Source organism: Bombus bifarius, unplaced genomic scaffold (genome assembly GCF_011952205.1).
Source record: "Bombus bifarius isolate JDL3187 unplaced genomic scaffold, Bbif_JDL3187 scf7180000007973, whole genome shotgun sequence".
Classification (NCBI taxonomy): Eukaryota; Metazoa; Arthropoda; class Insecta; order Hymenoptera; family Apidae; genus Bombus; species Bombus bifarius.
The window spans coordinates 2,859,598-3,142,014 of record NW_022884359.1 but is presented as its reverse complement, the minus strand read 5'-3'; the positions used below and the strand labels follow the sequence as shown (position 1 = coordinate 3,142,014).

At 32.9% G+C, this 282,417-nt stretch overlaps 36 protein-coding genes and 3 long non-coding RNA genes across 74 annotated transcripts in view; 17 read left to right on the top strand and 22 right to left on the bottom strand.

The window, feature by feature from the left end:
• Nucleotides 1-10,389, bottom strand: part of LOC117216835 (vacuolar protein sorting-associated protein 13) — a 19,252-nt gene extending 8,863 nt beyond the window's left edge. For 3 of the 5 annotated variants that reach the window (XM_033463920.1, XM_033463921.1, XM_033463922.1), the window contains exons 1-32: nt 9,788-10,389; nt 8,774-8,860; nt 8,488-8,685; nt 8,180-8,412; nt 7,976-8,111; nt 7,602-7,848; nt 7,300-7,534; nt 7,095-7,212; nt 6,761-7,007; nt 6,435-6,689; nt 6,259-6,358; nt 5,937-6,179; nt 5,678-5,861; nt 5,506-5,591; nt 5,311-5,443; nt 5,017-5,249; nt 4,805-4,942; nt 4,583-4,727; nt 4,290-4,507; nt 4,054-4,209; nt 3,847-3,981; nt 3,594-3,766; nt 3,213-3,514; nt 3,002-3,138; nt 2,602-2,890; nt 2,264-2,520; nt 2,065-2,187; nt 1,881-1,983; nt 1,668-1,814; nt 340-536; nt 132-269; nt 1-37 (exon numbers count right to left, since the gene is read on the bottom strand). The exon at nt 1-37 is cut by the window's left edge and continues 83 nt beyond it. In XM_033463920.1, the coding sequence (XP_033319811.1) occupies nt 1-37; nt 132-269; nt 340-536; nt 1,668-1,814; nt 1,881-1,983; nt 2,065-2,187; nt 2,264-2,520; nt 2,602-2,890; nt 3,002-3,138; nt 3,213-3,514; nt 3,594-3,766; nt 3,847-3,981; nt 4,054-4,209; nt 4,290-4,507; nt 4,583-4,727; nt 4,805-4,942; nt 5,017-5,249; nt 5,311-5,443; nt 5,506-5,591; nt 5,678-5,861; nt 5,937-6,179; nt 6,259-6,358; nt 6,435-6,689; nt 6,761-7,007; nt 7,095-7,212; nt 7,300-7,534; nt 7,602-7,848; nt 7,976-8,111; nt 8,180-8,412; nt 8,488-8,685; nt 8,774-8,860; nt 9,788-9,887 (5,530 nt within the window). In that variant the 5' untranslated portion in view covers nt 9,888-10,389. The remainder of the gene's footprint in view (nt 38-131; nt 270-339; nt 537-1,667; nt 1,815-1,880; nt 1,984-2,064; nt 2,188-2,263; nt 2,521-2,601; nt 2,891-3,001; nt 3,139-3,212; nt 3,515-3,593; nt 3,767-3,846; nt 3,982-4,053; nt 4,210-4,289; nt 4,508-4,582; nt 4,728-4,804; nt 4,943-5,016; nt 5,250-5,310; nt 5,444-5,505; nt 5,592-5,677; nt 5,862-5,936; nt 6,180-6,258; nt 6,359-6,434; nt 6,690-6,760; nt 7,008-7,094; nt 7,213-7,299; nt 7,535-7,601; nt 7,849-7,975; nt 8,112-8,179; nt 8,413-8,487; nt 8,686-8,773; nt 8,861-9,787) is intronic. The other 2 variants (XM_033463924.1, XM_033463925.1) reach the window with 2 other exon arrangements.
• Nucleotides 10,390-11,237: 848 nt separating this feature from the next.
• On the bottom strand, nt 11,238-13,888 carry LOC117216827 (carbonic anhydrase 2-like). Its single transcript, XM_033463905.1, has 7 exons — nt 12,525-13,888; nt 12,423-12,461; nt 12,188-12,355; nt 11,971-12,124; nt 11,800-11,905; nt 11,511-11,738; nt 11,238-11,426 (listed from the first exon to the last, which is right to left on the bottom strand). Exons 1-7 carry the CDS (start codon nt 12,562-12,564, stop codon nt 11,256-11,258), a joined length of 906 nt encoding a protein of 301 aa, XP_033319796.1. The 5' UTR covers nt 12,565-13,888; the 3' UTR covers nt 11,238-11,255.
• A 42-nt stretch (nt 13,889-13,930) lies between these two features.
• LOC117216825 (serine/threonine-protein kinase 11-interacting protein) lies at nt 13,931-21,081 on the bottom strand. 11 transcript variants are annotated; one of them, XM_033463900.1, is made up of 20 exons: nt 20,731-20,870; nt 20,412-20,649; nt 19,553-20,088; nt 19,183-19,479; nt 18,786-18,979; nt 18,360-18,684; nt 17,874-18,275; nt 17,720-17,798; nt 17,486-17,660; nt 17,275-17,404; nt 17,009-17,197; nt 16,538-16,615; nt 16,025-16,160; nt 15,806-15,909; nt 15,593-15,730; nt 15,322-15,512; nt 15,144-15,241; nt 14,856-15,061; nt 14,467-14,768; nt 13,931-14,364 (listed from the first exon to the last, which is right to left on the bottom strand). In XM_033463900.1, exons 3-20 carry the CDS (start codon nt 20,004-20,006, stop codon nt 14,170-14,172), a joined length of 3,693 nt encoding a protein of 1,230 aa, XP_033319791.1. In that variant the 5' UTR covers nt 20,007-20,088; nt 20,412-20,649; nt 20,731-20,870; the 3' UTR covers nt 13,931-14,169. The 11 variants fall into 11 exon arrangements, with proteins under 11 accessions (XP_033319791.1, XP_033319790.1, XP_033319792.1 ...); XM_033463899.1 differs by having other exon boundaries at nt 15,806-15,930; nt 17,009-17,191; XM_033463894.1 differs by lacking the exon at nt 20,731-20,870 and adding an exon at nt 20,955-21,057 and having other exon boundaries at nt 14,170-14,364; nt 15,806-15,930.
• Nucleotides 21,082-21,213: 132 nt separating this feature from the next.
• LOC117216829 (LDLR chaperone boca) lies at nt 21,214-22,698 on the top strand. The gene is made up of 5 exons (XM_033463909.1): nt 21,214-21,442; nt 21,531-21,605; nt 21,980-22,140; nt 22,220-22,364; nt 22,453-22,698. Exons 1-5 carry the CDS (start codon nt 21,290-21,292, stop codon nt 22,534-22,536), a joined length of 618 nt encoding a protein of 205 aa, XP_033319800.1. The 5' UTR covers nt 21,214-21,289; the 3' UTR covers nt 22,537-22,698.
• A 127-nt stretch (nt 22,699-22,825) lies between these two features.
• On the bottom strand, nt 22,826-23,853 carry LOC117216830 (mitotic-spindle organizing protein 1-like). The gene is made up of 2 exons (XM_033463910.1): nt 23,474-23,853; nt 22,826-23,371 (listed from the first exon to the last, which is right to left on the bottom strand). Exon 2 carries the CDS (start codon nt 23,347-23,349, stop codon nt 23,101-23,103), a length of 249 nt encoding a protein of 82 aa, XP_033319801.1. The 5' UTR covers nt 23,350-23,371; nt 23,474-23,853; the 3' UTR covers nt 22,826-23,100.
• A 5,635-nt stretch (nt 23,854-29,488) lies between these two features.
• LOC117216828 (Kv channel-interacting protein 1) lies at nt 29,489-52,922 on the bottom strand. Of its 2 annotated transcripts, none has more exons than XM_033463907.1 (7): nt 52,601-52,922; nt 44,742-45,104; nt 31,348-31,417; nt 31,201-31,271; nt 30,671-30,943; nt 29,987-30,282; nt 29,489-29,567 (listed from the first exon to the last, which is right to left on the bottom strand). In XM_033463907.1, the coding sequence occupies exons 2-6, from the start codon at nt 44,904-44,906 to the stop codon at nt 30,235-30,237; spliced, it is 627 nt and encodes a 208-aa protein (XP_033319798.1). In that variant the 5' UTR covers nt 44,907-45,104; nt 52,601-52,922; the 3' UTR covers nt 29,489-29,567; nt 29,987-30,234. The 2 variants fall into 2 exon arrangements, with proteins under 2 accessions (XP_033319798.1, XP_033319799.1); XM_033463908.1 differs by having other exon boundaries at nt 44,742-45,045.
• Nucleotides 31,589-36,372, top strand: LOC117216826 (dynein regulatory complex subunit 5-like). Of its 2 annotated transcripts, XM_033463903.1 has the most exons (9): nt 31,589-31,702; nt 31,967-32,239; nt 32,781-32,972; nt 33,358-33,525; nt 33,616-33,754; nt 34,114-34,348; nt 35,084-35,239; nt 35,469-35,583; nt 35,643-36,372. In XM_033463903.1, the coding sequence occupies exons 1-9, from the start codon at nt 31,656-31,658 to the stop codon at nt 35,728-35,730; spliced, it is 1,413 nt and encodes a 470-aa protein (XP_033319794.1). In that variant the 5' UTR covers nt 31,589-31,655; the 3' UTR covers nt 35,731-36,372. The 2 variants fall into 2 exon arrangements, with proteins under 2 accessions (XP_033319794.1, XP_033319795.1); XM_033463904.1 differs by lacking the exon at nt 32,781-32,972.
• A 1,685-nt stretch (nt 52,923-54,607) lies between the features above and the next one.
• On the top strand, nt 54,608-56,550 carry LOC117216698 (ADP-ribose glycohydrolase ARH3-like). Of its 2 annotated transcripts, none has more exons than XM_033463629.1 (6): nt 54,608-55,007; nt 55,100-55,257; nt 55,332-55,550; nt 55,632-55,744; nt 55,807-56,035; nt 56,159-56,550. In XM_033463629.1, exons 1-6 carry the CDS (start codon nt 54,836-54,838, stop codon nt 56,324-56,326), a joined length of 1,059 nt encoding a protein of 352 aa, XP_033319520.1. In that variant the 5' UTR covers nt 54,608-54,835; the 3' UTR covers nt 56,327-56,550. The 2 variants fall into 2 exon arrangements, with proteins under 2 accessions (XP_033319520.1, XP_033319522.1); XM_033463631.1 differs by having other exon boundaries at nt 54,868-55,007; nt 55,114-55,257.
• A 229-nt stretch (nt 56,551-56,779) lies between these two features.
• Nucleotides 56,780-59,465, top strand: LOC117216535 (rabenosyn-5). The gene is made up of 7 exons (XM_033463296.1): nt 56,780-57,062; nt 57,222-57,347; nt 57,570-57,710; nt 57,777-57,938; nt 58,019-58,370; nt 58,487-58,874; nt 58,964-59,465. Exons 1-7 carry the CDS (start codon nt 56,927-56,929, stop codon nt 59,189-59,191), a joined length of 1,533 nt encoding a protein of 510 aa, XP_033319187.1. The 5' UTR covers nt 56,780-56,926; the 3' UTR covers nt 59,192-59,465.
• Nucleotides 59,466-59,883: 418 nt separating this feature from the next.
• LOC117216542 (protein Tube) lies at nt 59,884-61,371 on the bottom strand. Its single transcript, XM_033463309.1, has 4 exons — nt 61,276-61,371; nt 60,992-61,175; nt 60,713-60,876; nt 59,884-60,639 (listed from the first exon to the last, which is right to left on the bottom strand). The coding sequence occupies exons 2-4, from the start codon at nt 61,159-61,161 to the stop codon at nt 59,936-59,938; spliced, it is 1,038 nt and encodes a 345-aa protein (XP_033319200.1). The 5' UTR covers nt 61,162-61,175; nt 61,276-61,371; the 3' UTR covers nt 59,884-59,935.
• Nucleotides 61,372-61,655: 284 nt separating this feature from the next.
• Nucleotides 61,656-64,543, bottom strand: LOC117215626 (asparagine synthetase domain-containing protein 1). Of its 2 annotated transcripts, none has more exons than XM_033462026.1 (6): nt 64,318-64,543; nt 64,022-64,222; nt 62,992-63,912; nt 62,498-62,910; nt 62,223-62,425; nt 61,656-62,152 (listed from the first exon to the last, which is right to left on the bottom strand). In XM_033462026.1, the coding sequence occupies exons 1-5, from the start codon at nt 64,378-64,380 to the stop codon at nt 62,251-62,253; spliced, it is 1,773 nt and encodes a 590-aa protein (XP_033317917.1). In that variant the 5' UTR covers nt 64,381-64,543; the 3' UTR covers nt 61,656-62,152; nt 62,223-62,250. The 2 variants fall into 2 exon arrangements, with proteins under 2 accessions (XP_033317917.1, XP_033317908.1); XM_033462017.1 differs by having other exon boundaries at nt 62,244-62,425.
• Nucleotides 64,544-64,711: 168 nt separating this feature from the next.
• On the top strand, nt 64,712-67,595 carry LOC117215639 (hydroxysteroid dehydrogenase-like protein 2). The gene is made up of 8 exons (XM_033462031.1): nt 64,712-64,950; nt 65,637-65,800; nt 65,902-66,115; nt 66,191-66,396; nt 66,476-66,673; nt 66,767-66,982; nt 67,060-67,188; nt 67,272-67,595. The coding sequence occupies exons 1-8, from the start codon at nt 64,910-64,912 to the stop codon at nt 67,382-67,384; spliced, it is 1,281 nt and encodes a 426-aa protein (XP_033317922.1). The 5' UTR covers nt 64,712-64,909; the 3' UTR covers nt 67,385-67,595.
• On the bottom strand, nt 67,590-69,426 carry LOC117215652 (S-adenosylmethionine mitochondrial carrier protein-like). Its single transcript, XM_033462038.1, has 6 exons — nt 68,956-69,426; nt 68,594-68,750; nt 68,397-68,506; nt 68,079-68,319; nt 67,867-68,005; nt 67,590-67,788 (listed from the first exon to the last, which is right to left on the bottom strand). The coding sequence occupies exons 1-6, from the start codon at nt 69,004-69,006 to the stop codon at nt 67,674-67,676; spliced, it is 813 nt and encodes a 270-aa protein (XP_033317929.1). The 5' UTR covers nt 69,007-69,426; the 3' UTR covers nt 67,590-67,673.
• Nucleotides 69,427-69,880: 454 nt separating this feature from the next.
• On the bottom strand, nt 69,881-70,943 carry LOC117216723 (RING finger protein narya). The gene is made up of 4 exons (XM_033463677.1): nt 70,835-70,943; nt 70,554-70,762; nt 70,253-70,461; nt 69,881-70,155 (listed from the first exon to the last, which is right to left on the bottom strand). The coding sequence occupies exons 1-4, from the start codon at nt 70,941-70,943 to the stop codon at nt 69,990-69,992; spliced, it is 693 nt and encodes a 230-aa protein (XP_033319568.1). The 3' UTR covers nt 69,881-69,989.
• A 235-nt stretch (nt 70,944-71,178) lies between these two features.
• LOC117215647 lies at nt 71,179-73,690 on the top strand. The gene is made up of 3 exons (XM_033462034.1): nt 71,179-71,726; nt 71,803-71,936; nt 72,858-73,690. Exons 1-3 carry the CDS (start codon nt 71,710-71,712, stop codon nt 73,574-73,576), a joined length of 870 nt encoding a protein of 289 aa, XP_033317925.1. The 5' UTR covers nt 71,179-71,709; the 3' UTR covers nt 73,577-73,690.
• A 34-nt stretch (nt 73,691-73,724) lies between these two features.
• LOC117215660 (superoxide dismutase [Cu-Zn], chloroplastic-like) lies at nt 73,725-75,264 on the bottom strand. The gene is made up of 4 exons (XM_033462045.1): nt 75,201-75,264; nt 74,647-74,696; nt 74,306-74,518; nt 73,725-74,177 (listed from the first exon to the last, which is right to left on the bottom strand). The coding sequence occupies exons 2-4, from the start codon at nt 74,683-74,685 to the stop codon at nt 73,923-73,925; spliced, it is 507 nt and encodes a 168-aa protein (XP_033317936.1). The 5' UTR covers nt 74,686-74,696; nt 75,201-75,264; the 3' UTR covers nt 73,725-73,922.
• A 1,786-nt stretch (nt 75,265-77,050) lies between these two features.
• Nucleotides 77,051-84,612, bottom strand: LOC117215616 (WD repeat-containing protein 63-like). 2 transcript variants are annotated; one of them, XM_033462000.1, is made up of 13 exons: nt 84,052-84,612; nt 83,743-83,948; nt 83,167-83,598; nt 82,511-82,831; nt 82,184-82,432; nt 81,942-82,097; nt 81,395-81,738; nt 80,355-80,674; nt 79,879-80,107; nt 79,187-79,487; nt 78,692-78,859; nt 78,183-78,515; nt 77,051-77,341 (listed from the first exon to the last, which is right to left on the bottom strand). In XM_033462000.1, the coding sequence occupies exons 1-13, from the start codon at nt 84,296-84,298 to the stop codon at nt 77,132-77,134; spliced, it is 3,516 nt and encodes a 1,171-aa protein (XP_033317891.1). In that variant the 5' UTR covers nt 84,299-84,612; the 3' UTR covers nt 77,051-77,131. The 2 variants fall into 2 exon arrangements, with proteins under 2 accessions (XP_033317891.1, XP_033317900.1); XM_033462009.1 differs by having other exon boundaries at nt 77,201-78,109.
• Nucleotides 84,613-85,264: 652 nt separating this feature from the next.
• On the top strand, nt 85,265-94,879 carry LOC117215504 (neurexin-4). The gene is made up of 10 exons (XM_033461865.1): nt 85,265-85,403; nt 85,879-85,971; nt 88,172-88,368; nt 89,906-90,047; nt 90,423-90,793; nt 90,874-91,212; nt 91,292-92,096; nt 92,196-92,501; nt 93,027-93,653; nt 94,026-94,879. The coding sequence occupies exons 1-10, from the start codon at nt 85,340-85,342 to the stop codon at nt 94,877-94,879; spliced, it is 3,798 nt and encodes a 1,265-aa protein (XP_033317756.1). The 5' UTR covers nt 85,265-85,339.
• On the top strand, nt 85,879-87,602 carry LOC117215521 (L-aminoadipate-semialdehyde dehydrogenase-phosphopantetheinyl transferase). The gene is made up of 2 exons (XM_033461880.1): nt 85,879-85,971; nt 86,551-87,602. Exon 2 carries the CDS (start codon nt 86,691-86,693, stop codon nt 87,516-87,518), a length of 828 nt encoding a protein of 275 aa, XP_033317771.1. The 5' UTR covers nt 85,879-85,971; nt 86,551-86,690; the 3' UTR covers nt 87,519-87,602.
• A 2,171-nt stretch (nt 94,880-97,050) lies between the features above and the next one.
• On the bottom strand, nt 97,051-100,607 carry LOC117215514 (CTP synthase). Its single transcript, XM_033461875.1, has 11 exons — nt 100,297-100,607; nt 99,605-99,775; nt 99,443-99,528; nt 99,229-99,360; nt 98,807-98,971; nt 98,438-98,725; nt 98,209-98,297; nt 97,829-98,127; nt 97,637-97,744; nt 97,337-97,549; nt 97,051-97,263 (listed from the first exon to the last, which is right to left on the bottom strand). The coding sequence occupies exons 1-11, from the start codon at nt 100,460-100,462 to the stop codon at nt 97,211-97,213; spliced, it is 1,770 nt and encodes a 589-aa protein (XP_033317766.1). The 5' UTR covers nt 100,463-100,607; the 3' UTR covers nt 97,051-97,210.
• Nucleotides 100,608-101,119: 512 nt separating this feature from the next.
• LOC117216709 (40S ribosomal protein S15) lies at nt 101,120-102,073 on the top strand. The gene is made up of 3 exons (XM_033463649.1): nt 101,120-101,272; nt 101,464-101,549; nt 101,688-102,073. Exons 1-3 carry the CDS (start codon nt 101,264-101,266, stop codon nt 102,034-102,036), a joined length of 444 nt encoding a protein of 147 aa, XP_033319540.1. The 5' UTR covers nt 101,120-101,263; the 3' UTR covers nt 102,037-102,073.
• A 309-nt stretch (nt 102,074-102,382) lies between these two features.
• Nucleotides 102,383-105,475, top strand: LOC117216060 (phenylalanine--tRNA ligase alpha subunit). Of its 4 annotated transcripts, none has more exons than XM_033462587.1 (8): nt 102,383-102,627; nt 102,857-103,197; nt 103,283-103,504; nt 103,589-103,704; nt 103,779-103,963; nt 104,028-104,389; nt 104,471-104,572; nt 104,822-105,475. In XM_033462587.1, the coding sequence occupies exons 1-8, from the start codon at nt 102,487-102,489 to the stop codon at nt 105,438-105,440; spliced, it is 2,088 nt and encodes a 695-aa protein (XP_033318478.1). In that variant the 5' UTR covers nt 102,383-102,486; the 3' UTR covers nt 105,441-105,475. The 4 variants fall into 4 exon arrangements, with proteins under 4 accessions (XP_033318478.1, XP_033318493.1, XP_033318483.1 ...); XM_033462602.1 differs by having other exon boundaries at nt 104,471-104,599; nt 104,822-105,167; XM_033462592.1 differs by having other exon boundaries at nt 104,656-104,964.
• Nucleotides 105,476-106,098: 623 nt separating this feature from the next.
• On the bottom strand, nt 106,099-109,213 carry LOC117216093. Of its 4 annotated transcripts, none has more exons than XM_033462637.1 (3): nt 109,077-109,213; nt 107,229-107,461; nt 106,099-106,216 (listed from the first exon to the last, which is right to left on the bottom strand). In XM_033462637.1, exons 2-3 carry the CDS (start codon nt 107,445-107,447, stop codon nt 106,136-106,138), a joined length of 300 nt encoding a protein of 99 aa, XP_033318528.1. In that variant the 5' UTR covers nt 107,448-107,461; nt 109,077-109,213; the 3' UTR covers nt 106,099-106,135. The 4 variants fall into 4 exon arrangements, with proteins under 4 accessions (XP_033318528.1, XP_033318505.1, XP_033318512.1 ...); XM_033462614.1 differs by having other exon boundaries at nt 108,950-109,080; XM_033462621.1 differs by lacking the exon at nt 109,077-109,213 and adding an exon at nt 108,587-108,926.
• Nucleotides 109,214-109,325: 112 nt separating this feature from the next.
• Nucleotides 109,326-118,241, top strand: LOC117216113. The gene is made up of 8 exons (XR_004489303.1): nt 109,326-109,424; nt 109,551-109,614; nt 109,690-109,953; nt 110,195-111,194; nt 112,414-112,591; nt 114,860-115,036; nt 117,831-118,001; nt 118,113-118,241. It is a non-coding gene; the product is annotated as an uncharacterized LOC117216113 (long non-coding RNA).
• LOC117216085 lies at nt 111,984-116,504 on the bottom strand. Its single transcript, XM_033462609.1, has 5 exons — nt 115,672-116,504; nt 114,806-115,145; nt 113,386-113,733; nt 112,963-113,145; nt 111,984-112,822 (listed from the first exon to the last, which is right to left on the bottom strand). The coding sequence occupies exons 2-5, from the start codon at nt 115,142-115,144 to the stop codon at nt 112,451-112,453; spliced, it is 1,242 nt and encodes a 413-aa protein (XP_033318500.1). The 5' UTR covers nt 115,145; nt 115,672-116,504; the 3' UTR covers nt 111,984-112,450.
• A 1,511-nt stretch (nt 118,242-119,752) lies between the features above and the next one.
• Nucleotides 119,753-120,886, bottom strand: LOC117216117. Its single transcript, XR_004489305.1, has 3 exons — nt 120,067-120,886; nt 119,904-119,997; nt 119,753-119,763 (listed from the first exon to the last, which is right to left on the bottom strand). It is a non-coding gene; the product is annotated as an uncharacterized LOC117216117 (long non-coding RNA).
• A 646-nt stretch (nt 120,887-121,532) lies between these two features.
• On the top strand, nt 121,533-128,470 carry LOC117216567. Its single transcript, XM_033463360.1, has 7 exons — nt 121,533-121,882; nt 122,231-122,344; nt 122,430-122,582; nt 122,689-122,893; nt 122,965-127,369; nt 127,450-127,660; nt 127,986-128,470. The coding sequence occupies exons 1-7, from the start codon at nt 121,799-121,801 to the stop codon at nt 128,106-128,108; spliced, it is 5,295 nt and encodes a 1,764-aa protein (XP_033319251.1). The 5' UTR covers nt 121,533-121,798; the 3' UTR covers nt 128,109-128,470.
• A 1,069-nt stretch (nt 128,471-129,539) lies between these two features.
• LOC117216521 (methylated-DNA--protein-cysteine methyltransferase, inducible) lies at nt 129,540-130,776 on the top strand. Its single transcript, XM_033463277.1, has one exon. It carries the CDS (start codon nt 129,697-129,699, stop codon nt 130,258-130,260), a length of 564 nt encoding a protein of 187 aa, XP_033319168.1. The 5' UTR covers nt 129,540-129,696; the 3' UTR covers nt 130,261-130,776.
• A 73-nt stretch (nt 130,777-130,849) lies between these two features.
• On the bottom strand, nt 130,850-167,694 carry LOC117216509. Of its 2 annotated transcripts, none has more exons than XM_033463239.1 (13): nt 166,835-167,694; nt 135,206-135,443; nt 134,366-134,520; nt 134,090-134,284; nt 133,886-133,998; nt 133,643-133,809; nt 133,304-133,459; nt 133,167-133,234; nt 132,998-133,078; nt 132,752-132,913; nt 132,482-132,679; nt 132,299-132,403; nt 130,850-132,209 (listed from the first exon to the last, which is right to left on the bottom strand). In XM_033463239.1, exons 1-13 carry the CDS (start codon nt 166,902-166,904, stop codon nt 132,085-132,087), a joined length of 1,833 nt encoding a protein of 610 aa, XP_033319130.1. In that variant the 5' UTR covers nt 166,905-167,694; the 3' UTR covers nt 130,850-132,084. The 2 variants fall into 2 exon arrangements, with proteins under 2 accessions (XP_033319130.1, XP_033319141.1); XM_033463250.1 differs by lacking the exon at nt 166,835-167,694 and adding an exon at nt 161,312-161,867.
• A 142-nt stretch (nt 167,695-167,836) lies between these two features.
• On the top strand, nt 167,837-172,079 carry LOC117216529. The gene is made up of 7 exons (XR_004489379.1): nt 167,837-168,144; nt 168,309-168,450; nt 168,972-169,275; nt 169,498-170,015; nt 170,812-171,171; nt 171,393-171,818; nt 171,988-172,079. It is a non-coding gene; the product is annotated as an uncharacterized LOC117216529 (long non-coding RNA).
• Nucleotides 171,826-173,405, bottom strand: LOC117216515. The gene is made up of 2 exons (XM_033463264.1): nt 172,960-173,405; nt 171,826-172,386 (listed from the first exon to the last, which is right to left on the bottom strand). Exons 1-2 carry the CDS (start codon nt 173,109-173,111, stop codon nt 171,969-171,971), a joined length of 570 nt encoding a protein of 189 aa, XP_033319155.1. The 5' UTR covers nt 173,112-173,405; the 3' UTR covers nt 171,826-171,968.
• Nucleotides 173,406-174,751: 1,346 nt separating this feature from the next.
• On the top strand, nt 174,752-194,516 carry LOC117216762 (E3 ubiquitin-protein ligase HUWE1-like). Of its 2 annotated transcripts, XM_033463760.1 has the most exons (42): nt 174,752-175,419; nt 176,690-176,770; nt 176,873-177,091; nt 177,215-177,454; nt 177,539-177,601; nt 177,681-177,896; nt 178,006-178,277; nt 178,353-178,629; nt 178,709-179,341; nt 179,427-179,696; nt 179,854-181,056; nt 181,138-181,424; nt 182,022-182,382; nt 182,455-185,426; nt 185,629-185,749; nt 185,969-186,074; nt 186,159-186,446; nt 186,550-186,694; nt 186,844-186,982; nt 187,055-187,181; nt 187,275-187,424; nt 187,510-187,656; nt 187,734-187,916; nt 188,010-188,187; nt 188,266-188,538; nt 188,704-188,932; nt 189,020-189,200; nt 189,298-189,667; nt 189,820-189,996; nt 190,090-190,705; nt 190,790-190,959; nt 191,033-191,214; nt 191,299-191,358; nt 191,452-191,573; nt 191,659-191,896; nt 191,977-192,252; nt 192,551-192,739; nt 192,829-193,016; nt 193,108-193,241; nt 193,333-193,498; nt 193,584-193,774; nt 193,863-194,516. In XM_033463760.1, the coding sequence occupies exons 2-42, from the start codon at nt 176,726-176,728 to the stop codon at nt 193,963-193,965; spliced, it is 12,507 nt and encodes a 4,168-aa protein (XP_033319651.1). In that variant the 5' UTR covers nt 174,752-175,419; nt 176,690-176,725; the 3' UTR covers nt 193,966-194,516. The 2 variants fall into 2 exon arrangements, with proteins under 2 accessions (XP_033319651.1, XP_033319650.1); XM_033463759.1 differs by having other exon boundaries at nt 191,299-191,573.
• A 1,360-nt stretch (nt 194,517-195,876) lies between these two features.
• On the bottom strand, nt 195,877-197,828 carry LOC117216763 (mRNA export factor). The gene is made up of 6 exons (XM_033463761.1): nt 197,359-197,828; nt 197,065-197,238; nt 196,917-196,988; nt 196,550-196,831; nt 196,273-196,467; nt 195,877-196,177 (listed from the first exon to the last, which is right to left on the bottom strand). Exons 1-6 carry the CDS (start codon nt 197,614-197,616, stop codon nt 196,091-196,093), a joined length of 1,068 nt encoding a protein of 355 aa, XP_033319652.1. The 5' UTR covers nt 197,617-197,828; the 3' UTR covers nt 195,877-196,090.
• Nucleotides 197,829-198,824: 996 nt separating this feature from the next.
• LOC117216572 lies at nt 198,825-201,634 on the bottom strand. Of its 2 annotated transcripts, none has more exons than XM_033463373.1 (5): nt 201,232-201,634; nt 200,462-200,601; nt 200,251-200,375; nt 200,034-200,173; nt 198,825-199,930 (listed from the first exon to the last, which is right to left on the bottom strand). In XM_033463373.1, exons 1-5 carry the CDS (start codon nt 201,248-201,250, stop codon nt 199,440-199,442), a joined length of 915 nt encoding a protein of 304 aa, XP_033319264.1. In that variant the 5' UTR covers nt 201,251-201,634; the 3' UTR covers nt 198,825-199,439. The 2 variants fall into 2 exon arrangements, with proteins under 2 accessions (XP_033319264.1, XP_033319272.1); XM_033463381.1 differs by having other exon boundaries at nt 201,279-201,631.
• A 4,440-nt stretch (nt 201,635-206,074) lies between these two features.
• Nucleotides 206,075-208,166, top strand: LOC117216212 (putative uncharacterized protein DDB_G0282133). 2 transcript variants are annotated; one of them, XM_033462791.1, is made up of 3 exons: nt 206,075-206,146; nt 206,578-206,638; nt 206,913-208,166. In XM_033462791.1, exon 3 carries the CDS (start codon nt 207,008-207,010, stop codon nt 208,139-208,141), a length of 1,134 nt encoding a protein of 377 aa, XP_033318682.1. In that variant the 5' UTR covers nt 206,075-206,146; nt 206,578-206,638; nt 206,913-207,007; the 3' UTR covers nt 208,142-208,166. The 2 variants fall into 2 exon arrangements, with proteins under 2 accessions (XP_033318682.1, XP_033318674.1); XM_033462783.1 differs by lacking the exon at nt 206,075-206,146 and adding an exon at nt 206,149-206,278.
• Nucleotides 208,167-208,296: 130 nt separating this feature from the next.
• LOC117216188 (lisH domain-containing protein ARMC9-like) lies at nt 208,297-213,404 on the bottom strand. Of its 6 annotated transcripts, none has more exons than XM_033462750.1 (17): nt 213,059-213,404; nt 212,778-212,941; nt 212,564-212,693; nt 212,409-212,476; nt 211,938-212,171; nt 211,638-211,864; nt 211,230-211,560; nt 210,986-211,159; nt 210,682-210,930; nt 210,294-210,605; nt 210,063-210,190; nt 209,906-209,990; nt 209,589-209,848; nt 209,137-209,454; nt 209,005-209,072; nt 208,638-208,668; nt 208,297-208,437 (listed from the first exon to the last, which is right to left on the bottom strand). In XM_033462750.1, exons 2-17 carry the CDS (start codon nt 212,907-212,909, stop codon nt 208,320-208,322), a joined length of 2,865 nt encoding a protein of 954 aa, XP_033318641.1. In that variant the 5' UTR covers nt 212,910-212,941; nt 213,059-213,404; the 3' UTR covers nt 208,297-208,319. The 6 variants fall into 6 exon arrangements, 5 of the variants coding, with proteins under 5 accessions (XP_033318641.1, XP_033318632.1, XP_033318649.1 ...); XM_033462741.1 differs by having other exon boundaries at nt 212,778-212,951; nt 213,059-213,403; XR_004489314.1 differs by having other exon boundaries at nt 208,420-208,437; nt 209,005-209,258; nt 209,322-209,454; nt 212,778-212,951; nt 213,059-213,403.
• Nucleotides 213,405-213,643: 239 nt separating this feature from the next.
• LOC117216223 (alpha-ketoglutarate-dependent dioxygenase alkB homolog 6) lies at nt 213,644-214,871 on the top strand. The gene is made up of 5 exons (XM_033462803.1): nt 213,644-213,816; nt 213,899-214,075; nt 214,196-214,303; nt 214,380-214,478; nt 214,546-214,871. Exons 1-5 carry the CDS (start codon nt 213,772-213,774, stop codon nt 214,801-214,803), a joined length of 687 nt encoding a protein of 228 aa, XP_033318694.1. The 5' UTR covers nt 213,644-213,771; the 3' UTR covers nt 214,804-214,871.
• Nucleotides 214,872-214,942: 71 nt separating this feature from the next.
• On the bottom strand, nt 214,943-216,007 carry LOC117216229 (THO complex subunit 7 homolog). Of its 2 annotated transcripts, none has more exons than XM_033462817.1 (3): nt 215,813-216,007; nt 215,256-215,680; nt 214,943-215,175 (listed from the first exon to the last, which is right to left on the bottom strand). In XM_033462817.1, exons 1-3 carry the CDS (start codon nt 215,820-215,822, stop codon nt 214,993-214,995), a joined length of 618 nt encoding a protein of 205 aa, XP_033318708.1. In that variant the 5' UTR covers nt 215,823-216,007; the 3' UTR covers nt 214,943-214,992. The 2 variants fall into 2 exon arrangements, with proteins under 2 accessions (XP_033318708.1, XP_033318715.1); XM_033462824.1 differs by having other exon boundaries at nt 215,829-216,000.
• An 11,108-nt stretch (nt 216,008-227,115) lies between these two features.
• Nucleotides 227,116-274,694, bottom strand: LOC117216706 (homeobox protein Nkx-6.2-like). Its single transcript, XM_033463647.1, has 4 exons — nt 273,708-274,694; nt 260,534-260,644; nt 251,550-251,758; nt 227,116-228,882 (listed from the first exon to the last, which is right to left on the bottom strand). Exons 1-4 carry the CDS (start codon nt 274,444-274,446, stop codon nt 228,685-228,687), a joined length of 1,257 nt encoding a protein of 418 aa, XP_033319538.1. The 5' UTR covers nt 274,447-274,694; the 3' UTR covers nt 227,116-228,684.
• Nucleotides 274,695-282,417: the final 7,723 nt, after the last annotated feature.

Genomic DNA, 282,417 nt, shown 5'->3' with positions numbered 1-282,417 from the left:
CGCCTCTAGAATCCGGTGATACATCATTAAATTGAATCTAACATACAAAATGAATAAAAAGACACATAAAAACAATGAAAGAAGTTCTAAGAAATGTAACATTTCCATTTAAAAAAATTTAAATACATTACTTTAACTTTTAGTTCCCAAGGTGTAGAAACCCGCTTTTCATTTCTGATCCTCTCTATTGGTTCAATTAATGGTTCCCACAATGCTAGACAACTATTATAATATGCCATAATTACCGACATTGTACACTCCATGTTCATCTAAAAGTATTTGAATTTTAAACAAATAGTGCAAAAAAATCTTCATTAAAGTTATACCACTATATCTTACAGTTTTTGTACTCCAATCACTAATGTTACTTTCAAAGCCAATATGAAGTAGAAGCATTGGCAATGTTTTGTTACCAATGCCTGCTTCTAATGTGAGTAAAATTGTTGGTGCAGAGATTATTGCTAATTCTGGCTTATAAACTGTAGTATCTTCATCATCAGAATATACAATATCTTCTATGGCCTCTACTCCTACTTCTAAAGAAAGAATAGAAAACATATAAAAGCAACTCGCGTTAAATAAAAAGAACTTAAGTGTACATTAAATATAAATAAATAAATAAATAAATATATATATATATATGTCGGGTTTACATTAGAGTTAGGGTTAGGAACGTGAAACGAATCTTCGTTTGGACTACACGTTGTCGTTATGCAATAGTGTGACTAGTGCAAATACGATTATCATAGAACCGGACAAGTAACCGCGGTAATTAGATACTCGAGAAACTGATGACAATGATCCTAGGTTCAATAACGAATCCGCGATCGACGGGATGACAGATGAACGTGCTCACAAAACCCAAGTCGGACGCGCAACATTCACTGGTCGTAAGGGGTTACTCCTTTCGTCGACGAAATCGCAAGAAAGAATGAATTTCCGTCCCGATGATGCCACAGAAGAAAACTATATGGGGTGTGTCTAAAGACACGAGATCATCGGATTCGACGAGGATAGCCTTCGTTCAGAAAGTAAGAGAAATTGGCGTTGCTCCTAATTGGTCAATCTCCATAGAAAAAGATGCTAGCCGCCCTCGAGGGAAAGTTGCTAGTGGGAGACGTCGTTGAAAAATAGGTCTCCTCTATCTTCTCGTAGTTGGGACAAAGACTGCTTATTTGAAGGACTTTAGTTAGCTAAATCTTAAGATTTATAACGGACCCTCAGGCTAGCTGAACATGTACTGCGGAGACGCATCGACATCTGGCAATCATCTTACTTGAAGAATAGGGTCTGCGTGTGGCGATCCACGGGACAGAAACCGTTGGAATGTTTACTGTCGCGTGCCGCCACAAATATTTCTTTCAAGGAGAGTTATAGAATTACTTCATACCTTTGTTAGACAAAGTGTTCATCCCGTAACTGCGGCTACGTTCGGCGACTGACTGTCGCCTCGAGCCCAAGCTCATTATCACAAATCTCGAACAAATACAATCGGATCGAAAGACGACAATTGTTTAATTACACCTATGATAGAGTCTAGATTACGGTGTTAAGGGATTTTCCCGAAGTTCCAAAGGGGAGGCTTCGATGTCCTTTCATCTCCGACATATATATATATATATATACATATATTTATATATATACATATTATATATGTTTTTAAGAACCTGTTTTTAAGAACCAAAAATCATTTTCTTCAAATGGAGTGACAACCCATAATCCTTCGTAATTTCGCTCAGTAATAATAACTTCCTGATCTTGCTCTTGTGTCTTTGTAGCAGTATGAACTACTTTATTCAATATTTCTATGACACCTATAAATAGCAAATTTGATTAGTGATTCAATTTCGACATTAATTACCAATAATTTATTGAATCACCTGGCGAAACTGATAAGTGAATGTCTGTGCAACAAATATCAATGTGAAGTCCTTTTCCTTCTGGTGTAGAACCTGCTACACTTACACTGCATGGTCTTAGCACCTTTATAAAATTAACATTTTAGTAGTTTCACATGCAGGAATAATATGAATCATAAGTGAACATTTTTATAAGAATCTTTACCTGATATATCCAATCACTTCTCTTCGCGGTATTATATATACCAGCTAGAATTGATAAATCTTTTATGGTGCCTGCTATTACTTGATGTTCATCCATTATACGTACTTTCAACAGTAATTCAGTCTGAAAAAATGTTACACATATGAAAGAAACAATATATATCATATACACCAATAAAAATACGTCAAGTAGATATTACATTTAATATGATACAATTGGAATTTATGTCATCCATGTCCTCTAACAAAATAATATCGGGTTTCTCAATATGTACATTAACCGTAAACATTTTTTTAGTTGGTGATACAGTTTGTTTCTTTTTAACTGCTGATTCGTTATAATTCTTTGGTTGCACTGTTTTATTTGTCGATGGTTCATCAGTAGTGAAAAAATCTTTTACTTTCATTAAATAGTCAAGTGACACAATAATACTAAATGAAAAGACTCGAATATCAACTGAAAACAAACTCAATTAAAAATTTTTTAATGGCAATAAGGACATATTCTATATTAATTAAAAAATATTGTTCAACTCACCAAACATGTCATTTGAACTTTGTCTAATGGTCATATCTAACATACTGCGAACAGGTTTGGATTCTTTTTCTATATCATCCATAGAAGGCACTGCCGTAGTTCTTTCCATGATTCTTGTAAGAGAACCTTGCCTATTTTGACGTATGTCGTCCAAAGTACAGTTCATAAGAAGAATTGAAGTTGCCATTAATCCATCGGCAAATATTCGACCTTTTAACGCGAAATGGGTTAAACAAAATTTCGCTAATCCATTCTCCGGTAGATGAAGCAGAGAACTTTGTGATTGCAGCTGTAATTAATTTGAATAATTTATACATATGTTGTTATCAACTTACTATCCCACTATCCACAAAATAAAAATTTTCCGGTTGTATGTATATATATATTTCATTGAAATTACCATTTTTGAACCTCCTGTAAATAAAGTAATCATAAGACTGTCCATAACAAACTCAAATTTGATGGACGTGTGTGTATGTACTTGCTCTTGCGAGTTTGGATCTTCTGCATCTTCTGCAGTAGCTCTTACAAACCTATCTGCTCAGATAAAGACATAATTAGTTCATAATTTCTTTACTTTATTGTAAATAAAGCAAATTATATATTCTTACCACTTTGTCGATGTTGTAAAACTTCTACTTCGAGTTTCTTTTCGGATTGACTAACACTTGCCGTGAGCTTTGTATCTTCAACTGTTTCACCTAAATTTTTTTCTAATACTTTCAATGTAGTTGCATAATCCTCTTTACTTATTAATATATTAATTTTATTTAGTCTACCCGACATGTCAATATCAGGTATAGATGTAAACCAGGCAGTAGATAAATTACGTTTAATGAGTAATGTAAAACTGACTGGTTCTAACAGCAATATTTCGTTTTCAATCGCGAACTTCTCCATATTTAGTCTTACGCTATTGTAAAAATAATACATTAAATAATTGCAATTATCAAGATTAGTAAATGTTACTAAATTCTGTAAATAATTATTACCGGGACAACTTTAAATTTTGTAGCTCGATTCTCATTTCATCGACAATAGGACAATCTCCAGCATCATTTGTAACTTCTAACTTCTTAAAAACATTACATATAGTAAGGTTACCCATATCTAGTGTTAAACAATGATCACTTTTCGAATGCATTGGTACATATATAACTGGAGCCTAGATAACAATTTCGTCATAACGTAAATGATTTAGTAAACAAAAAATCGAATTATTTTTCTACACATTTTTCTATATACTTTAATTTTTACTGCAAGGCCAATACGTGCCGCGCTTTCTTTAACGTCTTTAATATTTGTCTTCGCGGCTTCTGCAGCTGCTGCTGATGCATCCCTTATGGCTTGTTGTGCCGTTTGAAAATTGTTTAAAAAACTCTAAAAGATGAAATATTTTTTAATGCCATCTATTTATTAAGATATTTTCACTATTATATAAGATTTTTTTACCATTATACTAGTAACAAACATATTCAAAAAGACGATACGATAACAGCCCATAACAACTGTGATAGACATATTATTTTTATCAATGTCTGACGACTCAATATTATACATTATAGCTTGGATTTGCAAGGATTCAGTATCTTCTGTCACTGATACAATCTATATATCAAAACAGTAATTAATTATATTATTACAATAAATTAACATTTAATTGATTTAATAAAAAAATAAAGACTTACATCCTTGTAACCTGACGCTTCGTTAAGATCTTTAATGCTAATAGAAGATAAATTAACATTTGCTTGAGAATAGGAAGCTTTCATTATAAATCCGGCAGTGATACCGTCGATATAAAATGCAGAAATTTCTCTACAATCACTAGTTATCTTCATACAAATAGTCCCAACTTTTGCTTGGACTTTTAGATCTACGTGCTCCATCATTGTTCTTCTCCGTCCTAAACATATATGTATAATTATAATTTATAACTTCAACTTCAAAGTATAAAAACATATAATAGAAGTGTACTTACGTGCCGTTGACCTAAATTTTTGCTTTTGAATTTGTTCTCTTAAAAATGTAGAAGTTTCTTCTTGAATGGAAACCAAATGAGAAGGTCGTGGACGTATGCGAGGCTCTTTTTCAAGTTTACTAGTTGCTATGACATTCATTTGATCCTACAATTTAAATATGAGACAATATAATTTGCGCTTTATTACTCATATACGCAAAATTTGTTGCTACTATAAATTACCTGCACATATGATATAAATTGAAGAAGATTTATAAGAGCTTCTTGATGTAATAAAACATCCAATGTTGTAAATTCTAATTTTAATAATTGAAGAACAGATCCGTATTTCGTCTTAAATTCAGGAGATCGCTTATTTACCTAAAAATAAATATAAAAGAGTTAAATTATATCCTGTGAATAATTTATTTAATAATAAAAATCTATTTACTTACATTTATATACTGTACTGTTATCAAATATTCATGTCTACCTGATAACATTGGAGTGGTTATCATAAATATTTCTCTTTGATTGTAATGTTGCTTGACTTGAACTCCACCTAATCTTAATAATATCTCTTGATCATAAGTCCGTTGTAACATCTCTGCTTCTAACTGTAGTACCTCGAACTTCACAAATGGTATTATTTCATTACCCTTTTGGGATGAAACTTGTATTGCAAATTCTATAATAAATAATATAATTTTTGATTAAAATCTAATTACTTATAAAACGTCATTTGTTACCTTTCATTTCAAATTTCATTTCCATATCAATCGTTTGTTTAACTGAAGTTACAGTAGAATCTTCTTCTTTCTTCTTCTCAGCAATGGTGGTAGTTATATCTTTCAGCAAAGATAATTGTGAAACAGATTTACTCTAAAAAATATTTTTTAATCAGAATAGAACATCTAATAATCGATGTATAATACAAAATATACCATAGATGACTTCTGGAGATCTGTTGGTTCCTCTTTTGGCTGCGGTATGCTCTGAGCAATAGAAAGAGCTTGCAATAAACGAATATCTAAAAAAATTAAAAGAGAAGATTATATTCTGCGTATTATTAATATATACTATTTACTAAAACAAAATTTTGTCCCAAAATGATACCTGTTATATTAACAACAACTGATGGTAATTGGCCTATCAATCTTAATTTCGGAAGTAATGGATCGTCCGTTATTAAACATTTGTGAAATTGGATTTCAAGCGTTGTTGGGTGTAATAATGTCATAGAATCATCCACATTTGATAATACCGTGCGCCATTCTTCACCAGGCAATGAAACTAATACCTATTTTACATTATAGTTAAACGTGATCATAATGATGACTACACATTTGATACATAAGAAATTGAAAATACATACTTGAAAATCGACTATCTTTAAAACAAATTTATCATAACTATGTTCTCTAAGATGCAATAACACATCTTCTTCAGTTTTACCCATGCTGATTAATTGTTTAACAGATACATTTGTCTTATCATCGCCCTTTGGTTTTTCCAAAGAATGTATTTGCAAGCTACCAAGATTTACAACTAATAATGATTTTGTACTATCATAAAATCCATCATGTGGTATGATTAACTGAGAAGCTTGCATATTAACCTGTTATGTATTTATGTATTTTTATAGATATTAAATTTTGTTCATTATAACGAATGTATATTGTTGAATGAATTGTTACCTGTATGTCTAATACTGAATGCTTTTGAATAGCATGCTCCAAACCTAAAGCCGACATTTCCTTCAAACCTTCTAATTGTACAGCAGCAGCTGCTTGAAGACTGTGCATGAAAGTAATTATTTAAATGTCAAAATACCTACTGTTGAAAAACAGTATAATATATATAATACTCTTACTTGTTCAAAGTCGATGAATTTTGTACTTTAAACAAATTAGCTATTTCTATCACGGTCTGTGCATCATAAATAATATCCACAGATTTCGATTTTACTATCATACGATCGCCACACAATTTATCGAGAGGATTCTTTTCGTACGACACTGATATTAAAACATTATCTGCGCCATGCTGATGGGAATTAAAAAGTGAAGGAATATGTTCATCTTGTTTCGTTCCTAATAATTTCATCTCATTAATTGATGCTGTAACTCTATAACAAAAAAAAACATTATATATTAATTCAAATTTTTATCAGAACTATTTTTATAATAAAAAACACACAAAATAGCATTAGCAGATGGTCTCGATTTGAAACCAGCCTCAACACTATGAAGTTGAAGATCCAAAATACAAGGATGTTCTTTATCTGTATCTAAAATTATAATTTGTAGCTCGTGTAAAAGAAATCGTGTGTCGATCATTTCATATGTTTCGGGATAATGAGCTGGTGCACTATTTTCTTGATAGTCAATCGCTCTATATAACTTTTCTTTCTCTTGTGGTGTCATTGCCTGCTCGAATTTCCGCACTAAAATATTTAAATAAATCAAGAAGAGTAAATAAGAAAATTATTTAATTTATGTGTTTTAAAATAGTATATAATCGAATGTATTACTTATAGCAGCTGCAGAATTCAATTCTTGTGTTTCCTCTGTCTGTGTACTGGACCACAAGAAACCGAACCAACCGCGTTTCGCTTTTAGATTTTTTTCTCTTTCAGCCATTCTCTCTACCTATGAAATACAAGTAAAAATCCAACTTATTAACGATCATAAAAAATATATATTTTTTTTATGAAATAAGAGTTTTTGTCAACTAACTTCCATTTCTATCTTTTGCCTAATAATGACTAAATTAAAAATGTCCAATCTTCTTTCACACTGAGTAAGATGATCTGCTATTTCTTGTGTGACTTTTTTGGTCGTTAATTTTGTTTGATAACTGTCAGCATAAGAGCGACACATATCTCGATGCTCTTTCATATGATTCCAATCCCAATTTCTACGTTTTCTACGTACTTCTTCTTCTAAGACACAAACATATGCAAACTTCCACCTGAGGATAATTACTTATTATACAAACATCTTCTTTTTATTTCTAACTATTCAGGATAATTTGTTACCATTCTTTATAGTGTCCTCTATATGATGTTAAATTTGGTCTATACTTTCTAAATGGTGCAGCTTTCTGAGCTTGATCTAAACCCTCTCCTAATTGAACGATGGTTTGATATTGTTTCCTTGCTAATCCTATTCTTAATTTTTGCATTTCCATGTCTAACCATACCTTGGGAATCGTATAGTTACTTCCATCTGTTTCTGGCTTTGGATTTAATTTTAACTTTGCATTGACATTGATTGGACCTAATACTAAACAAGAAAGAAACAATTATGAAAAAATTTTTAATTATAAAACTTAGATGATGAGAAATTAATTAATTTGGTATTAATATTCGTTTATGTATTATATATAGTATTCCAACTTATATTTGCTTACAGTATTGATAACCAGGTGGATTATAATCTATGGTTGCAATTCCATTATGAAATAAATTTAAATAATTTGATTTTGTATTACTAAACTGTTCTAGAGTTGTATTGAGATACACTGCCAAACCATCTAGTGTGCATAACTGGAAAAAAATATGTTTTATTCTCAACAACACCTTTAGCACTGTTTATTTACTGGGTTTCCACATACCTTGTAAATTTGTGGAATAGCATACATATCTTTTAAGTTACCAGTTGTTTGCCAAGAATCTGTACAACTTTCTAAGGTAAATGTACTCAATGTAAAACCAACTGAAAAAGGATGGTCTTTGTATGAGATATGATCTTCATATCTCACATGTATCTTTTTGATTTCGATGTGAATATTTTTTATCATACGGGCAATGAGTTTTTCAATCATTGAATCATCTAGTTTTTCTTGTGCTAAAAGATACAAATAAAATAATGACTGCTAAAAAAAATACAAAATCATAAAATTATTTAATGAAATATTGTTACATTTGATATCTGCTAATTGTTTCTTTTTTTCAACTCTTGCAAGTTCTGCATGTTTTGCTTCAAGTTGTATTCTTGCTTCTTTTTCTGCATCATAAGCAACCTGACTTGAAGGTACTACAAGTATAAATAGTTCCTCAACTATTGCATCAATTTGTCCATTCCACATATCTTTGAATGGTATTTTTAATATAAGTTTTCCTGAAGGAAGATAGAAAAATAAACTTATAAAGATTAATTTTGTGTTTTGTTATTTATTATACAAGTATACATAATTTTATTTACAAACCTAATCTTCCATATTCCAATCGAATAGGTAGATCCAGTATATCTAATGCACTTTCTTTTATTAATAAGTCTTTTAACACTACATCACCTAAAAGGAAGAAACTATAATGTGTTTTCATTGCTTTTGTAAAAATAAAAAGTATATCTTTATTCCTAAACAAATAATAGGTAGATATGTATTTCTACTTAAATACTGCAATATACATTGAAAAGAAAAGTACCGTAACATATCATCATAAAATTTTGTAAAAATATTTTCTTATTTTATGTGTATGCATAATTAACTCTTGAAAAATAAATGAATTCTAGTTAATTTTTTTTATGCAAATAAAAATAAATTATAAAATTTGGTTTACAGGATTTTGTAAGAGAAAAAATACAAAACTACACTACATAAATATCTTTCTATTGTATTTATATAGTACTTGTATTTAATATACAAGAACAAAATATTATGTACACAGTAATGGTAAAAGAATTTAAATATTTAAAATTCTATAAGATACTGTGATAGTAAAGCAACTAATAATAAACTAAGTAATTAAAATAACAACTACATGGCAAAAGTAACGAAAATATTCTTTTTTTCAAACAAGACAACATTGAAACAACACATATAAATTGTTTATTTTTTGTCTTAACATATAACTTTATATGTTACAAAACACATTTCTTAATTTTAATGTATGTATATATGTGTATTCATAATTTTGATACATGTACTAAACCATAAGCAATAAAACGATAAAGTCGAAAAGATCGTAACATAAATAGAAGCTGATCTCACTTCGACGTACTATTAATATATCTGTATGTACATATTTATGAAATATCAAACTGTGTGTTATCATGTGTTATCATCGAATGCGTTTTATTTTTTAAAATTTCCTAGGGCCTCGCCGGACTTTGCAATTAAGTAGAAGGGCACTCTTTGTAACTGAACGCTACATCATACGTACATGGAACGCTCGTAACTTTCAAGACAATTCTTTCGTAACTGTTCGTGAATGCTTACCTCCCCATAAGCTCAGTTTTAATTGCGTGCAATCCAAATTTTGAATATACTCTCCCAACACCTTGTTCAGGAGCTCGGCAACAATCGATTCAAAAACCATCTTCGAATTCTTATTTTACGAAATAAAAAGATTTCTATAAGAAAATATTTTTAGTTCACGATAACAAATAAATTATTTGGTCAATTTTCGTGCTCTGGATACACGTTAAACAGTAAGCGGGTCAGGCACGAAAGTAAAATCGATCGATAAGAATTGCCGCATAACCTTCAAGGTGTTCGTATATGTTGTGTAGAACTAATACAACACACAGATGAAAAAAATAATCTGTGTGATCTTATGGCTGCTGTAATTATCGCCACCAAACGTTTTTAATTATTGTCATCATTCAGGCTGTTGAAATCTCTGTTTAAAATAAATACACTGTCACGTCACACTCGTTGTCTATATTTCGAATTTATCGAAGACGATTTAATTTATCTATATTTATCGATTGGCTTTAAATTTTTTGTAATTTGGATGACGACATTGTTAAAAAATGTGATATTGTCAATGTCTTCTAACGAAATACGTGATTACACCAACTCTACCTTCACATTCTCTAGCTACTTGCAGTCACTTCATTAGATGACTATATACACACCAAACTTACACGGATAGACTCAACTAGTTCATACGACTATGTGTATGTACATATACATACGTATTACATACGACGATTGATAAAGTTTCTGCCTGTCTTTAATAAATATATTTGATAAAAATGTATTTATTCACCACCTTTATTCTTTTACATCTATTTATGAAGTTTATGTTATATTGTTCTCATTAAATAAAAGGATCCTTTATTGAACATCATTCGTCAGTTTTTATTTAGTTCTTTTTATATTACATAATTTAGTGATTTATAGTTTTAAAATAGTTGGAAATAGAAGAAAATTTCTTTGGACAACATTAAACAGTTTAGAATAGTAAGAGAGTGAAGGCATTTAAAAAATTTCAAGATATTTTAAAATTTATTTACGATTAATACGATCAATTTGAAAGATATTTTATCTTTTAAGTTTGTGAATCTTGTCAAATGAAAGACAAGGAAAGTAAACACAAGAATACTTAACACTTTTTCCTAGAGAATAAAAATACGCATTGATTCGCGTAAAAATATATATATAAATCAACTTAAAAAGATAAAAGTAATTTTTAAAGCTTTAAAATGCCGCCATTTACAGTACAATTATACCTTGTGATATACTACTCGAAACCATTTAATTTTGCCTAATAAGATATCTTTGTGTAATGTAAATTATTTCTAAGATTACTCATAATTCTTAATTAAACATCATAGAAATTTACATTTACAATTCAATATTTTTTTTAAATATTTTTGAATACTTCACAAAAATATATCGTATTTTATTTTCTTTAAACAACTCAAAGTTGGAAAATTAATTTAATCTAAAATTCATTTAATTATGAAAACCACTTTAAATTCGAAACATTAAAAATCTCTTCGTTATATTTTGCAACTAAATATGGATTTAATCTTCTAACATACACTTTTCTAAGTCCTATATCTTGTAATTTTCTATAATTATCAGTTAACATACCATCTTTACTGAAAAGATTTCTAAATTTCTTTAACTGCAAACAGATAATACATATAGAAATAAATTTCTATGAAAAAAGATATTGATTGAAACTAATTGCAATATAATAAAGGAGTACCTGTGAAACAGATATTGATACAGGCATGGGAAAAATTATCCAAGTTACTACTTCATTACATGGTGGTGTAGTTAATGAACCCTTATAAGTATAAAATACATCCGTATTTTTAGGCAATAATGAAACTAGCTTTATAGGCTTATTTAATGCTATTTCATTATTTAAGAATTGCACGTTTGTTAAGGCATTTACGATAGAGTGTAAGGATTTGTTATCTTCTTCCTGTAACTAAATATAAACCCTAAATAAAGTAACGTTCTGAAAAAAGATTTATTTTATAAGAACTTACTTGGAAAAAGATTCCTAGAACTACAAGACCATTTTTGTAATTTAGTGCATTAGATAAATTTGAATAAGCCCTATTTTTATGAACTATATGCATTTCCATAGGATATCTATAGGATACATGAGAAAATTAAATAAAAATAATAAAGTTTATATATATGTTTTGTTCTTTTACCTAACACCATTTAAAATATGCTCAGATCCCCTGTTATTTTTTGCACCCCAATGAAAGTGCAAATGATCTACTTCATATTCTTCATTTATATCAAGTGAGCCTCCAAATATATAAGGTAGTCTTTTTCTTAAGTGATTATTTATATTAATTACAACTGAAAAAACAGATATAGACTACTTATTAAGTATTATTCTGGGATAAAATCCAATGACAATACCTGAATGACCATTGTTTTCCAAATATAATGGACTGGGTAAAAAATCATGATAGCCAATTACTTCAAGTGCAGGTAAAGGAAGAGTTATTGATTTGGATGATGATATGGATATTGGAGATTGCAATTTTCCAGCACATAATTTAAAATTTTGAATCCATGTATGTTGATCTGGAATATTATATTGAATGAAGAATAAAAATATTATGAGAAATGTATTGGGAGACATTATACATACCACGTTTACTATAGCTAAAGTATCCAGCTATAGTTGGTACTAAAAAAATATTTTTCTGTTACAAATAATACAATAAAATAATATAAAAATAATTAAACTTACTAGCTGTCACCAATACTACACATTTTATAATACAGATCATGTTAATGTAATTTTAATTTATTCTTCCTCACAATTTAGTACTTCAATTTTGCTCTTACAACTCGAACGACATTTAACGATACTATTAACAAGCAACGTAATACGATAATTGCACATTCTTGCAATATATACTTTGTGTATGGGCCCATGAAACACACTAAGTTATTTCTAGCATCTCCCAACTGTTTCATTTACATATTGCATACTCCATTATCATCATTAATACAGGATATCTTATGTACACACATCTCAGTGTATTTTGTTTCAAGTAGAACTATAGTAATACGAAATTCAAGTACATTTGCTCTGTACATAATATTCACTTTTAAGTATATGTTTTTCTTTGATATGACTTTATGATATAGCTTGTATAATAGATATTATAACAATTTATTTACATATATACAAATAATATGTACCATCATAATACATTGTTATATTAATTATTTAGAAATTCAACATTTTGCGAAGAATAATCGGTACAATACGTAAATTTACAATTAGCTCTAATATTTAAGCTAAGGTATTAGTGACTTTGACAAAGTTGTTATAAAATTGTCTTACATTTGTTTCATCTTGTTATAAATCGTAATATAATATAGTTTTACAATATGTACACATGCACACGAAATACATATATATGTATAGGTAGAAAGATAAATAATAAAAATCAGTTCATCACAGATTATTATTTAAGTATTGTTCATGATGAAAATTGCATTTATTTCTATAGTATTGCAAAGAAAGCATACAAATTCTTTGAATACTTTTTTATGCTTCTGATATTTCCAAAACATATTTTAAAAAAGACAAGTTTATATACTTTATTCTCTTTGCAATATAAAAATCATGTGATTATAAAAATTTTCATTGTATCGATAACTACATTAAATTGAACATTATGACAAGTAAAAAACAAATTTGTTGTTGTTGAGTAGAGTATGTATAATGTTCCTAATAATAAAATAATAAATAAACTATAACTTCTGTTTTGTGAAGCATTCAGTTATTTAATGTATACAATAAATTATTGATATAAAAGGTTATGTATTGTATCTTAATATTAATAGCACCATTTGAAATTTTATGTCTTTCAACAAATTGAATATAAAAAATTATTGGAAACCATTTAAAAAGATATATTATTTTTAATATTTCAATACAATTAAAAAAAGTTACCATAAATATATCTGTATAAGATAATTAATTTTTTTAGATATGAAAATGATTGTTCACACTACTTATGAAACTTTTAAATATTTTTCCCAATTTTTACATTGTATTTTCTTATAATAAGTATTTAAATAATCTCTAGTTGGAAAAAGATACAAAATAACAAATCAATTAAAAATAAAAACAAGCAAGTATTATTTATGATATAATATTTGCTATATTATAATTTTTATATATTTTTATTAGTCAAATAATATACTATTCTATGTGGTCATTTGGTGAAATTACAATTTCTGTACAAATTAACTATGAGTTTCACTAACACATCAAAATTGCGTAAACTATTAATTTGATTTAATGAACCTATACTCGTTTAAAAGTTCACATGACGTGTTTTATACGACTAGAATACTTTCCTGTACATATCAGTGTTCTATGCGTTTTCGCTATCTTGTGATTTGCAAACCATATTTTGTAAGGGAATTGAAAACAGTTCCTCCCATGGAGACCGTATAGAAGTAATGACTATTTCAGCAGCACTCATAGAAACGAAGTCTAAAACCCACCTTTCCTCTTGTCCTATTATTTCATCTAAGAAATTCAAAGTTATTGAGGAGCTATAATGTTCCTAAAAATATAACAACCAATACGTTTAATTATAAAAAATCAAAGTACAGTTTTTCGTAAAGATTTCCTTTTTTAATTTTACTAATATCATTTCGATACTTACAACTCCAATCAAATTGCTCATTGCTTGTTCTCTTATTATCTGTGGCAACTCTTTGTTGCCTGGAAGAAGCCACTGCATATTGCATATTACCAAGACGGAGGTAGTCACTATTAAGCTTGATAATTTCAGCTGAATTTCGAGGTCTTGATATTTTAACAAGGCAGAAGAGAATAAAGCAAGGTGCCTAACAGTATCTTTATCTTGGTAGTTTTTGCAATTTTTTAATAATTCATACATTAAAGAAGTACAATGTTCTGATATTTTGAGTTCGACTTCTTCACAAATCGGTGGTAATAAAAAATCTGCAAATAAAGAACAATTTATTTAATAACGAAGTTATTGGCTGGATAGTATTTAAGTATAAAATAAACGACGTTTCTATTCTTTACCAGTAACATAAAGCAAAAAGTTGAGCGTTCTTTGTAAGTCTTGTAAAACGCATAAAAATGTAATAGTAGAATTCAATTCGTCATTTGTTTTGTTAGGTTGTTCTAATTCAATCAAGACACCTTGCTTAAATGGTATCGGAGAGAAACGTCTTAATCTATCTATAGTCCAGCTAATTTCTTTATGCAACCAGCGTTGTGGGTCTTCTCTATAATAACAACAATATAAAAATAGAACAGATTTCCAATTAAATGGAATTCTAATAAAATTATGTTTTATTTTATCATTACCCTTCTGGTCCAACAATTTTAAGAATATAAACTTTCGATGTAGATAAAACCACACAACCAGGAAATGTATCTTTTGTATTTTGCATTAGGATCTCTGCCTAAAAATTTACGAATAAATTAACAACATTCAGTTAGAATGTTAGTTTAACGGCTTGGATTATATGAAGTTCAATATTACCCTGAGAAGAAGAATAAGCTCTTCGTTTTCATGTTCAAATATATTTAAAATGATGTGTAGTTTTATTCTATGATCTATACTACTGAAATCCTCATAAGAATACTGGATATTACTACCCATTAAATGCGACGTTTCTTCCGTTTTTAGCTCTAATGGTTTATTACTGCCAATTTTTATACTCTGAAGTAGTCCTAAAATTATTCACATTAAATAAATATTGATATATACACAAATTAAATGTTAATATATGTTAGTATATAATTTTACTAACCTCCTAGCATAGAAGTTAAATTTGCTACTGGTGTAGATTTGGTCTCTTTATCATTATTACTAAGGGATTTTTCATCTGCACTAATTTGTCTCATTGCTTTGTTTTCATATGCGGTACAAATACTATTCGTTAAAGAACCTGTAGACATAGCATTTTAATAATAAATTTAAAATAATTTTTATAACAAAAAGAAAAATGAAAGTTTTAACAAACCTGAAGAGCTACTCTCTGTTAAACCAGTCATGATTGGTGCTGCATCTGGTATTGTTAAAAGACATGGAGCAACTGCAGCACGTCTTTCCTCCGAAGAACGCTTTCTATGTGGTGTAAGATGTGTTCTGTATTAATATGAACATAATATAGAACAAATTTTACATAAATGAACATATTGAATAATTGTCTATACCAAAAATATAAAAAATTATAATTTACCTTGACCCATCATCTAGAACTTCAATGCTACTTTCACTTGGATTGCTGAGTACTTCTATATCACTTTCATATTTTTTATCTAGTACATTTGCAGATGGTGTTGATTCTCTTGATTCCTCTAAACTTGTTGCTGAACCTATTAATAACAAAGTAAAGTAATTACAACTCATCTAAATTTAATATATACTATTTGTTATTTGAATACATTAATCAAACAGATACTCATACTTTTCTTTTTGTTTTATTTAACTTGAAAAGGCCACATTTTCCTTTATAGTTTTCTATGTATTTTTTCTTATGGCTAGTTCTTTTGATGCAAATTGTTATAATTGTTTAGAATAAACGAATGTATCGTAAAAACAAAAATGAAGATATGAGCCTAAGATATTTAATAATAGTAGTATAGAATCGTAGATAGTGAAGCAACTAATATCATAGCTTTATATCTTCAATCATGAAGAAAGCTTGAGAAAACAGAAAATGCTGTAATAAGATAGTGTGACTGAAGCTTACAGCGAACTTGAGCTTGGATGTGAGAGTCGGAGTGCACCAAAGAAGTGGTGACGGATATAGCTCGTACCCCCGCTCCACCTGCACCGGGATTAGTATGTTATAGTCTCAGTCAATAGTACAATGCACGGATATGCAGTCAGCAGTTACGAAATTAGTGCATCCACATTTGATAAATTAATAAATATTATTTTTATCATAGAACTTAAAGATACTAGTATTACAAAAATTTAACATTATAAACAAATAAATATATATGGTTAATTTTTATTATCGAAACCTCATAAATACATAGCTCTTATTACATGCTTAATATTTTAAAATAAATAAATTTGAACACCACGCATAAATTATAAAAACTGTGTTATATGAAGTAAACTCAAGATATTACAGCTCATTATTAAAAAATCCACAACTTTTGTCAGATGTTTCATTCATTTTCATATTACATGCGCAGATCTGAGTGAGACTTACCAATGCTAGAAGAAGATTCAGAATGTTGTAGATTGGTTTTTACTGAATTCTCAGAATGTTGATTTTTGGTTACGCTTTCCAATAAACCTTTAGAAGTATCATTTTCCATATCCAACATCGATAATTCGTCTGTTTCTATAACTAAAGTACTTCCACAGGTGGGACATTTCAATTGGTTTGTACCTGGAACTTGGAATTTTTTACAATACTGAACGTGCTTGTAACTTATAATGTCTTCCAATCTATAACTATTATTGAAAATGTACCTGATGCAGATGAACTTATGAAAATATATTCTGAATCTTGGGAAAAATGAGTTGAACATTTCATACATTTAAAAACTTTCAACAATATCGTTCTTTTTTCTATTCTCTCGTTAATTATTTGAACTATTTCCTACAAAATGATCAAATATGTAGTACATTAATACTATTTACATGTTATTTATATCTATGTTTGTATTTTCTTATTTCTTACTTTTGCAATGTTTGGTTCTACGAAATATCTCCTGTTTTTACGATGTTCGCGTGTGGTATCGAAAATTATATCTACTGTCACTGGTTCACTTCTACCAAGTACACACGATAATACAGAACTTGTTGACCAACAGCATCTCAGTTTCCCAGTAAGTGAATCTCTCTCTCGAATAACACTATAATTATATTATAAAATGAAAGTGTAAAATTCTTTAATACAATAAAGAATACGTACTGTGTTGTTATTATTAAAAACAAATCTTCCAATTCGTTTGAATTTTTCCTTTTTTGAACCCGGTACAAATTCCCAACTTCTAGATATTAAAAATGCAACAATTAAAATAAAGTAATTTTTTAACGATATATATAATTTACTCTTTATAATATACCTTGTTCTGGATCATAAGGAGGCTCAGATAGATTCTCAAGAACGCTTGTGTCATTGTTCAGTAAAACCTCAGAAATATTCTCTTCTTCGGTTAATACTTTACTTCTATTTTTTTCGTCGTTAAATTCATTAATTTCTTGCTTTAAAGATTCAGATTTATCGTTTAATTCAATGTGTGTATCTTTCATCAAAAGATTCACAGAATCTTCAATACTATGCACAATATCTTTAGCGTTTAAATTTTCTATCGTAAATTCCGATGTTATTGAATATGTCGGAGGTTGTATTCCCATAATATCTTGAACAAATGTGCCAGCTTGACTACTTAACCACTTATCTTCTCCATATCTTCTTCGTATCTCCAAAATTTGTTTTTTTGTTTCTAAATGTCCTTTCGAAATTTCTGTGAATAATAATATCAAAAGAATAATATATTATATGACTCAACATCATAAAAAAATGATTAAAATTGAAAGTAATTTATTACCTAAGCAAGAAATACTACGATCTGCTTTTAAATCATCTTTTTCTTGCTCGACTTCCGCAATAACTGCTTCCTTTATGCTTGATTTCTTTTTACTTTTAGAAAAACTTTTTTCCATGCTACCTGTCCCTTCTGCAGATGTTCCTGCTACAAAATCACTAATCGTAGACGTGTTAATAGATGTAAGTAAACTACTAGAATTTAAGGAATTTGACACTGAGTTGAGTAACTCGTTCGACACGGATTTTTCAGATCTGACGATAAAGAATCGATTTTCTGCAATAATTTGCTTCTCTAATCTTGAAAGTGATGAATGATCTACAACCAACTAAATCGTGAAATTTTATTTATACTTATATAATACTTAAATATTGCGAAATTTACATTTTGTAATAATATAACATATTATCGTTTTTAACATCTACCTACCTTTCTATCACTCAAACATGGATGTAAATGTTTTATGGATAATAATCGATGTTTTGGATGATATGACAAGGGATTGCCTTCTAAGGATACCCATAACAAAGCAGACATTTTCTCTAAAGGCCACAAGACTGAATGTTCCATCAAACAATTGTAAGATAAATCTAATGCTGTTAAACATTCCAAACTTTGCAAACCTGTTTGAACAAAAATAATTCATAAATATATTTTTGCTTTTATAAATTATGTATGTATGTGCAATGGCATAAGCAAACTGACAATATGAAAGCAGAATGGTTTTAGAAACACCATTTTTTGATGTAACACTAATGTACTGAAAGAAATATAAAACTTAAACTTAAACTCAAACTCAAAATAATTAAATACATTAATACATTACCATTTAAACTTTCTATGTAATTATTCTTCAGAACTAGTACTTGTAATAAACGTGATGCAGCTTCATTAAAGGTGGGTACTGTTTCAAGTTTATTATATCCAAGATTTACATGTTTTAAATTTGGTAAACAAGATAATTCATCTGCAGATGTTATCAAGTTATGACTTAAATCTATTACTTGTAACCATGGTACTAACTCTAAAGATGTATCCAATTTTTCAAGAGCATTGTGTGGTAATGCCAAATGTCTCAAAGAACCCCATACAAACCCAACACCAGTATCACCACCACAATTTACTGCATAAAAATAATGTTTATAATATTAAATCCATTTTTTAATTAAAAATTATAACTTTTTAATTATAATTACCCAAGAGTTGTTTTACAGTACAAACTCCTTTTCTACCAGTACAAACAATGCTTTCAAGTTGGCCTCTAACACTTCTGAGTCCTTTTACAGTATCAATGTTAATTTTTTTTAATTCTAGATATTTCAAACACCTAAATTTAGTAATATCAATGGGTATCTTAGGATTGCTTGGACAATAAGTCACTTTTAGTCCAATTGTCTTCTGCACAAAGTCATGTAGAAATTTCAGGTCACGGAAAATGTCAATTTTTGAGCTGTTGCATACTTGAAATGAAGCTTCTAAATTTTCACATCCATCAACGATCAGAGAAAAAGCTTCATTTAAATTATATAGTAAAGTAGTTGACAAAGAGAGTTTGCCAGATGCATTTAATACTTTTTCTCCATTCTGATGCAGGAGCTTTCCAAGTACCATTATCTCTTGCATAATAGCTTCATTTTGAATTTTACTCATTTTTGTATCCTTTCCAATTTATAAAAGCCAACAAATTTCAATGATGATTTTAAGATTGATTCCAATGTACCTTCATATCAATCTAAAAAGTAGCAAAATAAAATTAATGTAATAATGTAATGTAAAAAGTTTCATTTAATCATTAATAACATTTTACAGATCACTCAATTTTTCTTACAATATATCTAAAAATTCTTATTTTCAGTTTTGTAAATAAAATGCTTTTATAATTAACACAATGCGCCTTAAACATTTTCTACTACATTAAATAGAAAACAAAGTTTATATATTATTCAGAAAAATGTTTAGACAGTTCTATTCTTATATTTTTAATTGTAAATCATAGCAAAAAATTAATGCACAATATTAATTTAGCAAATATAAAGGAAATGGCAAAGCACTTACTAGATTATTATACATTGCTTAGATCATCCGCTTGATCAATGAAAAATACATAATTAAGTGACAAACGATGCAGGAAGTACAGTCTCACACATGTTATCACAAATAAGCAATACAAGAGATTATGTGTCTATCAATGACTAATAAATAATCAGTCGTGTAATGTTATCTATCATCTTGCAATTGAATAACCTTAATTTGCGTTATTATCTTGCATGCACTCTCACCAAAAAACGAAACCCTAAAAGACATACTAAATATTTATAAACAATTCAATTATATTACATAACTGTTACAACCAGTGTTACAAAATTCACATTACTGCGTATTGTAATACTGTAGATGCACCTTAAAAATCGTTTCAACACAAGAGAAAAAAAGTTAGGAAAACGTTTCTGCCCTACTTTGTATCCAAATAATACAGTTAATTGGAATAATTTATTTCGTTAGTAACAAGATAAGCGAATTGTTTCTCGTGGTACAAGCTTTAGTAAATAGTCACTATGAAATTTTTAATGAGGTTAAACAATGGCAAAAGTGACATACTGACTGTAATTTGCAATTTATAACATCGTATAAAACTGTCGGCATTGTTGTCTTTCTTGTCATCATTTCAAGTACGATAGGTGGCAACACTAATCACGTTTTTGTACTGATGTAAGATGAATGAAACTTGTTCTTGTTAAGGACAAATTCATTCTTATTTCAGTCGTGTGTATTGAGATTGAGATATATTATAAAAGAATAAATTTCAAATATAGATTTCTTAGAAAAACTTCTATAAAATTTTTTGTAATTTATTAGGAACATTTAAAATGTATTAACTATTTCAAAGAACTGTAAATTTTGGATTGACGTGTTGATTTTTACAATTCTCAAATATGAGGAACGAAATTATTATTTATAGTATATTTTTGTTAATTTACGTGAATGCAATCGATGATAGAAAATCGAATAAAAAAAAGTCATGGCGAGACAAAGATATACGTGATATGAATGATGCAGATTTAGAACTCTTGTTAGATCAGTGGGAGGTATATTACGTTTTTTTTCAATTTTTTAAATTCCATATTTACATAGAGTAAAAGGAATTAACAAAGATTATAATTCTTTTATTATTAGGAAAATGATGAACCATTGGAACCAGATGAATTACCAGAACATCTTAGGCCTAGCCCAAAAATTGATTTATCGAAGGTAGTGTATTTAAAAAACTTTATGAATTAATTTTGTATACCTTTACTGACTATAAAAAATATTTACATATATCATTCTTTTTTATAGTACTAAATTTTCATAGTCATATTAAAGTATTTACCAAATTTAGTATTCTTGAACTTAATTAACTCTTTACCTTATAAATGGGTTATGAATAAAATCCAATGAAAGCAGTTCCAGAATGCCTTCTTTTAACTACTGAATAACATCAAAATCAAAAAATTAACAAAATTGTACTTATTATATCTTTCTCTTGTGTTATCTATATTTATTTACATAATCTTTTTGTTTAGCTTGTTATATCATGTTTTCTGCATGTTCTTCTGTGTAATCTATATTTATTTATATAATAGCTTGATATGTCAAATCCTGACAATGTACTGAAAGTGACAAAAAAAGGTAAAAGTGTGATGATGTTTGTTGATACAAATGAAGATTTGTCAGTTGAAGAAGCTGAGACTATAATGAAAATTTGGCAGACTAGTCTTCAAAATAATCATATTATTGCCGAAAGGTAGTATTTTTTCTTAATTTTATACTTAATGTGTTAAAATAATAAAAACGCTTATATAATATAGTTGAATCTTTTACAGATATCCAATTGATCAAAAAAGGTCTGTGTTTCTATTTCACGAGGGTTCTCAAGCTGTAGATGCAAAAAACTTTTTCTTGGAACAACCAGAATTGTCTCATGTGACTCTTGAAGGCCAAACTTATTTTAGGGATCCAAAGAAACAGGTATGAGAATACTAAAATACATTAACAAAAGAAAAGGGTAACGAAATAAAAATTTGTACGATCTATAATGATCTGATGACTTTTTTAGAATGAAAGAATGGCAAAACTTAATAAACAAGCAAGTAAACGAAATATTAAAAAGGACAATAGTAACAAACAAGAGGAGCTATAATTTATATTATAAATTTTTCGAAGATACTGAATATTTTTCATTTGTATATTTTTGTACATGTAGGTATATATCTATATCTATAAGCAAATAAGTACAGGACAATTTTTGATACAAATATTTTTTGTTTGTAAAAATATACAACTTAAATTACTTTTATTTAAATATTTCATAACTTACTGAAATACTTATAAATATCATAAATAAACTTGATTTATCCTATAGAAAAGTGAAATCTCTTTTTCCTACATCATTTCTACAGCAAAATAAATGTATTTCATATGCAATGTTATAAACAGTACTTATTAGTCACATGTTTATTGGCCTTATGCTAGAACAATTACAAATGTTAAAAGTATACTTTAGACATTGACAAATTCAACTAATAGCAATTCATCAGTAACATCACTAAAGATATAATAGTAGGCAACAATCAATAATCTCATAAGCAATACAAACAATTCAATATTTCATTGTTGAGAATATATAATCGTAATATGTGTACAAAATTATAGATTAACAGAGTTCATTTGAGAATGTAAATTATGAAGAAGATATAATTGGCGATTACTTATTTAAACTAGACTTGCTCGTGGGAGAATCAAGTTGATTCATACTATCCATAGCTCTTACTTCTCTTTGTAATTCTTTAACAACTGTTGCAAGCGCATATGGATTTACGCCGTTCTCGCATAATCGTATGCATATACTTAACGTTGTAGGATCTAGATTTGTATTTAATAGCTTCGAGATTTGGTAAAGCGTTTGAAATGTTTTGCGAGCAGCGTTTATTTGATGATGCACAGGTTCTGGCATGCTGCCTCGGTTTCGGTCTTTTCTATAAAATCAAAAGTAAAACGGTAATATAAAGATAATCAATCAAATCAATATAAAAAAAGGTTATGTTTTTATGTAAAAGAATTGTTCTATGAATACGTACTCTCCGCTGTGAGACAGTTTGACGTCGGGGTTAAATCACTATTGAATCACAATTTACAAATAAAATAATAAGCATAAAATGCGAAATACAACGTTATTTAATTTGTGTGTTTTAACAAGATTCTCATCTGTTTGAATGGCTTAATTTTGTTATTTTACGGAGGTTGTTTCTATAACAACCGTCAAAAAGGCAAATTTATTTTAAAAAAAATATCGTATTTTTAATTTATACACTTGTACAAAGGCAAAGAGTTCAAGTCGGAAAGGTAAATAAAACCATGTGATTGAAATATAGGAGATACTAGAAGGTTATCTTCACAATTTTGTGATATACAATAGGACAATTTTATCGATGAAAGAAAAGCTGAGGATTTAATTTGGAAGACGCAATCATAAAAGTTCATAAATTAAACCTCTTAATTAGCTTTTTTCAGTAATGAAAATTTGTTCAATTTATGGATACTGATACTCTAACTACGTAGAGGTAAAAAGGTGAAATTAATCGCTATTTTTCTCTTTGTCGCATGGTATCGTCCTTCTTGTTTAACATCAGTCTATACGTTTGTTCTTGTTGCACAATATTGCGTTCTTTGCCTAGGGAAAACTTATGTGCTACCATCTATCCTTAGATACTCTAAGTTACTATTCTTTCCAATCTGGTAGATGGCAGTACATTTCTCATTTGTAAGCAAAACTAGCACTTGTCCTATAACGAATCAGATTATTTAAAAAATAAAGAATGTTGGATATAACAGTGCATCTTACAATGATTTTAGAGGAAAAAAGGTACATTGAAAATAATAATGACCATCTCCCTTTATTCCTCTAAATATACAATTCAGTTGTGACGAGATATAAGTTCTTCACACGTTGCAAAGACCCGACGTGAAGATATAATTTCTTTAAAAATCATTCGTCGGTACTCAGTATAATTATTTCTCGATCTAATGAACGAAGGATCGGGAGTATGGACACTAGAAGTATCAGAGAAAGGCCTGGGCAAAGGACAACACGGTGATTATGAACTATTGCATGCAAAAATGTTCCTTGTCTTTCTTCTTTAATTAATAATATAGGTGATATTCGAATTCTACAGAAAAACTGGCAGTATAAGAATTAACAAATGTACTCTACGGAGCATCTAGATGCAATGTATCACCAAAGTATTCGAACGATCATTATAAAGCGTTTTATTTTACAAAATATATTATATAGCATTTTAAAAAATAAATACATACATAACATCGAAAATAAAAGATAAAAAACGGCTTTACTAATATTTTTTGTCTTGATCGATTTATTACCGACTTATAATTTCCCGATAAATTAACTTAAATAATTCATTATTTTGAAATTAAAACCGTTTCGAATTCTTTGGCGACGCGGAATCAATCGCTAATCGATTCACTTTAATGGCTAATCGTAAATTCTTGTCATAAAAAACTGCTTGAAAGCTTAACTATCGAGTCGTATATTCTATGAATTATATAACTCTAAATGTCTCTATCATAATAAATTTTGATTCGTTACTCGTGCTTTACGCTACTGTAACCAAGTTTAAATCCAAATCACCTAAAACAAGATTCTTAAGATGTAAAAACAATGTTAGAATCATTGATAGATATATTTTCTTTGTTGCAATTAAGCGAATCAACCAATCGTAACGGTCAAATGAATTAAATTAGAAACTCAAATCGACCCAACTATCAATAGTATCGATACTTGTTAACGATAATTATGTTGTTTTTGACTCGATTTAAACCAAGAATCCCCAGTCGTTCGATCGATCACTGCTAATCGATTATTAGATGCTTCATTTAAATTTTTGTACACAAAGAAGCAAATAAGTGTACAAGTTAAAATACGGTTCTATAAATTTTGATACAATTGGAAACATTGGTTTACAGTTCAACAAGATAAATTCTAAAGATCAATAAAGTTAATTACGATCTATGTTACCTCTAATGTTCATGAATTGACTATGACTACTTCGATCTATACAGAATGTTTCAAAATATGCGGAAAAAAGTTAAAATTTAAATTGCAAACTTTTTCAAATGAAAAGTATATTTCAAATCTGTATACGAAAAAATGTTTTTCCAAGAAAAAATCGTTTTTGACGTACTCATATTTTGAAATATTCTGTATAGTACCTCATTATTCTCATTTCGAGAAAGAAACCAACACGTACTAGATTTACGATCTAATAAGTTCCTCAAAATTTGATTCTTAAACATCGATCTTACGCTTCTATATTTCAAATTGAATGGCTGTCCTGATTTTGAAACGACCAGTAAGCACGCACGATATGTAACGATCTAAATTACAATTCTTTTCGAAAGGAATAAGCTAAATCATTGACTAACAAAAGTGTAACATTTAATTTCTCTTACGTTCTAAAACGCGTTGACAAAACCGTGTTCAATTCTTTTGGCGGGAAATTTGAATTCTCTTTTCTTTCTTTTTTTGTAACGGAAATGATCGTCAAATGTTTGTGTATAAATTTGTTTCATTGTAAAATGTTGGACAAGTTCCTGAAAATTTTAGTTCAAAAAAGTATCATTGATATTCTGTAAGATAGGGCACTTCCGGTTTCATTATTTTAGAAAATGACGAAAACTTAAAACGAGGAAAAAGTATTGAATAATTTTAGATTAATAATTTTTCAATTGTACTAAAGCATTAAATAATAATAAAAAATTATTTTCTTCATTGAAAATTATCGTATTTTATGATTGAAAATTCTTTCTTTTGAAACCGGAAATACTCCGTATTTTCCTACTCCTTATCGTCGCTTGGAGACTTTTATTCTTAAGTATGCTTCCAGTTGTTTCATAGAAAATTGTTTTTTTCTTTTTTCTTTTTTAATTATAACATTCGTTGTTTCCATCTTCTGAAGTCTCACTTTTGTTTTTCTTAGAAAATATATAAAAATCGTTTAATATTAGATCGATTGCGATACACACGCATACTTGTCGCCAAGAAGCATCGATAATCGCTTCTTATATCGATTTCTTTTATTTTATTTTTATCCAGGTGAAAAAAACTTCCATTTAAAATTCGAAGAAACTTTCGTGCAATTAGAAAAATCTTTTCTTTCCAAAATCCTCGGTCATCAGAATTTTTTGTCCGCCTCCGGATGCAATTGACTTGTTCAGTTAGAAAACCCAGAAACAAGCGGCTTTCAATTAATATTCTCGACTTGTGAACTCTCCACGTTAACGCTTTCATTCATTATTAGGAACAATGGACAACGGATTCTTGATTGTAGCATACTTTCACTCTTTTTGGTCTAAAAATTGAAAAAAATTTTAATATAAAAAAAGGTAAATTTATAATTTATTTTTAATTTTTCAATTATTTAAAGATGTTCGTATTTGACGAAAAACTTTAGTTATTTTTTATACAAAATGAAAAAACAAAATTTTTAATATCTAAAAATTGGTGTTGTCATTTCATTAAAAAATTGTTTTCATTAAGAAAAGATAGAAAATAAATAATTTAAAAAATTACAATTTATACCTATAGGTTTAAATTTGTAATAGCTGATTATTCAGAAATGGTAGAGATCCGAATTGTTTACGGACTCTATCTGAGTGTCTCTATCTGAGAATCATCGTTATTTAATAATATAGTTGCTATAGGAACGCGCTTAGCAACCTATGCGTCTTCGACTTCTATTAAAACACCATGATGAAGGATTTCATTGATTAACAAGTAACAGTGCGAGTGCTACAAAGAGACAACAACGGTCAACAAACGGTACTTATCCTAAATTCTTTTTCTAACTTGAGCCTCTATCTCGAAAGATTTACGATTAAAAAGAAAAATTACATATAATATATATGTATGTATATATAATATTGCCTAAAAACTTTGAGGCAAGGTAACTATTATTTTTAAACGATTCTAGTTAATTCCAGATGGCTAGATGATTCAGCAAATTAATATCCATTTGATTATAACGGATACTAATTATTATTAATGATTTTGTAAATCCGCGCCTCATTACTACAGGTACTTGGGGGACTCAAAAAATGGACTAAAAATTCTGATCTATCTATAAAGTATCTAAATTACTCGCTATTATTCAAATTAGCCTATTTTCCAATAAAGAAAATTTAATATCAGATATTATTGTTTGTAAATAATTATGGAAAAAAGAATGTTTTTGAAAAATTATTGAGTAGTTTTATAACGTTCTAGTGGTTTTTAAAGATCTTATAAAATGGATCTTGGTATAAACGTGTTTTCAAGGTGCATGTGCAAAATTTGAAAGGATACTCTAGCTTGAAAAGACACACCTGGTGTTGTATATTGATAAAACGTGGCTGTACGTTACTAAAAAAAAGTTGGAGATCCTATGATCGACGCAAGCTGCCTACGTCTATGTCGACTATCATGGTCGTGCAAACGTTCAATCGACGATAAATCGTTCGATTTTTTAATAACAAATTCGTCTCATATAATACCATGTGATTTTTCATTCTTTTCTCCTCTCAGATTTTTTCCCTCTAAATCACTAGATAATTATTGCAATTTGGTGTTCCGTTTTGTGGAACGATCACTAATTGAAACACCCCTCTATGTATTGAACAAGAATATATAATCTTACCTACGATTTAATTTTTCTTTATATCTTTATGACAATTATTTCCTCCTTTTCAAACATTTTAACAGATTTATCGATATTAGAAAACTGATTCTCTGCTATCGCTCTTACACCTACGATATTATGTAATTCTACTTTAATAACTTCGTAAAACAGTTGAACCCTATAGGGACATATCATATGATATAATTGTATAGTATTCAATATGAAAGAGATAACAGAATATCGTCTTGATCTTATTTCCTCAGGAGAACCACATTGTTTTCGTATACCTTTTTCTTTCAACTCCTTACGACATGTGAGATTGTCTCAAATGAAAATCGAACTTCTTCTTTGTTCGTGAGGCTCTATCGCCGAATGCTCGTTGCACGCTTGAATTTTTAATACGTAAACTCTTCGTGTAAGCACGTACGAAAGCAATGCTTTCTAAAACAAATATCTTGTTCGTTAAGCACAGAATGTTACTAAAAAAATGAAAAATCATTCTATGATATTTAATTTAATAGTGTAATTCAATATTTTCTGTATTGTATATTATAATAGACAGAAATGAAGACAGAAGTAATAGACAAAAATTTTTACTCTACGTAGTGTACAATAAATTTTCGGTTTTGTATTTTTCAAAAATTTAAACAAATTATTTAAAAAATTGTAAATAAAAATTATAAAGATAAATTCATTATATCAATCACATTATAAAACTAGAAACATTCTGTGCATGATTAATTGTTTCAAATCGATACTTAGTACGTACTGCCTCATTTTCAGCATCTTCCAAATTACATAATCTTGTAGATAAAATCGTATCTTTCAATCGTGTACACAGTCATACCCATACCTCGTTTCATCGCGTACGAAAGGAATAGTATAATTTTTTTACTCGAAGTTTGGCACGGAAGTGAAAGAAGACAAAATGCTGTTTCATGTTGAATTCTTCTCGTTTTTAGCGTGTTTTCTTCTCTTTGGCGAAAACGATAGTGTTAAATACTTTTTTTTGATATTCAAAAGTTCTTCCCCTAAATAAAGTTGAAGTATTCGACATCATTGATAGTTGCTTATTTAATATTCTTCCTCCATGATATATTCGTCGAATCAATTTCTATTTTTCCCCTTAATTTGTTAATACAATTCTTTTAGTCTTAACTCGTGTGATAATATTCGACTTTGTAATGTCGATTCCACAATTGACAAGTCGTTCATCTCCCTCTTATAATGGGGATGCTCTACTCCCATTATATCTGGATGCTTAACAGATTTGCTTACGTGATGTAAAATAGTTCTTCCGCAAGAAGAAATACCTTATAGCTCGTTCGCCTATCGACCGCGAGAGTTTAATTGAATTCTTGAACTCGCAAGATTCTTAAGGGCTTCATTCTTTTTGTTTTCATTTTTATCTTTTTTTTGTTTTTTTTTTACAGTATTCTCTGTTTTTCTTTTCAGAAGTTGGAATTCCTTATTGTAGAAGTTGGGAATCACGGTTTATCTATGGAAAATTTGAAAATTTGAGAAGTGCACAGAATACACATAATATGTAGAAATATGAAAAATATTCAAAGAAGTGATATAATAGTAATAAGTATAATAATAATATTGATATAATAATGAGAATAATATAACAAAGATATTTATTATATTATTTAGTGGATGAGATAAATGTTTTCTTGAATTTTAACACTTCAGAATTAGAATTCACTTGTTTAAAATAAAATTTATTTATATAGAATCTATTATTTTATATTTATTTAATATCTCTAAAATTCTGGCTGTTTTATTATCAAACATGTTCCAATTACGTTAGAGAATCTATTGGTATTTCTAATTTGTAACTTGTAACTTCTAAAATTTCACTAATGATAATAATATTAATTGGATTGTACAAGAAGGTTCAACATGATAATTTACCCTTAGCAAAAGAGCGGAGCCTCCGGTTGGTTCCACCAGTGCGCCGCTAGGAGCATATAAAGCTCCTGATCTTGAACGGTGTAACCTGGAGGTGGTTGAGAAGGCAAAGGCGGTGGAATAGGTGGCAGCAGAGAGTAGGACGGCGGTGGTGGCGAGGGCGATTGGGACTGCGAGAAGGTGGTCGTGGTAGAGAGCGGCGTTGGCGGCGTCGTCTTGGTCATCACCGGAGGCTCTTCCTTCTCCGGAGATCAAAACGCGTAATCGAACTTTGCCAACGACCGTGTAGTCACATCATCCTAAACATACCATTTCTGTTAATATAATTGTCATTAGCAGAAATATAGAGATCGATATGATAGACAAATAAAACTTTAGATTTTGATACGAATTGTGAACAATTTTTTATTTCTGAAGTTTTATGAATTCTTTTCTTGGAGATTAGAAGGAAGATGATCATGTTCTTCCTCAATCCATTCTTACGTGTATAATAATTGTATAGATCATTTAACAAATTTTATTTGTCTTATAATACTAATGACTCTAAACTGTAATGTTAAGATTTCATGAGATATTGATTCTTCAGTGAATAGCATGTAACAATATCGAGAACTTCTCGCCATCGGCAAACTGTTCACGAAGTAGCAATATTGTTTAAAGATGCATAAAATGCAAACGTGTCGATACCCTCAGACAGCTCTCCATAAATTCTTCGATCGTTATTATGCCATCTTGGTTTAAATCGAACTTCTTGAACACCCTATCCAACTGCTCTCTCGCTTTCCTTTCCTCTTCGGCGTGATGTCGTCGTCCCATCAGCTCATGCACTGCAATCACCACTTCCCATAGCTCGCCCCTGGTGATGCATCCGTCGCCATTTATATCGTACAGCTTGAAGATCCATCGTAACTTCTCGTAGATACTGCCTCGTAGTAGAGTCGATAAAATTACCAGGAGATCCTGAGAAGAAAAATCGTATCGTATGTTTCGGATCTTTCTATTTCTTTTTTTCTTCCTTCGAAGATTGGGAAATTAGGGAAAAAATGTAGTACAATTAATGCATTAGGAGCTTTGGAGATCACAAAAATTGAGGAATTGCACAAAAAGAAAATTAGTAAAAAATTAGATATTAAATATATATTATTACAAATTAAATTAAATTAAGTAGAAAAAACCCGATAATAAAAGAGAATTGTTAGAAAAAAAATTGAAATTACCCTAAAATTCATGGCACCATTGCAATTAACATCAAAGGCCTTGAACACGTAATGAGCATAAAGACTAGAATCTGCAACGTGTATACGAATTAATATTAAAATTATTCATAATAATTAACTACAAGGCAAGACATAATTAAAACTTACTGCCATGAGGAAAGAATTTCGCATAAATATCTTTGAACAGGTCCTCGTGAACTACACCCTCGGGACATTCCTGAAAATATAATTATTATGATGGATATTATTTCAGTCGGGAAATAGGTCGTTTAATTGAATATGAAAAGAAGGAATTGGCACAGTATGTTAACTCGTTGAAGATAGAAGCTTTTATCGTCGATTATATGTTTCGCCTGAAGCAAGTTATCATATGGTGGAGATGTGGAGGAAATGAATAAGCGAAGATGTTTCTGTTTACATATTTATGAATCTAATGCATAGAGGAGGTAACAAAAATGAAAATTCCGCACACTATACCCAAGAACGTGTTGGAAGCTTACAGGTATGTTCTCCAGATTTTCTTAATTTCGTTAAAAACCCTATAATCTGCTATTTTTCCAACTCCATAATTCTGTAATTCCTCAATTTATCTTTTTTAATCATTGATTTCCAAATTCCAAATTCCTTAAACTTTCTACTGCTCAATTCTCAACTTTCTCAAATACTTGATATTCGGAACTCAAAATATTATCAAATTCTTATTATAATTATATATAATAATTAACACCAAAAAAGATGCATATGTAATTAATATCTTTTTTGGAAGATGTTCGGAAGAAACGACGCGGTTAACGTGCGAGGTCGATCGAACAATTCGACCGGAAGATGTTTCCTGGGACGAGGAGAGAGTCCCAAGCTTAAAGACCCTCGCCCTTCGTGTCATAGCCTCCGTATGGAAGAAAAATCCGATACTGGAGGAATTACCAACCTGTGAGGATAGAAATATGCTGATGGAAATTCTGCCTACCGATTTACCGTTCGAGTTGACTATAAGGAAAATCGACAATGAACACTATTGGGAACGTTGCTCGAGAGCTAGGTGAAAAACGTAATCGAAAGCATTGAAAACACTTCGTAAAAATTTCTTTATATTATCGTGTAGTACAAAGTTGAAATGAAAAGTATAGAGTATAAGAATAGAAAATGTAGAGAAAATTGGAACGAGTAACAGAGAAAATTAAGTGGTAAGGAAAATAAGGAAACGTGAAATCCCAGGAAATCAAGAAATTAGAAAAACAGAAAATTTAAAAAATTCGCAATCCATAAAAGAGGCCGTCAAAAAAAAGTTTATTCGCGTCCTCATAAAAGCATACAACACGGAAGCAATCTCATAAATGGATGTTTAATTTACCGACCATAAGTAGTTTTAGCTTACTACCGGCGGTAGTATATGTACTTTATATAGTATCATTCCATTAATTTCTCTTGGCCGTTTTTCAACGAGCATTCTCTTGAAACAGTTCGCCCACTTTCCAGCACGAGAACTATCGAATTTTCATAAAGAAAGTCGTTTTTGGTTTACATAAAGCGTGACCCCAAATTCAAATGTGAGAATGCGGGAGAGACTAGAATTATTTCAGATGGGGGCACAACGATTGCGCTGAACATGGCAATTCCTGGCGGCGACGTTACTGCGAAGGTGCTTTTCGTGAATATTTGGAGAATCTCGAGCCAAGTTTCTTCGAATCCCAAAAGGAAGATTGTGAAAAGATGATCGATCTTGTGCGTGATTATGTGCACACAATAGAGCTACGTTCTTTACTGCCAACAAAGTAAATCTTCTTAAATAAATAAGATATAATATATTCTAAAAAAAATGTAAACTTTCAATATAATAACTATTCTAAACATAAATACGAGAATGCAACAACAATCCTAAATTTAAGTTGTTTAAACGTAATAATAATAATTCTAAAAATAATTTATCTTTACAAAATAATTTAATTCCAAATCTAAACTATCTCAATATAACAATAGTTATTCAAAACATAGAGGAAAAAATCCGAATTTAAAAGAAATTTACAAAAGGTAGCTACGATTAGACTTCCAAAAACTGAAATCTTTCTCCTTGAATTTGTCGTATAAGCCTTCACCTTACATAATCATTGCACATAGTACAGTACTACTTATTTGCACGAAATCTGTTCACATTCACAGGAAGGATAAGATATCTCTAAACGAAGAAGATTCGTGTCTAGCAGAGGAAGTATTCGTCCATCACATCCCGTTGGAGCTTATTCTGCCACAATTCCCTCATCTTACTGAGCTTCGCATTAATTTCGGGTTGGTTTACATGAACGATGGTTTCGAGTGGCGAGACTTCGAGTAAGTTGCTTTTCCAGGTTACAGTTTAATACTCTACTATTTCTTCAAGTCTGATTTATGTACATTAAAAGAGTAAAAATAAAAATAAAGGATATCCATTGAAGATTGCTTTGGTCTTGGTCGTGGGATTAAAGCTTGCCCGAAATTGAAGAAATTTACTTTGACTAGAAGCAATTTGGATCAACCACGTGCAGCAGCTCTTCTTCAAGGTGTGCTGGAGAATGATAGTGTTAGTAGCGTCACAACGGCTTAGAAAAAATTTCCATATCGTACAATTTCTCAATTCCTTGATCCTCTAATTTTCCAACATCTTATATCTTTAATTCCCCAATCTTTTAATATCTCAAATTCTTAATTTTACAAATTTTAAATCTCTTAATTTTTCTACTGTCTAATTTTTCCAGTCATTTAAATTCCAATTTGATTAAACTCACTTTGTTTTTTAATACTTAGTATTCTCTTTCTCTATTTCCTCAGTGTCCTATTATTCAATAACAATCTGGAATTAAGAACGTATTTTCTATAATATTGTTTATTGATCATTCTTATAATACCGTGCTGTTAATACCAAATTCTTTTTCAATTCAGATAGAAGAATTAGACTTTTCTCATTGTAAACTGGCAGATAAAGGAGCAAAAGCAGTTGGTGAATACCTCTCGCACAAGAACCTGAAAATACTGCATTTAGCGAACAATGATATAGGACCGGAAGGAGTGGCTGGTATAATCTATGGGCTGCTAAAGGCGGAGCACACAACACTACAGCATTTGAATTTGAGGCTAAATCCTTTGCTAGACAACGGGATGTTTCATGTGTGTGCCTGTAAGTGTACAAAGTATTAAGTTACTAACTTTATCCTCTTATGAGTCAATATTTATACTGGTTACCGTATCGAAGCCATGACGGCGATTGTATCTCGTAGAACAAACACCGTGCTCGACTTCCGTCCCGTTAATCTCCAGCGTGTTCCGCCCGGAAATTACACCGGATTCCTGTTTGACTTTTGCTGAATCTGCCCGAATGGACACTATCCCGTGATTTATACGTTAAACTATAGAACTTTGCAATATCGTTCCTTAAACATTTAAGATTTTTGCAGAAAAATGTTGTCATAAAATTGATACATGACAATGAATTATTTACTAATTGGTAATAATTATTCCGGATGAATTTCGAAATATTTTCTCCGTGTATTCTATTTAACGGAGAAACTGACATTAAAAGATTATGGAGATAATGTTTATTAATCGATAATAATTATTAGAGAAAGATAATAATTATCATAAACAAAGTGCAACAATATTCTTTGTTCATCTTGTTTAAATGAATTAAGATTGAAATACTAATAAAAAAGAAGAAATATCGTGATTTGATATTTGAAAAGAAATTGTAAATACCATGATTAAGTTACAGAATTATTTTTAATTTATTATATGTATACATGTAGTTCCCTATTTAGAAGTCTTTACAACTTCCTCGAAAACGAAATGATCGGATTCTAGACAAAGAACACGTGGAAATTGCATTCCGAGAGTTCATTGTTTGTGTTTGTTTTAGATCTGTTAAGAAGCGAAAGTTTGGAAGTTCTCGACGTGAGTGCTTGCGGAATAGAGGCTGCTGGAGGTGCAGCACTTGCCGAAGTATTGACTTCCGGTTCCATAAAGCTCAAAAGTTTGAATCTTAATTTGTCGAACAATGATTTTAACGAAACAAGTAAGATAAAAAAGAATAATAAAATTTTCTTTCCCTTTTTTATTTTTCTTTATATTTTCTAGAGTACGATTTCAAAAATTCTATAATTCAATAATTTAAAGTAATTTTAATTTATCTTTTATAAATCTTAAAATAGGAGGTGTAGCATTTTTATACCGAATACAATGAAATATAAATATAGTTGGAGAAGGTGCATATAAAGAATTTAATATGGTGTGATTTTATGTAGTTGGGGATTCATTTGAAGCAGCGTTGAGAAACGTTCCATTTGTAGTGGGATTCGAAGCTCGAATGTGCAATTTCTCCAGACAATCAGAATACTCTATCCACGAGAGTGTACTCAGGTAAGGAAAAGCAATGTATTTCGGTGAATGATATTTCACAGGCTTTCCTTACTTTTCAGAAATAAACAGAGGAAAAGAAAGGAAGAAACGAAGCGGATGCTTGAGAAATCACAGAAAATCTCCATTGATTCCTTCGTTTCAGAATAAATTACCAGCAAAACATACTGAACATAAATCATATAATGGAATCAATAAAATAAAGATACGAATGACAAAATTTTTATTGAATTCCATTATTCAGATTTCATAGTTTAAAAATTAACAAAAAGAATGAATACAAAACAAATATATAAAAGGAGTAAGACATTCTTCCAATTTGAATTTAAAAAGAATATTTCAGAAAAGAACAAGGAAGCGTAAACCTACATAAAAGAGAGAAAATATAAAAAGAACAGAATAAAAGGTTCGTGACCTTACATAAAAAATATAAAATCAAAAAAAGAAAGAATTCAAAGTTCTATTTTACACTTCTATCCTCAAGATTCTGTGTTCTGTGGCGTTATTATTCACAGAAATATTAAACTCGGAACTAATTACTTAAAAGCAATTAAGGGAAGCACAGGAATCTTAATGTTGGCGAAGTAATTACCATTTTTGCATAATATTCGACGATAATGTTTGCATTGCATCCGGATTTTCGGTTGTAGCTGGAGGAAGCACGGCAAGAATAACCATCGTGACGGAGAAGGGCTAACGAAAGAGTTGGCAACAAAAGAACAGCGGAACGAGCGTGTAGCTACTTGGAGGAAGTTATGCGAGAGCCGTGAACACGGTAAATTGCGGCGAAAGTAGGCCAGAGCTAAGACTTTTTCCATTATTAAGACGAACGGATGCAGGAAAAAACAGAAGGTCCAGTTTCGTTCGTGTAATCCTAGGGATATTTCTCCGCATCGTTCTATTTCTGAAGGAAGCAGATTTAACTCCGTTGCCACTCTTTAATTTTTATATTTCAATCTTATTCCCATTTTAGCTGACAAAAAGTTTATCTTAGAGAAATGTTTAATATAGCGAGCATATTCATGTAATAGAATATATAGTAAGCTGTTGATACAAAATTTTAGAATAAATTTAGAATAAATTTAATTAAAATTCCACCTAAAAAATATTTCTAATTAAATTAAAAAACCAAAGATCCATATTAGATGCATAACGTCACAATATTTAAAATGACTACCTGCTTTGTACGAAAATGTTTCCCATGAAATCTTACACGATATCTCTTCGAACGATCGAGCCCATAAAGTTTTATCGACTCTCTGGAGGTTAGGTTTTATAGTTTCCTCGGAATCATACCTACATATGTTGGCCAAAAACCGTTGCATCCTATAGAAAGCAATCATCCATTACAAGATTCCAACGCCAGAAATCGATTTTCGTTTTTTAATATGACATTTATAATGAAAGTTCCCGTACTTCCGACAGTTTAATCGGTTTGATAAAATAGCGAATATAATGCAGGGCGTAATCTCTCGATTGATGTTATATAAATTGAATAGAAACACTATGAAAAAAAAAAAATGAAAAAATTCCTTTAGCAGTATCATTAATATAACATTAAAAGATACACACTCCAAAATAAGGGTTAATATTTTAATAAAATACTATAAATAATAATTAAACAATTAATATAAATAATAGTGTTAAACATAAATGTAACTATGTAAATATGTCCTGAATGATTAATTTACACAATACGCGAAAGGTGTTTGTGGCCGACCTATATTTGCATTCGAGAAAGTAAATTATGGAGGTACACTTCAATTACATGGAACATTGTCACTGAATTCTATTCGCCCAGAAAATTACGTCGGACTTCACCTCATTAGAATTTCAGTCGACACGTGAACTCCAATTGGAGTGGTTAATCCAATTGAGATTGAAATATAATATAATATAAACGTCGTCAAAGATACAAAGAAACGAACTGAACGAACTGAATTGAGAAGAGACTTAGTGAGCCCTAGAAGTTGTAGTTGGATTCTTCATTGAAGTACCACTCAACTTATAGTTCTCGTTAACCTGTACTTACGGCGCCGTTCTTATTTTTATATGAGATATAGAGAACAAGTCAAAGTTTGTTATTGTTTTGCAATAAAAGATAACAAATTAGGAAGAGGAAGTTCTTGTTCTAATGATTTTATAAACGAGATGAACAATTTAAAATAAAATCATATTTTTTCATCTATTTATAAATTACTTATACAGTTCTTACTTCAGATCGAGATTTCACTTGCTTTAAAATTATCATGAAAGGTAGACTTTCTTATAATGATTTCAATCACTAATAATACTCACTTACAGTACCTTTTAACTTTACTTTGGTATAGCATTTTTAATGAAACCACTGCTCGTGAATATATTAAACTTATCTAAAAATACTGTATTACTATATACTGTATTACTATACTAAAATACTGTATTGTACGATAGTGATAATACATCTCTTTTTATATTATATTCAGTACCATGCAGTTGTTACAAAAGTAAACTATCGATAAAAGAAAAGCATAAATTTACTTCTCGTAGGAGAACCAAAGGTTGCTTATCCAACGACACAAGGTAATTGGAATAGGTCAGAGGGATGCGTGAAAGTTCGAAGGTTCATCCGAATTAGAAGGCGACAATTTACTGAAAAGTTCAGCTATCCTATCGACCTTCGTGCGTGTGCGGCTATTGTATACATACGTAGGCCTAAATCCTTGCAATTTTCCTAAACGTCAAGGTTCCGGCCTCGACGCGGCCTCTGGTGGTCGGCCTTCTTCGATTGCCACTAGATACCGACACACACGCTTACTCCCGCCATACTTCCCTTAAATAGAATCGAGTTCAATAGGACGAACGTGCTAACGCTCGCCTAACCTTTACGCTTTCATTGAAAAAAAAGGAAAAGGAAAAAAAAGACTTCTATACTCTAGACTTAAGATGGAGAGAAAGAACAAGGGAAACAATGAGGCTACGTTGTGCCTCCTCGATAGTTGTGACAAAGGGATTACAGAATAGAGGATATCGGACTTGTTTGCTGCCTAACCATATATCAATGCCATGGAGGAGAATAAATTCGACGCTTCGCGGTAGATTCTGTCCGCAAGATTACACTTGAATATTTTGTTTCTGTATAGAGCAGCGTTTAGAAAGTTAACATTGTTATCATGTCTTTTCTTTTCCATAAATAATAATTGAAATAGAAGCTTTACTTAATACTAAACGTCATATTTATGGCACCTTTTCATAATAAAGGGCAATTGAAACAAAAATTTGATTTAATAATAGATATTATATACAGGTTGTGTAATATAGATAACAGCTTCTTCCAGTCAAACTTCTGATGCCTTCTGATAATAAATGAAGTATGAAGAATGTCACAAATTAATCCTCTAAAATCCGTTAACCGTCTACTATATACATATCGTGTTTCTTTGCTGTGATTCTCAATTGTAAAGACAAAAGACCCAATATCAGTCATATTGACTGATTGGGTAATTTTAGCGATAAATTACTATCATTTCGAGAATTCAATGTTTTTTAGACATTACCTATTCGGATAAAAAATACCATAAACATACCCGCGATACTTAGCACCGTACATTTTCATCGTCGTGCAAACGCATGCTCTTGACACAATTGCCAGTCTTAAAGGCTCAAGTGGAGAACGTACAGTGGCGAAATAGCGCAATTAAAACACCTAAGGAACTCTCGAAAAGTCCGACGCTTTTTTCGCCCATACACACAAAACGTTCCAAGGCTCAGGGCTTTTTCTACGTAACGTACAAGTGCTCGTCGACGAGTGGCTGTGCGACGAAAGTACTTACGATATTCAACCTTTCGATCCTTTCAGGGGCTGATCAAAAACATAAATAAATTTTCTCCAACTCTCCTTGCCTTTTACATTTTAATTGAATACATTTTTTCATTCAGAAAAATACAGTGGCTATAAAAGGTATTGTCACATACCCTTATTTTGCAATGAAGCAATCTTTTTATTAGGTTCTATATATTTCATTTTTACAGTATCAAATTTTTGTAATCATACGAAAGTACATATGTACTATTAAATGATACGAAAAGTATACTTGAACCTAATTAATTAGTATGTAAATACTACACTAATGAATGGTAAGTAAATATTGTTTGTAGCCGCTGTACGTCTAAATACCCTTTAATATCATCAGATTAAAACAACCGCAGAAAATTTCCGTTTTAAAATCTCTTTAAAAATAATAATGATGTACGAGTGTGCTGGAGACAATTTTATCAGATAATTTATTGTTTAAAGCAGAAAAGGAGTATAAATACTTTTATAATATAGGTGAAGAATATTTTTGAAGATTATTTCGTAAATAACCTATAAAAGATGCTTAAGAGGATAAGTAAAAAATGTGATTATAATTAATGACATCTTATAATTCAACTGTTACTTTGAAACACATTTTATAAAAGAATAATGAAAACGAATGTTAGAGACAATCTTACCAGGCAACCTGTTGTTTGAAGTCAGAAACAATACTTAATATTTAAATAATATATAAGAATAATATTTTTGAAAATAATGCCAGTTAAAAAGAAAAAGCAAATGGTCGAAATTTTAATATCTCTCTTATTTCATTCTTTTCAGTAAAATGATCGATTGAAAGTAGATCCATTCGTCAGTTCGAAATCTTCCAGCAGAATTTCGAAAACTCAATGGTATCTCGCGAAATAGTAATCGTCGTGACACACTTTTAGGCTGGCAAAAGCATAAAACGCCGGTCGATATCTAGTATACGTGTGTTTAGCTGGGAAAAAACTGCAGTTAAAAGCCACACATTTTGTGACAAAACTATCACATCGTGTATTCACGACTTTGATCATCAGTATACCAGTCGCAAAAGCGTTTTATACGTACACTACCGTTCAAAATTTTTCAGAAGCTTTAGTCCATTTGTAACAGTACTTCAGTTTGATCAAAATATACAAATTAATGATAAATTGACAATTAGAAGCGACATTATCTTTTTATGGAATTAACAGATCATAAACTAACCATACTTATTAAAAGATGTATCTAGTAATAAAATATTTTACAATTTACTATCGATACTACAGAATTATAAAAATCTCTAAGTAACCAATATTTTTTCCATCAATATTCTTTCAAATTCACTGTATATCTTGTCAAAAGTAAGCAAATATATATACATATATGTATATGTATAACATGATGTACGATATACAATAAACAACATGTTATATACAATATGTTGTACATATATATACACACAACATATGTATGTACATATATTTTTGAACGATAGTGAATACGTCGATCCATTTCCATTCATCTTACACCATTTATGAAACAACCAGAAACAACGTCGATCAATCAATCGATCGAACATGTCCATTCTTTCGAAATGTTTTATTTCAAATATGTATATGTACTGTCATATCGTTACGATACAAAGGCAAGTTTTTTGTCGCTTTAGAAAGTCGATTATGCTAGTACAAACTAAACCACGTGGAAACGTGTTAAAATAGAGATTCGCGACGGTGCTTGAATAATATCGACTACATCAGACAATAAGCCATCTCTTCGTTGCCTACCTCGTGTCAGTTATCTATATCGATGGCTATCAAAAAGTGAAACGTTTGGACTGCAGCCGACTTTTATCTGTCGTTAATTGAGCAAAGAAACATTATTAATGTATAAAAACTGTCAGGCAGAAAAAATGGTAGAGATTTTATTGAAACTGCTACTGCAAAGACAGTCAAGAAAGTTTGTGACACGTAAATTAACATAAATTAAAAAATTGATTAATCGGATAATATAAGAGTTTACATAAAATTAGATGAACAAAAGAAATAACAATGAATGTAGAATTTTAAATTAAATTTTGAAACCGCTCATTTGACCGGGCCTGGTAAGGTCAGTGTTAACTCGCAATACGGTTAACATAATGATACACCAAAGAAAATGTTTCTTTAAACAAGAGTAATACGTACAACATATGTATTCGGTCTGCCCAAATGAGACAGACATCGTGCAATGTGGGTAAATCCTGGTTGAAGAATAGAAAGTTCTAAACTCGACAAATTACCGTGAAACGTACAGGTGGTTCTGCTACAGTTCCGAACTCGTTTGTCTGCGGATAGTTACATCCTCAATGGAGGAAAACGCAGTTAAGTAACTTGGAACACTTAAACGAAATATTAGTCAAAAAGAAAATACCAAACACTAAATACTATTATCAAGCACAAAGCACTATTTCTTTTAAACTTAATTAACTTTACCGGTTTACCCTTAAAGGTTTGACGTTACACTAATAATACCACAAATCGATTTTCACATATATTACAATTAAAAATTAATTATAATATAAGTTAAATAATTTTTTTAATTTGTAATACCGTAATTTTAACATGTGTGATATAATTATAATTGTATAATTGTATTTAAAATGGTACAAATATAACTGAAGTTCGAAGTATAGTCTTTAATTTAAATTTCCCGTGAATGAATTTCATCAATTAAATTACTAATTAAGAATCAACTGAAATTTTCGGTTAAATTTCGTGTTTTATTTAAAAAAAAAGGATTAGATCAGATCTAAAGCATAAAATTAGAACAACAAACGTTTTGAACTACTGTATTGACATGCTAGAGCGTACACCTATGACATTTACGTAGAAACAACATCAACCTTGAAGGAAACTCGAGGAGCTACAACTACCGTCTCTATTACCCTCTAAACGCTACGTAAATATTTTATGAGTGACACGGGATTGGCGTGGCACGTTACCTTCCCCTCCTAAGCCTCGAAAACTCATTTGTCGCAAAAATCGAAATTTCTCCTTTGCAACATCAAGGTCATATTCGTCATGAAAATCGCTGGCATTGCGTGTACTCATATGGTGATTGTTTGATTAGAATTGAATCGTTACTGCATGTATTATATGAAAGAGAAATAAGATACTTTAGGCGATTTTATAACTTTACGTACTTGCAATTATAGATTAATCATCGTAACGATATTGTTGCAATTATTACATGTTTGTGTGTAAATTGCGTTTCAATGTCATTCCCCCAATTTCTTTCTTATTTTACAAGCTACGAACATTTCAACATACGCGACATAATTATTATTATTTATTTCTTATGAAATATTGAAAGTATGTATTACATAGTTTGTATCTGATACCAAAAATACAAGAAATTTTAAGAACGAAGAAGTAATTATTTTCTAAAAATTGTTTATTCTAAATTCTTCGACATTCTATCGTACTGTCAGAGAAATCCGTCCATCGTCAAAGAATGACCTTGTATATCACAAACCTTTCCATGCAGGCTCGTCCAAAGAACTGGGATAGACCATAATCTCTAGCTTCCTCTCATCTGAATATAACTACAAAGGGCGGTAAAAAATTACCTGTTTTTATATGAAACTCGAAGCTATCTCCAAGCACAAAAAGGAACGCAATCTCTAAGTTTAAAAACTTCATTCAGGAAGTTGGACAAAATTCATTTCACAGAAATCCCTCAAATTCACCTTTTTCTACTAACCTCATTTACGTTGCATTTTATTTCTTTTACGTTTAAAAACCAACATTTCAACGATGGAATTACTTTCTTTTATTCATTGTCAGACGCGTCTAAATAAATTTATTAAAATCTAACTCGAACTTAACCATAATATATCAGAAATTTTAGCGTTATTTAATATTTTTCATTAACATTGTCACAGTCTGTGCGCTGTTGCACAATTATGAGCCAATATTATCAATGAAAGTTTCCAAGTTACAAATTATAGTTTATCAGCATTAACAAATTTTCTTGCATAGTGGAAATAAGCTTTCTAATAAAACACATAAAATCGTATATGTAAAGTTTACGAAATTATGTAAATTTTACTAGGCGAAAGATCCTATTTATCATAACATTATAAATTTATAAAAAAGGAATGTATAATATATAACTAGTAATTTGTCAATTCAATAATATTATTAGTTGGTAAATAATTGTACTAGACAATGGTAATAACGCATAAGAAGTGATTGTTAATTCGCCAAAGAATATTTCTAGATGAACATTGTACGCACAACGTAAGAGGAGAGGGGGATATCCAAAATAAAATTCCGTAGCAACATTTCCGTCCCCTCATGAATATTCATAGCAAATAAAATTATGACGAAAATTGATGGCATGCCAGGAACATGCACCAGCCGACTGGTTTGCAAAGTACAATCATCGTTACGAATTATAACTAATTTTACAAAAAGACTAACTTAATCAAGAAGTGAACCATCTTATTCAACGTTTCATCAAAGATTATTCTTATATGAAATTTTCTTTCGTGAGAAATAATTATATATAATAGGTTTCGGATTATTTAGATTTCATAAAACGTATTCATTAATAAGTATCGTGTTGCAGGCTGATAGCAAGTTAATGACTACAAGAGATAACTAACTTTGAGGGGAGGTACAGAGTTGTGCTTCTTGGAACAACCTGAATGAGAAACTGATGATAAAGCGCTTCATAGAATTTTGTATTATATAGAATTTTGTATTTTATATTATAGAAGATAATGAAGTCATTCATATAAAATATATTTGGAATTTATATTTCATTAAAAATTCAGAATCAGATTAATTTGATCAATCATTTTAATATATAAATTATTCATTATTTTAATGTAGAAACATCACCAATTACACGTAATTAAGCTCTAGTTCAAAATTACGTTTTAAAATTATTGCACAGAAATGAAGCTTTAGTTGGCTAAATTAATTTGGCTTTCAGTTTCTAAATAATATTAGAATTAAAAGAATTTGTAGAGACAGAAATAGAAAAATTTCAAATGTTAGTATGTAATTATACTGAAATTATTAATAAAAATACTCGAACTGGTGAGATTAATTCACCTCTACGTGCCTAATAGAATATGAATTTTAAACAAGTACTTATGTTAAATACAAATTTTAAAAAATCCAGATCTAATTACATTCAATTAATCCCTCATTTAAAACATCTTCTCACTGCTTAGAAACGAAATTTTAACTGGGAATGTCCTCGGGGGATTAAAGTGGCCAGACCATCCAAGAGTGACTCACGGCTCTACTTATTGTTCCAGGAACCGCAATTCTGTATCATCGGCTGTATTTTCAGATTCAACGTGGCTTACCTGCTTGAAGCCACGGTACATCACTCGTATTTCTTGTCTGGAGAATTTGGTCTGTCGAAGCAGTTCCTCGAGGGCGACAGGTCTGGTGGTTTGTTGCCTGGTTCGTGTGCTTTCGAAATCAAACAGAGCCTCTTCCGGTCCTGGCGAATCCGGCGGCGTAGCCATTTGTGATCAGCTCAACGTTTCTTGTCCGACGAAATTCTTTTGTTTTTCAATTTATCAGATGCCCTCCTCTTGATTCGTTCAAGGTCACACCACGATTACTTCATCCTTCTCCATTCGTTATTTTGCATTGCCCTCTTGCCTATATTTCCAGTTTTAATAGTTAAAAGAAGGATTGAAGAAAGAATGCTAGACCAGAGTCTGAAAAAAGATGGTTTTAAGTTAATTCAAATATTAATTATATTTTAATAATTTTAGATTGTTTGCTTATAAATTTTTTACCATTAATGTGATAACCAGTAATATAATAGTTTATAATGACTGTTATATACATTATTAAATATAATTATATTAACATGAAACATTCCAATACAAAAGTGTCCAACCACAAAGTAGATTTATTGTCAAAATAATGAGTTTTTAAAAAGTGTACTTATAGAACGTGGAGTGGTTTATAAAGCACAGAACAATTAAATTTTCTGCATTTGAAATACAATTAGAGACTTTTGGCCGCCACTATATAAGAATAAATCAGTGAAGATAATTGCGTGTTCGTAAATTTTATCTATTTTAAAAATCCAATTAATATGACGTAATAGTGACAATTTGATCGATAAGGGATTGAGGAGATTCAACTTTAAGTTTGAAAGTAGATAAGGTAAATCATTGATCAGGCTTAAGATCAATAAAACCTCCAGAAAGCTAAGTATCAAATTTTTTAAAATTTTGTCAGAACTTAAAATGATCTCGAATAGGCATAGATAAAACTATTTACCACAACAGAAATTTAAACATTCCAGAATATATAAACTATCAATGCCTATATTATTGGTATTTATATTAATTCCTTATATTAAAAGAAATCGAAAAATCTTTTAACATTTTGTTTTCCGATACTTCGTTTTTAAAATACAAGCAATTAAAACTTTTGCGTCCTGACTTTCGACGCGCGAAGTTCGAATTTCGGTCTTCACGCGCTCATCAATCTTAAATGCTCCTCAATTCGTAAACCTAAAATTTTAACAACAAAATACTAAAGAACTTTTCTTTTTCATTCTTCCCAAAGACCTCTGCTTTTAAAGCACCAAAAGAATGTTGCATAAAATTTAAAAAAAAAACATCCACAACTTGCTATAAATATCTCATACGTTTCCACAGCAATATTTCCAATACAGAAAAAATACTCAGAAAAATTAATACGAAGTACAACGTCAAGAGAAAATATTAGAGAGAACCCAAATCTGATACTAATGCATTAATAAAATATTGCATAGAACTTTCAAAGAGGGAAATTCACATTTTTAAATAAATACATACTTCGTAAGTTCTGATATCTTCCAATCTGCATCAAAGAGAAATATTAGAGGAAATCCAAATGTAACTTTATGCATCAACAAAACGTAACGTTAAATTTCTAAAATACGGAGGAGAAGATCCATAACTCACAATGAATGTTTTCATAGTACAACGAGAATAGCTATAAAAATTGAAATGAATCTCTTTTACTTAACGTCAGGAAGAAATATTATGGAGAATCCGAAACTATCTTTACTATATCAACAAAATGTTACATAAAAGTCCAAGAAGAAAAATACACACTCCACACAATAGGAATTTTATATCTTCGAAAAAAGAACTATTTACTAAAATTCGCGTAAATCTCTTTGATTCAGCATCAAGAGCAAATATAATAGAGGACTCAAACCTAATTCTATTACATCAAAAAATATTATATAAAACTCCGAAAAAGAAAAATTCACGCTTCACAGTCAATACTCAGTAAAAAATTCATACAGTACAGTAAAAACTCAGAAAAAATTCATTCGTTCTTCGAGATTCGACTGACAAACAGGAGGAACAATTTCAAACGGTGTTCCATAAATATGCACTGGTTGCCATGTATTTTACATATACGGCCTAGTACGAGGCTTCCATAAACATCCGGCAAGCCAACGATAGCCGAATGCATGTGGCAGATTCATGGAAGCAGTTGTAAAATGACGGATTTAAAGCTGCAGCTACTACGTGTCTGGCTTTTGTACACGTAAGCGCGTTGGAACGGCAAACCGAAATCCAAGTCGAATCAAATATTTACGTACTGATATTCAGAGAGTAAATTAATGTCAAAATCAGATCAAACGATGTCGATCGATTCTTTTAATGAATTAAAAACTCTCTGATTGACGGAGCCACGTGTTGCGAGTCGCGTGGTCTGACTCGATAGCGCCTTGTTCTACTTAAAGTATGAGTGGGCGTATCATGTAGATTTGAAGTAGTTTGAGGTGATTTTTATATGCTGGTTCCTTGTTTTATATATTTTTTTACTTTTTTCGGTAATATTGTATAAGGTAGTATATGTGCTTATTAATTCCTTATTTATAACTTTATGCTTATTAACTCCTTAACCTACGATTTACGTTTGAGAATTTACGTTTGGTCCGATCATTGTAGGTTAAGGGGTTAAGATACATCTTGTTAAAAAGAAGCAAGTATCCAGAAACTTGTGAATGATAATGTACATAATATTCAGCTTGAGATGACTGATTTTATTCTCTGGTATTATATGTTTCTTTCTTTACCAACAAGTCCTTCCAGTAATTTTTGTAAAAAAGAAAAATAGAAAAAAGATGAAATTACGTAAGGTTACCATACGGTTGGCAAGATTCAGGTCACTCGGTTAACGCCTATTGAATCAAACGCGATGTCACAACCGTGTTCTGTAAAGAAGCAAAGAGAGAAAAAGATAAACGTGTGGGGATGCTCGTCAGGCATCGCTACCTCCTTTCAAGAATCGATGATGGTTCAAAGGGTCCCCCTAATGACATTTTCAAATCGTTTCATTTCAATTCACACCCTCTGGTGAACTCGAACAGATTGTTTCAATAGTTGTCCCAAATTAATTCTACTACAACACATGGCCAACCGCTTGAGAAAATTCTCCATTTTCTATTCTAGTTTTCTTAGTCTCCTTAGTTTCCTAACAAATTAGAAGAAGCGGATTTTTGCTTCATTCTAACATATCTTAGTTTTTCTAATAAATTAGGAGAAACATTTTTATACTTTATTCTAACAAACTCTTTCTTATAATGTGATCAGAAAAACAACAGAATATTTCCTTTTAATTTCTCATTATTAAATTCTTGTAGTATAGGATTTTTAGAAATACCCCTAGGAAACTTACTAGAAGCGCCTAGTAATATCTCATTCATGCAGTTGACAATACGTTAACTTTGAAATAGACTATAATCAATATTATCATAATTATAGAACGATAATTTAATTAAACCATAAAACCTGATTAAATCCCTTTTGATTTCGAAATATATTATAATTGATATCACTATGATCGCAGAATATTTATTCAATCAATTATGTAGCACTTACTGTTATTCAATTACGAAACCTGATTTTGACATGGACGTGGAAATTGATTTTAAGGTGCAAATGTAAATGCACAGGAAACTTTCATACTGTACTATATATTGTATAAAATATACAAACATACAAATATACAAATCTACAAGTATATTACATTGATAAAATTTGGAACCAATTGAAAATGTATATGAAAGTTACAAGAAATTTACTACTTCTAGTACATTTTCTGTATATATTACTATATATAATTTTCAGATTCTCTCAAACTTCTTCAATATAATCATGATGCTCCTATTATACTGTTCGAAGGAAAATTCAAAATGTTTCGCATAGTACACATAATATGTTCATAAAAAGTTTTTACAAATATCCGAATACTTTCGTGAGCTGCTGTATTTTGTACAATATTAAATTACTTTGTTTCGAGAGTAAAGTAAACCGAAAAAGGCAATGAATAAACGAACACAAACACGGTGAAACATCGGACAAAGAATCGACTTATCGATTCTGGCGATTTCTTTCTCTGTATATGCAGATCGTGTACGCTGGTGTTCATTCATTTTAAAATTGATTTTCACTCGGAAGAATAGCTTTCAGCGTTTTGCTTCCCAACTACATATGAGGTTCAATCTATTTCTAGAACTTTTTTTCACGTGGCAACCGACTTGAAATATTTTATGGTGGTTGTTCTCTAGTAAAACAATCCCATGTTACACATTAAAATTCATCTTCATTCCGAAAAAGGATTATTATTCTTCTTATCACAAAAAATTTAAACATTAAAATTCATCTTCATCCTTCCTACATCAAGAACCAGTCCTAAATCAGCTTTATCATCTACAAAATATTGCACAGCAAAGCCAACATATTCAATTTATTCCAACAAACAGCGAAGCACCTGTTTTAACTGCACTAATCTGTTCCTAAATTTCTCCGAATAAAAAGCTGTCGCGCGACGAAAGTAACAATCGTTTTATCGTTTTCTATGTATCCGTTGCGAGAAACGCAAAAAAGAAAAATGGCTGTAAAGTTGGAATGAATCATGATTGTACCCATATGTGACCGCCGAGGATCGATAGATAAAGTGAATTTTTATTTTTCATAGGCGTATAGGTATATGGCTATTATGTGACACATACATGTATAAATGAAAGATACATAGCCTCGTTACAACATTGGGTGTCTATACCTATAGTCTATACTGTATATTAGATATACAGTTGTTCGGTGTTTCATTGGAAAGTTGGCAAAAGCAGTGCACGCGCGAATTTCTGGAATAAATTTCGATGCTCTCAGCTTAAATCCACCCACATTCTGCAACAACCCTCTTCAACCCCTTTACGACCTTCTCAATGTGGGGGATGATGAGTATCGTAAATCTTGGGGTGTACCAAGAATTCTTTCTAGAACAATTTTGTAATGTTAGCGCGGACTATATATAGTGTAGTACCTATTCATGTCAACATTAGGTTGGTGTAATTAGAGTAATGAATCCTTTAATTCGTTTGCTTGATCACATTCAGAGAATACTATTTCTATTGTATATTGATTACTATCTTTATTGATTTCCAAATTTAAATTATTCATGTGAAGTCCGTTAACTTTCGACATCCTTCAAGCAATTATTGTAAAGTAAATAATGTAAATAAAATTTTAAATAATTAAATATAACTAAATGTATAATAATATCCGTAAGTTATGTAGTTTCACTTATTCGTCGAATTTTCGATGTAATCAAAAATGCCTAATATAAGAGACTTTTTAAAGAAATGCAAATATTATGACCGATAATGTCGCGGTAAGGTAAAACACGAGTTTACTTCGGGGCATACTTTTCTACGAAGTTACTGTAAAGCTACGCAAATCGTTAATTGCGGCCCTCATTACCCACTTTTATATGTTCGTTACTAGAACGGTGAAAACGAATTAATTAATTCATGCAAATCAGTCTATACTATTCTCCTTTGCCACGAGAAAAAAATTTGCTAATTATTTTATAATAATGTCCTTATAAAATATAACATCAAAGAAAAGAATTTTCTAGAAATATTTTAATATAATATTCTGTAGGGAATGCTTTTCTTTGATTTTACGTATATTATTCAAATATAGAAAATATATACTGCTATATCAATAAATCTCTTTTAATTATTTGCGCATTTGATATATATTATTGATAATGACTCATTATAAAAATGTATATATCTATTCTAAATGATAATGGAGACATGCTTATTGTCAGAAGTAAATTTTCAGATCAGCTCTTGTACCATCAAAAATAGACGGTGAAGTAAACCGAATACCATGCGTGCAAGAAATTAGCTACACACCGCATTAAATCTTCCGGCGAATTGCTTTTCTATGGCGATGGCCGCGTACCGTTTCGACAATAAACCAGCTTTACATCTTCGTTACCATCATCTACATTACGCATTCGTTCTACTGACGGATAAAATGGACTTAATGACACCGATTGAATGTAAACTCAATTACGCGATTAAGTCAATAAATTTCACTGATTTTGTGGCAAATGATTATAAAAATCAGTAACAGATAATGTTTCAAAATATTACAATTTAAATATCTTCATAATAGAAGACTTAAAAGTAAGTTAAAAAATGCTTCGAAATCGAATATGCTTTTATTATTGTATAAACAAGATTTAAAAATGTGTAATAATACTATATAAAAATATTGCATTACTGTACATATGCTGATAATTACATAGTTGAACACTTTTTCATGATGTTACAGAAAATATTTAAAAATATGTAAAAATGATAAGTAAAAAGAATACTGCATGCTATTTTATAAAGAGATTTGGCGTATTATCATTCATTATTGTAACTAATATACTATTCTCTCATATTTGAAAACTAAATTGAATTGCGTAAGTAATTTAAAAATTAAATATCCTGCTACCACTTTGAAAAACGATATTGATTACACGAACGAAAAGAGGAACAGTGATAATATTAAGTACTCGACTTAACAGTGCACATTATCGTTTATTATTACAGTTGAAAAATTTAGTATCCTTTCATACTGGTCAAAGTGAAAGGATGTCCAACGTGAATGGCTCTATGTTTAAACTAGCTTAAATATTTCACCCGGCTACGCGAGCATCCACTCGAGATATTGCTACTATTACTCTTCAAAGAAAGTTTCTAACTTGTCCACAATTGTAAGACCATTTCTTCTTTTGAACTAACAAAATATAAGAACTGCATTTTTTTATTTGTGCATCTATCGCGTGTAAAGATTATTTCGCTCGTGTCGTACAACACGTTGCCGTACCATAATAAATCTTATTAGCTTACGGAAACAGCATGGAATAAGTATAAAATATCGTCCCTTACTAGAGAACAATAGAAACAAAGGACAATTTGCCACACCGGGGCGCGCGGTAAAATAACATTACGTAACGCTCGCACCTGTATTTGGCTATTAATTTTGAAAACGAAATATCGTTGCCAAAAAATCTGAAATTATCTCTTACTATCCTAATTTATTTTCTGTTAAAAAAGACATAAATAGATGTTTTATTGGAAACTATTCAGTTCAATGCTAAAAAGTATTAGTATTTAACATTATAGTAAATAAAATACCTAATGGAACTTGTATAATTTAGAAAAGTAACAACGGATATAGAAGACACAAAAAGAATACTATCTGTTTGATTCATTATATAGCTTCATCTAGAAAATATTAGCACTCTAGAGTAGCAATGTTATAGTGAATAGAGTATAATATTTGTATAGATTTTGAGGAAAATAATAATATTTGTATAAGACAGAAAATGTAATTATCTGGAATAACACATTTTTACTCTTGTCTTGATTACCTCTATTTAACAAATAAAAGTTGTCTCTATTTATCTAAATTTCCCCTAGAAAATATTAGCACACAGAATAGAATAACTATGTTACAGTGAATAGAATACAATAATGCTTTTATCAATTTTTAAAATCTAATAATAAATGTAAAAAATACGAAAATATTTTGATTATCCTTTCTTAAATATCCAATCTATTATCAACCTTTTTAAATATTCAATTCATTACTAATTTATTTAATCCTGGCGAATCAATTGAGCCCCATTTACCCCAAAACAATCATAATGCTCAACGTACAAAATCAAGCCTAACAACAACAAACACAGAAATCTCTAAAAAAAATCAACGGTATAAGAATGAAAATATCCTTTTCTAACCTCCTTACAATAACCTTATCTATCAAGTATACAGTTTCCTTGACTCGCGCGAGCGCACAAAAATGGCAACAGCCTGGCGGCAAGATAACAGAGAGAAGTCGCTTACGTTTCTCCGCGTAGAAAGAAATGTCAGCCAACTCGCTGGGAATTCGATCAGGACGTGATGGACCAGACGAAGGAGGCCACAGAGAGAGAAACAGGAAAACAGAGTATGTATTCGTTTTTTTGAAGGACAACGCGAGCACGCTGGACTTGCAGGGTGAACGACCCTGGGTCGAAGAAGAGACGCGACGTTCGACGAAGGACCGGAGAAAGAGAGTCAGGCTAGCCCGAGCACCGGTATACCGTTTATATCCTCTTCTAGTGGCACACACAACGCTCAACAACGATACTGCGCAACTACGTAGTCGGCGGCAGACTGGATGTGGCCGGGTTAGACCGGACCACGCATCCTCTGCCCCGCCCAATCGTCGCCCTCCTTCTTTTTCGCCCCCATACGATCCTTCCCCACGGAAGGAAACTACCCTTAACGAGCGAGCTCCTTTCTGTTCCCCACCGACTTGCTCGCCTATTCTCCTTTATCTCTCCTCATCCCTCTTTTTTTACATACTGCAAGGAATACATTGTGTTATGAAAATTGCTTGAATGATGAGATTGTTTAGAAGATAGGGTTGCCTGATTTTGTACATACCTCTTAGAATGATACTTATCCTAAGAAATTTTAATTATTCAAGGTTGTTTCCCCCTCCATCAGATGGTTTGGTTATATTGTTATGTTATTTAACAACAGAAAGAATATATACATGTGTCTTCGTATCTTCTGAAATTATGTTTATTTAACCATATTCCTCTTGATTTTATGATCGTATCGATTTTTGTACCTTTTGAAATTATAAATGTACTAAGGAGAGATTTGTTTAATTAATAGCGCTTTCCCCTTTCACTAGATGGTTTGAATATTGTTAACTGACTACTTGTTTCTTCCTCTTATTTCTCCTCGTATGAAATATTTGATCTTTAATGGCCTAAGTCAATATACCTATTTATAAAATATCGGGGAAGCCGATCTATAATCGAAAAATACATAATTTTATCGAAAGAATATACAATTAGATTTTTTAATCATCCTATATATTTAAAAATTTTTCTTTTTATACAGAAAGATATTGAACCACATTCTTTGAATAAAATAAAATCAAAATATTGTAATAAATTTTTTGTTTAAAATATTTAAAGCATTTTAGAATAATTAAGAATATTTTTTTATGTTATATTATCTTCTCTTTTGTGAGCGATCTCTGCAATAATGTTATTTCTTGATGCAAATAGGACATACATCCAAGCACAATTATTCTATTATAAATAAAATTATATCGGAAAGTTACCAACACATAATACCATCAACATACAAGCTTTACCAAAATTTAATACATGCTACTTTCGTCCCTAATAATAAGCTAATTAAAGTCGCATCTTATTTTTATTATTTCTTTTTGTATTATAAATATAAGAAAAACAAACTTATGAAAAAAAATTTATAAAATTTTCTCAATTCATATCGGATATAATTTAAACAGAACATTAAGAAATAAACTATAAAAACTATAATTTCATAAAATAACTGGTAAAAGAATGGAAAATTTGATTAGTATCATGAAGATTGATTTGCAAAATTGGATACTAATTTTTTAAAATGCAATGCACTACAATTATAAAAAGATTGCTTCGGAAAATTGCAATTCGACTAATAATCGATAAATTATTAAATTTCATTATATGTTAAATGCGCACTGTCATCGACTTTATTGCATAAAAATCAGAAGGATATATGAAAATTAATTTTTTTACGAGTTGAAATGATATAATAACGGATTACATTTCATTTATATTATTTATATTAAAAAAAACAAAACTAAATTTCGATTTATTGATTCAATTTGTACTGATTTAGATTAGTAGTAGCAGTAGTTATAATTTCTTATTATAACTATGACAGTATATGTAATAACATTCATTGACTTTTTATTTTAAATTTCTCTTACGAACTTACAAGCAGAGACATCTTACCGTACCGGTAAATAACTTGATATGTATGTATATGTATATATAATCAAGTGTGGTATAAAGTATAATAAAATGTCCATAAGTTAAGTGATCAGATTAATATTTACATTATTTTTATTACAACTATCTTTTTTATCTTTATCATTATTTATCTGAGTAATCGACATTCGTAACATAATATTTACTTTGATATCACTTTAAACATCATATTAAGTCTTACATCAAAGTGTTCGCAAACCCGCAAATTTAGTTAAAGGGTTTGTGGTGCAAGAAGGTTATGGCAAAAATGGATTTATCATTATTAAAAAGCAAATTTCGCGGTACAATGCTTGGTGCTTTAATCGGCGATTGCACTGGTAGCCCTTATGATAGCGGCGATCAGTTAACAAGCGGCATGAAATTAGTTTTACAAAAATCATTTAATAAACTGGAAGGTCCACCATTCAAAGGTATGTATTTAAAAAAGTCATCATTCTATAAAATAATATAAAATTTAGAAATAATAGTATTTTTCTATAGAACATTTTTTTTAATTCTATAGCACCTGTCATGCAGTTTACAGATGATTCTGCTATGACTTACTCTTTGGCTAAATCTCTGGTTGACCAGAAGGAATTAGACGTTGTTGATGTTGCAAAAAGATTTGTTAAAAGTTATTACCAAGAACCTAATCGAGGCTATGGTATGGGTGTTGTAACGGTATGATGTTACATCTATCATAATTTTGTAATCCTGACACAGAGATTAATTCCGAGATTCAAATTTTGTTAAAGGTATTTCAAAAATTACGGGGTAACAAATTTGCAGACATTGTAAGTCCAGCCAAAGAGCAGTTTAATGGACAAGGGTCATGGGGAAATGGTGGTGCAATGAGAATTGCACCTATTGCACTATTCTCATATCAAAACTATGATAAACTTTTAGATACAGTTAGGAAAGTGACTCAGATTACTCATACTCATAAAGTTGGAATAGATGGAGCTATTTTGCAAGTAATTGTGCTTATAAATTCATTAACATGTTATAGTCTCATTGAGTAATTATAATCCAAATATATTTTTATTATTTTTCAGGCAACAGCAATTTATCAAAGTCTGCATTTAAATCCAAATGAAGAATTAAATGTAACAAATTTTATTGATGATTTGATTCATAAAATGGACCAAATAGAAAAAGATGAAGAAGGGTAACATACAGATAATACAATTTTAAAAATTATTGTTTGTTTAAAATGTTTATTTTTCGCAGATTAGGTTTGTCAGAACCGCAACCATACAAAGTACAGCTATGTATGGTAAAATCACTAATATCTGAAGGTAGTGAAGGCTCACACGATGAAAAAGTGATACAAAAGTTGGGAAATAGTGTTGCAGCTTTGTATTCAGTACCTACTGCAATATTTTGTTTTTTAAGAGCACAAAAACCAATCACGGGTATACAGACAGATAATCCTTTCAGAAGAGCAGTTCAATATGCTGTAAATACAATATATTACCTCTCTGAGTAAAATAATGATAAAGATTAATGATTATGATTATTAATATCAATGATTTTTTCTCTTTAATTAAAAATTATACATAAAACAAAAATTACTTTTCAGATCAGTTTAGGTGGTGATACAGATACCATTGGTAGTATGACTGGAGCGATAGCCGGTGCATATTATGGAGAAGAAAAAATTAGTAGTAATCTTTTACAGCATTGTGAAGCCTCAGAGGAATTTCGGATTTTAGGCGATAAACTACTTGAATTGTCGATAACGCAATAGAAATTTCCTTTTATTTACACACAAGATCAAATGTAATAACTGTTTTATTTTTAATAAGAATCTTGTAGAAATGTAATTATCATTAAGACTGTCTTTGTTAACTACTCAATTATTGCTAAGTTATTCGTGAAATATTTTTATGAGAGATTTATAACATCTTATGTACCTATAGCTATTATGAATTTGTACATTTATCGAATAAATGATCTGTACAATCTTTTAAATAGTTTTAATTATTCTTAAAATTACAAGAAAGTATTTTATATGTATAATGCAAATACTTTCTAATTAATAATAGAACACAATGTCCAGAAATAAAATATTAATTGTCCAAGGTTTTTATCCAAATAAATCATGGAAATAGGTCAGAAAATTAATTTTAAAAATTAACTTTTATTAAGCTTTTATTAATTAACTTTTATTAAGAATTATGTAAAAGAAATTTGACATTTCTCTCAGCTGATAGGATTCAATATGGCTGCTCAGAAAACATGTTGCTTATCCACGATTGAAGAGACGCCTACAAATGATTTCTGTGGAGTATAAGTTAAGAAGAAATTACAAAAAAAGATAGAAATCCTTTAAATATAAAATTTTACAATGGCTGGCTGCGAGGAAGTATTAGAAGGATTTATTTGTCCAATATGTATGACCGATTTCAAAGCACCTAATCAATTAACGAAACATTTCGAGGATTTTCATAAAGATGATCCAGAAATTTTGAAGTCGCTTAAAGGTAAAACTTCAAACTTTCATAATTATCCTTAAATCTTATAATCTTATAAATATACCTCTTTAATCTTTATTAAACAAACATATTAATGGGTTATAAAAATTGATAATGTATTTTAAAAGTAAGTGTGTCACAAATATTTAAATCATTTTATTTTTCTAGATCTTTTTGGTAAGGCTAAAAAGAAGATTTTAAAGCAAGATGAAATGTCAGATTCCTTTGCAAATAGTATACCATCAACTACTAGGCAACGTAGCCCAGAACTTAATTGGGGACCTCAAGAAATAGGTACTGACAAAGAGAAAATCCTCTTTGATATTGATTTATGTTAAAAAATTTAATATTACAAGAATTTTACTTTGAAGAAAAGAAATTTATAATACACTGGAGAAGATAACAGAAATATATTCAAGCTATCTTTTAAAAAGTTAACAAAAGATCTGTAGAATTTAAAATGATTTATAAATCCTTTAAAAGAAAACGTTATATAATTGTACTAATAATTTTCAGGTGCAATGACGTCACATACAAACTACTTTAAAGAAGTAAGAAATATGAGATTGGAGCGTTACTCTACAGAAACAAATAAACTTCTCATAAGACTAGACAAATTATTAAACAATTTACCATCTGATCCAGTTGATAGAAAAGGTAGAATACAAATTTTATTATTTATTTTACAAAAAAAATTAACATATTTTACTTTTTTTATGATAGTTCATGAACGCACCATTGTGCCATGGATAGATGAAAAAGATGTAAAATTATGCCCTACTTGTGCAAAAAGTTTTCATGTCGCAAGAAGAAAACATCATTGTAGACTTTGTGGAGCTGTTATGTGTCACAATTGTACAATATTTCTATCTTTACAAGATGCAAGTTGGTAGTTTCAAAATTATTAAAAGAAAAAGATATTGGAAAATAAATTTTTATAGAAATCTAATTCCTTACGTTTACAGGAAAAATGACAAGTCCTGTTTCTGTACAAGATGATTCAGCAGTATCTCCTACTTCCGAACGACCAATTTCGGAACGTTTAGTACGTGCGGGTATTGGTCTTACAAAATTGGCGAGGTCACCATCCAGTGGTAGTTTAAATAGTGTACTATCCTTGGTTAACGATTCAACAGGTAGTGAGCAGCATTTTAGAATTTGTACGCACTGTGCGAATCTGCTTGATGCGAGAGAAAAACAAAAAGCAAAACATTTTGATAAACCAATAGTATGCCAATTTTATGAAAAGCTGAGGGCATATATGGAAGAAGCTTCGCAACACGTGAAAATGTACAACAAAATGTGGGAATCCTTAAAGTACGTGGTCCAATAATTGTAAAATGGGCATTCGTAACACTATAAAATTTGTGTACAATTTTATATTGCTCCTAGCACAAAATTACTCGTACGAAGTTAAGAGATATGTTTTTCAGTGAGGGGGAATCCACATATAATTTAGAAGATGCTCAAGCTTTAAGAAATAAGATCGCAAAGTTAGGCGAGAATATAGATTTAATTAGCAAAAGAATTTCAGTACTCGGAATGAGATGCGTAGAAAATCCTCCGCAGGATCAAGAACTTCGATTGCATCATATGGTTAGAGTGTCTGCAATGATCTTTTTGAAAGAAGAATTATTGAGCGTGCAAGCTTTACCTTCAGAAGAGAGATACGCGGAATTACAGAAGGAACGACAAAGACGTATAGAAGCTAGAATTGCGTATGAAAGACAATTAGAAGAAGAACAAAGAGAAAGACCGAAAGAGCAACGTAAAAGGGAGACATGGAACCTCGAAGTTCGACCCATTATGAAAGAAAATCAGGTGATATTAATTTATTGAATAAACGGAAAAAAAGTTTTATCAAAAACCCCTATTCTTAATATAATACCATTGATGTCATGTTCACATAGCCAAATGTGGTACTAGATCAATCACAAGGTTGGGGTCCATCTAGTGTCACTCCCATAATGCCATCTTCTATGGATCCTATAATTGAGCAAATGAGTAATCTTCGAGCTTACATTAAGCAAGCTAAAGCAGATTGCAGATATGATGAGGTTGCAACGTTAGAACGCAATCTTAAAGAGCTCCAAAGCGCCTACTTCACAATGAGAGAAAGTAATAACAGTGATGGATAAAGTATATACATATCTGCATTTTTTATTAGGTAATTCTGTATTTCTTATCGGGTTTAAATAAGACTTAATAAACCTTCCCATTATATCGAAAGCTTCACTTATCACTGCATCCATTTCACGTATTATTGCACAACGTGATGTACTTTAAAAGTTCCTTTGCATTCATGAATTTAATTATAAATATCATGATGATATTTCGTAATGTATACATTTAATATACTAAATTATTATTGTATATATTAATATTGAAAAATATACATGATTTTTAATACAATATTATTGTTATTTATTTAATTTCGGTTCTACAGCCCAGAAATGTATCTGGTTTTAGAATATTATCTGAAATTCACACATATTTACATATTTCTCACGCTTGACTTCATACAAAGTTCATAAAACTAAATATTTCTTATATATGTATATATATGTATATTATAGTTCAAACTTCTCTTAACATATATATTTGTAAAAACTATAATATGGATTTTTAATATAATATTTATTTGTACACTGTAGCTTTTAAATAAACCATATGTATATATATGCATAAGGTAAGAATAATGGGACGGTATGCCTTTTCATGAAAAATTAATCTACCTAAATCACAGTTTAATTTTCTCTTTACAAATATTTTATAAAAATATGTATTTATAAATAATTCTCATCATTTTGGAATGTTAGATGTTTCATAAATGAAAAAAGTATAAAATATGTATATAGTTACTAAAACAATTAAATCCTGCGTTATTCATTATATTCTAGTACTGTAACTGGTAATTCTTTCGAGCTCAATGCATTTTGCACTATATTCGTGTTATTTTCGAGACTGCATGTACTATCAGAGTAACGAAGATCAACAATACATTGCGGTAATTCGGTAGAAGATATTTCGTTTTCATCAATATTTCTACTGGATAAATGTAATGAATCCTTTGTTTCGTAATTGGTTAAAATTTCATTTGACGAAATTGTATTATTCAAAAATACAGGAAGTTCTTTTGATAATACTTCTTGATATAATTTCATTTGTTCTGCAGATTGTCCAAACTGATTTAAAAGAACTGGCAATTCACCAGATGATATTTCTTGTTGCTTGAGTACTTGTTCTTGTTTTCTACATTCTTGTACGTTTTCTTCACTACTAAATTTCATCAAATCTGACATTTGTGCATTTAATGTTCCTTCATCATTTTCTAATTGCTTTTTGTTGTGTTTCCCTTTTGAAGAAATCAATTGTGTTGACTGCATATTTCTTTCCAAAGAACCATCATTCATTACATTAGGATTAACTGTTTCATTGTCATCAACTTGTGTAGGTAATTCAAATATCAAAGATTCATTAAAATTAAAATTTTCAAGTTCCTCCTTATCTTCCAATAATTTCTTTATTTCGTTAGAGATATCTACAGGTGCTGCAGGTCCGTATTGTGGCCGTTTTGGAAGTTCCTCTAAAAAAAAAAGTAAGAACTTTATTTAAGTTACAGTAATTATATACTTTATAGCAATATTTTTTTATTATACCATTTAGTAGTTCTCCAGCAACATAATCTGCAGCTCTAAATAACTGAGCTTTTGTTAAAAGGCTTAATAAATAACCCAATGTTGGTCTCCTTTTACCAATTGTCCCCCACTCTGATAAAAATAATTCTGCTGCATTTCCTTGCTGTGCAGCTTGCTCAATCATACTATAAAAGTTTAAACAATAATAAATGAGAAACGTAGTTTACTTTATATTAAGTATAATAAAATATTATAATAAAAGTACAATACAATTTTTAATTGATATTTGCTACTGTATACCTAAAATGTTCAACATTAAATTTTGGCAGATTAGAACCATTATCCTTTGGTATAATTGCCATTAACTTTTTCCATGAATCCTGTATACTTAATATTTGTCCCAGTTTATATAATTCCGCAGGCCTTAATTTTCGTATCTCTGTGTCGAAGCAAATTGTACTTTGCGACATTATGCTTATAAATCCTTCAATTTTTATGAAACGTAAATAAAAATGGGCAGTACAGTAGAAATAAACTTATATTAATTCAGCAATAAAACTGGAAAATAGTTTCTAACGACTTGCGATTTTTTAACCTCAATTCCTTGAATTTTCATACATAATTACGGATATATGGTCACATGGCTAACGACCACTATAGAGAAAGACAGAAAGGTATATTTCTCTCTCTCTCTCTCTCTGTTGATCTTATTATCCATTAGTATATAAGGATAAACAATAAATAATAATAAAAATATTAGTATATAATAAACATACTATCCATTAGTATGTAAGTAATAATTATTTTTCAAGATTCACTTTTAGGTTTACATTATTTCTACTACAGTTCACTTAAATTAAAAATAGAAGATATAATATGTAATTTCAAAAATATACATATAAAATATAAACTTCGGGGAAAATGATATAAGGAAGCACATATTAAATTTAGAATATTTGAAAAATTTGTTATTGAAATATTTTATTTTTATGTTCTGTAAAAAGATTGGTATATAAAATTTATTAAAAAGAATGTCTTTATAAGACACGTGTATACTAATTTGAAGCACAAAAAATACAAGAGCTGCAACACATACAAAATATCACAGTCTTGTTCAAAGTATGCATATTTTGAGGTAGATTATAAACTAAGAAAAATATTGACTGATTCAGTGAAAAAAAGAAACGCTAGTTTTCATTCTCTCTCTCTTTTCTGAACTTGCACATTTCTATTTTTAAGAAATTCACTGAACTATTATTTACACATAGAGGAAAAAGATATTAAGTTTTTCTGCAGTTTTTTCACTTCAGGCACTAACTTTGCATTGTATATTATGAACCTTTCAATGCCCATTACAATTACATTTAATCTTGTTATGAATAATTTGTTAAATGTAATTATATATAAGCATCATTATTTTAATGATTTTAGAATATAAACTCTGTGAATATGAAATAATACCTGAAACATAGGTCATAAGTAATTTCACAATTAACTATACTACAATTAACTAAACATTATATTTACTGACATCAGAAAAAATTGCATATACCATAATTTCATAAGCGATCTGATATATCTTTGGCGTTTTCTTTGCCATTAGCAATTCGAGATCCAAATTGAAAAGCTCTTTTAGGGAAATTGGCTGTATTTCGGAAACCAAGTTTATATGCCACTAAACGTAAAAGTAATTTATCTCCTAATCCAGATGGCATTTTATCTGTTGGATAACACCTATAAATAATTTAATAATATAATTTCTTTTTATTTTTTATTCTTCTTTCTATATTTATTTTACCAATTTACCTTTCCCATGGTTTCAGTTTTTGAACATATTCTACTATGTTTTCATCTAAGTATGGCAGTCTAGATTGTCTTCCATGATCTGATACGATACGGTCATCACGGCCTAAATTTCTTTCAGAGATTCCAGCTAGTTCAATGTTTAGTTCTTGTGTTAAAGCATCCCAACCCTTATGCCTTAATATCGTTCTATGTCTCATATATCCACCAAACAATTCATCTGCACCCATGCCTAAGAGAAGTACTCTACATGGGGATTCATATACATTTGTATTCAAAAGAATTGTGCCCTTTGCTCGACTTGCAAACCACACAGCACAACCTAAGCTTTCATCTAAGATAGTGCATAGTGGATATAGTAAATTACAAATTCGCGATGAACGATATTCCTGCAATTCTGTTTGACTGATGTTTACCTAAAAGAATTAATATAAATTAGTTACTAAGATATCTTTCATTTTTTACGGGTATTTCAAAGTATATTTTGATTGATATACTTCTACAAAATTCCATTTTCGTTTTGGGCAAATCTTTGTAAGCTCTACAAACGTTTGTTTTCCAGTTTTTCTGTCAGGAACATCATATTGGTCCTCCATACTTTGTTTTTCATTATTTGCACTTGATTTCTTAGATGTATTAATAGACTTTTCAAATGCAACATTGATCAAGTCAATAGGTTCATGTTGTGATACATATTTATCAGCAATTAGTGTTAAAATAGCCGAATCCAATCCTCCAGAAAATAATATACCTATTTTTGAATGATTGCATATAACATCTTGTTTCTCTAAAACTAATTTAATACATGTTTTACAGAATTTGGGCTGTTTCTTTACTCTAACTTCCACAGCTTTATAAAGAAGTTTCAATAATCGATTGACTCTTTCAAGGATATCTTTATCTTCTATCAAATATTCTAGTATTTTACAAGAATTTTCCAAACAAGGACTATTTTCCAAATATTCCAAGTCTTTAATATTAGGATGCATATGTAGACACGTTGATACATCTGATTTTAATATAGCTTTTTCAATATCAATATCTACATCCAAACGTGTTTCTAGTGCTTCAATAATATCAGTAAATCGCAAATCTGGCTCCTTCCATGGGTAGCATGTAAAATTCACTCTAGAATTGTTTAAATTCATAACAAAAATTCCAATTGCAGGAATTTCCATAATTCTATTTACATCTTTACTGGCAACAGATGTCAATGTTAAAATATTTTCATCAGTATCCACTTTTAAAAGCAAACTGTGTCTGCCAATAACATCTCTACCAAAATACAAAAGATTTGTAGACTTTTGAAAATATATAAAACTATATGGACCTTGGATTTCTTGGAACACTGACAGTACACTTGAACATGACTGTAGAGCATTTAAGAGCACAATAGTATCACATATATTATCTTGAGCCTAAAACAAATAACATAATCATTCAATAATATTCTATTTTACTACTAGTTACTAGTACATGAAATAGTTATAATATAGTCAATATATTCGCATAATATATAATATTTACCAAATTTCCAGAAAATATATCTCCATTCCAAAGAAGAATATTACCACTCGAATCTATAGCTGGTTGTTCACAAAAATCTGAACCCTGCATCCATAATACAGAAGCAACAAAGTGACCAGACCAAATTGGAGTTAAATTTTCAAATTTCTCAATTAAACCATCAGGACCACGGGCAATTATTAAATTCTTGCAAGCTTCCCACTGAGAGAGAAAAATATTAAATATTATAAATAATATTATAACTTATCAATTACAATCTTTGTTTATGATTATAATGAATATTTCAATAATAGTACCTCATGTGAAATCTCTATACAATTTGCATGGTTTTGTGAAATGTTACAGAATATTCCACACATGGCTATATTGGCATAAACATAACCCTTTATAGTTATAAACCAGTTGGTTTACAAATAAATGTCTTGTTATGTGTATATCTCAAATCATGCTTTATTTAAACATAATCGTACGTATGTTTATATGATATGATGATAATAATATAAAGGTAATATAAAATATGTAAAAATTATGATTTTAATTACGTTAAAATTACGTTAGCATTTAATTTTAATTAACAAATTTCTTCCGATATTTTTTAATTTCATTTTAAAATATTTAAAATCGTCAAAAACATGCAAAGAAAATGTAGCTGTTAATTTGAACGTATTTCATTGTTCTACATGAGTTCTCGCCATGTTGTCAAAAATGGCAATCTTAAAGAATCGATAATTAATCAAAATTCACGTATTGGACCTTGAATTGTATTGTATAGTGATACTGTGTAGCGTAATATATTTTTTGTACATATTTTATTCAGTCATTATTAACTAGCTTGAGCACAATCTTACAATTACGTAGCTGTTTATACGTTTATATCTTATATCGTTTATGACAGTTCTTCGATTTATTTGCAATATGATCAATACGGGGTTTGTATTATAAATTTATATTTTAAATTATAAATTGTATTATACATTATAAATTGTGTTATATATTTATAATATAAATTAGTATACTATAATATAAATTTATAATTCATATATTATCTATAACATAAACATAAATAAAAACATAAATTATTTATAACAGATTGTGTAAAAATAAAACAAACTGTTATTTTCAATCATTTTGGCGATTACGCAAAAGAAGATAATTGTAAATTATCAATTTATTGTTTTAAAAAGTTCATTAAATTTGAGTGAAAATTATACATATTGTGCTGTTAATTATGTTCTAGTTACGTTTTATTTATACATACATTAATTATAAAAGCTACAAAAATATCATTAAATATATAGCAAATATCATTACTGTAGACATTTATGTAAATTTATTCTTTTAACATAGTGTACCCTAATTAGAGACCTATTTTACTTACTGAATATTGTAATTAATACCTTATTTTGGATATTTTATGTATTTTTATATATTATGTGCATTTTTATATCTGCAAATTTCTCATAAATGCATAAACATCTGTAGTCTAATCATTATCAATACATATTAATAAATATATATTTTCATATGTACAGATATATATAGATGTATGTTTTTAATATCTATTAGTTTTATAGAATATACTTACCATGTATAAATGTTTAATATATGTATATAGAAAACTTGCTGGCCGCACAATCTTTATTACTGGTGCAACAAGAGGGATTGGGAAAACTATTGCCTTGAAAGCTGCAAAAGATGGGGCAAATATCGTCATTGCAGCTAAAACTGCAGAACCACATCCAAAGTTACCAGGCACCATATACACTGCTGCCAAAGAGAGTAATTATAAAAATAATAAAAAATATTAAATGATAATTAATTAATCATTTCAAATTTTGATATATGAATTTTCCTTCATTAAAGAAATTCATTTGTTTCAGTTGAGCAAGTGGGTGGTAAAGCATTACCTTGCATCGTAGATGTAAGAGATGAAGCACAAGTAGTGTCTGCAGTAGAAAATGCTATTAACAAATTTGGTGGTATTGACATTGTTATTAATAATGCCAGTGCAATTTCTTTAACAGGCACAGAATTTACAGATATGAAAAAATATGATCTTATGAATAACATCAATGCCAGAGGAACATTTTTAGTGTGAGTATAAAAGATCTTTACGAATTACATGTACAAATCAAGAATGATAATTATTATAGCGATATTTATTTTAAGGTCCAAGATATGTTTACCTTATTTAAAAAAAAGCACAAATCCTCATATAGTAAACATCAGTCCACCATTAAGCATGAAACCAATATGGTTCAAAAATCATGTTGCGTATACAATATCTAAATTTGGAATGTCAATGTGTGTTCTTGGCATGGCTGAAGAATTTAAGGACAGTGGCATTGCTGTAAATGCTGTCTGGCCAAAGACTGGTAAATTATTCATTTTTTAATTTCATTATTTTCTTAATTTTTATTTATTTGTATAAATCTAAATTTATTCTTAATCCAGCTATTTATACTGCCGCGGTTGCAATGTTATCTGGTGCTGAATCAAGTAATTACAGTCGTAAACCTGATATAATGGGAGATGCTGTGTATGCTTTGATTTGCAAAGATAGTAAATCTATTACTGGGCAGTTTCTAATTGATGAAGAAATATTAAAAAATGAGGGAATCACGGATTTCACAGATTATGCATGTAATCCAGGTATATTGAGTAGAATATAACATTTCTATAGTGATCTATAATTAATACTTTGTTAAAGGAATCTATTATAAATATTTCTTTCTCTTTTTTTAGAAAATAAAGATAAATTAATGCTAGATTTCTTTGTGGATGAAAATTTGGAGTCTTTGGGTTCAGAAGCTCATTCATTATATAAACTAACACAAAAGGATATACAGGATACTAATAAAACAAACGGAAAAATTGCACAAATATTTAGCGTTATTCAAGCAAACTTGAATAGTGATCTTGTTAACAAAACAGGCGCCATATTTCAATTCAATGTCAGAGGTAAATCAGCCTGTGAGATTAAATATTGTCTTTTATTGATTGCTCTAGAAACATGTCAATTAATATAAAGTTAATAGGTAGTGAAGCTGGTACATGGTTTTTGGATCTTAAAACTGGTCAAGGTTCGGCAGGTAGAGGAGAACCTAGTCAATCACCAGATGCTACGTTAACAATGGATTCTGATAACTTTTTTGCAATGTTTTCTGGTAATTAAATATATTTATGTATTAAATGCATTAGAAATTGATTTAGAATGAGGTTTATCAGTAGAAAATTTGTATTTGTTTAGGAAAATTGAAACCAACATCAGCATTTGTAATGGGAAAATTGAGAATTAGTGGAGACCTTCAAAAAGCAATGAAATTGGAAAAATTAATGAATCTATTAAAGTCTAAACTTTAAGAATCAAATGTTTCCTCTTTTTAAGAAACACTGAATCTAGAATATTCTTACATGAAACTAGAATATTCGTATTGTTACTTTTCTTTTAAAGTTTAATGTTAAGTATAAAATGTTTATACAGTTTTTAAAGATTAATGTAAAATATATTTTTATATACTCTCTTGTAATATATTTTGTAACAACAAATAATAAAGGAATTATACAATTTAAATGCTCAAATAGTTATTCCTATATTTCAAACTATATTTACAATATATCATTGATGTTTGTCATTTTCCATAAAAGCAATCTATAAATATAAGCAATATCTTATTCCTATAGTTTTTACCTTTTCATAAGTTCCAAAGAAGATAAATCCTCCCATAATTATGTACATTACTCTGGGGCTCACACCAGCAAAAAGTCTACAAAGTTTCCAATTTTAAAGTCAAATCAATATAAAAATTGAAAAATTATCCATTATAAATCAAATACCGACTTACCCATGAAAACCTTTATCTCTATATATATCTTTTAATACATATAGTATTTTTAATTTTGAAGTATTTCCATTTCCATGTGAAAGCATTATTCTTGTTTTTATAACATCTAGTGGTGTAGTAGCAGTGGCAGAAATACCACCTACATAATTACATGGAATTAATTATACATCAATTATAAAGTAAAATTATCATAGGATACTAAAGATTTAAACCTGCAATTGCTCCACATATTGCACTTTCTATAGGAAGAATTTCTCTGTCAACATGCAAACTCCAAACTTTCTTAAAGTATTCCCACATTGGAAATTGTATTAAACTAAAAGGCATATCTCTTAATACAGTGCTCCAATAACAACTATATAATAATCTAAGATTAATATCTTGTCTATCTAGCATTGAAACTTGTCTCCTTTGTTTTATTACTTCCACAGGTACTCTTATTAAACAGGCTACCTTCATTCAAATTAAATATAATTAGAGTTTTATTCTTAATGAAAATTCTAATTAATTATTTTTTTCCTAAGAATTACCATTTCTGCTAAAGATGCTGAACCCATGTGAAGGAACGAATGATATTTCTCAGGTACTCTACATTGCGTTATATTTTTAATACCTTCATATGTGACGAAAAATAATGATGCTAAAGTATTGTAAGAGATTAATTTATATGTAGTTGTATATATTTCTAAATTACTTTATATGACTTCATATTATAGCACTTGTTTACCACTTGGTGCAGATCCAATTATTATAGGAAGAATTCCTTTATAAAGATTAGAAAATCCTCCTGATTTTGCAAATCCTTGCTTAGATTGTAAACGTGTTTTTAATGTGTCTAATGGATGCAATATTACATCAACAGATGTCCCAGCCAATCCTCCTGCCTATTTAAATGAATACTTGAATTATAGAATAAATGAATTATAATGAATAAAGTTTCAGTTTTTTAAATTCTATTAGTTATTTAAAAAGTTATTAAACTAGTTAAAAAGTTATTAAATTAGTTATTTCAAATACTATTAGTTAAGTTAAAAAATAATTTAAATCAATTTTTGTCTCCCTTATATAAATAAACATTTTGTTACTTACTATTAAAGACACAGTGAAAGTAAATTTCGTATCCGTTGTTTCTAACGACATTTCATATTATGATAACTTTATTAATTTGAGTTAAACTACACTCATTGAATGAATCGTGGATAGAAGCCACTGTGGCATGAAAGTAAATTATCAAATACGCTAAAACCGCTCAACTTTACATAAGCATAATTTTTGAAAATTATTAAATTACAATAAAAGAAGACAACCATTCTATTTATTTTTGTGCATAACAGCACAAAAATAACCTAGTTTAATCTACATACACATGACTACTATATTTCGTTAAAAATTTATCTAATGTTATCATTGAAGTAAAATTTTCATGTCATTGTTTTTTCATGTCATGATAATATCCATTATCAGTTAGAAATTATGACTTTTCGAAGAAATAATCTATATTCTTATTTTTTAATCCTATAATGGTAGACTGAAAACTTTTACAACCCTAAACCAATTTTCTGTATAGGTAGATAAATAAATAAAATTAACTTTATACAATAGTTGCCTCTTTTCTATAAAAAATCTTCGTAATAATATACGCAGGTAATTTAAATAAATTTGATAAAGATATATGAGTTGAATTCTGAACGGTTAAAAGACTACAGTTCAAGTCGGTATACTTTCGCAGGAAAAATATATGGGGTTATTATCAGTATATAATGAAGTCATAGGTACTTAAAAAATTCGAATATTTTATATTTATAAATTTGAATTTTGATAATGAATAAATAAAGAGAAGACAATTTTACTATATAAATGAAAAAAAGCAATTCCTTCATACTTCTTTAATTTTTAGTAACTGTATGTAGAAAAAACCTTTGTTGCTTTTTCATAAATATTTCTTCCATATGTTTTTAATTCTTTATATTTTGTAAAATTTAATTCTGCAATAATAAGGTGAATTCATTGTAAGATTATACGCATTTTATTATACATTTTTAATGATTTAAGGAGAGGGATACAGTTACCATTTTTTATTATGTATAGATAAATTAAAATATTGTTCTAATTCTGTCAAAAATCTAAAGGTAAGTAGAGTTGGTATCCGAAGTTCCACGAGAACCAACTGATCGTACTATATGAGGATAAGGAATACGAAAACCTTCGAACATTGCATTTCCCTTTCTCACGTCAAATGATTGACTCGACATATTCGCCCCACACGAAAAATATGAATTTGATGCAGGTCTAAAAAATAAAAGGAATTTTCCAGGAATTATCTTCTTTAGAATTTGAAGTTATAAAATAGTTTGAAATTTTTAATTTTGGACTTGTATCCATATACCTCATTTTTGAACTTCTGTTGTTGCCAGATTTTATTGGTGTAGATACATCACTTAAAGAGTTTAAAGTCCTATTTTGCATCTCGAAAGACATTAATTTCTTTTTCTGTTCAGTATTTTCCATTTTCAGTTTAATATATTTATCTCTCACCATTTTCATGTTTTGAGTTAGGCTATAGTAGTGGGACTTCAATGTTTCGTATTTTTTGTCCTTGAGAATTTGATTAAAAACATATGTTTCTTTCAATTCAACATACAAAAGTTAGGAAAAAGAAAAAAAAAAAAAGAAAGTAAGAAACACACGATTTCATGAAAGCGTTGTATCATAATTTTCATTTGATTATTCTGAAAACCACATATTTTGTGTAATGATTCCAATGATTCATTCAATGGAGCAAAGAAATTCTCTACTTTCGACAATGATGGTTGCTGTAACTCGACAGAAAAAATATCAATCTGCTGACATTGAGGACACTGTTTTTCAGCTAAATTATGAAAGAGAAAACAGATTTATTTTTATATACAATATGAGCATATACTTATAGCATGAGTAATATTTATCATTTTATGCTGTTTATTATTGCCTTGTTGTATGCATCCATTACAATATATGTGACCGCATTGAGTCAAGCAAAATGGTTTTTTTCCTCTATGTGGTGTGGCAAAACACTTGTTACATATAAACATATCCATCGCTGTTAAAAAGAACAAACAACGTTTATACTTTATTTTCGAATAAAATCCACAATTTAAATTATCTATGGTGTATTGGTAATCTTATTTTGCGCTGAATCAGTAAAATTAGCACATGTGGCGGGAAATTCAAATATCTCAATAAATTAAAAAGATGAATTACAAAAGAAAATTCGTATTTTAAGATTACGTTGTATTTCCTCTATAATTAATATTATTGGATTTTATTTTTGAACAAATTTTACTTTGTAACTCTCATAAAAATACATTTTCTTCAATTCTTGCTTCAAATTTGCTGCGAACTTATCAAATAACCTAATACATACATTCAAATAAATAAGAAATTACTAAAGATTCTCATCTTGTAAATTCTTGTAAAAAATAATTTAATGTAAGTTACAATGTTTGAAATTTATCGAGTCCTGAAAAATCAACATGGAAGACAAAAAGGGTCTCGTTCTGCACATGCGTGACATGCAATAAATGTCTCAAAGCAGAGATATTCTATTCATCTCTATATATCTTGTAGCACGAGAACTTTGTTGTCTTTGTTGATTTTCAAAACTCATTTTTCAAATAGTTTTTCCTATCGAGTCTGAAGGTCCAGATCTGTTTGTAAGACCGTAATATTGAGAGAACCTGAATTAATAACTAATAACTAATAACTGCTTATGATAATAATTAATAATTGTTGATACTAAAGATAACCTGTCTCTGCACATGAGTAGTGTATTTTATTATTAACTGATATTGTTATGTGTTGATAATGGTGTCTTTAAAAAGGTATTGTAAATCGAATATATATAAGTTGTATACTATTGTAATGTTATTTGTTCATTACTCCATATATTTTATTTAGGATAGATAATTTAAAATTAATACAACTCGTGAAAGAACATGAACTACTATACAATTCTTCTGCTGAGAATTATGGATCTAACGTCGCACGAAATAATGCATGGAAAGAAATTGCGAGGATTATGGGATTGTCAAGTAAGGAATAAATTTAATATTATTTAAGTGTGAAATACACAAAAAGTAGTAAAATTATATTGAATACCAAAAACCAAATATTTATAAACTATCTATATTCTAATAATAGATAGTTATTAGATCCAGTTTGAGTCATGTATATCCAAAGAGAACAACAGGATTAGTTGATTAACCATATATTTGTATACTGTCTTTTTTGGACTACTAAATTGGAATTTTTCAAATACTACATGATCTTCTCATAATTTTAACAACTTTGACCCTTAGACGACTAATAAACAATGAAAACTGTATATTAAGATAATGGCAAATAACTTACTTAAAGATAAAGAATTGTGTGATAGATTTCAAAGCAGCTGTGTTTACATAGATCTACACCATACTGTCCATAACAGTATTTTATATCTTTCTTTTTATTATTTTTTATACATACGATATCTTTGTAGATCTGAATTTTTTTCTTCAGAACAAATTTTTGAATGTAAAGACAATGTGTAAACCAAAATATCATATATAAATTGTATGACTTCTTTACCCGTTGTAAACAATGATTCATGATACATCATAGAAAGCTTTAACATATATGTTAAGCATGTTATATAAAACATTTTGAAATTTCATTAACACTACAATGAGGTATGACTATTATGGTTATATCAGTAAAGTTTAAAACCAATCTGAAAATATACACAGAATATTAGATACGCAGATAGTCGTCTAGGGGTTAAACTATGTAAAAAGTTTATTACAATTCTATCATATATACCATTATATGTGTACCCTTGGGCAGTTATATAAAACAAAAAATGAACAGAATAAAATAAAGGAAATAAAACAAAAAAAGTGGGCAAGATGCACTATTTCAAGCATCCTGTACTTATTGCAAAATGTGTGTTAATTATAAACTTTGTTCTATTTTAGCTGCACAATGTAAAAGGAGATGGATTATTATGAGAGATCAGTATCTAAGATTTCTACGGAAATCAATAGTAATCAACAGGAAGCCAACAGTAATCAACAGGAAGCCAACAGTAAGAAAAAAACGGACTCCAAAACCATATCAGTACCACTCTGAAATGGAATTCTTAAAGCCATATTTTAGGCAAGCAACATTTTATGGATGGTTACCGGAATTTTATACTCGCAATGTGCGAAGATCGCCTCGTATTTCAGATACTATAATAGAAAATACCAATTTAAACAACACCAATGATGAAAAATTAAGATCTGAATCGATATCTGTAATCACTATACCATCGGATCCTCTTCCAACTCAACAACTTTCAAATTCAAATTCAAAGAACGCATATGAGAAGCCTCGTATAATCGGATCTTCATCTCTCGTAATGGAATATGCAAATGATAAACAATGTGAAACTCGTGATGTTCTAACAAAATACTTCGAAACTGTAGCTGAAACAGTTCGAGAATTTCCACCAACATTACAAGTGAAAGTAAAATCAGAAATATCAAAGATAGTTCATCAAGCTGAAATGGATCATATTCATCAAATTCAACTACAACCATACGGACAATTGATAAACAGTTTTCCAGAACCTGAGCAAATGTCTCTTAATAACATTATGAACTCGCAATATACAGTCGGACATACTTTAATAAAAATTGAACATCCCAGATGAAGATCGCCGCTAAATGTTTCATTGAAATAGTGAGTCTATAATAAATTGAGAAAATTCACAACCTTCATCAACAATTTACGTTTTTTGACAAGTTTGGAATTGTAATTATATATATATATATATATTGTAATTATATACTATATATACATAGCATTTTGAAAGCATTTATTTAATAAGTAATAGAATGTTAAATAGAAATTAAAGTTCTGGGATTCTTGTGATGAGGAGAAACATAGGACAAGGTATTAGAATTTAAATTTTAACATTGGACTTAATATATAAGCAAAATCATTGAGGCTTAAATATGTTTAAATATAATGATCAGGATTAAATATAGATTAGGAATTTATTCAGCTTTGATTATACCGCAAGCCCAACGATCTCCCGAATTTCCAGTAGACGCAGAAAGAGGACTGCTGCCTCTTCCAAGATCATCTTCGCCGGAATGAATGACAATTGCACGTCCTATGATATTGTTATTTCCAGTAAAAGAAATAATAGAATCTTTGATATTTACATCAGCAACTCCGCTTTCGTTTGCTAATATGTTACCTAGATCGCCAACATGTCTCACTGGACTATTTTGTCCACCGTGAGTGACCTAAAAGTAGAAATCAAAGATAGATTTCTTTTATAAGAATCTTTTATAGCTCGGTCATATTTTATACGTAATTTACTAAGAATTGAATGCAAATTTTAATGTGGCCTTATTATTAAATAATAACTTACATTCTCAGGATTGAAATGTGGACCGGTAGACATACAACCATCTCGTAAATCTCCCTTTTCGTGTACATGGATACCATGTAATCCTGGTGTAAGTCCATATACCTTTCCGGTAATTTCAATTAAATTATCCTCGCATTGAACCAAAGTTAGTTCCCCTGTTACATTTTTCGTTTTAGCATTATTTGGTACCAAATGGACGTGTGCAGCCTTTAGCTATGAGATATGAATTTCGTAATATTAAATAATTATATTAAGTAATTTATAAAAGTATAAATTAATTTCTCTTTTTAGGAATATTTCTTAATTTCTTTTTAATGAAACCGATATTTTGGCAAACATACCTGCGCAATGAAAGTGAGCAGTATGATTATTCGATTCATGGTGAAATATTCTGAAAATAAAATAAAATAATTATATAATATTGTATACAATTATTATATGGCAAAGGTTCCATAAATTTCTATAATTTTGACCTACTTTGAGAACCGTTAAGTTAGAATTAAATTGATTATCGATTTGTTTATGAATCAATTTTTGATCTATAAATTACGAATTCTATCTGTTCATTTTAAATCTAAATGTTAATTAAAAAGGAAGATCGATTATGTTTTAAAAAATATCAAAAAATAATTTTAGTTTGAAAATATATTCATACCATGAAAAATAAAAACTTATATAATTATATTAATAGATACTAAAAATTACTTGTACTCTTTTTAACATTTTTTTAAAATAAAAATGACAAATCTACAATAACTATGATGATAAAATTATTCTTAAATTATAGTAACGTGCAAAATAAGAAAAATAAAAAATTTTTATCAAGCACGTAAACTTGTGAGATAATAGTCGATTAAAAGATTAAAAATAAATATTACGCCGTAAGCGAACGAACCGTTCAATCTTGGAGAATAAACGCAGAAAGTGAAAGGGACGTACTACATATGTACATTTATGCACGGATAATGACAAACTGGTTGCATGCTGTGCTGAAGGCCTACTTATACTATTCGTACTATTTGATGTATCCCCACTCGCTATTCCTTCAAAATGGTTATGAACAATTACTTCGAGAATGATCCTGCTCCATTAATTCACCTATTACCGCGACAAAATGATCGTCAATAATCTAATAATTTACCAATTAATAATTTTAATAAGTTGATGAACTATAACTTATAAATTTCTTTTTGCAATTTTATGTTAACTAGAATAATCAGATAACTTATAATTTGCAAAACTTACTTTGCAAATTTTTTTGTTTTGTTATATTGAATTTCTCTTTTATAATGCAAAATAAATTATTGATATACGTATATATTGTGACTTGTCACTCGTAAAATTTCACTAATAATATTTTAGTAAATTGACGAAGTTCAGGTTGGGCTCTGGAAAATTCTGCAAATTCCATGTCTTTTTCCTGATGATTGCATTAATGTATAAACATGAGTGTTTATATACATATAAACATGACGCAATATCGTAAAAGAATACTAGAGTTGCCAAGCAAATTTAAAGATTGAGTAACCCCCTTTATATATATACACAAAAATTGAATGGCCATGAAAAATATTCCCAGAACAACTTTCGTTTAATTCGTTATGTAGGTCTTATTTCAATATATTTCAAGGACAAAAATAATTGTAAGACTAACGCTATTAAGAAGAATGCTATTATATTTGTCATCACGGCAATTTCCTTAAATCCTCAAAACATGTTATTATCTTTTAATTGGTTTATAATCCTTATTAATTTAAGAAAACTACTTTTGATCTTTTATTTATGTTGTAAAGATGAAAATTGTTTGCAACCATTTTCTACAACAAAATTGAAGATTATTTACAGCGTATGTGATGGTAGGTGGAGACAACTACGACGCAAATTGCTCTCTTTTGTTTGCTTGAATCCTTCTTCTAACGAATACCGGATATTATATTTGTAAAGCACTGATTTTCAGTTCATCTACGTGAACGTGAATCATCTAATCTCAATTCATCCACGCAACAATGTTTCTTGCAGTTGAATAAAGCGCAATTCTTCACCTTTTTTTTCTTCAATTTGTTTTCTTCAACTTGACTTTTTGTTACCTCAACATTACTTTAATCTTTTACATTAATTTTCAATAAACAAAATAAAATTTTATTTTTGTAACACAATATTTTAAGATTACTTTCATTGAAAATTAAGTATATTTTCATGCTAAGTCACATTGCGTACAGCATTTTGCTCGTTCAACGCGCTTCCAGGGTCCACACATTTTTGAGCATTCCAAAAAAATTTTGTATAATGCATATATGCACTTTTCAAATTCACATTTATAAAGTATTCTTAAATATTACTACATATTTTTTATACATCTGTTTAGTTTATCATCTTGGCTTTCAGTTTTTTTATTTCTATGAGATATTTTACTACTTTTTTAGAATTAGAGCCTATTTTGTAAAATAATTAAAAAATTGTTTCCTCACAAATTAAAACGCGGATTTTCAAATAACAAAATGTTGTACAACGATAAAACACTTTATAAAGTACGATGCACGATTGACACAAACCTACCGATGTTGTGGCAATACTGACCGATTATTTTTCACCCTCTCGAAATTTCGACATATATTTATTTTGCTAATCATTTGTCACAAGAATATGCAAGGCTCCGTTGCCTTGGTAACGTAACAGAAAGATCAATTTATTTTTAATTTCTTGAGCCGTCTATACGCGCATATGAAAAAACATTAAAACAAAATATCTCGTGACCTATGTGTTAAGTATATTTTCATGCTAAGTCATAGTTACATAATTAAATTAATGTTTTATCGTAGGTATCATTTATATGATTATACTGAATCTCTTCTTCGATTTGTTCAATTTTTTCAACTCGGTATCCATCGTGACGCGTATCGTTTTCTTCTTTCTTAGAATATTCTCCCAATTAAACGAATGCTGAAACGGATGCTTCTGTAAATCAGCTAACACTTTAGCCTGCGTTTCCATAAAATGGTAAATGATCTCTTCATTCGGGTCAATTCGTTGCATTTCCTTAAAATTCATTAGAGAAAGAATCATAAATGAAAAAAGATCATAATTAAAATACGGTAAGGACATCCTCTAATAATATTAATCGATCGATCATAGTACACAGTAGCTGACGAAACTATTTGGACACTTCTATCAAAACTTTTATATCCATGTTGTATGTAAAATATTTTGAAACATTAGCACTGTAATAAGACATAACTGTCATGATTATACTGATCAAATTTGAAACTTCAGTTCTGTGTAACATATATAATATATTCATAAAAGGTGCCTGTACAAGTGTTCCACTACTTTCATCAGAAAAATTAGACGCGATATAAGACACATAACAATGGCCAATAATAAAGAACAATAGTAATAATAATGAAAGTCATGTAAATGCTCGGGAAGCTCTCTTTAAAATATTTAGGTGTATTGTATTCAACATCTTTTTTCTTGTAACGATGTAATAATGATACAATGATTATGCAATAAGACGAAACGAGATGAATAAATTGGACGTTGTGATATAGTGTGTTAAGTTATTATTGACCTTCTGATGATTCTCCATAGGCAAATTAGATCAGTTATATCCAAGTTTACCTTTTTTAGTATTCTAAACTATCAAAAATTTAAAAAAAGATTCTGAAGTATTTAACTCCTCTACTACAGTTAATCGCCTCTAATAAAATTACTCTGTTAATCCGCGTTAATCGTATGCTCTTCGAATCATTTTTGATGAAAAAATTCAGAGATAAAATTTTGTAGTAGTTTGCCTATAGAATCTGCCTATGGAGGGATTATCATAGAATTTTCTGCTATATGTTTCAAACTATAATCCAACTTTCGTCATTCCATTTACCATCATTTCCTCTTCGAGTATAGTGTCCTCCACAGTAACTGGTTTATCGATTCTTCCTGGCACTGGCGCCACGGAAATTCGTTTGGTCTCTGGCTGATGTTTAGGGAAGAAAAGGTTTTTGGTGTGCTCAAAAATACTTTCTTGCATTTTTAATGTCTGCCGTAATTTTTTCTTCTTCCTTTCTGCATCCTGCCGTAATCTTAGAATAGGTTCACGCTGCCTTTCGAGGTCGTCTTTCTTTAAACCTTTCTTCTCCAGAAGCACTTGCTGCATGTGCTTCAACTCCCTTGTTTTCCATCTTTCACGTGATTCTTCAATCATATCCCATGTTTTCTAAAAAATCGTCCCAATTAACGATCAAATAACAGTTTAAATTCTTTTTCTTATTATTATTACATTAAAAAGAAGTCCGGTTCTATAAGCTGATCTTTTTCTTTTAGTAATATTAGTTTTTAGTAATATTAGTTTAGTAACATTAGTTTAGTTATATTAGTTTAAAAGAAACATACTAAGCCTTTTTTTAGAGGCTCTACTAAAGGTCCAGCTTCCATTGTTTTAGTGGTGACTGCTTTCTCTTCTTCCTCTTGTTTCTTCCTCTCTGCTTTTCTTTGTTTTTCTTTGATCTCCTTATAAGCCGTTTGTGTCCATCTCTCTAACCATTCCCTACAGCTCTTTACCTGGAATTACCCGTCCGAATGGGTTAATAACCCATTCAAAGCTAATGAGTATGCCATGAGAAAAAAATTGTAATTGTATTCGAAAAGATAAAAAAATTATTCTGAAGAAGTTGAAGAATTAAAATATTACAATCCTGAAAAATTGTATAATACAAAGATAATAGTGAATTAAAATAAAATAGTACAAGAAGAATAAGTGAAAATAAAGATCTGCGTTGTTTAGACATAGTATAGAAAATGAGCAATTCAGTAGTTTGGCCAATTTATATCGTGACGTTGATAGATTAAATTAAGTTTAAAATATCATTTCATTTTGTACAAATTTACCCTTTTAACTTGGCGTTCGATAAAATTACTCATCCATTCTACACAAGCGGTGTCCTTCTTGAAAAAAACATCGGGAGCGAGAAACATCCTTAAGATACCATTGAAATCGCAAAATCCTACGCATTGTGGAGTCAAATATAATTCGTGTGTGTATATCCCTGTAATTATGCGACCTGACAGACTCTGCATGACGCATGGTTCTTCTGTTTTCACCATGAAATCCCATAATTCGACGGTACCATCTAATCGTGTTAGAATTACTATCGTGGGGCGATAACTACCCCAAGAAATAGCAGTGAGGCTATATAAAAGGATAAATTATTTTTTTGTATATAAAAGTAAAGGAAAAGAACGTGATAAGTTACATTTTCTTTTACAGGGGAACAGTTTTAAAAGTCAATACAAGATGACTATTCATGTTGTATACTAATTTCTCACTAATATCTTCGTGTCAAATATCTCACAGCTTCTATATACATTTCTAGATTAGGTTCAATATAATCAAGACACTCGTGTCTCATTATAATGTTAATGAAATGTCGAAATGTTTTATATAATACATACAACATATATATATACATATAAATTTTCTCTAACTGTACAAATGCTTCCGAGAGCTATTATATTCGAGAGACATTATATTTCGAGAGCATTATAATTACAATGAAATGTTTTAAAAATCCGAAATGTACCTAACTTGTGATTTCTTCCAAAATAACGGTATACCAATATCCTCCTTCCAAATAGCGAATATTTTGCCACCTATGGTTGCAAGCCACGATGTATTTAGTCTAGATCTAACAGAATGTGTTATAGGACCATCGTGTATTCTTTTAAACCAACACCATTGACATACTTCCGTATTAATATTTAAATCTGTTGTGAAATCGTATCCCTCCCACGTGATACAACCAAAATCGCCTAGAAAATCAAATGTAGTTAAATTAAAATTAAATTAATGATTTAAAAATATACAAGGCGTTTGATTTATCTTGTATTGCTTAATATTTTACAATTATTTTATATACAAAAAATTGTACCAAGACAAAGAAATTTAAGATAAACCTGTGTAATAAAAATAAATATAATATATAATTAATATATATAAATACAAAAATACCTACAGCAAAATACCTACTTTTTCTTTTTATAAATTGTTTTTTTATACCTTCAACAGTACCGACATGTATCATCGGTTTCATCACATAATCTGGTTTCTTGATAACATTTTCAAAATACCTCCGGATAGTTACATCTTGCGTTGATGGAGCAACGTCAGTGCGTTTTTTCATAAATTTCGGTGCATACATGCTCATAGTAGTTATTACTACGTTTCGACTTTCGTTTGGATGTTGGATTGTCAAGACATAATAGGGCTTGAAAATACGGTCCAGTACTTTAAACGGAGATATCGACTTTGCCAATGCTTCTGGTCTTATTACGGTCTCTTTCCTTTTCTCCTTTTTCTCCTTCTTATACATCTGCCATCTTATAAATAATAACAATTTCTGATTAACTCGCTAGTAAAGATTAATTCAATAAGAAACTGTAAACCATATTTTAATTTCCGATTAATTCCTTCTTTTTTATTTAATTTATGAAAGTGCATAATCGTGAACGAATAAACTTTTCTGATCGAAGCTAAAAAAGGTATAAAACAGATGAAAATGATGACTTATTGAAAAACAATATTCATCATATATTTATGTAACAAAATAAAATAATAAGGGATAACATTTCATTTCTGGAGAACCTTCATTTTAATTTATATTTATATTTATAGTTTATATTTAATGGCAAATACTTGCACTTTAAGTAAATCGTATTCTAGTTTCTGAATGTGTAATCTCCTTTTCTCTCTAATAATATTGATCACAAAGTTGAAATAAACATATATTTTTTATAATGATAAGAAAAACTGGAAGATTATTTGTTTATCGGGTAAAAATTGTATATCAACTCAATATTAAAAAATATATAAAAACTCGATATTAACTTCTATAATCTAATTATAACGAATACTCTGTTTTAGATGTTTTCTATATTTTATATGTCTTAGTTTTTAAGTATTTTTAAAATGCTCAAAGCGTGCTCCTATTTACATACTCGTACTAGGGTTAAAGTACTCTAAAATATTAAATTAATTATGATATCCTCACAACATGTATAATAAGTAATGAATCGAATTTACTTAAAAAAAAGACCAACTTTTCATCTAACTTCAAGTTCCAGAAAGCGATCGTACCATCCTCGCTTGCAGTTACAAATTGCGACGATAAATCATTAACACTAGTGTCTTCTGGCAATGATGTAATTCTGCCACTGGAATCAAGCTGATCATACGGAGAAATCCATATAATCTGAGTAATAGCCGCCTTCTGGCTCTCTTTTAACGAGGACATTGCAGTAGGTCTGATTACGGACGTTCCAATTACTTCCTGCATCCATATGGTCAAAGTCTTTATCGCGATTCTATGCTTGATTTGAGCAGCTGTATACACAATTACCGCTTCCACTTTTTCGATTTTACCTGGGATGTGCCATAGTACGATCTGTAATAGTTTAAACATGATATTTTATAAACATAAAACATTAAAATTATTAGTAATTGAGGACATTAATTGATAAGTACATTTTTATTGATTTTTTTCATTTTAATGTTAAATTATAATTATATTGTACATTAAATATTGTTATGAAATACTCATATTTTTTAATAATAGTCTTCTTAGCACTTTAGATTATTAATACTTAACTGGCCATTTGCGCAACCACCTACGATCAGATTTCCATCTAGTGGACTCACAGCTACGGATGTCACTTCCCTTGGACATTCAAGAACCAATTTTGGTGTCAAACGATCGTTGAACGACCATACGAGAACAAAATTATTGTCGCAAGCCTTAACTACCTGGGACGGAAAATTCGAGATTTACTATCTTAAAAATTTAAGAAATCTAAGAAATTGGAAGAAAGACATCTTTTTTGTAGATTCACCTCTTCGTTAGATTTAGGTCCAATCAGATGTTGACTCTTTGAGTAGCTCGTGTAGGCAGCAAACGCTATACCAGACCATAATGGATGCCAGCAAAGGTCATTGATGACTTTATTAGCCACGTGCTGTTCGTCGTGAAAGCTCAAGTGTTCCTCATAGCTTACAGGTATCGGCCACTGTGTGTCTCTTATATTCCTCACTAAATTGCCATAATCGTTCGTGTAAATGTCCCAAGTAGCATTTAACAACAACTACAATAGTATAAAGACAAAAATAGACGAATTATATTACATATTATATATTATTATTAGATTGAAAAAAAAACTAACTTGATCGCACACATAGTCACTGAAACGATGAAGGAAGCTCCTCAAAGATTCTACTTTATCTGGCGTAAATTTCGATATATCCGGAGACTTATATTCATATTTGTACTGAACCCAACAATTTGTAAATACCGAAAGAGCCGTTTGAGTTTCCACGTCTCGAACATCCGGAGTAACTTGAGTCATATTATTTAACAGTTTACGTGGAATATTTTCAAAGATTTGACGGTAAGGGAGAAGTTCGATGTATCCATCTCTAACATCGTCTACTTTTCTGTCTTCGAATTGGAATGATGCATTGAATATATCTGCTGTTCCTATTACCTAAAATGAACCGATGATGTACGCAATACATTATCATCCAAAAGTGAACATTTACTTATTTTTAACAGAATGTAATATAATTGCAAAATTATCAAAAAGAATATTCAGGACGACTTTATCTTAAAAATCGTAAAATATTACATTATATATATATATATATAATTATATACCATAGATTCCCTATATGTGTATAGTAAAAGTCCATCTCATTCTCCAAAATTATATTAATAAAAAGTGACACGTTTGTTACAAAAAACTCTTTTCTTCATTCTAGTATTGCCTACATGATAAAAGTACTTTCATTCATTCCCTTATTTCGCCTTCCACTTTTTTACCTCGATCTCTAACAGCGGTCTAGTATTCTTAACGATGGACGCCTCGATCTCTACACTGCTGTTAAATTCCTGCCATTTCCCTAACGGTTTATAGACGGCGGTCCTCACACGACTTTCATGTTCCTCTCTTTGTTTCTGAATTTGTTCGATCACAGCATCTCGACCATCCTCCGTCAAGCATATGTAGAACTGACCTTCTTCGGTTAACGATGGAACATAACCGATTAATATCTTCGAATTCGGAAACATTCGAATCTCGTTTTTTATTGGCAGGAAATCGCTACTGTCTTCGTGGAGATCTATATTGTCTTCAATGATTTCTTTCCGAACGTATACCCAAGGATACTCGGTGCTAACGTTTTCTCCTATGACACAGCCAACTACCTTTTGCGTTAGAGACGACAAGTTGATCCTTGCTATACCTGGTGCACCCTGAACAAGAACGTACTACTTAATAGGTTGTTTATTTGATCTAAAAAAGACCAGTGATCGAATAAGAACATAATTGAGGAGTTTTTTGGGCGGAAGAACCAATAAAATAATATAAAGAAATAAAATGACATTGATTTGGATTACTAGTGAAACAGAATAGCGAATTTCTTTCGGTGGTTCGGGTACATAATCCACCGAAGCAAGACGTAGAAGATCGCTGGTTGATGGACCGGAAGCAGAATAAGAATCTAAATCGAAAATCGTTCTTCGCCTTTCTTTTAATGTACTTATGTCCAAGCGTACTGTTTCCTTTGCTTCCTTTTCCCAATCTATGGTTTCGCTAGAAATAGCTTCACAGAAAATTCTAATTAATTATATTTATAACGTTTCATAAAATTAATTAGTTATGGTTAATTAAAGAGTTTACTATTGATTGACAAAATGAAGACTAACACTTTACTGCTTCCGTCCAGTCCTTTTCATATTTAGGCATGTATCCATAATCTTCAGCTTCGGAATAATCGTCATCATACATGGCATCTTCTGCTGGCGCAGAATATTCCCTTTTCCTTGATTCTTCAACTGTACTTTCATATTCTCCCTGTTCAGTTTCTTCATTTTGAAGAATTTTGTCATCTTGATTAGGTTGCTCATCTTGTTTCTCTTTCTCTTCATTATGAGGCCCATGTTCATCAGCCATTATATTTCAGTTAATTATGCGAAAATAGTAGAAAAATGATATAAATAATATTAAATTATTTAAACACGTTAAACAGAAATTTGTACATACATTTCTGTCACACGTGACGTTGTCAACTATGCTATGACAGGAATCTGACAAATATATATGTATTGTATTCGATTTATAATCGTACCACGAACGAGGTACTGAACGAGATGTGAGATCTTAATATTGACATACGAATACCTCTACAATACTTGTTTATCCTATTACAGAGCATACACTGCTTTTACATGTATCAATTAATCTTTGGTAAACGATGCCAAGCTAAGGATTACGCTACTTGTAGTCCAATTTAGGCTTCAATAAACTCTGTTATTTCTTTTATTTAAGCTGTAGAAATATAGAATTTTATGTTTTTCGGAATTTCATAGGAAAATTTACTTTCAATTTAAACATTGATTAGGCATGTATAATCACTGATTAGTCAATATATGTATTTGACTTTATCGACTATCGGTAACTTTTTTTTAAATTTTAAGTTATAAAATGTATATATATACGTATATAAATATAAACATATACATATATACATATAAAAACATATTTCGCAACAAATAAATAATTTGATAACAAATCTAGTATACCTTTAAGATACGGTAGAATAATAATTCCGTTACATCTTACATTGCATTTTAAAAAATGTATGAACATTAAATTCTGCCAATGTGTTTAAAAAGTTCACGTTTTATTCCATCAAATTGGAATTTAAATATTCTCTATATAATTATTAATATCTTATCTTAAATAATGTGATGGTAGTATGTAATATGCTATAAGATAATCCAATATTTTACAATATAATATAACATGATAAGTACTATATAGTATAGTAGCATGTATATGTGACCATGTATGTGTGTCGCAGTGTACGTATGAGTAATACACTAGTGAAATGACTCCAGTCAGAGCGTGAGAGAGAATCAGTAACAGTTTCAACAACGCGTCTCGCTTAGGAGTAGCTTCTCGTATGTTGCTCTCTGAAAGGGCAATGATACGATGAATACTATCAGGTGTTTTGTGTTCGTTTTCGCAATTGCAAGTAATTCATTCACCTCTGCGTGTAAGTACATATTATTATTAACTGTATGAAATTTTTCCTCCGTAAGAGAAATAATTTTCCTAAAGATGATTCAATGCAGCCAAGCCCATTTTACAACATGGCGTAGTAGAGAATTAATGTATGATAAACTTATTGAAAAACGAGCAAACTTTTGTTTCTAATTCAACCAATCCATGAACCAATATTCAACTTAAGATTTAATATTCTTTAGAACTTGAGAAATGTATTGCATTACGATCATACATTTATCGTTCCCTAATGTATGAATGTACATATATTGTTAGAGAAGCATGATATTTTATACTGATTACATAAAATAAAATTCTTTAATCCTATTATTAAAAATTGATAGGTATTTTGTATTATATAAAATGAACGTATTATATTGAATTTATAATTTTTAAAAAATTACTTTAATGATATTTGATATGTTGATGTATATTATATTATTAATTTAAATGTAATTTTTAATTAGATGATGAATGTAACGATCCACTTTTGGACAGAGCTCACTTAACAGCTACCACATCATTACCTAACAGAGGTCCAAAAAATGCCAGGCTTAATGGTAAAGCTTTTCTAATTTTTTTTGTGATATTATATATTGCATTTTCCCTTAGTTATATTGTTCAATAACATTTCTTATGTTATCTTCTTGTACAAGTTTAGAAACATTTGATAATTTGTAGTTTGTTGCTTGCTATCTATATATCATATTTTGAAAACGTATGTGATGATGTATACCTGTTACTAAGATTGCTTTTCTTTGTCTATATTTATTATTAAGTTTAATAGCAATACAGGTAGTGTATTATCCACATATTATGTATCTGTATATTTAAGGTTAGACATGAAATTTGATTTGTTTGAAAAGACTTAAAACTTAAAGAAATGCAATTCTCATCGACACCCACATACATTAGCCAATTAAAAGAACTCCAGACCTGAATTAGGTAAAATGAACTCACTGACTCATTGCAGAGTTATTCTGTGCATCTGATTTCTTCTTAAGCAACAAGCACTAGTCACACAAATGATCATTATTAATAATTAATTAATAATCCTTTAATGAATACTTTATCAATTAAAAATAAATATTGTTATTTATTATAAAAGTAATCCAATGTCTTCTGTCTATTTGCTCCAGGTGGATGCTAAAGAGTAGCCTGGTTTTTTAAAAGACAAGAGCCTTTAAAAAAAGCAGTGCTTTAATAAAACAGAAGCAAATAACAGTTTGCAGAACTTTAACCTGATTATAAATCAGAGTTAAAATTAATATTAGTAAACATGTTTCAAAGTATTCGGTGGGCATTCAATTGGAAGGAATGGAATCCCAGTGAAAAGGACTTTGCTTATGCTATTTCTTGCATACAGTTAGAAGAGAAACAAAGATTAGGCAGATTTGTGTTTCGTAAAGATATTAGGGCTTCTCTTGCAGGTAGATTAATGATGAGAAAATTTGTTAATGAGTATGAACATATTCCATACTCTGCTATAGTATTTGCAAGAGATGCATATAATAAACCTATTTTAAAAAATGTTTCCTCAAACTTGTCTTTTAATATATCTCATCACGGTAATTATACAGTTTTAGCAGGTGAAACAAGGAATGTAAACTTAGGAATAGACGTAATGAAATTCGAATATACTGGTGGTAAGCAATTGCCTGAATTTTTCCGTATAATGAATAGGAATTTTTCACCTTTAGAATGGGGAGAAATAAATATGTTTTCTAATGACATTGATAAAATTAGTATGTTCTGCAGGCATTGGGCATTAAAAGAAAGTTATGTGAAAGCTATAGGCAAAGGTATTACGATTGATCTTAGATCAATGTCTTTTAAAACTAATTCAGAACTCATGGAAAATTCTGTTACAACTGATACTGTTTTATACATAAATGATGTAAAACAAGATTGGTTGTTTGAGGAAACATTATTGAATTCCCAACACTGTGTTGCTATAGCTTTACAAAAAAATGGAAAAGCACCAAACTCGCAAAAGAAAATATTTGAATATGTAAACAGTGATACACTTTTAGCAAATGCTATTCCATTATTTCCACAAGATCCTAAATATACAGAAGAATATTTCAAAAAAAAGGAACATCCATAACTTTAAATTTTATATATTGTTACATTAGTTTTTTGTGAGTAATGCTTTTATGTATGCGTAATAAAGATGTACAGATATAACAGTTGCATTTAGTTAGTGAATTTAATAAATATAGTTAGAAATATGTGTCCAAATTTTATTTTACCTCCTTATAAAATTCATAGTTTCGTATGTACACTTAACATTAACAATAATTTAAGATATTTGAAAGAATACAGTTTTTACAGAATATTGAAATTAATTATAAATTTCAGTTTAAAAACTACAAAAGATGCAATAAAAAATTTTAAATTCATTTATTTTATGTGCATACAATACACAAACCTGTTACTTTTACACATTTCCTCTCTTTTGCTTGGGAAAGGGAGTTTTCCATAAATAACACATAACATATATATTTCCAACTTATACATATGTATTTCTTTTAAATGATATTGCTTTCAACTATTTTAATAGACACCTTTGAAAGGTATAACTTAAGTATTACTTGTATTTTTCAGCTATGAATATATTTAGTTATGTTATAATTATCTTAAATTCATTACATGATAATTATAGTAGTAATTAATTCTCTGATAACCCTACTTTGTTAAATATGACTGCTTCCTTAAGTTCATTTTGAGTTGCATGCATGCGTATATGTTGTGGCGTAGGCGGAAGCGCATGGACGGCTAGCAGTTCAGACTTTGGTCAGTACCTTATAATCGACCTGGGTCAAATAATGAACATCACAGCTGTGGAGACCCAGGGACGAGCAGTACAAAATGAGTATGTTATGGAATATGTTATCAGTTATGGTACAAATGGCCTGGACTACGTTGATTACAAAGAAGAAGATGGTAATGTTAAGGTAAACTGAACCTATACAATTTTTGACTCAGTGTCTGTGCTAATATAGCCATAATCCATGAGCAGATTTGTTAAAAAGGTATATTGCATTTGGTAACTAATATTAACTAATGACTAACAAAACTCATAGCACTGCGATAATGCAAAAGACTGGGTTTTTGAAATTCAGTATGATATTAGTTAAGTATCTTTAGCATGAATGAAGTAACGAATGAATTTCCATAACATTGCATCATAAAAACTTCTATGTAGGTAGATACTGTTTGCATGTTTAACACAACACTGTTAGTATGCTTCTTCATTTGTACAAATGAATACACAACAGCTATATCTTTTTCATGCATTTCATACCGAATTTCTGAATGATGTAAATATTATTATGAAAAATAGAATTTTATGTATTATAATATAAAATATTTATTAAAATAATTATTTATTAAAATATAAACACAAATGATAATCATTATGTTACCATTTTCCAATAACTCATAACACTTTCTTTCTCTTACTTAACTGCTTTGCTTCTACTCTTTTCCTTTTACACATGGACATGGGGCTGGGCTTTGCAGGAGGTTCTACGTGGTCACCAGAGCTTAGCAGTTATGATCAACATCTTACTGTGGAACTGGGGGACAGATATGAGATACGCAGCATAGCTACACGAGGTCGTGCACATACTAATGAATATGTGACAGAGTATATTGTCCAGTACTCTGATGATGGGCAAGCCTGGGCCAGTTATGAAAGCCAGGATGGTGTAGATGAGGTATTAATAGAGATATTGACTATAAAGAAACGTAGAACTTTTCTGTACAGAATCATTTTTATCTTTTGCTCCAAGATATGATATACTTGCTACAATATTGTACATATGTAATATAACATTTACATGTTATACATACCAACGTATTTTTCAGTAAAAGAATTATTTCATTATTTCTAAAATTATATATTCTCAGTGAGAAATACATAGCAGAAGTGCTCTCTTTTTATTGGTGGAGGCACAATGGGAACTATGATTCTGCTTTTATATGTTAATAATTTCTTAAATCTCACATGTTCTAAAAAATTAAAAAATATGATTTCTTTAATTTCTACTAAATGCTCAAGCATATAGCTTGAAGATCTTTTTTCTATTTGTGAGGACTTTTTCTTAACTATTAAACACTATACATATATATAATTATTTTAATAATTTACATTTTTTACACGGTACTTTCAACAGAATGTTTAACATTTGCTTTCATGCTTCTGCACTTATAAATAACAATGCTATACTAACATAACTTTAGATAAAAGCATGCCAAATGTCTACCAATCTATGTTTAATTTATTTATGCATTACAATTTAGGCATAAATGTTGTACTTAAATCAAACATAACCAACTAACAGATTATGTAAATGTTAACAAAAATTCCAAAGTTTTTATATAACATTATAAAAGAAACACTTTGTTTTTGAAATGATTATAGTAAATTTAACAAAGATTGCATTTCATTATTAAACAAGGATATACGTCTTTTTTCTTTCCTTATAGATGTTTAAAGGCAACATAGATGGTGATACTATAAAACTTAATAAATTTGAAGTACCAATTATTGCACAATGGATAAGAATAAATCCAACCCGATGGCGGGATAGAATATCGTTAAGAATAGAATTGTATGGATGTGGTTATGGTAAGCAATGACATACTTTTAAGAGGAAGTTGTGAATTTTATTGAGAAAATTAGTGACATTCCATGACTTTTTTCAAGAAAAACATGAAATCATACAAAACCATAACTTCACTACGATATGGAAAATTTACATAAATCAGAAATTGACACATTTTTATAGTTAATAAAGTAATATTTTAAAGAATTATCTCTTTTTCTAAGATAATAATTACTTTTTCATACCAAAAAATTAAAATAATAGTGTGGTTCCTATTTTTGCAGTGAATAATTCTCTCAAAAAAAATGTTTTAAGGATGACTAAATTTTAGTCTTCCAAATCAAGAAATTCTCTTAATATGCCAAAGTCTTTACTTAACTAATTTTTTCTTTTTGTAGTGTCTGACATTCTTTCCTTCAATGGTTCATCTCTTTTACGGTATGATTTATTGAGGGAACCAATAGAAACTGACAGACATTTCATACGCTTCCGGTTCAAAACGAACAATGCAGATGGTATTTTAATGTACTCTCGCGGGACACAAGGGGATTACATAGCTTTACAATTAAAAGACAACAGAATGATATTAAATATAGATTTGGGGTCTGATATCATGACTAGTTTGTCTGTTGGTAGCCTTTTGGATGACAATATGTGGCACGATGTTCTAATATCGCGTAATAGGAAGAATATCTCATTCTCTGTAGATAGGGTATTAATTAGGGGAAGGATAAAAGGAGAGTTTCATAGACTGGATTTAAATAGAGCAGTAAGTAGCTAAATAATGTATAATATCTTTTATTGCATTTTCAAATCTATAATATTAATTAATTCAAATACCTTCACCAGTTATATATAGGTGGTGTACCTAACAAACAAGATGGATTGGTAGTCAATCAAAATTTTACAGGGTGTATAGAAAACTTTTATCTAAATGCGACTAGCATTATTCACGATTTAAAGGAAACAGGAATTACCGGGGAGAATCTAAGATATTACAAAGTGAATACGCTTTATAGCTGTCCAGAACCACCTATAATCCCTGTAACATTTTTAACTCATGGCTCATATGCCAGACTTAAAGGATACGAGGGAGTATCTTCTTTGAATGCTTCCCTCACTTTTAGGACATACGAAGATAGAGGAATTATTTTATATCATCAATTTACTTCACCTGGTTTCGTAAAGGTTTGTAAATTTATTTTCAGAAGATGAAGATTTTCTGTATCAAATACATATTAATAATGTTTTATATTGTATATATTAGCTATTTTTGGAAGATGGTAGATTGAAAGTTGATATTCAAACGAAAGGAAGTCCTCTAGTAACTTTAGACAATTTCGATGAAAAGTTCAATGACGGAAAATGGCACCAAGTTATATTAACAATTTCAAAGAATAACCTTATCCTAAATGTCGATGGAACACCTATGAGGACGAGACGTATATTAGATATGATCACAGGACCTGTTTACATGATTGGTGGTATGACAGGGATAGAGAGCAACCGCGGTTTCGTTGGTTGTATGAGAATGATTAGTATCGATGGCAACTATAAGCTACCAACCGACTGGAAGGAAGAGGAATACTGTTGCAAGAACGAAATTGTCTTCGATGCATGTCAAATGATGGATCGTTGCAATCCAAATCCGTGCAAACATTCTGGTGTATGTCGTCAAAATTCTGATGAATTCTTCTGTGATTGTGCCAATACAGGATATACAGGAGCTGTCTGTCACACTTCCTTGAATCCTCTATCATGCGAAGCATATAAAAACATAAACTCAGTCAGTCAACGAGCAGATATTAAAATAGACGTTGATGGAAGCGGTCCTTTGAAACCATTCCCGGTAGTTTGTGAATTCTATACAGATGGACGCGTGAGGACTATCTTGCGACATAACAATGAACGCATTACACCTGTGGATGGATTCCAAGAGCCGGGTAGTTTTGAACAAGATATCATTTACGACGCAGACATGGATCAAATCGAAGCTCTTCTTAATCGATCCACGAATTGTAGACAAAGGATCAGTTATGAATGTAGACTTTCTAAACTGTTCAATTCTCCAGGTAATTATTTATTAATCTATTAACAGAGATTTAAATGTACGATTTTCGTCGAAGATTATATATTTTGTATTTGAATAACGTAATATAATGTAATTTTAGTACCGCAAGGAGATCATTTCAGACCAAACTCGTGGTGGGTCAGTAGAAATAATCAGAAAATGGACTACTGGGGAGGAGCATTACCAGGTTCACGTAAATGCGAATGCGGTATACTTGGAAATTGCGCGGATCCTACAAAATGGTGCAATTGTGATGCTGACTTGGATACTATCTTAGAAGACAGCGGAGACATCACTGAAAAGGAATATCTTCCAGTTAAACAATTACGATTTGGTGATACTGGTACACCGGTGGACGATAAAATGGGTCATTACACGCTTGGGCCACTTATTTGTGAGGGAGATGGTAAGTTTAAAACATTTTCCACGCATTATGCATGTAAACCAGGATATTTAATTTATTTTAAATTGTTTGTAAGGTTCTAATTTACCTTGGTTGATTACCAAGGTAAGGTCAGGTAAGATTCATACCATTTAAAGTAATTATTTAAAAGATACATTTGCAAACATTTAAATGTGTATCGTATCTTTGTAAGTACATTAGATACTGTAAAATAATAGTAATTAGCATTTTAATTATTATTGATTCCCATCCACTTGTATTAATGTTCAAACTTTTGTAGTCACCTCTATTTATTTGTACTTGAATAACAAAAGTATTGATAATTATTCAGTATAGAGGAATCAGCCTCAACAATATTTACTTTAATATATAACATAGAAGTGGTCATCCCTCTGGGTAATATTTTATTCTACAATAAATTTCAAGATCAATGTTATTGGAGCTGACCCCTCTCCCTCCTTAATCCTGTATAATATATCCTATCCTTAATCCTATATAAAATAAATAAAACATTTCGTTTTATTGTAGATCTGTTCAAGAACGTAGTAACATTCCGCATCGTTGATGCTACCATCAACCTACCAACCTTTGATATCGGTCACAGCGGTGATATTTATTTCGAGTTTAAAACGACCATCGAAAACGCTGTTATAATTCATAGCAAGGGACCCACAGATTATATAAAGATTTCTATAAATAGTGGAAATCAGATTCAGTTCCAGTATTTAGCAGGTAGTGGCCCACTTACGGTCAGTGTACAAACCTCGTACAAATTAGCTGATAATCGATGGCATTCCGTGTCGGTTGAAAGAAATCGTAAGGAAGCTAGAATCGTAATTGATGGAGCGTTAAAGAATGAAGTAAGGGAACCTCCGGGGCCAGTACGAGCGCTTCATCTCACATCGGATCTCGTGATTGGCGCCACGACAGATTATAGAGATGGTTACGTTGGGTGTATCAGAGCTCTCCTTTTGAATGGTCAGTTGCAAGATCTGAGAAGTTATGCTCGTCAAAATTTATATGGAATTTCTGAAGGTTGTATGGGTAAATGCGAAAGTAATCCGTGCCTTAACAATGGCACGTGCCATGAAAGATATGATGGATATTCTTGTGACTGTCGATGGACTGCATTTAAAGGTCCAATTTGCGCAGATGGTATGTTTCTCTCCTTGATAAAAATTAACATAAATATTAGGTTGTCCGAAAAGTGTCTTTCTTTTACAGACAAGTCTTTTACAACAACGCATTTTTATACAAATATGAAACCTAATCTGTTGAACGTTGTAATCTTTATCTTGATAGAACAAAATGGATCATACGTAATTCGATAAAGTAATATAAAACGGAAAATTTTATGCATCCTTTATTTCCTTATAAAACGAAACAAACTTTTCGGACGACCTAATAAATTTTGGGAAATGATAATTCTTTATATCTCGTCCTGTATGATTCTAAAACTATTAAAAATTGGGTATTGAATATTGTGTATTACATTGAGTTTTAACGTTAAAATTTGTTTTATTATAGAAATTGGAGTAAATATGCGTCCAAGTTCAATGATAAAGTACGACTTCATGGGTAGCTGGCGTTCCACTATCTCCGAAAAAATCAGAGTTGGTTTTACAACAACGAATCCTAAAGGATTTTTACTCGGCCTGTTTTCGAACATCTCTGGAGAATATATGACAATTATGGTCTCAAATAGCGGGCATTTGCGTGTCGTTTTCGATTTCGGTTTTGAACGACAAGAAGTTATTTTCCCTAATAAGCATTTTGGTCTAGGACAGTATCATGATGTTAGGGTAGGCAGGAAGGATTCAGGAGCGACACTCATTTTGCAAGTCGATAATTACGAGCCGAAAGAATTCCCCTTTAACATTAAAACCTCAGCCGATGCACAATTTAATAATATACAGTATATGTATATTGGAAGAAACGAATCCATGACAGAAGGTTTTGCTGGTTGCATATCTAGAGTAGAATTTGACGATATTTACCCTTTGAAGTTACTATTCCAGGAAGATGGACCTGGAAACGTTCGTTCTTTAGGTACTCCTCTCACAGAAGATTTTTGTGGCGTGGAACCAATTACGCATCCGCCTGATATCGTAGAAACTCGTCCACCACCGCAAGTAGATGAAGAAAAAGTTCGAGCTGCTTACAACGAAACCGACACCGCGATTTTAGGAAGCGTGTTGACAGTCATTATTATAGGATTAGTTATAATGACAGTACTTATAGGAAGATACATGTCAAGACACAAAGGCGAATATTTGACCCAGGAGGACAAGGGTGCTGAAATAGCACTGGATCCAGACTCAGCGGTAGTTCATTCTGCCACTGGTCATCAAGTTCAAAAAAAGAAAGAATGGTTTATTTAAGTATGAAGTTAGATATTTCGCTATGTCGATGCTAGAATATATAGATGAAATTATGCTTATAAGTGCACTTTGAAGTGTCATAACAAAAGATTTTATAGGGAGGATAAAAAGAAACATAATTCTACTGTTTCGATTTAATGACAACTGTATTAAACTGGAGACTGGTAAACTTAACTAATTAGCACGAACAAATTTATCGAATCCCTTATAATAATGAAAATATTAAAAAATAACTGGACATTAAACATTTTTATTTTATTGATTTTCGTCATAGTAGAATTATCACAGAAGATAATATAAAAGAAATAATATACAATTATGAGTTCAAATATTACGTTAAAAAGATGTAAGCATGTAGAAATATCTTATTTGTATTAAGTGTACCTTTGATATTTTTTCTGAATACTTATTAATGTCAGTCATCATATAGCTAGGAATAAGAGGTAGTAAAAAATCTTTCGAATTGCAGACTGTTATTACTTTACATTATGAGGTGCATAAATATTTATTATGTACATTGACATTTAGATTGACCATCGCGACAGAATACTATGTTAAGTTAAATACTTGTTTAACATTTTATTATTTTAAAAATGAGAACAGTTACTTGTTTCTTTTTTACTCTGTTATATCAGAGTTTTTACCTGTTAGCGTTAATCGTAAGAACATCAACAAATCAACTGATTTTGAAACTCATTAAAAAATTTATTAGCTATGCTATTTTTCTATCAATGACAACAAAGTTATTTGTACATATATAAAATATTTCTAAATCTTCAGAAATATTTCATTACATGTAAAATACTTTTTTCTCTCTTTATTTTCGCGAAACGTGTGTTCTTAGTATTATTTGTAATGCTTACCGTCCAAAGTGCATTTTACTTTTTCTTTATATTTATTTTGTTTACATTTGTTTATTATGTATTTACAGATATTTTATTTCTTTCGTGAAGTGTAACAATCCGAATTCTATACTATAACTTAACATTAATCTTATCAAAACTAATATTCGTATACTATACGTGTAACAGTGAGAGTGTGCTGTATATATATCATTTTTATACAAAGGAAATGTTTTACTGTAATAATATGCCAGTGTATATTTTATATACTGTATTCAGCAGAACGCATGTGCTGCTAAATAAAGACAAAAAGTCGTGATTATGATTTTGTAACAATAAGTCCTTGATAAAAACTAGTTAGCTGAAGCACGTAATTTGTAACAACAAAGTTTTTGTAGAGTTGCCATAAACTTAATTTTACACTTTCACATATAAACTACGAAAAAGTTAAGTGCGATAAAAGTATCCAACGTTCCTGAAGAACGTAAAATTTTATTTTCTCATAAAATGTAAGATGCTTTAATTTTGTTAGTGAAACTCTTAAAATATAACAATTAACGAAAATACATTGTACATAGTAATAGAATTACATTTTTTAACTGGAATTATAGAAACTATATATGTAAGTGACAAGAAAGCGAACGAAATATGCGATGGTTATAGAAAACTAATAGTTTAACTATCAGTTTAAAATAATATAATTACAGAAACGAAAAACAATAAAAACACTTCAACGAACGAATCTCATTCATTAATATTTACCACAGAAATAACATGTTTACGATTTTTCAAATTTGTAATTCAAACAAAATTTTGATGCTAGAAATAGACTTTTTTATGTTAAATCAATATTTAATAACAATAATAGTATTATTATAAATTTCATATTATTTATTATAGAAAATTCTTGTTCATAGTAGAAGTCTAATCTATTAGAAATTTGCAAATATTTAAGCTTTTCATTTATTTAGTATAAATTATTATCTATGAATTCTTTTGATTACATAGTATATATTGTACACGTATCCGAACCTCCATTAACCGATCCTTTCCTGGTAATCGTGTCAATACATAGATAAAATATAAAAATACTTTATATCATAAAATATATAAAACTTACTAATAGAAAAAACAAATTCTTCGGATCTAAACACGAATCTACTTTTGTTTCAAGACATATGTATATTAAAAATTAACCGAAGAATATATTTCAAGTCATACATATCGTCATATCATTTTAAATAAATAATTAATTAGATATGATTTGAGTTATTCATGTTACGAACATAGATCTAAGCACGATTGAGGGAGGAGTAAAGTACAATTATATAGTATAAGTATATAATATATTATTACGTATATATTTGAATATGTATCCAAAGCTTTGTTCTAAAATAAAAAAATTTTTTAATATCAACATACGTACATATATGAACATAATAGTACTTCATTATTAATTACTCAAATTAATATAATGCTACCACTTATACTAGCCTCGCTCATTATTTGTTGTTTCATCGTCATCAACTAGATTTTCGGTATCTATTAAGAACGATAAATTTTAAATAAGATTATAATAACAGAAATTACAGCACAAAAATTCATTGCTTATTACCTGAATCATTATCACTGACCACTTGAGGTGAAAGTTTACAACCTTTGGCTAAGTAATGTTTTAATTTACCAACACTGGCCAAAATTAATCCTAAGAATGGGGGTGAAGGTTTTAACGGTCTAGACAAATATTCTGGGTGGAATTGCGTTGCAACATAGTAACTATGTCCTTCCAATTCTGCTATTTCCATACGTAAATTTTCCTCATCATGACCTAACATAAAAGAAAGGCAATATATATTAGTTTAATGAACATTAAAATTTGTTAAAGTTACAAATTAGAAAGTGAATGTTAATTTACCTACGAATTTCAATCCAGCTGCTTCTAAATCATCAATATACTTGGGATTAATTTCATATCGATGCCTATGTCTTTCTTCTATAAAATTCTTATTGCCATACAGCTGCTCTATATATGAAATAATTCAAAACACTTATGAAAATGAAAATACATTATATTACATAACAAATTTTTAAGCAAGAAATTGCTAACTTATGAGAGAATTATTTTCTGTAAATCGAGTGCATCTTTTTCCAAGCCTCATGGTTCCACCCATTTGTTCTGGATTATATTCAGGCATGTCTATAACGAGGGGATGATCAGTTTCTGGATCAATTTCTATACTATTTGCATCCTCTATGCCTAAAACATTTCTTGCGAACTCAACTACCGCCACTTGTAAGCCCAAACAAATACCAAGAAAAGGTTTGTCATTTGTTCTACACCATCCACATGCTTCCATCTTTCCCAGCATACCCCTTTTACCAAATCCACCTGGTACTATAACACCACTAAATATAACCCAATTAAGATAAACAAATTTGAAAGAAACAAAATGTTATGAAATAATGATAGAAAGAAAAATAACTTACTTGCTTTTACAAAGTTGATGCCAGGCTTCATGGTATAGTACAGGATCTATTGCTTTTGTATTGTGTTCTAAATTATCAGCCTCTATATACTAAAATTATAGTTATACAGATATGACAGTAATCATTATATATAACAATATATTTGATAAGTCAAATTAATATTTAATTTCAATCAGAATAAATGAAAAATAAATAAAATTTAATATTTAATAAAAAGCGGATACTTTACTGTTAACTTGAGTTTGTAGCCAACTTGAATACAAGCATGTTGCAATGCTTTTGTGACTGATGCATAGGAGTCTTCTAATTTTGTATATTTTCCAACTAACGCGATGTTTACTTCTTTTCGTAAATGATCAGTGCGATCCGCCAAATCTCTCCATTTTCGCATAAAATATCGGGGACGTGGCGTTCCGATATTTAATTGTAACCTGTCATTTAGGAATTCAATAACACCTTGAGATTCCATCAACAAAGGAACACGATATATAGATGACAAATCATGTATTGTTATCACCTAATCATAATACATCAAAATTTCTATTAGTCTTTTAGCCAATTTTCTTAAAGTTTTATTGAAATGATTAAGGAATATCACCTGTTCAGGAGCAACATGACAAAAATTCGAAATTTTTTCTTTCACACAATCGCCTATTGGTAGTTCAGATCTACAAACTATGAGATCAGGAGACAAACCCAAACCACGTAATTCTCTCACACTGGATTGAGTCGGTTTTGTTTTTGGTTCTCCTGTAGATTTTGGCTAAAAAAAAAAACAAGAAATATTCAAGAAACTTATAAAAAAGAAAAAGTAATATTTGTATCCTTTATATATACATTTTTGCTTTCTAAACAGGCATAAACGTTATTTATATGTGGTTGTAAATTTTACAAATAATAGTTACATAATTCTAAGGATTAAGAATAAACTACCAAACATATGCTTGGTACTTGTCATGAGTTCAAAGTCAAGGTCTAGAATGAAAAAAGAGAATTACTTAAATAAAAAGAGTTTCATACTTGTGGCACTAATGATACATGTGCACAACAGAAGTTTTCTTTTTTTACTCTAAATTGAAATTGCCTGAAAGCTTCTACAAAAGGCATTCCTTCAATATCTCCTATGGTTCCACCTAATTCAATAATGCAAACCTGAAATGAATAAAATATAGATTAATTTTGTATCTTTTTCTTTTTACTTATTTGTAAATGTTATTGTACAACATGAAATTACATCTGGTTTATCACCATCCTTTGTTACAGATTGTTTTGCAACTCTTTCAACCCATTCTTGAATGGCATCTGTTATGTGTGGTATTACTACAGAATAATAATAAACACTTATTATCAATACAAATTATACATTAACTTTATGTGTTTACAAAAAATGTCTTGCCTTGAACTGTTTTTCCCAAGTAATCGCCACGTCTCTCCTTTGATATTACATGTTGATAAATTTTACCTGTTGTGATATTATTGTCTCTGTGTAAAGTAATATCTAGGAAACGTTCATAGTTTCCTAAATCAAGATCTACCTCTCCACCATCATCCAACACATATACTTCTCCTGAAATGTAAATAATTTTCATGTAATCAAACTAACAAACAAATTAAAAATATATTTTTAAAAAAATTAGAGAATATATCAAACTTGAAAACAAATTTCATAATAGTTTAATTGTACACTGAGGAGAAAATGATTAATTAACGTCATATTTATTTAAGTACATTTTAATTCAATAAAATCTTTACATATACAAATAACAAAATTAATAAAACTTTTCTATTAAAATAGACATAGTCACAAGTTTATACAATAACAATTTAAGCTTTTACAATTTTTGCAATCGCTATAACTTATTAATCTGAAGTAGCATTCGTACATAATAAGATAAATTTCATTTTGTGTTAGAATTAAAAATGTTGTTAGAAATATAGCACGTGATTATAAAATTGGCGGTAGCAACATGTAAAATGGCTTCTCACACCACATGGCTGTATAAAACTTTAGATTTTTGCAGAAGTGTTTTCGAACATGTCATTCTAATCAAATAAAATGTTTAAAAAAATATATGTTTAATAACGTACCGTGTTCGTATGGAGAAAAGGTGCCGGCATCGATATTTATGTAAGGATCTATCTTGATAGATGTCACATGAATATTGCAATGTTTAAGTATAGTACCAAATGAACTTGCAATAACACCTTTGCCGACTCCGCTGATCACACCACCGGTTACTAGAATATATTTCATATTTTACAAGCGATCTATTCTACGGAAAATGTTTGCATCAACTTCTCCATACGCGTCTGTTATTCAAAGTTGTTCAATTTCATTGAGTAATATCTGGATCCAATGGGGACGCGCAGCCTACTCTTACTGTTTGTCCGCGATAAGAAGACTAGGCAAAGGAATGCTAATCTGATTGGTTATTTCTGATAGACCTAATAAAATTGTAAAGATAAATACATATATTGGCCAAAATTTTTTTATATATATAAAGAGCCGCCCCACATGTTGTACTATTAGTACTATTCACGATCAAGATTTATGTGCCAATTATATTATTTGAAAAGATAGGAGAGTTATGGCGGGATTTTTAAACGTACGATATAAAATATTCTGAAATTATTATATAGAAACTGAAGCAATGTACTTTTCTAATGTTTATAATTTCCTAGCTTTATAAATCCTTGCACATCGTTTAATCCTTTATAGTAGTTTTAGTAATAAGAAAACTTTAAAGTAATTGAATTGTATAAGTTGTTTCACCTTTTCTAATAATTGAAATTGAAACTTTAATTTAAAAAAAACATTAATTAAAGTACTAAAAAAATTAATTTAAAAATTTGGTAACTCGTGTCAAAATATTATTAAGCTAATATATAATAAAACGATTGATGTCGTTTTTTAAAAAAAAAGTAATTTCTTTATCCTACAAGAAAAAGTATATTCATAGGACCATCTAGTAATATTTACTTAATGGAGGAATCGATTTCCGCGTAAAAGGCACGGCGCCATTTCTTGTTGTCTTTTCTCCCTGCAACTAAAAACATGGCTGAGGTATGTGTCACAAATGTGTCGAAAATATCCAATAAAATCTTATTCATCTATTACAGAAAAATATAAGTAAATGCTCTAGAATAAGATATTGATTTCTCTTTTAATAGAAAGAAATAATATTGATGTACAAGAATGAATATTTTTTATTTGTAACATAACCTCTTACCAATTATGTGTTGTATGATTTTCAGGCGGAAGAAACCCAAAAGAAAAAGAGGACTTTCCGAAAGTTCACTTTTCGAGGAGTTGATCTCGATCAACTCCTTGATATGCCAAAGTGAGTATCTTTTTATGTCTTAGAAAAGCCAAACCATTTTTAGGTTATAGTGATCAATTAAAGGAATGATGTACATTCGGATAAATTTTCATACAAGTTTTGTGTTATACAATATATATATATATATATTTGTTTCAGTGAGCAACTTATGGTTTTGATGCATGCTCGTGCTCGTAGGCGGTTCTCTCATGGTTTAAAGAGGAAGTCTATGGCTTTGGTAAAGAAGCTGCGTAAAGCAAAGAAAGAAACACCACCAAATGAAAAGCCAGAAATTGTTAAGACTCACTTACGTAACATGATTATAGTACCAGAAATGGTGGGTTCGATTGTTGGTGTTTACAATGGCAAAACATTTAATCAGGTTGAAATTAAGCCAGAAATGATAGGTCACTACTTGGGAGAATTCTCTGTTACTTACAAACCTGTAAAGCATGGTAGACCAGGTATTGGTGCTACCCATTCTTCAAGATTTATTCCACTAAAATAATTTATATTTTTCATGTGAATAAAATGTACAAAAATTAGTACAATTATTTTTTTTAAATACCTTATAAATACCCAAATAATGTAGTATAAGTTACTGAATTACTTTAAAATTATTGAATATAAAATATACCGTAAATATATATGTAATATGAAATAATATTTTTTATATATACATAGAATTAAAACTGAAGTTTGTTTAATTAAAAAAACATTAAAAATGTATACTTAGCAAATTTTTAAGTTTTACTTTTTATCCAAATATAAAGTAAATCTTGGATATTATGTAGGGATTAAAATAAATTACAATGCGTAATATCGAAATTTAATGACGTTTGCCTTAAAATTATCTGTCATATAAAATGTGTTGATGTTATGGTATTATCCGCGTATGATTCACGTGGATGCTTGCCGGCTGTTTTAATGCAAAGTGAAATCCACTGTTATTTCAAATATGGCAAAACAATTGACTGACCAAATATTGGATTATTTAGATAAGCACGGAGAAATAAATTCGCTACATTTGGCTGAAGTTTTTAAAGAAAATCATCAAAAAATTATTGGTGCCATCAAAAGTCTTGAGGCACTTGGTGAAGTAAGTTAATTACCGCAAATTGTTCGTAATTATTATAATAACTTGAACAAAGTTTACCAAAAATTATTTTCCACGCTTTTTATAGTGTAAAGGTGAATACGTGCAATAAATTTTCCAATATAAATTTAGATTTCATCATAACCCCAAAATGTTAATTTATGTTTATTAAATTCTTTTTTATCAAACTGATATTAATTGCTTATTAATAATAGCGTAATTTACATTTTAGTTGATTACTACTAAACAGATTATTGATAAAAAGTGGGAATTAACATCAGAAGGTCAACATGTAGTGATTTATGGAAGTCATGAAGCAGCTGTTTATAATGCAATTCCTGATGATGGAATGCCTCAACCTGAAGTTATGCAGTCAGTTCCCTTTGCAAAGGTTGGATTTTCCAAAGCGTTACAGGCTGGTTGGATAGTAATTGATAAAAGCAGTGGTAAGCCTATTGTGAAAAAGAAAGTAGCATCTATCACAGATGTTACGCAAAATGATCTAAAATCCCTTGCAAGTTTAACTGACCGTCTTAAAAATGAATATAAGAAGAGAAAATTGATCCAAGAAATGTAAGGTTTTTATTAATTTAATTTAATAAAAAATATATACATATAAGTATTGATTGTATTATATGAGCAACTGTTTTGTTAACAGAGTTATTAAATTTGTACAATTGGAAAAGGGTCCAAATTTTACAACAACAATTGAAAAACAGGAAACAGAGTTGACTGCTGATTTATTAATAAATGGTGCATGGAAAGATAAGAAATTTAAACCATATAATTTTGAAGCTCTTGGTGCTACGCTGGAAGTGGGTCATTTGCATCCACTATTAAAAGTTAGAAGCGAATTTAGAAAAATTTTTCTTGAAATGGGGTATACAGTAGAGAAATTAAGATTTTAAATTTTGTAGTATAATATTCAACAGATATTTTTATATTTCTCTTATTGTTTCCATAGATTCACTGAAATGCCAACAAATAATTTTGTTGAAAGCTCTTTCTGGAATTTTGACGCATTATTTCAACCTCAGCAGCATCCAGCAAGAGATGCACATGATACCTTTTTCATATCTGGTAAATAATTCTTTTGAATTAATTAACTTCTGTATGTTCAACTGATTATAATACATTAAAAATTTTTACTTCAGATCCATCTCATAGTACAAATTTCCCTATGGATTACATGGAGAAGGTAAAGAAAGTACATAGCGAAGGAGACTACGGGTCTTTAGGCTATCGTTACGATTGGAAAATTGAAGAAGCACAAAAGAATGTTCTTCGTACTCACACGACTGCTGTTAGTGCACGGATGCTTTATAAGCTTATGCAGCAGGTAATTAAATTAAAAATAAAAAAAAGTTTTTAATTTAAAAAATATTCATATGTGAATTTTTCAGGGCGAGTTTAAGCCAGTGAAGTATTTTAGCATTGATCGAGTATTTCGCAATGAAACTTTGGATGCCACACATCTAGCTGAGTTTCATCAAATTGAAGGTGTAGTCGCTGATTACAATCTCACATTAGGTGATTTAATAGGAATTTTGTATGAATTTTTTAAGAAACTTGATATTACACAACTTAAATTCAAGCCCGCGTACAATCCATACACTGAACCAAGTATGGAAATCTTTTGTTATCATGAGGGCTTGAAAAAATGGATAGAAATTGGTAATAGTGGAATGTTTCGACCTGAAATGTTATTACCAATGGAATTACCTGATGATGTAAATGTCATTGCTTGGGGATTGTCCTTAGAAAGGTAATAAAATCATGAATAGTATTTGTATTATTAAAATATTATAAAATTTGTTTTTAAATATAAATACATTTGCTTTTTTAGGCCAACTATGATTAAGTATGGATTAAACAATATACGAGATTTAGTTGGACCAAAAGTGGATTTGGAAATGGTTTATAACAATCCTATTTGTCGCTTAAACAAGTAAATATCTTTCTAATCATTATTAAGGTATTTATGTAAGTAATTACAATATTGGAATTAAAATGCATTTGATTTTATGATAGAACTTAATTTCTGTTACAAATCATCTCCTCCATTAAAACTACTAAATATGGGGATGTAATTTATCCAAATTTGTTGTACTTATATATTGTTGTTTTAATTCAATGTACAAAATTTTATTTATTAAATAAGCGAATAAATAAGATAAATACAATAACCTTCTGACAGGACTAGTCAAAATTCTTCTCAAACAAAGAAGCCCGAAGACAAGAAACAAGAATTAAACAAATACGAAAATAAATCGTGTGCAGTTAAATGTGCAGAAAAATTCGAGAAGCAAAGGCTCGTTATATTTTGTGATCCAGAACATCCGATCAAGTTTATAGAATTGTTCTTCCGTCACGTAAAATCTTATGTCAACATTTTTGTGACCTCTCATGTACATTCCAGTGTACAACATTTTCCAAATCAGTTATTAACTTTTTGTTCAGAGTATCGAAATGCAAAGCAAACTACTGACATACACTTAACAATAATCTGGAAAGAAATTGGTATTGATCCCATATTGCAGTTACCAGGAATGCACGAAATTATAGGCGAGATAAATGTAGCGCGATATCTAAATCGCGTAATCGAAAACTGTTATCCACACGTTTTACGTTATGAAAGCAAAGGTGTATTGTACGCAAATGAAATAGATAATTACTTAGAAAAAATACATAAGTTTTTACATACTAATGTGCATCAAACTATTCATAAAAAATCACGTTACGTAATGGGTGAAGATAATATATCTATTGTAGATATTTTATTAGAATCCCCTGAAAAATGTAAACTACACAAATAGAAATAATATATAAATAAAATTTTGCAAGAATACTGTTACATATTTACATATTGTTGGATCTTTAATATGTGGTATACTTTCTATAAAATTAAATTAATACATATGTTATATATATATGTATTTGGTTATATATTTATTTATACTTTTCAATGGACTGTTACTTAAATGATGCGATAAAAAATATTTGTCTTGATTTAAATATTTGCAGTAATCGTGAGAATGATATTCAAGTAGTTGTTTCTGCCATCGTGTAAGTGGCTGCGAGATGGGAATGGAAAGAAAAAGCTGCATAGAGGCGTCTTCTGTGTTCGTCTAATCAGACATGCATATTGACGCCATTCATTAATCGGTGTATATGTAGATATTTACTATACGAATGTTATGCGTTATTATATAAGGACTCAAGAAGTCTCTATGCAGTGTTCTTTTTCTATTCTTATATAGCTTCTTCAGCTCGCTCATGCACTCTATCTTTATATCTCTATGTTCATAACCGGTATAACCCTAGTTGCAGTAACAGTAATAGATGGCGGTGTCAATGTGTGATTATAGTAATAAGTGCACATATGACTAGTGTTGTTATTTAACAAATTCTTGCGCGCGGGTTCCAAGTTAGATGGATGGCTATACAAGAGGAACATTATAGACGTTCAAAAAATTCAACAAGTTATTACAAATTTTTTATTATTCTAATTTTATTTTCGCACAAATCCTGCATTGTGGAGAACATTATATACTTTCTCTCGTGGAATTTTATCCGTTTCACGATCGATTACCTACAATAAAAGTAGGAGATGCTATTATAAGCAGTAATATGTATAATAATACTACTATATGTAGAGTGTCTCACACTTTTTCATTCAAATTTCCTTAATATGTTCTATAAGTAAAATTAAGACTAGAATTTAACAAAAAATTTATAAATTCTTTATTAAGAAGTTATAGCCAAAGTATCGAAAGTGGCATAGATCATTTGAGAATGTTTCTATTTCAAAATGTCGTCCACCTTGTTATTGATGTAGTATTTACTGCCTGTGATTGTCTAATTATATCATATACCATATTAATTCTGATTATTAATTTCTTTTATATAGATATTATATACTACTACTTTTACTTCTATATTCTAAACTTTTTCTTTTAGCGTGCCATATAAATAAAAATTTAAATACGTAAGGTTAGGTGATCTAAGGAGCCAAGATGACGACTGGTCGCGGTCAACAAATTCAACGTTGGCAATAGTGTTTGTTAGATATTATTACATTTTTCATGTTTCAATTTTTGTTATAATTTCTTAATGATGGAATAGATATGACGTTTTAAATTTATTTTTATTTATAAAGCAGACAAAAATGTGGGTCACTCTGTATAATATATTACATATTGATATTCTATGACAATACTAATAGGATATTTGGAAAATATTGAAATTAAAGTATGCATTTAAAAGATAGAAAAATACTGACAATTGTAGAATTGACATTAACACAAATTATTATATTTTTCTGATAAGGAAATTAAGTAAAAAAAAGTTGTTTTTTAATCGTACTACAATGTATCAGATACATCCTGCTACGAATTTATAAGGAAATATGATATGTCAGTGACAGATGGAGATAAAATCGGTATCAGAGAGAGAGAGAGAGTAGCGAAGGCCGTATTCTCAGATTTCAGAAGTAAATCTAGCAGCCTCGTTTCAAAATCGATCAATGCTACATTTAAAATCATAAAACATATTTTCATAACATTATAGAAGAAATATATTAAGATAAATGGGATAATTTTTACCTGCATCTCTTTATTGAAAAACCATGATTCCTTCGCGAGACGGGCAGCGATTCGTGGGTTTTTGTAAAAGTTATTTCGTAATTCGTTTGGCAAGGTGTCTTCGATTGCTGAATTCAATACATTTGCCGGATGTTGATACACGAATTCCGAGGGAATGTAGTATTGTGGAGCGGCCACGCATAATCCTATCATGGCCATAAGCAAGATTATTACGTTCATATTTACCTAAAATTCTGGAAAAGAATAAACTCCAACTAATTTAAGGTAGTACATAACTTATTTGATTCAGAAAATCGGAAAGATTTTCTCATAATTTTTTAAATTTCATATGTATAAAATATTGTAGCGAAACGAGCTTTTGAAATTCATACTGAGTGGTTGAAGATATTCATATTGTTCATATTAATTTGCGAAGAATTTGTTAAAAGATACCTTCAAAATTTGAGTGTTTTTTTAAAACTATGTTTTTTGACTTGATATTGAGCAGATTTTAAAAATTGATTGCTCGATAAATTTCAAATTTCGGCACATTGTTTCTTATAAAATTATTCTATAATGTAGTCTGTGGTTTTTTTCATATTTTAATTTGTTTAATTTTTTATAAATTTTGAAGTTAGTACTTTTAATAATTTTTTAAATAATTGGTTTAATTATTTTTTCTTAAATCTATGCTTTTTAACTATAAGCTAACCATTATAATATTAACTATAATATTAACATATTGCATAAAATTATCTTTTTACCGAACAAAAAAATTACACAAAGATTTATAAAATCATAAGAAGTTTGTATCTTTCACAGAGTAATAAAAAATTTGAACGGAATTCATGTTGGCTAAGACACCATTCTAATTCAAAGTTTATGTATGTATCTATCCTGTATGTACGCTAGTGCAATATTCAAAATTCCATTAAAAAGACACATTTTTTCACGTTTGCACACAAGGAATCATATAGTAGTGATTCGTGAACTATCAAAGGAGGTATGTTATCTATTAATATTATTATTAATATTATCTTCTCTGTTGAGTGCAAATGAGATATAGATATTTGACACATTTGTTTATTTTCCATACAGCAATGAACACATAAGTAAGAGAAAGTTCTTACAATAAAAATTTAGCTTATTTTAGTTTATAATTATTACTTGAAATAAAAATGTGAAAGCCACTCTATATCCACAATGCTTCAAAATACAAGAAATTTGTTCGTTATGATACACTTAAATCCTACATAATGTAAAACTAATATATAATTTCATTTGGGATTTAAAATGTTGAAAAGATTTAAGAAGTTTTATTTCTATTTTTTCTATAATGTAGGACATAAAGTAGCATTTTAGAAAAAAGTAGAAATAACATTTTTCATAATACAATTTATGGTCTTGGCAGTTATCATTTCCCATTTATACACTCGCCACTATACACCAAAAACTCATCGTCAGTCCAAGAAATCAATTTCAAAAACTGGTGAAGGTAGCAATAGCCAACTGCTGCAACACTATTATAAATACTAAACACGAAAACTGTAACAGAGTTATTCTCGTAAATTTTGAGCTGTGCACACAATTTTTATTATGCACGAAGGATGTGTCGAACCACTGATTCGCGTGCCGGAAATTACGTTGAATATCTTTATCCTCCATAACGTCTATTTGTATCCTTTATGTATATATTTCAGTTAGATCTCGTGCTCCACGACTTTCTGCGCAAATCCACTCACCTTACGAATACAATACTGAATCCACAAGATCTAGTTATTTCTCTCGCGCGTGTCTAACTGAATACAAGATCCGTTACAGTGTTACTTATATAGTAGCCGCCACTTCAATACAGCTTGCTATGGTTACCGTGGACGTTTTCTTGGTCATTATCCGTGTTCTGGCTCGTTCTGTCGAGCTTATGTCCCCGACGAGGTCATTCGTTTCCTCTTTGAGGCGTTTCAAGGGTGAGGATCCCTTCGAGCTGACTGATCACCACTCGCCGCCGTTTATCCGCGACCTTCCTCATTCTCGTGCGCTTTATTCGCTTTGCTTCGCTCCTCAGTGACGGAGACCACGATATTAGACACTGGATACGCGATAGACTCTATCCGGTAGATTTTTCTCGTTAGCGTGTTTCGGGTCACGCGACATTCGATAGATCCAATTGCTAGCTAAGTAAGGCAAAGGAAAATATTATCACAATGGCTACAAAAGGTATTCGTACATTATTGTATTTATTGTAGTTGGACTGCGCATGTTCATCTAAATTTGTATTTTTTTAAATATAATCAAAGATACAGAATTTTGGTACAAAATTGTTTTACTTGTTATATGTTACAGGGAGTACTACTCCCTGGGGATATTTTATATATCTCTGCTCATCATGCGACATCTCGTGATCCAGGTAAGTTAAGTAACTTATTTAATCCACGTAGTTCCAAAGTTACTTATTCTTTCATAAAAAAAATTCTTGTTACAGTCGCTGTTGATTAGAAAGTAGTTAAGAATTCATCGACATCGACTTTGTAATTTGTACTATGGATCGTTACAAGTCAGTAAAACACAAAAGTCCAGTGAATTACTTTGGATGGCTATTCTGCAACTGTCCTTTCGGTTTTCACTTTGTTTGGGAGAATAATTCAATAGGCATGGCCGATTCATCGATCTACGCACAGTGAATTTGTTAAACGTCCCATTATAAAAACGATCCTCTGGTTCAAATCGATGTGTACCGTGAGATTTGGTGGGTGTAATGCTCCTACGTGCCTAGAAATATCGATTTCACGTTGTGATCGGAATTTCCACGCGTTTTATGATTACTTAACTATGGTCATTATTGCACCATTTAAGGAACCATATTATACTGCATTTAGCTAGTAGTAGATTATCAGACAATTAAATATGGTATACTGGTATAATCAAAAATAGATATGTAAATACAGAATTTGGAAATTAAATGGAAGCTTTTTATCTTTTTTTTACAGAAATTAAAAATATAATTTTAATAAAAATCGAAACTGATTTGGAGAAATCTTGAAGATCTCAATTAGAATTTCTAAAGAAGTTTATATTGAATATCAAACTGTTCTATATTTGTTAATAGAACGTCTATAATTCAACGAGGGTTCACTAAACTGTTACTGTGCCGGTTTGCTGCAGTTTCAACCGCCCACGTAGGTTCTTATGGATTTTTTCGAGCAGCGCAGTTTTCCGGTTTATGCATTACGCATATACATAGTCACTGTCTCTGTTCGACAACAGTTGAGTCCGGGTTAAAACTCGTGTGCTACGTTATTACGAGCCTGTGCACCATTCGCAATTCCAAGCTTCTTTGCTTTCCTCCTGCAATGACCATGTAACTACGCTTTCTTTAGTCACGTTCGACTTTCATGCAAATAAGTTCTTTCTGAATCATTTGATTCCTTGGATACTAAATTTTCTTAATTTTTAATATAATAAAGTTCCTAATATTAATTGGATATATCTCTGCAAATTTTTTAAATACCTATCGGTATATTTTTTTTAATTTTATTGAACGGAAACTACATACAGTATTTATAACAGGAGCAAAAGAATGGATGCGCGTGTGAGACATTATGATTGCATACAAATACACTAAAATAAATTATGCTTAAAGAAATAATAATGACTCTTATTGAGTGATACTCCGAACAAGTAGCTCTTTAACCAGGTCGAAAATTGCAGAAATACCATATGTGTACACATTCTCGAGGAATAAATATTATGCTTGTATTAGTAGTAGCTTTAAGTAGAGACATCCTGGTACATCTATCGAATAATGATTTCATCTTTTTATTTAAGATATTTGAAAGAGACAAGGGAACGGATATATGTATAATGGTATTTAGGTCAATGTTACGTCCTTATAAGCAATAACCAGAGGCAGTGGTTACCCTTGTCGGAACAAACTCACCGACTATAGGAAGTCGTCGTTTTTCAGCTTATTCTGAATAATGCATACACGTAAGTCATTGGCAGATGAAAGGCGTAAAATAAAAGTTCTACCAGCGAAAGGAAGTTATGTAAGTATACGAGAGACCTTCCTCTTCAGCATATTACAATTAATTACATACATATTATCTTTCACGAGATCACATAAGAAGTGCATGAATTGGGTCATAAAAACATTTTATGACGTTCGATGAGATGCATTGAACGCATGTACATGTAATTCCTTGACCTTGCATCGTGTTTTACTTATACATTTACAATTTACTTAATTAGTTAACTTAAATTTTTGCATTAATTTTTTACATTAAGTTTCTTTAATTTTCTTTGAAGAAATTGCTAATTGTATCTTGTGTTGGAATATTCGAAATTTGATTTGATTTCTTTATTAAAGTAAAACAAAACTTAATCAATTTTATATTTAAAGTTTCTTTGAGTTTCTAAGTTAGGTGTTAGTTATCTTATATGAGAATATGAAAAGTTGTAAGTTTCTAAATTTAATTATATCTAATAATTTTTATCTTCTTTAAGTTTTGAAAAAGATCTATAAAATTTCTTCTGTAAATTTATGTAACTAACATATAAGTTTCAAATATCGTTGTGAAGATTGCTACTAATTAAAAGCTTCATTTGCCAAATTTATTTCCTAAAAAGTAATTCCTATTATTCGAATATCTTTTAAATAAAAATTTCAACATATTGATTCTTAAACCCTACATTCACAGGCAAACAAAAGAAGATTTACTCTCGAAACTTTCATGTGCTATAAGTAACAGGTTTCGTGACAAATAAAACAATCGCATATCACTTCCGTCTTTTATATAAACATCTTTTAAAACACGTATAAAACAGAAATACAAGGTACACAAGTTTCCATCTGTTCACAGGATACAACTTACATAATTTCACAAGCGATAGAAAAAATTATTTCATTTTAAAAATCCAATACAACTTCACTTGCAGTTACCTACATAAGATAAAACACAAGTCTGATTTTGATTTAAAAAATCAATATGATTCTACATACAATTTTAGTTATTACCACCCACATATAATTATTTGATTATATTACAAATAATAGCAATTTAATGTAAATTGAATACCAGTTAAAATCAAGTTCAACTCTTTCAATATAATTGCCTAATCATTTGCATGCAAAAATCCAATATATTATGTAGTATTAAAATATTCAATATCACTCGTACACTATTTTTAACATTGAATCCTGTTTTAGAACGTTAGGGAACTAAGATCACAAGTCATCAAACGATTCAGTGGTAATATTCATAAGCTGGCGAGATGGTCTTCTGATAAACTGGAACAGCAGCATGGGCAATCGTTGGTGCAAAAGCTTTTCCGACCACCGGTACAGAGCTGTGAACCTGAACATGATCGAGGCGCGCTGTTTTTATGTAGGTTGGTTGTTGGACGGACACTCTCTCGATTTTAGTCGCTGGTTCCACGACATTCACTTCTTGGAGAGTTTCAATCGGTCTGCTGACAACAACACGTCGCGTAGAGACGCGTTCGTCAGCAGGTTCTGCGTATTCCGGAGCTGGGGTAGCAGAGATTACACGTCCGCGAACCTGGCCAGCGTCTCCGGCTGCGGATTGGGAGAGGGAGGGATAGCGACCAAAGCCAACCTATAAAAATATAATGCATATTTAGAAATAGAAATATAGAAACATAGAAAGCAACTATATTAATTGATTCATCGCATATATTGGATGATTCGTCCTTCAATCGCCAGGAATTCTAGTATTAATAGTTCTTATGAAATTACCTCAGCAACGTTACCACGGGCAGTGAGCAAGTCAATCAGTCTATTCTGGTTCTCTTTGTCCTCTTCAGGGGAAGATTTGGGGCTAACCACAACGCTTGGTGAAGGATCATGTGCAACGAATGGTTCATTCGATTGTGCACCACCGTTCAAGTTAGTTCTTGCTTGAGCTGCAGGTGCACCGGCCTAGAACAAAAGTAATCGTTAACTCTTAAAGAATAAGGAAAGAATAGTAATTGCAAGGCTTGCGAAAATAAGGAGGCAGCTTCGGTTTCATATTCAAAACTGCAAAAATTGATCACTACGAATATTAGTTGATTATGAATTTGTAGCACATTCCAGAAAGTGATTTAATCTCAAGTCGGCTTTCGTTGGTTTACTCAAATTACTGAAAATCAGAGTTTCTAGTTCAATTTCTAATCATACCTGGCTTTGAGGTCCGAGTCTGCGGAAGTCAGGATTTTCAACCACAACAGTTTCGTCATCGCTGGAGGAGGATGGAGTAGAAGATTCTACAGGAGATGACAAAGATGGTAGAGATGGCAGCGATGGCAGAGATGGCAGAGATGGCAAAGATGGAAGAGATGGGAGAGAAGGAAGAGATGGAGATGCTTCGAGACCTGAGAAGTGTTGGAACAGAGGTTGAATGACAGCTGGTCCTTTCTGAGTCTTGGAGGTCGGTTGATCAAGCTCGACTACTGCTGAACCAGCTGGACGAACGACTACGCGTTCTTCAATGTCGAAGAATTGCTTCTGGATTGCTGGGCGGCGTACCTAATTCATAAATATTATTTAACGTTTAAAATAAAATTTTACTCTTTTATTGGCTTCTTTCCCTTTGAAAAATTGTGAAAGGAAATATAGAAATGGGTACCCACAAAAGATGTTGCGACCGTTCGCGGAGAGACGCGGTCGCGAGGAAAACGCGTCAGCGAGAGGCGTAAATTCTCGCTACGATTCGGTGAATCGACGCCGCGAAGTAGTCGTTCCCCTGTTTCGGTTAAGATAACAGAGGTGGTTAAATGAATATGACACAGTATAGTAAGTTATATTTCACCGTTTATTCCAACAACTTATAACGAAGGCAGTTACGCTGGTGCGTATGTACGAGATGAATGAGTGACTGATCTGCGGATGTGTATATATCCGGTTAAAGGATGTTGACCGTTCGAAGGATGTAAAATCAGTACTGTCTTGGGAGACGATGCTGTCTCGGAGGAAAGCTAAGGATGGGTGTGTCTAGCGCACGGGACCATCGGATTTGTTGGTGACGATTTTAGTCAGGAGAGTGAGGGAATAGGCTTCGTTGTTAATTGGTTAAACGAAGGGTCTTAACCGCCCTCGAGAGAAAGTGGTTAGTGGGAGGAAAGTTGCAGCGTACGTGAGAAAAACTAACTTTCCCTTATCCAGCCGTGGTAGACAATAGTCTTTAGAAATTCTTCGGAAATAGACGTTTGTTTGGTTTGAAGGACCTTTACTAGGAAATCTATGAGATTTATGGAAGGTACTTGAGGCTATTGAGGGTACGCAGTGAGTATCCGAAGACATCTGATTGCCATCTTGCCCGCGGTGTGTGGCCTGGGCTAGGTAGAGTGTTACGCGACGTAACAAAAGAGTTAATATAGAATATGAAATTTATAAATAATATATTATAATTTATAACGATAATTTCATTACTTTTAAAATGAAAAGAAAAATGAAGGATCTAAAGATAATTCTTACAAGTGAAATAAAGTATTAAAAAGTCTGAATTTAAATATGAGGTGAGAAGAAAGAATAGAAAACAACGAACAGGTAGAGTGTTTAACAGAAAAGGGGGCAATTTGTCAAATTAACAATCACTTACTTCGAATTTTCGAGTAGAAACAGCCGGTTTAACGACGTCTAATTGTTTTTCCAGGAGAGCAGGTTGTGCCTCAATTTTCGTGACTGGCACATGAGAGACAGTTGGCACGTGTTTGACGTATGGTACAGCAGCCACTGCTGGCACTTGGGCAGCGGCATATCCAATGTGTTCTGCTTCAACTTTAGCGGGAACACTATATGCAAGCTGTGCCTCTTGTCCGATATTATTTATGTAAGTTACTCCTGCTGGATTTAAGTAAGGCATCCTAATGGATACAAAACTACTATAGCCACCCTGCAACAGGGCGGCTGCCACTGTGAAGAGAACTCCGAACTTCATCCTGGAATGACATAGTAAATTAACTATGAAATACTAATTATGAAATTTACTAATATCTTTTATTAGTGGACAGTTGCTAGAAAATTAACAATTGTACAGAGTGTATTAAACGTTTTTCTATAATTAGTTATCTTAAAAAGATTGAAAAGTGAAAGTGACAATTTTTAAAGAAAATTCCAAGCTTTATTCTGAATTGATATTATAAGTAAAGTTTGAACATTTTTTAATATTCTATTTTTTAGCATATTTTATTATTAAAAAGTTTAGCAGTTTAGTAATCGCCAATAAAAAATATTGGAATATTAAAAAATTTCAAATCTGAACCATAGATATAGTCTCTCCAAAAATTTTCAAAGTTTTTAAAATAGGAATATAATTATTTAAGTTATTTATAAGAAAATTAATTATAGAAAAGGGAATATAGTGATGAAGGTAGTAGCATCGATTAGTAATTGAAATAATCATCTAAAAGCACCAGAAGTGTGAAATTAAGAAGTGTTCAGGCCAATTCAGAGAGACAAAGTTACCTTGATCGCCCAAAAATGAAACGACGTGCGAATGAGCGAAGGGGTGTAAGGTGCAAGACTGTCCCATCTGTGGCAGCAGACGTTGCTTATATGGACGTGGTCGTAAAGGGGACCCCTTCTCACAAAACCATCATTGCCTTACCCCTCCCATACGAACAAAGGCTCAAAGTTGACCAAAACTGGGTCGATCTACTTTACTCCTCCACGTGTTCAATCTTCGAGAAACCTGCTCCCTCATAGGAATTGACAGTTATGCATCACCCTGTCCCTATGACACGATCATTAATTTCACCATTTCGCAATATCACACTGGTCATTAAGAGCACTTAATTATTCTGAAAATCCGTTGCTCTTGATTGACTTCTTGTAGTTAATTGTTGAGAAAGATTAATTCTTGGCTAAGGATTTGTAAAAATAGTTTAATCTATACAACATGGTAATCTTCTAGATGATAGAAGTATATAGCATAAATCAATCTGGTAAGTTTGTAACTACACAAAATTTGGTTTCGTGGTAATTTGAGTTTTTTATAATTAATGAAGAATATTAAGATACTCATTTAAATAATAATTTATCTGAATATTAGTAGAGTATGAATTGAATAATGTCCATGAACGTGAAAAGTTCTCTTTCTTTAACCACTTTTATTTATTCATTTCTTTTTTCTATAGGATATTAGCCACTTTGATCACAAGAATTTTTACTTATAGGTTTGAGAAATGAATTTATCGCATAAAATATAATTGAAAAAGAAATTTGTCATCAACGTGCTCGTTTAAAAGCAGTAATCGAAGATTAATGAATGAAGTGGAGCAATTTTGAATGCCAAAGGATTATAGGTATTCGAAAGTGAAAACAGAGAATTCAACTAGGTCGATGCGCCTTTACAATTCGATTGTTATTCGTCCCATGTGCGTGTGGGCCCGTGTAAAATTCATCACTCACGAAATGTTGACGCGAGCTTCTTTTAAAAAAAGTGAAAAGAACGTTTCCTGAACCGATCACATGAAATTTTATTATTCCACGTTCATTTAACAAGACGATAAATATTGAATAGTTACTATTTCCGATAATAGAATATTTTGAAGATTAAGACACAAATCTAAGATTTTAATTTACTGAGTTTTGTTAGCTTAGGATTACTTTAGATTGAAATTAAAATCATTATAATCAAGGATAATGCATGGAAAATTCATATTGTTCTTGTAAATTATTTTATTTCATTCAAAAGATTTTTGAAAAAATTGATGTGTAAGCAATATGCATACAGATATAGATTTTATCAAAGTATGGCCTTAATCTTAATCCTAAATTAATCCTACATTAATAAACTATAGTAAGCTATAATCTTAGACAAAAGTTATAAAGATCTTAAAAAAAAAGTTTTGCGTTGAAAATTAAAGGCTTCTATTATGACTTTGCCATGATCAGTTTTTTCTGCAAAGGTATCAAGGTAATCTTCTCTTATTTTTTTTCTCAACAACATACTTATTTTTTATTGACAATTTAGAGCAACTTACGTCACGCTTATATATATTTACTTTCGTATAGGACAGCTCTGGAAATGAAAGACAGAACGATTTAAAAGCAGATTGGAATCTAGAAAGGTCGTGGACATGTTAATTCATTCCTCATTCTCACTGGATTTTATCTTTAATTTCGTTTCCTATACCATTATTGTAACCTTAAATCTCTTATTCCATTTCATACTACTACAAGCATTCTTTTTGCAGTACTAAGATTGGTAAAATGTCGTGAGCAAAATTGTACGAGTACAAATTCAGTTATTTATTAACAACATCTTGCAATGCTGATTCGAATGATGCAACAATATTGAAAATTATAATCATATCGGCGATCATCGTTTAATAAATAATGCAGTTCGATTTCGAATTACCAAACTCATTGCAAGCTCTATAATTGCTCAAAAGAAATCACGTTGCTGTTGCGAATTGAACATATGACGACTGATTAATTATTGTTCTGTAACCACATGGTAACTCATGTTAACTTCATTTCAGACTTTACATGGATAGAAGTTGTGAGGGATAATTGTATATCATAAATATTAATTGCGAGTCATTTAACTCGTGATTTTCGATTTCAAAATTTAAATATTTACACAATCGATAAATTGTGCTATTATCTTCTCTTAACAGAGGAGATCCTGGTGTTTAAGTCCGGTCGTCAAGTGATCATTTCAGCCTTGCTCAATATCTATGTATGTATATGTACCAAGGTCGGGCGTTGATCAAAGGAATAACGATCGATATTTTCATGCTCTCGATCCAGATGAAAATGTTGCGCAACTTTATGTATACCCTAAACCGGTAATTCGTTCGTACCCTATCTCGCTTTTACTCGTTTATTACATATACCTTAATATGCGCGATAAATCTCTTTATACCCAGTAATTACTTAAAAAAATACTCTTCTTACAGATAGAGATGATGTTTTCAGCGAAAGAAGTACTGTGTGAGTCCTTACGTACGATATGCATCGGAAGATGAAGAAATAATACAAAGTGCTGGAGTCAAGTTACTGATACACATTCGTGCTTAATAAAAAAATCTATAAAACCTGATACTTCTGATTCTTCTGCACTGATTCTGATTCTTCTTAACTTTGATCTAATTACAATTTAATCTAGATTTATTTTTCATTTAATTCTAATTCTAATTCATTCATTTACATTATTTTGTAACAACTCAATTGTAGTTCTAACTTCTAATTTTAGTTTTAATATAGAATTATTATGATCTTGATAATTATTCTGATCGCAACTTAAAGAACTATGATAAATTTAAAATTACTTACGTAATTTATTTATAAAAATTGACGACAGGCATAAATTTGGTTTTAAGGTGACAGGAAAAATGAAGACCGAAGCAATAATAATAAATCATTTGTACTTGTAAACAAATTGCTGTTGCTTTAGATGAAGTAGTTGACACGATAAATACTTAAAAGGAAACAGAAAGAAGGAATTATGGAGAGATACGAAGTTAAAACGGAACCGAATCCATTTATCTCACGTCATTTATGACGTTTTACAAGAGAGCAACTGCAAGTCAATGTCAACATCCCATTATATTACTTGAGCATATTTCTTTAGTCACTTACTCTTTAAAAAATGTGTACATAAAATGGGTCATGAAAAATAAAATATTTTATCTTATATTAAGGTTAAGTTTAAGCATACTGTTTTTCATTGCACTATCAGATGGCATACATATATGTATACTTACGGTAAAATTACTATTTATTCAGTAATTAAATCTTTTAATGATACTATGGATGAATTTGTACCTACTTTATAATTACAATTATTTTTTAAGTTATAACATCCTTGCGAGTGAATTTTCTTCACGGTATTACTTAAAAATTAACAAAGAAATTTTTACATTAAATATTTCACATCATTGTAGGGTTAATGAAATATGCATCTAGAAAAAAAAACCAATCTGGTAAGTATGCAATAAACATAAATCAAAGGTTCTGCGAACCACTTAAACATCGCTTCAAATGTTATGACTATGTTGAAACAAAAGTCTTCTGTCATACTGGAAACTGGACACTCAGTTATCGTTTCTTCTATAAGGATCTCTCTCGTTCCTCTTCCTCGCTCTTTGTCTCTTTCTTTTTGCCCCACTAAACCTTTTCTCATCAGTGAAACCGAAACCGAAAGTAAAATGCATACCGGGCATCGCGTACCGAAAACTGGTTGTCCTTCTTTCGCAATGTCGGTGTGGCTTATAATCCTCAAAAACGTAAAAACAAAAAATCTTTTCCTTATCTTATTGCAAATGATTCGGACCTTTTTCCCCAATCGTTCTTACAACCTATTTATGTATCATGTAGCTGTAAAGAAACTCGGACGTATTCAAAATATAAATCCCTGTTTTATTAAGGCAGCTAATGTTTTTGAAATTTAATGGCCCACTCCTCCCTTGTCATCATGTCTGATATATTTGCAGGTCAAAGGTGAGATAAGATAGTATTACTCTTTAGGTGGAGATTTCATAACAATATTGCAGTCATCCTTTTTACTTCTTTTTCCATTGGTTCAATTACAAAATTTTCGCTTAAGTCCTGAAGCAATGTTGATGAAAAAAATAGAAAAAAGAATATGAAGTTAATTACTTTTCTGCCATAGTTGGAAATTTAATATCGATTAAATCAAATTTAATATCAGAATCGATTTATTAAAAGTAAGAGTTTTAAGTACCTACGTACTCTTCTATTTTCGAAGTTTTTGCAATATTTCAAATATTGATGATATCTTCCCTTCGCCTTTAGTTTAATTTCTTTAAGATGGAAGGAAACCTGAAAATATATGGATATTTTAGTTTTTATGAGTTTCACGTTATTGAAACAACTACATGGATTTCTTACGTTTCACATCTATCGATGAATCATAGAAATTTCACCATTGATTTTGTTTAGAAAATATGCAGGTAACTAAACGACAATTCTTGTTCGAAATGAAAGGGAATGTAAAAATCTATAGATATTTCTTTGGTATATACAAACACAACCTGGTGATTATTTTATCGGTGGGATATGTGGGACTCGTCTGAGGTGGTGCGCAGTACATCCATTAAAAGCGTCTCCTCATATCTGCGATGAAGCAGAAAAATATAGCCACTTACCCGACACGACCGAACGTGCGAACGTGACCAGCGAATTTTGATTTTTGTTGCGAATCCTCATTCAAATTCCGCACTGTGCAACGATTTGCAATACTTCAGGAGGAGGGATTCCGATTTGACACCGATTTCTTTCCAATATTTCAGAAATCTTTGTAACTGCGTAATTTTTATCTTTTGAATCACTAATTAACCCTTTGCCGTACGATTTCATTTAAACTGCGTCATAATGAGGGACAAAGCCGTTGTTTGGTATAAATAAACTTCAAGCTTTAAGCTCGATCTCCCTTCATCGAGCGTGCAGAAATCAACGGTATTGAAATAAAAACCTTTCATACATTAAATGTGATTTCTTTTTTATTAATATATTGTTTTAATATATGTTTAACATAAATTTTTAATATATTAAAACATATAGATACATCTTAATTCCTCTAGCGATCTGTAAGAATTGTTTTGCCTATTGTCAAAGGTAACACTATCGATAGTATCGATAGTTTCACTATTTGAGTACATATTATCTCTAGTATTACTATTTTTTATTCTAAACGTTATGCAAAGGATTTTCAAATAAATTTCACTCTATAAATAAAAAAAAAAAATACGAAATCACGAACAATATTAGAAAATTTTTCGTAGATTAAAAATAGGATGTAAGTAACCGTGAATTCCTCTTGGTCGAACATTTTCAGTATTTAGAAAGCGTAAAGACGATAGACCGTATTTCGTTATCGGCGGGATTTTCAATTTATATCGCCATTTGAACGCATGAAACTACACCAATATTAGTTACTTAAATACTAACTTTCGTACGACTGATGTCAATATATGAATGGAGCTAGAAAACTTTTTATAAGCATATTCCATTGTTTTACATGGTTTCTATATGTAAACAGGTATTATTAAGTCCGACTTGAATTTATGCTCTGGATCATAACGTAATCCGTACTATCACCGAATCTATATCAATGGTCTGAGCACGAATGTGTGAATCCACTAAATTCTGCGTCACGAGTTTCCTCGTCATTTTACGATAAGGAATTAACATAAGAGTACACATCATAAGTACTTCCTTTGAATCATATCCTTATATATATAACAGAAGAATAATTTTGTAAATAACTCTATAACAACTAATTAAAGAATTTCACAGTAATTCGATTTAAATTATTTTATATGAAGTTTCTCGTAGATGTCGTTGTTTGCGATATCTAAGTTTGAATCTCTGTATGCATATCTGTATACATGGCATAAACGCAATTTTCATTCGAAAAGGGCGGTAAATATCAATGCACGTGTGTTCATTAAAAACATTGCAAAACGAAGTATTTATTAAATTTTATCAACTGTATTGTATTTATGATCATATCATATAATTAACAGTAGAAGGGTCTAAGAACCGTTTTCAATGTAATAAAAGAAGACAGGTTATATAGAGGATTAGGTGACCTCTGAAGGAACCGGTCATTATTTTAAAAATGAGTGCCGATAACTACTACCGATTTATATTGGAACGTATTAATACTTCGGACATAATTGTATTAGATAAACCAGGACATACAGTAAGTATAAAATGTTCTTCTCTTCTATTATGCAAGTAGTAAGCACATGCTATAAAATAATTTTTGTTTTTTAATTTTATTGTTAAATTATGCGTAGACTGCAAATATTTATGTAGTTGTAAAGAATTGAAATACATAGAAGTATTCAAAGTATACATAATATGTAAAAATATATTAAATATTCAAAGTATTTAGTAATTGAAATAAATCTTTTATTTATGTTCTACTCTTTTATATGTGTTCATAGAAATTCAATATTTATGAATAAAGAAAGTATTCTGAGTATCAAAAACCAATAATAAGGATGTTTTACATGTATAAAACATTGTCTCTTTTGTATGTTTTCAGTATACTTGTGGTAGAGCCAAGGATAATGAAATAATATGCCTTAGTCTGACAGTATCTAGACGCCATTGTATGTTTTTCCATAGAAAAAATGAATTATATGTTACAGATTTAAAGGTACATATCATGTAATGAAATTAGTGCACTAGAATGTATTCTCTTAATATAATACTTTCATTTGATGATGTTACGTTATCTTTAGAGCTCGAATGGTATATTTATAAATGACATAGCTCAAGAGCCCTTTCAGACAACTCAATTACACTCGAATGATGTTATTGGCATTGGATGTCCCACTGCTGCAGATGCAACTGAAAACAGTGATCTATATGTGTATAAACTACATTCAATTGGAGTAAGATTTAATTAATTATATCATCAGATTAATTATCATCACATGATATCTTTTTTGAAATATTTATTGAGTAAGATTGTTACACATATTATAATAATTTTAACAGCCACGACTTCTGGAAGATGGTCACAGTATTAGTACACTTTCAGAAACTATTATAGTAAATAATGTAAATATAGTTAATAATAAGTCAATGACTGACAGAGCAGATAAACGTAAAAGAGAAGACACGAATCCCAACTTGGAAGTGGCAAGTAAAATTCCCAAGTTGCAAAATGAAAATTATATCTTAGAAAAAAATTATCTGCAAGGTATTACTGCATTTTTATTCAGGTTATTTACAAGACAAAGAAGAAATAGTAGAATTTTGCTTTTATTTCAGAAAAGGATAAAGAGAAAAATGAAAATGATATTGAAATAGTTCATATTTCATTGAATAACAGTTCATCAAATGGAAAAAATAAAAATTGTGATAAATTAAATGCAAAGAAACATATGGATGCCAACATGCCTACATCAAATAATTGGACAAACAATACAAGAAGAGAATCATCAATAGATGATAAATTAATAAATTGTCAGGACCTGAGATCAAATATGATAATAAGCACCACAAAAAAAGATATTAAAAAAGGGGAAATTTCTCTCAATAAGAGTACAGAGAAAGTAAATGCAAATATGTTACAAGAGATTAATACTTATACTGGAAATAATTTAATGTATACTGAAGATGTACAGAGTACAACAAATAATTTATTCTATACTAAAGATGTACAGAATACAGCAAATAATTTACATAATCTTAAATCTAAAAATACAATTAAGGACAGTAGAATAAGAGTAAAATCTGATTTAGAAATCAGGAATTACAACTCAAAACACAGTAGAAGAAATAGTAGTGAAACAAATACTGTGAATGAAATACGAAAACCAAATACAGTTGATAAAACCAATCAATTTAAAAACAATGAAGAAGGAGATTTACTCGCAACACTTCCTTCAAATTTCATGTATAGCAAGGATGGTATCATAAAATTTGAAGATGAATTCCAATTAACCGATACTGATAAAAATGCTATTTTAAATTCCTCGAATACAAGTTTCATTCCAGTCGGATCTCCAATAAAACTAAAGAAAGTGCAACAACAACCAAAAACAAAATTTTCAGAGGACGATGTTATAAACTTAAGCGATAGTGAGGATGATATTTTTCCGTGCTCCCAACTGTTTGATATTGGCTATGGTATGAACACAACCATGAAAGATGAGGTAAAAGAGGAACAACCTACAGAAGTAGAAAGTGAGAGATTTGGTATAGATGATGTGGATTTTGTTATTTCAATAACAGATAGTGAAGATGAAGAAGATAAGAATTGGTTTTACAGATTATCCCGAAGTCAAATATTCAGCGAAAACGATGAAATTGATCTGAAAAGTAAGAATGGTGTAAAAAAAGAAGATATAGATATAAATGTCGTAACTAAGGAACCAATTGTAAGCGAGTTTGAATTAATCGAAACTAATGAAAAGCTACCAAATGAGTTAGTTCCTAGAGCAACCATAGACGAAGAAAAAGAAGCAGAGAACTCGTCTTTGCAGGATATGGACAATTTAAATAAAGTATTTTTACCAGAAAATACTTTACTTCAACAATTCACGAGCGCTACTAGTGATACTAAAAAACATTCTAAGTCTCCGAAAAATCAGAGTTTGTCTCCAGTGCAAAAAGAGGCAGGAAATTATATTCATCCCTTGAGTAAAATAGAAACTATTACACCTACCAAGAGCAAAAAGTCGGTTGAGAAAAAGGTGCCTCAAATCGAACCTCCACACTTACCTACCTCCAGAAGACGAAGAAGTGTTTCTAATAAAGATAAACAAATCCCTGAAAAGTCTGATAAATCTGTAAGATCTGGAAATTCTGAAAAATATGAAAAACCTTCGAAACCGCGATTAAGTGCTAAAGAAAAGAAAGAACAACAAGAAAAGTTGAAGTTAGAGCAATATATGCATGCAAAGGAGCAAAAGAATCGTAAAGTACTTCACAAATGGGCCAGTTGTCTTCCCCCTAGTACAAAGAAATTAAATACTCTTTCTAAGGAAGAGAAGAAAGCATTGGCAGATAATAGAAAGATGAAATTGAAGAAAATCGCCGAAGAAAACCGGGTATCTTTAGCAGGTAATCAAGAAAAGAAACGTATTGTTTCTAAACCAAAAGCGAAAGTAACGACAAAGTCCCGAAACGATTTCCTTGTCGAGGAGACGATCGCTGCATCTAGAGAGGAAATTGTAACAGAGGAGTCTAAATCTTTGTCTAGTCGATCCGCAACAGCAAATAGAACTTCTTCAAATGCAAAAACGATTGATCCAACAAAACGTAAAAATGTCTTTAAAGAAATAGCAATGGATGTACAGCATAAATTAACTCTTAATGATATTTCCAATTTGGGAAAAATTCCTAAAAAATCTAATAATACTAAAATAAAAATAAATATCGTAGAAGCAGAAACAGTATTAAAAGATCTTTCATTGGAAGAAAAAACAGAGAAAACAATTAAATCGAAAGATACTGCAGTAAGTGGTAAACCAAGCTTAGAATCTTATAAGACAGTGGAAAAGGGACCTTCTGTACCTCTTAAGTCAAATCTTAAGTCACCTGTAAAACCGAATTCGAAGAAACGAGTGTCTTTTTCTACAGAGATTCAAACTGTTCGTGAATATGAAATTGATGAATCAAATGTTCTAAAAAAACTGACAGGAAAAGATGCTCCTGTACGTCGAGAAAAGATCAATACAATGAATCAATTTTTATGCCGCATCTTATGCTGGAAACCAGTGTGGTTGGAAGAACAGCTATATTTGAATCAAGATCCACCTGTTATTCAGCCTGAAGAACTTAACCCTACCTTAACCCATTATAGATCGTATGATGAATATTATAATACTATAAGTTCGCTTTTGTTGCTGGAAATTTGGCATAATATCACAAACAAATTTCAGAGCATAGAGGATATACACAGACGGCCCACATTCATGTGCTCTATAGTTAAAAACTCTATTCAGACGAATGTGGAGCCAAATGATATACTTCTTACAACGTTGATGATAGAAGTATTAGCCACAAAGGACGATATACAAAAGCAAATTCATCCTAAGTATGGGGACCTTGTATTTTTTGAGTATGTTCAAAGTCACGAAAACTCACAAAAATCAAAAGATTTTCGTAAAGTGTTCGCATATGTTACTAACGTACACACAACAGTATTAACGCCTCTGACACATTTTAACAGAGATTTACAAAATTACGTAAAAGATGCTCATACATTGTTAACATATAGTGTGATAACAAAATACCTCGATAAAAATATTCTAGTGAATCGAGTTCAACGATTAAGAGCTGCATTTTATTTACGTCCTAATTTACGAATGGTACAAGCATTGCAATTTCTCCCTAAATCGCCATTAGTAAACTTAATCTTATGTCCAAGAATCGAGATGTACAAGTTGCCAACTGTTTCTGAATTAGAGACATTGATCACAGGAGATAAATTAAATGAGAAACAGATGGAAGCTGTAAGCAAAATAACCAAAGCAGTAATCCAAAAAGATACCAAATTGTGTTTTATTCAAGGACCACCTGGAACTGGAAAATCGAAAGTTATTGTAAATATAGTTACTCAAATTTTGTATGGAAATAACAGATATACAAGCAATGGAAGTTCTTTTACTATGTTAGTTTGTGCTCCATCAAATGCAGCCATTGATGACATTGTCTTAAGATTATTAGAAATTAGAACCATGATTAAAAAGCAGGCAGAGATAAAACCATTTAGGATGGTTCGTATTGGGCAATCACAAATGATGCATTCAAAAGTGAAAGATATTTCTATTACTGAATTGGCGAAACGAGAAATTAAAAAAACATGCAAGTCGAACACTGTTCCATCCGATAGTATAGAAAGTGAAAAATTATTTTTACAATCTAAGATTAACGCCCTTCAATGTAAGCTGAACTCAAATAATTTGGATGAAACTCATAAAGACCATGTTAGGATGAAACTGGCAGATATGTCTGCAAAATACGAGTTACTAAAGAATCGTACATCAACGAACGAAGTAAATGATAAAAGCAGAGAAAGCATTAGATTGCAGCGTGCGGCAGAATACAAAATTCTTGACTTTGCAGACATAATAACCTGCACCCTCTCATCCTGTTATACTAGTCAAATGGAGTATATTTTTGGTGTTAATAAGAAAAAGATATCTGTGTGTATTGTGGATGAAGCTACTCAAAGTTGCGAGGCAGAAACCTTGATACCATTGATGTTAGGAATAGATACATTGGTTTTAGTTGGTGATCATAATCAATTACCAGCTACTGTTCTGAGTACACGGGCAAAGAAATATGGGTTGGATCAATCGATCTTTTCTCGAGTGCAAAGCGCCTTTGATTTACAACCAAATAATCCCATAATTATGCTAGACACTCAATATCGAATGCAACCTGATATTTCCTCTTGGCCAAATAAGTTCTTCTATGGTTGTAAATTAAAGAATGCAGTAGAATGCAATGATAACTTTCCATTCCATTCATATCGAATTTTAAATTTGGTTACAAATCAGAATCATGATAACTCAAACAATGAAGAAGCAGATTTTGTAGCTAATATTATTTATTGTATGCTAAACTTTGCCAATTTGGATAATTGGCAATCATGCATTTCGTGCGGAATTCTTACACCATATAATAATCAAAGAGCTATGATATTGACTAAAGTTAATGAAAAGTAAGTTGTAGCATTTAATGGGAGTGTATTCTAAATATCATCTGAATTAATTGTTGCATGTTGATTTTTTATTGTCTTAGAATATCTTCGTTGCCAGAGAATGTTAAGGGAAAAATAAAATATATTGTGGACACTGTAGATCGTTTTCAAGGTCAAGAATGTGATGTGATAATTTTGTCATGTGTGCGGAGTCAGAAGATCGGCTTTCTATCAGATAGACAAAGACTTTGTGTTGCACTTACAAGAGCAAAACACAGCCTGATAATATGTGGTAACTTTAACATTTTCATGGTAAGATTATATAATATTATCTGCATTTAAAAAATATTTATGTATATTACATACATATTTCAAAAGTGTCACAACTTTTCACAAAAGTGTTACAACAATTCAAAACAAACAGTCCTATGTTAAAAAGACATCAAAACCGTCAAAGAAGGATTTTAAAGGCTAGCAATGGAAAAATAACATTTGGCTTAGAGTTTATTCTTTTTGTTCAATAGTTTCTCGCTGTTTTTGAAAAACTTGTTTATATAATATAATATGCATTTATAATACAAAAATAGTTGATATATTGCATAATTAAATATGTAATGATTTTTTTTGTTGATTACAGAGGTATCCAATGTGGAATTCATTAATAGCAGACGCGAAAGCGCGTAAAGTATTTTTTAATGTTAATCCCAACGCGAATTCTCATGAAATCAAATCTTACGTAATTAAACGTGTGATGAAATAATCGTTCATGTTTCATTGGACGATTACATAAAGTATTCTTGTATATTTGTATAAATCTTACTTTATTCTCTACACCATAGATGTAAGAAGTATAAACCACAGTTGTCAAATGAAGATGTCCTCGTTGAAAAAGAGATAGAGACATTTAACATAATTTCTCTCCTTCCTAATAAATACTAGAATATTATTAATATACATAGAAAAGAAGAGACCTCGTTATTTATTTACATCCCTTTTTACGAGGTCCACTTGTTCAACATGGCGTCCGTGGTCTATACTTCCTATACCTTCTTCACGCGGCTTGAAATGTTGTAAATTTCTGTTTCTGTATGATATTGTCTTTGTAAATAATAAATTTTTTAACTATGGTGTCTTAAATAGAATAAAATAAACAAACATGCTCATTATTAATAATCATAATTAATTTCTTTTTGGAATATGATTACGTTGATGAATCATAAGCTGAAAGAATAATTACATATGGTTTCATTGCATAGAACTATTATTTTTAATATATTATTCTAAGTAATAATATTAAAAATAGAAAGCCAAACCAATTTTAATTATTTTAAATATATTATAACAGATATTTTATATTATTTTATTTATTTAATAATTATGTATTTTTAATAATCAGAATAAGTTGTTAGGAATTATTAGAAAGGATGAACAAAAATTTTATATAATAATATTTATATAATAATATATAGATTTGTGAAATGCCATGTTTTCTTTAAAATAAAGTCTTGGCATCCAGGGCAAGATGTTCTAAATTTGCCTGGCAGTGAATGTCCTAATTCTTCGAAATAATTCACATATCAACCACGTAGTAGCGTTTCAATAAATATTCATTAAATAATTATTAAATAATTATTAAATAATTAATTTGAAGCATTCTAGTATGAACAAAGTTTGAGTTTAAAATTTGGAACTTGTATTCCAAGTCTTCACTTGATGCCAAAAGCCTATATAAGAACATTATAGATTGTGGATGTTTATGTAATTCCGTATTTTAATAAACAGAATTAATGAAATTTGTTTTATCTCTTAAATATTGAATATTTCATATATTTTGTCTTATATTTATTGTACAATTTTACACTCTTACATTTTCCATAAACATCCACAGTTTTTCCAAGGATAGTAAAGGCGGGTACTCACCCGCTGGAACAGTTAACAAATTTTTTTTATGACGGTTTTGTAACCGCTATTCGATCTTTTCATGAAATAATTACTTCTTATAACAAATTGACAAACAGCCCACGAACAACATTTAAATACAGTGGTGTCATAGATGTGGAGACATAGGTAGTTATATAGATTGCATAATTGTGAATTAAGGGTAGGATGCAAATCAAGCAGTGCGAAAAAGACAATACAACTAGTGTATACGACCATAGTGTATGCAAACATAATATATATAATTATGGTGAAAGATATATCTGCATGTGTCAAATCATTGATATGACTGGAGATGCACCTTAAGAGTGTCAGCTAACATCTAAACATTCTAAACATATTACCTTCTAATAACTTTTATTTCTTTATTTTCCTAGTATCTACAGATTTGAATAATTTAAATAATCATAATGGTTCGGTTTCAAAGTATGACACCACAAGAGTATAAAGAAAAGCATGAAAATTTTAAGATAATCCATTGTTTTCATACTACACCTTTTGGGGATTGCTTAATTGGCATTACTAACACTAACAAGGCAATTATGCATTTGGCTTTTGTTGATAAAAATAATGAAGAAGCTTTGAATGAATTAAAGAACGATTGGCCTCTTTCAAAATTGGTCGAAGATACCTCGAACGAAACAAACAAAATTATAGAAAAAATCTTTTCCCGATGTGTAACTGTGGATGATTCTATTTCTGTTCTCATGAAGGGTACACAGTTCCAAATAAAAGTTTGGGAAGCCTTGATGCTTATTCCACATGGTACAACTGTTACTTACGAACAAGTTGCGTGTAATATAGATAACCCAAAAGCTGTACGAGCTGTTGGAAATGCGGTCATGAAAAATAATATTGGTTATTTGGTGCCATGCCATCGCGTAGTAGGTAAATCTGGCAGTAACAAATATAAATGGGGAACGAAGCGTAAAGAAAATATTCTCTTGTATGAGCATGATCATGTAAACACTTAAGTTTATTTTTTATATGTTTACATACTTCTATCATTTTTTTATTAATTTATAGTTTAATACAAAGAGATGTAGTTTATGTAATATGGTACGATTTTATAAGTTCTGTTACTTACGAATTGTTTATTTCATAGTATATATAAATATAAAAATTTAGGCACCAAAAATTTCCTGATATTTGCATAGATTATGTAAAATAGACACTGGATAATATAAAAAGAAAATTGTTTATTTTTATACATTAAAAATTATTTTTATTATCTTTAAATACAAGTATGCAGTATAATTTATGTACACTTAAAGTAATTAATAATTTAAGCTGTAATGATAAATCCATTGCACTCTTGCACACAGTAACAGGAACACTATGATACTAGGATGGTCTTCAGCATTCACAATAATTCTAAGATGGTAGTATAAATTAAACATAAATAAAATTGTGTAATTTTATATTTCAATTTAGATAGTTATCGATATATGTAACTGTTTTGTATAAAAAAATGCACCTTAAGAATTTTTTAAATATCTTGTGTTAATTTACAAAATATTAAATTGTTCAATTAGCAATATATAAAATAAATGTCAAAAAGAGTTCAAGAATAAATTTATGTATGTATTTTTGTGAAATTTTGTGATATAATTAATTTTCTTTAGTATACAAGCCTTTCAGATGTCAAAATAATAAGTGTTACAAATGCTGAAGTTAAAAAGTAATTGTTAATGTTAGAGAACTGGCAATGAATGAAGTTAATAATTTGGCATCTGATGGACTTATTGTTTAAGTTTATACACAGCATGACTGGAGAAGTACTATCTACATTGTAAATATTACTGTACTATTAATTCTATACATTAAGGTATAAATTTATAAATACATATTTATATACATTTACAATATAAATATAAAAATGAATTGCATATATATAAAAGCATTCTATAAATGTGTAAATCATTTCACACAATACTTATTTGTAAAAATTCTACTTTAGGTACAAGTATGACACTTGCTTGTGTTAATTGCAAAAATCGATGTTAAATTTAATTTAACAATTATATAAAAAGTGTAAAATTTATCGTGACTTATTTAAAAATTATTTCTTTTTGCAAATAATCACAGGGAATAAATTGTATTACCCTAAGAATGATAACATATTTCTTATTTTGTATATTGTTTTAAGTTTGTAATTTTCATTCATTTCATTCGATGTAGATTATAACATATTTATTTCAACGAGAAAAAAATAGTGTTAGTTTCTTATTTTAAGTACAAATTTGAAAAAAATATATATTTTCCTATTGGTGAATCTTTCTGTACAGTGTTATTAATTCAGTCAGTCTCATTAGTAAGTTCATCTACATGATTGATTTAGTAAAAAACCATTATGAAAAGTGTGTTATAATCAGAAAGTATATAAACTTCTTTGGATTCTCCTAGCAACATACAGTTTACTATTACTTGTATCTTACAAGGCAGTGTTTGGTGGAGATTTGAAATATAACAAAGTTCTATGTATCTACAGAAATTTTTGTTAAAAGCATCTCTCAAATGCAAAGTAGATTAGAATGGTGTTTGCCAAGGGAACACATTAATATCAATAATAAAAAGTATTTAAATACTTATTTTTTCCTGATGAAATCATTCAGCAGGATAGGCATTTTCTAAATGTACTTCATGTATAATATTTACTTTCTTGATCATTTAGCTTCATCTTAATAAAATTAAGAAAAGTGTTATGACTCTGTTTTAAGACAATAAAATTTTCTTGTTTTATATCCCATAGCGGCATTCATTCACTAGCTCATTGTTCGTTATTAATGACTTGGTACTCAAACGTACATATAAATGTTTCTAAAAAACGCGATTACCATTATGAACATTACAAAACCATAAGATGCAGTGGTTTTATGTGAGGCAAATGATGGGATATTGTTTCCTGATATACTGGTGGTACCTGGTATCATGACAAAATAATCAATTGTATTATAAACTCTATAACATACAATATTGTTAATCAATGAATGTAAGTAATATTATTTCTACCTGATACTTTCGACCGCGGAGTTGTAGCAGTTTTCATTATTGGATTATGAGGAATTGGTTTCATTGGCGTTGGTGCAGGACTTGGAGAATTTCCGTAACACTGACCTGATTACATTAAATCACTATGCATGTAACTTTGAGATTGAATATTGATTTAATGTAGACTCCACTGTAGGAACCTACCTTTCTTATATAGACGCATTCCTTCTTTCTTAGGATCAATATTTCGCATGCAATGATCGCCCGCTTCCTTGATATAGATTTCTTCATCATTCACGATTAAACCAACAAAACATTCATTGGTACTGGTATCGTTTCTCATAGTATATGCGTACATAACACCTTTTTCTTCCCATTGACCTAGACACAAGTATGCTCGTTCTGAAATATAAATTCTTTTGTCGAGTTTTGGTTTCAATGAATTTAGATTAATTAAATTATTTAAGTAAGTACCTTCATAGAGTTCTCCAGACTCACAGTCAGTAACTTTAAAGTACATTATTTCACGAGTATTGCAGTTGCTGCTTAGTTCAGCACACATGCCTGATAGGTCAGTTATCATACCCATATATTGTCCAGTAATTGGACAAGGCGATTCTACCGCACGTTCAATTCCTAATTTTAATAGCATTTGATCTAATATCATGATCTTTTTTTGAAATACATAATTTACATCTACTTTCTTTGAAATTAACTTACGTGCTTGTGTCATCCAAACAGGTTTATCCAAATTAGTATCGTCACACAAATAAGATTGATAAACTGGACTTAACACCATTCCTGTATGAAAAATTGATTATATTTAGCCGATTAAATAATTTCATTAATATCTGTGGGCGTCTGAAATAATTATCTAAAAGTTAAATACCTATTGCAAATTCTAGTACATTTTCACTTCGTTGCCTCATCATTAAACACACATATGCCACTTGTTCACTGAAAATAGTTTTATTATTTTAGAGTAAAATAATATTTTAATATTATTCGATTAATGTCCTATCCCACCATTGATTTTTGGAATAAACGATGTAGCGGCCAGTTTCTTCATTCGAATCAACGGTAATGAACGTGTAACTATTATAGCCATTAAGATCAGTGAAAGTCATGGTGCCATTGACAATCAGAGATTCTTCCCATACACCCTGTGCCCACTTTGGAAATCTAAATCAACAATAGCCTTTAATTAATTAATTAAGTCTAATTAAGAAAATTATTAAAAGACTACGAAACCATCGGAAACACTTAATCAGTGGATACTATAAAGAAAATACTCGTCGCTAATGATCTAAATGTCGATGCGATGCTAAATCGTAAATAAAAAAAAAATTAAGAAAATATACTAACGTTGCTACGTGAGTCTTCACATAATTTGGCATCTTCTTTTGATTTGGAATTTTACTAAGGACTAGTGTCTCATATCCACTAGTGGAATTATCTAAATCCTGTGCACAGCTGGAATCGCTGCTGAGAGCCATGTATGTTTTTCCTTTTTTATTGTCAACATGAAATAGCTAAAGAATAGATCCTTTAGTTAAAGAAACATATTATATACCTCAATTGAAAAGACAAAATAAATTTTCAACTTACTCCACATCTATACTGTGGTCTGCCTTCATAGTTGCCACTGATGTCCATCAGGGCAAAATAAGTAGAACCGTTTGGACCAGGCCAGTTGCCTAAGCAATTAAACGTAATATTCACTGAAAAATAAATAACAACAAATAAGTTCTCCTTCGAACATATTTAAAATCCTAAGAAAGGAAACAACAAGAATATTAGGAAGAAAATTACTGTGAGACTCGAAGCTACAACGATTGAAGTGTAATCTTAAAACAGAGCCATCAGGACAATTGTTGAAGGAAGATGAGAAGCTATTACACTCGATGACTTTATCAGATCCATTATTGAGATTATACGTGAAGTGATACTGGCCAGTTATTGGACAATACTCGTTTCTTATGGGGATATTTCCAATCTCCCTGGTACCTATCCAAACAATCAAGCAATTAAATAATAAATATTTCAGAACTGTTCTTATACGTAGATGTTTATAATTGTTATACTTACGATACAAAACGGACGTAGAATTTAATTTATCACAGGAGGCCAAAGCAGTGGCTTCTGAAGTATAGCACCTGTTCAGATCTTCAGAGAAGACCTCAATAATGTTGCGTGATCTCCTTAACAATCGGAAGCATCGGATGCAGTCACCATCACCGTATCTGAAATAAATGCAATTGACTTTCTATAATGTTCAGAGAAGAATAACAACGGATAAAAATACCCTGGATTATCAATCTCCTGATCTATTTCTTACATTAATCAAAAAGTACTTGCAGCGTGAAAATAAAATTTGATAAACGCAAATTAATTACGATTAGATAGATTTCAACCCTTGTAAATCTAATAAAATGTGTTTGTATAATTCTAACTACATCTCAGGTACAATTATAGCTGGGAAAGAAGAAAGTGCAGGCCGACACCGTCTGAGATCTGGTCTATTTCCATCCCAGACACGCTGCAGACACGTCGGGGCATCCCTGTCCCTAAGGATGCATTAAGTAAGCGTGCAATCCGTAACTCACAATCAGTTACGGATTTAGTTACAGCCTGACTTTCATAGAACTACGCCTGTTTGCAGACTAAACATAAATTCTTCACAATTTATGCAACTGTCTACGGTTGTTAAGTCCAGAACCAAGATCTTCTCCTAGAATAATTTATCTTCACATTTACAGATATTAACTTGCTGTTACCAATCGGATTCAGGCAACTGGCAATTACCATTACCGCGTTAGGGTCAAGCGGTTACCGGAAACGGACAAAGTGTTATCGCTGAACAGGGGCAAATCGTAGCGACTAGCGGTCGTCGGAATAAATTACTCGGTGATTTCTAGGTAGACCCACCTGTCCATTAGCAACACGTTATCGCCGATCCTCCTGTGGCAGTAGCCCCATACGGGGATCGCGTTGAACGTGATGTTGATGGTGGAATATTGAATGGGCTCGTTGCTCGTGTCGCTGGCTTCCTTTCCGCTCACCTGCGTCACGAACTCACCCTGAAATTCCGCGGGGAAATAACAGCCAACCATGAACTGGGGGTCGTACCCTTGGAGGGCGTCCTCACTCGTGATTACAGTCGCATCTGTAAATTAAATAACAGGCTCCTTTATACGGTTTCCCCGGGTTAACTTTATTTCAATGAAAGAGAAGTTTAGTATAATTATCGAAGTATCTCTCGTTTGTAGAAAGATTAAAACTTGCTATGTTTTATTGTTTAATTGATTTAATATGTTTGTAAGAAAATGATGCTGGAAATTATGGCGTCCTATCGATTCGTGGCCAAATGCTATTTTGATACCTAGTTGATTAATTAGTCTACTTAATGTAACGTATGTATACGTAGTTGTAGAATAAGATAAAAAATTGCGATGCTTTAGAGCGAAATTATTTTACCTTGGCATCTAATTGACTGGTCTTCCCTGATTCATAGATCGATCGCAGATTGTAGGTGATTTAATTGAAGCGTGAATTAAAAAGAAGAAACATTTATATAATGAGTAGAGAAATATATTCATAGGAAATATTGAAAATTCCGGTATTTTAGTGTGAAACATTTCCTTAGTGCTGAATGATTTAATTAAATGATGAAGTATTTAATTGAGACTAGTTGAAAAGAGATAATATAGCGAACAAATTATTTATATTCGTCAAAAAAAAAAAAAAATTGAAAAACACAGTATTTTAGTATGAAATGCTTCTTTCATATCACGTGGTTTAATTGGTTTACTTAATTACTTATAGAGTGTTTAATTAAGGTTCTAATTAAAAGGGGATTTAATGTAATGAGTCTGTGCGTTCATAGAAGATTTGAAGATGCAAAATTGCGCAGAATGCACGTATGTAAAAATATATAAAACATCCAAAGTGTAGTACTCGTTATAATATTAAACGAGTTAAAGAAATCTTCGTTCAAATTTCATTTCTACAATTGTGTTCATAAAAATATGAATTTGTATAAACATTTGCGCTCTAATAACGAATGCAATAAACATTTATATTCGTCAGCAAAATTACTAGTTCTAGTGTTTTCTTCTTTGTTTTAGTTTGTCTAAGGTATTTCTTTGATATCTGCTGGATTAATTAATTCTTGAGATTGCAGAGTATTAAAAAACACGCGATGAAGATAAGATTGTAGAACAATTACATCTAAGTTGATTTAATTATTTATAAGATTCGCAGAACACTTGGCACTTGCCAAGATAATTCATTTTTAGAAGGCAAATTTAATTTAGCTTCACGGTGTTCATTGTTTTCACGGAACAAATCAATAGACTTGAGTAAAACTAAAAGAATTGCGAAATGAATTCCCATGAACAAGTCGAGGGTCATGTGAACGACCTTAAAAACGAGATGCCTCGATATTAATTTGTACAATGTCAACGGCCTTCGAGGTGAAAGAACAAGATTAAAATTGATTTCCAACTAACATCTTCTAATTACGCGGATTAATTAATTTACACGGCGAAGCTATTTGAATCCGTATTCCTGGTTGATACCATTTTATTATCATTTAAACAATTCTAAGATTTTCCAACTATATATTACATTTATAAATAAGCAAAATCCAAATTATTAAGAGAAACATGCTATGAAAATTAACAGAAATACATTGCTCTGGAAGATATAAATATTAATAACTTAATAGAAACTCGCTAAATTTTCACTAACGAATATATAATTATTTATTGGACAATTTAATTCAAGCGTACGTTTTGAAGAAAACGTTATTTTCACTTTATTTCCCATCTCGCAAGCTAAACAAATCATTTTATTAAAATTCTATTAAAATGTTAGTGTAACGTTAAATCGTATCAGCCACGGGTTAAAAGGTAATTCCAACAAAACGCGAAACGTTATTCGACACGGGAACGCAACAAGTTCCCCGCTAATTGCTCGATTCAACGCCAACTGATCGATCCACTCCCCTCGGTTAATTATCTTTTAAAAAATGAAAAGAGGAAAAGAGGGCATAAGGAAATGTAGAGGAGACTACCAACCAGTTGTTTAATATTGTCCATATTAACACGGTGAATAAATCGCATTCCACCTTATTGCCCACATGTCGTGCAGCCAACGATCCATGAATGGTCATTAGCGTTGGCATTAAGTGGTTACGAAGGCAGGTGCTACGCTGACAGGTGGACCACCGGGCAAAACTTTGCAACGAAACATAATACATACTATGTATCGCTTCTTTCATTCCATTTCGCCTGTTGCCCGTTCACGTGGCGCACCACTTACCTTCCCGACTATGTTCTCTTTTAATTTCGTCATCGGTAATGGTTATCGGTAATTAAAAGAGAACATTCGGTCGTCGATGAAGATTATCGGTAGTCAGAAAATATTCCTTCGTTAATAGTGTGATATTATTACGTTAATAATGTTATTACATTAATACTGATAATAATGAAAAAATTCTGTCATCGATAATGGTTAGTCTTAACCAAAAACAATTTCATCATCGATGATGATTACTGTTAACGAAAAAATATTCCATCGTTATAATGGTCACTGTTAATAAAAATGAATTCCGATATCGTTAATGATTAATGCTAAGCAAAAATAATTCCATCGTCCATAATGGTTACCGATAACTAAAAAATAATCCGCTATTAATAATGATTACCGATGACAAAAGAAATTTCTATTATCGATAATGGTTTGTTAGCAACCAAAGAAATATTCCATCAACGATAATAGTTTACCGGTGATAAAGAAGATTCCGTCATCGATAATGGCCGTCGGAAACCAAAGAAAAATTTCGTCATTTGTAACGATTATTGAGAAGCAAAAGCAATTCCATCATCGATAATGGTTATTGCTAATCAAAAAATATTCCGTCATTGATAATGGTTGCTGGTAATGAAACAAAATTTCGTCACTGGTAACAGTTATCGTTGAACAAAAACAATTCCATCGATATCGATAATGGTTATCGGTAACCAGAAAATATTCTCGTCATCGGTAAACAAAAAATATTCCGTCGTGTTTTGGTCGGTGAATTTTTTGAAAAATTTCTACTTTGAATTTACTGATCACCATTTAAATAGGAATTACCATTTTGGCACTGACTTTTTCTATAGAAATTTTCGGGACAATTATCATCTTGTATTACCGATAGTAACAGCGAATGATTAGGAATATCGAATATCAAATATTAAACATCGAATAACAATAAAATTTCAATGAACTCTCGAGCAGATATCTTATTGAAATGTGCAATAGGAAAGATATGGAATGTGGGCGGGTTAACACATGTAGCTTTAATATTCAGTGGGCGTGTGCAAATTATCAAGAGTGGAATATGTACGTGAGTCTAAATCTGAACGACAGTGTTTTACGGCCGTCTGGGAGTCGTGTTCACAAGCACGGACAAGTAGATGACTCATCTGAACGTGTCTCTTCCGTTGCACCTGATTAAAACGGGATTTACATAACATACATATAATGAACGGTGTTAATTGATATCGTCGGCCTAATTACTACAATTACTTATCCGCTCAGAAACATTGAAACATCGATCTTTACACGGTCGACCATCCTATAGAAAGAAAATACGACCGATAATAAAACAAAAATATAAAGGGGATCGACTAACATCCGGAAGCGTAGGACAGTTCTAATTACACGAATTCTAGCGAAGAAAATCAGATAAAATACAGTCGTCACCTAGACCAGAGATGATTCTAGGATAAGCAACAATATGATTACTGTCATTACGTCAGTGTTCCTTAATGACCGAGTGAGACCAAACTTCCTCGCAAGGGGGAAAATTTATTCTTGAAGCAATTTAGGACAGATTTCTCGAGGAAGTGTGTACTTAAATCAATTTCTTGACGACTGAATATGAAATATAGAGTGTCGAATACAAGGTATAATTTTCTTTCTCCTTGAACGTGAGGTACTAAATATTTGGAATCAACGGTAACATTTTTTCTCAAAAAAAAAAAAAAAACGACTTTCTGAATGAAATTAACCATAAAAATCTGTGAGACGCATTTCTTTTTTAAATAATTGTTGCTTTTTATCTCTGATTATTTTTAGGTATCTCAGGTGATGTACCCTTTTCAAAAATCCTCGAGACACGAGTCGTGTACCATTAGCCAAATAGGAATGTGCGTTTACCACTTAACAGGAAAAATAGTCCCTTTGGAAAGGCAAACGAGGGACCCATTGGCCCCTTCGACAAGGTATACAGCTGATCAGTGGGAAGAGGTTTCGAGTTAAGGGGCAAATAGAAAGAAAGCTGGACACAGGAAAGAGACGACCTCTTGGGTAGAGAGGAAAAAGAGACAATGTGTATAAACGGGCTGTGGCTGTACGTGTGTGCCCCGGAACGAAGGAGGGGCGTAATGCCTTTAGCAAAGCAGCTTGTTCCTCGCATTCCTTCTCGCGGTGCTTGTCGCGTTCTCCTCTGTGCATTATATACGACTAAACTCAGTGGTCTCAGGTTCCTGAGAACCAAACCCCAACGAGGACTCATAACGCCGCGTTGATCCCATGAGAGTAGGTACCGGCGCACCTTCTTCTCTACGAGTTCGCCAAGTTAAATAGAGTTCAACGTGACCGTCGTTATTCACGGATTCTCTTTTATTATAGTCGCCTGTTAGGCAGGGAGCTAAGCTGGCTCTTTCCTTGTTACGTCACGGTGTTGAGTTACCCGTTTTCAGATTCGAATCTTTTCTCCCTCTTCCTGGATTCTTCGCGTAAAAATATACTTTAATTATATTTCCTATTCCGCATTCGGTATTTAATGTACCGTATTTAGTACTTAACAACTGTAAGTTATAAGTTGTAATAGGAGAATTAAGTACCGTTTTCAGCCTCACATTTATTTTCTATCTCTTGCTGCGTTCTCTTGGTATCTTTAACATTCAACGCTTAATATTTGGTATCTGACGATTGTCGTATTTATTACAGCGTTCGCATATTAATTAATTGAATCCAAGCGTATTGAGTTTCCTAACGTCTTTAGCAACGCGCTTTCATGCGATTACAAAAATTTGATATTATGAAAACGAAATGTAGAATCTGATAAAAAAGTGTTTCATTGAAAGATGAAGGTACGTGCAAATAATTTTTGTAGCCATTGTATGATGAGAATATTTGGAACAGAAGAAGGAATAATAGAAAGAATAATCGTAAAGTAAAAACGAAGAACGAACAAAATTAGCGAAACAATAGGAACTTTTTAAGGATCGTTTAATCATGATTAAGGACGCAGAAGAAGCGAAAGAAACGCGAAGTACAATATCGCGTGCCTCTGGAATCGTCGTGCCGGTCGAGTTGACCGTGAATTATAAATCTTCGATCCATTTCTTTCGCCTCACGCGGAATTTATTTAAGACGTTTGTTCGATGCACTTCGCGTGACACAACACGCGGATGCTACCTTCTCTGGCGTGGAAGAACGGGTATTCCAGGGCGATAATGAGTGCAGCAAGTGCAGTTGGAAACACGATGCCCACTATAAATTATATCCTACTTATTTCCAGGCTCACCGATGAGACAAATGGATACTGGTGCTCGGCTGCTGCAACCTTTTCCGCTAAGAGCGGATATAAATATCTTCTTTCCTAGGATAGTAGGAAATTCTCGTTTTTCACGTATACGGCGATGATATTTCCAGTTATCAAGTTAGTACTTAGTATTTGGCTTTTGATATTTCGGATTTCGCTCTGGCGAGTACGGCATTCTAAATTTCGTATTCGGCTTTTGGAAAATTTGATATTCGACTCTTGAGAAGTTCGACACTGAAAACTTGGTATTCAGCTTTTAGAAACTTTGGTATTTAGATTTTAGAAAATTTGGTATTCCACTTGTGGGGAATTCCATGCTCAAAATTTGATATTCGGTTTTCGAAAAATTGAATACTCGCCTCTTGAAGAGCGTTAAATTTAATATTCGTTATTCAGTAAATTGGTAAATTCGGTATTCGATATGTAATTAGAATCTTCGATGGCAATTAGAAAATTGATTATTATCTGGTAGTTAGTAACAATTTATTTAGTACTCGATGTACAGTAGCCAAAAATAAAAAAGTTCGATATTCAATTTTCATTATTTAATTCTGGAAAAATCGTCTACTTGGTATTCGAAATTTAATATTCCTTTCACATTTGTCTCCTATAATTCGTAATTTTATATATATAATATAATAATATAATAATATAATATAATAATAATATAATAATTTTCATTATTTAATTCTGGAAAAATCGTCTACTTGGTATTCGAAATTTAATACTCCTTTCACATTTGTCTCCTATAATTCGTAAATTATACCAGATGTTCAGTCCCTCGAAAATTTATTTAGGTATCTTCGCAACAAACGTGTTCCAAATTCCTTCGATAATTGATTTTTCTCGTACGAGCGGTATCGTTGAAAACCCCTATCGAGCGTAAGGTCGTTTAAAATCGCTGAAATTGTTCTACCTGTGCTTTGATCTTGATTAGGGCTCGGTTTTTACCTTTCACGCGAGTTGTACCTACGGTTACCTCGTTGCTACGTAGCTTACCTTCGTAAACCGGAAACACGCTATTAGCCGGGACTCTTGTTTTACCGTGATCACGTGTTCCTTTATAATTGCCTCTGATGCTTTTTGTGTTCATCAACCTTTCTTTCATTTTTTCCCCTCCCTTTCCGCAGCGACCTGCATACGCTTGAATGAAAGACCGCGCGAAAGAATAGCAGGATAACGTGACGGAATAACCCGAAACAGGTTGTTTAATTGCATCAGCTAATACTCGGCAATGTGTAACTTGCCCGTTTCAGTCTTCGAATTTCTGCTTTCATAAACCGTTGCTTTCATACTTACGCATATTCATCAAGCGTCTCGTACAGATACACTACCATTCAAAAGTATTTAGATATTCGCTAGTTTCCTTTTCATATAATTCACTAAAGAATTCCTATCAAATATCTTTCAAATAGACAATACGTGTGTACGTGTGTGAAAGAAAGAGAGAGACTCACGAAAATATTATTTATATTTTATTCAACTAAATACAATGAAATTAAATTTTAATTAACATACCATACAAATCTTTGTTATTTTTATCATAAATTTTGCGTTATTTTTATTAACAAGTTACCACTATTTTTGTAAATTTGTATAATTTTTTAAATCTTCTGCTTTACTTATGAGAGATACTATACTCTGCTATATAAACGTTCATTGCTCCAGTACGATATTAATAACTTTTAATGTAAGCGGAACTTTATAAACTGTATTTCCATATAAGCTACGTGTATCGCGAGCAATCTTTACGTATTCCGCCCCATATATGCCATTTGTGAAACTTGTTTTTATTTACGATTAAATTGCTTTTGATCAGACTCAATGTTTTATATCTTTAGTTATAGATATATAATAACGTATAATTGTACCGTTGATTTACTAAAAATGGTATACGTATCACGATATTACGAGAGAACTTTACAATTTCACGTCCAGTAATAATTATTTCGAAACTTTCTTCTTTGCAGCGTCGTACACGGTAACCGTAATAATCGTATCCTTTAACGAAAAAAATATGGCACGCAACAGGCAGCTCGTCTTCATCTATTGAATAACTAGACGATCGATTGCAACGAGGCATAACACACGGCTTCACGCTTTCTGAAGCCGGTCTACGAGGTGAAAATCGCGAGGAAGAACGAGGTCTTTCGCTTCCTTTCGGATACCACTAGTTCGCCAAATTGTAACGTGGCCACGGTGAAACTTTCGCGAAACAATCATGCTAACGTTATGTATAGCTTCTGAAATTAATTAACTTTTTTCATATAATTCGCCAAAGATGGGCTAACATACGAATCTGCGAAATACTTCGAACGATTTACATCGAATACGTTTACAGGAAAAAATGTAAGCAATCGTAGGCAATTTTTACGGGTGCAAAAACTTCTTGAAATTTCACTAACGCTATAACAAGACACGATTGACACGAGTTGAAATCATCTTCAAATTTTGATTAGGAATAATTATCTTTACAAGAAAGTTCCATTGAAACAGTGGACTCTATTTTCCTACAATTTTTTGTTATGTAAAAGCACGAATAAATTTCAACAGAAGCTTTCCTTCATTATATTCAGAAATGAAAATCCTACAATTTCGTAAATATAAACCTTCCCTTTTTCGAAAAATATTCCGAACGTATGACGAAAAAATTGTTCAATCTGAAATCCTTATTTGAGTTACGAGTTAAATTTTTCCATCGGCGAAGGGGCTCGGAAAAAATTGTAATTTTCCTCCGACTAATGATCACATGGATAAAACATCTTCTGCAAAAATTCCCCGACAAGTTTCACCGGAAAGATCCATCCTTGAAAAAAGGTGAAACCCTCTTGCTGCAAACAAAATCTTGTCTCTTAGAAAAAAACGTCGGACAAGTTGCGTCGGAAATCGCCGTCATAAATGGCAATCGTAAATTAAATTTTTTCTCCCGCTGCGCAGATCTGGAAAAAGTTTCGCCGGAAGTTGGCCCTCCGAAAGGTTCACACCACCTTTTTCTCTTGAGGCCGCAACGAATTGGATCGTTCGATGACCGTTAAAAGATTTTAATCGCGCAATAAACGACCGGTATGGTGTACCAAGAAAATCGTCGATGATCCACATCCGGTGGTCCATCGTCGGCATCTTTTCTCTTCTCTTCTTTTTCGAGGTGAACGCGCTTGCAAAAAGTGACCTTGCGCGATCTTCGCGGATCTTCTACGCGCAGCCAGGATCGGGGCCCACTTTGTACACCATCTGGCTCGACTGGCAAGAGATAGTTATGGTTGCCTCATCATCCTTAATACGAAACCACCGCCGGGTGATACACTACCTAATTCTAGCCGATGATTTCCCTTTCTCTAATCTACTCTAGGGCTACTTTTACCTTCTCTTCCTTTTCTTCTTTCGAATCACGTCGCTTTTTCTTCTTTTGTTTTCGGTTACGAGCGTGGTTTATGGTATTAACGATCGACAGAATGTTGGTAGATTAATTTGTCGAAGAACATAGAATTCAGAAGAAGTTGGAACATTAGGGTGAACTCTATGGATGATGTGTAATGGTCAGTGATGTTCTACCACTGAATTTACGTAATGGTAGTAGCAATTCTAGGTAATTGTAGTCGATACTTTCCCTTTCTCAATTATCTCTGGCACTATTTTTATATTCTTTCCTTTTCTTATTTCAAGTTACATCTCCTTTTTCGTTTTGCTTTTGGTTGCACGCGCTGTTTATGGTATTAGCGATTGATAGCACGTTGCTTGAAAATTAATTCGCTTCCATGTTTGCGAATGTGAATTCTATGAACGACGCATAATGGTTATATTTTACTGTTGGATTTACGTAATGTGAACCAATGATCGATAGTGTATCGGTAAATGCAACAAACAGTACCTCGTGGAAACACCTGGTCCGTGCCACTATTTTTGTTCATCGTACAGTAAATTTCAAAAAATCCTTTCAAAATCCCCGTATGAAAATTCTATCACAAAAATTTAGTCCTTCCTTAAGTTACAAAGCTATGCATAAATCAGATTTTTTCCTTTGCAAGAAGAATCGAAAAATCTCTATCAGATGATCGTACAAATACTCCCTTCCAATAATAATCCTAACATATTAGGTTGTCCGATAAGTTTCTTTCGTTTTGTAAGGAAATAATAGACGCATAATGCGTTTTGCTTTATATTAATTTATTGAATTATGCACGAACATAATAATAGAAATAGAACGAAATGGAGCATACTTAATTCAATAAAATAATATAAAACAGAAATTATTGTTCATCTATTATCACATTATGAAACGAAAGAAACTTTTCGGGCAACCTAATATAATTACGAGATAGTGCTAAAATAAAATTACGAATGAAAATCTATGAAATATAGATTTAACTACTTGTGGCGATTTAATTAGCTGTAAAGAACTGGTTAGAAGAGATTCGGAGAATGTTGTGAAAATGATAAGCGAAGATGAAAAGCATAGCGGAGCAATAACCTTTGGCTCGCGAATGCAAAGTCCATCGGAACGATTCTATGAAATAATTGGCCGTGCTTTGCCATTGATACAACGAATTCGTAGTTCCCTTTCTAACGAGTAGAATCGTTAACGACGGATGTTCTGATTGTGTTCGAAAGCGAGGGGAAAGAGGATGGCTGGCACTCACCAATGGCGATCCTCTCGACAAACGCGAGCAGAATTGTTATTCTACGTTCAGTCAAGTCTTTTTCTAAATATAATCAGCCGGTTTCCGGTGGTGCAGCAGCCAGACGAGAAGTCGAAAACTATAAATACTTGTCCAGTGGAACACGCACAACTGCAGGAAACCGTGTCTTCGTATAATACGTTCAACAATCTCTCACTGCTGATGAATGAACGATTGTTCTAACGTTTTTCTGTGAATCTAATTATCGTCGCGGCCACTTCCTTCGGATAGTTTAACGAAGTCACTTGTTAAGACGATTGTATCGATATTTATTTTTGCTGCTTTTTTCCACTTCTTTTCTTACTGATCGTGAGTGTGCACGATGCCTTGAAATTCAGAGAGGAACGAGGAAAAATATTAGGAAAGGAAGAAGCAACGAAGGAATTGCAGAGGATTAGAAATTAATAAGATTGGAACGTGACACAGTGTATGGGAGATTTTTGGGGATTGAAGAAGAAATTATTATACTAAGAATGTTGGGAAGATAAAAGACGATAAAAGAGTTGGGAAGCATTAAAGATCGATGACTTTTGGAAATTACGTCGAAATTACGTACATGAATACAATTCGAGAAGAATGTAATCAGAGAGTTGGAAAACATTATACATTGTCCCGCGGCTTGTGGATGGACAATCAATTGGGAGATGATTTCAAATGCGAAAAGCAGTCGAAAGGAAGGAATAAGATTTTTTCATATGACGCTTCGTTTGTGAGAAGATCGAGTTTGAAGATTTGACAAGTATATCTAAACTTAACTAACTAATTACGGTCTGAGCAGGAGCAAATAATCGACAGAAGGTTAAACTACATGCAAAAACAAGTAAAAAATATAAAATAAAATTTTGTTATAAGATGTTCTGTTTTCGAGAAAAATAAATTTTCTTTACCGTCCTCTACTAAACGTATTCAAACTTTATTTCCTTGAAAATGAGACCTGAAATAAAAAAATTCTATTTTTCATTTTTCCATCTTCCATAATAGCCTTCTATTAATTGTTTGCTCGTACCTAGTCGGTATTTAGCCAAGTTTAAGTCTACTTGACAAATTTTCAAACTCGATCCTCTGAAAAACGAGGACGAACAAATTTTATTTTTCCTGTCCGACTTATTTTTCCACGTACAATCACCCGTCAGTCGAGTCTAAACATTTTTCAAACCGTGTATAAAAATAAAAACAATTTAATCCTCGAAATTATCGACGTCACATGATATAAGCGTACATGAATGTACAAGTGTAATGGCCGATTATGGTAATAACCAGATGCAGTCTAACAGGGCTTGGCATAGTCTTAGAAACCCTGTAGACAGGATGTTCCCTCTTATATTTATCAAGGAAGAAAAAATCCGCCCGAGTACTTTCGCCTTCCTTCTCCGGTTCTTATTATACAGTCGGCAGCCACGCTCTTGTTAACGAACTACCAGGAATGCGTTCGAGGCACAATCCCACATAACGTCGTTTTACGTTATCGAACGCGCTGTTTGAAAATATCGATCCTTTGCTATCTTTCAATTGTACGTTAATTAACGATAAGTAGAGTCAAACGTACAATAGAAAGCTATAGCTCGATTGAAATCAACTGGTTGCTCAAGGTCATCGAGAATATACAAGGTGATTGGTAACTGGTGGTGCAAGCGGAAAGGGGGTGATTCTACGCGAAAAAAGAAGTCGAAAATATAGAATACAAATTTTTCGTTTGAGGCCTTGTTTTCGAGAAAATCGACTTGGAATTTTCGCTCGGTACGCGTGCACTTTACACGTCTCGTTATAACGGATCTCACTGTAGATCGTTGTCTCGATGGAAAAATTAAAAAAAAATTTTATTTTATATTTTCGACTTATTATTTCGCGTAGAATCACCACCTTTCCAACCACCCTGTATTCCCCCCAAACGATATTTCTTTCGCACGAAATATGCAATAATATTTTTCGATAATTAGAAATTGTACAACGCGACCTATTAAATTTCTTCTCGGAGCTAAAGCGATTCTTTTAGAAACTATAACACAATTTTTAAAGCAAAACTCCGAACATCGAATTTTCAGGCGTCTGAGGAATCAAAGACGGTCTTCTTAATTTTACGGTACACAATTACACGCGAACGCTTCTGTGCGTTTCCGTTGCGATCAAAGGGAACGCGCGCGGAAATAAGAAGGAAGATCGTCGAAAAGACAGACTGGTGAGAAGAGATCCGTCTAAATATAAACTTGGCAAACTGGTGACGAAGGGTTGCTTTTGAACGCTCGGACTTCTTGAACGGATTGGACCGCATTTGTATCATTTCCCTATCTCCGGACAACGTAATACAAATTGCCGCTGTAACGTAATTTGGAATGTCGTGATAAAAATGGAGAAGGAATAAGTCGTAGGTAATTCGTAGATAATCTTGGAATTCAAGAAAAAGGTCGTTCCACGGATTCTAAAAGAAATTAAAAAAAAAAAAGAGAGAACAAATTTAATGCGGCGTCTAAAATAGCGAATATAAAAATAGATAGAATCAGGTTGTATTATAATGTAATTTAAAGTGCACTGATATTATCGTACATTGTAATAAAGATAATGAAGAAGCAAGAAGCTATCGGAAGGGGAGGAGACGAGACTAAAAATCGAAACAAAGACGAATTCACAGATAATCTTAAAAATTGCACAGAAGAGCCGGCCGACGGAGCAGCTAATCTAAATTTACTTCGACATAATAACACACTTGGAGCCCTTTCCACCATCCCGTGTCCCGGACCACCCAGCATGAAATTTTACGACACCGCCTTATTACATGTTAATCTTCGCACGATAAAGATTACGCGATACCAAATACTTACATACGTGCGTAACGACACTGTACACGAAATGGAATCACAATTTTGCGCGATAACACGATAATTGCCATGTAGAGCGGTGATTAAATACAAATTTCTCGGTCGAACCAACTTCTAATTGCATATTTGTTTGGCTTATTCGATCTACTTGATACCGCTACGACGCCTACGTTTTTATTTGTTTCATGTTCTTTCTTTTTTCTTTACGGTGGCGACAAAAAGTATCTCCACACCATTGTATTTATAACAGTATTTACATACTAATTAATTAGTTCGAAGTATAATAACTTTTGTATCATTCAGTGGTATGTTCGTAGGACTAGAAAAATTTGATACGATCCACCGAACATACAAAAAGAAATTCTTTTCCATTTTTCGAAACCGATAAAGTATACCTTCTTAAAGTAACCGTGATCCTCGAATTTTTATACTTCAATCGAAAATATTTTGTACTAGGGTCATATGTTCTTCTACCCACAAGACTGTAGAGGACTTTACGACAAATTCATGTTAGGCATATCACGTAATATTCTTATTAACTCGGTAGTTTACAGTAGTGGAAATAATAATATTTCATCCGTTGATACACTTCGGAATTCCATTTGAGAAAGAGTAAATTACCGGAGCATGAGTTGTACATGCAGCCACTCTAATAACAGCAACACTTCTGCAAAAGAGCAGAACGTTGAATTGCGCAATGCCGTATACAATTTGAACCGGCACTAAAATAAAGTGTGCCGTAAACCTGGCACTGGATTAGTACAAATATCATGTAACGCGCCTTTTTAATTTGTCGTAAAGTCCCTTACAATCTCGTGAAAAAAACAACGCACGGCCCTATTTGTTTCGCCAGAGGTAACACTGGTTTCGCTATGAAAACAAAATATTTTCGGAATCTTTCTCATCGTCATCTGCAGTACGCTCGTCGTTATTAATATTAACATAATATTTATAGATAGAGAAACAAACATTTTCCTGGAACCATAGATCCCATTCCTTTATTGTAATTTTTCTGGGTCCACCCAGAAACATGTCACACAGAACGAAGATCCTACTTATGGAATATGGATTCCGGCACTATTCCCGTGGGCGGTTGCATTCTATTGTATCGAAGCGATATTCCTTTGTGCGCGGACGATTATTCACAGGGGAACACGACAGTCGCGCCGAAAAAAGAACGCAATAGATCGAAAGATACCCGTGTTAGGTCGGAACACGTTGGTTCCTGTTGGTTTCAGCTTTTTGTGCCGCGTTCAACCCGAGGAATGCCGTGATTCCGAGGGTGCTCCGGAAATTACACGAGTCTAAGGATGGCTATCCAAATTATAGGAAAAAGAGAACCACTTATCTCAATAGAGTTATTATCCTAAAACTCGCCAATGTTTTCCTTTATACTATAAGGATATTCTTCGATTGTGGATGCAAAAAGAAACGAAATAACGCAGGGCAATTGGAAAATGTAGGATCAGCTCAGTAGAAAAGTAAGGTACAATACGGAGAGCAAAATTTTTTAACCGGATGCGTCTTTCATTCGAGGGTACTTTAGGCCGTTTTAAGTTATTCATTTCGAAAACGAGGGTCGTTTTTCATGGAAACGAACCAAAGTTTTGAAAATCCGATTTTGTGAACATTTGGTCAACGAAGGTCTTAACTGTAGAAATCTGCGTAAGACCGTGATCGTACGGAGCACTAAACGGTAAGCGGCGAACAACTGATGGCACAGTCAATGCCAACGCTCTGAATGCCAATTTTACCGCTTACCGTCCTTTGTATGGTCACGTCCGCAAGACAGGAAATAACCCAAATCTAATACAATGCTCGGGATTCAGGTGCACACAGAATAAGCTATACAGGAGTTTAAGAGCAGTAAATCTTAAGAAATGTATGTGGTCCACGAGGAAGTCACGCATAGACAGGTTGACAAAATTTTTTTGTTTACCTTATTTTGGTGAAAAACGACCGAGATTTTCGACTTCGATGACCTCGAAAACTTCGAAAAAGTCACGTTTTATGCTATACCGGAGCCGAAAATATTTACAAAAACTTTTACAGAGAAAGTAATTGAAAAATATAGAAGAAAATCTGCGGAATTTAACACAATTTATTACCCCAGGAACCACGAGTGTGTTTTCCTTTATCGCGTAACAGAGAGTACTTCAAAGTGCCGATGCGGAAAACGAGGCACTGATGTAAGGAGCAACCGGATACCATCATAGTCCATCTGTCTCGTCGCCAAAATGACATGACACGTGGCCGCACCTGGTTGTAGTCGAAAGTAGCGGTCGTTTCGCCATGTGACCGCCTCTGAGAGCCATCAACAGCGGTAGAAAAAGGGAAGAGCGAGGAGAAGCCCGCGAACACAAAGAGGAAAGAAGCATCGAAAATGCGGGAGGACGTCGCAAAAGAATATCCGGCTCTTCGACATATGTTCGAACATCACATCGGCTCGAGCCTAAACGCCATGTACTTATCGAAAAGGTTCAAGCCTCCTTGTGTGTCAGCTGGAGAAGCTGACTTGTTCGGTAATTCGGTTTCAGAGCCATACTTTCATTTTAACCCTGCTGCTTTTTTAGTCATCTTCGATTCAATTATATTTTTCTAAAAAGTATCTTCATGACTCGGGCGAAATAGCAAATAGTCATGTTGGTGTGCATGAGTTTTATGTTAAACGTCTTTTTATGATTGTAAATAATAAAAAAAGTTCGTACAAATTTGTTTTCCAGTTAGAACGAATCTCTTCTTTACCGCATTGTATCTGCTTGGTTTCTCAAAAGGTGTTTAAAATGACCTCTGACAACACAATGCTGGAGACGCTTCGGCATTGACTGCCCCGCTCTTTTCATTTCTTCACGTATTTTCTCTGTAAGTCTTGTTCGATTCTCTCATTCATCAGTGAGCTTTCCGTACGGGATGGGTAAATAACTACACGAGTAAAAGTCAATGACAAAATATCCCGCAGACTTACGTTCAGATCTGAAAAGATCGTTTCGAACATCCCTTGCGAAGATAACCAGGTACAAGCAGGTGTCGAAGAAGAAACAGTTCTCCAATGCGACTGAACACCCTGTATATATATGTATACGTATCTAATTGTATTACTCGTTAATATCCATCCTTCGAACAAACTAATATGAATTATTTAATCCCACGAACTTACCGTTAATAGAATTCTAAACTAACTTCTCTTTTTTTAATTTTCACGTTCCATGAAGCGTGCACTGATTTGAAATCTTTGACCTGCAGTCATAATGGCTGTACGTATAATACATATTATTCTGTGTATAATACAAGACGACGATGAAATAAGATTAGGCTAATTGAGGTAATCGAACGAAAAGGAAGAGGAAGAAGCGGCTAATTGCGACACTATTCGTATTAAACTAGATGGATCGTTCTGGAATGTTAATAGATATCTGCACAGTGTTTCCTGGCTGTCAGCGATGACTTTCAAAGTGTTGCTCGAGCCTAGTTCGCTCTTTAATACGCGTTTTAACGATGCAGTTCACGGCTACGATTACCCAACCATCGTTAGTTATATTTAGACACGTTAATTGGGACCGCAAACCTCGATAGACACAATCGGCTATTAAAATCAGCTGCGTCAAAACACCAGTACACGTGCGCCGCTAATTCTCAAGCGAAAAAGGAGACATCAGTTGAACGACCTTGCGCCAACAGGTCGTTCAACTCTTTGTGACCCTTTGTAAGCTAGGATTAATTAATTGCAACTTGCATCTTACGGTTCAATGGAATCTCTTTAGACCAATTTTATTCATTTCACAGCCTTATTTCCAGACTGTGCATATTTATACAATTTTTTGCTTAAAATGCACGAGGACTAGAAGACGTTGACAAAGATGTCACAGCTACTTACAGATTATAATACTCTAGTTGGGAAATATTATTCTACAATGCAGATAGTACCGTTCAACTCTAGATCCTTTGGAAACTAGGATTAATTAGTCGAAACTTGCATCTCATGGTTCAATAGAATCTTTTTAGACCAATTTCATTCGTTTCTGAGCTCAATTTCCAAACAGTGAACATTTATAGAATTTTTTATTTAAAATACGTGAGAGTTAGAAGATGATGAAGATATCATTGGAAGGATGGAAGAATTTGTAGGAATGGGTATAGCTATTTATGGATTATAATACTTTAGTTAGGGAATATTATTCCATAATACAGATTATAGGTAGTATCGTTCAATTCTTGATCTCTTGGAAAGTAGGTCCAATTAACTGTAACTCACATGGTTCAATGGAACTGTTTTAGTTTAATTTAATTCACTTTGGTCTTGATAATCTTCAAACTACGAATGCTTATGATAATTTTTCTATAAAATACCTACAAACATAAAAAAGCATCTACTGTAATCGTTTGTTCAAATTATATTATACATGCATCGATTGTCAAGTTAGGCATATGTTTCCACTGAACAGATATAAAATATGCAACTCATTGCATGTTTTGGAACTATAGCTTGCAATCTGTTCAACTTGAATATATACAGTTATCCTTATCAAAAGTAAAACAGTAAACGCGCAGCTACCATACCAGAAACGTTTGAATATTTCATATACGCGAGAAATAAATAAAAATGATTTTTTTCTAAGGTATAGGAGGATTTTTATGAATCACTGTATACTTATATTTAGCTCCAAATAAGGTGAACATTTTTATAACATGACACAAAGGTAAATATGTTATACCTTATTCGGCTTTCCCGAGCGATGAGCCATTCAGAATACAATCGCACAAAGTGTTATCATTTTACTCAAAATCCGACGCTATCGATGACAAACTTCCCCTAAATATCTTAATGATTTCTTAGAAAGTATTTTCCGCTTAAAGAATTCGCTGATCGATGCGTATATATTTTTACAACTGAAGATTAAATACCTATACATATATATGATCAAAGAGAACGGTGAGCTTCCAAGAACTCAGAGCTGAGATAAGATAGCGAATTAAGTCTCAGTCAAACAAACGGTGCAAATTTCTCCCGACAACAGTGTATACACCTTGACAATAGGAATATGACGAGTCATACGGAAGTACGCGACTAATGTTCGTCTTTCACTCGAAGCAAGAATCATGCCTTGTGGATGCCTCGTATACTTTCTATGGAATACAGACATCAGACTTGCTCACTGTGTCTCAAAAGGAGAGTACAGCATCTTTGAATTTGGTGCCTATAGGAAGTACGGGTACATCATTGTATTTGTTATAACATTTAACTCTGCTATGAAATGCTTTCAATTATTTTCAATTCAATTGTATTTTTTTAATGTCAAAAATATATCTGAAATCCGAACAAAATTAGATATTAATACAGAATTTTCAACTTTGCGTTCAATGTGTTCTGAGATTATTACGAATCTTTGCCGATTACTGAAATTAGTACAAAATTGACAAAAATCGATAGAAATGTGTTTATATCTCTTTCTTTGTGATTCTGAAATGTTCCCACGCTTGAATAGGAAAAAGTGGAAGTAAATAATTAAAAAGAACTGAACAATTCTATTCCACAGAAATCTGAATTACTAAAAAGGAACTTAATATAGACCAGCTGACTAATCCACGTGGAAACAATCGTTAAAAGAGAAATTACCATGTAAATATCGCAGATGACTCACGGAGCATTCCTCGAGTGAACTGTGTTTCGCTGTTTCCTCCACCTCCAACTTGAATGGCTGGAGGAAATACCAAAAGGATCTCGCGGACTGAACGAGATCACGACAACCTGCTGGTAGAATCAAACGCGTTGACCTGAAAATTATATCGATGGATCGTGCATGGAAACGTGAATGCGTGAGAACACGAAAGCAAATCTCGATCGTGGGACGAGAGAAAAGAGCGAATGAAGAAGGGACAAGAGTGGCGGGAGCAAGTGCCGCACCCTGTAGAACCTCTCCAGTTCTCATTTCTCTGCCGATTGCTCACGGATGTTTGAAAAGAAAAGGGGGAAAGAGAGAAGAAGGAAAGAAAAACGGAAAACGAATAGGATATGACTTGGTTGAACCTTGTTTTACAGTACCAACTATGTTTGACTGACAACACGTGAACAGAATCTAAAAACAGCAGTTCCGAATTTAAGAATTATCTCTAATTATAGATTCCCCGTGCTTAGATCTACCTATTTTCAATTATAATCTAAAGTTAACCTACTAAAATTTAATTAAAAACTTTAACTTTAACTTGAAGTTAAATCTAGCAAAATTTAAGCGAAATGTAATTAAAAATCCTAATTCAACTTAAACACATGTCTAATCTAACCTAGCCGAATTATAGGCTGCTAAAACTTTGTTTTAAGACACCAACAATTTTTGACCAATCTCTGTGCTCTCTGATGGTAAACAAGTGGAATTTAAAAACACTAATTTTGAGTTTAGGGAATTTAATCCTGACCAAATTTGTCAGTTTACATTTCAATTAGATCAGGTTAGATTTCGAGTTTGTATTTAACAGTATTTTTGCTTTAAAACAAAATTTGTTGTACGGCGTAGTTGAGTTAGAGGAGACTACGTTTTAAAAAGAATAATTGATGATGTGGAGGAGGAAAGGCGTTTAGAAAGAACGGATCGAGGCTGTCGGGTCGTCACACTCGCTGCCCGGTGCAACAATGACCATCAGAAGGAGTAGACCGGAAGTCTCTTGTAATCCGCGGATGCCTGGCCTAGGTTAGGATAGGAGAGGCTAGATCAACGTCTTGGCTAACGGTATAATATTTTAACCATTTGAATTATTCTTATGCGATACATTCATATGTATATGTGGAAGATAAAAAATCCAAAGGTATCTGTCGAAGACGGAGAAGATTTATTTTAAAATTGATACGACGAACATATATTACAAACCAATAACAAAGACTATAAAACAACGTAGAAAATGCAAATATTCTAACCGGAATTAAATGCAAAAAACGCGACATATAATGGTTCTCTGGTTTTCTAACAAAAGAGAATTCCTACCCTAACTCTTAAATAGTACGAGAATTCGTGTTTCGAAATTCTATCATTTCTAACCTAAATTAGGTATTATTATCCTGAACATCTGGTATCTCCGCCATCTTGAATTTAGATAGTCCACATCGCGTGTAAAATCCCCAGATTATTTGTCTGAAAATTCCTTCGGGCATAGTGATTAGCTGAAGCGAGAATTCCAAAGCAAATTTGTCATTCAACATAAAAAAAGAGAATAATTCGCGTGACCTAAGAAACTCCCTATTCTTCGCTCTATTCGCATTTTTCTAGGGTCCAATCCTCTTCTTTTTAGCTTCGTCGTCCTGCGGTCTATCATCAACGGTAATTTTGAAGCTCTTTCGACCGGTGGTTAACAGGAATTTGGGTCAGTGATGCTTCTTACAAAATATTGAGTTCCCCGGTGTCATTGTTCCATAAATTAAAAATTGTTAAACTACTAATTAATCTCGAAAAAAGATTAAAGTTTAGTTGATATTTTCTTTAAAAAAAGGTCTTTATTCCGGTTTCCCGGTCAGTTTACAAATACGTCATTTTATAAATTTTATAAAACATTTTATAAATCAATAAATACTGTGATAGCTAACTATTGTAACCTCATATAGAGGAAAAATTACAATGCTTTGGCTTATCGTTGTAACGTACGCTTTGTGCCTCTTTCTTTTGAGGTTATATCATCTCGTCAGGAAGATTTCTCGATGTTTTGTGAGACTTTAACAATACGTGAGATAAGATAGTATTGTGAGGAAGAAACATGGGAAAATGTAAACGCGTACATGGTTAAATTAGATTAGGAATTAGGAAATAACAATTCTGATGATTGAGAAATGTAATGAGAATATTTATGATACTGGCATATAGGATCTCTTAGAGGTATTATGAACTGAGATATTTCTATATGACTTCATGTTATTTTAGTACATAGTTTTCGTATTATCAAAGTTAAGTAAGTATAAGTAAAAATATAAGTATAAATAAAAAAGATTGGTTTCTAAAAATGTAAGTAAATTTCTTAATTAAATAATATTAGTTGTGGAAAAGTTATTTAGAATCAAAAAAGGTTCTGTATTATAATTTTAAAACCCTTCTTAGATCAATAAACTACTCAATTTATTCGATAAATAACTATGAAAAGTAGTAATAAAATTAGCACAATTTGATAATATTCCTGATATTTTCACTTGATAGATTGTAGGAGTACTAATATGTAAATGTATATGAATGAACAAATTACTTATTTTCTGTAAACCTAGCCTAATCTAATCAGTTCGTATCTTTCTACGCTGCAAGGTTAAAATATGTGAAATATGAATGTACGACCCGTTGTTCAAATATGAAGAAGAAGACCTTTTAACGGCCCCAAACTTTACTTAGTGTATCGTTTATTATAATATCTATCCGGTTACGGATCATGCTTTTGGTCTGCTGGGGGTCTCGGATGATTATTAAGGTTTCGCGTGGAGTCACCTTACCGTGACCAGCCCGTTTCTGGTATGTTTCAAATGGAAAAGGTAGTACATTGACATTCGTAAGAACTATTATTCATAATTTCTTTCTTTAAAAAAAAAAAAAAAAAAGAAAAAAGGAAAGAGAAACTTTCGTATAAAGAGATCAGCTGACTAACTTGCAATTCAACAGGATTAATTAATATCTCTAGTAATTTAAAGATAATGTAAGTGCATTTAATTAGATAAGATAATATAATACAATAGAATATTAGTACGTAAGGTAGTGATAGGTAAATATCATGAGATATTCTTTATAAACAAAGTAGCTTACGCAAAACAAATCTATCTATGAATCAACTTTCTACGTATTTCCAACTCATTGAAGTAATGTTTAAGTAATGTTGATAATTAAATATTCCATTACGATGTAATTAAATAAATGTTATTTTATATTAGTTATTTTATATTATAGGATGTAAACCGGAAACCATATCAAGCAAACGCGCAAGGATTAGAATAAATAATAAAATAAATATTTGCAACAATTACTAATCAAGCTTCGTACTTCGCAAAATACCATTCAAAATGTGTCTCAATGAATCTATAAAATTTATAATAAATACTAATATAATTGTACGCATAAATAATTTAAAAATGATTATCTAGATTACTTTGGTAGATGTCTCGAATAAAATATAATTGAAATATCTGATGAGACATAATCTTTTCCAATGAACGAGCAAAGATGTTCTACAGCAAATCTATAAAATTCCAAGTTTACAATTTTGGTTATTTGGATCAGTTTCGTAGTTCTGTTGTGAAATATAAATGTAATTGAGAAATCTGAAGAAATGTAATCTGTTCGAATAAACGTTCACATGTCGTAAGTAACATATATGTATGTACGAATGTATTATAGTGTATGAAAGCAGAACGCATTCAGAGGTTGCCAAAGGAAGATTGCAAGTACGCGGCCACTTATGTTCATAATGCATCCCGTGCGTAAGTTCGCATGCACATACGCTCGTGCATTGTCCAGAATCGTAAGCCATGAAAACCAGTCTCTCACCCATAGCTCGTGCCGAACTTTCAGCGTTCATGTTGCGTGTGCATGTGTCATTAAAGTGGGAACGCTGGATAAACAGATACTTGTACAGGGTGGTCCATCCAACTGGGACAACTTATACCTCTTCCCTATTTAATTATTATTTAGTTACAATTCGACTATCGATTAACAAATATTAATAACGATTTTCGATCTAACAAATCTCATGGAAAGTATTAAAGAAAATGCGTGATATTTAAATTATTTTCATTTTCAATAACGTCATATTAAAATTCCTCTGACTCAGCAAATTAACAAAAACGTAATTACAATATTTTTCTCCTATGATCTTCATATAAGTACACACGATAAAAGCAAATCTGATATAATAAGTGAATCATTGTACTAAATTCTAAAATAGTATATATCAAGAACTAAACGAACATGTACATGCTACTTGTTTCTGAAAAAGTGGATCGAGCCGTAAAACAAAATCCAAAAACGCAGGAACTCTTACTTCTCCCTAATCCTTCGCAAGAAATTCTCTAAGAAACAACAAAGAAATTTGCATCTTGCGTGTCTCCTAAAACCCAGCGACCGCGCAAAAAAACTCCCCTAAGGAAAATTGCATAATAGAAATTGCAAGCTGCTGCGAGAGCGGCGTCCACTTTGGACGGAACAAGAACAATAAAAAAGAAATAAGAAAAAAATATTGTAAGAGGAAAAAATGAGAAAGAATAAAGGAAGGAATTGTCTGGTATTTTCTACGGTAATAAAGGGCGCGTGTGCCGTATTAGGGTGCAAAGGAGTGAAAGAATTCCGTGATACTTCTGATGGAACGAAACATCTGCCATAAGTTCCGCCACCTACTTCCGAATCGTCCACCATTCTTGCATACCCTTGCCATCATACCGTGAATATTCAATCCTCCCGATGACCAAAAGGAAAAGAAGGTTATAACGAAGGCTCGTGACACGCGAACCAGAAAGCACCTGGTCGACTTTGTTCCTCTTAATCAAAGGACATTTTGTACGTGGTCATTATGCGTGGAAAAACACGCGACAATTGCGTGCACGGATTGTCGAGGGATCTTTGTTTTGTTCCCTTTTCTTGTTCTTTTTGCTTAACCCTTCCTTTTAAAGAAAGGTTCGAAGCTTTCTACTTCTTGGTATTTAAAATGGTATTTGCGGTTTGTGGGAGTAACTGGTAATTATTGTCTATTTGTTACTTAGCTATTTGTAACTATCTATCTGCTCCTTACATTTGGAAAAAAACATTGATTATTTGGAAAAGTAAGATAAAAATTGATTATTTGAGAAATATAAAAGAAACATAATATAATATTTGACTGAACTTATGGATTTTTATGTGTTTATGCAAAATTTAGAAAATGCACAGGATAAATATACTATACAAAAATATAGAAAATATGTAGAGTAAGATGTTAGTTATAATTCTTGATAGGTAAAACGAATCTTTAAGCTCTATTTTTTTAACTATGTCTATAAAACTTTAATTAGATAACTATTGTGTATATTATGTTGTATATCCTTTTTTATATTTTTTAAATAGTCACTTTTTTATTTTTCTAAATAATCAATATTCTTTCAAAATTCAAGAAGCTCATTGCTTCGAATTACAAAGCGACACTCGAAACTTCTGAGGGGTAGTGCACAACGTAGTTGCAACCCCCAAAACTTGTTCATTACAATAGCACCACTGTTCATACGTGCAGTTTCTTTTTTAAGCAAAGGTTTCTATCGATTGGCCGAGGGTTGGTTCTAGTCTCGACGGGGTGATTTACAGGACCCCATGGTACATACGAATCGAAAGTATTAGAATCCATTCGAGGGATCCTTCGAGATACTGAAATTCAGCCTGTTCAAAGATTCAGTCAACCACACGAAGATGAATGCGTTTCGCGTCACTTATGCTCTCTCGATGTTTCCCTTGGTTAATGAATTATTCGAACAGCGTTAAATATTTTCGAAGTCACGTTGGCAAAATTTTTATGTGGTAAAGGGGAGGGAAGAAACGAGGACGGAGAATTTTATTTTATTACTGAAGTTCCAAATATGGTATGTAATTACTTTGAGAAATTTCGGATGTAGAAATGTTTTCAATCTATGTAGTAATTAAAAAAAAATTGCAAGAAAGTCAACGAAGCAACCAAAAAATTCACATTAAAGTTTTAATGCTATATATTCTTCTTATAAAAAATTACCTTTAACGCCTTACTCTCTATTGCCTTAAAACTCAATCCTCCACTACAATTCCAATCTTCGCCAAAGATCCATAAATAAAACAAAATCTACGAACACATTCAACTGTAAATTCCACTATAACTAGCGATAAATTGTTTTCATGAAACAGGAAACAAGCTCCTCCTGAATGTATCAAGAGGGTGCATCCTGTTTCTTCATACAAACAAATCGATTTCACAGCGGGCGAAGAAAAAAACACGGCCAACTCGCGAGCATCGTTGTGGTCAGGAAAGAATGCCGAGAGGAGATTTTGCGTCCTGGTTGCTCGACATCTTTCATTATTTTCCGAGCGATCGAACATTTGCGCGGCAAAACGGAACGGGCCACGGAACGAACTGTGGGAAACACAGACGGAGGGCTTCGTGTCAGACGCGAAATGTCGAAGCCATTGAATCGCCTAAGAGACAAAGGAAGCGAGCTGCGCACCACCGGCTGCTGAACAATGAGCCGATCACTCGAAATCGAGAGGCGGTTTTCAGCCTAAACCGGTATCAACCTATGATACGTTTCTTTTTTTTTTATTCACCACATATCTATATGAATTTGTAGGTATACATAGTGGTATTCATAAGTATTCAGTGGTTGTATACATAAGTATTCGAAGACTTATAGGAAATTAATTTGATGAATATATTGTGCTATGTATAGACTGTTGCCTTTCATACAATTACATATTTTTGAGGATGTAATTTAAAGATTGTTTTACCTAGCACGTATTATAGGAAGCAGTATACTTTGAATACTTTATATATTCTTTCATACTACGTACATATTATGTGTAACTTTGTGCTTCCCAATTTCCTATAATTGTATAAAAGTCCTCAATGTAATGATCATATTAATGAAATCTGAAAATATATATACACAGATGTTAAATACAGGCAAATTTAAATAATTGTACAAGTTAACCCTTTCACGCTCAATGTTGCACGTGCATACCATTATATCCTTAACAAGTTGTTAGTAAAGTGAGCAATTATTTTCCTACTAACTTTTAACTAAATACTACTAATTTTTGTTACAGATTTAGGAAAATCCGGTTCTTAAAGGAATAAGTAGATCCTACATATATACAAGTTTTTGACGTTCTTGCGAAGAAATGCGACGAAATTTGTTATATAACCTAATGCATAGTTAAGTAACGAAATAGTTTATGGAATAATAGAAATAGCATTTGAATTAGCGAGACAGAACAGAACGAACCTTTTCGTCGATCATATTAGCTGTTAACGTTGCATCGTCGTTGGAATCCAGCTTGAAAGACACATTTGCATATCAATTATATTCTGCCTACACACTGTGCAATATTATACTTCGATAGTTCCCAGACAATCTCACCGCCAATATTATCCCTCAGGCAGCCACCTACAACGATCCGCTATTATAAAACGCAATATACCTACTTGTTCCACCAGATTTCTCAGTTTTATTCCACGTTTCGGTGCAAAATTGCATCGTGTTTAACTCCTTCGGGGAATTTATTAAAGCCAAAGATAGATAATCATCTTTTTTCATTTTTCAGTTTCTAGAAAGAAGAGTACTTCCTGTATTCTTTATAGCATTTAATAATGACAACTTAACCTCCTACTTAGGTTAGTTTTCTCTTTAATTGTAGTCTAGTTAGTTACTTTGATTTCTAGAGGTATAGTATTGAATAATACTACATAGAAAAACTATGAAATATTGCAAATCGATTACAGTATTATTTTAAAGTATTTTAAAATATTATGAAATTTTATACTACTATTAATATAAAATATTAGGAAATTACTACTGCACAGTATGAATAATACAGTAATAAAATATTCTAAAATATTATAAATTTGCTATGAAATATAGTTTCTATGAAGTACTATGAGTAATGTAATCATATTAGGTACCGGAAAAAGTTCCTAAAAAAGTTTGTAAAAATTGGTTCTTGTTAATAACATGTTAATAATAACAAATTGAATTTTGTGCAGTAATTGGTAAGCGTAATGCATGCAATTGGTTTCAGTGGAAAGTTTGATCTTTGTAGTTGGTATACATGCTTCACTGTTTTCAGTTGTTTTGACATTTCGTTGTTTAACACAACAATAAACATGGATAGCGAGAAGTTAAAAATTTATGCTTTCCTACTATACCAGTTTGAACTTGGAAGTACAACAGTAAATGTGGTAAGACGCATTTGTGTACACGAAGAAGATGCTGTTAGCAAAAAAATAGCGTAAAAGTGGTTTAGACGGTTTAAAGAAGGAAATGAATCGTTAGATGACGAGTCGTGTTCAGAACGTTCGTCTGTCATCGAAAATGAGAACTTAGATTCAAACCATTTCAAACTCACGAAAAAGATGTTAAGACGAACAGAATTAAACGACGATTTCTACGTCGAATAAAATTACATGTTAAAGAAGATCAGAACATTTGAATTTTATTCTAAAAATGCACATACGCACATACCTTTTCCGGTACCTAACGTTCTATTATAAAGTATTATGAATTAATATTGAGAAGGGGGACCTCCCGTATCCTGCAGGACATATGCTTTAGAGGATTTCAAGAGCCATCTGTCTGAAAAAGATTCGCGATACGATCTGGGGCCCTTCAAGAAAAAATACTTAGGATGTGATATTCAAAGGGGGACCATAATCCGGCCTCCCACGATGTTCCTAAATTTAACATTTCTTATGAATTACGAGAGAGGCTTGTACACAGTTTTCGAACCCTAGCCAACTGTGTTTTATAAAACGTCGGCCCACGTGCGCACGAGCGCAATCGACGCGATGAATTGATTGGTACAGTATGCTACAAAAGTTACAACCCCTATTGTTCCTTTCGTCGTCTGCTTCTTAGAATTTACATCAATATTTACTCAAAATCATTGCCTTGAATTTTATTGAAATGAATAAGAAATGAAAATTTAAATCGACTAATTATTTTAGAAAATACTTTATTTTAGGAGAATAAATTATCTGGAAAAAAGTCTTAGTAATTTTGTACGAACAAATAAGCTGAAAAATATGAAGAAACAAATTGTGTTAATGGAATTTTGTGGAAACAAATTGAAAATACGAACGAGCAAGCTGTTCCGGAAAATATTTAAAAAACTTTATACAAATAAATAGGTGGAAAATATAGATGAAGTTCCGAGTATATTTTGAGAATAAATGTACAAGAATATATCAAGTTCTACATTTCACTTTCATAATGCTAAATTTTTGTAACTATATGAGAATACTACTAAATGGTACGAAATTAAATATACATAGACTTGAACAATTATTACGTGAATGTCTATAATAAATACAATGATGTTCAAATACTTTCTGTAACCACTGTATGTAGAGTAATCGTTTCAAAAACAGGTTCATGGTGCATCTGCCCTTTGAGGCGTGCTACCCTTGAAACAACAGGTCGATCGTTATCGTTGATGCCACTTTCGCCACAATTCAGATGAATGAAGAGAGCCGAGCATAATCACGCACGTTATTGAGGCGAATGGTTTCCGGAAACGACCATGATTCGTTTACGATTCAGAGGATTATTTTTTTATGAGATTGTTTAGATTGCTTCTTTAAAAGAAATTTTAATATGACAATTTGTCTATCAACAAAAGTAATCGTACAAACTATTAACGTGTAAAATAAACAAAATAGCCTGTATAATATGTATCGTTCAAACATAGTAAAATAATACGTATAAAATCTTAATTACAGTTCTTCAACTTGAACCATTGAACGAAGGATTAAACACTTTTTTGTGGCGCCTGTTTACACCGGATTAGATTAAATATCGCGGCCATTAATCACGAATGCATCGTAACACCAGGGAAAAAGAGCATAGTTCCCATCGTCTTCGAACGATCCTGTTTACTTGTGCGTCCCAGGGAGAAATCATCAATCATCGCTTTGGCGACAGCGCTGCTATCGAAATCACTGTGATATATAACTCTTGATGTATTTTCTCTTTCAGTACGGAACAAAGCGCATGTGCGCGGGCGTACATCCATTAGAAAACACAACGGAAAAGAGTTAACCACGCTAAAGTAAAGAATAATAAATAAACGATCGCGTTAAATTTTCCTTCCAAGTGGTTTCCTACATAGTATTATTCTCTACATTCTTCTTTACATTTCTGTATATTATCGACTACAATCTAATTTTCGATCCCTGCAAGAACAAATAATTATGCCTATTAAAAAATTCCAAAAATCTCTCTGTCAAAAGAAATTCCAAGGTGCAAATTCCAAATTCCAATACCAAGGTCTCCGAAATTTTATTATATTTGGCCAATATATTATCGATTGCTCTTTATCCATTTCCAATTGGATTCGCCCGAGAAATAAGTAGAGATTCGAAGTTTTCTGCGTCGGTCCATTTACACCTTGGTGAAACAGGATAAAAAAGGGGACCGTCGGAGGACCATTAGGCTGGTAGGAAAAAATGTTTCTTATTCGAAGAGCGACCGCAACGCGGCTCGTTTCGCTCTCCTCTAATTTCCAAGCGTACCGCGGAAAGATGGAGCATGTCGGCTAGCAAGCGATTTGTTCTTTTGGTGGAAGTCGATGATGGCTTGTGCGAACCACGCTGGAAAACGAAATGAGCAACAAGAAAACGCGATCTTGAGCAAGGTGGTAATTACACTACTGGCAGAAACTCTCCATCATAGTCTCCATCATACCCCATGAAATACACGTTTCTATGCTCGATGAAAGATCGATGAATTGATCGACGATGGTATTGCCTTGGAGATTTTGAGTGAAAATTATACGTGAATTGAATTTCTTGCGAACTGCGCGCAATGCTGATTACTACAAGATAAAGTTGCGCTGTAAATGAAAGAGAAGGAATTTCGAAATATTGGGAAATATTTTTGTAAAAAGAGAATTTTTTAGACTGGATTTTTAAGGGCATTTCTTATATTTATGATATTCTGCAAATACCGGGTGTATAAGCAAAATTATGCTATGAACGAAGAAAAATAATCGTTATAGCACCTCAGAATGAAAATTCGATATTCAATTATTCTTGCGGTAATCGACAGTAAACTATCCTGCTTAAGAAATGTACGTCGATAATATCACAAGCATAAATCTGTATTTAAAAATAAATCTTACGTCTTTGGGGATGATCCGCCAGAAAACCTCCAACTTACAAACTTGAAATGTTATATCTCATAAAGAAACGTTTTTAATATCACTGGAATATCTCTAAAGGGATCTTAATTAATGGCTGTTTAAGGTAAATTGTAATAGTTTGAAGCGAAAAGAAATTTTGTATAAAAATAATAAACTTTGAAAACGTTTTCTAAGAAGGAATCAAGCAACGCTACAGTGTAGAGAATGTAATGCAGAATATACATAATTGCTTGAAAAGGAGAACATCGGATATGCAATTCCAAGGAAAACATAAAAAGCTTTTAAGATAAGATTTCCCGTTGATGAGTTTCCCACATATTCATCCTTATAGTTTCCTCAGTAGTTTGAATCTTGATCAATCGTTTTGATACAGTATTTTATACGTCTGATGCTTTAAGCAAATTAAGAAATATTCCCAAGAGTTAAAGTAGAAGGAATAAACTAGTAAAGACTGTGAAACAGCAAAATATGGTAACAATGTCAACGGATTGTAATTTGAAATAAAAATTCGTGGAGGTGGGCTGACCTTGAGAATGACTAAGGCTAAAAATGACTATAGTTCAGGTCAGTACACCTGAGTCATGCAATTCGAATTCCATTGAGATGAGCAATATGTACTACCGTGTACTTAACGCGTAATTCATAAGTAGACCGCGGATATTTATGCAGTTATGGCAAATTGGAAGATACGAAAGTGCGCATAACACACAAAAGTTGATAAAATATCCAAAATGGAGTATTCGTTATAATTCTTATGATTTGAAACCAATATACTGTTCCTGTAACGTGCCCATACAAATATACATTTTTTGAACGCTGTCATTTCCATATCGAACACTCATTCAATACCTGTTTCGTAATCATTGAATACCTATTTCGAATATTACTCGGGGAACAATCGTGACTCATTAGAAAAACACTCTTGAGTTATTTCAGAGCACAATGACATTAAACTATGAATAAAATCTGTTTGATCAATGATCAGAAAGACGATTGTACCACGAAATTGAGACAGAAGAGTAGCCCGGTACGAATAGGATCGTGGACGGATCATTTGCGTGTTTACATCGAATAAAAAGCTAATCGAAACCATTCAGAGTTATACAATGACGAAATGTAAACAGGGAAATGCTTAGTCCTTAATTTAAGTGTAATTGTATTAGGAAAAGTTTTATTTCTATTCCTATTTTTATAATATGATTGAAAAATTTATTTCTTGCACTTTGAATAATAATTAGACTATGGGTATTTATGTAAATTCACATTTTCATGGCTGAAAAAATGGATTTATATAGCTAAACAAATGGAACCTAGGTAAGGAAGAGCTACCAACTAAATATTTCGAATGTCACCATTTTTTAAATTTTTAATATTATTTTTCGTTATATTTCACATTATAATTACAGTTATACTAATTAAAAATTAGCTGTAGGGAATACATTTTTTAAAAGATACCTCACTAGATGCCTTATAATTATGTTTTTTTTATAACATTCATGTATTGTCAATAAAGATCAATCAAAGTATTCACATATAAGCAAATTTGCATACACACGCATAAAGCACATGTAAAGATACAAAAATGAAATAACGTGAAAATATGTACTCACTTTGACTGTGGACTGCATTGGCAATGACCAACAACACAAGCGTTCCTCTGACAATGAGCCTCATATTCATCTGTTTCCTTAAACTTCAGTCTATTTCTACACCACTTGAACTCACTCACTTTCGATCCTTGAGATACGCCAATATTAATCGCGACTCATCGATTAACGATCAAGCAAAATCATCCGCGCAACATTCATTGAACTATCGTATAACTAATGTTGTGCAAATAACCTTATTTCCAATTACTAATTTATAAAATAATACATGTCATTCATAAAATAAAAGAGGAGGGAAAAAAGAAAATATATAGATACAATGTATATTCGTCGAAAGTCAAAATCAGGATACGTCAATGAAGAGACGAGACCGTAAAAGCTCGGTCGTGAGCACGCCTTTCTTCAGCAAACGTGACTCCTCTCTTTCTTCCTCCCTTATTCCCTCTCTCTTGTTCCGTCCCTCTGAATAGTGCACCGTGAACCGGAGCGTACAGCACTTTCCACGAGTTTTGCTCAGGAGGAACGCGATGAAATACCGTTTGATACTTTGTTCCTTCTTACAAGCTTGTGTTTACTTTTACGATACTATTCAATGGATAGTAATCCTCGCTCACAATTGGCAATGTAGGCACGAGGAGTGAAAATTTTGGGAAATTTTGTCAGTTTACTTTTTCCTTCCTCTGTTCACGATTTTATTTGTTGAATATTTGGTCTCTATTTTGTTAGATAATAGTGAATGATTGTACGTTAAAAGTCACTTAATTTTGAGCTGTGTCAAAGACTAAGACAGCGAGTCGAATCGAAGGGTTGAAATCGAAGATGAAGAAAACAAGCCAGGAAATAACCGCGACCCGCACCGTGCCGCGGTTCGCAAACGAATGCCACTGAAGTTGCCGCTCTTCCGAATTCCGTGGCTACATAGGTGTGCGTGCGCCGTATCCCCCCTTTCTTCCCGCACCGCGTGAATTTAGTTATCCCCACCACCGCCGCTTCTCGGCTACGCGCACCATCTTCCCCCTGTTATAAATACACCACTGCGGTACCGGTGTGCAGCATTCGATTAGGAATGGCTCCGATCTAATTTCAAGCTTCTTTAATTTATAATCTCGCGTTCGAGATGAAACTCGATCTTTTTTTGCAGGTTACTTTTTCGGGATTAAAAGATGTCTTAAAGTAAGAATAAGCTTTTGAAAGAAGCGTATGAGCAATTGCTGCCTATTATAAAGTTGAAGAATTGGTAATTAAAATTGTTTAACATTGGAAGCACCAACGATTAGGACCTAAAGTTTATGTAAAAGGAGTGAAAATGAAAGGTATATGAGGAAATATATAATGTAATTTTATACATATATTTTACACAATATTACTGAAACCTTTCAATGGATTTTTATATTATTTCTGTGAAAAATTACTAAAATTATTGAATTAGTGATCTTGACTATTTTAGTAATTATAATATTTACTTTTCAATTTTTAGAAAGAAATTAATGGAATTCATCATATTGTATCATATTAAGCTCATACCTACAATAAGGATTCCAGAGTTAAGGAATGCTACAAATGCGTGAATGTTATTTTGAGGTTATCGATCTTCGCAACTAGAAGATTCTTTCTTAAAGGTATTTCATATTTAATTGTAGTGAAAAAATTTACTGGGATGGAAGTAATTATATGTTTTTTTAATTACAATAAATAAGTATTTTGATTCAAAGATAGTTCTTTAATTATTTCCAGCATCATTTTAAACATTTTTATGTTCTATTGGGAGCACTAATTTCTGTGTATTGAAGTAAGATCTCGATTATTAGCTTACGAGATTTCTTACTTTTATGTACACAACTTTACTTCAAGTATTTTACATATATATATCTTTACATATATGTATATGCATTCTACATATTCTTACATCTTTACCTACGTGCAAATACATCCTAATGGTCATTATTTTAAATTTCATATTGCTTCTTTTTAATTCTCATTTGATATTTTGAACTATTTTTTTGTGCAATTTATTTGTATTGTGTGCAGATAATTTTAATAATTATTTTGAGTCATATTTTAAACATCATTTTGAGATAAGTCTCAATGAACACCGTTGAACTTTCCGTTAAACACTAATTTTTAATTTTTTCTTCTATAGATTTCGAAAGCGTGATCTCGCCTGGATAACTGTTTTGTGCAAGACATTTGCACATGCGCGACCAGCTTGATTCCGTTCCTACTTTCCACCGGCCTCGAATCTGGTATATCCTCACTTCCTTTATCCCCACTGCATCTAGCTAAGCGCGTGTGCGGTCGACACGTCAATTATATCTGAATCGAAGGCGACGTCTCATCGTGATTACGCCGCAAAATAAAGGCAACCTGACTTTTCTTTAATGGGTTCGGGGGTTCATAGTTGTTTGCATCATTTTTCGCTATCATAATCGTACAGTGATCGTTAGGTAAATTTGAAACCTTAATAGCAGATAATGAACTCCTTCCCATAGAAAATTGCTGCACTTCGATTGTTTAATTTAACTTTGTCCTAAGTTAAACACCATGTACTTATTGAATTGAACAATCTATTATCGTTTAAGAATTTGTTAGATGTACATTGACCTATATACTGCCTATAAGTAATTCAACTAAACCATAGAAATAAACTTTTATCTTTCTTATTTCAGTTCTAAAGGAATTGAGCATTATCTGCAGCCAGTGACAAGCATCGAGCTGACTTATTCATGTAATCAGAAAGCAACAAAGTAGTGATGTAATTTCGCGGCATGCCGCATAAGTCGTTCACAATACACCGTTTTATCATTAGCCGTTGGGAACAGAAGCGTAGGACTCCGCGATTTATGAATGATTCGGAGGAGTGAATGAACGGGGTCGACGCATGCGCACCATCGGCCAGATTCCATTCCCATTCCGATCTCGCCTCTATTCTCTGCTTTATCCTTTTGCCGCGCTCTGCGTAGGTACCGTGAACGCACAACAGCTGTAGAATTTATAAAAAGGTCTGCTCGACCGACCGATGAAACCCTTATCAAGGTCTTTCCACCATTATAGAGGTGTTAGTGGAAGGAAGGAAGAACGCGTGTTTCTTTCACCGTTACGGAAATATTTACACAACCATGTGCAAACCAACTTACGCCAGGATAAATTAGACTGCTGTCGGCTTTGTCATTTCACCAACCGACAAGTGAGATTTTCCTTGGCACTGATAATGCCGTGATACTGTTACTTTTCCCACATAGCTTTTACCTGACTGTCCTAAATAATCAACTTTTTTTCGTTAAATCTATAGACATAGATACTGTTGAATTAACAGAGGCCTCATTTTTTCATTCTTTTGGCAATAAATAGTAGGGCTCTCTTGCACAATAATTTTCAAAATTTATTGTTATACAAAGAACTTATTATTTATGACTTGTAAAATATTAATATTAACATAATTGTACAAGAAAGACCAGAAAAATAAAACAAAGAATAATGAATCTTTATTTAATAACAAAAAGGACAGGTACTTTTCTATCTTTTTTTTAAATTCGCTTTATAAAATTATTGAAGTATTTCTAGTTGGAAAAAAGAAGAACTGCATCTTTATATAGATTGTTTAGATACGATCGCTTTTCAAGATTTCACTTTCAGAAGATCACTATCTTTTGAACACGGTCACTATACAATCCTCTAGAAACGACCACACCATTGAGCACAATTTAGTATTCAACGACGTATTACCTTAAATCAAACAATTGTACTCATTTTCCTGGAAGGAACAACTTCAACTAATTTTCCATCACGATTAAATCGACATCTGAAAATCTAGATTTGGAATTTTCGAATTTACAAAATCAAACTACATCCCATAAAGTATTCTTTTATCAGTATAAAAATATTTTTCTGTATTATGATCATAGATATAACAATTTTTATGTACTAAACTTTCTACATTGAAAGTAAGAGTAACGTGAATTAACAATCATTGATTTCCATAGGTAATGAGCATCGATACCTCGAAGAAAGAGCATTTGTGATGCATATGACAGTCATAATAACAGGTTACAACTTGTCTGTATAAGCCGTGAACGAAGGCCTCCCATTTAAAATTCGCAGCTGATAGTCAAAAGGTGACAAAGCTACTGAATATTGAACGAACAAGAACTTCGTGAAGGATTGTTCAACGTAGTTTACTAACACAACGATTTATGATCTGATATATTTATGGAGATGATTTTCTCTCGTACAACGTTCACGGTGAAAAACATGCAATTTTCTTCTGCCTTTGCAACTTTCGATCGTAACTCCTCGATATTCCAACAACCAAGCGATTTAATCTGAATACAGGTTGTTCCAAAGTACGTGGAAAAAATAGAAAGTAGTCGTAGTAGGAGCTTTAGGGAAAATCGATGCTTGGGTCTACCTGAGTCTTCGACTAAATATATATTCACGGATCTTCCTAAGGAGATCTTTGTCAGATTTATGTGTAAACTTTTAGACATAAAACAATAAAATTCATATATACATAACATTTTTTAACATACTTGTAACTATTCAACTTGTATTTTGAATTTTACAGGCAATAAGACCAATTTAGACATGACCAAAGTCGCGAAATTTTCCCAAAAAATTTGGATAAACGGCGGCGTTAATTAAGCTAATACGAAACGTGATATGCAACAATTACAATTTAATGGGACCAGGTCACGGTGAAGAGCGCACCGCAACATAACTGTTTATTAAGTATCTCGTCGCCCACGTTAATTGAGAAGTTACTGTCGAATTGATAGCTCCGACGTAAAGTAACCTTAATCGCAGCCGAAGCATTTTAATTAGACCTGCTCTCACGATAATTAAATGAAAAATGTTTGGGAACATTGCATGCTACACCATATTAACGCACGTGATTTTTACTTTTATGATACGCGGAAATCAATTACATACTTTTTTGTCAATCAATTTCATTTAGAAAGGAAGGCAATACTGAATAGTTTATACTGCAATGGTAGGTAGTTATTTTAATATCATAAAGAAAGATGTTTTTTATAAGTATCATATGATAAGTAATTGGGCTAATTATAAGGAATATACAATTTATAACAATCATATTTAACAAATAATTGGAATACTACCAATTAAAAGAACGATTCATTTATTATTCTGCATGTTTGCAGGTTTTGTGTTCAAGACAAACATCGTAGCAGCATTTTTCCCATTTGTCGCAATCCTCGTCGCCGTGGCAAGAAGTTGGTGGCAGTGAGTACCAATCATAAGTTCGTGGACAATGGGTTCTCAACGGCGGGCAATGTTCCCCTGTTTCTTCCTCATGGACATTTTCTGGCCAAAACGTGTCGATCGGTGCAGATTCAACGGTGATCATTAGCAGCCATGGGTGTAGGAAAGAATACCAAATATATTCCGCCCAACTCTCAGCTTTTCCGCTTGGACAGCAATAATATTGATGATCGATCGTCCTACACCAGTATCTGCAAAGTGGTCTGTAGCCTTTCCAGTGAGTTTCCGTTGCGCAAACGTGAACGATGAGACAAAATATCACGATCAATCTAAACATCCTGAAACGTTATTGTATGTTCATCAATAGACTATGGATATTTATGCAAATGTCTTATTTACTGCAATAAAATGCATAAATGAAAAGAGATTTTGAAAAGAAACAAACATCGTGTAATCTAGATTGTGATATTGGTTTGTACATTCTTTGTTTTAAAGTTTATTATGCAAGAAGTAACTATGAAAAGAGATAAGAAAAAATTATACTATAGGTAAAGAGTATTTTTATATTATTTATAATAATTACAAGCCATTTAATAAAGTAATTTTCTCATAAAAAAATATGGAGCTTTTTATCATATTTGATTATTTTAGTGAGCTCTTAAATGGTTAAATATGTATTGTTAATTAATAATTGAATATAAATGTATATATAGAAAAGACATATAGTACAATAATGAATTAGGGTGTGTGTTATGTATGTGTATATGTATAAGATACGAGTTAATGTTAGTACTTCTACGGTGAATTACAAATACGTAATTGTTATTTTGAAAATTATTATTTCTCTTCAGAAAAATTATATATATGTTTTTAGAAGAACAGAATATCTAAATCGATAGTTTGGTACTCACTTGAATTCTGACTTCCGTCTAAAAGGGATGCCGCAGTGTACATCCTTATAAGTGTCAGAAGATCTTCTCTTACTTAAAGTTCCGTCACGGAACACTTGTAAATTATCAGTGTACAGCGTCGAAACCGTCAAAAGCCTCATTAGAAATCTCATTCGACGAAACGTTGAAGCGACATCATTATGAATTCAGTGAAAAGAATAAAAATTTAGTAATCATTTGAGAAAACCGCTTTCCATAGAAAGCAGTACCGCACATAAATTGTCCCCGTATTGTTTCTGTTTAGATATTGTTAGATAGAATTTTTATAGAAATAGCTTTCTCGTGTAAAAAAAACACAGAGAAAGAACATGAAAAACAGTTTTAAACTTCAATAATCAATTATTTCATGTTATTAAAACTGTCCTTTCATTTGGTTCTGGATTAAATATGTATTTTTGCATTATATTGAACATTTCGTTATAAAATTTCATAGATATAAATATTCGAGTGAAAAAATGAAAAAAATGTTCTTGTCATATTTTTCCCACGTGCTTTTCATGTCCATAAATAATTTTATGCGATTTAATGTCACAATGTTACATAAAACATCGATTTTCGAATGATTCAAATCAAATCTATCTACATTAGATAGTATATCTAACTGATACCAACTTATCAATAAAGTACTAGAATATATCACTGCTAAGTTACTAAATCTTGAAGCTTTTAAAAAAAATTTCAGACGTAGGCTACAAATATTTTAGTATCGAATGAACATTTGATGTATATGAAAATTACATTTATTAATTACATTTATAATTACACGATACAATATTTTAAAATATGTGAATCGTGTATAAATTTAAGATTTTTAAAGGAAAAAATATTTAATTCTCCATGCATGACTTTAACAAAGTAAGGTATACTTAAATGTTCGAACAAAAATTTTTCTTAAAATGTAGTAACTTTTAGTACAACGGTAACTAACATTTACAACTTTAATTAGTGTTGTTCTTTTCTATAAAAGAAAAAAAATGTCATTATCATAATTTTGTTGTTTTCGTAAAAAAATAAAGATATCTTTTAAACATTTGATTTGCATAAAAATGCCAAATATGAAAATAGCAAATATTATAATATATAGATTTTCAATTTACTTAAATTCTCCCAAATCACATTTTCAACAAATTAAAACGACCGAATAAAACTTTTTGTTATAACTAAAACGTAGTAACATTTGGCAAAACGTTGCCAATATTCGTGGGCAAAATCATAGTGACTCTTTTATAAAAGAAAGGAAGCGTTCATTGTTACATATATTTTTGCTCTTCATACTGCGCAGTTTCAAAGGAATAATTAAACGGGTCCAGCTTGCGTACAAAAGGTAGAGAATCCTTTGTACGTTCGTTCAATCAGATGTACGTACAATGGAAAGTTTGTCGGGGATTGGCTAAAAGTGAGAAGCCACGAGTCGGTGTGTTAATAATGACCTTAAGACCCATTCACATTGTGCAATTTTGTGACGCATCGGTGAATTTCGTTTCTAGACGCATGTGTCGTCGTCGTCGACACATTATAAAGAACAGTAACGAATAGTTACGAAGCGTCCTATCACCACGTAGAGTATCATCGACAGTCAACGAATCAGAGAAATTCAGTGGAAATAGTAGGACACACAGTTCGTTCGTCATATAACAAATACTGGGCCTTTCTACTGCGCAGCTCGAGAATGCAAACGTACGATTTTGAGGAATATCTGGAAGAAAGATGCGAGCCAGCTAGCAGTGGTTAAGCAGTGTTGCCTTGTTCCGCGAATCTTGTCTATAGCGATATATATACGAGAGTGTGCGTACACAAGCAGCCAGTGTGCGGTTCATATTCGGTGTATAATAAAAATCGTTGCTGGTTGAATCTTCTAACCCGTGGTTTACGCAAGGTGTTGTGTGCAGTGTCCCGTGAAGGTCGTGAACTTTTCTGGTCAAGATTATTCGAGAAGCTTGCGTATACGTGAAAGCGGAACACGAAAAAGGAGAAGGTTAAAAAAAGGAGAAAGGTGGACGATCCTCTGCGAAAAGCCTCGGTAAAATGGCGGTGATCGGTACTCCGATTGGCGCTAAGCGATAGAAGAGGATCGCGGCTCATATTCACGTTTAAGTTTTGTTTTGATTCTCTAGTTCGATACCTATCTTCACAGAAACTGGTCGATTCTCGTTCATTTCAAATCATTCGGTTTACATTTTTTCGCTCTTGCGAATTCAATTTTTTTCTCTTACCAATTTATTACGAAATTTAATAACGGCGTCTCTTATTGACCATCGCTGAAATAATATAATTGGAATCGAAGACGATCAAGGTGGTTAAGAAGAACCACCGACGGAACGGTTTTCCACGGCCGTGATGCCGCATCGTTCCGACCTCGAATTTATTGAAAGGCCATACGACAAGGACGACTCTATCAAATCCTTGTCGGCTTATCTATAGGTAAGTTTCGTGCCACGAGTGCATCTCTGCTTTCACCACTTTTGCGTATTACTATGCCTCCGGTTTTTTTTTTATTTTATCGCTTTTAAATCATTTGTCAGTACGATTTGTCAATTTTAGACTATACCTAATTGTTTTAAGATGTTTTTGCAGGTATTATCCCTTTGTTATTATTTTGCACTAGTCGAACGAATCTTGTTAGGTTAGGCCCTAGAAACCGATGACTCTGCATCTTAACGAGAATATAGCCTATTTTCGCTCCTATCGTCCTTCTAACGGTCTAAACCTTTAAAATATTTAAATTTTCACAACGATGTTTCTACTTTTTTTTCTAGAGGGTTCCTTTGTTTACTTAGATCCTTTTTTTCTCACTTTTTTATAATCGACGATTATATGATTTCCTTATATAGATTCTAACAAATAACTATTTACATCGATGGTACGTATTGTCACGATTTGTCATGTTTTCAAGACTTATCATGAGGTTTACAACGTCATTGTCGCTTCGAATATCGAATATCGCAGTATAACCAAACTGTGCTCCCTATTTCGAGATTTTTTAATCGATACAAATTTTCGTGCCGTTATGTCGTTTTCGTAGCAAATTTTTTGTTAGATAATAGGCGAACGAAATTATTGATTCCAAGGTGTTCGCGTATTAATGACAATGATTCTATTTTTGGTGACTATATTATCTTTAAAAAACCATATGGACAATTCTTTTAATCGACACAGAAATTATAATGATTTTTTTTATTTCGTATTATTTTATCGTTTTAATAAAATTTTGTTTGTTTAATGAATTAACGAATGTTTATGATTCATACGGAATAAGAATTTCGTAATAAAGATCATATTTATGCAATAGAAGAAAAATTTGTGAAATACTTCAACATTCTAAGAGATATTATTTAATTTGTTGCAGAGCATGAATTTAATTTTGGAAATATGAATTTGTTTTAGTGTACTCTATTAATATGATTGTATTTATTGATTAGTAAATTTGTGGTCCTTATTTAATATGATGAGATAAATATTATATAAGTTAGATCTTTTTATTAATGACGTAATGAAAATTATTGACAATAAAAAGATGAGATGAAAAATTTATTGTGTAACAATTGACATTGATTTTGATTGTTAAAATTTAGTAATTATGCTTAAAAATATAATAGGTCATTGTACATTAATACATTGTTTTATATTATATTTGCATTAAATGGAAATTGTACCAATCTTTTATAAATGTATTATAAAATCATTGTTTCAGAATTTAAATTGTTAAAGGAACCTTTTATCCGCCAAAATGAAAATTGATCGCAATAGGTTGAGAAAGTACACATCAGAAGCGGTAAGTAATATTTTAATGACATATATTTGGAAATGAATATTTCTAATAAGAAATGTTGAAGAATATGTTGAATAACGGTTGCACACATGAATAAATTTTTAGCCGGCAAAATGTCAGGCGCTTATAAACAAGTTGCGCTCATGCTCCCATGCAGAATTGCTAGAGGAGTTGAAGCAAATAGATGCATGGACTTTCGGTAAATGTGAACTCTTTCATTGGGTCGATGTATTGGATCTTAGTGATAGTATTTTGGAAGAAGCTGCAGCTAAAAGTCCAGATAATCCATGGGAATTAGCCTGTGATCTCCCTCAGAATAGAGAAGTAATTGCCAAGCTTCTTACAAACCATTATTCATAGTAACATTTACTATTATGTGTATAAATATTTAGGAAAGTGATTAGAATGATCAATGTTTTTATTGCATATTTATTTCACTTTTTATAGGCAAAAGAACTTCTCCTCTGGGTTCTCCATCTTACAACATTGTTAATCGAACACTCATACTCGCGACATTTATACAGTAGCATGGAACATCTTGTAACTTTGTTATCAAGCTGTGACATGCATGTTGTCCTTGGTGTATTAAATATTCTTTACATGTTCAGTAAACGTAGCAATTTCATTGCACGTTTAAACAGTGACAAGAGGCAAGCTTTATTAAGTAGACTTACTCTTTTAGCAGAGGTGAGACATATACATTGATTGATTAGTACTTTATTAGAATACTGCAAGTTCACAAGAACACTAAACGTAATCTTTACATTCTAGAGTTGGGGTGGTAAAGAAAATGGATTTGGTTTAGCAGACTGTTGTAAAGAGTATCCAGACAAGGTAACCTAAATTCCATAACCAACAGCTGCCTTTAAGATATGCTCCAATGAACTATAATTTTTTCATATATTTTTTTCAGCCACTTCCAACAAGTGCCACAACATTGCATTTTGAATTTTATGCAGAAAATCCTTCAACAGACACCAATGCCACATCAACCACTGGTACAAAAAAATCTGGACAGACGAATTTTGTAACGTGTATACATATAGAAAATCTGGATAAACTGGGTAAAACACCAGCACAAATTATGAATGATTTATTGAAAGTTAATAACGTACCTCAAGATCGACAGGTAAATATTATTTCTTTCAATATTTAATTCGGTATTTAATATTTAATGTATATAATTATTTAATGAATGAATAAATATTTAAGTTTATTGTTTTCTTTTTTTCTTTTAGATTGCGTTATTCACACATGTAAGACTGGCACACAGTTTCTCTGACTATCGAAGACGATTGCAATGTGTACACGCTCGGCTGCAAGCATTATCCATACTTGTATATAATAGTGAACTTGAAGAAAATGCACATAGTTTGCTGCATCCTGGGCTTTTAGAAGAATTAGTTGAATTACTGGAACTTCCATACGCACATCTTGTTGAATTACGGGCAGCCGCACTACGAACTCTTACTAGTATTATTCACTTAGACCGTAATCCACATTTTCCAAAGTAAGTGAAAGTTTAACGTATGTTGATGCAAATATAATTTTTCAGTATATTCATATAATTTCAATGATTTTTCAGAAAACCTAGTTCAAGGCTAAATATGATAATCGACGTTACTGGAGCTAACTCATATCACGGATTTTTCCCCGTATTAATTCGCACGTGTATTTCAACACTGATTTCTTTACAATTTGAAGGACAGCCGTTCCCTTTATCGCTTGCGACAGCATTGTTTAGCTTTCTTTATCATCTTTCGAGTTACGAAGCGGGTTGCGAAGCTCTCGTTAGTTGTGGGATGATGGAAAGTTTGTTAAAAATTATGAATTGGCCTGGTAGCGAGTTTGAACATCTAACGGTAAAATTTTTCTATAATTTTTTTGTATATCTAATTGTATAAAACTTTTAAATTTAATTATCTATTTTCTTTTTTACAGTTTGTAACAAGGGCAGTTCGCGTTATAGATTTAATAACGAATATAGACATGCAAGGATTCCAAGCTCATGGTGGTTTAGCGAGTTTTATTAATCGACTCGATATGGAAGTGAATGTTTGTAGGAAGGAACAACCTTTTGAAATAGAGCCAATACATTACCAGGATAATTCACAAGCCACTCGTGAAAGGTCCATGGATCGCGATGAAAATTCTACGTCTTCACGTGCGTATGATGAACGCGAGGAATCGTCAAATCCCATGGAATTTTCGGAAGATGAAAATATGAGTTCCAAAACTGATGATAAAAACGAACAAATGCCAGATTATTCGGCTGGGAAGACCGGGAAAATTTGCCTGCCACAGCGAGTTACACTTCTGAAGGCGTTGTTAAATTTTATTAAGAAAATTATCCAAGATCCCACATTCTCTGATAGTATTCGACACGTTATGGAGGGTACTTTACCTTCTTCTTTAAGACATATTATCAGTAATTCAGAATATTATGGTCCTTCTCTGTTCCTTATTGCAACGGATGCTGTAACAGTATATGTTTTCCAAGAACCATCTTTATTATCATCCTTGCAAGATAATGGATTAACCGAGCTCGTATTACATGCTTTATTAATTAAAGAGGTAATTAAACTGATCATTTGTTTTAGGTAATATATAGTACAATATATTACTAAAATGTTTATCAATATTTTAATATTGTGTACAGATTCCTGCTAGTAGAGAAGTACTGGGATCACTGCCTAATGTGTTTAGTGCTTTGTGTTTAAATCAACGTGGTCTGGAATCGTTTGTAAAGCGACGTCCTTTCGAACGCTTGTTTAAAGTATTATTGTCTCCACTTTATCTGCCTGCGATGAATCGACGTCGAAGCACAGATCCTTTGGGTGATACAGCTTCGAATTTAGGTAACGCAATGGATGAGTTAATGAGACATCAGCCAAGTTTGAAAGTTGACGCAATTGCTGCTGTTATAAAGGTATTACATGTTTCTCTTTCATGTAATGTATTCCCTAAATATACTTTGTATAATATTTATTAAATTTAGAATCGGCAAATATGATGTGAATTATAATAATGCTACATTATGTATATAATATTTATATCAATAATATTTAATTTTTTTGTGTGTATAGCTACTAGAAGAACTTTGCGTATTGGGTTGTGATCCTCGTTATATATGCTTACAAGCTGAAGATAAATTCGACAATACCCAATCGAATACAACTACTGGGAATCGTCAATCTTCTGGACAATCGGTTGGAGTTGGAGTTGGAGATTCTGGCGGAGGGGGAGGCGGTGGAAGTGGAAGCAGTAGCGACGAAGAAGAAGAGGATGAAGAAGAAGCCAGTACAAGTTCTCACCCACAACGCGAAGAACAGTGTTCGTCGTCCACTGCTCAACCAGTTCCACCACCTCAACCCAGGGAGAAGACTCCAATAGCTTTGATGGAATACATACAGAACGTTACAAAATTCGTTGACGCTATTCTAAGTAACAATTCGACGGACGATCACTGCAGAGAGTTCGTTGCACAAAAAGGCCTCGTGCCACTACTATCAATCCTGGGACTACCCAATCTTCCTGTCGATCATTCGGTTGCACAAACAGCGCAAGCTGTGGCAACAGTTTGTAAAAGTATTTTAAACCTCGCACATGAGCCGCTTGTTCTTAAAACTGGTTTGTCCCAGTTAAACGAAGTTCTGAATCTATTGAAACCATTGTACAATTATATGGAAGCTCCAGGAGGGTCTGTTTTGTTACATGAGCTTGTCAATGCTCCGAATCTGGAAACAGCCTTTACTAGTGATACGGCAACGCCTTTACTTCATGCTATGAATGCCGCTTACGGATACATAATAATGTTCGCGCAAGTATGTCGCACTAGCCAGAGCGAAATCAGAAACTTGGCTATGAATCACTGGGGCTCAGAGCTTGGTCTGACTGTTCTGAAAGGTCTGTCGGAGCTATATACAGCTCTGATTTGGGAAAGCACAGCGTTATTAGCTCTCACCACGGAAGATTTTATCCCAGCTGGCTGCGACTTTGGGAAAGAAGATATGGATAAATTAATACGTCCTGAATCAACGAACGAGGGCGAAAGTAGCGGCTGGTCTGGTGGTGCCTCCTCGGATATGGGAAGTAATGGAATGACTACAGCCATGGAAGCTTTAAGTACGGACCCACCTCCTGTACCTATGGAAGTGGATGAGAAACCAAGTGTCACTACAGGAAGAATATCTCCGAACTCTCATCGAATCACATACCCTAAGCACTTGCTGGGACTTACATCTAAAATGGGCAGAGCATTGGCAGAACTCTTTGCCATACTTGTAAAGGTACATAAAACCCGACATTTAAATTTTGGAATTTTGTATGTTTCGCATTCTCGTATTTAATAATTGCTAAAATTTATTCAGCTTTGTATGGGCTCCCCAATCAGACAACGTAGAGGACAACAAGTGCCTCCAATACCAGCTCTTCCCTCACAAGCATCTAGAAGTGTAGCAACTGCTTTAAATTGCGTATTAATTCGTGGATTATCATGGGACAAATTACCACCATCAACTGTACCAAAACTTCAAGTGACTTTTTTGATGTGCACTCTGAGTTTCGTGTCTCCTGCACTATTTGACGAAAAAGGTTATCCATTTCATTTGATGCTTCAGAAGTTCGTCAAACTGGGCGGACAAAACGCATTCTTCGCGTAAGTAAATTTATCTTCAGAATCTTTAATATGGGGTATTCAATGCGATTTTTTTAACACTTTTGATAATGTAAAAAAAAAATGTTTCAACCAGAAGTTGATCTGTTTTGAATTGGCTACAAATTGAAATACTTAAAATTGCCAAAAAATGCTTCTGTCTATAAAAAATCAAGATCTGATAACGTTCTGTTAACCCAAATTTCACATGTTAATGTTTCTATGAATTAATAAATCTAAGATTTCTGAACTCAAGGTCATCTGAAGGTGATAGTATTGTAAGTCATTGAACTCCTTTTGACATGAGTTACTATGTCTATGTATTACTATGTACTACAATGCTATGAAATCAAAAATGCATCATGTCATTTAAAAAAGTGAAAATGACCTTGATATTTTATCGAAAGAAACACTTTTTGACACATTTTAAATATTGCAATTTGCAGCTGATTCAAAACAGATCAACTTTTGTTTGAAATATTTTCGTGCAACATTATCGGAAGTACTTGAAAACTCGTGCACATCATTTTGTTGAATACTTTGTATAAGTTTATATAACAAAACAGCTTTAAATCACTCAATATTTTTGTATATTTTTAGTGCTTTTCATTGGGTATTATCCGGAGGAGGACAGTTTCCATTGTCTGAGGGATTAGAACACCCGAATTTGCCTGATTGTACTGGAGAATTTTTAGATGGGTGGCTGATGATCTTAGAAAAAATGGTGAACCCTAAAACACTCCTTGATTCACCATACGTTGTTTCATCAAAATGCACTGGAATATACAAGGTGTATGAAACATTCGATCCTATAAAATACCTCACGGATATTCACAAGGAAGCTTTCGAGGCAGTGATGCTAATGTGGGGAAAAAAACCCTTGAAAAATTATGGAGTTCACATGACAGAACTTATATTATCTATTTTACGACATATTCTACGAAGTGAACAGATTATTAAGGTACATATATTTTAAATATTTGTGTAATACTAATTCAAAATACCACGATTATTTAACACTATCATTTTACAGGAACACGCTGAGAAAGAAGAAAACAGCGAAGGAGCTATTGGTGGTAGCACCAGTGGAACTAGTGGAATTGGAAGAGGTGGAACAATATCTGATCGTAGAGAAGAACCAGAAGCTGATGTAAATCCGGAGCATCTCAGACAGCTGATGGACATGGGCTTCAGTAGAGCTCATTGCATAGAAGCTTTGCTTCATACTTTGACAGTTGAACAAGCCACTGATTATTTACTAAGTAATCCTGCTACCTTACGTAGATCAGATGTGCCAACAGGTGATGTAAGTGGACAAGACCTGATAATGGATTTGGAATTGGTAGACGATGATCAGATAATGCACGCGATAGCGATGTCGCTTGGAGAAACGACGGAAACGCGAAAAGTTTTCAGCGCAGAAGAATCTACTACGCGCGAGACTACCACTATCACAGAGAGCATAGACAAATTCACACAGAACGCTTTAAGTCAGTGCTTGAATTTACTAGATCTCATGCCTGACACTGTATACAGAATATGCGACTTGCTAGTCGCTATCGCTAAAAGAAATGGAGATGAATGGCGTGATAATATGTTACGACAACTCATGAAAGAAATTGGTAGTCTAGTAGATTATTTGATAGAAGTTGCTGAGAGCAACGATCCGAACGCTGGAGTAAAATTAGTGGAATGTAAAGAAGCTAGCAAAGTTACGGGACGTATTTACCTGTATACGATGTTCTTCGAGGGAACATTCCAGGAAATGCGTGTACCCTGCGCTCAGATCGTGGAAGAGTATGCTATTTTGAACAAACTTGTACGTCTGCTAGTGGTGAGCGAGGGTCCACTAACAGCGAGTAAAAGTAAGATCGTTAAAGAAGGTAATAAGGATGCATCATCTGCAAAAACTAGGAAATGGCTTGCACCTTTGTTGTTACTGATCGAGCGGTTAGAGAAAGTGGCAGTACTAACAAAGAGGAAAGAATTGATGTACAAGGTAACAACTAGAATGTGGAAGTGGTTTGATCTGAGCACAGGAAAATGGAATTTATATTCACCAGTGAATAATCGAATAATTAATGATGCATACTGGGCCGGCGAATCTAGCACTAGAGTAACATGTAACAGGCGAAGATACGTGATAAACTTTTCTTGCATGACTCAAGTTAATGAAGAGAGCGGTAACAGAAGACCCATCACGATGGGCTTTAAATTGCATACTGGAAACGAGGGCGGTGGTTCTGGTTCTGGTTCTGGTTCTGGTTCTGGTTCTGGTTCTGGTTCTGGTTCTGGTTCTGGTTCTGGTTCTGATTCGACTATGGACACTGACGAAAATCGAGTGGAAGACAAACGGAATACAGTACTGCAAGGATTAGATCCTAGCATGGCCCCAAGCATTATACGTGCCTGTGTAAGACTGATGGCTATTCCAGTGGATCGCGATGCTTTGCATGCATCTATGAAAGTTTGTCTGCGACTTACAAGAGATTACGAGAACGCCGAGATATTTGTTCGAGAAGGTGGTGTGAGACTCCTTCTAGAAATGTCTCAGGCAAGCAGTTTCATTGGATGCATAACTTTGAGTACCCTCTTAATAAGACATGCTTTAGAGGAACCATGTACTCTTCGGCTAGCCATGGAGAAAGTAATTCGTAGTCGCACTCAAGGCAATATTCCTCCAGCGTGTAAAGAAATTTTGTTTATGACGCGTCAGATCAACAGTGCCGTCTGCCGCAATCCAGAAGTTTACAGAGAGGTTTGTGAAAACATTTTAAGAGTTGACATCCGTTTATTAGGGAAAGAAGATGACGACAATAGATTGATTGTAAAAGCTCTTCCACCAAGTCATTCATCAGTAATGCCAATGGCGGAGAAGGCCTCGATATCCGTTGTGAAGGATCTTCTGAATGCTCTTATAAAACCTATGCCAGTAGTTTCTGACGAAAAGTCCTCTACACCAACAAGGAGTCCAGAGAAGAAGCCAACCTACTCCAATGTAGCAAGTTCATCTTCTCGACGAGATGTTCTCAGAAATAACGCAACGACACCAAATGATACGATTGACGAGGAGGATCAAGTCTCTCAAATAATACCAATGAAGATTTATTCAGACAGCAGTAACAACAGCAAAGTGGAACCAGAAGAGGCAGAAAAACCTTTGCTGACAAAATCTGCTATTCTAAAGATACTTGCAGAAACTGTTCGTTCATACAGTGCAGTTGCAAGCTTGATCACAGAGCATGTGTATCGAGCAGGACAAAGTGAAATGGTACCTGAATACACAACAGCTCTTGCTTTTCTTCTCGACAAGCTTCTACCAATGTCACCAGAGAATTCAATTGACAAACAGTGCAGCAGTATGGCAAGGATGTTGATAGCTGCTATTGCCTCCTGCAATCATTCCCCAGACGTTCAAACTACTTTAGTGACTGAAGTGAAAGCAGCTCTAACAAGAACCCTAGCTCTTCCTGAAAGCAATGAGAAGCATGCACAGCTTCAATTATTGGTTGGTTTGATTTCTACAATGATTGATAGTTGTCCACCAACTTCCTACAATCAGTTGAGGACCTCCTTGAAGATGCACCAGTATAACAATGTCAACTATATTGTGAGAATTATGCTGAGAAAAGGGATAATCACTGACTTGGCAAAGATTCCACACAGTTTGGATCTCTCAAGTCCAAATATGGCTGCTACGATCAATGCAGCTTTGAAACCTTTGGAAACACTTTCAAGAATTATAAATCAACCAATGCCAGGAACCGTCAATAGCAAATTTTCCAAACCAAAAGGTAGAACAGTTCAAGAGGAGCCTATTGGAGAACAAACAGGGACTACAACATCGGAAGCAACACATGCTGTTGGAGAGGAAACAAACGAGGACGCAGAGAATACGGAGCATGATATATCCGTTACTGCAGAGAGTCTGGAGCCCACTTCAGAAAGCCAAGTGCACGAGGACGAAGCTGCTTTAGAAGATATTATGGACCAGCTTCTTGAAAGGTAATCATATATAATGTTTTTCATTTTTGTGAAATTATTTCTATGAAATATTAACGTAAACTGTGTGTGTGCGCGCGCGCGCGTGTGTGTATGTGTTTGTGTGTGTGTATGTGTTTGTGTGTGTGTATATTTTTATACAATACATAATTTTAAGTTCATATAAGCTACTGTACTTATAATCAAATAGTGTACTATTTTCCAGGGATGGCCCGGGCGTGACGGAAGATCAGTCTTCCCGACCGCACAGGCCAATGGACATTGACGAGGAGAGCCTTGCGATACGAGACGGGGAAGCTGACTTCGATCCAACACGGGATGCTACGGTAGGAGTTCAACCTATATCTATTTTGAAAAGTTCATCTTTCTAAGAAAATTACTTTTGAAATAAAAAAATAAGATGTTTATTAAATTTTTTCTTGCAAAATAAAAAATATAGAATATAGTGATTTTTTAATATTTTTTAAAGTACAATAATATGTAATAACATAAATTGAGTATTTTACAAGATTTTTATTTTATGGGAATATAATTATATTTTCTAGGAGGATTTGATGAGCTCCGATTCAGACTCAGATAGCAACCCATCTGACGATAACGAGGATGAAGTACAGGACGATGAGGATGAAGAGGAAGAAGAAGAGGATGATGGTAATTTTATCATCTTTTAAATACGCAATAGAAATTTTTCTTCAATTGGACTGTATGAATAAATATTAAAACGATGTTTATCAGGAGAAGAAAACGAGGAAGAAGAAGAGGAGGAAGAAGAAGGGTCCTCAAATTACGAGGAAGATGGAATTGAATTTTACGAGGACGTAGGAGAAAGTGGTGTATTCAGAATGATTCCATCGACGGATCGTGACGGTAGTAGTGTCGTAATGATTCGACATAATATCGATAATCAGGACAACGTGAACTCTTCGACTACGGTCACACCACGATCTAGTCTTCCATGGAGTACGACGTTTCCTCTTCCTTTGGGTTTATTTGAAAATCCTCCTTCAATTTCTGAAAGTAGTGGTGAGCATAAAATCACAGTATATAATGATTTTTAATAACGATATCAAGGAAGTCGTATAGAATGATAAAATAGGTAATATGGAATTTTTGTTTATTTGTGCAGGTATTAATTCCCATTCCTTGCTAATACCACAAAGCGGTTTGGACGCTACTAATACAAGAGGTCAGAGAGCTGTACGACCACGGAGATATCAGTATCTTCAATTACCAAATCCACGAAATCCAAATCCACCAGTAATATTACAAAGGTAAATTAATTCGAGCTTAATTGTATTAAATATATTCAGATGAATTTTATGTAAAAATGAAATTAAAACACAGAACATAAAATTTATATTAAAAGAAAAACTGGTTTCATCTATAAAAGTATGCAATAATATTACATTTGTAATTATAGATTGTTAGGCCCGACTGCACAAGGGATTCCATTATCTGCTAGTCAGGTATTGGCTTCCAGTTTTCGGGATACTCGTGTTGTTGTAATGGATGGTGTTGGAATATTGACAAACCAAGAAGAAGAACAAATAGACTTTGTGGTTTGTAGATTGTGATTGTTAAATGGTACTAATTTATTCTAGATGTTTCTTTATTTATAAAAATTCTTTTAGGATCAATCTGGCTATCTTTTCGGGTCTAGTCTTGCAACCACTGTGAATAATACTCCTACTGCTTTACATTGGTGGATCGAAGAAAGCAAATTATTAGATGGAGATTCTCAGACGGATTGTTGTGTTGGTAAGTAGCAAGATTGGAAAGAAATTCGTTAATTTAATATTTTTTTCTTTATGAAAGATGAAATTTGATAAAATAAAATAATTTTTGTCTTAGGTATTGTACATAAATTAATTCCTGAACTGGAAAAACGCAGGAACGCGGAATTGGGAGAGCGACGAGAAAGACGTAAAATGCAATATGCTTCTGAGAAAAAGAATGAAAAGGATAACAAAGATGGAAAGGATCATTTAAATAACACAGAATGTACGTTAATTGTAACTAATCATTTTAATTGTATTTTACAAGTAGCTTATATAATATATGTTTATTTTCAATAAAATTTTTTTAGCTGGTTCTTCCGCTATAATATCCATGGATGAACAAATATCAACTGCATCAACATCACAAAGGGAAGATACGAATAATTTTGTTCCTAGATTTGAAACTTGCGCAGAAACGACACGAATAGAACGTACTCTCGATGAAGATATAATCGGTATAATTTTCAGACATTTCTAGTTAGTTCAATTTTGCAATAAGACTCTATATTATACATTAAATATTGACTATTAGATGTGACTGGTGAAATGGATGCAACAATACAAGAAGAAGAACGACCTCCGCCTCCACCCCCGGAAGAACAACCGGCAGAACCCAGAGATCCTCGAATGAGCAATAGAAATCCAACTTTAGAACTTGCTGAAAGTATAGTGGATTCCGTGCTTGGGCCTTGCGCATCTGAAGCAAGCAGACTAAGTAATTTAATTTATTTGAAATTCATTTTATAGGCTAATCATTTCCTTCTCGGATACAAGAATTTTTTAACAATATAAATGAATTTTATTACAGGACAATCTGAACGTACTGTTGAAGGACCTAATACTAATGAAACATCTACTAGTCGATCCAACACGTCCATAGTTGTCGATTTCAGTCAGGAACCTAACGAAGACTTACTAAGAGAAAGTGACTCGTCTGAATGGATAAGAATTCTTACCGACGACAGTCAATCGAATGTCGAACGAAAGTAAACAGTTTTATTTTGTATTCGTATCAAGTCAGAAAGATATTTGTAAAAAAAATTTATTTTATTTTTCTGATATAGTGCGAACATACTCAATCAAGGACCTACCACTTCCGCATCAGAAAATGTTAATTCAGGAACATCAGAACAACAGCAACAGCAACAACTACCTCCACAACAACAACAACAACAACAACAACAGCAAGAACCACAACAGTCCCAAGAACAATCGCAACAGCGACAACAACCAAACCAACAGTCTCAAGAACAACAATTACCCGATGGCGTAGATCCTTCTTTCTTAGCCGCGTTACCAGAAGATATGCGCGATGAAGTTATCGCTGAGCAACTTAGGTATCTATATACTAGATTTAATAAAAGTGAGAAATAAAAGTATCTGTGCAATAGATATATAGATGTAAAAAGAGTAATATTTTATATATTATTAAATATATTCGAATAGATAACTTAACATTCGGTCTTGAGATCTGTAATGTTTATAACCTGAAATTTTCGTAGGCTTCAACGAATTCGACAACGAGCACAGGCAACCGTAGTTGAAGAATTAACAGGTCCGGTTGAAGTTAATCCGGAATTCTTAGCAGCTTTACCTCCAGCTATTCAAGAAGAAGTTCTTGCGCAACAACGTTTGGAACAACAACGACATGCAGCTGCAAGCGCTAATCCAGAAGATCCAGTTGATGCAGCTGCATTCTTCCAAAATTTGCAACCTTCTCTTCGACAAGCGGTCAGTAAATAATTGTTTTTACTCGTATTTTATTAGAATACTTTTATGTATAATATTTGAATATTCTAATTTTGTTTATATTTACAGATTTTGACTGATATGGAAGAATCGCAAATATCAGTTCTTCCGCCAGATTTAGCCCAAGAGGCACAGAACCTTCGAAGAGAATGGGAAGCTCGAAATAGACACATAATGCAAGATCGATTCCTTAATCACGTTAGCCAAGGAAATGCTGCCTTGTCCAGTATATTACGGAATTCTGGTAGAGGTAAATAATAATTATTATTCATTAACAGTTTCCTTTTCTTATTTATATTTGAAAAACTTAATTAGAAGAACTAATTGAACGCGAAACAAAATAATAGGTAGAGGTGGTGGTACGCGTTATGCAATTCACACAGTAGCACAAAGAGGATGGCAGCCATGGTCACATGGTGACCCTAGTATAACGCATCACGGAGCCGGTCTACGACTCAGAGGCAGACAATTGTTGGATCATGAGTCAATGGCTTGCGTATTGGTATTACTGTTTGTTGATGAACCAAAAATTAATACGTTAAGGCTTCATAGAGTTATCAGGAATCTTTGCTATCATGGTAGCACAAGGGAATGGGTAGTTAGAGCCTTACTAAGTATCATGGAAAGAAGTAACGATGAAAATAAAGATATAGCCATGGATTTTGGTGGAAAGTTCAGAAGGAAAAGCTTAGTGCCCATGATGCACCACGATTACTGGTAAGACATTTTTACTATTCTTTATAAATGATTTTTATAATACTAATATTTTTATAAAATTTGTATAATCTTTAGAATTATTTATAAACCCTCTAAAGAATGTTACCCTATGTTTACTTGTGTCGAATCTTCTAATCTCAAATTTCTTTTAGTGCCCCCAAAATATTTGACCAAAGAAGCAGTGCACAGTCATGGTTGAATATTAGTATTGATGCTGCACTTGGATGCAGAGCAAACGTTTTCCACATTGTCAGGCATGGTGGCAAAAAGTCAGAAAGGCAAGGCAGTAGTATCGCCATTCATCCACAAGCAGCACCTACAGTATGCAGGTAAGTTAATTAAATCCCTTAATGATTAGTAGTCATTGATTATTTATAAAATGTTTACATTGTTTTTATAATGTAATGCTTATATTTTTTCAGACATACGTTAGAGTTATTAATATCGTTGGCTAAAGGTTTTCCTGGCTATTTTGTGCCAATTAAGTCTAAAGAATCAGATGAGAAAGAAAGTAACAAAGAGAAAGACTCAAGTAATAAAGAAGAAACCGGTTCGAAAGGTAAATCTACATCGAAACCTGGGAAAAGCGATCAACCAGATTTTTGGGACATGCTGCTGAAACTTGACTCATGTGCCTCGAAGAAAGGAAAATCTGTTGCAAGATCTCATTCAAACTCAAACTTAGGAAATGATTCCGAACATAATACAACTACCTTTGAATCCTCCGCTTTTGGCCAATTAATTTCGATGTTAAACTGGTCGGTCATTAAACGTAGCAGCCAGCTGACGGACAAAGTGTTGAAATTGCTGTCTCTAATTTCGATCGGATTAACGGAAGTGAATCCGTATCGCAGGCAGGAAGGAAACAAAAACAAGAGAACAGATGTAAACAAAGAACAAAGCGTCGCTGCGCCGGAAGAACATCTGAAATTGGCTGTACAAGTATTGACAAGCAAAAGTTGTTCCGAGGAAGGACTCGAAGATGCAACAGCTTTATTGCTTAATTTGTCTCATTGTCCTGATCCTACTAGACAATTGGTAATATCCTTATTAAATTCTGTTTTATTTATTCATGCGTTATAGTATGTACTATATATTTAGTTTTGAATAATTTCTTCACAGATATTGAAATTACTCTTGGAAGGCGCTATGGAATTGGCTAATGTTGTCTGTGAGCACATCAAAGATTTACTGATGGAGTTAAAAATTTTGAATCGTGAACTCAGACGAAATTCTATCGAAGAGCAACCTTCAACTAGTAGTGGCGGTTCTCGTTGGGTTCTCTTAGATAGGTATATATTTCGAATTATCTTTCTTTTTTATTTATATCGATATATATTTTAACATTGTGATAATTTATTACAGGTTTACCAACGAGAATGTAGTTATAACTGCACCAAGTAAAGTTAAAGCTGGCAGTGATCTTCAGTTACCATCCATGGCTGCTCTCGTTAGCAAAACTTCTAGTCAGGCATTCTTCTTAAGAATACTTAAAGTGATTGTACAAATAAGGGAAGCAGTACGTTTAGCAAACAATAAAAAAACATGTATGTTTAAGAATCCTATTTTTATTACTGAAATATTATCATTGTAACAAAATTATCGAATTCATTTTTAATATTTTTTTTCAGCCAATCAAAGTTCCGAAAGTTCTGTAGATACTGGAAATACTAACCAAGCTTCAGAGTCAGGTAATTTACAGTTTTATATATTCACAAATGTTTCAGGGAGCTGTGTTAGTTTCCATAGTTATCTAACTAACTTTATAATGTCAAATTTTGTAGGTGAAGACAAGCTTCCATTATTAAGTGAAAGCTTAGTACTAGATCATCTGTGGGAGACACTTAGCGCTTGTTTATTAGAATTGGAGTATACTCCAGATCAACATGCAGTCTTAGTGCTGCAGGTAAAATATCTGTACTTTCTATATGTTGCTTTATACATGTATTCCTTTAGACAGTTTATTATACATTATGCATTATATCTTATAGCCCGCCGTAGAAGCATTTTTCCTAGTACATTCATCATCAAGTACTTCTCGCGATCGTCACCTAAGTACAAATACAGAGACTCGCGAGGTTGTTCCTGACTTAACACCTGTTTCGCCAATCTACTCAGACAACGAAGGCACGTCTCAATCGGAAGCTACTATTAACACTTCCTGGGATATACAACCTCCGCCACAGAAGACGTTACCACCGGACCAACTCAAGTTCCTTAAATTTGCGGGTATAATATAATAATAATAATAATAGAATAAATATGATAATAATACTATATTACTCATACTCTTTGTATTTTTATTGCAGAGACGCACAGAACTGTTCTAAATCAAATTCTCCGTCAAACGACGACGCATTTAGCAGATGGACCATTCTCTGTGTTAGTGGATCACACAAGGGTTCTCGATTTCGACGTAAAAAGACGATACTTCCGAACAGAATTAGAACGAATGGATGAAGGTATTCGTAGGGAAGAACTGGCAGTGCATGTTCGCAGAAATAATGTATTCGAAGATTCGTTCCGTGAGCTTCATAGGCGTAATGCCGATGAATGGAAGAACCGATTTTACATTGTCTTTGAAGGTAAATAATGTATAATGATCATTGCTAGACTGCAGATGTCTATACAAATCTATATTTCTATGAGCACTTAAATAATTATTTTCTTTAAAAATTTGTTTGAGTTGAGTCACTTTTGAAATACATGCACGATATATACATGATATGTAAAAATGTACAAAATATTCAAAGGTATTTTTTATAATATTTAGAGAATGATGTATATCTCTATTTAAGTTTTATTTTTTTTTCTTGTATTTATAAAAACCTGCATTTAAATGAACATTATATGAAATCTTATTTCAAAACATTTTTACTTTAGGCGAAGAAGGACAAGACGCTGGAGGATTGCTTAGAGAGTGGTACGTTATTATCTCCAGAGAAATCTTCAATCCTATGTACGCTCTGTTCACCGTAAGTCCTGGAGATCGGGTTACATATATGATAAATTCCTCCTCGCATTGCAACCCTAATCATTTATGTTATTATAAATTTGTCGGTCGAGTTATCGGTGAGTTTTCTCTTTTATATTTTCAATAACGTTATATTTTCAACGACAAGAATGACGAAAATAATTAATATTTATGATTATTATTACAGCTAAAGCAATTTATGACAACAAGTTATTAGAATGTTATTTCACGCGCAGTTTTTACAAACACATTTTGGGAATACTTGTGAAACACACAGATATGGAAAGTGAGGATTATAGTTTTTACAAAGGACTCGTATATCTCACAGAGCACAACATTGCTGATCTTGGATACGAATTAACCTTCTCTACAGAGGTAAATTCCATTTCTCATTTACTTACATTATCGTATTGTGATATGGCAAATACAATCGTAATGTGCGTAATTTCACAATTCACATTTTTAGGTAAACGAATTCGGTGTGAATGATGTACGTGATTTAATACCAAACGGTCGTAATATCGTAGTTACTGAAGAAACAAAATTAGAGTACATTCGGCTTGTATGTCAAATGAAAATGACCGGAGCAATACGTAAACAGTAAGTGAAATAAAGATTAATTTCAATATTGTAACTTTTCTATGCATCAAAAAGATTCGTATTATATACAATATTTCTTATTTACTTATAGATTAAACGCGTTCCTAGAAGGTTTCTACGATATTATTCCAAAACGACTGATCTCTATATTCAATGAACAGGAACTTGAATTGTTAATTAGTGGATTACCCAATGTAGATATTGAGGATCTTAAAGCTAATACTGAATATCATAAATATAATGCAAATTCCCTACAAGTAAGTATTTAACAACTTATTTTTATCTAAAAAGTATTCTTTTAATCTGATGTTAAAGTAATAAATATGTTTATTTGAAATTTAGATTCAATGGTTCTGGCGAGCATTACGAGGTTTCGATCAAGCAGATAGAGCTAAATTTTTGCAATTCGTCACCGGAACTTCGAAGGTTCCGTTACAAGGTTTTGCTGCTTTAGAAGGAATGAATGGTATACAAAAGTTCCAAATTCATCGAGAGGATAGATCCACAGATAGGCTTCCGTCAGCACATACATGGTAAATTAACATTAATTTCTTTCCTATTTTATCTTTCTTTTAAATTCTTTCGTATCTTAAACTTAATTTCTCATATTATCGTTTCTAGTTTCAATCAGCTAGATCTACCCGTTTACGAAACGTACGATAAACTTCGCACGAATTTATTGAAAGCGATCCACGAATGCAGCGAAGGATTCGGTTTCGCCTAAATTTCTGCAAAGTTGAGCAAATTTTGCGTGATTTTGCACGAAAATCTAAGAGCGAAGACAAAATAAAAAGATATAAGAAATATAGCAGAAAAAACAACCGAATGAACAACAAAGGAGAAAAATGATTAAAATATTGACAAAACAATTGTAAAAGTATCGATTGATCTTCGCTCAAGATTTAGTATATAAATTTTTACTCCGCTATATACATATTAAAACTGAAGGCGTATGTATATACGTAAAATTAACGATGTAATTACTGATGATTCGTCGCTAGAGTTTATTTTGTTGAATGATCTTTAAAAAAAAAAAAAACGAGGGAGATGCAGAGCTTAATGATAATTCCTGATGGAAAGGAAGACTTAAAAAATCGGACACTTTAGTTAAGGATCTTAACAGTTAAGAGATAACGAATAAGAATTCAATGTAATTCGTCGTTAGAGAAAAAATGAAAAAAGAGGATGCAGCGGGATGAAATAAATATGTAATATAATTGTGACTCAAAGCGGCTCTACTCTGAAAGCAGAATTCAAACATATGGGTAGAGAAGACAAAAAGGCAGAAACGATTTGTTGCCATGACGAAGAAAGGCAAATGGAAAAGTGATGGAGAAGTGTGCCTGTATTTCGAGTACGTGTTTATTTCATATTATGCGTAAAAGAAAGCTGCCAGGAACCTAGGATCTGTACGTGAGGCAAGAAAAAAAAAAAAAAGAAAAAGAAAGAAAAAGAAATGTATTGTATGTAACAGTATGAGTGGGTGTGTATGTAAAATGAACGAATGCGAAACAGAGAGTAATATTCAAGAAACCAATTAGACACGAGCCTAAATATGAGGAAAAGAAGAATATTTCACGATGTTATATCCTTAACGCCCGCAAGAAAAAAAAACGTATGGTTGTACACTATTAGTATTAATAATTATATTATCTAATTCTTAATCGATAGTAATAATCATTAATTAATATCGTTTTAATATTAATCATTTGAGAAATGTGATGTTAAAAAGGAAGTCATGTAATATTCTTTTCCTTTTTCTTTACTTTTTCCTCTGGATATATAGCGCAAAATCACGTCCAATTCGCCCAACTCTCCAAACTTTTAATATCCTTGAACTTCCTTTAATCAGTTTCAATTTCCAAACGTTTCTTCTCTGGGGAAACGTGTAACGGGACTCTCGCAATCGAGCAGATGTTAATTTTTGTAAACACATCGAATAGGACAATATACGTTGAAGAAATACATAGATCCATCGGACTCTTTTTCGCGACATTGTTAGGGAGTTATTGCTTAGGAATTCGCAAAATAAACTAAATGTTGTATTTCTTATAAAAACTATTGTCTCTTTTTTTTTTTAAATTACACAAGAAGACACCTTTGATAGCATAGCATTTTAATAAACGTTAAATCACGTAACTATACATATATAAAGTATAAAGGTTACCATAAGAGTCACGTTGATCGAAAATGAAATAGTATGGGAAATCCATATGAGTGAGATGTTTTCTCTTTTACGATATTTCTTATTTAATCACTTTTTTTCCTTTTTAAAGTAGAAAATGATATACAAACAATAGAAGTATAAATTTACTTTTTGCTATTAACAATAGGAAAAACATATTTAAAAGCCAACAATCTTTTTGTCCAATTTTTAATTTTAACAAATGTTTTTAAAATTGATAATGCTAATTCATTTAAAGAATTAAAATGCATTGATCATTTTTATTTCAAGAAACACTAACTAAACAAAAAAAATAGCTTAATTTTTCGTATCAGTTTCAAGATATTATAAGAGTTTTTATCGGAATTATTTTTTTACATTTCTATACTCGTGAAAAAAAGAACAAGACTCTTCTCGTATGTATATACATCTTTGTACAATGAGCTTGTGTGAAAAATAGTCAAATATATATATGATGAAAAATGTAAACTATAATTGTATTGTATATCGAAACTATTTACAATGTATTATAATGAAATATCATTGAAAAACTTGTATAACTAAAAAGAAGATAGGAAAACTATAATTTATTAATGTAAACAGTATATTCTGTAATTATAAAATCTATTATCTTAAAACATCACAGAAATCAGAAACCTTTTAGCCTGATTGTATAGTGTTCCTCTTATGGCGACGCTTTAGGTTTTAGTTCTTCAAAGCAGGGTCTAAGGAATATAGAGTTCTTCTTTGCTGGATTATAGTATTCATGACCCTGAAATAGAATAAGTATTTTCATTTTAAGTATAAAATAAGAAGATATTCATTTGATTATGTAAAGTTTAATTGTATAGAAAGATTAATAACTACTTTTGACCAATCGTATGACACCGCATATGCAAATATTTGTCCATTGTGATTGAAACAACATCGAGTAATTGGTTGCTCCATAGGTTCTGAAGACTTCAGTTTAGTTCTAGCATCTTTGTCCCAAAATCCAAACGTACCGTCACCTCCGACGGTTGCAATAGTACCATGAACCGGATGAAATGCGATATCATTTACCTAAGCGTTAAAAAATTCATATTTAGTTATTAAAATGAATATTAAAAAATTCAAGAAATAAATCGACCGAATTCATACTGACTGCATAGATATCTTGGTATCCATTAGGGGTTCCATTTGTTCTATGACATTTGAAAGTGAAGTTTTCTTTTGAACCTAGATTCAGATGATGTATGGCTACACGACCCTCTGTACTGCCAATTGCAAAACCAGTTGGAACTTTCTTTTTATCTCTAAAAATCGCGATACATCGATACTGATATTTTAAGTTTAGTTCTACCGTCTTATACTCTCGAGGACTGCCTTCCAATTGATAAACTATTAATCCACGTCCAGCAGTTCCTACTGCTGCCATTGGATAATCCTATAACAATTATTAAATATTAGCTATAATTTCCAAAGAATTATCATTGCAAATATAATAAAGAATAAATATTGAATATATTTACAACATCAGCACAGTAACATCTTTCAATTAAATTTATAGTCATTGCTGGCTTAGGACTTCGCAGATCCCAAAACTGTAAAGTATTCCATTATCAATATATATAGATCATATATAATAATAAATTCTTAATAATAGAAATATAAACATACTCTTAAGGATTTATCCCAAGAACCAGTCATAAGACATGAATATGTGGTTGCTTTAATCCAATGACAAGTTTTAATAGGTGCATCGTGTTGTGCTACTTGAATACTCTGATTGGAAGCTAAATCCCAACATTTTGCTGTTTTGTCGCAACCTGCCATGAATACTTTCGTTCCATCCTGTTTCAAAGGAAATGAACTTTGAATTGAATAACCATTAATCATTAGAAAACATTAATCTTTAAAGATATCATAAACTTAAAAAAGTTAAATTTAATATAAAAAATTTAATAAACTTACATCACTCCAACAAACATCAAGAACTGGAGCAGCCATGGATTGCATTGATTTAGGAACAGTTTTACCAGATTGCTCGACTTCCCAACAGCGAACGTTGCAATCCCAAGAGCCAGCAACGAGGAAATTTTGTGGAATACAAGCAGGACTAAATGCGAGACTGGAGACAGAATCATCAGGTGGGGAGACAACCTCATAATCCTGCATTGGGTTAGAAGTAGTCGATGTGCCAGTTTGTAGTCCTCCGCTTTGATTAAACATCTTTAATCTACTTTACACTGCCAATTGTTATTTACCGCAGAATAATATATTATATGTTAATTATAACAATATATTGTATAACAAATTATAGACGATAAACAGGAAAGTACTCTCACGTATGTTATTTATCCGATAAGCAATACAAAAAATAATGCCATGATTTAAGGAATACATAGAACGAATACTCGACGTAAATTTTGAGACCAAAGAATTAGAAATAACAAGAATAGATGGCGAAGTGAATTATACAGGGAGGTAGCAAAAAAAAATGTTCCCAATTATGGTGGTTCACGAAAGTATTGGAATGTTCGAATTCATAAATCTTCTTATGAACATGAAATGTAAATAACAATTATTAGACTGCGGATATTTACACAAATCTATATTTTTACAAACATAATTAAAGAAATAAGATCTAGACAAAAATTTGTTTTACGCACTAATATTATAAAGAATACTGTATTTTGAGTATTTCATATATTTTTGTATATTCCCTGCATTTTTCTATTTTAATTTTCTATAAATGCATAAAAATCGGCAGTCTAATAATAAATTTCATAAAAATTCCAATATCTAGAAACATATCTAGAAATTTGCACATACTGTAATTTAAATCCGGTAATTTCCGGGGATATCGAGTATCTCACCATAATTGTGACAATTATGTAGTATTTCAAAAGTATTTAAAAAAATGCTTGTGGTATCACTTATTCATACAGTAGCCGAGGTTTAAGAAATATATTATACTATGGAGGAAGTCCTTTTAGAATGCTTTAAGAATAATCCAAAATATCACTTTATTTCCAATTCAAGTTACTGTTAATATAAATATATACATGCATCATAATGGTATTAATGATCCAAAATCCAGAGAGCAGCAAAGCTTGACAAATACTGTAGATGAAGAGCAATTAAACACTTAAGAAGGAAGATTGTATGGATTCTATACATTTATGAGCTTAAGAAACAATAATTATCTTCATGATGCTACATTTATATATTAATTTTTTAATAATAATAAATTATAAACATAAATAAGAAAAGAATAAATAAATGGTGATGATGATTCTAAACATTATTTTTTGTTCATTACAATAATATATTACGTACTTATTTAGTTGATAAGATAATAGTATTAATCATACCAATGGACCCAAATTTATCTAATTGTTGGTCCTCAATAATAAAAAATGGAATAAATTTCAAAATTATAAATAAGTAATGTTTATTGTGTACTTGTGTCACCACATCTACTACATAGTATTTACACTTATTACAATTATGATAATATTTATTATCATTTTCAATGTATATACATACAGAATGCTTTTGGGATCTTTTTTCTAATTTTGTTACACTATTTTTGTAACTTCTTTCCCAGCCCTCCTTATGGCATTTAGTATAATCTCATAAAAAATTGATCTATAATTTTCAAAATCATGAAGATCAATTAATTTGCTTCTCCATTATTTGAAAAGTATCTGGGTTTAAGATGACTCAACCATCAAAGTGTGGGAGTTAAATGTACACATATTAAATAAATTTATCTCCTGCTTTCTTTCAATGTTATATTGCGTATAAAATTTTAATGGAATCATTCAATGAAAGCTTACAATAAATTAATGAATATGAAACTATATTCCATTTGATCTCTGAGTAAATGTTTCATCATTCTTTAATATCGTCATAATACTATTTATAATTCTCTTTTAAATTTATATATTATCTCTATTAAATTAGAGTTACAATCATATAAATATTTATGACATAAAAAAATAATTTGTATCTCGTATGAAAAATAAATATTTTCCACAAAAAGAATTTTATCTACCAACATATTCCACAGCGTAATAATCACAAACGACTAAAGTTTCATAATCTATGTAACGTTCTTCATGGCCGTGTACGCCTATATAACATATTTGATGATTCGGTTGTATTTTTCCTATGTGATATACACCTTCGTGTAACACTCTGCCTATAAAAAGAGCGTGGCCGTCTTCGGTTTCACCGGCAGGAAGAGCGTACAAAGGAACACTTCCTTCCCATGATTTTACCCAATTCACATCTTTGCCGCATAATATTTGAAAATCTTTTTTATCGTGAGAGGCTCCACCCCATGGGATTGTACATACATTATTTCTGATACCACCAGGTGTGATCGAATCTCTGTGATGAACACGGCCTATATACAAACCATCTTCTGAGGCCATTACAGCATTTTGTGGAAGACCATCTGACTCGTTACAATCTACCCAACAGTAGCAAGTGTCTACCAATTGTTGCCTAACAACTAGAGATGTACATGGTGATTCTAAAATGGATATATAGAAATGTCTAATAATGTTTAATAATAGTAATGCTTAATAACATGTTTATTAATTTGAAATGTTATTTGATTAATTTGTAAGAGATACCTTCTATCAAAAATTCACCAGTTGCACCCCACGCTGTGCTAACCCCTATATAATTTATAACAAACGGATTTCTGTCTTTGTATGCTAGAAAAACATCACCATTTTGTCGACCAATCTTTAAAGTTCCATCACAACACCATCTAAGAATTAAATTGTTGTTTCCTTTCGGGTTTGATTAAAGTGATATTTTTATATAAGAGTAGTTTTAGTTTCTTACTGAATCCAAATATTGAACATATACTGAGCATTTAATATGTTTCTTGTTTCTGCTTCTGCCACATCTTGTTCTTGGTTATTCCTTTTTATGGCTGACATTGTGTTTCTCCATCCTCCAATAATAATCTATCAATATAGAATATATTTATATTTATGTTATGTGCAAGTGTTTGGTAAATATAATATTTATTTTTAGCAAGATATAGACATACCTCATACACATTTGAGTCTCCACCCAAATGTGTACGTAAGGAAATTCTTGCATCGTGAGCAGCTTGCATACTCAGCCTGAGGCGAGATTTTGTGATGGGAAAATAACGATATTCTATGCTATCAGGTGTAATAATCCTAACTGAAAAAATATTAATTTTTTAATATATTTGGACTATGTTATTTAAAATATTATTACATTACTTTGTAGTATCAAAAGAAGCACAATCTTTTTATACAATTTATACAATGACTCATATTAATATGTAGATATAACAATGTTTGAAGAATTGTTGCTCTATATATTTATTTATGATAGTATTATCGAACTGATTGTTTTTTGTATACTAAAACATTTATATTCCAGTTAGTAGAAACATAAAATTGGTTTATTTAATGCATAGTTTTTTACAATAAAATAATTAATGATAAAATTTAGAATTGTAAAAATTTCGGATAATAGCACGTTAAATAAAATTTATATATTTATACATATATTGTAGATGTGTATATGTTTCATATAAAGTTCATGTAACTTACACATTGTTCAACTGTTTGTGCGATTTTATAGATCGCTATTATTTAATTTATCAGTTTATAAAATAAATGTTATAGTATACAAAAAAGCAAATAGTTCTATAACTACTGTAAACGAATATATAAAGCAATAATTTCCCAAAAAATCGTGATGTTTCAATATCAATAAAAATCATTATATATATTATTTAACCTATTGTGCTTAAATATTTTGTAATAAAAAAGTATGTTATACCAAATTTACGTGCTGACATTTCTGATCTTGCTAATACGTGTACTCACTAAAAGTCATGGTTGTTGGTTCGACTTTAAAACAACTTTTTATTATCAGCTGATAACGCAATTGACAAAGCAATTACAGTTAACGATAGCAAGGTAGAAATATACGGTCGAATTTGGATTCTCCCAATTGATGGTGATGGTTATGTTTTCTGTATAATCTCATCGCAAAGAGTGCAATTTGTCACATTGCAATCAAAGTTATCTACATAAGTAAGATACTAAGTATAGATGCGTTGCATAGGATCGAACTTCTCTTTAATTGGCACTTTCCCAGGATATTGAGCGCATGCGCGGCATATAGAACAATTTTTATTGGCATAGATTCAATTTTGATAGCGGGAAAAAGAGAGAACGAAATTTTCATCATGATTAGTTTAGTATTACTTTAGTATTTCATTTAGTAGTTCATTACACCAATTTATCTACTCTTCTTGATTATATTGCATTCGATATAATAATATATTTTTCAATTGGAAAAATTAACAAAATTTAATAAATTATTACCTCGTAATATTACGAATATTACAAATATTACGAGGTAATAATTTTCTTATTAAATTTTGAAATTACGAATATTATCTCGTGCAGTTTGTAATTTACTTCTCTATGTTAAATTCATATTATGATTTGTGACTTATAAGATGAATAATTTTCTAACAACAAAGTCTAGGATTATAATATTATGATAAAGTAACTAGAATAGGTCCTTGCACAGAATCTTGTCATCGTATTCAGGATATGCCAAGCATGTGAAGATGCGTGAAGCTGAACCGCAACCGGTATTACTACATATCTTTGCAACTTTCGCACCACAAATATTTCTGAGTTCGAAAGTGTAGCGCACATGTTCATACCTTATCATAACTTATTTATATTCTTTCTACTTTAATCTTATCTTCACAATTAACGAGAAAATCTTTCTATTTTCTAATTGAAGAAAAATATTACATAACTAAATTATTTATGAAATTTGATTTATTTTTATTACTAAATATAACTAAAAATATGATGATCTAAATTATAAAATTTTCTATTTTTTGCATTAAAAATTTTTTTTTTAATTTTTCGATAAAAAGATAAAATTTGTGTTTTCTACGAAGATGGTTCGATTTTGCTCGATGTTTAGTTCAGACTTACTGCCCGAGAATATACATATAATAAATATGCAATACGACACACATGTGTTTCGTGCGGCTTATAAAAGGCAGAATGTTCTACATATATGCAACGACATCAAAGAAGCGTCCGCTTGGAATTAGTTTACCGTCCACTTTCCATTTTCATTTTACTTTCTTCATATTGTACTAATGTCTCGCGTTGTTACGCGTGTACGACTTTTACCGTTTCACGGTCATTTGATGGCCTCTTAGAAATGGACAATTTATACTCTGATCTGGAGATGCCTTTTTCGCGGCGAATAGAAAACTGTGTCAACAGGCCGCTTACGTGTTACAATTATAATTTAATCTCGATAAAGAAAAGTCATTTACTAAAACAGAGGATGCTATTGCATCAAAGAATATCGTTTTTGAAATCTATTTCTGTCATTTTAAATATAGATTTCCTATAAAAAAAAAGTGAAGAAATGAAATATATCAACTGTAATTGTTTGTAGCGACTGGATCAACCTGTTTGATTATTCGTGATTTATGAACAGGGATAAAGTATCCTAGGTCATTGTCGTTAATATGTTGGAATTCAGCTGACCGACGCACATGGTCAATGTACGTTTCAAATGAATACACTTGTAAACGCATGTGCAGAAAGTAGAAAGCATTGCAAAAGATAATGACAAGGATGTAGCAGTGTCATTCCGGTTTTCATGTCAGAACGCAGCATGCGATCGTCCCATTGCGATCTACATATGCTGTCTCATAACTTTGTGTCACGATCTTCAATTTTTATCAGAAATTTTCCTTTTTTGACATTCGATATTAAAACAACTCTGAAACGATAGAATAAAAGATTTTAATGATGTGCGATGAAATATTAATAAGAAAAGTACTTTGAATTTCTTACCTTAAAAAAGAATAGCTACTTTAATCTCAAGGAAGGTACTTACTCAGATGATTAAATACTATACTGCGATGTATAGTTTATTAAAAAAAAGCACATTTCCCTTTATGTTATGTTAATGCGTCATCAGATCTTAATGAACGCAGTTATAAATATTGGTGAAACGTTGGAATATATTTCCAAAGCATCCGGAAACGGATATTGCACGCAAGGTCTACAAAAAGACCGCACATATCAAGTTACATAACAAAATACAAAAATCGAAATGTATCCCTTTTTTATCTTATCAATTTGAATTCTGCTACATACTTTGGGTTATTTTTGACTGGGCTATGTTTTGCTATTGCTAAACAATTTCCTGATTAACCCGCGGGAAATTTAAATTAAAAAATTATATTTCAAAGTCCAGTTTTATTTTTATGTATATCATGGAGCTCCATTAATAAATTTTTCAGATTGAAGATTAAGGAAATTATGGAAGAGTTCAATTTTATGCAGAAGTTTTCCTTAAAAGTATTAAAAATCTTTTTATTCATTGAAGTAGGAGTGAAGTTGGACCATGAAAATTGGAAAGGCGTAGCGGAATTAAATGTAGCTTTTATCGTTTCCAATTGTTTTCAACATTTTACTATCAACTGCTACTGTATAATGTTTGCTAATTGATGTAAATTATTCACGCATGGTAGAAAGCGCGTCTGTCGAAGCATGTTTGCATAATAATTGATGTAGTGAGAGGATCAATCTCCTATTGCCTATTAGAGTGGGATCAAAATGATCTATGCCGTTTCCTTTCCTCAACGTGACTTGTTTTCTATTTATCTGCAGTTTTAACACCCGAACCATTTTACTTGCATACACTTGATTAAGAAAATACGTACAACTACATTAATTTTTTCCTTAAGGCATCTAAATATTAATTTACGCACTTTTTATGATCAAATATTAATATTGAGGTTAACTGTTGTATTATAATAATGTTGTTTAAACAAAATACGATCACAGATTGATATTATCGAATTGGACTTACTATGATCTTTGAAGGGAACTTCATGAAACTTTCTTTCGTACGAAAGGCGATTGGTATTCAAGATACTCGTGCGTTTTATGCGGATGTAAACCGAGCAAAGCGTTCTTTCTGATGTTTACGAATTTGATGCCTGGAGAAAGATAGGTATTCCTGAGTATCATTATCCATGACTATGTTTTGAAATACAGGCACGTCCGTTTTTCAGTAGATCCTCTCCCATTTTGCTACTATAAACATTGCGTGTGAACAACTCGACTACTTACCAATAACTTTATGTAATCGTTATTCAACTTCATCTATGTTCGTTAACCCTCTAGCCGCGTACAACGCCGAAATTATATTCTTATTTATTAATAGACTATGGATTTTTATACAAATTCATTAATTTGAGAATATAATTGTAATGTTAAAGCTTCGGTAGAAAATTGTTTCATTTATCAAATGTTATAGAAATCATTATACTTTGGACATTTATAAAATAAATATCCGCAATCTATTTAGTAAGCACTATCTTATTTATATCTCGGTATGTTTACGGAAAAAATAATTATAATATTATATTTAGATTATAATCCATAATTAAATATTAATTCAAACGTGCAAATTTAATTAAATCATAATTAATAATAGGACAATATTGAATAGTTAATATGAGAGCGCCGAATTCAAAATTCCGAAAAAAGAGTTACAGGATAAATAGTACACATTTTACGTGGTAATTGGACCTGTAATGAGTAACATTGTAGTGGAAATTATGGTATTTGTAATTCAAAAGAAGACGTAACGCGGTTTCGTTTCTCACTGTAAGAAAGTTATCCATCTACCGTAACAAATATCTGTTAACCTTGGCAATGATAATGCATAGAAATCGGGGCTACATTTTTACGAAAGCTCGCAATCCACTGGCTGCGTCGAAGCCTATCGCTATTAAGCTGATTGTTGAGAAGACACGAAAACTACAGTTACATTCAAACTAAACAATCTATTAATAGTATCTCTGATTAAATTCTACTCTTTATGTGATCACTTATACATAGAGAAGGTATTTATACGTTTTTTAGTAAATTTTTACCTTTTTACACTCTATGGAAGAGATATTAAGATGAATATCTTGTTTTTACATTTCCAGGAAAATTGCATATTATTATAATATATTAAAAATGATTAATATCAATAATTGTAATAAAATTCACTTCTGAAAGAACTTTGGTTTAAAGAAATACTTGAAAGCAAGAACTTGATTAAAAACAGATATGAAATATAAAGTTATTCTATCTTACTGTATTTTGAAGATGATTAATATCAATAATTATAATAAAATTCACTCTTAAAAACGAATTCGTTCAGAAGAATGCTTAAAAACATAAATATTTAAGAGCGAGAAGTAAAAAGATAGATACATACTGCAAATCTAAAGCTAATCTATTTTAACTTACTGTATCTCTCTCTCTCTCTCTCTCTGCATACATTCACATATTATCTATAATTACTAAGACCCATCCCAATGATATACCTTGTAAAAAGAGCCAGAGCCATTACTATATTTTGAGTAACCAAGCAGATGTTTGGGGAAAGGGAGACTTTTCTATATGTATTAAAAAGTCTAATTACGTTAGGTAGGTCATGCTCCTCATAGTTCACTGAATAGTTAGTTGCGCGCGGACTGACCCATTGCTTTCCCCGTAAAAGTGAAGAGTTAAATCAGGTTGACTCTTTCTCCCTGCTCTGTATGGTCGGATACCAACCAATGTCCTATCAGTATGTGCACATCAAGATCGCTTTTACCTTTTTGTGAACGAGGAGGGATTCCTAGGAGTATAAAACGGTAAGGAATCGATTCGCGTGTCAGTATGTGTGTAGTTTCAATTTGTCCTAAGAGATTCAGTCACCAGTTAACGTAGTTGAAACCTTTTTGGACTTCTTCTCTTCTTTTGTCATGGCGAATTTCATTTCGCTCGTGAGTACTGAATAAGTTGTAAAATAATATCTGTGAAATCGTGAAATTTCATTTTGAATGTAATTCAATAAAATTTTTAATGCCATAATCGAAATCGTAATATTACTCCTCTGAGTTCTGTTCAAAATTTGAATTTTTATAGCAGGTGAAATAATTGATTAACTTTTTGGATTAACTTTGTAATTGTATATCTAACTATTTATTGGTAGAGATGTTTGTTAGTGTTTATGCTTTAAGTAGAAGATTGTTACCCGTTGGAGGATGAGTATTAATTTATGGTGAAATTGTTCCACTTTTAGAGTGCAGTAGTCCTCGGTTGCATCCTGCTGACCCACGCGGAACCACCGGCATCGGTTAACAGTACGTATTCCTTATGCCTTTTAAAATACGGCATTCCTTCGAACAAATTTTCATGTGACTGTAATACATTTTTTATATTAGCAGACTATTAGTAACAAATAATATTCCAATTATATTTGAATTATTTCAATATTAATATTTTAAATATGGTAATTAAAATATCCCAAGTAATATTGTTCTTCTTTTTTAACTGTTATTACAATTTTGCTAAAATTCTTTTTAATATACAATTTTTTAAGTAATTTTTTCATTTTATTTTACAAATTTGTCACAGGCTATTCTATCAACGGGGAGAACAATGGATTCGAGTATAACAGCAATATTATTAACGGTGCCTACATACCTGGGAAAGAAGGTCATAGAGAAAACATGGACTTTTACGGTGGAGGAAATACTGGACACTCGTTGACCAACAGCAGGAGCCAAGGAAATCTCGATGAAAGTTTAAGGAGCAGCTCTTATAACGGATTTTCACCCAGTTCCCATAATACTGGTTTCTCTACTACTTATACTACTGCTGCCACTCACGATAATCTTGCGTCGAGCTCTTATTTCCCTAACAACGCTGCACAATCCAGTTTTGATAGTTATAATAATAACAACAATGCTGATTCGGCTTTCGAGGCTTACACGCAAGGCAGCGATCAAGCTGGATCGGATTTCAATCAATTCTCCGCTAACAAGCACAAGAATCCTTCTTATATGAGATTTTCCGATAACATATCCGGTGCTACTAGCACAGGAAGCTATCCAGAGACTTCAGAGGCTTCTTCTTTCAGAGGAGATTATTCTGGAGATTCTTTTAGGAGTCACACATCTCAAAATACAGGATTCATAGACAATGCTGACCCAGCTTTCAACAGAGAAGTTTCTAATTTCTTCAACAGCCCTAGTACCGATTATTCGTACGGAAAGCATAAAGAAAATACTTTTGGAGGAAGTAACAAGTTCATGACCGACATGTACTCCATGAATCCTGATACTCGCTACGTGCGAGGAAATCACGGGAATGTGGGTCGTGATTATACTTCTTCTATGTTTCTGGCTAACTCTGGCCAAAGCAGTCCTTTCGGCAACGTTCGAGGAAACGCTGGTGCTTATGGATCAGGAAAATTCGGCAAGTATAATAAGCATTCGGGTGACTATACCTCCAGTGCAGGTTTGAACTACCTTTCGAAGGAGCAGGACGTTGATTACTTGCTCAGTAGTTATGGTAAAGGCAGTGGAAAACTGGCCGTGATAAAAGAAGGTAGACCGAGCAGTTATGTTAGCCAATCTTATCTTGGCGGACCTTCGTACCTTAATAAGATTATTGGAAGTTATAAGAGTAAACCCAGCTTCATGAATTCATATCATAGCAGTTCACCGATTGGTTATTCATCGATGTCTGGCTTACATGGTAGTTCCAGTGGTAACAGTTATGCAGATAGTCCACCACTGAGAAGATATCGGAGCAACAGCTATATACCAGGGCATGTTAGTCCATATCCCGGTTATTATTGATACGTTAGACAAGCGTGAGGGAAGTATGTTATGTTATGTTTTGTACATATTTATTATATGAAATATTTAATTTTAATTAAATACTGTTTATGTTTGTTGTTTAAAATAAAATTATTGTATAAATAATGGGAGTATAATATTCATCCCTTTTTATTATATTCTTGAGATCTGGTTTTAATTATGGCGGAGTTCGTGGAAGCTTTGGCTTAGCTAAAAATGCTTCCTCTGTATCGGATTTTGTCTCTTGCGTCCATGAAACCTTATCGTTGGCAATCCTATTGCTATCTTCAGTATTCCTATAAAGAAAGTTCCAATTTCGTATGATAATCGGTATTTTCTAAAGAAAAAGCTTGATAACGGTAAATAAAATATGAAATTTATTCAATAATTCGTGGCGTATAAAAAAGTTAAAATTTTAATATAAAAATTTACAATGGTGCACAATTAAGTTTGAAATTATACAGTGCGTTTGTATCACATTAGAATTTCGACTCACAATGACGCTATGCTGCTGAGTTTCTCCATTACTGAAAAAATATAAAAGCGATAATAAAATTATTAGTTTTAGATTCACATTATTTTATAGAATACGTTCGATATGATTCGTCTTGATATGATTCATCTTAGATTTTATTGCTTTCATATGGTCGTTCCAATTTTTTCGAAATCATGATCAAGTACATGTTTAAGAGAAAGTTATAAAGCTTTCACTAGATAATGCTTACAGTAAACCTTGTCAAACATGGTAAAATCAGTGGACGTTTAGAAATTTATAAATGGTTGTTACGCATTAAATATTCTTTTCCTAATTTTTTTCAATAAAGTGAAATCGATCGAAAGATTATTTTAAATAAAATTCTTACCTGTTGATTCAGCTTCACTTCCGATTCCTAGGAGCATCGAGGATGCTAGTGTCGTTTTGCTGCTTTCCCTGTAAAAAAGTTCAAATAAACATCTCGTTATATTATATCTTTATTCTAAAAAAATTAACAAACTTCGAAGTATGATTTTCATAAAGATACATAGCACTTTCATTATGAATTTCTTTTACGAAAGTCTTATCATTCTTCGAGTTCCATCTTTCGTTCGCCACTTGCACTTTAAAAATTTGCCGATCCTTAAAAACGTTATAAATATAAATTTTAAATTTTAATTTGATAGTTAATTTCTCGTTAAATACCTTTGTCGAAGAAGATTTTAATTCGACTACACGTGGCTGTGGTTTTGGATATGAGATTGTCTTTTTAATAGAATTTTGTAGTATTACAATATTAGTTTTAGTTTTCACGTTAGGCTTGCTATTTACCAATTTTCTTGAAATGTATAAAAGAAGTTTATAATTTTCATATAAGTATATATTTTTACTTTATCAGTAAAATTATCTTTTTATTTAATTTTATTAGTTTTACATATTAATGAAATTAAGGTCGACATGCTTTAACAATACCTTGGTAAAATTTCTTCATGTTGTATTGATTCGTGTTCAGAAGATAAATTTTTAATTTGATTATTCTGCATAGCAGAATCTATTGCTTCTGTTTTCAATTGCGGAAATGATAATTCGTCGGATATTGTTTCCTTCTCTTGAATTGCCTTTGGTAAAATTGTATAACATGACTCTAATAACGATTCTCCACACAATTCTCCGTAATTATTCTTTACCGGATCATTTTCGTCCAATTGACTTTCCAATACATCAAATTCCTCCTGAAAGTTTTTCTTTTTTTCAGCAAAGTATAAGACGTTTTATAAGTCATTACCCACATTATCATTATCTGCCATTTCCTCGTCTTCCGTTTTAATAGTAATTTCACCTCTATGTATCTTTAGAATATGATCCAAGTGTTTCCTGTTTTTCCCATCTTATTTAAATATTTTATTTGATATAATCTAACTTGTAACTCATAAAAAAATATTTTACCTTATCTCGCCAGTTTTATATTTACTGTATTGTTCTATTATAGATGAGAATTTAATTCGTTTTGCTTCCTCGTTGAATACGTGATTCGTCAAGAAATTATTTAAGGCTCCATTGATATATGGTAATGCCTGGTTTAAATATACATCATAAATACGTGTATATATGTATATACATAATGCGTATCATAATTCGTAATTTTAGAAAATATGAAACACGACACATATATTATACCGATTCATGATCCATTAAGAGTAAATCAATTAATGTTGACATAAGTAAAGGCGCCATTGTTGACACTCTTCTTTGAGCTGTTTGATGCAACGATAAATTCATTAAAAGAGCCGTAGCATATTCCAAGCGATAAGAATCCATAACACGATACTGATCATGTAGATGATGGATCAACCATTCCATTAATCCATTTTCTATCATATAAATCCTTTGTTGTTTACGTAAAGATAATTTTTGTAACATTGCAATCATCATATTGCAAGTCAATGTATCTATATTATTATCAGAAATACTATTCATGCACTTGAATACCTAAAATGCTTATCTTATTAATTCTATAATCTTTTCTAAAGTTTTGATATTTACAGTTTTGTTAGTGTCACAATACCGTATCAACAACAGTAGAATCAAATGATAAATAGTCTCTTCCACATCTAAATGATGCCAATGCATTCAATAATCTCGTGACTGATTGTTGTAAAGGATGTGGTATGATAATGTTTTGTGGAGTTAATAGATATGGCAAGATAGATTTGCCTCTATAACTAGCAATTTGACTGTGAAGTCCCAACAAGTCTTTACTTATATATTCATGCACCGTCTCATCTCTTTCTCCAGGTTGACTAAATGTTATTTTCTAAAAAAAAAATGTTTATCTATTTATGTTAAATAGATATTAAAATTTGTCTTACCCTTCGCAATGCTTGCAAAAGAAATAGTTTTGTTTTAATGCTTCCATTAATTAAATGTAATTTGATTTTTTTGAAATTCAATAGTTTTGGAGGAATAAATACATTGTTTGAGTTTGAATACTCAATGGTCTTCATATCAGAACGAGATTTTGATAATAACAATTCTGATGAACACTATAAACAAATAAAATATAATATAATAATATACAAAAGTTAATATACACATCAAATTCTCAGTGCTTACATGTATACTATCTTTTATATTTTGATTAAACAAATCTGGAAAGATTCTTATACAAGTTTCTAACATAGCCTGGAAATCAATGACTTGTCCTTTTACAGAATCCTCTAAGGCACTTGTTAATACTCTTGCAATGCTCATCAGTTTATGATAATCAGCATGCAGTTTATGAAATCTGATTTTTAGCTTTTCATAATTGGAATGAACACTGCATAAATGAGATTTTGCTACTGCTAACTCTTGTGTACACTGCATCAATTTTTTATTCCTTTTAGTAAAGTGTGATGAATATATCTCTTCTTCTGAAGAATTCATTGATACAGTCTGTATACTTCTACAAAAAGAAAAAATGATAAAAGAAGATGATTTTTAGATTATCATTATATCAGAAGAACATTAAACATTTCTCACTTTGATTTTTGACTATACTTTATACTATCATAAAAAATAGGTTGCTCTTCAGATTCATCATCTTCCAAAAACATTGGAATGTTTCTATCATTTGGTATGATTGGTACATTATTGTTTTTAATTGCCTTCTTTGCAATCACATCTTTTTTGGAGTCTTCTGATAAGGATGTATAACTTGAAGAAAATTTGTCTGAATTTTCATCATTATATTTTGTATTGCTAAAACTCTTAAAATTGCATATATTTTCATGACATATTTTATTTATATTATATCTTTGTAGCAACTTGTACCTTACTTACTTGTTGTTTGTAATTTTTGAGAAAGAGCTGTAAGTGGTTTGTCAATTTATCTGTCCAACTTTTTTCAAATATGTTAGAAAGAAATGGTTCTGCATATGGATCTTCCATAAAGGGAAACGCAAAATAAGGTCTTAATTCTGCATCATTTTCTAATTCTTTACCTGTTGTATTTAGAAATGTACGTAACCGTTCCATACTATCATTCATGTTCTTCTCTATTTCAGTCATAAAATTCTGTGTATTATTAATGTTAAATCAGTCGCTACAAACACACTGAATCTTTGTGTGTACAGCTATTTATGTTATTCATTTAAAAATTTTGTGCAAAATTTATATTGCAATTAAAACAAAAACAAAAACAATCTCATATTTAATGTTCTTACAAAAAGATAAATGTAGTAAATGAGAGCAGAATAAATATGACATGAATTTACAAACAAAAATTAGAGGGTTAAAACAGATTAAAATTACTTCTTCACATTCAGAATCTTGTTGATTAGATGATGTCACAAGATCACTTACAGCTGCTTGTATTTTATCTGAATGATTTAAAAAATAAGATTTTTAATTTTTTAAGAATATAAAATCTATATTTACTCTTTACATATATTGAGTGTTATAAATACCTTTTTTTTTATACCAATGTAACATTAACATGTGTTTAGGTAACATTGCAAAATACACATATATATGTAACATTAAAATTTTACAAGCTTTTGTCTGTTTAGCATCTTCAGGTACTATCAAATTCCATAACTAGAAATAAAAAGTTTCAACAAATTATATTTCTTATTACATGTAATATAATATAATATATTTGATCAATATTTTTTATTATACGTTGAAGAACGTTTTCCAATCTCCTGTTTTATAGCTGAACATTAATTGTTCGTAACAATTTTCGTACATATCGCCTTCGGTCTGCAAATCATTCTTAAGATGTTTAAAACCTTTTATTGTTGCTTCTACCATCAATGCATCGGCAGTATTTTCAAAATCATGGTCTATAAGGAACTATAAAATTTGTATGTTTACATTCATTAAATAATAAATATTTTACTAATATTAATAATAGTTGATACAATTTTGAAGACGCAATAGAACTTGAAGGATATATATACCTGATGAACAAGTTTTAATTCCTTGTTATCCATTTTATTTATTGCCCGATTCTTATCCATCTTTCTTCTTTATTTATTTAAATTGACAAGTTTAACATAATGGGGGTGGAAAGATCGTTTTACGTCGCTATATATTTAAGGAGTTGTGTTTTACATACAGTTGTGTGAAGGATATTCCCTTCCATAAGATTGATTTTACGCAAATGCATTTCTAAGCAATTTCTAGCGTTTGCATCTACATGTTAAGTAAGATAATATCTTTTAATATCATGAAGACACGAAATATTTTATTTCTATGAAGGAAAAATAATTAACTCTTAATTTATTATGGAATTGAATATAATATTGATTAGAAAAGAAACAACTTAATTATTAAAAGCTTATGGATTTATAAGAAAAAGGGTTGGTTCTTTCATACGTATGAAGTTTTAAAAATTTAAGAACAAAAGCTTTTCGATTAATGATGTATAATATCGATAATGCATAAAAAGTTATAACTTAAAAGAAATTTAAAAAATATATGAATTTCATTATAAAAGAGAAATTTAATTTTTTTAATAAATCTATATATGACTTTATTTACAGATGTATACGTTGCGTTTGAACATGTACAAAACTAGCATTCAAAAATATTTGCCTTTTTATAAGTAATAAGTCAGTATCTGAATATTTTCCGAACATTTTTTTAAGTACCTTACTTCAATCATCAAAAAATGGAAGAACACAAACATATTTTTCGTGAAAATGTGATTCCAGAGGTTTGTTTTAATATGAAGTTTATTTACTAAAGGTTATGTTTTATTTTACTTGAAATAATCTTGTCTTCTGACATTTTTATAGGTACCAGACTTAGCTATTTATATTCCAAATTTTATTACACAAGAGGAAGAAGATGAAATAACAAAATATGCGAATAATGCTCCATTACCAAAGTGGACACAATTAACTCATCGTAGATTACAAAATTGGGGTGGTATCCCTCATCCAAGAGGCATGATAGCTGAAGAAATACCAAGTGTAAGTATTTATAATAATTTGTTGTAATAACTAATGTCCTCACGATGGAAAGAATTTATTATATAATATTAAAATAAACTGATACACATATATTTTATTATATTAACAATAAGTTTTCAGTGGCTCCAAAAATACGTTAATAAAGTATCATCATGTGATATATTTGAAAAAAATAAACTACCTAATCATGTTTTACTTAATGAATATCTATCTGGTCAAGGAATAATGGTATAGTTACAAATTAAACAAGATATATATCCATACATAACGAGATATAAAGCATATTATAATTTGTATTTATTAGGCACATTCAGATGGTCCACTCTTTCACCCTATTGTAACAACCATAAGTTGTGGCTCTCATACACTTCTAGATTTCTATAAAAGGCTTGACAGTACAAAGGTTGTGATGATAATTATAAATATAGTTGTATGTATGTGTATAAATTACATGCAAAATTTTGTTTCAGCAACATCAACCTAATTTAGAGTTCAGTTTTCTGTTAGAACGTAGGAGTCTATTCATTCTCCAAGGAGACTTATATCACAATTACTTGCATTCAATTGCAGAAAGAGACACAGATGTTGTTTCAAAGTCTGTGATAAAAAACTTGAGTATATGTGGAGACAAATTTTCGGAAGGAGAAATATTAAAACGGGGAACTAGGTTGTCTTTAACTATTAGACATGTTCCAAAAACTAGCAAGTTAAAACTAAAAATTGGATAATATATCTTTATATACATACATTTCACTTTGTAAAGTTTGAGAACATTAAATGTGTTTTTATTTCTTTACATTTGCAAACCTATACAATATATTTGAAAAGAAACGGAGAATTTTTATATAAGATACAAAGGCAGTGTTATTATATTAAAGCATTTATAAAATTGTAAATATTTACAAAATAATTTCATTTTAAGATGTTTCAGTCTTTATAGCTGTAGAAGTATCTGTATCTTCATAATTTTCTAAACTTACATCCATTATTTCCTCATCGCATTCATCTAACATTCCTTGTAAAGAATGTATGGAAGATATTAGGACATGAAATTGTTTACGTCTCATTTCCAATTTGTGTTCTAATTGTTTAGACTTTTCCTAAACATCAGGAAAATCATTTTAAGTTTATAGTAATAAAATAAACTCTTTCTTAATTATTATGGTGCAATGGTTCTTACCTTTAACTTACTCAACTCTTCACATAATGTAGCAAGTTTTAAATTGGTTTCTACTCTATCTGGCTGCTCATTTATAACTTTTGCTAGTACGTCATATTCTATTCTATTTTTCCTAACACGTTTTGCATCTTGTAATTCCGCTTTTGTTTTCTCTATGTCCCTTTTAGCCTCCTCTATTTGTATTTCAATTTCTTTTGATAACTGTTCATAGCTTTTTAATTCTTCCTGACTCATATTTGAAACTAGTCTGGATTTTCGTTGTGCAAATTCACATTGAGCTAGCTGGGATAACATTCTTTCATGCAAAGTATTATCTACTTCTGGACTATTTGCCCATTTTATAAATGATTTTAAAAGCATGTTTATTCGACGATCATCTCCAATTCCATCTCCATCTATTAGTAATCTCCGGCGTATTACTTCTTCTGTAAGACAAATAAATTGAAATTAGAAAATTGAAATTAGAAGTTTTGATAAAACATTACAAAAATTGTGATTTTAATTCATTTAATTGATTAGGAGGTTATGTCTATGTAGTAGTACCATAATCGACTTACCGTCACCCATTCTTACCGTAAAGGAAAAATCTCGGTACAATAAAGAATGTATTATTTTTTATTATATAATCGATATATTTGTTTCACTAATATATATAATAACAAATTATTAGCCGATGAAAGTTCCGTACATTGTGTATATTTGATGTAACTAACGAGCGCCACCTGCGAAGTCTATTATTTTTAAATTAAAAATTACCACGGATAAAAGTTAAATAAGTAAAAAGCTTATAAATAAGCATGTTGCTTGAAAAATTACTTAAAAAATGTTTTAAACGTATATTAAAATATCGAAGCATTTAATTAGAAGAAATAGTAGGAAATACTTTTTTAATTATACGTTTTGCAAAATAAAAAAATTCTACTTCACATACTGTTAAAATTTCCTTAAAATCAGTACTATTATTATAATTGTATTTCACGCCCCAAAAATTAAAATCATTAATTAATTTGTAACTACATTTATAAAAACGAAATGTGTACAATTTTTTAATTTTTTAAGTATTCTGATTTGACGACCTTTCTTAATTGCAGAAAATTGTCAACTTTAATGATGATTAGAAAAAGAGATAATAATATCGTCGGGAAAGAAGTTATTAAGTTCCACGAGTCAGCGAATGCAACGTGCTCCCATTGGAATATTAAAATGATCCGCCATTAGTTTAATAAACCTGTCTTCTTTGTTCCCTTCGTCCAAGAGCCTTTTCCATGCTCCTCGAAGACTTTCGACGCAGCAGTCGCAGATGTCACTGTACCCCTAATGAGCACGCTATTTTTCACCGGTATTTTTATCCCGTTTATTGGCTGCCCGTTTCACAAACTGTCAGCCGGATATTAATCATCCTACTATTACGACTCTGCCTTTATTTCTTCTAAGGATAAAGAATGAAAGGGCCGTCGGAGTAGAGGGGATGGAAGGTAGGAAAACTTGTGTTCCTTCATTAGTAGTATGAGAACAGCTCTAATATAGCAGATTTTATTTCATTGAGCTGACACATTTGTATAAATTTCTTCATCCTTTTCAATTATTTATAATTTTAATAATATGTAGTCATAGATCATGATACTTATGTGTATAATTATTAGATTGCGGATGTTTATGCAAAATGAAGAGAATGGAACCTATACATAGGTGAAGATTTGTTTCATCCACTAATTTTATGATGAATGCTGTACTTTGATAAGTTTCTATATTTTTCTATGTTATATACATTTTATGCGTATTTGCACTTAAATTTCCCATAAATGCATTAAAACTCCGCAATCTAATAATTATATAATTCACTAGAGAGATTGGATAGAATGCTATAGAATCTTGCAGGTGGTGATGTTAATGATACATGTGCATACATATTTTCTAAGTATGTTATCCTATGAAATCTATTCTAAAACTGATGTACCGACAAAGTTAGAATTGATCCTCGCTGTAACATAGCGCACTCTATTTCAGCTGCTTTCAGAGATACATAAATGTTTTTCAATAGTAATCTCTCGTATTAAGGTTTAATTTCATACATTAACAAATTTTCCATTTCATGCAAATTTTAATAACACGTAGAAAGACAGCCCTTCAATAAATCATTTGCATTATACACGTGCTAAGTACAAATTTATAGTATTGTTAGTAGCCAAAAAATTTATCTTGTTTTATTTTTTATTGAGAATGATTAACGGCTATTGACAAGATATATTTGCGGATTTATGGAGGAGTTCTTTCTGTCAGGAAAAACGCAACAATAAAATTTATATTGGCACTGATAAATACACGTAAACTCTTAAATGTGATATAACATAATTTCATCTTTTATTCTATCGTAATACTCGTATATACATATACATATATTCAATTTACGAAATACACACATATTTAAGAAATGCCAGAAATCTTAGACTCGTAAAAGATGAAGAAAGAAAAATTATTCCTGGTCTGGGTCTGAAAAGACTGGCACAAGTGTTAATTTCGGCAGTAAAGAAGCAATTTGTACTATTGGTATTCACAACAGTGACTTATAAAAGCCAGTCGAATAAGTAGCTATAAGTTTCTTGCGTCCGATATAAAACCGAGAGAACAGAAGGGCCTAATATATCACGATTTATTCCGCGATAGATCCCCGGGAAGATACTCTCAATGAAACGGCGCGTCGAGTTACATTGTACGTTCCTTTCGCTCCCGTCGATCCCATAAAAGTCCCAATAATAATTTCTGATGTTTTCCGATGCAACATGTTTGATTTAGTGTCGGACATTTTGTGATCGCATATCTGCCTCGTAAATCTCTCCGCGGTGGCGCCACTGCATAAAAATATCAAACGTCGATGTGTCCGCGTTCAACCCCAATCCCACGTAAAATATTGCCCGTGATTCCGTGCGACGGAAATAGCCTTTCATTCCGGCTGCCTGATAATTCCAGAATTTCGCGATTTATACTCCGAAAGGTTATAAAAGATACGCCCGATTGCGTGTTATTATTAATTGCTGCGCGCCACGATAAAGTGGAACGTTTTAGTTTTAAAAAATGCCCTCAAACGAATATCGGGAGGAATACCGCGCGAAATATACGGTAAGATTATTCGGTCAGATTAATCGGTATTCAAATTGAAAACGGGTCCGAGGAGGAAACGGAAAATAAAACTTCCGCAGCCATCAACGTCTCTATCGCGTATACTAATTACGCCGGACCCACCGATTTCGGTATTTGCCCGCTGTCGTTTCATGATTGATCGAATCAAACTGTTCGATGATAAACTTTCGGCTGCGTTTCTATTATTATAGGTCTGCTACATACGTTTTTATTGTTTCTCGCAAAAATTAATTTTCGTATTTTTATTTTCTTGCGTTTTTGTCGTTCGTGGAATCGAAGGTTTATTATTAACCCGTAATGCGGTACATGAATATTCAATATTCATAGGAATTCAAAAATCATATAATATGCAAAGCGGTAGATACACCATTTTTGGGCCAAGATTCCTTTTTAATATTTGCACTTTTAATGAATGACAATTATATGAAATATTTAATGTCTTGTTACTTATTTTGGGTTACTTTCGAAATATATAGTCGTATTTTATCATTTAAAAAAAATTTTCGACAATCATTTCAGTTTCGTACTAAAATTTTTCTTCTAACATTAAATCTTTTTGCTAGTTAAAACAGAAATAAGATTGGAACATAAAGGTTCAAGTACCGCAGAGAAGTTAAAATATCATAACTAAATGCAGCATTGATTTGAATGGAAATTTCGATGAAAACGCGACTGTGATTCTATCTAATTGAATGTAAACATATCTCAGTAATCATCAGTAATGTTCATTTCACATTTTACAGACATGAGACACATATTACGTACATATTACATTATAACTAAGCGAGAACTATAAATACAAGGGAAGTGATATACAAATACACTTTGATATTTTTCGTTCTAATTCCTTTATTCTTATTAGTTGTATTATAACTTTAGTCTTTATGTTTTACATCTTCCTTTTTGTTGTAAAATAAAAGAACGGTACAATTTTTTTTGGTTACTTATCATACGTATTTAGAAAGCGATCTAACAGTAAATGATCGACGCGACTCTCATACAACTATCGAAAGTCGATAGTTCTTTCTATGTTCTTTCGCTACGTGGCGCTGATCAGAAAGAAATCGATCGTTACTCATTGATTCGAAGCATCTAGTCGGTGACCATTAAATAAAGCTTGCGCCGTGCGTTCGCGAATAGAATGCATTTATCTCGGCGTAACGTCATCGTGATGCACGAGTGGTTGAAATGATAAGTAATGATGTTAATAAATAGTGGAGTCTGCATCGGCGCAAATAGGGAATTGCAGAGTAGAGTTGTCCCCCTTGCTTCTCTCTCGCTTGAATCAGGGGTCGCGCGTGAAAACGGTTGCGCGCGTGTACTAATCGTGGCGGAAAGGGTGCCGTGAGTTATGAGTGCTCTATGATATCAATGCATCAATTTGACTAAACGAAGGATTAATTTAATAACAAGTCAGCAGATGAGTAGTCGGATGATAAATAGAGAAGGGAGGATGGTAAGCGATATTCACAGAGGGGGGAGGGGGGACGTAAACCGATGATGTTCTTTTCTTTTTACTGGGCCGTCTTAACGTACCCTGTTATTTTAACAGAATCTAGACATAATTTAATTCAGACATCGTATCGAAAAGGTAGGCAGTTATACAAAAATTATAAAACGCATTTGACAACCATTGAAGGTTACGAAAGCTCAAACAAATATTTTGAGCTTATTTATTATACAATTGCATTGGAATCAGTCATGTTCATAAAAATATGAAACTGCATAAATATTGCAGTCTAATTATTACGAGTATATAATATCTATCTTTATCGATGTTAGTTGCAACGGCTATTAAAGATTATTGAAAATTCGTGTTCTAATATCGTATTCAATAGTATTCATACTATAAGTTTCTGCTTGAATGCAGAGAATAGTAGAGTGGAGTGGAAATAAAGCCAGAATTCTTCAATTTGCGAAACTAATGCAGTAAGTTAAGGGCGGTTAGGGTGTCCGAGTATCAGAGGGGAAATCCCCCAGTTATGTTCGGTAACAAAGTCAGCCGGTGCTTCAATATTGTCGTAATCGCCGTTATTATTGCACTGTCAATCATGTGTTGTTCTACGACCAATGAAATATTGCGCTTTCAAATTATTGCGGTAAGAATACCAAGAATCATATAATACATGCAATACAAGCATAATTAGAGTGTTTCTCTCACATCGATCATAATTATATTACAACATAACCTATATTTTAGGCATTATTTTTCGAATATGTATAGTACACGAATTTTAGATTCTTGTGCTTGTTTTCGTTATACTCCTCGTAGCTACATATAGTTTTGTGCAAATAATCTTTGTAGAGTAACTCATATCTAGAATTTCCTAACTCTATAAAAAGATGCTAAATGCTACCTCTAAATGATTAATTCACTATTGATTTCTCTTCTATAATTATATTCAAATACTATTACTACAAATCAATCTAACTATACAAATTACTTATAAATAATCATATATTTCACAGATGAACGTTGAAACACAATAAATTCGGCTGGACTGAAGTTAATACAAGGTTTCATAAGAAAGAATGACGGAACCAAGGAAGAAGCCCAAAAGCCATGTTCTTTACGCAACACACTACACCGGTAAGGTATCATATTCTTGTGTTGAACGTTTCTCTGCCGCCGCGACGGCGTTTACAGCGAATAAAATTAAACGGGAACGGTCCTCGGGCCCGTTCGTGTCTCCCATTCACGCGAACGTTAGCGTTAGTCAAAATTGTACCTACGTGGATTTCCTCGTCTTCGCCGGCGTTCCACGGATGTCGTTCGCCGATCCCTCCACCACTCCCACTTTTCACCCCACCGTGTTTCGTTCCCGAGCGCCGATTTAATCCGGGATTCAGCACTCGATTTGATACGTTACACAGCGGTTTGTATGCCCTAACTCGCCTTACTCAACACGGTACACCCTGTTCGTATTACTGCTCCTACGACCCGCCCATACTAGATCGCTTCATTTTGTTTCACCCTCGGTTCTCTCATTATCTCGTGCAACCGCTCTCTACCACCCCCTACCCTTTCCTTTTCTGATGTCTTCCTCCCTTTTCTCACCCTCTTAGTGTACAGGCTATTTCAGAATTGTGGACTAATCGAGAAGAAAGTAGTAGGGGATGATAAGAGGACAATTTTTTGTTTAACCTTTTTATGTTGTGTAACCTGAGAGAGACTCGGGTATTAAATGTTAAACAATATTATATATAATATAAATTTCATATTTTTATATATAGATCCTTTTTATCTTATAAGTTGCACATATGTGATTCATTAATTGTATATATTTTATATAATATCTTGCACTAAATGAATGAAAATGATGTTTTTGTATTTTAGTCTCTCTTGTTCTTCAAAAGTATTTAAGAGATTTGTGATCAAATATATTTTATTTTACTGATAATGTGAGTACTATGTATGTAATCCAGATACAACTATGTACCACATTGTGTATAAGATTAGAAGGTACTCTAATATAATATCTCTAGATATTCTAACTCTTACGATCAGAACTGTACATACTTTAAAACTCAATTTCCCTTATATAGTCTTATTGTCTACACAAAAAATACATCTATTCTTTATCGTCCCCACTTTGTCGTCTCTAATAACTTTTGCTTAATCGACCCCTGACTCTGAAGTAACCTGTACACACACATTCCACGTGTCTTCCTTTTCTCGTTCACTCTCGCCTCGGATTCGAACACTCCACCCTTACATTCTCTCGAATCCCCATTTTTCTCTTTGTCTCGTTCCTTGCCCAGGCGCCTCACTATCGCGCTTAATGTTCCCACTCTTCGTCTCTGTATCTGTCTCTGTCTATCTCTCTTTGTGTGTAGTATCACATGGTTACACCACAAGGGTTCATCCCCTGCAGTCCTCGGAACGAAAAGTGGTAGCTAGACAGCCACCCTCTTCACCCTTCGTTCCCGCCTCTGGTTTCCTCTTGTCGGTGTTCCTCACTCACCGCCTCCTATGCCCTCCCGTGGCCTCCCACTTCACCCTACGTTCGCATTTAAATTAGATTAGATAAGTTAATCAATGCGGTATTCGAAGTAAAACCTGGGATTTCGTGTCAGCCGGTCGGCTAGAAGAGAAATTATTGGCGGTTCGGATCGCGATCGGTCGATCGCTATTGGAAATCGTCGAGTCACGGGCAGAGATGGGTTTTAACTTCACGCGTGCCGCGTTCTTCGAAATCCTACGTGTTACCGAATCGTCATCCCCTAATACCCGAGATTTCCGACTCTTTATCTAAATTTTGCGACTTTTGAATTCTTTAACATCAAAATTTGGCAATTTTCTAACTCTTGACTCTGTTCATCATTGGGGATCATAATACTTTAGGATTAGATCACTTAATTTTGGAATTTTTCATTTAATTCAATGTGATCGTACCGGCCTCTATCGTGGAGAACGTAGAATACAAAATAAAGTTAAATCTTCTAAACTTTAGTCATTTAAAAGACGTTATTGCAGTTAGTATAGTACAGCATCACAGCTGTAAGTTAACGATATATTATCTTTAAATTTATTTAATTCAGTTTTTTTTTTTTTTATTTTTCATCCTCCCGGCCATAAAGAGGATTTGCACATTCGCTTGTTCATGTATTTACAATGTATGTTCTTGTTTTGTGTTACAGTTACTTAGCCTAGATTTTCACCTAAAATCAATTCACCAGTGCGTTCGAGCCACACTTTGAGAATCTACGCCCTGTGCGACCATTCGAAAATCTCAAACTCCGCCACATACAATAAACCATATATGTAACGCAATTAGCAACACAGTATGTACAGCGCACTATCTGCAATTTCCGCCCATTCTTGGCGCGGCGATATTACGTGACGTTAATGTACGTTGGCAAACGAACGGGCGATTCGCGAAATTAGTAAACTTGCTTTGTGGCCGGGGGAGCAGTCGTAGAATCTATAGGTCAATACAGGTTTGCGAACGAGCCCTTCTCCTTCTCACAGTCGGATAAGGAAAAACTTTTCGCCATTTTTCTTTGCACGCCTCTCGTTAAGACAATTTATATTCTATTCTGTAACACGAGGGGTGCTGCGGCATGCTGCGAGTCAAGTGAGTGGGTGGGGTGAGGGACACCGACTTTTCTCCTTTTTTCACCTCGCCCCCCTGCCCCCCTCTTTATTTCCAATTGGCATCGGCACCCTCTGTCACAGCGTGCCAACTTTTTTCATATTCCAATTAGAATATTTTTCATTGATTTAATGCCGGCGAGCGCAAATATTAACGGCTTAACACCACGATAAATTTACACTGCCAATGTCTGCTATCGCCTTTCTCTACTCTTGTCGGTTCTCGTTTCCTCGAGGTGGGTGGGAAAGAGGTTGTAAGGACCACCTCTTTCTTCTTCCTCTTTCGCCTAGCTGTGAAACGCTAACTTTATGACTCACGAGAACTCCCGTAACATTAATCACCCGGCTATTCGTATTCGAAATCGATACCGGTTACGAAAACGCTTCCAACCCGCGCTTTTTCCTAGTTTCGTGGAACTTCCGGTCGGACCAAACGGCGTATGTACGTCCAAAGCTGTTGTTTGTTGGCTCGCTGGCTGTTAAGGGACAAGGGAAACTATATACAACGAAAAAGAGTTTTGTTAGTTTTTGGCAGATGTACGTAGCTGGTTGGACGTAGTGTCTTGGGAATTATTATTATTACCTATATCGTGGATTATTATCATCTTTCTTTTTGAAGTATTTTTATAGAGATAGTTGTTTAGATAGTGTTCTAGGAATTATTGTTATATTTGGGAATTATTACTATTTTTTATATATTTGTATAGACAGTGTTTTGAGAATTATTTCGTTGTTATTTTTATCTTTCAGATACCTTTTAGATATCTTTAAGCGATTGTTTGAAGTATTTTGAAAATATTTGTTATTGTATCGATAATAATTAGATTCTATATGCAAAAGGAAAAATACTTCAATTTTTAACTTAAGTGAAAAATATTTAAAACCGTTAATGCGTCCCTTAAAGAAATCTTGTAATATTTTAATGTCCTAATGGAATTTGAATGAATAAATTTCTACTAGAATTTTTATAAATGCGAAGATCTTGAAGGAATAATTTCCTCTTCAATTAGTGTTGATAGTAGAAGTCAGTTGGACTTAATCGGCGGTCAATGTGTTAAAAATTACGTCATTCAGGTGTCTTGCTTTATGATTGATGCGTTTCCTGCAACACACTCGTACATCGTTCATTACGTCCCCTTGCATGTCGCTATCAATGCTCCTGATGGTCTTGGTGATTTTCGTCTTCAATTTACCTACCCATACGCTCTCTATTGATTTTCGAGAAAGATTAATTAAAAACGCGTATACTATCTGTTAAAGCATCAGAACATTAATTTTAGTCATTTCACGATGAAATTTTCATTCGTTTTAGTTTAAGGATTCGCATTCTCGATCGATATGGGTGCGCAATGTTTCTCTAAATTGAACTTGTTTTACTAAATACAGCTTAAAATTTCAAATGATCAAATCTTTAAGTTCTCATCTTCTCGAATTCTCGAAAGCCGAGAATTATCGAGTCTAAAAAATGTTCAAACTTCCAGATCTTTCAATTCTCAAGTCTTTAATTTAAATATCCGTATATCCGTTTCTTGGATCTGATTTTTCCTTAATAAATATTTTTACATTGCATAATTCTTTCTTGGTTATCGTATTTCATCGTACAATCAAGCATTTCTCTTTCCACTTAGAATTCAACGAGATACGAATCATTAAAAATCAAACATTTCATACATTACAATCTTGCACTTACCTATTTCTTCTCGAAGAGTTCCCAGAAGATTTCTTCCATAAATAGTGAAGTATAAAAAATAAATAAAAGTTAACACGATCGAGGAAAGAACTGTGCGCAATGCGGGTAATTCAATTTGAAATAAATACAAATATTTCGAATGTTGCAAAACGTGAGGGATAAAAGACTTACACAGGGTGGTTTTTATAATTACCGTAATACGTGTTCCATTTATTAAATTGGAGATATAATACACAAGCGATAGATAACACGTATGTATAATTTATACAATACTTTATACAGATTGTCTCTACCTCGTTCGCGCTTAGCAATTTATCTAAATACTGTACAATAACACGTTGAACGCTCGAGTAACTGGTACGCTAGTACACTCGACCCTTTTTTCCATCGTTACATTTCTTATTATTCCATTTCGAAACTCGTTGACCAGCCACGACTTTACAATTAAAAATCGATTCTCATCGTACGAATATCGGATACACCGAGAGTATTCAGAATACGCGTTAATTCGGGTATCAGGAAGGTCTTAGCGTGACTTCCGGTTCTTCGTTGGTAACCAATACTTTGCCTTTAGTCGCACGCTTCCTGCGATTACACATTATGTATACGTGTACGTCTACGATCCTATTTTTTTTTTTCGCTTTTTTCCTCCTTCGAGTTTAATTGGGGAACACCTATTTACTCGTTGGACGAGTTTCGGGCGATCGCATGAATTTTTTTCAGTAGTTTGATCATTTCGAGTGCGGATATAACGGGCGATCAGGATGCCTACGGTTTTTGTAATACCAAATTATGGAATCCTTAAGAGAATTCTTAATCCGATTGGATTCAAACTGCTGGATTTTCAAATTCTGAAATTTGTAAACTGGAAAATATTCAGATCAGGAAACCTGTGCATTTTCGAATCTACAAATTTCGAAACTTTGGAAATCTCAAATCTACACATTTTTAGTTGTAACGTCGAACGTTTCTTTTTATTTTAACGAATTTTACTAATTTTTGTCTGTTCTTTAGAAGCAGAGGAGTTTCTACGCGATCTGGCAATCGTATGGTTTCTATTTTTTCCACTTGTAACAAACGAGAAAAAGAAGATAGAGGATAGTTGTTATATGATTTCTACTATTAATGGAATTTCGCTAATTTATAAAATGACTCAAATACGTTTAAAAATATCAGCTATGCGCCCGAAAGTCGTCCCATATGTATATCTATACGTCAGATTCTTATTAAATACGTTAAATATCACATTCACGTTTATCGTATCTACAGAATATACAAAATTCATTTGAATTCGCTTATTCGTTCATTGGCATAGTTCACTGGGACGTAAATAGAGAATTCTTAAGGGGAATCGTTCGATTCATTTACCTCTTACGCATATTTCATTTCCTTTGAATCTTTATTCTCGTTCGTTTCACATTCGCGTTTAATTTATTTGAATATTTATATATTTATACTCATAGTGGTGGTGTTAATGGCTTGTCTGATACTCAGCATACATTTACTATACACGTGCTGTTTAACTGAATACGAGCTTACCGGCGTTTCTTTTATTATTATAGTTAATTACTTGCAGGATTGATCGACGTAGTGGGACCATAATTTCTCTTTAGCTGGAAACGCTCTAATTTTAAGGCAAGATTCAGAAAAAGTGGCTTAAATTGCTTTTAGCATGATACAAGATTTATAATTTTGTAGAGTACGTATTTATAAATATACAGATTCTTATAGCCAGATATCTGAAATCTTTTGACTTGAAATTTCTAAACGTTCAAATTCCCAAATTTGTAATCCCTAAAATGTCCAACTTTTATATCCTTAAACGTGTATCTTAAATTCGTAGAATTTCTTCAATTCTTAAATCTTTCAACTGTTCAGTTTCTACATTTACAAACACTGAACTTCTTGAAATTCGAAACTTTTGGAAATTCTCGAGTTCCAATACGTATGTGTAGATTTTTCAAATTCTCCAATTTTCAAACTGTCCATTATTGTTTTCGAAAATCGTGATTTCGCTATTACCCTGACTAAAATTTCCTACAATCGTTGTAACTTAATCGTTATCGTAGAAATGACAATTTTAACATAGACATGACTAGATTCAGCCGCCGAGATCTATTACTAATTCTCGACTAATTAAACTATATAACAACAACCGTGTTTATTTTCGATCTACACGATAAACATACAAAGTTTGATTTGTCGATAACATGATTGTGCCTCACCACAAAGAGACTTCTTCTTTTTCTTGCCTTAAAAATTCCTTGCCGATTGCCATAAAAGAAATTTACCCCTCGATATCCATAAAATATTTATTCTAATCTGAAGATCCTGCAAATAATCGCATACGTATAAATTACTGTCATTCAGTTATAATATAATAATTTTGCGTGTATTTCTTGCAACGTACGTCCAGACGGCACGATCCTTTCGTTATAGCATAATTTTATCTTGATACAAATATATACAAACGACGATAGAGCTCTATAAACGTTAAAAACTCGTCGGTGAGATTTGTCGGAAAGAAAGAGGAATGCGTTTATATTTCTCAGCGGTTCGTTAACTTAAAACATTTAGATAAATGGACTTGTGAAAATAGCAATCTCGCCAATTGTGCCACTAAAACTCATTATCTTGCGAAAATTCGACGTATCGATCCTTCTTACTCGAATACAACCACCAGGCATTCAGTTGAATTTACTTTTCAACTATTTACGTCAATTCTTCCCTTTTGTATAAAAATTAATTAGTCGAATTATTCTTTCTAACTAATACGCGTCGATCTTTGGTTCTTTAATAATAATTACATTAATTGATAACATCAATTATATAATAAATTCATATCTATATAGAAAGTCGTATACATCCTCCTCGAACGCTTCTGTACAAGTTAACACGTTTTAACGGCACAATATTATAAGTTAGATGAAGTCAGCCTTCGAATATCTTCTTTTTCACATAAATTGACAAGTTCTTCGATCATCGTATGGATAGTCATTTTTCTTCAACTCGTCAGTCTTGGTGGCGTCACGTTCATATCGACATTTTAACAAATTTTCTTCTCTTCTATTTAACACATTGAAACGAACGCTTCGAGGCATTTTCTTTTTTCCCTTTCCATAGAACAACCACGTGGACGTCTCTTATTATAGCAATTTTCTAACAAATTTAAACTGAAAAAAAACCATAATTCTTTTGGAGCAACTTACTCTTTGAATTATTTTAGGTCAATTGGTAGAACATTTTAACGCTAGAATTATTATTGAACCGGTTGAAAATCTTCGTCTTTCGTGAAGTCAACTTCCCTTAAAGCTTCTTTTGACAATGTGAAGAACGTTGAAAAAATGAGAAATAAAGAAAAGGGGAATGTTTAACGATCGGTGTGTCTTGATGTTCCTTTTCTAAAATTCTCTTTGCCACGTACTCTTTCACACCCTCTTACGAATCTACCTAGTGAATCTAGTCCTTCGATTCGTTCTTTTATTTCGTTTCTTTATTCGCGTGTTTTAATGCCTGTATTGTTGCTCGAGTTCCCTTCTCAGCCTCTTCGCTGCAGTCTCGCTGTTTCCCTCAGCCTCCGCGTCGCTGCAACCATCCTCACCCTCGGCGACGACGCCCTCGACCTCTTCTTGTCTCCTCTTCGCCGTCGCCATTTCAGCCGCGTGCTTTTTCCGCCATTTTGTCCTCCTGTTCTGGAACCATACCTGGAATCACAAACGAACCCTTTCGTTGGAAACTTGTCTCTGTTGCATTCTTCTTCTCCCTTAAGTTAATTAGCAACGTGCTATAATTATTAAATTTGCAACTTTGATTTCTTTTAGTACTTCTAATTCTTTCGTGATATAGGTAGATAGTATATGTTCACATTTGCTTGTGTGAAGCCAACTCTTAGTCTAAAGGAACGCACGCGTTCGACCCGAATATCTTCTTTTCCACAAACGTTCTCTTTCACTTGCAAACATAATCTTGCAAACATACTAGTACCAAGCGAGAATTTCTATCAGAGTGATCTGTTTGAAAAGCGTGTACCTAAGACAACGCGTTTTATTTCTTAATTTTATTACTGCAATTTATTGCAATTACTAAATTCCAACTTAAACAGCAAATTGTAACTGCTGTTTAAGCGTGACGAGTATACTCGTCGAAAACAACTAACTGGCTAAGATTACCATCAACGAATACTATTCACCGCTGCTATTCGTCAAGACTCACAGAAAACCAAAAAAGAAACCTATCGACCAGGAATCCGACTTTCCATCGATATTCTTCACCTCTTATACCTTCGGAAGATATACTTTTGAACCTTATCAACCTCCTAAAAAACCACGATCTATCGATACAATCCAGAAAAATCGAAAAAGAATTAAAAGATTTCCAATTAAAAAATTTGTCTATCCATCAACATTCTCTAACACTCACCATCATCAAACGCAGGTTTGGAAAGACTGAAGATTTCAAACTCTATCCATCTTCTGAAAACAGCCATCTACCAACTGAGAGGCTTCATCTTAAGGTTCTCACGGCCTGGATTGTCACGCTGTTCGAGGCTTTTGCGCGTAAGCCGTGTCCAGAAGGAAATTCTTCATCACGTTTCGCCAGCATTGCAGCTGCCTCCTTCAGGGCTCTGAGATTCCTCAGAGTTGCGTCCTTTGCGACAGTGTTAAGCGCAATCATCTGCGAATCTACTATTGCTCAAAACCCAGAGAAACCCACAAGACTCCCCTTTTCTAAAAATCCTCCTTTCTATCAACATGCGACAACACCATCCATTCCCTGCAAGTCAACCCAGCCATTCCACGGTGTGGCATTTGAACTATTATTCGGTACAAAGATAAAAAAATGCTTGTAATGTGCAGTTTCCCTAAAACTCGATATCAGGAAACCCGACGTAGGTAAATGTTTGCTTATCGAATCTTTGATAGTATCTTCTTTGGTTCCTGGGTCGGTTGAAATATCAGTCTTAAATATTTCTTTCTCGTCTAACCGTGCATGATGACGTTTAAATAAATAGCGTCTTAATAACAGCACTTATCCTGCGTTTCAGCGGACATTGTGCTGGCGTTTAACGAATGACACAGTTTTCCTGTAACTTTTAAAGAGATAAATATGGTCAGAAATCCACTTCTCAAGCAAGTGATGATTACGAATGGACCTCGTTAAAAAATGAAGAACATCTAGCATAGCAGTTTTTAGCAGGACAAAATCCTACAGCGATGCGATGCAATACCTTTCTGACGCGGAATAAAAACTTGCAGGATCGTTCGAACCGTTTCCCTTTTTTTAAATCGCCGTTGAAAGGAAGGAAGAAATTTTCAAATTGGAAATTAGAAGCATACATATCTTTGCTCAAATTCTTCGCATTTACGGTGTAACAATTATTATTTAACAGGAATTAACAGACAAGAACGTATAGACAAGAACGAGCTTGGTAATTTTCAAGCGATTAGACTTTTTTGATGTACAAACGATTTCTACTAATGCTCTGTCGATTTTCCCGCGAGTTATCGTTTACATTTGTATTACTTTCATACCGATGATATCACCGAGTAATGAGATCAAAATCGAACAACGTTATTTTTAACAAGGTTATTCCTATCTTCGTCTATTCTGCACGTCGCACCGTGCAGCCTCGCGAAGGGTTCGAAGGAAAAGAAAGAGGTGCGCTTACGGGTGGGATGTTCCTATTTAAAGAGAGGGATTGACGTTTTACGCTCGTGCCAGGTTCCAGCTCTCGGGCTGCAGTCAATCTCGCCCAGATTGTCTGGCTTCCTTTCTCTCCGTTATCTTAATTCCTCGAGTGTTTTAATTTTCATCCGAACAGCTATTAACTTTTACGGCTGGCCGTTTACTTTTTAATTCGTTTACCGCCTACACGGCAAGTGCTGCGCGTTGCACACCACCATCACCACCACTACCACCACCACCACCACCACCACCACCACCACCACTACTACCACCAAGCCAAGCGACGCCACGCTTATATCTTTAATTTAAGCTCTCGACTTGGCGGCCATTGAACAAGCCTGCGGATTGGTGAGGAAAGAGGGGCCGCCACGGGGGTGGAGTTTAGTTGGGGTCACGCGGCGCTCGCCGCTATGGATAGAGGGTGGTTTGTGGGTGCAATCGCTACGCTCGAGTCCCGCCGCTCCCCTGGCGCCCGTTACGTTAATTAAATACATTGTTGCGGGGACACGGGACTCCTGCCGCGTATTTCCAGCTTTATAGATGTACGAAGGGACCACCTTGAGTCGCCTTCAACCTCTGAACAGGCTTTTTTCGTACAGGTGGATCGTTCTTAATTCGCGTGCTACTGCTCGCACAGATAATACTCGGGTCCGATGCGGACACTGTGGTCCGCGCGATATCGCTACGATTATACATCTTTGTGTGTTTTTACGAGCTAAGAACAAAGAGTACAGACGTGTACGATCGTAGCGATATCGTGTGGACAATAGTCGCTCGTCCACAGTGCGTCTTGGTCATAGTTTTGCTCTATCGAGCTTAGCTAATGGCAGAGTTTCGGTTCGCGTGTATACGGAGATTTGCAAAGAATGGCTGCATCTCGCGCCCAGCAATTTCTGCACGAGTTCTAAGGCCGTAACAAGCCTCCTACAAATTTTCGTTTCATTTTGAGTTTCAAGGTTGACCGAGAGGTCTATTGTATGTCGTTGGATTCGTATTTTTTACGGCTACGACGGAAACGATATGTGACGCTGTTTAAAAAGCTCAAGGTCACGCTGATAGGTCAATGCTAGGCATCAATTAGTCAGAATATATTCATCCGTTGAGCTATCTCGAATATAGAAAATTTTATTTCATATATTTTTTGATGCAGTCAATGGATAACGAATTATTGTCGGTGGTAATCTTCATCGACTCACCCTGTATGATAACCAAATAAGAAACGATGAAACAGTTCGCTCGGCGATAAGAAACGTTTCTAGACGTCCTTACTTAATAATTCGTCCGTGCGATTTCCGATCGCGATATGTTGATCGGCCCATCGATCGAACGTTTTATCACCGCCGATAAAAGCGAAGGGAGCGGAATAAAAAAGATAAGCGGGAACCGGGATGGCAAAGGATAAATTTTTATTACGAGCCCGCGAAGAAACCGACTTTTGGCCGTTGCCAACTGCTCCGATTGAAAATCCTATCTCCCATCCGGAAACTCGATTTTCATTTCACGTTTGCTCGATCATTGTACCGTTTCGAAGATTCCAGTTTATCGTTCGGCAACAGATTTTTTGAATTTTATCATCGTCGTCCTGTATACATATCTTTATTAACGGATATTTCTGTGCAAGTATTCGCGAAGGATAGATATTTTTGGTTTGCGAACAGAGAACGATACTTTTGTTGGAAAGGCGAATCTTAGAAATGTTATGTCGGTTTGCGCGGTGAATTTTATTGAATTCTAATTTAGTTTAGTTTCATTCAGTTTTCTAAAATTCACCTCTCTATACAGCATAATTGTACTTCTTATGTAATCGTATCTGTTTATGTCGTATATCTGAAATTGATATTTTTTTTTTGTATTTTCTATTCCTTTCGCAAGATAGAGTTATAGAATCAAAGAGTAGAATAGCAATAGAATGACAGTAATAGTACTAATGCAACAGAATTAAGAATCTTAGATTAGAATTAAGAAATAAGGGGAAAAAATATTAGGAAGATTTATTAAAAATTTTAGTACAATCCTTTTTATTTCCTTAAAACGAGAAAAATAAAATAAAAAATAGATTTACCGTAAGAGACTATTATTAATAATGACAATACAATAATAATAATAATAAACACTAATAATAATAATAATAGTAATAGGGTAAAATATTCTTAAATATTCTGTTTTTACTCCAATCAGCTCCCGCGTTAGTATACGTGTACGTGTAGGTTGTAGATTTTTAAAAAATGTTATGTGACTTGGTATGTAAAGATTCGATGACTATGAAATAATTTGGGTTACTGATGAATTGTTCTTCTACAGAGCGAAAATCGTCCCAACAGGGTGTAAGAATTGATTTTCGGCTAACATTATGGCGGCGTACTGTTTAACCAGGAATTACCTCTAATTTAATAGACCGTAATGGGGCCAAAACGTGACGCAAGTAACCGATAATAAGCCATTAAAATCTCTCTGCAGTTTACATTGCCCTCAAATTGAACGTTAATGTTAGAACAGCCAGTGGAACACGGCCACGTTCGTCAAAATATCACATCACGCGTTCAAGCTCCAGTTACGTTATTACAGTGATCATCGTTTTATCTCCATTTACAAGAAGGAAATAAGAAAATTAAAAAAAAATATACGATATTTAAAAGAAATATCTTCTTGCAAGGAATGGATCTTTAAAGGGATTAAAAAATTGCACGTCTTATCTAAAGATTTCTTTTACCTAAATCTAAAACCTTAACGTAAGAAAGATCAACCGATAACAGAATACTGTAAAACGTATTATCAAGGATGTGAAAATAACATAAACAAGCAAGGATATTTGAATCAACAAATTCTTGAAATAGCCTATTTTCACTAGCAATAAATCGAAACGTTTTACTCTCATAATTCCCGTGAAATATGTAGGTTTTACTATCTTTCTCTAAATTAATACCATTACGCTGTATGGGATAAAATATTCCCTCAACGTGTATATTAAATAAGAAATATTTTCGGTTAAATTGTCAGAATATTCTCAGCTAATCCAAACTTATTTACCCCATCAACAGAAAACCATCGTATTCTCCCTGCTTACCCTAAGATTCAGCCCCGAAAAAGAACAAAAAAAAACAAATAAAAAAAGAAGAAAAAGAAGTGGAATCAGCGACTGGCCATTTCGACAAATCCCACGCAATTTTGGATTCGCATTTTCCGGGCAATTTTTTTTTGTCCTCCCGCTTCGGAGATACAGTGGCGAAATGTAAATGCGAGCAGGCGGCGGCACTTCGACGTGGCGCGTCATTCATCTTGTTTTTGAACGCGTTAGTCACGCGTTGTAAACGCTCCCTCCGCAACTGTTCGATTTATTAAATCAGGATTATCTAAGCCCATTACTTTGTCCTGTAAAGCTAGATACAAAACCGCATTTATAACTGCGCAAAGCCCTTACACCGTCGGGGTTCCACTGTCCATCTCTTTCTCTCTTCTTCTCTCCCTTTCTCTCTTTCCCCGTTATTCCCTTTCCTCCTGATTTTCTCTTTCCACAATGTCGTCCACGCGACTCTGTCGCACCCTCTGCTCGGCGTCTCTCTGTCCCTCTCGTATCCTCCCCTCATCCTCCAATCGTAACAGATAATACCGGCCAGTATCTGATCTCGTTGATATTGGCGGATAATTTACTATGCGAAAGATTACAGGCGTGACTCACATCTTGATAGCCGCGATTTCGAAGCCGGAGAATTTGCATAGACACGCGGCTACTAACCGATTACCAGAGTGTAGAACAAGCTGGATCATGGTGGAGGGTCAATTTCACCCAAAGTGGGCTTTCTCGAGATTTTTCGCCGACTGTGTTTGGTGTGCATGCAAGATGCTTTTGGCATCGTTTGGGCTTGCTTTTTACATCGTAGTCGTCATAGTTAAAGCATAGGTGCATTTTTAAAAGGAGATGTTAAGTGGAATTGATACATATCAATTATACATACATATAAGTGGAAATTAAATTGTGTACACTTAATTGTACATATAAATTATATATATATATAATTATACATATAAATTATACATACATATAGATGGAAATGGTAAACGAATTAGATTGTGTACATATAATTGTACATATGAATTATATATGCATATATATACATATGTATGTATAATTTATACGTATAATTATACGTACAACTCGGATTTATTAAATTCCGATAACAAGACGGGGAATGTTATAAAAGTGCACATCTTTTGTCTTATTTTATTTTCATCACAGAATCATTGTCTTTCGTTCCTCTCTTTTTATGTTCCTCGATCGTCACGCAAGGATTCTGTCGTTTCAACGTGCTACTGGATCATTTCTTAATTCGAAATTTAATACTTCTGAAATAATTGATTCGATTCGCATGGAAACAAACATTTTAAAACGATGATTTGCTTTTAATACAATGTTTTAATGCATTGCGATTTAGCGATGTAGAGTAATAGCTGTGTAACACACGGTCGGCCCACGAATTACAATTAGTGGGACGTAGTTGCTGAAAACGTGTGTCTATATGATTTTCCCATTCGTGTTATATTCTATATTCATTCCATTCCCATGACAAAAAATCATGATCGTTTCACGACTTCCTTTTCGGCTCGAATTTTCCACCCTGTCAGACGTTCCAACATGTCACCCTCGTCGACTTTTCCTTGTTCCCTTCTTTCCTGTTATTCCACTTTGCTGCGTCCACTCTTACCATTCCATTTGTCGATAATCCTAAACGTTCTTCGAATAATAGCTTTTCTCCAATAATAATATTTATTGATATAATATCTATTTATTAGTAATATCTTTCGATAATGATATTTATTAAAAGATTTATAATTTCAACACAATTTGAATAACACTTTGACGCTGTTCATGTTAAGCATATAACTTTTATTCTACGACATTTCATTATAGTCGAAATCTTTTATTTTTATCTCCCATATAATTAGCATAATTTTAATCCTAAACTTGTATTCTTGAAATGTTCATCCCTCAATTTCACTCTCGTTCCAACATAATAAAAATATCTTTTTGATATCCTAAGAAAATGTTTAATATAAAATTGGAACATCATCAATTCCATTACATTTTACTCGAACTTGAGAAGTTTGTCAACGATAAATGTAATTCATTCGAAAATCACTCAAAGAACTGAAAAGGCAGGGCTGAAAAGTACATGTACTTATCTACTTATAGCGTTAAAAAATATACGCAATCAAATGATACTACATGGACTGTTCTTAGACCTTACTACTTTTAGACTGCGGATATTTATATTTTTACGTAAATTCAATTGTCAATGCAAATTCATATTTTTGTAGATGCAATTGAATAGTATTACGTACTAGATATAACTGATAATGTAAAGAGTATCACATTAAATTTCGGATTTCTTATTATTATATACACGCATATTATACACACTTTGTGCATTCTCGCGCCCTTAAATTTCTCACGGAGGAATAAAAATTTTCAACTGATTTTCCGCTCGATGAACAATTATCGCGGAACAATGGAGACTCGGCTCTTCATTCGATTCACTTTTCTATAAATTGATCCGGTCGCAATCGAATCCAGCGTAATAAACCAACTACAGCGCGGCTTTTTATCGGCGTGCGCCACACCGAGAGATTGGTTCGCATATCATTCTAAACTGCCGGATAAATTTATCGTCACGGTGGATCAATGAGGCCTTAATGAGATATATTACCAAATGAGAGTGTTTATATATCGAATGCGGTCGACCACGGCTGGCTAAACGCCGATCATACGTTGCCGATCTATAACGTCCGCAAAATCACCCTCGTTATCCTCCCAAATATCCAATTTCATTTTTTATTTGTTGCTAAATACCGTATCAACAGGATCTCGTATTTAGTTTGTTAATAACGATGTTCGATAACAGCAATGACAGTACTTCGGTCGTTGATCTTTTTTAATTTATCTATTTGCCTTATTAATTGCGTCGGTCAATGGTATTTCTTTTTTTATTTGAAAGTAAAATGAGATTGTCGTTCGTAGAAGATGGTAAATAATAAAAATCGATAATAACACTTCCATGTCTAGAATAATGATTTAGGCGAGAAATCTTTTTATCTATTACGTGTTTAATTTGAAACCTTTTACTTGTAATGAGTGACAAATTAAAAATAGTAAACTGCTACGTTCCCTGCGTGTCATTTTCAATTCGCACGTTGTTCTCTATCGTTAAAGAATATCGCAAATTAAAAGATGATACGAGAAAATCGTTGCGAATACTTGGCATTTATTTCAGTTTTATATTCGAGCTTTTCTCTTTCAAACATTGCAAATTTCTTTGTGGAACTCCGTCGAAATTCGTTGAAACTTTCGAAGAGCAAGGTTGAAACAAAATTTCAAAAGACCGTAGTAGGGTTAAAACACCCTGTACGCTCGGAACAAAATGGTCTCGAAAGGGCGCCGAGTGAAATTCGCGGCTTTCACCGGTGGAAGCTAGCGTTAAGGATGGAAAAACGAAATTCAGTCAGGGTGGATGCTTAATGATGCGTGGAAAGTCGTGTGTGACATTCACTCTGGACAATTTCCACCTCATTGAGCCCGCTTATCATTCAAATGGTACCGTCTCATTGACACGTCGATAAATTTTTAAGGCCGTTCGTGCATTCGCGGCAAAACCAAGTCATGAACCTGCTGAGAGATGAATCGTGGATCGATTATCGCCAGACTGCGAATTTTTATGCGCAATTTGATATTTTTTACGAACGAAGCTGATGAAACGAAATTTAAATCGCAAATTTGTATCGTCTATTAACCATCGACCTTAGGTCTATAACGTTATTTTTACTCACGTCGTCTGCATACTGGGTCGTTTTGAGTCCACGCAGTTTCCGTTAGAAGAATCCTAAAAATTATTAAATATTCTTCCAAGTTTCTGGAATACGTTTCTACCGCTGCATATTTAACTTGACTTTTTTAAGCAGAGTACAATTTGAACAAAGAAATGGGATGAATGGAAAAAATTACTTATAATTATCGGTGAAAAACGTCCCACTATGCAGATAGAAAGTTGAATACTATAGTGAGTAACATTTGCTTTGGACGTTGTACATACACTTAATTATACGTATTATGTGTAAAAATGTTGCTTGAAATTTCCTAAAAAATGCATAACCATTTGCAGCTTGATCATCACCTTCAGTTGAAGATCGACTACCAGTAACGAAGACAACTGTCGGTGAGTCCTTTCTTTCATCTGCTTCTTGTTATGGCGTAGTTAATTGCATGACAACTTTGCTTTCACCTTTTCAACGTGGTATATTCTCATCGTCATTCGCTCATCATTGTTTCGTATGGTATACGATTATTATAATAGTGCAGAAATCAAAAATATCTTCCAATATTCTGTATGAAGACTCTAAAACAAAATCTCAGAAGAAAGTAGGAATAAAGTACAAGAAAAATCACTTCGATATTTCTGGTAATAAATTCTTTCCAATAAATAAAAATAAAAAAATGAGCAATAAAATAACAAATTGAGCCTTCAAATCGATGTAGGATTACTAAGAATTAAGAATCGTTGGGACATAAAATTTGTGGTTCTTCGGATTTCCAGTTCACTCCTTCAGGAGAGATCTGAAACTGTTTCAGGTTCTTTCAGGCAGCAAAATCCAAGGTACTTTGGAAACACGATAGAACCACAAATACACTAGTTGGTTATAAGTATTAGAACACTAGCTAATGTTTAGTGCAAATTGCACGCTTTTCACGGCTTTCATTTTCTAAATAACAAGTCCGTTATTTCCTTCGTATTATACGAGACGCATCCAGAAAAGAAGTTGTCATTAGCTGTCGAAGAGAAGTTGGATTTATTCCTAAAATCTTTGATATTTATCGTAGCGTATATACCTTAAACTAGTCTTTTACGTCCTTTTTATCGTTATTATGATAGTTGTCATAACGAAATACTAGTTTTTGTATCCCCGTTTCATAGAACGACGTCGCCCAGAATGCAGCCAGCGTGACCATAACTTTCGAAATTCCAAACGGTATAACTTCCGGAATTCCAGACAGTATAACTTCCGAAATTCTAGACGGTGTGACACAATTTCGCGGAGACACGACCGTGAAATTCGTGGAAAATGAATGGAAAGTTGACGAAATTGTGAATCGCCTGTTCTTTTTCTTCGACCGCGTGCAGCAAATCGTCGTTGACCACAGACGGCCCGCCGCTTCGTTCGATCGTCATGCACATTTTCACGACCGTCATTAAAGCCTCTAACCCATCTTCTTACCATTGAATCACTCATGGTATGTTCTTCGTACACCTAGCAAAGTCGACGATGAATATCCGTCGGCTTTTCAATGCATTGAAACGAACAGTCGTAAACACGATCCGATTGTCTGCAGTTACAGGTAGTTTTAGCGTTTGCGTAACGCCAAAGTGGAAAAGAAATGACAGAATTTTTCACGGCACATGATATATCCTACTGTTGAAGATCAGCGCTGTATAACATTCTAATGATCATCGTGAGAGCTTCAAATCGTACGAATCAATTTCACTTCGTTTAAAAGAGCGGATCAAAATTACTTTGAGGATCGCGAAGGTTCGCGAGGATCGGAATCTGTCGAGATCAATCGGTCCAAAGTAATTTCTCGTAATATTACAAAGTGCTTGGAGCAGAATGTTTCTTCAAATAATAAGTAATGCGATCCGCGAGAATGGCAGAGGGTAGTTGGCTTTTGGCGATAATGCGCTCCTCTGTATTCCGTTCTCGTACCGCTTCCCCATATCGATATGTTTCCTCGCCCGTCCCCGTAACCCACCCCGGCCGACCATTTCGCCTCACTCGAAGATCAAATGGCTTCACCGATTCGCGTTATCCCCAATATTCTATTTTTATTTCGGAATCAAATTTCGCGACCGACGGCAACTGGGAAACGGCCGAGCTTTACGGCCCCCTCCCTTCCTCTTTGTCGTTCTCTTTTCTTCCTTTCTCGATGTTCGCCAAAAAATGACCGAGCTGAAATCGAGTTTAAGCTCGCACCGTGTCTTGATTTCGTCGATGAATATCGATAATGCCGGTGAATGATGTCTCTCACTGGGTTTCTCCCCTTTTTGCTGCCCTGGATCTTCTCCTTGCTCTAGGCATTTCTTTCTTCATTAAAATTAAAATGTGACATGGTGTTGAAATGTTAAGTTTTAGTTTTGATATTCGAGGCAGTCATGATGCGATGTTCGTTCACGTACAATTATCTCTTTAAATAGATAGTACATTTGTAGTATCGTTAGTAAGATACTGTTGTGGATACTTTGATATAGCGAGAGGTATTTTAATCGTATAAGAAGCACGAATGAAATTCGAATGGCTTTTTGCTATTGTTCTCTCCAGTATGGTAGACGTACACGTACGCCTATATCGTATATGGACGTTAGTTTCTTAATTATTTTCTTAAAGATGTTCGTAAAGAGGAAAGATTGCGGAAACATTCGTAGTCCACAACAGTCGATATTCTTGAAATATTCAAGAATGGGTAGCTAAGAAGAGCGCATATTTAATCCCTAAATTACGTAAAACGAAATGAAAGAACAGTTTAGCTATACATTATGGAACTTTTTTATAGAAAACAGAAGATACGAATTATCATATTTCTCTCCTGCAATCTTCACATGTAAATGTGTACATATTTGTAATGGAAGAAAGTTAATATTTAAATGTAAATTCTCGACATACCGTAGCAGAAAGTTCAACTTTTCTTAATCTTCATTCACCAGAACAATCTCAATTTAACAAGACCTGTACATGGTATTCTATTTGCTTCTATTCGCTCGGACGCCTACCGTGCTCAAAGCAAGGGAAGAAGGTCCGAAAGTCAATTAAATAATCCCCGGTTCGTTCAGAAGTAGTCGGATCAGTGAAAATCTTATTGATCACATCTGCGATCCCGTGTCCTCCTTTGTTTCCTAAGCGGAGCACTGATCTCTGCAGCTCGAATGAATTATGGGGGGTAGGGGAATATTAATACGTGTGTACAGTGATACAGATACATTCATCAAATTTGATCAAGGAAACACTCGAGGGCGTTACAGGATTAGTCTCGTCTCCCCTTCATAGAAGCCCGATTTTGATCAGCATGGATTTTTAGCCTCGCCCTTTATCCTAACCAAACTCTTTCTCTCTCTCTCTCTTCTTCCTCTTCTTTTTATTTTTTTCTTTTCTTTCGACTGACGCGGCGTTAGCGGAAAATTGAACACAGCCGTTTATGACCGTGAAAAGATCGTCTCAAAAAAGAATCCGTGTTTCGTATTCGATATTCGTCAACGAGATGTGTAGCCAAGGAATCGTTGATGTTGGAGATTCAATTTTCAGACATGATACGATTCTTCTTTTTTACAGCTTTTCGATGTTTTCCTTCTTCTTTGGTGGGAGGGAGAGGTTAGAAGATACCGGTTAGTTTTGTAGGTATAATATATAAGAAGAATGATCAAGATTTTTAAATATTGTAATTATTGTAACTAAGAATAGAAACATATATATTTTTGTATAACACCCTAATTAAAATTTTGCATTAAAATTTGTAAGCAGCTTTATCGACGAGAAACACGTTTATCCTTCAGCTAATTAAGAATTCGTTAAAGTACAGTGTTGCGTTTTCAACTTCTCCGACGTTTACCAAATAAACCGAGCTCACTCACCGGACGATCACCTGACCATACCGTGACGAAACGTTATTCGACGTTATTCGAAAGTAGCACGAAAAGAAATATCCTCTAGCCGAGCAATTACACGCGATGTGAAGCGTAACCGGAAGACCAGTTTCCCCATCACAACGTCGCCAAGCTACAAAAGAACCCCTAGGAAACTACCTTTCCAGGAACTAATGCAGCGAGCCGACCGTTCTATTCTCGAAATAAAGTCTCAGCCTCTTATCGACGAAGGCGACGAACATGGTAGAACAAGAGACCATATACACGCATATATAGAAACAAGAAAGAGAGAGGGAGAGAGCGAGAAGGCACAAGCTCGTGGAATCGAGCATTATGGAGTCAAGTACATGTGGGCCAATTTCGAGGGTACGAGCTGTGGGAGGTGAATGAAGGGAACGCCGCCTGCTGCCGTGATTTATCACGCCGTGCCATGCCGCGCCGTACATACATACACCACCATGATGATACATGGTGGAGGAAAAGCGGGTAGGAGGCTTTCGCTCGTACTAATTGACGTCATCGATATTGGTATCCGTCGACGAGCAGATTACTCCGCCGTAAACAACTCCACCCCTCCCCCGGTGGTGCTGCTGCAGCCTACCAACCCAGCAGCCCGTCCTCTCTTGTCGTTTCTATCGGGACACAGGGGTGCCCGCCGCCACTTTACTACCACCACCACTGCGTAAACACCATCTAAGCCCTCGTTCCTTCCGTGCGGTCCTACCCTCGAGCGCGCGCTATTTATCCCCATCCCCCCTCCACTCCGGTTACAGCGCCTCGCTATCCCCTCCATTTCGATGCGCGCCGAGATCATTGCGCGTTTTATCCCCACCACATCCCCACCACCGTCAGTTTCGTGCGACTACTGTGCGCTCCATCGGACGTGGACTTCAACTTGTTACTATAATCGTGGTATAGTGTCTCGTTTTAGTGTGTGTGTGTATGTGTGTGTGTGTGTGTACCTCTCTCTCTCTCTCTCTCATCTTTAGCTCTCTAGCTTGTTAAACGTGATACACGCGCTGATACGCCTACGAGCATTGGGGTGTCACGCTCTTTAACTCGCAAACGCTTGGCCGTTCACTTTGCCATATTAGATTCTAATAGGGGACGCGCGCCACTCGGGGATCATTCGTTTAGTGCTGGAGACTGAGCTTTGCGCAGTGGTTACGTCTTTCTCTTTTTATCGTTTAACTGGTCCTGTGTTTGGTTTGGTTCCGTACGTGCACAGGATGTTTCAGCGATTATGATACGACTAGCAAGTGTTATATCGTTCTATTGGATAAAGTAGAATGAGAGTGGTATTTCTTGATATGGCTACTTGAAAAAATGATAAATAGAAGAATCACGTAGTAGAATAGAACGAGGAACATTTTTTTCAAATTTGAAAAATAATTGAATTATTCTCGTCTTGGTATTCTTTTCATTTTGTGTACCAATTTTTCGCTAATTTTTTCATGATTTACAATAAGCGTTTTGTAATTCTTGCACCATAGATCTTCAAATTTGTCTATTATAGCCACGACAGTATACACATTCGTAAAAATTTTCTCTAAGTGATGGAATATTTTCATCTGCCACTGTACATCGTCGAGCATTTTCGGTGGTGGTGGTGGTCGTTGCACTTTGCTCACTGTTCGCTTCACCGAGCCGGCTAACTAAATCATGCGTCGGACATCGTTGGCAATTTGAACGACGACCCGCGTAATAATCTTAATAGCTGGTTCTCGTTCGATTCACGTCGCAGACCAGTGCGTTGCGTTTCAGTATAGTGTCAAGCGATGATTGCTGGTGGCGTCAGAGCAATTCGCGATATTTCCACTGGGTAGACACGCGGAAGTAGTTTTTCTATATTGTATGACGAATCCGATATAAATGCGTGTACAGCGAGATTGAAGGACTGATGGATGAGCGTTTTCGGGTGATTTTGAGTGGCTTTTATGGAGAAACGTTGGGTCTAGCTCTATATGAGTAATACACCTATTCTTTGAAGATAAAAATTCCAATCAAGGAAAACATTCTCCTTACGCGAACAATGGAAATTCAAAAGTATAAGTTTAAATCTACCCAAAACCGAACTAATTAAAATCTCAAATTAAATACCAAAATTTCTGGCTATCCTTTTCTCACAGAATTAGTCAAAATTCTGGTTTCAGAAGCTCAACCCAACCTAAAATAGCGAATAGTAGTTATATTAAGGCTGGGTTGTGCTTCTGGGACCAGGATGTTGATTAAATTAAATTGTTTGAAACAATTATTGTGATTCGCTGTTTTAACTTAAATCGAGCTTCTGGGACCAGAATTTTGGTCGATTCCGGGAGAAAAGAATTGCAGCCAGAATTTTTTGGTACTCCATTCGAGATTTTAATTCGGTTGGTTTTGTTTAGATCTAAACCTATAATTTCAAGTCTCGACTTTTGCACTTGTTCGTACGAGGAGAATATCTTTCTTAGTTGGAACTTTTATGGTCAAAAATTACATACAAATCATTGTAATTGATATGTTTAATTCAAGAAGAATTGATAATCTTTATGAGACGGTCGTTTAGTCTACGATAAGTTTGAACCAATGTTGCTAAATTTTGCTTTCGTTTGGTTACGACATTATAGTCTCCTGCTATTTTCATGATTAATCCGAGATTTGGTAAAATAAGGTGTAACAGCACATGAGTCGATCGGAAGAGACTCGTATTGTTGTGCCTTGAAGCGCCAACGTTGTTTTGATTTGCTAAGTTCAAGGTAAACGAACTGCGGACAAAATATTATCGCCGTTATTTGTAATCGTCAACCGGAGTTACATTCGAACCTTCTATAATAACACCGGTCGATGTAAATAGACGAACGTGCTCTCTAGGACAGCCATTATAACGAGTCATTATAGCGAGTCATACAGCCGACTAGCGAGCATAGAGTTGGGCAGTAGCATTGAGCGAGCAACGATTACGACAGGTATACACTATTTTTGTACTTGTACTTAAAGTGATTTTAATATAACTGATTATTACAATTTTATCACTCGTCTTCTTAATAAACCAACCAACACGTATAATAAACCAGAGTTTTAAATGATATTAAAAAAAAAAAAAAAAATGAAATGAAATAAGATGAAACGAAGTCTAAACAACAATTATAAACAGATAAACAAAATTGGAAAGATACAAGTAAAACACACGAATGTGTAATTTCCTAATTATACAGCATTATAGAAGCTCAATTAATCCTCTTTTACGAAATAAATTCAATTTTCTGAAATCATTTTTGTTGGTCAATTTCAAGTATTATACAATGAATAAAATAAGTAATTTCAATATTGTTCCGATCAATCCTTCGTACGCGAATGTAAACGTGGTTGCGTGGCAAATTTAACGTGTATTTGGTTAAAATAAAGGAAAAAAAGAACAAACAAGAAAACAGAGACGAAAAAAAAGAGATAAAAGAAGAAAGAGGAAAAAGAACGCGTATCGGTGGGATACACGTTTCGAAAACGAAAAAGTGATAAATCTGGAAATGTGGAATGACAGAACACATATATCTTCGTTGGACGGAACTAGCGAATCCCTATATGCCGTACTAATCCTTTTCCGATACTGAAAAAATGATAAATCTCGGATGTAAAACCACGAACGTAGGATATCGATTTTGTATACAGGACGATCCATAAGTGAGCCATAAGAACTTTAACGTTTAAGCTCGTTCGTCTATAGTATAAACGATGTATTTGTTTAACGAGCGATCTTTGATCCTCGAACGATATCAAATAAAATATTTTTGCCGAATCTGTTAACTGACGAGTAGTGTAGTCAGATTAATACGTAGTTAGAAAAACTTTAGAGCGTGAAATGAAATATTTATTGTTACAAAAAGACGGACGAGCTTAGAAGAAACATCGTATTTATGACATTTAATCTATTACGTTCTAACGGTATTTTAACTTACAATTAGACATCATTGTTCCATAAAATCATTCAAGATTTTCGTAAGTTCTAAGGAGAAAGGAGGAGAAAGACAAGAAGAAGGAGAAACGAAATACGAAGACAAAACATCTTATAATAAAGTGTAATAAAAATCCAATTCTTAAATCTCTGTAGAGTTGTTCGATATTTTTGGAGATTAAAAACACTGCACGCGTAATTTTTAAATTCCCATGAATCGTTCAGAAGTTTTATAAATTAAAAGGAAAAGAAGGAGAAAGCAAATAATAAATAATAAAATAATAAAAAAAAAGACAATAAGTACAGAACTAGCCTTCGTTTAATAGCGAAATACAACGCGAGAAATTTAATTTTTACGTTTCCATAGAATCATTTAAGATTATCAGAATATTCAGAAGAAAAAAAGTCAAGAGGAGAGGAACGAAATAAAAGGAGAAGACAAAACAAGAAATGGAAGACAAGCCTCTGTTTAATCAGATCAAACGAACAAACGTATCCCGTAAATTTCATTGCTGAATATACTTCATAAATCCACGTTCATCCGAAACGCATGATATTAATTCGACTGAAAGCTTTCCGTAAATAATGTAATGATCGATATATCGTCGCGTCGAGGCAGATAAGTTTATTACGCGACGAGCGGAGCGAAACGCTCGCGTCAACGTATGTCGAGCAAATAATTTCCAGCGTAATAACGCAAATGTTTATAAATGTAGTTCGCTTGATCCCTGCGTTTAGTCACGATCGTTTGTCAACGATGAACGTGGCCGCCACTCGGTGAGATCATTTTTAGGCTTCCAGAGACTTCAACGCTCGATCGTGCTCTATTCACGTTAGACGCGTTGAATTAGGCTACTATGTGCATGAAAAGCATATAAAAAATATCGTTTCTCCGAAGTTTGAATTTGACAATCTAATACCATACGTTAAATCTACGCCCTATCGTCAATTATCAATGAAAATAAAGAAGTAATATAAACGTTAAGAAGGTTTCTAATGAAAATGTTAAAATCGTTTATTAATGGTCATCATGAATAATTAAGATATTCCGATGGCAATCTTTTATAGTTTTTCTTTCATTCCTGTAACGTTAAAGAATTGTTTAAATATTAAAAAGGTCTGTAAGTGTAGTTCGATGGTATCTCTTGGATATTATTATTGACAGCAATTTTTGATCTTATCCTTGATTTATTTAATATTGACGATGAGAAACTATCGATTGAATTTTATAAAATATTAATTCATCATCAAAGATCTATGAAACATAGTTATTTTATTTCTGAGAATGGAATACAATCGTTGAGTTCTTATTTCGTTCGTCTATCAGGCGAAAGTTCAGAACGTTTAACAATAACAGGGGACAATATATTCCTGTTATCTAACAGCTGACATCGAAGGAAGCACGAAGTAAGAATGTAATACGCGGCACATGATCGTAACACAGCGGCAAACGAGAAAAGTTCGCGACGAAACACTGTTTCGCTAGTGTATCAACTGGAAGAACCATCTTCATTTTCTTAGCGATAAAAGTTCGATTCTCTTCCTTTTTCATTTGTAAAAGACGACTCTACTAAAATGCATGTTACAGGAAATAGAGTGTATATGATTGTAATATAAAATCTTGGCGTCTCTCCGATCCCTTAGATTTTAATAATTTACCTGCACTTTGTTTTTTGTTTTTTCTTTTCTCTTTTTTTTTTGAGATAATATTTCACAATTTAAAATCGTATCTTTCACTTTAAATTTCAATAATTCACCTGAGAATGTTGTTCAATAAAATTTCCGATCACTCGAAACGATTTTATACATATACTTGGTATACCGAGTTACGTAGGAATAATAAATAACTGGGGGAATTAGGATCCTCTTTCTACAAGAATTTCTAACTTTCCCCTTTTCATTCCTTTTCGCTAATTATACCTTGATCATTAGTTTCAAGCCCCGATCCCCGTGTTTCCTTATTTTTAATTTCTTTTCCCCCGCTGCTTATTCCAGCCTCGGTCCCTTTCTTTCCCCTTTTATCTTTTTTTCGTCTATCAAGACGCCAGAGAAACGCTCAGAATATTAAAACTCGTCTTGCTCTGTACGAAAGAAACTTGCATTTAGTCGCCAGACGCGTAGTAATTTCTTTTTGGCCACTCTCCATCCCACTTCTTTCCTTTTAATAAGAAATTCGAATTCTAATCTATCTATATATATATACTTTTGGTTTCAAACAATTGCGATCAGTCGTATGAAAATCCTGTCCAAAATCAACAATTGCAGCAAGAACGCGTATCTATTAAATTCGAAACACGTCCCTCGTGTTCAATCGTTCACAAACTCATTGTTACTCTGCGTGTAGGTACTGAGGTATCAGAGTGCTAGCTGGCGTCTTAGAGTAGTGGAATCTTGCGCGCGACGATCACAATGGCTGTGCTAAAGACCAACATCTTGCTAGCAGCTTCAATGTAGATATTAAAGCTTGTAGGAAAATCGAGAATACACATGTGCGTTGTTTTAGCAAGAAAATAGTCGTTGATAACTTACGACAGTTGACGCGACTTTAAATAATAAAACAACAACGCAACTACCATTAAATTTCACCCTTCAAATCCTTTCGTCTAATCTAACTACATCCCCTCGCCATAGCTCGCCAACCTTTCCACCGCTACAACCACCAAGCCAAATACATCGAAACACCGCCTATCCAGCACGAATCGATGCCTCTGAATCAGCGACTCGTCCCGTTGCTCGGGTATATATTGTCGTAATATTTCGGGAAACGGTGCTCCGTAGATCCGTTGGCAATCTCGCCCCCGAAGATGGCATATACGCGGAGGTGAATCGCCTCTTGCCGAGGAAATCCGAGGTAATTGAATGCTAACCCCTCCGTCTCCACCCCCTCCTTGCCCCCCTCGCCGCTCTTACCCTTCTCCACCCGCAATCCACCCTCTCAGTATCATCCAGCGAGAGACAGGGGGTGGGATGGGGGAGGCCGGGAGGGAAAACGTGCTCATCCCCGTGGCCATCACTCACCGACGCAGACTTGTAGCTTTCAATAAAAATGTAAATATGGCGGCGTAGAACGAGCCAATGACAGCGCTACATCGACGAGGCCGCGACACACACAGAAACCTCCGGCTAGCTGCGGAGGGTTGGATGGAGAAACGCGAACAGAAAGAAAGGGAAAGAGCACGGAAGGGGGTGGCTGAAGAGGGAAACGCAGCCAGAGGGTCGAAGATGGCGAACCAGAGGAGCGACACGATGTAGGAGGCTTCGAGTGTGCCAGGAGAGAGTTCTCTTCCTCGAACTGGAAGCTACGAGTACTACAGATGTAGCTGTGCAGAGGCGGGAGTAAAAGTGGCAGGCTTCCACCTCCCTCTTGGAGGATGGTGGAAGAAGAGGTGGAGATGTAGGGTGGTTGGAAGCCCACCTCCTCCTCCTCCTCCTCCTCCTCCTCCTCCTCCTCCTCCTCCTCCTGGATATGGAAGATAGGTAATAGAGGGTTTTCAAGGGGGTAGGGAGGGAAACCGGGGATGGACGGTCGAAAAGATGGAGAGAAATAGATGGATAGAGAGAAGAGAGACACTGGGTGAAAAAAGAGGATTGGAGGGGAGGGATGTGACGCTGTCGTCACCCAGGAGCTCTCAACGTTTCTCTTCGTTCCTCTTACGGCGAGTGCTTCATAGGGTTTGAGGGTGGGAGGAGATAGAAGGGAGAGAATGACGCAGGTGCCGCAAAGCTTGACACGTCTCCGGGCTGTTTTGTCACCTTCTTTTATCCTTCGAACTTTTTACAAGCTGCCTCGTTAGAAGCTTGCTCGCGGCGTTGATGGAGTAAGCCGGCGGCGGACAAATGCGTTTTAAAATTACGACAACCCCCTCCGCTCCCGGCTGATGTCGGAGAACGACGAAGGCTGACGCCCCAGTTAGTGTACCTCTGCGATGATATCCGGGGCTTTCGCGGATTATTCGGTTGCTTCCAGATAGGTTTTCATTTTGGATTTCTTTGATTTTGTTACTATTTTCGTTGAGTTCCACAGGCTGATTATTACGACATTGATTTATGAAAATTTTCTGATTCATATTCGACGTTGAGTTGGCCTTGATAGGATCGTTATTAATACAATTCGATACACATTCCTTCACGAATATTCTTCGATTCGTGTGGTTGTAGAACAAACGATCGATATTCGATTCGGATAGTGAGATTTGTGCTTGTAAATTGGAATCTATTTTGTTTGTGTTTGGTTAAGTTTGGTGCTATGGTTGTTGCAATGGTAATTTAGATAAATTTTAAGTATGATTCTTGTCTTTTACCGATTTGGAATTTCACGAAAGTTCTCATTGATTTACGCTACCGTTTCAAAAATATTGATACGCTGTGATTACGATACTTGGAATGTAATTATCATCGACAGCTCGAGAGTTCGTATTTCGTGCACGTCGCATCTTAAGAAATTACCAATCCTCTTATTCGAACCTCGAAATATCCAAACGACAGTGTATGACAATAACAATATCATATGCCATATTTCTACCAAATCTTCATTATGAATATCGCAGTCTAACTATACAAACTACAATTCGTACCATTACGATTTTAATAAACGATTTACGATCATCTACATGCAGATAGGACATCAGAACTTTCGAGCTTCTTGAAACCTTCGAATTAACGTTGCAAAATCAGTTGCAATAAATTACAAATTAGAGCGGCGAAAATACACATGGAACTGAAAGGGAGGAAAAAAGGGGCACGACGAATGAAATAATAATTTCAGCGTGGATATTCTCTATCGAAAGGGATCGAGATCGAAGCAACAAAAAGTGGCCGGTCATTAAAACGGATGATTTTTCGAGGTTGTAATCCGCGCTTAAACGTTTAAGCCGACAAGGAAATATTAAACGATGGCGGCCGTTAAAAACACCGGGCAGTTTAAGTTGATTTTACTTTTTATCGCGACGTAGTGTACCCTCCCCGCTGCCGTTCGTTCCATCATTCACGGATTAATATCGGGCGCCGAGCTCGAAAACGCTTCAACTGTTATGAATTTTTATTAACCCATCTACATCTGTTACTCATAATTAGCCGGGCGCTCGCTTAAATCATCCGGACGTTTTTATCGGAGATTAGCGTAAAGTTTATTAAAAGCACCGCGCGAAACGCCACATTCTAACGTTCGTACGCGCCTAATTTCTCTCAAACAGATTTCACCTTGGCTACGTTCTTCGGATCATTCTCCATTCAATTGTTTCGCGTTCGACCATGCTACAGCTTTTCTTGATTATGTTTTTTTTTTAAAGAAATACCTTCGTAGTCGAGTAATTTGAAAATATCCAAAGAATCTTATCTTAATATTAGTATGCATGATTTCTCGCTTCAAGTTTATATCAAGCATCTTCTTAAAACGTTACAAATACTATCTGTTTCTTGAAACGAGAAGTATAAAAATTCCAGGAGTCTGGCAGCGTTGAAAGAGACACGAAGGAACAGCTATTAACACGCGTAATATCTTCTTCGTTTAAAGATATTTCTTAAAGTAACGAAAATGGAAATGAGAATCAAGTCGGAACGAAAAGAAAAGATTCGAGGGTCGTTTCGAAAAGCTAACTCTCTCATCTTTCGTTCTATCTATAATCTACGAAGGAAGATTAATCGTAAATGAAAGAAGAAGAAAGTTTAACATATCCAGCGTAATAAAGTACAGTAATCAATAAATCGATTAAGTATATAAATCATTGAGACAGCTGTAATTTGCATCGAAAGATGCTCTATTTGACGAACCAAAAAACGTATGTTTCCCATACGATGAAACCTATCGCGAGGAACTCGGATATTATTTTCCAATTAACCACCTAAATACTTACACAATTCTACGCAAGAAGACCAGTTAATATACACCAATCTTGCCGTAATCTCCTAAAGCAAACCCTACCGAAACCTATCAGAGACCCAAACCCACATAAACTCATCAAGAGTCCAGCCAAGACACACTAACGACCCTTTAATCGCCCTAAAGCAGAGCTACCCCTAAAAACAAACGAAAGAAAAAGAAGTAGAGAAAAGATGGGAGAAAAATCTCTCTGAACACTCTTACCTTGACTTGCGATTCGGACATGCCCAGGGCGTAGGCCAATTTAGCACGTTCTGGTCCAGCTAGATATTTCGTCTGCTCGAACGTTTTCTCAAGAGCGAAGATTTGCTGGCCGCTGAACGTCGGCCTGGTGTGTTTCTTCTTGCCGCCCTCGTGTTCGCCGGTTCCACCGGAGCCTGTCATCGTTTGCTGACAACCCAGCTGTTGCGACACTGTAACATCGATATCTTCCAGGGATTCTCTTCTACTGAAGGGTAGCGATGGGCTCAAATAGATCGCACGTACTGTGCAGAGGCGAGGCGATGGCTAGGCAAAGGAGTTCGCCTCTGATTATTTCTATTAGGCCCAATAGAATCCTAGGGATAAGCACGCGTATTGACCGAAATAAGTTTCTAAGTTTAAGTATAAATTATATTCGATATGTAAAAGAATTTGAAATAATATTAAGCGTAATCTACGATAAGTGAGGGAGAAAATAGTACAATGCATCGAAAGCATTGTTATAGATGGTTGTATGATTATTTGTAATTATATAAAAGTATTGAAAACATCGTTTTCGAAATATAAAGCGAAAAATTTTGTCCGGCAGGAAACTTGGAAACTATTACATGTCACGCAAAAGAAAGTTTAAACGCAAAGTGGTACAAGAAAATGTCATAATCTTGTAAAATAAATTTGACAAAGAGCAAAGAGTGAAGTACTTGCGACGTACTTGAGCCCATCGCTATTCTCTTCGTCGCTCCAACAACATCGGCTCCCTTTCCAAGGAGTCGTTATTTCTATTCATCCGCCCGATAGTTACGAAAAAAATGAATGAAAAAAAAAAGATGTCGGCTACTACGAGCATCCGGTACAAAGAGAACAGAGATCGTTGCGGGTCGTTCCCAAAGAAAATTGGAGTCAGTGACGTTTTCCTCGATTATGAGGATTTAATAATAAGTTCGGAAGAATTAAGTTCAGGTTCTGGACAAATTGTGTTTAGAATTTCGAGAAATTAGGAATCGAATTATACGTTTAGAATTTCGAGGAATTGGGAATTTCACATGTTTGTAATTTTGTGAAACATTTTACTGGAACAGTAAAATTATCACGAAACTTATCGAACCAGTCGGAGTCGTGGTCACTTTTATCAAGCAATTAATCTTCATCAATTTTCCGTCATTCTTCTTGCCATGGTCCGCGCGTTTCGTCCCCGACGATTCACATAGGCTATCGATAATTACGTCATAAATTTACATCTCGTTACACGCCAAAAATGTTCTGTACGACATATCTATTGAAAACCATCCAATTATTCCACGATAACACGTCACGATTGCAACCTTTTGCGGTATATTCGATCCTCCACTTCATTTACCTCGTCGACGTTAAAAACTCATACTAATCGCAAGAACACATTTATTTTGGTTATCGTAGAAATAAGCCGAGGAGCAAAAGCTTAGGGAACTAAATACGAAGGAACTTTTTGAAAGCAGAAAGAAAATTATTTTTAAACATAGAAGAATACCGGGATTAAGATATTTTTAGAGTAAACGATAATTATACAATTTTATTATTAGATCGATCCACGTCAAGTGTCTCTTGGGAGTTTAAATTTGCCAGGTCAATATTATTCGTTAAATTTCGCCCTCTTGTCACTTATTATATATCAAGGAAGAAAATCTCCAGAGATCACGGCGAACGGAAATAATTTTTTAATTTTAATTTTTTAATGGTTAACGTTACCAGTTCGTACTTTTACTTGTGTTTTTGTCAATTACAATTACGGAGGAAATAAACAGGATCAAACCAAATACTGTTCTACATGGAAACAAGATCTTACTAGCTAATAACATTAGTTTAAATATAACGTAAAGGGGCTCGTGTAGACAAATGTTCTCTACACACAAGGCAATTTTTCTACGTTTATTTGATTATTCGAATCAGACATAATATTCGAATGCAAACTCTTCAGATTCTTGTTCAGAAGTGTAATTACAGAAACTTGAAGTCTTCTAGTTCAAGATTTTCTTAAAACCACTACCTACAAATAGATGGTACATTAATAATTGATATTGCAGTATCAACACTATTTTTTCCAGTTTGTACATTTCAAATAAGAAATATCATCATGATGCCATAGAAAATCGTCCCACTAGAAAAAAAGGGGAGATTACGGTTTAATTTGACGGAATAACGCGTTTCAAGGGTTAAACACTTGTGCGATAGACCGCAATGATGGCGTCTCGACGGGTGTCGGCACGTGACTGCCACGTGGGTTCGCTGTTCCGCAAATAACCAGACTTTGTTATCGTTATCCTTGCCTTCACGGCTGATCCTGCTTACTTCTGTAGGGATACAAGATCCTACGGAATAGATAACGCCGTTGAATAGAACGACACGTGACAGAGGGTGAGATTGGCCTGGAATTATCGCGACGGAAACACGTTCACAGACGATCTACCGCGAAAAATTGTGATTAGTATGTATCTTGGGGTTTCTAGTTGATGCTGCGAGGTAATAGCCTGGAAAATTCGCAGGAAATCGCGCGAACATCTAATTGATAGGGATACAGAGGAAAAATAGCATTTTCGGGAAGTCAGTTGGTTGGACTTTGGTAATTTTCAAGGCTAATCGTATTTGATTTTTGGAAATTTTAATTCCTTCGTTTTGGGATTTTGGGAGAGTTCGGTGTATGCAAGAGCACGGTAAGATACGTCCAGCTGGTTTTCAGTAATTTCGATGAATACACGGTCGAGCTAATTGAATTAAACTGTAATTTAATTACGGAATTTAATTACACTGTACTTGAATTACACAGTAATTACGTATATTTACGAGTAATTAGATAATTCAAACTTCTCAATTAATTACATAATTCGAACTTTTCCAATTAATTCTATCGCTAATTGCCGTGATCACCAGGCGTAATTGAATTACTACGTAATAGCATACGATGTAATTGAATTACTTTGTAACTGTAACTCATGGGGTAAGTCGATCGTAATTCTCGCCAATTCTGGATAAATAATGGTTGGAACAAAGCTGTGTTTTTCCAGTGGCAATAGACTTTGACTGTGAATTTCATCGTTATCCATTGTATCGAGCGAGACGAAGAAAAATTGGCGATTTTACTGGCTTCGAAATAATGTTTGCGCATACGTAGTTATTAATAATGATATTTTTATGTCAATAGTATTTATAACAATATAATTTTCTACGCTCGAGTCTGAAGCAAATGATCAGTACGGTGCACAGCGTGAAAAATATAATAATTAATAATATTCTCATATCCATAACATCGAAATATAACAATTAATCCAAACAAACGACCATTACAATTTATTGTAGCACAGAACAGAATTATACTTTTGATATTTCATATATCGTTTCATTTGTACTTGTCCTGTAGCATTTTACGTATTTCCATTTCTATTAGATGCATAAACATTCTCACTGTAATAATCGCAATTTAGCACGACGCCCTCGGTGCAAGCAACCCTTAGTGGAAAATCAATCTTGCTCCGTAGAGATGACAGGATGGCAAACGACTGACACGCATAAATTTCCGCAAAAAGCGTACGGACTTATCGAATTACCGGAGCAAGAGAAAGTTGGTTGGCGTGAGTTTACGCAGTTTCTAAGTAGATGAATAGGGGATATCGCGTGAAACGTGTAGCTCGATCGTGAGTAGAGGGTGGAGAGTGCGGTAAGCAGCTCATTAGAACCCTCCCCGCCGACTGGCCATTATTGCCTCGTTCCGTATTCCGTTACAAATTGCTTTATTAAATTAAAGTCCCACAACCCATACTGTTGTGACGACCCTACGCCTCCTCTTTCCCTTTTCAACCCCCCCCCCTCTGCATCTCCTCTTTGCATCATCCCCCATGTGCCGCGTAAACGCGTCTGACCGCGTGCTGCCTTCTATCCTTGAACCCTTCTTAATTACCATACCAACAATTTGACTTAATATTTTTCCTTTGCATTTTCTATTATATCTGTACGAGGGGTTCGTACGATATTATCTAGTTTTTAGAATTTTTCTTACATATTTTATTAAATGCCAGATTTCTTAATTATCATACCACCAATTTTACGCAATTACCATGTACTAACAATTGTACTTAGTTACCATACGCTCATCTTTCATATTCCACTTAAAACCATTACTATTACTCTCTCGCGTTTCTCATTTTCTGAACATTTTTCACTTCACTCAAAATATTTATCTTCGCCACTAAATCTTTAACATTCTTCCGCTAAGCAATTTAATTTAAAACTACCCCACACTCCTTTACTTTTCATTCCTTCGACGTCCATCGAAACCATCTTCCTCGCTTTTCTCAACATTTTCTAAATCAACACTTACGAACTCATATTCTATTTAAAACCACCTTACCCTTTCTCTCTATTCCTTCAACATCCACCACTCCATCAATCGAACACGTTCGCCTCCAGCACCAAATTTCTAACATCCATCTCCTACTAATCGATTCAATTTGAAACTATCACACTCTGCCCTACCTCTCATTCTCTCATCGCCCATTGAAGCTATCTGCCTCCTTCTTTCAACATCTTCCACTACAACATTCGCCATTCATATTCTACTTACCTCGTTCTTTGCTTTTATCCTTTCAACGTCTATCATCACTCCATCCACCCAAAACATTCATCACCACCGCTAGATCCTTAACATCCATCTGCCGCTAAGCAATCCCATCGTCGAGCCAATTCAGAAGGTCCAGGTATTTAATAGAAATATAAAACCATTCCCATGGATGTAATATAAACGGTGTCCCGTGACGGTCGTTGAAGGATCAGCACGCGAGGCCTGTGCAACCGATCGACCTAACAGCTCGGAATATAAAGCACGTGGGTATCGACACGGCGCCTTTATATTTCCACTCGTAACTCAAGTCAGCGAAAGAGAAACAAAGCGATACGCGAGCAAGGGAGAAACGGCAGGAAGAAAACGATAGAACAGGGAAGAAAGAGCGTGGAGTACACCGCAGATACGTCCATGCAGTTAAAATATTGCCCAGAGTTATTCACGTGAGTGCGGAAAGCAGGGGCTGGGCCTCGCAGGGATACGAGGGTTGATATTGAATATGATATTCCGGATACCGTGGCGGACCACGGTATACCCTCTTATATTCGTCCCACAGTGACATCCGTGGCCGACACGACACGCTGGAACAACACGCGGCCCCGTTTCCACGTCCACGCCCATCCACGCGTTCCTGCGTACTTACATGCCCGGTATCCTCTCTGTCTCGTCGCCCTTCTTGCTACACACACCCCCTTTAGCATCTAGTTTCGCTGGATTAAGTACCATACACACGGCGAGACTTGTTTCGTATTGCTTATGGAGGGACGATTAGGTCTTTGGATACAGCGGCGTGCAAAAAATTTCTGGCTAGATATTTCTTTCGTTTTGCATTGGAAATTTGATAAAAGGATTTTACCCTTATCTGCCATAGACGTCGAAACTTACTCAACTATCACAGGAGATCACACAGACTGATAAGGTTTATTGCATTATCTATTCATTATTATAGTGCGGAATACAAATCAAGTTCGAGTGTTTTTGCTTTGTACGTTAATAACGAAGAGATCAGAACCTGAGCACGCGATAGCAAGCGTATTGAAAATCTCTTCTCTGTAATTATTTGCTGTCATGGAGAATATGAAGAATGAAAAAGAATAAAAAAAAGGAGCGGTCTCGAAGAAGTTCCGTGGTGGTTAAGAATTAAATAATATTGGGTAAAAGAGTATGACGAGCAAAAGAAAATAGTATAACACATAAACATTGTAGTGTTGCTGTATGATATTATTTAAAGTTCTTTATAATACCGATTCGGCGTACGAGGTGTAACAGAACGCACAGGACTCACTTCGGGAGCTGATCGTACACCTAAAAACAACGAGGGAGATTCGTATAAACTTGTGTTCTATCTGTCTTCGTTTATGAGATACAACGAATTTCCTGTTTTGATTTTATTTAATTAACTTTACGAAAGATGTTCAAATCGATCACCTTGCGTTTCAAGACAGGTCTGTAGACGTTTTGTCGTGAAGTCAGTCTGAATAGAGTTCCTGGTGTTTTTTCCCGAATTTGTTAGAAACCTTTTTCTCCTGTAACGTCTCCTGTACGTAATATTATAAATTCGTTGCATCTCATAGACGAAGACAAATAGAGCATATGTTTATACGAACATTTTTTATTGTTTTTAGGTGTACAATCAAATCCCACATATTCTGCTACACTCTGTATACAGTGAAAAGTATACCTGACCAGGAATTTTTGCACGCTGTTGAGTAGGTAAAGATAATAGATAGTTTGGACGAACTATTGCGAATATCTTGAACAGATTTTCATAAACGAGAGTTGTGTACATTGATAAAAACATAAAAACATAAAAACATTTTATATTATCCATTCCTCCTGATAGAGATTAGTAATAGTTAAATTAAAAATTCCAAAATTAAGCGATCTGACCTTAAATTCTTACCATCTCTAATAACACAATGATATCAATTAAAAACTAATTGTTAACGTAAATAACGTAAAGAAAAAAAGCAGTAATTCAAGATGAATACGAATTGGTCTTGAGGACACCTTTGGGTAAGTGACATTCCCTAAGGTAAGTCCCTATCCACATTCCAAAAATTCATCACGTAGATTTCCTATTAGCTACCTGTTTGATATAAATATACAATTTAAACCTTGCAAATATGTATATTTGTCGTTTCCATATGGTTTATCTGTCTGTACCTATGTCACAGTTCATGATGGCTATGTACTAACTCTGAGATGGTGTGTAGGGTGCTTTAACTTTCGCTCGGTGTTCTTCTGCTCGTAGAACGGTTTCATCCCCTCGAAACAGAGGCGGGTTTTTGGTTTAGGTGGTGTGCGTGGCTGGCACATGTGCCACCGGCGGGGCTTGATGTATGCTCTCGAAAGGGGATGCTCTTTCCACCGACGTCACGTGTTCTTTCACTTTGTGTTTCTGATTTTTCCGCTCTTTTTTTTCTCTGCGGCTGCCCTTAATCGCTTTCACAAATCGCCTGCGGCCTCCGGCTGCCTGAGAATCTGCCCTCCAGTTCGACTTTTCGCGAGTGAAGCAATTTTTGGAGGGTGAAGGTGAAGATGCGAGCAGACGATGATGGGCATTTAGAGGAAATTCCGAGATTTTCCTATCCTTTTCATTTCTACTTACGCGGCAGACGTAGTATAATTTCAATCTACTGTAAGCTATCATAATATGATAGTTTAAGTTAGGTTTTTAAATCAGGATGTTCAGGGAAATTTCGAGGAATTTGGTATCTTTTCTCTTTTTAGCGATGAGAGGAACGTTAAGTATCGATTGGTACTGTCGAGTCTGCACAAATGATCACGCTTTATTACAAACTCTTTTTACACGCAAACGAAACGTCGCACGATATAAAATTAATGCTAATATGATAGTTATCTAAATTGTTCTAGCTTCGGAGAACGTTCTGTGCGTTCAGTTTAAGAGAAAATATACAGTCGCCAAAGAAGTTTACGTGCTAGTGAATTGCTATAGCGTACATTAGAGGTGTGAATATACGAGAATGCCTGACTCTTCTACTAACCACATTGATTAATTTTCTGAAGAATCTCCGAACAGTATAACAATGTCAATGGCAATCCTCTTATGTCTCAAGGTCGTAACGTTCAACGAACGCGTGATATCTGAACAGCCATGATCACTGGCGGTCGATATTAATTTCTATCATCGATATTTTCCAAAAACTGTATTTTCCAAAAGGGTTTTGTATTATAATTACGACATTCTTATCGTAATTACAAATACCATACAAAAATCTACCGTATGGTACATATGTATTGAATTAAAGACTTAACAAAAATAGAGGAAAAAAGGGAACGGAAAAAAGCGAAAACGAGGTGGTTGAAGTGAAAAAGATTGGATTCAAAACATTGATCGGTGAGGGTGCTGGAGATATTTCTCTGCCCACGGGATATTTCGTTTCGACCGATATTAGTACAGATTTGACAGCTGCTCGTGTTTGCTTTTGCGGCGAGGAAATCGGTTGACCAAAGTGAAGAAACACGTGTCGCCGGGCCACGCTAAATACCGCTTCACAGATCTAAGAAAACAAGTTTTTTATTCGTAGACAGGAGAAAAAATTGAAGACGAACGAATTGACGAAGGCTTGGAATTTAAGTCCAACAGTTTTTTCCCCCCGAAGCAAATATTGGAACTTAAGCAGAATTAAGATGATCTACACATTTACTTTATTAGGCTATATTTTACGTTAGATCAGTTTCTATATATATTTAGTGTTATGTATAGTGTTTTGCTCGTTACAATACGCCACAATAAGGATGAATTAACGAAGAGTAAGAAAGAGTAATTAAAATTTTAGAATATCCGAAAAATTCCAGAAAAGCCACGCTTCTTTTAAAATTATTATATAATTTAATTTTAAAATTGTAATAAATGTTTTCTTAGTGAAATTAAAAGACGATGTGTCTCATTCGTTAAATAAGAGATATTAACGACTGAAATTAAAAATATTACAAAATTTCAGAAAGATACATCTTTTCTGCTAACTCATTTCAAAAATAACATCGCACATTTTAATCGAACGGAAAAAATACTAACAATTAAAATCTTCTAATTTCATATTTTCTTAGATATCTGTTAAAAAAGTTTCAGAAAAGGAGTACCTATGTTTCCTTGTATTTACAGTCTCGAAATACTTAAAAGAAGTGTCTTAGTGTTCAATGATAGGCGAAAGAAAATATTGCAACAAACTCAAGAAAGAAGTCTGTTTTCACGGAATTGCGTTTTTTCCGCGCATGTTTTACAACATAATGCAAACATAAAACTCTCCACGTTACGACATTTTGTTTGTTATCCTATTTGCGAAACATCGCCAACAATCTCTGTTCTAATACATTGAAACGAAGAGTATATTTGGTAGTAGGCGAAATATATATCTCACGAAAGGAAACTCACGTGTGTGTAGTCTTGCTCGCCATCCCAGGGGATCACTGACTAATCCCTGAAGACCTGGCCAATAGACAGCAGGATGCCGTGGCTCCGTTCTTTGTTGGAATTGCCCGATACCTGCATTCAAAGCAAACACGCCATCAACATACGCGTATACATAGATACTATCCTCTCTTCTTTAGTTTGCCCGCTGTATTTGCCGCGTTTCATTCTTCTTTATCTTTGTCGTCTATCTTGAGATTCTCAAATGTTTGTAAAATTCTTAGTATTTAAAGAAATGTAAAATTGTGAATTCTTCTGTGTTGAATGTATGGTTTCATTTAATATCTGATGTATAAATATACAGAGTATATATGTATATAAATAAAAGGATAATACAATAGAACGATAATATCAAGTGTTAATGAATAAATCGAGAAGATCTTCTGGATTATGGACTTTTCTCGAGATATTCCCCGTTTACCGATTATCGCAATCTTACAATTGACGAATCATACCATATATGCCTTTAAATTACCAAAATACACAAATAATACACCGAGATACAAAAGGGTTGAATGGAAAAATTGCATTTCCGGAGGGACGCTCTTTTCCGATTTAATATTTTCCAACGCACAAAGAAATATCGAATAAAATGGAAAAGCGAAACATCAAAGAATATCTTTAAACTAATTATTTGAATCAAAATCTATTTAAACTAATTATTTGATCAAAATCGCGTTATAATTCTCCTGCTATACATAATCATATGAGAAATAATAAAAAATAATACCTGTAGCGGCACATGAGTCAACGGAAGATTTGAATCGGGAGAGACTCATATTATTGTGTCTTGGAATACCAACGTTGTTTTGATTTGCTAAGTTCAAAGGTAAACGAACTCCGGACGAAATATTATCGCCGTTATTTGTAATCGTCAACCGGAGTTACATTCGAACCTTCTATAATAACACCGGTCGATGTAAATAGACGAACGTGCTCTCTAGGACAGTCATTATAACGAGTCATTATAGCGAGTCACACAGTCGACTAGCGAGCATAGAGTTGGACAGTAGCATTGAGCGAGCGACGATTACGACCGGTATACACTATTTCTGTACTTGTACTTAAAGTGATTTTAATATAATCGACTATTACAATTTTATCACTCGTCTTCTTAATAAACCAAGCAACGCGTATAATAAACCACCTCAAAGGTTTAAATGATATTTAAAGAGAGAAATGAAATGAAATAAGGTGAAACGAAGTCTGAACAACAATTATAAACAGATAAACACAATTGAAAAGATACAAGTAAAATACACGAATGCGTAATTTCCTAATATACAGCGTTATAGAAGCTCAATTAATCCTCTTTTACAAAATAAATTCAATTTTCTGAAATCAGTTTTGTTGGTCAATTTCAAGTGCAATAAATGAAATAAATAATTTTAATAAACCAACTTTAATAAACCAACCAACACGTTTAATAACAACAGCCTCATGCGTTTCTGCTTATAACGTCTTTAACATTTTCTGAAAATTTAATAAGTTGGCAAATATCTTCGCACGATAGCGTGTAATCCTGTAACAGAATTCTGATAACGATTATTTTATGGAAAATGTAACAAGATGTCGTTTAGGATACCGTGGTGATTTATGTAGCCGAATGGCGTGACAATATGACAGCAAGAAATTCCAACAGGAAAGTGATGTTATTTGTATCCCCTTCGCAGTTCCCTATATCTTTCAAAGAGATCGCGCCAACGTCGGAGAACCGCAACGCGACGCGTGTGGCCACGAACAATCCAATCACAAGGAGGTTTCTACTCTCGCAAAAACTGTTTAACCCTTTCAAACCTATTGTCGAAATTACAGTTGCTTTGCATCGTTTTAAACAGAGGATCGTCTATAAAAATTCACATTGTAAAGTTCACATTTTTAAGTTCGCATTGTGAAATTGAAATTTACAGGGTGTTCGTTCGGTTACTTCGCGTCTAAATATCTCGAAAAAAATACGTTCTGGGTAGAAATGTTGAATACGAAAGTTTTGCCGTTTCGAGAAGAAAATAAGTCTACTATCCTATTTATTTTTCTCTTTTTTGGAGGGAGGGAGGCGTCTCTAAAGATATTTGAAAAGTCAACTTTTGTCTTTCAAGTGGGAATCGTACTTTTCCTTCGCGGATTTTTATTCTATGTGGAAAAAGAAGAAACTTTTATGCGCGTGGAACATTCTTTTATCAGACTTCATTTTAAAAGGATATTTTAATAAAATACATACTGATTTTGGTTTCGTTATTCCCCAAGCAGATGATGTGAAAATCAAGCGATACGAATGGAAGTTCTTCAATTTTTCCAGACATTATTAGCTGATAAGGGAAAATCAATAAAAATTCCACTCTTTTATGCTACTTTTTTATTACGCAAGGAATCACGGTAGTTTCACACGATCTTCTCAAGATATCAATCGTAATTACCATACAAATCGTAATTTGAAATTATCTTGTATTTAAAAATTCGATTGTAAAATATCATTTCAATTTAATAGAATTCTAAAACAATTGGATTGTAAATATTAACAAATTTTATTACAATCATCTTTTCATTTTATACTTTCATATCTTCGACCAGATCTTCGAATACTCGAATCTCCAAATTTTTGTCGATTCATAATTCCTATAAAATTCCAAATATTTTGGTTTCCGATCGTTTAAATCTTTAAATCTCTACAACCTTCTGAATCACCGATCCTTCGAATAGAAAATATATTACCAAAAAAAAACCCATCTTAGATTCTAAAACTTCTCGAAAGCTCCTTAATTTTCCTGCACGGTAACCTGACACGAAACGTGTTAACCAAAGCAATTACAACCGGAAGACCAACGACCGTAATCACGCGTTCACAAATTACTCTGAACCCTTTTCCTTCGCTCTTAACCTAACCACCTAACGCTCGCTTTATATCAGGTTTATAAAATCCCAGTTGGTAATATTGTTGCATTGGTCAGTCGTTAATCGTGGCTGGTACAATTCGAAGAAAAATCGTACGGTTCTTTCTTTTCCTTTCCTTTACGAAATCTCTTTAGCCGTCTACCAATAAAACGTTATTTCCGTTTTTAGTGTTCTAGCGGTTCTCGGTTCAAGAAACCGGTGCTGGAAACGCAACGCGTTCGAGATACGATCGTTACCCCTTTTGTCCGTTACGTTCCGATCAAATAAAATTTATTGAATCGTAAAAACCAGGGCGATGCTGCATGCTCATCAACAAAAATATTCGGCATCGGTGTCGTAACTGCTCGTCGAATCGCTGGACTCACCGATTTTAATTGAACCTCCAACAGAGATTTTTACGGGGCGTGCGTGGTCTTGGAGTTTTTCAGGGAAAATCGGTTTAGGGAATATCGAAATGATTTTGGAAGAAAGTGACCAAGTGAGCGGACTAGCGATCGTGGCTTAGAAAAGAATGTTTCGTTAATAATTAATTTTAGAGAATAATAATGTGTTGGCTATTAAGAGTATCAAACTCGTGGTGTAACATTGTATTTATTGCAGCATTTATATAGATACTGATTAAATTGGATCCACGTACATTGGTGGCCATAAGCTCGTGTTAGCACATCCCGCGATACTCAGTAGAAATTGAACGCTCGTCGCTGTTTTCACTTTTTAATTATTTTATCGTAAATCCGATGCTTCGTTCGCGTTATACGTATCTTATGACGTAAAGTAGTAACTGTAGCTAATTTGGAAGAGTATCCAATATGGATGTGTGGAACGTTGCAGTATCTCGGCAAGTAATTAACGAAATCAATCGCCAACAGTGTAAGATGGTTCGTTAAAAGCAAAGGACGAGCACATTCACGTTTGAGCTTCACTTGGAAATCTGTCGGTGAATGCAGTCGATCGTTGTGTTTGAAAGCCTATAAAAGTTCTATAGAGGCGAGTTAAAATAGTGAAAGTTTTTAGCGAAGACGAGTTAAAGAATATTACTTTTGCACGATTTATCGTTAAACGTGCTTGTCTCTGAGTATTGGAAAAAATGTAATTAAATTTATATGAACGTTGAATTTATTTTCTTCTTGGTATAATTATTATTCTTCTGTCGAAATACGTATGTACCTAATACGGAACACATCGAGTGTGCGTAATATGTAACGTGTCAAGGATGCTGCGATGCTAATAATGACGATACAAAATTATATTTATCTTGTTGCGGCAATTGCGAAAGATAATAGCGAAGAATAGGTTCAGTTCGCTATCTTCATTAGAAACACGAACAACGTGCTTCTAAGGTGCGTCATTCAACGTGTAGAAGACAAAAAAAATTAATACAATGCAAGCTTAAAGAATGGAAGATATTTGTCCATTTGTCTTCTTTATTTAAATAAATATTCATTTTTCATAGTAAAAGTAAAATTGAATTTAAACTGTTGAACTTTAGCTCATGCGAATATCTGCTTTACTCTAATAGCTGAGATTCGATAATTCTGATCATCTGATTATCCTATATCATACAAAAAGAATACGTACACGATTTTTTCTAATACAATGTGGTCAAATTCAAACACTTGCCGAGTAACATAGAAAAATCAACGATACGATATTAGACAATACTCAAACATGCAGTAATAACATTTTTTAGGAGAATTCGTGGTTGAACCTATTACGATAGAAAATAGGAAATAGAAAAGGGAAATAATATTCGGCTACGTAAAATTAAAGCGTTGCTTCTGTTTCGAGTGAGACGGAACGGGGGTGAATTATCGCGAAAGCAGATGCAGCCACGCCGGAAGCCAAGAGGTGGCTGAATGAACACACCGACGCGTATCGAACCTGCGCATTTCGTATTGCGCGACATGCATTGCTCGCCCATTTTACTCGGGGGCGGGATACATGTTTATACAGCGTGCTCGATGAAAAGCGTACTCGCGACATTTTCCATCCTCCTGGTAGGGAAAATTGTGGCCCTATGTAGAGGGTTAATGAACGGCCGTTTGCTGTTGGAATAATTTCCTTTGATTAGAAGAAATTGTAATCGATGCGTCTCGTGATACCCGAATTTTCTTCACCGGAGACGTATTCAGAGATGTTTAAAGAGAGGTACAGTTGACACCACCGTACGAAATTGTCGTAGGCGAAAATTGACGAAGCGTTTCTTTGTTCTTGTTTCATTTATTTCGTCGATTTATTCGAAAAGCTCTTTGGTATATACGATGTAAAAAAATAGACGAAACATTAAATTACAAGGAAAAATAAACGTGTATCTATAACAGAAGCGTGTTAGGAAGCGTCGTAATAAATGAGAGTTAATAAATGATAGCGTTAATATGGATTGCTATACAATCAAAATAGCCACATGCCACAGGGTGTCGTTCAGAATGGACCAAAGTGAAATTCTTTAAACTTCTAGGAGCAGCGTTTACAGCGGAGAGAATAGTTGCATAATGTGAGTAGCGTAACATCCTTCGATATCTTACAATCAAAGATAATATCAATCGTTATGCCTATACTGCTCGGTTGATTGAAGAGTCAAATCGTTAAGAATCAGGTGATAAACGGGAGAAAAAGAAGTCGCAACGTTTGGCAGCAAGTTTAAGGAATTTACATCGAGTATTCTCAATTTTGTAGCTATGCGATTTGCAGTAAGACGATCAGATAATACAAGCATATTCCGAAATGTGTCTAGACAGTAGATGGTAGAGAAGAATTCTGAACGTGTTAGCGTTACAAGAGAATTTTGATACTCCGCGAGTAAGCCCTAGAGATTTAAAACCACGAGATGTAATTGCAGCGAGACGCGAATGGCAAATTTGAGGAAAAAATAATGCCCACGTTCTTAACACGACTCAACGAACATAGTGGTACACCGTTTATAGCGTAGTTAAAAAATTGAACTACTCTTTCCGTGGCTAAATCTGACTATGTGGCATTTGGCTAAATTTCAGATAAAAGAGACGATTTGTCGTTGCAACAGCGTTCAGGAAAGCGATCAACCTAATTTTCTATTAATTAAACTCATTGACGACTCTAACGCAATGGTAAATTTTGCGATCATCTGCGTATGGTACAAATTTCGCACGCAGGAAAAGCCCTAAATTTTTTAATGCAATCTTATCGCTGTTAAGTTTCGAAAATTCACGCATCGCGATTTTTTCCACGAAGATAGATGTCCAACTATCGTTTCGTACGAGAATGTTAACGTACTATTTCATTCTGTCGATTAAACAATTTATTTTTCCAACAAATCCTACTTCTTTTTGTCGAATCAAAAAATTGCAACAAATTTTTTCTTTCTCACGAGCAAAGGGAACATCCAATTATATACAAAGCGTTGGTTAAAAGATTATAGATGGGAAATGAGAAGAAATTTTTGTTTTCATCCCTAATATCTATCTTTAGTCTCATAAATTACCAAGAGATGAGATTCTCCGATAGCTTTGAATAGCGTAAACGGACGAACTCGATGGCCCTTAAAACCCGACCTTGTTCGTGGCATCGTCAGCCTAATTCACGAACTCATGAACCCTGGTCACGTGCCCCTCTCGTTCGTAAAATGTGTTTAGTATTTCTATGCCGCTCTTGATGGCCATGCTTTTAAATTTATGGTATTATACTTGGTGTATAGATGTGTGTGTGTGTGTGTATATATGTATACGTGTCGCGATATCATTAATAATGGACGTACCGAGCTCGATGAACCCTTCAGTGTTGTGAAACACCCTCGATTCTCACGTTCCCCGATACAACATCGTTAAAATGGCGAAATAAGAGCAACAGGGCGAAGCTTGCCCAGATTCCGCTTAGAATTTTATCTTCCATCTGTTTTCATAATGAAAACCATGTAAAATTGACTGCTATGGAATTACGTAGCTGGATTTTGTATAACTTAATTTGTCATTGTAAATGCAAAAATAGAAGACTTTTAATGGAAAACTAGCTATTATCTTGTAAATTATAATTTATACATGATGGAGTAGCGGGGTGAAAAAATAGCTTGACGCATTTTTCGAAAATCTACAGTAGACCTATCGAAGGAAACAAACTTTTAAATACGACGTTGTGCTTCGAAGAAGATTCAATTTGGATATTTTTCGACACGGGGTTTTGCTTTCGAGAGAATTTGGTTTGAAAATTTTGCAGTTAAATCCTGGCTGTGTGAAATTGTTAATAAACAAATATTCTAGATTATCCACTACAATAGATACATATCAATTATTAAGATGAAGTTTAATAATATAATATGACATAATAAGATAGCAATATAGCGTAGTAACTAAAAGCTGAATGTAAAAATATAAGGTAGCGTAAGAAACTAGGAATAAGAATGCCATAGCCATGAGCCCAAAGTATAAATAAATTATGATTATTATTATCATCGTCATTATTATTATATTATGAATGCAGAACACTAAATACATATGTACATTCAAATATTCTAATCTGACGTTTATTAATTGATAGTTAGAAATCTTTCTCTCCGTGATTGAAACGTGGCTTTCCAACTTGGCGAAGGATCGAGAGGTCGACTTCAGATCGCAAACTCGCCTAACCGAATCGGATAAACGCGTATACTCGCGCGAACCGAAGTTAGCGTATTTCCGGTTAACCACCTGACGACGGTGGCCAACTTGGCTAGGGATTTTGATCCTGTGTTAACTCACGAACAGGTCAATTGTACTTTACAACAGGAAACGCTGTTATATTGTATATAAACTGGATAGAAGCCAAGAAAATTTTTCTCCAAAATTCTATAATGCAATTTCACCTTCTTATAGCTGCGTCATTTTATCTTATTGGCTACTATTATGTTATCTATAAAAGAAACGAAAATAAAGGAAAATAAGAGAGAAGGTAGGGCAGATCTTAAACAATGTTCACGCGGTCTTTTTAAACTATAGCCGGTCCCATTATGGTGAATTATGAGAACGATTGCTGGAGATATTTGAACGTCCGCCACGAGCAAAAGTAGCACAGCAGCCGGATATAAATCGCGAAAGATTCTTTCGGGACCCCACGGTAGCTTTTACGGGTGCCACGCCGTGGATTTCTCCTTTTATTGGAAGGAAAACAATTTTATAGTGTCTACAGTGTTGCTCAACCGCGTTACGTGCCCCGGGTCGTTCTTACAGAGAGCTCTATCTTAATTCTACGATATACTTACAGTGACGGACAAAAGCAAGTTTAGATGTAAAATGAAAGGTATAAAGGAAACGTACCATAGCATTGCAAAATGGATTTCTATTTAATAAGAGCAATGAATAAATCAGAGAATACATAACTGTTGTCGATATGGTTGTCCAGTATTCCTAGTATCTAGAAGGCATCTCTTTTACACAGTTTTTACAGAGATATGTATGTGTATATATACACACATATGTTAATTTTCGTTCTATAAGAAAATAATAGAATGCACAACATTTTTTGTTTTATATTATTTTGTTGAATTACGTACGATCAATAGAACGATCAATAGAATGCTTCGCATAGAACATTATTTCCTTAGAAAACGCGAGAAGCTTTTGAGTCGACCTAATGCGTAAGAACAGATTTAATTTTGCGAACTTTGAGCGTGTGAATGCGAGTAAGATATAAGTACGTGTGAGTTTAAGAAAATATAGCAAAGCCAAGTCCATTTCCAGGTTGTAAGACCACAATTAGATAAAATAACGATAAACCTAAATTTCCTCTTATTGCAAACATCAGTTTCTCTATTTAAATTTACAATTAATTATTGCGTCATTTGAACTTTGTATTTCTTACAACGTTTTTCAATCGTCGAATCCTTTGAAATGTTAAAATCTTAAAAAAAAAAAAAAAAAATAGAATTATCGTGGCAAACGATAATTTGTCTTTAAGAATATTATAATTTAATTATGTTCAAAGTTAAATTTGACGTTATTGCGGACGATATATTCGCCAGGATTGAATCGATATCGATGCCGGCCACGATGTGAGAGCTGTTGGAGGAATCTTTATGAAGTGTTTACGCCTTACGAAAGGTTTGAAGGGGACCTGGCCCAGAAACGTGTACCTAATGACATGAAATCGGGTACTTCGGATTCTAGCCAAGCTCTTGTACCACTTACATCGAACAATATGGCTAAATTTACGCTTTTACGTGCTCTTAGAGTACCGTGTTACGTGACTCAAGCACTTTCCTATCTCGTACATCGAATTCACCTTACAAAATTTCCATTTCATTTGAATCGATTTCATTTTAATCTATTTTACTCTGAACTAGTTCAGTGTTCGTCAGTCATCTTTAGATTGCAGGCGATCCATAAAAGTTTGGATTAAGTTTCTCAATTTCACGACTCTTCGTTTTCATTCGCATTCTACATTTTACGTGATAAAGATCATCAGTGGCATTTATCGCGTAAAATATGGAGCATAAATCAAGATTTAAGATTTAGGTGGAAATTAACCGAATTTTCAGCTAAATTACGTGATTCTTTAATTTCAAAACACTTCGTTTAAATTCGTACCCTATATTTCACACGATAAAGACAAGATCAAGTAAAGTAATTGAAATTTAATCTAAATTGTACGGCTATCATCCAGCGTGCTAATAATTTCAACGCGTTGGACTCGTTAATTTATACAATTTGAATCGTAACTGTTTCATTTATCAGTAAGAATTTAATAAGAAATTATATGGAACAGTCCAATTCATCGGACTTTGGTATAATGTGAAAATTTTATAGATGATAGTGTGAGTTGGGAATGCTGGAGAAGATTAGCGATCAGAAATTAGTATCCTTCAGATTGGTAAGCTAGTTTGATCATACTTTGGGATAGTGGTATTAATTATCTGTATTGCCGGAGATTCAGTTCGACGAAGCTTGTGAAATTTATTCAACGACTTCGTTTAGATACTCAATTTTTTGATAAGTACCGTTAATTACTATTGAAAAATATAGCGACGGATAAGTACGCTGTGGCTGTAATTTCTTCAATATTGTTGCATCATTAAGTAGCACTTTACTTTGAATTGTTTATATATCTTTTGTTATTACGTGTATTCTGCAATTTATATAAATTTATATAAATTTATTTATATAAATAAATTACGATGTATTTAACGAAACAATATCTACATAGAATAAATCGCGTATAAAATATCGTAAATCCATCAAAATTCGATGTTAATGTTCCTTAATCATTTTACAATATCTTCGTATTAGAAGAATAAAAAAGGAAAATGAAGAGATTCTAAATAACAATTTCATAATATGAATAAACATTTTCACGAACAATTTCAAAAAATAATATATCCATTGTTCGTACTTTATTTTATATTACAACGATAATTATCTCTTCGTGGAGATTCAAATTGATAATTATTTCTGTAAATAAAAACGAGAAGAGGAGTAAAAGCAAAGATCAGTCGGGATATCGATCGATTTTCCAAAATTACACGAACGTAAACAGACGTGTGTATATCGATTTTCATTTATAACTTTCAAATGAATTACTTTTTATTAAAATTATATTCTTCTAGTTTCAATAAGCAGTAGAAATTTCGTTGAATTTACGATGGCGTTCGTCGGCCGTCAGGTGTAACGATTCGCAATCGCCTGGGAAATTATTCGAAATTCACTTTCGTTTCGTCGGCGAAGCGACACGAACGGGTCTCGTAAATAATTGGCGCTTTAATCATTTTAAATGCACGGATAATCCGGGATCAAGTTCAAGATAGAGCTCCAGGACAGATACAGATTATTGCTCGTGCACAGGACAGAGCGGTATTTGCGCAAGACACGTTTAATTTCAACTGAAACAATTTAACGAACAACATCCTTAATACGAATCTTTCACTTTAAATCATAGAATGTACAACGAAATCCTCGTGAATGATGTAAATTTATGAGAACGTACAGGATGAATTATTCGAGTAATTAGAAAATTATGGCACGTTGTTTGATAAATCGGGAAGATTCTATAAAAATAAAAAAATAATTTTTATAGAAAAGTTGGGAGAAGTGTCTCGAGAAGATTCGAACCATTCGTATTAAATTACATTGTACGATTAAACGATGAAGAAAAGTTTGTAGGAACAGGAAAATGAGTTAATTGAATAATATCAAAATTATAACGCGTTCGTTTGAAAATTGGAGAAATTCGAAAAGTAACTATCGCAGAAAAATTCTGTAGAAAAACAGCTTCTGCATAAAAATTCTTACGTACTTTCTTTGAAGATAGAAGCATTTCTTTCGTGTTACACTGGCAAATATGTAAAAAATACTTTTCACGAATAGTACAAAGATTTATGAGAACATACAGAATGAATTACTCGGGTAATTCCAAAGTTATATTACGCCGATGCGTTTGTATGTAAAGACAGTGTTATCGTGAAGAAATCACTGTAAATTTTCTTCGTTATAAAGTGATGTTACTTCTTTCAATACTTGGCGTTTCGCATGCACAATATTATGTTTTCACGAATTCTTAATTGAATAAACGATAAATGTATTTGTGTTTTTGGTAAGACTGGTCCTAATTGGAATGTGTTATATTTTTATCGTGAAAATGCAAAGGAAATAGTATTTCTACTCGTAACACAAAAAACATTTCATTAGAAATATCGAGTGTTTGCAAAGAACATTAAACCTTCACTTGTTATAACACGATCTTTTAATACTTCTTGTTCCTTTATTTTTTAAATAGGAATTGAAAATGGGATAAGATGATGGATTATTGATAATATTAGTAATTGCAAACATCGATCGACATTTAAGCCGAATGAAATATCGTATAAATCTTTAAATATTACACGGGAACAGAATCATTTTTATTCTTCGATTGTCGACACGATCGATCATACCGCCGGTCAAATTATAAATCTGGTGCCGCTGGCGTTTTTGATTTTATTGAAATTAATTCGCACGATATTAATATCCGCGTTGTATAAAATTGGAATAAAAATCGTGTAAAATGAATCTTGCACGTTCTTCCCATGAAATTCTTTTCAATTATTATTCTAAGTTGGATATTGTTGTTCTCGATTGAATTTTTATCGTCCAATATAATTTGCCAATCATGGTTCGCAAATCATGATTTGCCTTTGGCTTAGACAAATTCTATGAATACGTGTGTATTATAGGTCCCCTAAACATCAAGTACCATAATCTTCTTTCCTGTTAAACACTTTTATATCTGTCACATTCACAGTATCCTGTCTACAATCTTTATCTATCAATTTTAAATCTTTCAAATTCCAATTTTATGTAATCTCCTCACAACAAAACTATTTCTACACCTATATCTTTCGTATTATATTCTATTTCCTGTACTGTACACCCTAAGATCTTTGCCATCATCTAATTATTTTCACAAGTATTCTCATAGTCATATCTGGCATCGATAAATTAAAAAATGTTCAAACCCGAACTTTATAAACCTCTGAAAATCTAAACAGAATCAAAAACAGGTTGGAAAAAATAAATAAAAATTCTCATCCGACAATATCCTACGTGCATACATTATACTTCCCTGCGCTATGCACTGGTACAATTAACTAGAGCAATCTTTTCTGAAACTTGTGCGTATCATTAAAATTCCCTCCTCTTACAATCCTTATCGATTCTAAAACCTTCCAAATCCCAACTTTTAACTTACAGATCTGCCAATAATGAAACTATTTCTACGTTATATTCTGTTCTCTGCTGTATACGCTTGAAAATATATATTTTTCATAGGTACACTCCCATTTCTATGTCGATCAATTAAGAAATAACAAACTTCGCAAAACGTTCCCAGAAGCATAATAACAGCAATAGAAATAAGACTGAAAAATACTGGAAAAGATAAGGAAAAATACTCATCTAACGATATGATGGTGAATCTCGCGTATGTTCTATGCGTCATGTTCCCCTACATTACGTACCTGTGCAATTAATTGGCACAATTCTTTCTAAGATTTCTGTATCTCTTACGTTCTCCCAGTCCATAACAATTATCAACCGTAAAATTTCAACTTGCAAATCTCTGCACAACGGAGCTATTGCTGAATCTACATCGTCTATATTATATTATACCCTGTATACCCTATACTGCCACCTCCCTATACTCCCTCCCCCATATCGATGAATTAAAGAATTCGAAACCTCTCGGAACCTTCTCAGAAATTCAATCAAACCAACAAAGATAAGACCGAAATAAAAGTGAATTAAGACTGGGGAAAATAAGGAAAAATACTCACCCGACGATGCGGTGAATCCCGCGTGCATGCCGTACCTCGGCGCGGTCATGTGTTGGGGGTGCGGCGTCGGCTGGAGCGCGGCATGTGTGGCGGACACAGGCGCCTGAGGATGCGTGGCCGCCGGCCGCGACAATATCGTGTCGATGCCATGCGGATTGCTTCCGACGGAGGTGATAGAAGTGGCAGGACTATGTTTTCCACTTCCAGTGGGTGAAGCCTGCCCTTGAGTGATCGTAGACAATGGAACGCTGATCCTGGGCAAGTGAATCCCGGCAGCTTGTTGTTGCTGTTGATGATGAACCTGCTGTTGTTGTTGTTGCTGTTGTTGCTGCTGGTGCTGCTGATGTTGCTGATGGTGACTTCGTTCAGCCATAGAGTGCAACGCTGCCAATGGCTGACTGGCCAACATGCTTCCACCGGCGGCGCTCAGATTTAAAAATTGGAGAACATGAGGTGCGGCTGCTGCGTGAAAATCGTGCAACCAGGGCGGTCTAGGAGGCGGTGGCGAGTGGCTGGATGCAGGAGGCGGCGAACACGAGCCCAGAGATGAACCCGCAGACGAACTTCTGTCGCCTTCCAAGTGACTGTTCCGTCTGTGAGCGTCGCTCAACGACGACATGTTCTCGCCTGGCTGCGCCTCTGGGCTCGAACGAGACTGCAAGTCCGTGCAGGGCTCCGTGTCCGTGCAGCTCTTACCACTTGTGTTGTTGTTGTTATTGTTGGTCAGAGAACACACCATCTCGCACCACGCATAGTTCGGCAATGAGCGGAAAATTTCGGCCGGGACTGGAAACCGGGGTTTAAACGACAAGATCGTTTGCAGATGATGGGCGGGTCGAGCACTTTGGAGCGCGGTCACTGGTACACACTAAGCATAATCACTCACGATTTGGCGGTGGACTGGTTCCTCACCGATCACTTTGTTGCGCTCCCATAATGTGGTTTATTTGGTTTTTCGAAATATTACCCTCAGGATATTTTAGAATGCGTTTTGTAGGGATATTTCTTTTTAGGAGGAATTATTTTTGATTATTATTATCATTGGTGTTAGCTTTATTTAGCACTTGTGGCTACTTTAAGGTTCTCCAGAGTCCAACGTGAATTTGGAATACTATATAAATAGATTTGAAAGATTATTTCATCAAAATATCCAAAATTTGGTGGACGATAGTTTTATTTACGTTAATGGATTCTTAACAAATTGACTTTTCAAGATATTTTCTTATATAAAATATTCCAAAATGATTTTCGAAGACCACTGCGTTTCAATCTAAATTTTCTCTTTTCTCGATGCTCAATACAAGACTCTTCCGATCATTATGTTCCCCAATTTCTTCTTTCTCTCTAGTTCAACGTAAATTCTCTACCACTGTGTTTTTTAACATAAATTTGTTTTCCCCGAAGTCCAAAATAACCTTCTTTTCACCACTATATTCTACAATATGACTTTCTTTTTTCCCAGAGTTCCATATAAATTTTTCACTATGTTCTCTAATGAAAACTTTCCCCTTTCCTCAATTCCAAAATGACCTTTTTTCCTACTACATTCTCCAACGAAGATCCGCCCTTTTCCTAAGAAATGCAAACTGATCTGTTTCTCACCACTGTGCTCTCTATTCCAAGTTTTTCCTTCTAAAGTTTAATGCAATCTTCCCCCACCACAAAGTTATTCTCCTATACAAATTAATTTCTTCTAAATCCAATATATCCTCCTTCCATCACTGCACTCTGCGATACAAATCTCTCCTTTTCCTAAAGTTCAGCATGAACTTTCCATCGCTGTGTTCTCCAATACGATTTTCCTCTCCCCCTAAGATCCAATATAAACTGTCCACCTCCGACTTCTCAAACGCAAAGATTTCTTCCTTTTCCTCTCGTCCAATCCTCTTCGTTCAAAGTCCTTATCTCACTAGATTTTTTCCTCCCCAGATGTTCCCCTTTCCCAAAGTCCAAACTTCAACAACTTGTGTTTTCACCACTGTACTCCTCTATCATCCACCGAAATCCTTGCCTCCGAATAACAAACCGATACCCTGCAAATTCACGAATCATGCACGCCTAATATCACTTAAGGTACGACATCTCGGAAAATATGGTTGAAAAATCACGTCGATCGTTGGGTACACTATACTAACTTGTTAAGGGGGTAGTAGCCGAGCGACTCGGCTCGCCAAGTGGTATGCGACTGGGGTGCATCGGGAGCCAAGCTCGTCCGATCCGACTTAACTCGCTCGAAGCATGGTCGAGGTGCTTCGTGTTTGGTTCGGGTTTTGGTTTCGGGTTCTCTCGGCTCTCCGATAGGTCGATCCAACAGCCGGCTGTGCAACGAACGAACGAAGTGGATTGGCGTGGAAACGGTGGGTCGGCTGAACATCGAAGGGCGGTTCTGTTCCAGGATTGGCCAACCTCGGCTCATTCCTCCGGAAGAAGAGGTGTTCCGGGCGGGGCCTCTCAATCTCGCGTTAGCTTCTTGTTAAGCGTCTTTCATTGTGTGTTTAAATTCGTAATTTATGATCCCGACTGAATAAAACAAGAACTCGCTTGGTGTTCCGCTTACTGGCTGCTGGCTGGTTGGCTGGCCGAGGCTAGGAAGCCCCCTGGCTCCGGCTGAGCTGTTTGCCTGACTGGCTCCGCTAGTTTGCTCGACAACTGGGCACCTCTGTATGACTATGGTGACACTACCGCCTCGATAACTTCCTTGCTTCCGCCGCCCTCTTCCTTTCCACCCCTTCACGCTCCTGCGTATGCCCTACCACCCCTCTTTCCATCTCTCTTTTCCATCTCTTTTCGGGGTATATACAGGGTGGTCAATAGGGTATACTCGTTTTAATTGTAGCGTATCGTGTCGTAGCTGTTGCCTCGAGCTGGGAAGATTAAGGCTTCGTCGGGTCTATAGGTCGGTTTATTATACTACGATACGTACGTTTCTATGTATACGTAACGTGATTTTTTCCTCAGCTATCGATTCACGTATTTTGTCCAGGTATTAGATATAAAGTGTAGCGTGTCTGTTACAACCCATGAAGTATGTATTACGAAACAAGTATATGCAAGATGTTCAATTATATTGGTTGCTTCGAAGAGGAAAATGTTAAGATTCTGTTGAGTCTATAAATCAGCCTACGATACGATGATACACATATGGTACGATGGTACACCCGTAGCACAATTTTCTCTCATTACCGATCAAAGTATTTGACCAAGTACCTACAAAGTATGTACAAGACATAAAACATAAAGTATCAAGTCCAGCGTACGCTGCTTCTTGTATCTGTAAAACCACCCTGAAATTACCAACAAAATGTCCAATCGAAATAATCAAACCAGAATATTCATACGAGTGCTCTAACGAAAAATTAAGAGAATACGTCGTCTCGTTAAGATCCTACGTTGTTCGATTCGACAAACAAAAACCGATGTTTGTATCATTATCCTGTTAGCCACCCTATATGTATCACCATCTCTGTGCCGGTTCACTCCGACCGGACGAGTCTCCAGCTTTTCAGCCAGCCAAGTACGCGTAGACCGAGCAAATCGAGTTATTTGCTCCCGATGGTCCATTTGGCTTGCTCCTACGTATGGCGATGCACGTGTCAACGAGAATTCGCTTACTTCATCCGGCTAAATCATTGCCACTAGGATCACGTAACTAATGTCGCTCCTTGCCTCTCTCTATCCTTTTACAACTACGCTTATCCTTCGCTCCAAACCATCTTCATTTGTTTCTGGTATCTGGGTTCAGCTAGATCTGGCGTTCGACCAATCTAATGATCGAGCCAACCGGACGAACCTTTCGCTCGTTTTCCAACCGAAGGATGAATAATTTATGCCGGCTGACTGCTGGCTACCCCCATTTCCCTCCTCCAAGCTTCAGTTCGCTGGCGTTATGTTAGGCGAGAGGTTCGTCGAATGTCGAATCGACGGATAATGGACGGCGAGGCATCGTTCCCGGCGAAATTGTTTTGAACTGGAGGGTTTTAGGCGAAGGGAGGGGAGGATAGAGATTTGATGTTACTATTGGTATATGTTGCTACAATGGTTAGATGGTATTCTCCATATTGATTCCGGGGGTGGCTCCGTCAGACCAGCTATCGTCGGATGGACTTGCGTCTAACCGAGGAAGTTTATTTCTCCATTTAGATTTCTGCACTGTATTGCTTCCTCTGCAGTGTATTTCTTCTGGTTTTCAACGGTTCAAGGAGAAAACTTTGCGAATACTCTGGATGAGGGAATAGCAGCAGTAGGAATTATGGGGTGTGGATGTTTTTAGGAAATTGTAGATTTGACGAGCTTTTTATTCTTCTGAATTTAGATTTGTTCGGTATCCTATTTTTTTTTTTTGCTAAGATACTTTTTTTTCGTTCAATAATTTAACGAGATTTTTCGCATGATATTTTATTTAAACAAGAAAATCGTAGGATATGGGTGTTTTTAGAAAATCATAGATTCGACGAGCTTTTTATTGTTCTGAATTTGGGTTTGTTCGATATGTTGTTTATTTATGGTGGTTTCTTTTGCTCGATAGTTTAACAAGATTTTACGAACGATATTTCGTCAAAGCGAGAAAATTATAGGACGCGGTTATTTCCTCTCGTTCTGGAATTATATTTGTCGAGTGTATCGCTTCTTTATATGCGAGGAAGTTTCTTTTATTCAGTGGTTTAAAAAGAAGATTTTGTGAATGACATTTTGAGAAGGGGAATTCCTAAAGACAGGAAATTGCCGGGTGTGGATATTTTCCCTCGTTGATACACTCTGTGTGATTATTTTGTTTTCCTTTCAGTAGCTTTTTAAAATAAAGATATTAAACAAAAAGGAAGATATGAAAATCTTATAAAATATAATTCTTTTTCCATTATTCTATATGATTATGATAAACCAGTATGTTCTAAATTTTATTTCGATTATAATATTGTTTAATAAATCAAACAATAATAGAAGAGAACATATAATATTAAATCGCGTATAATATTAAAAGAATACTCGGCAAATATTGTTTCGCTATCTACCTGAAGCTAATTTTGATTTATTATCAGCAGCAAGAGTCAGGGTCGGGCAATTGAGGTCGATACGGATCTATTAGGGCCGGTTCTCGTAATAATCCGTATTAAATGGTCGCGATACAGCACGATGTAATAATATAGAGACAATGATACGCGATAAAAGCGCGACGCTTCATGAAGACGCAGCATATGGTGCATTTTATGACTGTTCGATAGCACCGTTTCAATTATGGAAAATAATCTGTCGATCCTCTGTTTAAATAAGATGATTTCAATAATACACACGCAAACATACATTGACTCTCGATACAGCTGAACGTATTATTTTATTCACAATCGAAATCGAAATCGAAATTGGTTTTAACAAAATTCCCTGAACCTTCTGTTCCGGTCAGATAGCAACATAATTCAATTATATTTGCAATTTTAAGGTACGCAAGGTACAATATTTAAAATTCTACTTAATATTAATATTAATAATATTCAAAATATTTGCTATTTTATACGAAAGTGTTAACTAAAATAAAGAATTATTTTATTCTATTGTTATCTCTAAAATAAAATTAATTAAAATGAAAATCATACCTGATCGTTGTTTACCTAATTTAAAACCACATTCTTCTAACTACAATAATTAGTTCATATAACGCACATATTATATCGAATAAACGACAAATTATCTTAAGTTATTCAAATCATTGTTTATGTATATTAAATCCGTAGATGACCAAATAGCATTTCAATATGCGAATGGCTCTTCTTTGAATTATTTTACTCCATATTTAGCTGATGTTATTTTGAAGTAATTAAACATTAGCTCATTTAAATGTAATAAATAATTTTGCCTCGAATTATTCCACTGTTCAATCGTTAAATCTGTGAAATAATTTCTTATATCATTTTATATCTAGTCTACACCTTAGTCTACGTTAAGTTACTTACTCACCATTTCGCGAATGACGACTGCGGTCTTTGCACTAGAGAAATGAAAGAGTTAAACAGTTGATTTCAGGCCCAAGTCGCAATCTAAAACACATTTATGTGGCAACGTAACGCGTTCACGCATCTATACACGTATATGTATATCTATAATACAAGTAAATACAGGCAACGTAACGTCCATTCGCTTTGAATATAATTCGAAAAGAATCGCGGTTTCCGTCGGCGTAATCCGCGCCGCGGTGGCAACACCAGAACATAAATTTCTCGTTAAGGACTGCCCCCCATCGTTCGGTTTTATCTCCTTCCTCCTATAGAAAGTCATTACGCGCCTCTTCCATGTCTCCATCGTGTTCTCTCACCCTTTTTCATCCGCTTTCTTCATCCTAGCTTCCTGTTTACATTATGAAAAAACATATCGAAAGGTATATACGGCATCTATAGCGTAAGTATACTATTAAGAATACAATTCTTACTAGCTACAGGAAAATTGCTAAAAGGACGCAATAGCTAGAGAAAGTATTATATTTTCTCCTTGTATCTCTTATAGTAATAATGAACTATAATCAATTCGGCACAAGTGTCATTAAATTTCGTATCATTTGGTAATATTTTTACGTTAAATAAAAATACTACGTAAATGAAATGTAGGACCTGATGAAAGAAACACTTGGTTGGAAAGTATGTGGTATGCACCTATGCTGTTTATGTAATCATTGTAAAAGTTGTATAAATTCACTATAGATGATTAATGTTAAACATTTTGTAAATTATTAACCGCTAAATTATCACGTAACACAATATGACGTAAGATAAGTAGGATAAGTAAATAATATGACAAGTATAATAAGAAGATCCGCAGCCTCAATGCAAGGCATTACTGTAAATAATAAAAGATAGCAATAAACCACTAACTATTAACCGCAACTGTTAACCATCGACCTCCAACCATGGGAAAAGACAGGTGTCGTTAGCTTGAATTTTTGCAAACTTTATCATTACCAGTATAAAGTTTTATCAAAGAATCGGAGCTACATCTCCGGTACCTCCCCTTATTAAACCACCATACGTTATTGTATATCTATAGAAAGGGTTGATTCGCATCGATAAAATCCGTGCAAATTACACCGTCACGTTAAGTAATATGTATTCTTCTATCTATTCTAAAAATCCATTTTTGAATCAGCGTAGGTTATTAAATAGTACCTGTAGAAAGGGTTGGTTTGGACCAATAAAATCAGTGCAAATTACATCGTTACCGACGATCAACCGGCAATAAAGCTTGCTCTGTCTTTCTCTTTCTCTCTGTATGTCTCACTCTCACTCTCTCTCTCTCTCTCTCTCTCTCTCTCTCTCTCTCTCTCTCTCTCTCGCTAGAGGATGTAACGATTCGACGGCCTCGATTAATGGACTCGCGCCCGCGTTTGGGTCTTCGCGACGAATTGAAACGCTTAACGCTTAGCGATTAGCGAATTCATTTGCAAATCGAACCATTTGCTCCGTCCCCTAAACGGAAGTGTACTTTGATTCCCGAAGATGGATGTTTCTGGTAAAGAGGAGAGAATGAATTAGGGTGTTTGTGGTTCAGGCATTAGAGGCTTGTTAGATTTGTAAGTATGGTTTTCGAAGTTGTTTGTAATTAAGAATATATAGGAAGATATGGAAAATTATTTATCTATGCGTGAATGAATTTTGCGGGTTTTCTGAGTTCTTGGAGTTGAGCGTTGGATTTGGGAGATCGGCGAAATTACAGCGGGAATTTTTGAAGTCATTCAAATTGAAGAATGTGTATAAGGTTGTAATAGGAATTCCTTCAAATATATTGGAATTGAAAGTGTATTAGTCGTATTAAAGGTACCTACACAAGGAACAATTTTCTACTTTTTTTCCATCTAATGACAAATTTACTATTTATGAAAAAGATACTTTGAACTAATAACTTAGACATACTGAATATTATTGTACATTCGTAGTAGCGGACATATGAATACAGAAAGATTTTATAGCACGAGTTTCACTTGATTTTAAAATATGGATGAGGCTTTTCGTAATACAATTTATATCATACTTAAGTCGTCGCGTAACAATTTCCTTATTTACACGCTCGCCGCTGTAGATACGTCATATTATGTTGTTAGAAGCAATAATTCCAGCGTTAAAAACAGGATCGTAAATGTTGTCGTCTGATCCGCGAAAAAGATACTCTTCCATCCCCTTCGGTACACAACGATCCCCATACACGTCTCGTCGCTCCCTATTTCTTTCGCGAAATATTTGTTTCGAACTACTATGCCGGGGAAAAGAAGAAAGCGGAAACGCATTATCAGATAGGTCCACAAGTGCCTATGGAAAAGTCCGGCCAAGTTCGACGAGAACGATTTCGCAAAACTTCTCTTCCACGAACTACCACCACGACGTGATCATGAGACACGTAATCGCGAGTCGAATATAAATTTCCAAAATTTCACATACGATCCCCTCTGAATATTCCTTGTTGTTCGAACGTTCTGAATCCATCCGTTATTCCATCTCCCTGTCTTCTACGTCTTTGGACACACTTATTCCCTAACGTTCACGAGATCGGGGCTAATTTTTCATGCGGGATTCGATCCTCGTTCGAACGTTTCAACGATGTCCTTTATACTTGTATAATAGTCGAAACGATGGGACAAATTATAGGGCGAAAATAGGGACGTGAGTGCAGGGGTGCAAGTAATCTAGAATCCAGGTTTTCTTCCATATTTAAGTATTGTGTTTCTACTTATGTA

Bases quoted from the DNA above. Each gene is read 5' to 3' on its own strand.
- LOC117216827 (XM_033463905.1), bottom strand. From the start codon at position 12,564: ATGATCTGTATTATAAAATGTGTAGTATTGGTGACAGCTA. The intron at 12,462-12,524 runs GTAAGTTTAATT...ATATTTTTTTAG, and splicing joins TGTAGTATTGGTGACAGCTA to TACCAACTATAGCTGGATAC. The intron at 11,906-11,970 runs GTAAAAGAACAA...TGTATCCTATAG, and splicing joins CATATTTTAAATGGTGTTAG to ATATCCTATGGAAATGCATA.
- LOC117216825 (XM_033463895.1), bottom strand. From the start codon at position 20,006: ATGAGTAAAATTCAAAATGAAGCTATTATGCAAGAGATAATGGTACTT. The intron at 17,661-17,719 runs GTACGTATTCTT...ATATAATTATAG, and splicing joins TTTTTAATAATAACAACACA to TGTTATTCGAGAGAGAGATT. The intron at 14,769-14,855 runs GTAAAGAATAGA...CTTTATTTGCAG, and splicing joins CTTTTTGCTTTATGTTACTG to ATTTTTTATTACCACCGATT.
- LOC117216829 (XM_033463909.1), top strand. From the start codon at position 21,290: ATGAGGAACGAAATTATTATTTATAGTATATTTTTGTTAATTTACGTG. The intron at 22,141-22,219 runs GTAGTATTTTTT...AATCTTTTACAG, and splicing joins AATCATATTATTGCCGAAAG to ATATCCAATTGATCAAAAAA. The intron at 22,365-22,452 runs GTATGAGAATAC...TGACTTTTTTAG, and splicing joins TTAGGGATCCAAAGAAACAG to AATGAAAGAATGGCAAAACT.
- LOC117216830 (XM_033463910.1), bottom strand. From the start codon at position 23,349: ATGCCAGAACCTGTGCATCATCAAATAAACGCTGCTCGCAAAACATTT.
- LOC117216826 (XM_033463903.1), top strand. From the start codon at position 31,656: ATGAAAATTCCGCACACTATACCCAAGAACGTGTTGGAAGCTTACAG. The intron at 33,755-34,113 runs GTTAGTAGCGTC...TTTTCAATTCAG, and splicing joins GTGTGCTGGAGAATGATAGT to ATAGAAGAATTAGACTTTTC. The intron at 34,349-35,083 runs GTAAGTGTACAA...TGTTTGTTTTAG, and splicing joins GATGTTTCATGTGTGTGCCT to ATCTGTTAAGAAGCGAAAGT.
- LOC117216828 (XM_033463907.1), bottom strand. From the start codon at position 44,906: ATGGCTACGCCGCCGGATTCGCCAGGACCGGAAGAGGCTCTGTTTGAT. The intron at 30,944-31,200 runs GTAATTTCAATT...TTTTCTTCTCAG, and splicing joins ATGGTGCCATGAATTTTAGG to GATCTCCTGGTAATTTTATC. The intron at 30,283-30,670 runs GTATCGACACGT...TGGTATGTTTAG, and splicing joins TTATGGAGAGCTGTCTGAGG to GATGATGTGACTACACGGTC.
- LOC117216698 (XM_033463629.1), top strand. From the start codon at position 54,836: ATGGCAAAAATGGATTTATCATTATTAAAAAGCAAATTTCGCGGTACA. The intron at 55,008-55,099 runs GTATGTATTTAA...TTAATTCTATAG, and splicing joins GGAAGGTCCACCATTCAAAG to CACCTGTCATGCAGTTTACA. The intron at 55,258-55,331 runs GTATGATGTTAC...ATTTTGTTAAAG, and splicing joins ATGGTATGGGTGTTGTAACG to GTATTTCAAAAATTACGGGG.
- LOC117216535 (XM_033463296.1), top strand. From the start codon at position 56,927: ATGGCTGGCTGCGAGGAAGTATTAGAAGGATTTATTTGTCCAATATGT. The intron at 57,348-57,569 runs GTACTGACAAAG...AATAATTTTCAG, and splicing joins TTGGGGACCTCAAGAAATAG to GTGCAATGACGTCACATACA. The intron at 57,711-57,776 runs GTAGAATACAAA...TTTTTATGATAG, and splicing joins TGATCCAGTTGATAGAAAAG to TTCATGAACGCACCATTGTG.
- LOC117216542 (XM_033463309.1), bottom strand. From the start codon at position 61,161: ATGTCGCAAAGTACAATTTGCTTCGACACAGAGATACGAAAATTAAGG. The intron at 60,877-60,991 runs GTATACAGTAGC...AAACTTTTATAG, and splicing joins TTTAATGTTGAACATTTTAG to TATGATTGAGCAAGCTGCAC. The intron at 60,640-60,712 runs GTATAATAAAAA...TTTTTTTTTTAG, and splicing joins TGCTGGAGAACTACTAAATG to AGGAACTTCCAAAACGGCCA.
- LOC117215626 (XM_033462026.1), bottom strand. From the start codon at position 64,380: ATGTGTGGAATATTCTGTAACATTTCACAAAACCATGCAAATTGTATA. The intron at 64,223-64,317 runs GTACTATTATTG...TTTCTCTCTCAG, and splicing joins GTATAGAGATTTCACATGAG to TGGGAAGCTTGCAAGAATTT. The intron at 62,426-62,497 runs GTAAATTGGTAA...AATTATTTATAG, and splicing joins AAACTGAAACCATGGGAAAG to GTGTTATCCAACAGATAAAA.
- LOC117215639 (XM_033462031.1), top strand. From the start codon at position 64,910: ATGACAGTTCTTCGATTTATTTGCAATATGATCAATACGGG. The intron at 66,397-66,475 runs GTAAATTATTCA...TTCTTAATCCAG, and splicing joins TGCTGTCTGGCCAAAGACTG to CTATTTATACTGCCGCGGTT. The intron at 66,674-66,766 runs GTATATTGAGTA...CTCTTTTTTTAG, and splicing joins AGATTATGCATGTAATCCAG to AAAATAAAGATAAATTAATG.
- LOC117215652 (XM_033462038.1), bottom strand. From the start codon at position 69,006: ATGTCGTTAGAAACAACGGATACGAAATTTACTTTCACTGTGTCTTTA. The intron at 68,751-68,955 runs GTAAGTAACAAA...TCATTTAAATAG, and splicing joins CTTTCACTGTGTCTTTAATA to GCAGGAGGATTGGCTGGGAC. The intron at 67,789-67,866 runs GTAAGTCGGTAT...GAAACTTTGTAG, and splicing joins AGAGATAAAGGTTTTCATGG to ACTTTTTGCTGGTGTGAGCC.
- LOC117216723 (XM_033463677.1), bottom strand. From the start codon at position 70,943: ATGGATATGTTTATATGTAACAAGTGTTTTGCCACACCACATAGAGGA. The intron at 70,462-70,553 runs GTGTGTTTCTTA...CAAATTCTCAAG, and splicing joins TACAACGCTTTCATGAAATC to GACAAAAAATACGAAACATT. The intron at 70,156-70,252 runs GTATATGGATAC...TTTATTTTTTAG, and splicing joins AACAGAAGTTCAAAAATGAG to ACCTGCATCAAATTCATATT.
- LOC117215647 (XM_033462034.1), top strand. The intron at 71,937-72,857 runs GTAAGGAATAAA...GTTCTATTTTAG, and splicing joins GAGGATTATGGGATTGTCAA to CTGCACAATGTAAAAGGAGA.
- LOC117215660 (XM_033462045.1), bottom strand. From the start codon at position 74,685: ATGAATCGAATAATCATACTGCTCACTTTCATTGCGCAG. The intron at 74,519-74,646 runs GTATGTTTGCCA...CATATCTCATAG, and splicing joins TGCTCACTTTCATTGCGCAG to CTAAAGGCTGCACACGTCCA. The intron at 74,178-74,305 runs GTAAGTTATTAT...TTCTACTTTTAG, and splicing joins CACATTTCAATCCTGAGAAT to GTCACTCACGGTGGACAAAA.
- LOC117215616 (XM_033462000.1), bottom strand. From the start codon at position 84,298: ATGGCTGATGAACATGGGCCTCATAATGAAGAGAAAGAGAAACAAGAT. The intron at 82,098-82,183 runs GTGAATCTACAA...TTTCCGTCCCAG, and splicing joins GACCTAAATCTAACGAAGAG to GTAGTTAAGGCTTGCGACAA. The intron at 81,739-81,941 runs TTAAGTATTAAT...AAACTATTACAG, and splicing joins GTGGTTGCGCAAATGGCCAG to ATCGTACTATGGCACATCCC.
- LOC117215504 (XM_033461865.1), top strand. From the start codon at position 85,340: ATGAATACTATCAGGTGTTTTGTGTTCGTTTTCGCAATTGCAAGTAAT. The intron at 85,404-85,878 runs GTAAGTACATAT...ATTTTTAATTAG, and splicing joins TAATTCATTCACCTCTGCGT to ATGATGAATGTAACGATCCA. The intron at 88,369-89,905 runs GTAAACTGAACC...CTTTCCTTATAG, and splicing joins AAGAAGATGGTAATGTTAAG to ATGTTTAAAGGCAACATAGA.
- LOC117215521 (XM_033461880.1), top strand. From the start codon at position 86,691: ATGTTTCAAAGTATTCGGTGGGCATTCAATTGGAAGGAATGGAATCCC.
- LOC117215514 (XM_033461875.1), bottom strand. From the start codon at position 100,462: ATGAAATATATTCTAGTAACCGGTGGTGTGATCAGCGGAGTCGGCAAA. The intron at 99,776-100,296 runs GTACGTTATTAA...TTTACATTTCAG, and splicing joins CTTTTCTCCATACGAACACG to GAGAAGTATATGTGTTGGAT. The intron at 99,361-99,442 runs GTAATTTCATGT...TATTCATTTCAG, and splicing joins AGGATGGTGATAAACCAGAT to GTTTGCATTATTGAATTAGG.
- LOC117216709 (XM_033463649.1), top strand. The intron at 101,550-101,687 runs GTGAGTATCTTT...TATTTGTTTCAG, and splicing joins CAACTCCTTGATATGCCAAA to TGAGCAACTTATGGTTTTGA.
- LOC117216060 (XM_033462587.1), top strand. From the start codon at position 102,487: ATGGCAAAACAATTGACTGACCAAATATTGGATTATTTAGATAAGCAC. The intron at 103,198-103,282 runs GTAAGGTTTTTA...TTTTGTTAACAG, and splicing joins AGAAAATTGATCCAAGAAAT to AGTTATTAAATTTGTACAAT. The intron at 104,573-104,821 runs GTAAATATCTTT...ACCTTCTGACAG, and splicing joins CCTATTTGTCGCTTAAACAA to GACTAGTCAAAATTCTTCTC.
- LOC117216093 (XM_033462637.1), bottom strand. From the start codon at position 107,447: ATGAACGTAATAATCTTGCTTATGGCCATGATAGGATTATGCGTGGCC. The intron at 106,217-107,228 runs GTAAAAATTATC...CTTTTATTGTAG, and splicing joins TTTTCAATAAAGAGATGCAG to GTAATCGATCGTGAAACGGA.
- LOC117216085 (XM_033462609.1), bottom strand. From the start codon at position 115,144: ATGAAGTTCGGAGTTCTCTTCACAGTGGCAGCCGCCCTGTTGCAGGGT. The intron at 113,734-114,805 runs GTAAGTGATTGT...TTTATGAATTAG, and splicing joins TTTCTACTCGAAAATTCGAA to GTACGCCGCCCAGCAATCCA. The intron at 113,146-113,385 runs GTATGATTAGAA...CTTTTGTTCTAG, and splicing joins GACTCGGACCTCAAAGCCAG to GCCGGTGCACCTGCAGCTCA.
- LOC117216567 (XM_033463360.1), top strand. From the start codon at position 121,799: ATGAGTGCCGATAACTACTACCGATTTATATTGGAACGTATTAATACT. The intron at 122,894-122,964 runs GTATTACTGCAT...CTTTTATTTCAG, and splicing joins AGAAAAAAATTATCTGCAAG to AAAAGGATAAAGAGAAAAAT. The intron at 127,661-127,985 runs GTAAGATTATAT...TGTTGATTACAG, and splicing joins GTAACTTTAACATTTTCATG to AGGTATCCAATGTGGAATTC.
- LOC117216521 (XM_033463277.1), top strand. From the start codon at position 129,697: ATGGTTCGGTTTCAAAGTATGACACCACAAGAGTATAAAGAAAAGCAT.
- LOC117216509 (XM_033463239.1), bottom strand. From the start codon at position 166,904: ATGAATATGAGGCTCATTGTCAGAGGAACGCTTGTGTTGTTGGTCATT. The intron at 134,521-135,205 runs GTGGGTCTACCT...CATTTATTTCAG, and splicing joins AACGTGTTGCTAATGGACAG to ATACGGTGATGGTGACTGCA. The intron at 132,680-132,751 runs GTACTTACTTAA...TTTATATTTCAG, and splicing joins GTCTGGAGAACTCTATGAAG to AACGAGCATACTTGTGTCTA.
- LOC117216515 (XM_033463264.1), bottom strand. From the start codon at position 173,111: ATGAGATTTCTAATGAGGCTTTTGACGGTTTCGACGCTGTACACTGAT. The intron at 172,387-172,959 runs GTGAGTACCAAA...ATAACGTTTCAG, and splicing joins AGACGGAAGTCAGAATTCAA to GATGTTTAGATTGATCGTGA.
- LOC117216762 (XM_033463759.1), top strand. From the start codon at position 176,726: ATGAAAATTGATCGCAATAGGTTGAGAAAGTACACATCAGAAGCG. The intron at 191,897-191,976 runs GTATAATATAAT...TTTTTATTGCAG, and splicing joins CAAGTTCCTTAAATTTGCGG to AGACGCACAGAACTGTTCTA. The intron at 193,242-193,332 runs GTAAGTGAAATA...ATTTACTTATAG, and splicing joins ACCGGAGCAATACGTAAACA to ATTAAACGCGTTCCTAGAAG.
- LOC117216763 (XM_033463761.1), bottom strand. From the start codon at position 197,616: ATGTTTAATCAAAGCGGAGGACTACAAACTGGCACATCGACTACTTCT. The intron at 197,239-197,358 runs GTAAGTTTATTA...CCTTTGAAACAG, and splicing joins TTGATGTTTGTTGGAGTGAT to GATGGAACGAAAGTATTCAT. The intron at 196,178-196,272 runs GTAGTTATTAAT...ATTCTATTTCAG, and splicing joins TGTCATACGATTGGTCAAAA to GGTCATGAATACTATAATCC.
- LOC117216572 (XM_033463373.1), bottom strand. The intron at 200,376-200,461 runs GTATGTCTATAT...CTATATTGATAG, and splicing joins GAGACTCAAATGTGTATGAG to ATTATTATTGGAGGATGGAG. The intron at 200,174-200,250 runs GTAAGAAACTAA...TTTAATTCTTAG, and splicing joins ATGTTCAATATTTGGATTCA to ATGGTGTTGTGATGGAACTT.
- LOC117216212 (XM_033462783.1), top strand. From the start codon at position 206,258: ATGGCGAATTTCATTTCGCTC. The intron at 206,279-206,577 runs GTGAGTACTGAA...TTCCACTTTTAG, and splicing joins TGGCGAATTTCATTTCGCTC to AGTGCAGTAGTCCTCGGTTG. The intron at 206,639-206,912 runs GTACGTATTCCT...AATTTGTCACAG, and splicing joins ACCACCGGCATCGGTTAACA to GCTATTCTATCAACGGGGAG.
- LOC117216188 (XM_033462741.1), bottom strand. From the start codon at position 213,118: ATGGATAAGAATCGGGCAATAAATAAAATGGATAACAAGGAATTAAAA. The intron at 210,606-210,681 runs GTATTGTGACAC...TAAGCATTTTAG, and splicing joins ATTCTACTGTTGTTGATACG to GTATTCAAGTGCATGAATAG. The intron at 208,669-209,004 runs GTAAGAATTTTA...ATATTTTTTCAG, and splicing joins AAGTGAAGCTGAATCAACAG to TAATGGAGAAACTCAGCAGC.
- LOC117216223 (XM_033462803.1), top strand. From the start codon at position 213,772: ATGGAAGAACACAAACATATTTTTCGTGAAAATGTGATTCCAGAG. The intron at 213,817-213,898 runs GTTTGTTTTAAT...ACATTTTTATAG, and splicing joins GTGAAAATGTGATTCCAGAG to GTACCAGACTTAGCTATTTA. The intron at 214,479-214,545 runs GTTGTGATGATA...ATTTTGTTTCAG, and splicing joins AAAGGCTTGACAGTACAAAG to CAACATCAACCTAATTTAGA.
- LOC117216229 (XM_033462817.1), bottom strand. The intron at 215,176-215,255 runs GTAAGAACCATT...CCTGATGTTTAG, and splicing joins AAGAGTTGAGTAAGTTAAAG to GAAAAGTCTAAACAATTAGA.
- LOC117216706 (XM_033463647.1), bottom strand. From the start codon at position 274,446: ATGGTGTGTTCTCTGACCAACAATAACAACAACAACACAAGTGGTAAG. The intron at 251,759-260,533 runs GTGAGTTTCCTT...TCGATGTTACAG, and splicing joins GCGAGCAAGACTACACACAC to TGTCGCAACAGCTGGGTTGT. The intron at 228,883-251,549 runs GTAAGAGTGTTC...TTGTGATTCCAG, and splicing joins TGTCCGAATCGCAAGTCAAG to GTATGGTTCCAGAACAGGAG.